The sequence below is a fragment of the Diabrotica undecimpunctata genome, chromosome 10, assembly GCF_040954645.1.
Source record: "Diabrotica undecimpunctata isolate CICGRU chromosome 10, icDiaUnde3, whole genome shotgun sequence".
Taxonomy (NCBI): domain Eukaryota; kingdom Metazoa; phylum Arthropoda; class Insecta; order Coleoptera; family Chrysomelidae; genus Diabrotica; species Diabrotica undecimpunctata.
The window spans coordinates 54,843,857-55,049,166 of NC_092812.1; the positions used below are offsets into that span (position 1 = coordinate 54,843,857).

General features: G+C 33.2%; 4 protein-coding genes across 8 annotated transcripts; 3 read left to right on the top strand and 1 right to left on the bottom strand.

Annotated features, from left to right (window-relative positions):
• The first annotated feature begins 386 nt into the window (after window positions 1-386).
• smash (smallish) lies at window positions 387-124,896 on the top strand. 5 transcript variants are annotated; one of them, XM_072546661.1, is made up of 13 exons: window positions 387-565; window positions 43,421-43,454; window positions 97,517-97,604; window positions 104,650-104,847; window positions 104,979-105,124; window positions 108,160-108,298; window positions 110,649-112,358; window positions 115,735-115,941; window positions 115,993-116,344; window positions 116,479-116,834; window positions 118,552-118,670; window positions 118,724-118,902; window positions 122,566-124,896. In XM_072546661.1, exons 3-13 carry the CDS (start codon window positions 97,560-97,562, stop codon window positions 122,751-122,753), a joined length of 3,639 nt encoding a protein of 1,212 aa, XP_072402762.1. In that variant the 5' UTR covers window positions 387-565; window positions 43,421-43,454; window positions 97,517-97,559; the 3' UTR covers window positions 122,754-124,896. The 5 variants fall into 5 exon arrangements, with proteins under 5 accessions (XP_072402762.1, XP_072402763.1, XP_072402761.1 ...); XM_072546660.1 differs by having other exon boundaries at window positions 388-698; XM_072546662.1 differs by lacking the exon at window positions 43,421-43,454 and having other exon boundaries at window positions 387-698.
• A 10,036-nt stretch (window positions 124,897-134,932) lies between these two features.
• On the bottom strand, window positions 134,933-175,122 carry Nipped-B (Nipped-B cohesin loading factor). The gene is made up of 23 exons (XM_072546444.1): window positions 174,693-175,122; window positions 174,397-174,604; window positions 173,497-173,665; window positions 173,326-173,438; window positions 173,078-173,271; window positions 172,704-173,004; window positions 166,783-167,040; window positions 162,431-162,845; window positions 162,085-162,374; window positions 161,162-161,349; window positions 160,601-161,047; window positions 160,263-160,496; window positions 159,796-160,206; window positions 157,282-157,773; window positions 156,081-156,605; window positions 155,372-156,022; window positions 154,997-155,261; window positions 151,662-152,164; window positions 150,727-150,873; window positions 150,439-150,665; window positions 150,126-150,300; window positions 149,896-150,063; window positions 134,933-146,429 (listed from the first exon to the last, which is right to left on the bottom strand). The coding sequence occupies exons 2-23, from the start codon at window positions 174,458-174,460 to the stop codon at window positions 146,241-146,243; spliced, it is 6,426 nt and encodes a 2,141-aa protein (XP_072402545.1). The 5' UTR covers window positions 174,461-174,604; window positions 174,693-175,122; the 3' UTR covers window positions 134,933-146,240.
• A 1,115-nt stretch (window positions 175,123-176,237) lies between these two features.
• On the top strand, window positions 176,238-186,493 carry LOC140452277 (protein FAM8A1). The gene is made up of 4 exons (XM_072546439.1): window positions 176,238-176,631; window positions 179,320-179,476; window positions 185,536-185,662; window positions 186,136-186,493. The coding sequence occupies exons 1-4, from the start codon at window positions 176,331-176,333 to the stop codon at window positions 186,445-186,447; spliced, it is 897 nt and encodes a 298-aa protein (XP_072402540.1). The 5' UTR covers window positions 176,238-176,330; the 3' UTR covers window positions 186,448-186,493.
• A 9,670-nt stretch (window positions 186,494-196,163) lies between these two features.
• On the top strand, window positions 196,164-201,843 carry Urod (uroporphyrinogen decarboxylase). Its single transcript, XM_072546285.1, has 5 exons — window positions 196,164-196,459; window positions 197,104-197,282; window positions 199,779-199,934; window positions 199,993-200,292; window positions 201,394-201,843. Exons 1-5 carry the CDS (start codon window positions 196,342-196,344, stop codon window positions 201,709-201,711), a joined length of 1,071 nt encoding a protein of 356 aa, XP_072402386.1. The 5' UTR covers window positions 196,164-196,341; the 3' UTR covers window positions 201,712-201,843.
• The last annotated feature ends 3,467 nt before the right edge of the window (window positions 201,844-205,310 follow it).

Sequence of the window (205,310 nt, forward strand, 5' to 3'; positions counted from 1 at the left end):
CAAATTTGCCAGAGTGGAGATTGGTTGATTTGCAAATAGAGGTCTTATTTGCTTTTTTTGGAAGAACTTTTCAGTTTTTTTTATGGAGCGTTACCGATCTTTCTTTTGAATAAAGGTATTATCATTATTTCTTATTTTAAATGGTTATAAGATGAAAAAAAAATGTAAGAAAACATTCTGATTTTCTTAAAAATTAGGCCCCACATAAATACTGATGAAGATTATTTCATCGTATATGACGCAGGGTTCATGATACAAAGGAATATGATTTTCCGCAGAATTTGCCCAACCCTGTATATATCAATATGTAAGGTGCTGATGAGAACTATATAAAATTTCCCCGAGTTTGAGTTGTGTATTTGCAAGAGATTCGTTAACCGTTCCGTCCATCGGTCTATCTCTACCTGCTTTTGCTTAGTCCACTCCGCGTGTAGCTGTGATTTGGATCGACATAGAACAGATGAAAAGTTTCTCCAGCCGTGGCGTGTCAGTTTGTTTCGTTTCATTCGTCTCGTAAGTAGGAATTGTACACTGTTGGCAACACGGCATAGAATTCGTTTCGTAGGTACGTTCACCTTTTAGAAAATAGGTATTAAACTAGAATTACCTAAATAATTAAATGTGGAAATAATTGACATCATCCTAAGTGCTAAACAGTGCTAAAGGGATTACCTAACCTCGGTTTAAATGACAGAAAGGTATGTACATTTTATTTTCATTTAATACTTTACTAAATAAAACAGACTGGTACCTTCTTCAGACAGTACACCTTTGTTTATTTTACAATTCTTCACTGTTGACAATTATAATTTTAAATAACCCATAACAGATCTTAAATTGGAAGAGCCTGTATTTATTTTTATGTGCATTGCCTAGGTAAATATGTGGTATGTGGTGTGCAAGATATCAAGGTCATATAACATTTTGTTCAAGAATGTCAAATACCTAGGTAAAAACTACAGGAAATTGTATATAGCTAGTCTTACTTTTTTGCAAGAGAGAGAATTACGTAAATGGTAAAATTGTAATTAAAGATAGGTGTGTTCAAGTCCTTTGCTAAATCACACAGATCACTAAATACTATTTTAATTATAGATAATGTATGTACTAGCTCAATGGTATTGGAAGCATAACAGTTTTTTTATTTATATAAAGGCAGTACTCCTACAGTTTGTTGTTAATTACCAAGTTGTTTGTAAATCACTAAGTGAGGTCTGGGTATCTATTTTTGGAGGTGTATGTATACTTACATACTTGCCATAAATGCAGTGAGCTTTCTATTTACAGGAATTTTATTTGATACTGTGCAGTTACAATTCGACTCATCCAGCGAAGACTGTACTAACTCATTTTTTGAAGTTTTCGAATAAAGCAAGATAAAGTCTTGATTAGCACAAAAAATCAGGGGTTCTTATTTATTAAATTCTTTTTATATTTATCCATTGTGTTTACCGTATTGTTCCATTTGTGCTTTTAAACATGTCAATTTTGTTTCTTTATCTGGATTTTGAATGAGTTAGTACAGTATTCGCTGGAAAAAAATCGGGAATATAAATAATACATACCATCGTTTTGTGAAATTGTATTGATATATTGTATATATGAAGTTAAATTACAAAATATTATAAACAAACGTTATTGCAGTTCTTCGTAGTCACTGCTAGCAGTGATTTCATATTTTTCTGATGTATCAGAATGTAGACTTCTATAGAAGCCATGATACATAGTAGGAATTTTTCCAGTATGACAAAGCCATAATAAGCCAGTTAACTTCTTATCTATTGGCAAAAGATTTGTGTATACTTTAGATGGAAATTGATCAATACGAGATGGATGTACTCTTTTAGCTTTTGTTAGATCACACCTGATAGAGTAGGAACTTAAATCATACTTAAAACAAATAACATTTGGTATGTTATACGAAGTACTGATTTCCTTTATTTGACTGATTTTGATCATTCCTTTTTCATTGTTAGTTTTCCAATTTTTGTTGCCAACAAGGTTTTTGAAATCTAGGAAGTCTTCTTGTGACATTTCTGTTACATTTTATACTTTTCCGACAGTTTTGGCTATTCTTATCAAAGTAATCCATTGTTCAGGAACATACAAGACCGACTGACGTTTTTTCGCGTTTTCAATTACAGCATCCATGCTGTCTCCCTCATTTTGGGCGTGACCCTTTTCTAAAAATTAAATATGAATAATACTAACTTGGAAATAGACAGCTGCATAAGAGAACATTGAAAATATGGTGTGGTTTCTATTTTGCCCACCACAGTTATCCGAATAGAAGATCGGTGATTTAATTTCCCTCTTTTTTTGGGTCTCTATAAACTTCCACAAACAACTAGCAACTTCGTTTGAACCTCGTTTAGCAATTTGTTCATACCTTACATAACAGATACCATCATTGTTGCCTATATCAAATATGGTGAAGTTGTATGTAGCATACTTACTTTTATAATAAAAATCGCTTTCATTCGATTGGGGAGTCGCTAAAAGTTTTTGGAGATCGAAACATGAAACGCAGATGGTCTTATCTATTAAGGCGAGTTCTTTGTCACTGTTTTTTATATTTCTAGCCACTATTTTATTGGCTAAGTGACGTTCATAGTTCTCCCGTAAGTCGACCTTACCAGTTTCATCAGCTGGGTTAAAGACTGAACAGAAATCGCACTGATCTTTCTTTGGTCTAAAGAAACATATTAAATTCAGTGTTAAAGATGTCTTTATACTGGCGATGCGTAGCAAGTTGTCCAATAATGTTTTCATCGCCATAAAGTTCCGTATATAGTTTATACATTTTTTGAATGCTTAAACCCTCCTCCAGATACATCCTCTTAGAATCCTTTCGAATATAATGTGAGGGTACAAACGGAAATAATTTTATGTGCTTTCTCACACTTTCTGCAATATCTGGAGTAAGTCTATGTGGTCCAACTTTATGTTTTCCACGTTGATCTGATTGTAAAACTCTAGTTTCCTTTCTTTTATTCAATGCTGTATTTACCCATGTTTGTGAAACCAAGAGTTTTTAAAAACATATTTGGTTTTGTTCACCGCCGAGCTGAAAATGATATTGCCCAGAAAAATTCCTACGAGAGTGCACACCAGCAGAAATAGTACTTTGTTTTTTCTCTATCTGTGTCACATGCTGTACAATAAAGTCCCATTGCCTTGTATGATCTTGCAAGTTCCAAAAGTCTTTAAAAATCTTCTGTCTCATTTCTTGATTCATTTTTGTGTTACACTTAAGTCTGCATGTTTGTTGGCAAGGTTCGCCTATTTTTCTTGCCTTAATCAGTTTTCCCTGTCGATTTGTATGTTCCATCCCAACTTAATCTTAAAATGCGAAAACTGTATTAACTCACGAGATAACGGCGCTTCCGTTCGGAATGCCGAGGAAGACTATACTAACTTAAGATAGGATAGTTTTCGTTGGAAAATGTATAGATATACAAGTTAGTACAATATTGAAGTGCACAATTGGTTGCCTAAACATGGTCAAATTAACTTAGAACTTTATTCGTTGAAAGATATGACGGTAATCTACTTATTCGGGGGTGTAACTCAAAAACGCCAAAAATTGAGTTAGTACAGTCTTCGTTGGACGAGTCGAATTATTGCAGAATATACAGTGTAAATTCCAAATAGTTTACAGTTATTTTTATACTGTCATAGGTAATTAGGGTAAAATATTTCTAGATCAGTTATAAATAATCCACAGATCATCATTGTTTTGATTTTAAGTGCAGTATCACTACAAGACTTTTATTTGTGTCATTCAGTGACAAAGAAAATATTTAATCTAATTAACATTTATGACTGCTATAAAATATAATATTATAACAATTTTGCTAATGTTTCAAAGACAAGTAAACACAATGTGATATTATTATTAATACAGTTTTACAAAGACTGATTATATTTAAAACTTTTTACCAAGTTTTTATTTACCTGGTTAACAAGAAATATTAAAATAGTTAAAATTCTGGCATAAACAGGAAAAGCTTTTTGTTAACCTGTTTGTTTTAACATAATGCTTTAGTTATAATTATTTAAAGGCCAAGGTAAGGCTAAAACAAAAGCATACCAAATAAAAAAAGTAAAATTAATATGAAGAACTGTTGAATTAGTTGATGTGGAAGTTACATTTCTTATTTACATATGGAACTAAATAAGATAAGTGAATCAACAGAGGCATTTTAAGAACAATGAATGAAACTAATCAGAATATAGTATAATAGAAATAAAAATATAGACTTCAAAATAAAATTTAGTGATCTAATTAATTATTATGCAAAATGAACCAGTGCATTTGAAATGTAAATTTATATAGAAAAATCTCAAGGGTGTCTAGAGTGTACAAAGTTCATTATGTAGAAAATCTTGCACAAGTGACACCGGGTCAGAATCACCAAACTTTTTTGCTGAAAACCCTGATCACATTCTGGAGCATTTTTATTGAAGTATCTTGATCTAATTTATATGCATAACTTCTATCAAGAGATCCATATCTCTAATAATTTTAAGTTGAGTGTAGTAGAGTGTTGAACATAGCCTAGTGTTTCAGTTGAGCATAGTCGAGTGTTTCAGTTGAGCATAGTCGAGTGTTTCAGTTGAGCATAGCCGAGTGTTTCAGTTGAGCATAGCCTAGTGTTTCAGTTGAGCATATAGGCTATTGCGCATGTTCACAAAAATAGGGCTAAAAGGAACTACAATGTTAAATTGGTTTTATTTTAAATTGGTTAAATTTAATTTTGAACAACTTTTCTGTAGATGTATATGTAAGAAAATTGCATAAAATTCACCAAAATGCCCCCTAGTGCACAGTGACAAATTGATCCCTTTTTTAAAAACGCACCCCTTTAAATGATAGTACTCCATGGTTTTTTCCTATTTGGGAGTCCATTGACCATATGAAATAATAAAACCCCCTTAACATTGTAGTTCCTTTCTAAAGTTCATAATCAGTAGCCTAATATCTTAGCCTTGAATACAGCAGAAAAAATTGAAACATTTAATAAATAGTAGTTTTTTTACATTGGAAAATGTTTACTTTAACATTTATGTCAGAATTTTTATCCAACATATTGATATACATACTTTCATTATACAAAGCCACATCCATGAACATATTCTATGCGGAAATAATAAAATTTAAAATAATCCTCTCCATCTCCTTACTCCAATCTCTCTTAAATCATCCTGCACATCATGCAGATACCTGAGTTTAGTTCACCCCCTTCTTTTACCGACCAGCATATTTAGCATGGTTGTTTTAGAAGGATTACTTTCATCCATCTGCAAATAAGTGGCCCATCCCTCTTAGGCGGTTTATTTTGATGGTTTTCACCATATCTGCATCACCAAAAAGTCTATAGAGCTCGAAATTATATCGCCTTCTCTACACATCGTGTTCGTTACCGCCGCCATACATGGTTCTCAATACTTTTCTTTCAAAGATTCGTAGTAACTCTTCATCTCGAATCGCCATTGCCCATGTTTTCGATCCGTAAGTGAGCACTGGGCGTATTATTGTTTTATAAAGTTTACACTTTGTTGTTCTTGACATATGTCTTGCTCTTAGTTGATGGCCTAGGCTAAAATAACAGCGGTTAACCACGCATATTCTTTTTCTTGTTTCATTGGATGTGTTGTTTTTGCAATCTACGGTCGATCGCCCATGACGCAACTGTTTTAAAATAACGGTTGAAAACTAGTTAAAAACCAGTTTTTAGGCGGATCACCTCGTGGGTGAATCCCCGTGCATTTACACTGCCAACGCTAACAAAATTGTGAGTGCAATCGGTTTCGGACCGTAGTTTTAAAGTAGTTGCACCGTGGGCGCTCGACCTACCAGTGACTTAAGTAGTTGAACTCTTCCACCGTTTCTATAGTTTCGTGTTGTACCTTTATTACCAAGAATCTTTACGCAACAATGTTTATTAGTACTGTACTCTATGTAGATACTGCAGTTTTATTAATTACAATGATAACATCAGTTGTTCTGTTTGTGGTATCTACTCGCATTATTCCATTATATATTGTGATATCCTATTATCAGATTACTGTGTACATTTAGCTGGTTGTTCTTTGCATCTAATAAATGTGTTTTTAGGCGGTATGGCAGACAGTTTATAAGCCTGGGTTTGTAGTTAATTTTTGTTGAGTGTTTTAACTGCAACTAATCGCAGACCAAAACACGAAATTCATGATCATGTATTTAGCTTCCATCCTGAAATTGCTCATTATCGTAGGGAACATGCTCCTGATCGATTATACCTACCGAGCGACATTAACATCACTTCCATATATCAAAATTTCATAGAAAAGTATCCTCACATTCCAGTATCGTACAATTGTGAAGTAAAGCTAAAAAACTTTTCATTTGCTAAGCTTGAAAATGAAAAATGCGTAACGTGTAAGGGTTTCAAAACTTTCAGAAAGATTGCGAAAACTGTTTGTGCATGGAAAAAAATATATAAATGCTGCAGATGAGTCTAGACAACAAAAAGATAATAGTTTTGAAACTTTTAAAAAGGACTTGTTTACGCAGAGGTTTACAACATACTACGAAAGTTTGGTTCCATTAGGAAGTGCGTCAAAACCGTTTGCCATTGTATGGCATGAGGCAATCAGTGGTCGAAAAAGAAGGATCTTGTGACTACTTTTCATGTTTTTTTAAAATTTCATAGAGGTGCTAAGAAAATATTTATCTGGCTTAAAAATTGTTTTCTGTGCAAACTCCAGTTTTCCTGTAACGATTGTAAATTTTCCTGAAATTAATGCTGAGACCATCACCGCCAACTACTTTGGAGCTGGCCGTACATTATGTCATCAGATAGCTTCCATCATAATGTGGAACAATCTCTAAAGAAACAAGGTAAAACTTATGACTTCCAAGACTTTTGTAATGCAGTCCAGCCTTCAAGAAAATCTGTAGAAGTGAAACAAATGAATAGTTCAGATTTTTAGCAGTGGATTGATTATACTTCCCAAATAATATTGAAAAGATATCCAAATCGTACATACTTGGTTAACATGGTTCAAGTATACTTCCATAGAGAAAAAATGTGTTTGTATTACAAGATATCTCATTCCAGCTCACAAATGACGGAACTTGATTTCTTAAAAAACAAAAAGATTAAAAGTATTTTGAAACGTAAAAACGTGGAAATACCTTCATCACTATTTAAACCAATGGGATTTCAAAAAAGAAACGTGACAACTATTGAAACAACTTAATGCAGCTATTCCAGAAAACAGAAAAATCTTCTGGATTAATTTGCCTGTGCGTGATGAGGAGGAAACTAAGATAAAAAATATATTACAAAAACAACTTATTTGAAACGTATGTTTGTTAAAACTACATATTTTTCCGTTTAAAAAAATAGTTAATTTCTGTCTGTGTAAGTTTACTCTTCAAAACTGACTTCAATATTATAAATGTTTGTTCAAACCGTCATTATTATTCTTCTTCTTCATGTGCCATCTCCTCTAAGAAGCTTGGCAACCATCATGTCAATTCGCACTTTCGATACCGCTGCTCTAAAGAGGTCAGCAGAGAAGTGCAGTTAAACCAAGCTCTCAAATTGTTTAACCAGGAGATTCGTCTTCTTCCGCGACTCCTTCTACCCTGTATTCTTCCTTGTATTATTAATTGCAGCAAGTTATAACGCTCGCCCCACATGACATGGCCCAGATATTGCAGTTTTCTGACTTTAATTGTATTTAAAACCTCTTTATCTTTTCCCATTATTCTCAACACCTCGACATTCGTGACTCTATCCACCCAACTTATTCTTAATATCCTTCTGTAGGCCCATAACTCGAAGGCTTCTAATCTGTCCGAAACATCTTTCTTTAATGTCCAAGCCTCCAAGTCTTACCTTTAAAGAAATTGAAATGTCCCTGCTGCAGAGTACTTTTTTCAGTTTGTTGAAAGCTATTTCTTGCCTGTCCTATTCTTGCCTTAATCTATTCTGTGTACTCATTATTTTCGTTAATTATTGTACCCAGATATTTATATTTTTCAACTTTTTTAATTTGTTCTCCATGTATTGTTATGTTTTCTTGGCGCTGTTGGGCTTTTGTAATTACTATAAATTGTGTCTTTTTTGTGTTTAGGGACAGTCCGTTTTCTTCACTGACTTCTACCACTCTGTCTGTTGTAAATCCTCAAGACATTCCGCTAATAAAATAGTGTCGTCGGCAAACCGTATATTATTAATAAGGACTTTAACTAATTAACAAAGTAGGAGACAGGACACAGCCCTGCTTGACGCCCCTCTCAATATGTATTTCATTTGAAAAGACGTTGTTCTTTTTTACCACAGCGATCTGATTATAATAGATAGCGCTAATGATCCTGATGTCTCTCATATCAAAGTTTTTCTTTTCAAGTAATTCGATAAGACGGTTATGTCTGACCTTATCGAAGGCTTTGTTGTAATCCAAGAAACACATATATACTGGCTGATTAACATCCACGCACTTTTGCACTTATGTTAACCTTTTCATTATTATTAGTTCTTCTCAACTCCTACTACATTGTTCCTAAAAAACTTATCAAGTTATATTTTTTATATAACTTGCCACAGTTTTTCTAAGCAAACCATACAAGGGGAAACCTCAAATTGTTAGCACTAACGTAGTAACTGCTTTTTTATTGATAAATTGTATATCTAGCAAAAAACTAAGTTTTCCATAAATTCAAACTTACTAAAAAGAAAAAAACCTTCACAGATGGGTAATTTTTAAAATCAGGACAGCTTTGTAAAGTTAAACTAATTTTTCTATGTTTCATATCTTGTGTAGATACTGCGTTTTTGATTGCGAGGGCAGTATTGTTAGTTTTATGAATTAATGTCAAAATCACAGCATTACTTAACATTTCAGTAGACGCAGTTTAATTTTGTGTATCAATAGTCGCACACGGTCTACTACACCGGTCATAAAAATAGTCCTCTGGATGCATTTTGTTTAAATTTCCATATCAGTCTTCAAGAACTATCTTAAACAAAAATAAAACATTATTTCATTATATTATATTATGGGAAGAAGGGAAAGGATGTAAACTTGCCAGGGTAACACTAAGTAACCTTGAAGAGTCAACATCTAAGAAGTACTTGGGAATGACCAGGAAAAACCTACGTTTGGCAGTTGGTTTTTTAACTGGTCATTGTCAACTAAGCAAACACCTCCATACACTGGGGCTAGCAGACACACCTCTATGTAGGAAGTGTGAACGAGAAGACGAAACTGTAGAGCATGTCCTATGTGAATGCCCAGAGTTATCGTTAATACGAGAGTACGCGTTCGGCGAGTCCTGGCCAACACCTGCCCACATAAGAGAGATGTCTCCTGGTGACTTGTCCACCTTCCTAGAATTGGCAGGATGGACAATGAGCTAAGGGTGACAGCTCCCTGGGAGGATGCACAATGGGTCAATTGTGGCCTAAGTGCTGTGAAACTTAACTCGCCCTCCCTACTCTACAGATACAGATACAGAAAACATTATTTCACTAAGACTTATCATAAAAAAATATAAGAGATGGCAAAAAACATAATAAAATTAAGCCGGAATATTGTTACAGTCATTGCAAATTGGATTTACATGTTCCAAACAAAGATACTTTTTAGAAATCGAACAAAAATATTTCTTCCAATAAAATCCTTTATAAAAAGGTATATAAAAAACCCCGTCGGGCTATGTTAAAAAGACAAAACGTTTTCGGAATAAGTATTCCATCATCAGTGTTAATATATTACATGAATGTAGCCACTAAATATGAGGGTAAAAACCCTTTAAAAATTAATATGTGAAGTTTAGTTTACATTATGTCGTGTTTACAAATAGGATGGTAAAGTTACCGTTGGATTGGTAACATGGCGACATATGACTCTACATTAAGTTGCAAGTCCTGAGACGGTATGTCTACGAGGACTTTATTAAAGCAACTTGTTTTCCACAAGTCTGTTGTATTTAGTTGACTTGCCTTTCTTACACCTGCAAGATATAAGAGACCTAAAAGGGCACGAATTTCATCAATGTTTGTTGGGTATATATCTCGATCGCGACTGAACTTCTGCTTTTCTGCCGCTATTTTTGTATTGGTCCCATCAACAGATATTTGCAACATATCAGTATCAAATATATTGTTCCAGATATCTAAAATATCGGTTTTCTATCTGATACATTGTTCTGAACCCGGAAGCTGCAGAACAATATTTTCACTTCGATTTCTCACGTTCTTAGGGGAAATATGCTTAGCCCATTTTGTTTAATTATCTTTGCCAAAAAATATGGACCAATGGCAAAATCTGTCACATTCATGTCTTCATGATATCAGAAAAATCTGACAACAATTGCAAGCATCAAATTTTAAATATCCATATTGCAGAATAGGCGTATCCCGGTTTTTGTACAATTCAGACCATCGGACCATCCATTTAATAGATAATTAGGCGTTTCGAGAGTCCAGTCTGTATAGCTATAGACGTTATATTCATTACTAGGGAATAAGAAACAAATGTGATAGTTTGAAAAGTTGAAGCAAAAAAAGGACGAGGAAATTTATTACAGGTTATTGTGTTAATGGCCTAAACCTTCATTAAACTTGTGAGGATTAAAATCCAAGAACATTTTCAAAGTTTTTTGTAATTTTTACTTTTTCCCATACAATTGGTCCATTCGTATTTTTATTTTTTACTCATATTTTTTATATTTCTTTTATTGTTGACCTGTATATTGTGTAATACATCCCATGTGTTTTTATGACTACAGTAGCGAGGTAAACGGTAGTGGCGCCAGAACAAGACGTTTTCTTTAAGAGGTTCTAAACCGATCATAAATTGTTTTATACCGTGAGCATAATTAAAGAATCTAGGCTTGTTAATTCGGCTTGTACAACTATTTTAATGGGAGACCGTAACAGTTAATCTACGTAAAAGTTTATTTTATTACTAACAAATATTAAGTTCTGGGTATTTGATAAATTAATAGATTTCACGTAGATAATTCAAACAACATGATCTCAACTGGAACTCTAATCTGTGTTTGTTTTGTGTCACTTTTCTTCTAGTGAACAGATATTTTAAACGATACTTTATACAGAGTATAAAAAATTAGGCCGTTAAACCTATCAAATTCTAAACTTTAACCTTATGAAATCATTTTGTTCATTTAATTTTCAAGGAATGACGAAAAAATCAGTTTTAGCCAGATATATGTAGAGACAACACTGAATGATGTAACATATTTGATAAAATATACAAAATATTTTCATAAACATGCTTTTACCCAAAATTTGCTAAATTTACCGAATAACACAAATACCAAAAGGAGGAAAGTAATAAAGACCAACCAAAAACAAAACAGATAAAGCTACAGATCCTGATAAAATATATGGAGAAATCCTTAAATTATTATAAAAAAAACTAACAATATCTACAAAACCTGTTTAAACAAAACACAACTTACCAGACAGGGGAGTTTCCCGACGATTGACCTTTTCATTACGCAAAAACCTTCTAAAAATTCGATAACCAGTGACGAGATCTACAGGGACGTGTTTTGTTTAACAATCATAAAAGGTGAAAAATGGTTTAAATTTCCATTTTAGAGAAAAATGGTTGAAATAAAAGTTGATATTAAAACGTTCTTTAATTTGCTAGTTTTTAAACTAAAATACTGAGATAATTCCAAAAAACCCTTATTTTTGTAGTAATTTATAAATGTTGATAACTTTGTTTTTTGCATAATGACGTAATATATCATTTTGGCTTTACAACCCTGTTGAGAGTCCTAGTAAAATGAACTCCCAAGTAGGAAACCGAGTTTTTGAGAATAAGGTCCTCTCCTCGCTGCAATTTGAAGCTTTGAAAAGAATTAATTGGGTTTTGGAGGGATTTATGCTCACTCTCCATTTATTGCACCACCTAATGACTCTGTCCAAGAAATTTTGGGCCCTTTCGAATACGGACAATTGTCCACGCTCTCTATGTGGTCCTGATATGAGGAGAGCGGTGTCATCAGCGTACAGGAGCAGGGATTCCGATCTATGCTGTGGGCGGGGGATGTCACTGTTGTAGACTGTGTATAATATTAGTGCAAGTATTGAGCCCTGGGGTACTCCAGCTTGTGGAGTAAAAGGGGTGGATAGGTGGTCAGCTACTTTGATCCTTATCGTCCGATTAGAGAGATAGGAATTAATTAGTTTAACGAAAGGAGTGGGCAGTCCAGCAAGGTGGAGTTTTTCGATCAGGCCTGTGGGCCAGACCTGATCGAATGCCTTCTGGACGTCTCGTAATATGCCTATGACGTGGTTCCTTTCGTTAAGAGATTGTGAAATGAAGGTTGCTTCAACCAATGCATTTTGTGTGGAGTGTTCAGCCCTGAATCCGAATTGGTAATCTGGAATGGCTAGGTGAGCGTCTAGGAATTCTACGAGTCTTTCCTTAAGGATTCTCTCGTAGACTTTACTTAGGGTGCTTAGATACTTTACTTAGGTAGGGTCGGTACGGTTTTTCCCTTGTTTGGGAATCATGACTGTGCTGGCAACTTTCCTCGGAATTGGAAAGTAGCTCAGCGTTAGAGATGCATTGATTATATTGGTGAGCAACGGGATAATACTCTCTGGAAGATTTTTGAGGCATCTTCTGTGGATGCCATCAGGGCCAGGAGATGTTTTTTTCCAGTATTACACATCTGCCTGACGGATTTTACGAGTACCATCACTTTAACGGGTTATAACTTTTTACACATTCTCTATATATGCTATCTATAAATTTTATCTCATAATCTAAATCTTCACTCATAATCTGTTTAATTTTCAGCTGTTAATCTTAATAAACAATGGAAATATGATTTTAAGAAAAAAAAAATTCTATCTTGTGTAGTATTGGTTATAGATTTTTTTTAAAGATTATGTTTTTTCACCATCTTTTGAGTGTCTACTTACAAGCGCGATACATAAAAAATATCAAAGGTGTTCTAAATGTTTATAAGCTAAAAAGTCAGCCCATTTGTTTAGATAATCGCTCTCCAGGATAAACAAATTGCAAACTTACTTACAAACTTACAAAGTTTACAAACTTACAAACTTACAAACTTACAAACTTACAAAAACTTACAAACTAATTGATCGATCTAGCTAAGATTTTAGTACACGTCAATAACTTGCCATAATTTCAAGTAGTTGTATTACATGGGTTTTTGTAATTATCTCGGTCAATTGTTTATGTGTTTTAATTTAGACACATACAAAATTAAAGAACTTTTATTGGAATAATTTTTCTCTAAATTGTATAAGAAACGTTTTATAGGCCAAAATGATTTTTTCACTTTTTATGATTGTTTAAAAAAAACAAAGCAAAATCAGGTATACGTCTTCAAGGATTTGTCATTAGCTATCCCTCGTATACATTTTAAAACCTTCAAAAACCTGTAAGCTGTTTTTTTCTTTACTGTAGTCTATGTACAGTTCTTAATCGGGTACTATTTCGTTCATACTAGGTCATTTAATCCTATTTTTGTAAGAAGCGTTAGTCAGCACTTGCTATACTTGTTTACAAATATTGGTATATCATTATTTAATGAACAATCACTAATTGTTTAATCACAAATACTTTTCAAGGCGCACGATTAGACCTTGATGTGGACACTTTGTTTTAAAATGGTTCGATAATAAACATTTATTTGGCATATCTAATATTGATTAATTTAAATTAAACCTGGAGGTTATCAGAAATAACACGAAAGTAAACAAAGTTTGTGGATTTTAAAAGTATAATATGGAAGTCTAAATCTTTTTTGTTCTTGCTATCTCATTTTTTTCCAGATCAATTCGTTATTTCGTAAAACTCAAAATTTATGATTTTATCAACTATCGACAATTTTTATTTCAAATATATTTTGACCAAGTGATAGATAAAGAGACTTTAGGGTGGGTAACATTATTATTATTCGACTTACGTTTGCCACACTATTATCAGTGGTGTGTAGACCAGATCTTTTACTTTTTTATATTATATCGAGTCATCTTTACGGAAGCATACCACATCCTGTTTGAGCAACCCTTGCATGTCATCCAAGTATATACAACTCCCTTATTTCCTGTTTATCCCATCAACTTGTTTTTTAGCGGACAAAAAAGATAAAATCTACACTACCGCACTCACATTGTCGTAGAACATTGAATTTTGTTTTAAAATTCGTGCAAAAATGGCGACATTTCAAATAAAACAAACTTCCTTATGTTGTTGCGTCTGAGATATTTTAAATGTTTATACGCTTAAAATCACAGTAGTTTTGTAAACCTATTTTACAATATATAACATACATTTTTTAATCATTTAATACAAAATTAATTTGACAAAATAAGCCTTTCTCTTCAATTTGGTGCTTTCAGAATTTATGTAGACCTAATAGTTTACTCATAATAGTGGATAAAAGCTTTCTGGAATAAACAATTTTAATTTTGTAATAACTGTTAAGTGAAACTTGTTGAAATTTTAATAACAGAATACAGTAAGGTCTCGTTTCATGCGGTGGATAACGTTCCACAGAAAAGCGCATATAAAAAATTGAATAAAAAAGACATTACTTGAATTGAAAAGTAGGGATAGGTCCTGTAGCCTTCTAAAATTACATAAAGCCAAGAGAAAAACAAAAAAGTTTCCAGAAATTAAAAGAAATAGGCTGCATGATAAATTACTTCGAATATCTGAAAGAAATTCATACAAAACCTTAAACAAAACTATTCTTCGTTCACAAATTGTTGAGAGCACGAAATATGCCTCAAACTCATAAAACGGTCGTAAATCATAGGCGTTCCTAAGGTGTTTATTCATTAAATAATAATATAATGTTTTAATACTGTTATATATAATATTGATAATATTTTAATACTAATATATTTAGCAAAAAAACATTTAAAACTTTCACGACTAATGTTGGTTATTATATTATATTAATAAAAATAAGAATTTAACCATTAACAATTTTGTAAATAAGAATACCTTATCTCTTTGGATATTTCAATACTAATCTTCGCTTTTAATCACTTTACTGGAATTCATATCCGAAGGTACTATTCGTTGCAAGATAATTAAGATGGAATTCCCCAGATTTTTAATAATATAATTATATTCGAAACTTAACTTGAAAGGGTGAAGTTATTACGAACGAAAACAATTTTTTTGTTTAGTACGTTTTTGATCGCATGTAATTTACGGCTCGTCGGTGTTTCCGCGTCTACGGCAGTAATTAGCGTCTCGAATATTTCTTTTGCGAATTATATGCAGTGCGTGAGTGATTTTTTATTCCATGTACCTACGAACATATACGTACTTTTCGCTCGTGCTCGTTTTGTTGGATTGTTTGTGATGGCTTCATCATCAAGTTTTACACCGGTACTGTTGCGTACAGTCAGTAAATCTGTCTATTCACCAAGAGAGAAGACTATTGTCCTGAATTTTCACGATGCTCTGTTTTCTCAGAATCCCACAAACACTGTTCGCAACATAGCCGAAAGTTGTGCCAACATGACTGGCGTAGGAGAGTCAACTTTATATAGGTTCCTATCAGAAAGAAAAAAACACGGTATAGCTAACCTAAACACAAACGAACACTTAAAGAGAGGGAAAAAGCCTATTGAAATTGATGAATTTGCCAAAAATGGTATTCGAAGGAAAATTCATGGATTTTTTTTCAAAAAAGAAATACCAAACCTAAACAAAATTTTACAAGAAGTTAGAGACGACCCGGATTTGCCTCATATCGGACGAACTAAATTGTGGCAAGTTTTAAAAGAATTAAATTTCCGGTGGGAGAAATCAGACCGAAAATCACTTTTGATTGACCGGGAGGAGAAGATGATGTTGGAGAAGAAATTATCGACGAAAATTCCGGGCTGAAGAAAGGCCCATCTTCTACCAGGATGAAACGTGGGTAAACTCAGGTCATACTCTAAAAAAAATTTGGTCAGATAAAAATATATTAAGCTCCAGGCAAGCCTTTATGGAAGGTTGGTCTACTGGTATCTCCCCACCTTCTGGTAAAGGCAGTAGATTAATAATTTCTCACATTGGCAGTGAAAAAAGATTTGTTAAGCATGGTTTGTTGGAATTTCATTCCAAAAGCACAAAAGACTATCACGAGGAGATGACAGCTGATGTTTTCGAAGAGTATTTTAAGCAAATGATTGAACACATACCACCAAATTCAATTATAGTATTAGATAATGCACCTTATCATTCACGACTAGTAGAAAGACTTCTAACGAATGCGTGGAAGAAACAGGATATTCTTGACTGGCTGCGGAATAAGTATCTGCCTTACGAAGATGGAATGGTAAAAGCAGAACTTTTAAAAATTGCCCGGCAACACAAATCTAAGTTCAAGAAATACGTAGTTGACAAAATGGCGGAAAGGCGAAACACCACAGTCTTTAGACTTCCACTGTACCACTGCGAAATAAATCCAATTAAACTCATTTGAGCACAAATGAAAAGTTATGTGGCTAGAAAAAATACGTCATATAAAATACAAGTTGCACGTGAATTGTTATACGAGTCTTTATAACATATTACAAAACAAAACTGGAAAGATGCAGTAAGACATGTAATAGAAGAAGAACAAAAAATGTGGGATCTTGATAACATAATTGATGTGACCGTAGAGATTATTAACCTAATTATTAACCCTCAAGACGACTCGGATTCCGAAGTTGATCCTATTTATTTTGAATTTGAATAGTTTTTTAATCGTAGTTATATAAGGTAAGTAATAGTAGTTGTAATCGTAAGGTATTAAAGGGGAGAGGCGCAAAATGTCGCCTGTCAAAATGTTCAATGTGTTTTAAATGTATCCATTTTTTTTTCAAATCCTGAGAAAACTAAAAAGCATTTTTGAAAAATTTAAAAGCAGAATGAAATATTTTTTAGAATAAATAAAAAGTTTCTTTTGCATGCAATATTTTCAATTAAAAATTATACTATATTTTCTCTTTTATTTTCACCCCTGTTACATAACATATTAAAATAAACACTGTAGAAGTTTTCAGGGACTTTCTGCCCTGAGTAATAATGTAATCTTTCATTCTGCGTTTAAATTTTTCAAAAATATTTATTAGTTTTCTCCAGATTCGAAAATAATGGATACATTTAAAACACATTGGAAATTTTGCCAGGCGACATTTGGCGCCTTTTTCCTTAATTAAATAAATGTATCTTTTACAAATGGCAAGAAACTTTTTATTTTTGAATAAAATAAATAAGTTTTATTAAAAAATACAATTTACATAAGCACAATTTAAAAAATATATTTATTTTCAAAACTTAATTAATTTTATTTTATGGGAAAGTAATAGGTGTATATAGTTTTACGTTAACATTTTTAATCATTATCGCTATCTGATAATGATTTACATCGTTTGCGAAGTAGCTCAAAATCCTCTTCATCGTCAGAAGAAACTGTCTCTGCAATACACACAACCAAACTTATATGGAATCACCCAGTATTTCTTACTAATAATAAGAAATGTATGACAACTTTTTTTGCAGATAAGAGATAAAGGTTTTTGTTGGAAATACGATTCATAATTGATAAAATTTGATCAAGTACACATTGAAAAATTTTATTATTTGTGTTAAGTTGTAAAAACGAGACGTCAGAGTAAAGTTAAATTTGGGTTCAAAAAAGGTAATATGCCCTACGTAGGTTTGTCAGATGTTCAGAGGGGAAGATTTGTTGCTCTTGTTGAGCAGGGAATATCACAAAGGCAAATTTCAGCTACGCTACACTTCTCGCAGGGCGTTGTTTCAAAAACATTATGCAAGATTTTTAGAATTGTGTACACTCAAGAACAGGCATAGAGAAAGTCGTCGTAGAGTAACTAGTGATCGACAAGACCGGTTTTTAGGTCAAATAGCTAGAAGAAATCCAACCCCTTCTCATCTGGAGCTCCAAAGGCAACTTTTCCAGACTACAGGTATTGACATTTCAGTTGAAACAGTACGAAAGAGACTTCGTTCCCAAAATTTATTTAGCAGGAGGCAGTTGAGGGTTCCCGAGTTATCCAGGCAGAACAAAATTGATCGGCTGAATTGGTGTCTGGAACACCAAAACTGGACAAATGAAGATTGGCAAAATGTCCTTTTTTCAGATGAAACTAGAATTGGCCTGAGATCAGATGACCGTCGAATTCGGGTTTTAAGAGGTCGAGGCAGACAAGCTAGACTACAAACTGCCAGATCCGTTCCAAAATATAAAGGAGGAACTGTAATGTTTTGATGGGAGAAAAAACACCTTTGCGTCCCTTACGGCAAAGTTTAACGGGCCGCCGGTATGTCGATTTGGTACTAGAACCCATAGTTAGGCTGTGGCGAGGTGCAGTGGGAAATATTTTCATTTTCATGCACGATAATGCCCCTCCACATACCAGCAGAGTTGCCACAGACTTTCTGGAAACTGAAGATGTCACTGTTCTGAGCTGGCCTGCCTGCTCACCTGATATTAATCCCATTGAGCATGTGTGGAACCTCACTAAAAGAAGGATTAGAGCTCGAAGGGATAATCCAGGTAATGCGGATCAGCTCATTCAAGCCTTTCTAGAAGAATGGGCAAACTTACCTCAAGAAAAAGTTGACGATTTGATTAGAAGCATTCCCCGTCGGATTGAAGCTTGTATTAGAGCTAGAGGTGGCAACACTGACTATTAAAATGAACAACAAGACTGTATATTTCTTTAGTCAACCATTGCAATGTTTTCATTTGTTCGCGTTTTTTTGCCTTTTTGTTAATTTCAAGCATTTGTAAAATTTTTTGATAGTTTTTTTTTGATGGTAATTAAACTGGTATAGTATAAAATGTAGTTCATTTTCCATTAAAAAAAAATTAGTAATACTTTACAAAATCGGAAATACCGGGTGAGTCCATATAAGTTTGGTTGTGTGTAGATATTTGCGATAAAGGCGATGTATTTTCACAAACTTTATTCTCGTTCTGTGTAGCTCTTCCTTTTCTGACAATGTAATCAGTAATTAAACTTTGCGATGATGATGCTAGTAATTTTTTATGTAGCTTACGATATCCTGATGCAGTTCTGCAGCTCACGTTGTAATTTAAAGGCTGGTTCAGAATTGAGGTCATTTACTGCAAAGTTGAAGACCTTGAATTAATTTGGCAGTGAGGGGGTTGGTTTTTCTTCCTCATCATTATCATCCTCTAGACTCACGACGCCATCTAAAATTGGATCTAAGTTTGATCAATTATATCATGGTCACTTAATGCATCTTCCACAAGCAGTTCATCTATATCATCGTGGCTGAAGGTATTAAAACCATTTCCGCCAATTTCATGTTCAATATTAATTATTGGATTGCTTTAACAGGGTTTCGGATACTGTTCTCGATATCGATGTTGCAACTGAAAAGAGTGTTGCGCTTAGTGTAGATCCTTGGGGTATGCCATTTTCTTGTGTATAGTAACTTGAAAATTCCTGATTTGATTTAACTTGGAAATTTCTGTCATCTAGAAAATTTTTGACGACTGCTAGAAAATTTCCACCTATGCCCAATGCTGTAATTTAACAATAACGTCATATTTCCATATAGTATCTAAGCTTTAATTATATCAAAGAAGACAGCTATAACTTGTCGATTAGTTGCAAGTGCCTCATTAACTGCCGATTCTAGCGACACTAACTTGTCAGTTGTGCTTCTATTTTTTCTAAAGCCACTTTGTTGATTAACTATTAGATTTTTTGATTCTAAAAAGAATTATAATCGTCTATTTAAAAAATTTTCTAGTAATTTACATAAGGAAGATGTTAAGGATATTGGTCTATAAGATTCCGGGTTTGACTTGTTTTTGTTAGGTTTCAAAAAAGGAATTATTGTAGCGGTACTCCAGGATTTAGGAAATTGTTTAGTCGAAAATAAAAAATTTAATATATCTAAGAGTAGATGCTTAGCAGTTAAAGGAAGATTAATTAAAAAACAATTTGGAATCATTATCTCTCCTGATGCCAACCATAATGTAGCTGCCTATTTTAAAAAATTTTAAACTGTTGGTCCTTGTGTAGTGTGTTGTAATGTACAATTTTATGTTTATGACATTCTATGATTGTTGGATAGGCCAAAATGCTCCTGAAGATGCTCTAGGAAGCGAAAGTACTTGGGCAAGATTTAATTAATATACTGTGCTCGATATCTGCCTTTCATTTTATCATTCATTTATTCGAGCATTCAACCTTATATCCATTAAAAATTTGTTTGTTATTACTTTTTAATTTAGAAGTACTGCATTTTGCTTTTTCTGTATTTTTCTTGATTGACTTCATTTTTTTCCACATTTGAGTGTAATTCTAAATGTAATTCAAGTTTTAAGTTTTAACAGTGTCCCAAAGAAAATGTTAAGCGTTACCTTACAGGCAAAACATTACAAATAAAGATATACGAAACAATCCAGTAATATCTGGTGCTTTTAATCTCACAGCTAGACTAAATATCATGAGATTGACACGCAGACGAATTGAATAACGACTTTAGATGAGCTATTAAGCACAGGAAATACGATATAACAAGAACAAAAAGATATGAGGTATGTTTATCGCCAAGAAAGTGTTGTCCAAGGACATTATATAATAGTTTATTGGTGATACACGAATATATCTATGGTTTGATAAGTAGAACACAATGTGTAGACACATAGAGGTAGTCCTATGCCCCATAATGAATTGCACAGTATTAGTGATGATTTTTTCAATATCTGTATTGAAATCAATATCAATATTGCATTATAATTACCCAGTACAGCACAGCAATAATTAGGTAAGTAAAGAGCAAAAATACAGCTGAAAAAATCTTATACAGGTTTTTGATATGACAGATAGCTAATGAGAAAAATCCTTCAAGACGTACAGCTGATTTTGCTTTTGTTTTTTTGATCTTTAAATAATCATAAAAACTGAAAAATTTATTTTCGTCTATAAAATGTTTCTTATACTATACATTTTAGAGAAAAATGAGTCAAATAATAGTTGTAGATCTTAAAAAGTTCTTTAATTTGCGAGTTTCTTAATTAAAAATACATAAACAGTTGACCGAGGTAACTGAAAAAAACCCTTATTTTTTCAGTAATTTTTAAATGTTAATAACTTTGTTTTTTGTATAATGTTACATACATTTTAGAGAAAAATGAGTCAAATAATAGTTGTAGATCGTAAAAAGTTCTTTAATTTGCGAGAATCTTAATTAAAAATACATAAACAGTTGACCGAGATAACTGAAAAAAACCCTTATTTTTTCAGTAATTGTTAAATGTTAATAACTTTGTTTTTTACATAATGTTATGTAATATAACTACTTGAAATTATGGCATTTAATGAGATATTGAAGTGCTAAATATCAGCTAGATCGACCAAATAGTTATTTAATTTGTTTATCCCGGAGAGCGATTATTTAAACAACGGTACTTGCTCAAACATTAACATATTATGTCCACAACTATGTATACTCTTATCTACTATAAATAATTTTGGATTTCCATTCTTTTTAACCAACTGTAGTAATTCCGGCTTGAAAGAATGAAATATTTTCATTCGTGAACCATTCTGTCCAGGAATTTGTTGGTTGATTTCCGAATTTAAAATTTCCGAATGGCATGGGCGTTATCCAAAACTTTAACACATGGTTCATGCAAACTTGGAAGCAGTTTTTCTTTGAACCATGTTGAAAACACAACAACTTCCATCAATACAACCATGTTTTCCACCCGTATTCAATATAATATGTCCTTAAATCCGTTTTATTCCACCTTTAGTAAAAATACACGTTTCGTCTAAATAAACAAATGAAGCGTGTTCTTTTTTAAAATTATTATAGTCTCTTAAAAAGTATATTTACACTTCTTCTGTTTTTAACAACTGATTTGAGTTTTGTCTCACTAATACACAAAGTGACGGTAGCCATTCCTTTTACTCTTGATTATCTTGTTTGCAACACTCCTGTTTAAACAATTTTCAATAACTTGAACTTTTTTTTTTATAAAATATTGGTTAATTTCAACCCTTTAATGTCACATTGCGTGCGCATGTCCTGAGACTTATATCTGAACTGAAACTTATTTATTAATAAAACTCATATAAGATAATAATTAAATGTTTATTAGTAATTATTAATCATAATTATAGTGAAACAACGAAAACTTTTTGCATGGCTCACATGTATGCCACCAGGTATAAGATAAAGATAGGTACTTGCAACAGGAACGGATGACGTACATGTATGTCGCAGGGAGAAGATTTAAAATATGTTGTTTCGTATACAAACAAAAAAAATCTAATATAATATAATTAAAATATTTTTAGGTCTTATCACAATTTGCAAAACAAAACATGTTCCAACACACAAGCCTGGTTATTTCTGACACATAAGGCAAAGACAGAACTCTTTTTTTATTTTATTTTTTTATTTCGGGAGCAGTATCTACTAGGTTTGTAAGAAACATCGCTCAGGTCAACTCATCTATCTCACTATCACTTTCGAGCAAGATGTGTAATAGTTCTTCTTCACTAAAATTTTTCGATTTTTTGGAAGATATTTTAGATGATTTAGTAATTTTAGGCCGCGACGGACCTGCTTCCAAATTTTCACTTATTTTTTTTATAATATATTCGAATTATTGTAAATTTACAACGAACTGCGTGTCTTTCAACGTTTTTAATGACGATTTTAAAAATATTTACTCCACCCTTGTTGACTCGAAGATCATAAGAGGTTTCAACCTTTTCTAATCATAAGTGGACTGTCGTCTGGCATATATTATTTAATGTTTATATTTTTGTAAGATAATAATTATATACAAAATCTTATATACTACGTTCTACGGTGTTCTGTGATGACACGGAAACATTATGGAATATATAAATTGTATTAATATTTAGTATAATGATAATGTGATTTTGAAAATATATTCACAAATTATTATAACACAACCGGTTGGCAGATATTACATTTGCCTTAATAATGCGTTAAGTTGATAAGATCTTGATGAAGAAAAGTATTTTTAGTTTTACAATCATTAAACAAAATAGCAGTAATAAGTTAAGTTGGTTGCCTCACCGCGTTAAAAAATAATAGTCATTTTAAGAACAAATAACAGTTGTTTTAAGGCTAATCCTAATGTTTATATTTTGATAATTATAATTTAAATTTTTTTGCTTCTTGCACATTTCGACACTCTTTGGCTATAATTAATATGATACACTACGTAAAAGATATATGTACGATTTCTAAAAATTAACAAGCCTGTTATAATTATGCTGAATTTAAGGAGAAATTATATGATACAAATTAAAAACAGTTTAGTAAAAACTCATTGATATAAAGAATGTAGGAAATAGCTACTCATTAAAAGTTGCAAGCGCAATTGAAATTTCTAAATATTTGTTGTTTCAAATCGTCAAAATCCAAGTCAACTGTTAACTAATTCCACAATTCCAGCGGCGCCGTAATTTTATTACTTTTTTTAGCATTGAATTCTTTTCTTAGAAATTAATTCATGCATCCTGCTGTTATCTTGTACTCGACTTTCTAAGATTAATGCTTTTCCTTGAATTAATGTTTCCACACATATCCTTAAAAAAATTTTTATCTAAATTTTTATCTAAAAACAGTTAACTACTGCACACCAAAAACGCTGATCAAGAGCCGTTCCATTGTATGGCTGGTAACCCCTGAAAGTACCCCAAAGTTCACCCAAATTCCTCTTGTGCCGTTCAGAAACATCGCCCACACAAACACGCCACCTTCTGACCCCCAGCTTCTTAGTAGTCCACTACTTCTCCACAAACGTCATTCATCACGTTTTGTCTCACCACCATTACTCCTAGAAAAAAAATCGGTTGCCTGTAAGGTTTTACGGGCGAAGATTTTACGTGACAACGTCTTTTTCTCGGTAGAATATTTATTGATATGAATATTATTAAATTGCACAATAGGAACAAGGAATTGAATGTGAACGTGTGAACTTGTATTATGACGCTTTCTCGGTTTTCCAACGCCAAGAACGCTCGAGAAAGACAGAGACACAAGCACGCACCGATTCAACGCGCCTAATTCTCTAGTGCTGCGCGCGCAGCGGACCGATCATGTTTGAGTGGGAGAGAGACGCAAGGCATTCGCCGGTCCGGCGGGCCTCTCTCTCGTTCGGTGACTCATCGTAACAGACGTGAGCGGGCGTTACACTTTTTCATGAGTGACTCCGAGCCACAACCTAATTTAAGACGTTGTCACGTCAAAAAAGAGGAGTACCCCTTCCTTGAAGAAGCATGTAGCTTAAACAAGGTTAAAACTCTGGATCTGGAAAATGGTGAAAACATGAGAAGTCGTATAAAAGAAATATTGGACATTCCGGAGGTATCTACGCAACATAGCCAGTATAAAATTCCAGGCAGATGTCATTTTTGCTCGTCGAAAAGGAACAGAAAAACGAAGACCCTATGCGTACATTGTCAAAAGTATATATGCCGAGAACATAGTTCCAACCTTTGTACTGAATGCTATAAAAGCCAACAATAAATGAAAAATTGTAACGTAAGTTTAAAATAAAAGATTTTTGGTTTATATTTAAGTCCTACTTGTTTTTTTATTAATTAAAACCAAAACTATGTATACATTCGATTTAACCGTGGGAGTGTTACAGTTTAAGTTTTTTGGCGCGTGTAATCCCGGATTAAACATTTTCTTTTTTCTCTAAGACAAAAATTGGTTAAGATATTGCTGTTCAAAATTTGCATAAATTCATGACTAGTGACTTACAATAGTTTTCAACTATAACCCTTTTAAAAATAAGGGTTTAAAAAAATTAAAACACTCAAAATCAAAATCGCCGGTCCCTTTAACACGTTCAGCCCCGGCTGGCATCAATATGATGCCTCACTAAATAGTACTCTTGGGACAGTGAGGCATCACTCTAATGCCACACTACAGTTTTGTATTCGGGACACCGTGGCATCAACTGTGCCCCTACAGCTATATAAATTACATTGTAAGTTGGACAGGGTGGTCCAAGGAGCAAAATAATATTTCCTGATCGGATGTGAGACGGTTTTTACGAAAGATATGGAAATTATAAAACTTTATGAAAAAAATAAAATATTTTATTCGAGTGTGCAAAAATAATTATAATAATATAACACCTTATTGAGAAAAAACAAGAGATACAATAATGTTTTTGACATTGGTTGCACAAAAGTTTAGAACGAGAACACTTGTTTTGAGCTTCCTTCCGCCCCAATTTATTCTTCATTCTGACGTAGCAAACCACACATCTGTTTTTCTTCCTTCTACAAGCTCATGACTGACATCGGTGTTATCGTTGATATTAGTTTCAATAGCGGACATTTCACCCAGTAGTTCTATAGCGACTTCTGTTTTGAACTCTGTTATAGTCAATTTAGTTTGTGTAACCTGTGTATATACAATATGAGCATTCACCAAGGCACTACCAAACAATAATTCTGTGGCTAATTTCCTGTAACATTTATTCCCTCGTCTCAAGCAATTGAATACACCAATTTAAACTTTACAACTCCGGAATTATTTTGTAGGGCAATTTTTTTTTTAATTTTTTTCTTGACAACCTCGGGAAAATTCATTTTTCTGTTTGACTGAACAGTGCCTACAAGGTGAGTTGTACGGCTGAGCAGTGTATGAGCAAGGGTGACGCTCGTATAATAATTATCTGAGAAGAGAGTACGACCACTATCTAACAACCCTTCCATAAGTGATAGAACAACAGATAAATAGGCATTTTGACCACCTTGACTATCTTTTCCACAGTAAATTTTGAGGTCATAAGTGTAGCCGTTTTCTAAGCAAAGCTTATATAATTTGATACAAGTATGTGTTTTTTATTTTTGATATATTGCTTGAATATCAAGCGACCACGATAAGGTACCATCGCCTCGTCAATACAGACATTTTCTCCTGGAGTAACAATTTGCTGAAATCTAGAAATACGTTTTTGAACCAACGGAGATATTTTGTGAAGCCGATCAAAATCCGGTGAGTTTGGTTGTGGCGCTGTTTCATTATTGTTGAAGTGAATATTTGAAAGTAATTGCTCAAAATGATTTCTAGACATTTTGTGTCTTATATTGGTAACAAATAAGTAATTTCTGCTCCAATAGTCGCGTAATCGTGGTGCTTTTAGCAATCCCATCCATATAGTTACCCCAAAGAATATTTCCATTTCTTTTCTTGTAGTTGGTATCCAACGTTTACATTTATATTTGGCTACAACAGGTCGGCCATTTATCTGTTGATCTGCGTATAAATTCGTTTGATCAACTATATAATCGATCAAGTCATCAGTCACAAATAGTTTGTAAAAGAAATAAGGAATTTCTGTAAAATTGTTGTAATATTCCAGTCTTACCCCAGCATTCTGAATAGTCTGCGGAAAATTTTTCAACTTGGAAGTGTCAACTTCGCTCCATAATAAATCTAAATTCTCCCCTTCATCTTCTTCTCCGACAACAGCAAATGCAGAAATTACAGTTTCTATTGTCTGTTGTATCAGGTCATCCTAAACAGAAATTAGGTATGACTTTCCAGAATGAACATAAAAGTTTAGTAAAACTTACCTGATTTTCAACGGCCCGTAACGCTATTTTTGGTATACCGCTAGGCCCTGGCACTGCAAAATTGCGTCCGTCCGGTACTTCACTGATGCCATGTAATTTTCTCAGTTTTCTAGGACTTTCTTCGGAAGAATCCGAGGCTTCTGTGTCACCGGGTATATAATCATCTGATGATCCAGAATTTGCATAAGGGTCGTCCACTCCTACGTCTTCATCTGACATAAGCTCTTCGTATAAACTTTCAAGTCTTTTCTGTTCTTTTTTGTAGGAATCCATCGAAAAAATTCGTGTAATCTAATATTTTATAGTACACTCATACAATAACCGTACGCAAAGGGCACCGAACAAAGAATGACTCAGAATATAACGTCAAATACTTCCGTCGCTTTATACAAGAATGTACAAGTTTGTGGTATCACGTAAATGCCACGTTGTCCAGACAAACAAATTTATAGTTGTCGGACAGCGAGGCATCAATGTGATGCCTCAAAAATGTTGTGCAATAACTCGATTGCCAAATATTTTTTTTGAAAATGAATCAGAAATGCGGAAAGGCATCCACGACTCCCGTCTTATTTACAAAAAATAAAATGCTGACCAATGGACAAGAAAAAAAAAATATAGCCCCGGGGCTGAACGTGTTAAGTGTTGTTTCTGAGAAAACGGTTCATTTTACACAAAAAGTGCTAATAATCATTTTTGTTTAAAATTATTGCAGCTACAGTTTTTATTTGAAACATTTTTTTCTACGCCGTACAAACTCTTGGTAAATCGACCTACGATGGGGCGTTTTAAGGGGAAACCGGAAGATAAACGTGTTAAACTTTTTTGCATCTTTTTTTGGGCGGCAAAATTAATATTCCCAACAAAATTTAGCTTGTTCGTATGATTTTTAGAGGTCAAATTTCTAACGACTGGACTATAGTAGGCTAAATCGATAATTTTCCTAAAATGAACTGTGAATTATTACAAAAAAATGTTCTTTACTAACTTTTGATATATAAAATGTTGCCATTTTAATAGAAGAAAATACATAAAGACGGGGTCACTCGCTTCTCGTCTAGGGCATCAAGAAGATATTTTTAGCAGATAAACAATACTCGACTACGAATAAGGTATTACTTATATTTATGATAAATAAAGGAAGCAAATCTGTACCCATTTATCACTAAATATAATTTTTTTAAACACTTTCTAATATCACAAAATGTTTATTTGTTATCTTTACATATTTATGTTTATCATTTAATAAAGAACTTGACATTGATTGTCATTAAAATACTCTAGTTGACACGTTTGAGAAAGTTGATAATACACAGGTATCTTCCGTGTTAATAGTTGTTTTGCATGTTAATAGCCTTTATTAACCTCAGCGAACACTTCTAAAATAATATCTATTATTCCTTATTGTCATTATTTTAATTCTAAATGTTATACAAATACAAATTTATAAACAGAATTTTTTTTGAGAATCAGTTCCACTCCGAAACGCTTAAAACGTCGTATTTAAATAGATTAAAAAGTATTTGTGTATTTCCTTTTTTTTGTAAAATTCTGTAATCCTAATAAGATTAGTATATACTGATAACCGTAGCCTATATCGACTCCCCTTAATGCCTCTTATATATTTAAAGAAATTTTTCTATTGTCAAAGAGCAAGAACCAATCCATCCAACCAAGACCAATCAAGTTATAAGAATGTTTTCGTCATAAATGTATAGACGGGTTTGACAGTTGAAATGAACAACAAAATTGCTGTTTTTGAACATTGTTAATAAACTTTTTAATATTTAACAAAAAGAGAAATCAAACGATTTCTACCTAGCGAAACCGAATTCAAATCTTAACCACTGTGTTTCCTAAAATTTGCGAAACAAACAGCTGGATAAATTACTCGGCAAGGGAATCTAAAATTGCATTCCACATGCCGTTCATCCTGGTCAAAATTCGTAGTGAATTCAGTTTCTGGTACTTCAAACGAAGTAAATAATAAAACAGAATGACGGTATTTCGACCTAAGGAGGTCGAAATACGTATCAGCGGTTGTCGCTGCACTGTATCGAAACAAAAATCTAATACCGTCATTCTGTTTTTAATATTTATTAAAATGTACCTGAACTTCAGGCTCTTATCTTGTTTAAATAGTGTGCAAAATATGGACCAGATTGGTTGAATACTTTTACGAAATTTAATTTGTAAGATTTTTTGAAAAATGAGCTAATTTTTAAGGCCGGTCCAGATAATTTGACTCAATACAAAAATTTAATTGTACAGTATGTTTAAAAGACTTGCTTAAACTATTTTTGACCATCATTTTCTCTCGGCAACATCCACTTTTGTTCTAAGAGGACTATTTCAAGTAAGATTATGAATTCAAACTTTTGGGAACATTTTTTTCAGTATACTTTTTATCATGGGAAATTTTTTTTGCATTATGCTATAAAGCAGCGTTTCCCAAACTTATTTTTCTGCGGCCCGGTTATTTTTGTGCTTATTCTTCGTGACCCACTAATTTTTTTGCATACCCTGGTGTGTGTGGAGAAAGGAATTAGAAACTTTATCGCTTTTTCTGCTAAAACTGAGTACTCCTGGCGGCAAGACAGCCAAAAATCTATTTTGGGTTTGTTTCTATTTTTCTATCTATTTTTCTGTCTTTGCACGATACTTGATTTTTTCCATAGTAAAAAAATAGACTAGTATCAACGCCCTCTCTTATCGAATGTTAGAACTTCTTAGTCTTAAACTTCAACAGTCTTAAACACATCTTTGTGTATTTTCTAGTGCGGTATAGATCTTAAATCCGATAAAATTCTTGAAGGTACTTAAGATAGTTATATCTGGTTTTATAACATACAAGTTCTCAATATTATAATTTATTGTCCAATTATACAACCATATTAGAACATTTCTATTTTAAATTAAATAAAAGTGTTGTAGTTACATAACTATGTTCTTGCAATCGCAGTGAAGGCGTTTGGCAATTATACGTATTAACTCAAATTTGCCACTTTTATTTAGTTCAATTAGATTAAGTTTTGCCAATTATGTAGTCCATTACATCAATTTAAAAACATCTTTAATGTATATCTAATCTACCTATAATACCTCTGATACTTGGGAATATTTTCCATTTATATTAAGAAGAATTATTTTGCTCATAACTTACATTACATTAACATAAATTCAAATTTAATGATAAACAAACAAGTTATTGCAAAATGAACAACAAAATCGCTATTTTTGAATATTGTTAATAACTTTTTTATTATTTATGAAAATTTCTTTAAATCTTCCTGAACTTAAGGGTCTTATCGTGTTTGAATTGTGTGCAATTTGACTGAATATTTCTCAATAATCCGGGGTTTATTTTCTTTGCTACAGAAGCTTAAACGTGCGCTAGCTAGTACAAAGATGAACTTTTTCTTTGACATTAATAATGATCCTGATTTTTTGACAATCTTTCTTACCGAAACTTATAACAAACATTAAAGCATTTTCCACAAAAAAAAGTACGACAAACTGCTGATAAAACACCCGTGCAATGTTTTAATAATGAATTAAGGTCTTACAGACCTAATCTTTCTCTTATTAAATACATTGCAGATGCCACTAAGGATCCCGATTTGTTCAAAGTATATAAACAACAAAAATTTGAATATAATCGGCAATTACAAATTGCTAAAAGTCAGCTTGCTGTAATTTTATTACTAATTCGAATAATAAACCCAGAGAATGCAGGAAAATAGTAAATTTCGAAAGAAACAATACAAGATCCAGTTCGGTACATAATTAAATCTCTCCCCACTATTAATGTCGATGTCCTCTTCATTTATAGAAAATATCCTTCTCCGAGCAAGTACTTTTTTTTTCGCCCTTTTTTGGAAGAAATACTAAAGTCTAATTTATAAAAAAAATAAATAAAATTTTAAAAGAAAGTTACCAAATAGTTTTAACACCTTTCACTCATCTTATTAATTTAATTCTATCAACTGGAGTATTTCCAGAAGTACTAAAATACTCAAAAGTACTACCTATCTACAAAAAAGGTGATTCCTCAAAATCTGACAATTACAGACCCGTAAGCATTGTTTCTACTTTTGGGAAAGTAAATGAAAAGGTTATCAAACAAAAATTTTAGCAACTCACAATATGGATTTAGAAGTGCCCGTTCTACTACGAACGCGCTATTTAATGTTGTGAGCGAGGTGATTGAGGGGCTTGAACGCGACAATCGCATAGCAATTTCTCTTTGCGACTTGTCGAAGGCTTTTGACTGCGTTTCACACAACATTTTGCTACACAAATTAAATTACTATGGAATTGGTATCCCTCTTAAGCTTAAACTTCTTATCTATGTGGCAGACACCAGACCGCAGAGTCTAAAGGTCATCTCTCCGATTTTCTATCCCTAAAACATGGAGTCCCACAAGGTTCGGTCTTAGGACCTCTTTTGTTTATTATTTATGTCAACGATTTGCCTACATTCATATCTCCGTACAAATCCATACAATTCGCAGTACGACATATGTCATATCAGGAAAAAAATAATGATTTAAAAATGTCTTATGAGGAAGTTTCTACTAAATCTAGCACATGGTTTGCTGCAAACAAAGTAAAACTTAACTCTGATAAAACGCAAAATTTGGTTATATCTACAAGTAATTTACACAATGATCCAGATAACAAAGAGACTGTCAAACTATTGGGAATAACCATAGATAATCGGCTGAACTGGTTGGCTCATATCTCACAACTAAAGAAAAAGCTATCAAGTTTATTATTTGTCATACGCCAACTAGCAAGGGTTGCCAACTTTGAAACATTAAAAATTACATATTTTTCTTTATTCCACTCTCACCTAAACTATGCATTAATCATATGGGGCAATTCAACAAATGCACTTCAAATTTTTAGATTGCAAAAGAAAGGTATCAGGATTTTAGCAGGGGTTAGTTATCTAGAACACTGCCGATCTTTCTTTATCAAATTCAAAAATTATGCCGCTACCTACTCTGTTCAAATTTCAAGTTCTAAAACTGAAATTCACAGAAAACTTGCCCATTTAATTAAACAGTCTGATGTACCGTCCACAATACGCGTAACTGTCACTATTAGCTACGAATAAATCGCTGTGGATTAAATCTCTCAGATAAAAATTGCCTTAATTATAACTATTACAATATTTTACCAAAAAGTATTAAACAGCTAAGCTGTAATAGTTTCGATAAAGTTATGAAAAAATATCTTCTGAAACATTGTTTTTACTGCTCAGAAGAATATATGACTCATTGCAGAACATCCACTGAACTGCTCACCGCAACTTTGCCATAAATCTTTTTCTGTTTAATATATGTTCTTATTTGTATAAAGTTACGTTTTATATTCCTTTTTTATATACTGTATTTTTTTGACTTGCTGCAAACAATATTTGTATTTGTTATTTGGTTAAATAAATAAACTCTACAGTAGAAAAAGGGGTTGCTGAATTTAAACGTGGTCGTATACGCCATGAAGACGATCCTTTTCAAGGACGTCCAAAAACAGCATAACGAATCACATTTTGTATAAGAAATTCAAATTTACAATAAAAAATGGGGGTTCTCATTTAAAAATTCAAAGTTTTCCCACTCTCAAGAGCTGCGTGTGGGGATCGTGTTTGATGTTCTTGAATAGATTTTTGAAAAATATTGAAAACCTGTTTTTCAATCCAATGTAAATTTCGTGAAATATTCGACAGCCTCGCTTCTTTTGGCACACCCGGTATAATTGTTTACACAAAACAACATGAAGAATATCGAAAACAAAACGAATTGGTATTTTCGTACTTATGAAAATAAACGAAAATCCAAATGGTTTATTCAGTCTAGAAATATTTGAATTATTTTTAGTTTGTTTTTTATGCATTTCGAGGCACTTCCTACGCAAAACTCTGGTTTTGATGTTACCAGAATTTCATGCTCTAATAATTTCTACCTGTATTGCTTATTGTTACTCAAACTTGTGTTACTGGTACGTTAATACATTTTAATTTAACTTTTTTCTTCTTCCTGCTTTTGAGCCGTATTTCTTCGAACTTTTAATTAAAAATGTTTCTATTTTTTTATGTACATACCTCAATTTATAATATAGTATACAAGATAATGACAACCTCTTTGAAAAAAAAACTGTAATTTTTTAGAGAAAGTTACGGTCGTCGTTGAAATGCTTTCTCATTTAGTCTACCCGTTTCCCTATTGCTTGTCTGCTAATTTCAATAATCTTTCTAATGTATTTACTTTTATTTTCTATATACGCTTTATTACTATTTATTTCCAATATTCAGTATCTACATCTTTTTCAGTGTGACATTTTGTTTGATATTATTCTTGAGACATATCAGTTTAAGTTTTCTGTTATCTATTCTGTAAATGTGCTCAAATCAATTAAAATGTTTATTGAAAATACACGTCTTTTCCAAACACAAATTTCTGTAATTATTAATTTCTAGTGTGGACATGCTACATAGCTCCTTGTACGTCGACTGTGTAATTATCTCCAAGTTTTTCTTCAATTTGGCACTCCCTGATGAGGCCCATATACATATATGCCGAAACATTTAATGTGAAAGAAGTACAGTAGTAAAAATGCTGAGAAGTATTGAAGTAAAGACGATCTACACAAAAATGTACTAATGAATTGCTTCCCAACTAAAACGCTTCTGGTGTGCTTCTCTGTACCTGTAAATCTCGCAGTGATACGCGAGACTCGCATGCCACAGTAGTCCTAATACGTGGCAAAAGCCAATCTAAATACGACCGTTGGCAAATAGAAAAACGAAAATTTGTTTAACTGCAGGGCGGTCGTATACGACCTCTGTGGCAGTCAACGTGTTAATAGTAATGTTGTTGTTTGTTTTGTAATTTAACTATCTGTTGGTGTGTGTTTACTACTTTGAGACTAAAGAGATCAGGAAGTCTTATGATTTATTATATTCGTTTTTCGTGGTAAATTTGATCGATTCTTCCTTATCGTTAATCTCCTTCAAGAATAGGTCGAATAACTCTAGTCCTTGAGGCCATTTATAACTGCAATGCACTTTTAATGCTTAATTTATATAAACATATTGTAACGTCTTTAACAATAAAACAAGCGAAGTTTACGGTACGATATTCTCTTATCAACTAACTAAAACTATATTATAATCTGAGCGTTCGTGCCTTGCTTAAGCTTACGCTTCTTCTGGGGAGGACTGCTTCCTTTTTTTTGCGTATGATGGGAATTTTGGGCTTTTGATGGTGGTGATGTAGAAAAGGAGCGCTATGAGGGAGAATATAGACTAGCCAACCAAGCCATGAGCAGAAGGTACCTCCGGTGTTACTTCAATGATGTCGTAATACTCATCAGGAAGTTGTCGTAATACTACAACAAAGTGTAGAAGCTTTAGTCGAGGAATGGAACTTTTGTTTGGGGGGGGGGCTTGTGCTTGTGGAGTGACTAATAACAGCGCTTCTTATATACGGGAATACTAATACTAGAATCCACCTCTATTCTTCACCACGTGTATTCGTTAGAACACCCGTTTCGCCTTTCGCCATACCTCGCTCGGTTCTCGAACACGCGTCATCGATCGGAGAGATGCAACCGTTATATGGGGTACGTCGAAATTAGCTTTTTCGTTACAATATATAAAGTAAAATTATTGTTTACGTCCTGATACTTGACATCTTTTCTCTGCTACTATTTTTCCTATTGCGGAAGAAATTTTATTGGCCGAGACGACTTTCAAATTGACCCAAGGTGAACGTTATTAATATAGTTTCGGATAGGAGATTTATTTCCATTCATAACAGAAAATAACTGCCCGCACTGATAAGTACTTCCAAACATGGAAATAATTGCATATGCGAATTTTTGAGTATTTTCAAATCTTGAAAATAAATATTTGCAAAATTTAGGCACTGAATCTCAATCACTTCCATTTACATATCACTGAGTACTGAGTCTATATTTATTGAGAAAATCGATGAAAACAAACATTTGTCTTCCAAAGAACTAAAATATTTAAACCTTGTTTCAAATTCTGTTCTAAGATTGAACTTTTTTCTCCGTATTTTTGATATGATGCAGTATCATCTAAACTAGATTGGTCCTTTTGCACGTTGGAAACAGTAGCGCACCTAGAATTTTCCTGTGGGGGGTTTTGATTGGGCACCGAAATTGTTTTTATGCTAACTCCATTTTGTGACCTTAAAATTTGGTAGTAACAGTGTCGGAGTAGTGCCCTGGATGGGGAGTGTTTAACCCCCAAAACCCCCTGGGTGCGCCACTGGTTGGAAAGTGCGTTAAATCTTCATTTTTTACGGAATATGTGCAGAACTTATAAAATACGGCGGGGAGGCAAGATTTATGAACTAATACAGAATATATGGAGTAAGGAAATAATGATCGAAGAATAGAAGAGGGGAATTATAGTGACAATCCTAAAACAAGAAGACCATAGAATATACAGAAACTACCGAGCAATTAATTTACTGAACGTAACATATAAAGTAATGACTCGTATACTTAGAGACAGACTAAGATTATTCTCAGAATAAAGCATATGAGATTACCAGTACGACTTCAGAAAAGGAGGATCAACGATAGACGCGTTATATATATACGCTAAAACAAGTGATAGAGAAAACATACCAAGTACGTCGGAGAAGCACATATATTTTCTTAGACTTTAAACAGGAGAGACAGGAGAAATATTATGAGAAAAATACTGCGACCAAAGAGGGAAAACGAAGAGGATGCAAGAGAATGGATGAATCACGAATTACAAGAATGCAAGGGACAAGAGAACTAGTAAGAGCAATAAAAGCACAGAGAATTAGATGGTATGAACACATAATGAGAAGAGAGAAGATCAATCCGTTAAGAGTTATAACGGAATGGATACCACCAGGTAAAAGAACTAGTGGCAGACCTAAACTGAGATAGAGGCAACAAGTGGAAGAAAACTTGAGTATGGAAATTATAAATATAGGAAGTACAATCAAAGAGAGAGAAAAGAATAAAGAAAAGTAGTGGAAACAGCAAAGTCACACCAGAAACTGTAAAACCAAACCCAGAATGGGATGATCTCCCAAACAAAAAGGATCTTTAAGTAGAAACAGTTTCAGTTTCTTTGGGAGCGTATAACTTGAATATTAACTTACCAAGCAGAGAATAACTGCTCAAATCAATGAGTGTAAAATAAATTAAGCAATAATCATAACCACCTGTATTAAGATCACGCATGTATAACTAAGTCTTATTAGGTTAAGTGCGTAAGCTTGATGCATATCAGTTTGTCGTTGATAGCTTAGTGTGAAACGGGCTTCATTTTAGCCAATTAGAATTTTACATTTTCGCATTTTTACATCCGTATAATTTATAAATAAAGCATATTACAATTGTATAATATGCTGGTTTCGTTTCTAATTCACGTTGTGTTTTATTTTAACTTTGCGTCGGACAAAAATTTCATCTCAAGGCCGCATGCGGCCCGCGGGCCGCCATTTTGACACCCCTGACACGGATAACCATAACTGTTCATCATCTGTGCCCCTGGGTTTAGACTGTAGCAACTTCAGAAATTTTCATAAATTCGTAATTAAGAAAATTTGAATGAATAAGATAATATGCATCGAATTTATATAAAATTACGTACCTGAAATTTTTGAAATATAAAAGGTTTTTGTGAACGCACTTTATACTATAATTTACTCAACAATTGTTACATTATAAACTTGTATTGGCCATGACGTTATGTTTTGTTATCTGCCGTGTATAAAATTTACCGCAGTATTGTTTGGTTAATTACAAAAGTGGCGTCTTACAAATACCGAAATGTGTGAGAAAATCTAAATGCAAATGAATATTTCATTAAAAAGAAATTACGACATTAGTGTATGAAACTTTCGTTTTTAGATAATAAAGGTAATGGCAATGGATGTGTTTCTTTAAACTTTGTTTCTGTCTACTTGCAATTTAACTATACGTAAAACTCTGGAAGAACTGATATCGCTGTAGACACAAATCATATTTTTTTTATTTAATATCAGTCGCATAAACTTCTAATGTTACATCAAGATATAATTACTTAATTAATTTACAATAGATAAAAAAAGGTGAGTTGCTTAAAGGAAATTTACAATATTGTTTGTTTTCGTCTAATAATTTTTCTTGCATACATTTTGAAACAGTTTAAAAGTGTTTAACATTTAGAGTTACTTACATCTATCACATACCGATTGATTCTTTCCGTCAAATAAACGTAATCGGTCAATTCTAACCTGGTTGGCCCTACTTGCGTTTTGCTTTCTCCACGTTGCTATAGATGGTTTAATTTCTTTTACTTTCGATTGGGAGTTATCCTATTCACTGCGCCACTTACACTGGATTTTGGATTTAATTACTGTTTTAATGTCACTAGCAACCACTTCACTCACTATTTTTGACTTTTCGTTGTTTGCTACATTTTTATATAATATTTATAGCACAGGAACCTGCTTCTTCGTTTCCTTGAGTACCTACATGCGATGGGACCCAAAGTATTACGATGTGTGAGTTTGTTTGCTGTAAAATATCTAATTCAGTTTTCACACGGGAACCAATTGGATGTTTTGGATACTGCTGCTGTATTTTATGAATGGAGCTTAAAGAGTCAGTGATAACTATTGCCCTACTATAGTTGGTCTTCTTTATCATTATTAATGCTTGTAGGATGGCATAAATCTCGGTATTCATCATCTAGCCTCAAGAGTCCACTGCTGAACATAGGCCTCTTCCTCATGTTTCCAACCCCGTCTATCTTGCGCCGCTCTTATCCAGTTTTTATTGAGTCTTCTTAAATCGTCAGTCCATCTTGTAGGTGGTCGACCGACGCTTCTCTTGTCTTCCCTTGGCCTCCATTCCAATAACCTCTTTGTCCATCGCCCATCTGTCATTCTGGCTATGTGTCCTGCACATCTCCATTTTAGTCTGGCTATCTTCTCGATGATGTCAGTCACTCCGGTTCTTCTCCTGATGTCTTCGTTGGTTATTCTGTCTCGCAGAGTTATTCCTAACATGGACCGCTCCATTCTTCTCTGCGTGACTCTCAGTTTGGTAGCTGCTGCTTTTGTTAAGGTAAGTGTTTCTGCTCCGTACGTCAAGACTGGGAGGACGCACTGATCAAATACCTTTCTCTTTAGGTAGGCATGTGGGCAGCTCACTTTTAAAAGTTTCTCTCAGTTTTCCAAATGCTGCCCACCCAAGGCCGATTCTTCTCTTCAGTTCATGAGTCTGGTTATCCCTGCCAATCATAATTTCATGTCCCAGGTATTTATATCTATCTACGAGTTCTATTTCTTTCCCACCAATACTGATGTTCTGGTTGGGTACCAAATTGGTCATGATTTTTGTTTTCGAGATATTTATATTTAAACCTACATTTTCTGTAGCCACAACGAGTTCCTGTACCATCTCTCTTGCCATACCTAGATCTTCAGCTATTATAAGTATATCATCGGCGAAACGTAAGTTGTTTAGATATTCTCCATCTATTTTTATTCCCTTTGTCATCCAATCCAAATTCTTAAAAGCATGTTCTATTCATTTCGTTTAGCTCATTCATTTTGTTTAGCTCAACTGTGTCAAAGGCTTTGTGAAAATCGATAAATATTAGAACTAGAGGTTTATTGTATTCCACTGCTTTCTCTTTTAGGGTTTTTATACTTTGTAGATGGTCATTTGTTCCGTAACTTTTTCGGAATACTGCCTGTTCCCTTGGTTGATAAGTCTTTTTCCATTCTCTTAACTAGTATTCGCGTAAACAACTTATATATATATATATATATATATATATATATATATATATATATATATATATATATATATATGGCTGAGGAGGCTAATTCTCCTGTAATTCTATAAATTTGCTTTGTCTCCTGCTTTGTGTAATAGAATCATAGTAGCGTTGTTCCAGTCTGTTGGAATATTGGCGCTGTGAAGGCAGATATTGAAAAGTTGTTTAATTTTTTCAAGTAATACATCCCCTCCAATTTTTAGTGCTTCTGATACTATTCCATCTTCACCCGGGGTTCGATTATTTTTCATTTTCTTCAGGGCTTCTTTGATTTCTGATTTTGTTATATCGGGCATTAAATCTGATCCTTGGTTTAATACCCCAGTTTTTAGTGTAATTGGAGGTTCCGTGTTGTTATCTTTTTTTCTTGATCTATATAACTCTGTGTAGAACTCTTCGACTATTCTTAATATTTCATCTCTGCTCGTTGTTTCTTCTCCAGTTCTGTTTCTCAGTTTGTTAATTTCTATTTTCCCCTTTTGTACGCTCCTCTTCAAAACTTTCATGTTCTTATTTTGCTCTATTGCCTGTTTTGTTTTTTCTACATTGTAGTTTCTTATGATTGTAGTTTCTTATGAAATCTCGGTATTGAATGGTGATAATTTGAATTTGTGGTGTTGATTAAAATCTATAACGGCCGCTCCTAAGCTGTCTGAAGTTTTGGATGCGTCGGTATATAAGAAGGAATAATCTTTATAATTTGATATTATTGAGAGAAAGTACTGAAGTATATTGGTGTGGTTTGTTTCATCTTTATTGAAAACAGATAGACTGATATTAATGTATGGAAGATGTATTGGCCAGAGTGGAGGTGTTTTAATATTAACTGAGAATAAGATTGATGGTAGTTCAATTGATAACGTATTTAGGTACTGTCGAATCCTTTCATAAAAGAGAATATTTTTACGTTTATCTACAAGGATTTCGGTGAAACGATTAGTTTCAGTGTTATGTATGACAGGATTATTTGAATTTGAGACTATTGTAGCATAATATAGACTAAGATACATTCTTCTTAAATGGTAGCTATCCTCTTAGACATTGGAGAGTTTCTACAGGCGATGTTCGAAAAGCTCCTGTGACTATTCTCAATGCGGTCTAACCATAATCGATTTTTGTTCTGATTAGGATTTGTATATGTTTAATAATGATGTAGAATCTGCTCTTCAATTGTAGCTGTCTATTGTTCTTAATAAATTCAAACCAGTTTGACGATTTCTTTTTACATATTGGACAAAATCATTCCTAAGAACTTTATATCGTATACGCAGTCTAAGGAATTTCCATTAAGATATAGTTTCGGTGTCGGTAGAAAAACAACACGCTCTTCATTTTAGACTCAGAAAACTTTAATCCGTTTGACTCGGACCAGTTCTAAATTATTTAAGCTATGTTGTATATGTTTCTGAACTGAAAGGATATTTTTTCTCTTTGTAGTACCAAGTCGTCGGCGTATAATCTCCCTTTAACAATTTAGGAATTGTTTTTTAGTATGTCGTTAATAGCGATTAAAAATAAAGTTGCACTTATCGTTGAACCATGGAGTTCCATTCTTTTGCAACCTTTTAGATGATATATCGTTATCTAGATCAGGGGTCACCAAATATTCCCTGAGGATCCGCGTTTCGAAAACCTACTACACTTCCGCGGCCCTGACACTCTAAACACACTCTAGACACACTAAACCAGGCAGTGGCGTAACCGGGGGTTGCTAAGTATAAAAATAAAGGTAAAACTCCTTACAAAATTAACTATTAGTGAGAAAAATGACACTTTTTATTTTGTACAATCTGTCTGAAATTTGGAGTGAGGTTAGTGCAACTGATTCTCATTAGGGAGCCGAGATGTTGTACCGATACATCTGTCAACCGAGATCTGTACCGATTTTTAATAAAGTTCATTTTTGAAAAAGCGGCTTCGCACACATAAGTTGAGCCAAACATAGTACACAGTTTCATTGCCAAAGATTTTAGTTCTGGATATTTTTTGTCACACACATTTAATCGACAATTTGTCCCAGGTAAGTGTTTCTGGAACTTGAGTATAAACCTCCTTTAAAACGGAATCTTCCTGAAACTCGATCATTTCCATTTGAAGGGCAGCTGTGTTAATCTTAAAAAACGTCTGCTGCTTCGCTGGTCCATACAGCATACACCATTAGACTTGAGTGAAAAAATGTTGCTTAACAGTTGCACATTTTCAATTTTGTGGAAATCAGCAAATCGTTTTTTAAATTCCAAATCAAGTTCACTAATAAAACGTGAAAACTAGGTAACATCCATATCTTTATTACTGTCACAAACGGATTTAAGGAGAGGAAAATGCAAAAGTTCTGCCTTAATATCCTCCTTTTTGATTTTCTTTCCATCTTCCAGAGTTTAGTCTGGCGCCTCAGTCTTTTTTGAGTTTTCAGTTCTCTACCACGGATATTTTGCTAAAATTTACAACACCCCTATTAAAACAAAAGGAGCTTTCTCATTAACAATCTTACCAATAATCGTAAAATATCAATAACATACATAACACTATATCAAATAGTAATAACCATAGTCTCACCAATACACACACAAGAACTGTATCTCATTGTAGTAATACATTAATAGTTTTTATATAAACATAAATTTATCCAATAAATACTTTTCAAAATTCGAACCTATTTATTATCTATAAAGACAGGCAATCAGCTCTAGTTTAAAAATTGTAAAGGCTGTACTTCAACATATATTGGACATATGCGCCAATATTTACATAGCCGATTTATTGTACACAAAAAAGCGATGTAATATTTTACGTTACTTGTTTAAATACACGTATTTTACCTGCAATTAACACTCAACTCGCTAAACAGCGAGCGGTGACCTTCTCAAAGCAATGTATCTGTTATATATTCATGTCTTGGAGTTCCAACTCTATCAACATCAATAAACTGCTGGAAACACTGTCTAGTAGACGTACGTTTTCTTACAAAAAACTATTACCTGTATAGTTACCTGTAATTTTCAAAAGCACATTGCCCCAGTTCTTATAATTCTTAGTAACAAAGAACATTGTTTTTTACTACTGGTTATAAATGCTTAGTTCTCTTTATAATTTCAATTCCAATTCAGAATGTTTATAACTTGTTCTGTTTTATTTGCAATAAATGGTTGCCTAAAGAGTTATTATTAAATGCTTCAGATCGGTAATATTTGTAATATATATTTATGCAGAATGTGTTACGAATATTTTTTCTTTTATTTGGCTAAATAGCTTTTCAATTGCTAAGATTATGACTTTGGTATACAGCTTGATTTATTTAAGATAACTGAACATTTGGTTTAGAGATTGAGTATTTGGGATTTCGTATAATTCTTAAGTTTTTGTCGTCTATTCCTATTTGTTCAAAAATTCCCATTAATTTTTCGTTTCTAACTTTGTCGAATACTTTCTTAAACTCTATAAAGCACATTTAGAAAGGATTATTGACATCTCTAAACCTCTGAACCATTACTTGTACGCTGAATAGTGCCTCTCGTGTTCCAAGATTATTACGGAAACCAAATTGCGTATCACTTATTGCTCCTTCTATGTATCACCTCTATCATACGGACTAGGCCCATAGTCTTCGGCGTTTCTGCGTTCTGAGTTTCGAGCATCTAATCCTTTAGTCACCTTGTGGCCGCACAGAAAGCCATAAGTCTCTTTAAGGGTAACTCATTTGGCTCGGTTCATAAAGGCCACAGCCAGGAGTCCTGGAACATACGCAGAAGCCGCTCTTTGAGACTACCCCGACCAGGACTGAAGGGCATTCAATCACAGACAAAGTAGATGAGCTCTGTTAGTCAGGGCGTCAGTCCGTTAGTTCCTTTCCACGCCTGTGTGTCCCGGTACTCATACTAAGTTGACCCTATGGTCAGCGCAACATCAGCAAGTGCTGTCTTGCACTAAAAAACCAGTTTAGAACTGACTTTGGGCCCTTCCAAAGCCCTTAGCGCAGCTTGACTGTCAGAGCAGATAGAGATGGTCCTGCCTGAGCAAGCCGTATCTATTATTTCCTGAGCTCGTACCAGGATCGCAAAGATCTCGGCCTGAAAGACTGATGCGTGGGAACCGAGAGTCTGGCCATTGCTCCTTCAATTCTAGCATAAATTCTGAAGTGAATTATCCTAAGAAAGATTTTTAAAACATGTCTCATCAGACTGTCTTATAGTCGGAGCACTTTTTAGCATTTACTTTTTTTGGAAGCATCACAAATAGAGTTAAGCCAGTCTGTTGGTATTTCCCCTGTTTCGTATATTATATTTAAAAGGCTAAGAAGTGATATTTTCCCTTCATTCCCAAGTATTTTAAGTATTTCTGTTGGTAATTCATCTTGTCCTGTAGCTTTTCTATTTTTGGCTATTTTTATTGCGTTTTCTAATTCTTCCATTGTTATTGTGGACCTGTAGTACAATTTTGTATTTCTTTTGCTTTGCGTTTATCGATAAATAGTTCTTTAATGTACTCTTCCCATCTTTCTAGCTTATCGACATCGCAGAAAGACGTATGAGATTTAATTTCAATGCAGGGCACCTGCCATCCGCTGATACGTATTTCGAACTTATTAGGTCTCCTCAAAGCTACTTATGCAGAAGCTGTGGATTGAAAATAAATCTCAAACTTGGGCTTGAAGCTTTGAATTATTGTTTCTTTTTGAGATTTATGTAATTTTTTTTGGAAGAACTTCCGCACTGGAAATGGATATGGTTTAGTCCCAACAAAATATCAAATATTCAATTAAATAGATGAATTCTTTAAGCAGAGACCAAAATATTCTTGAAAAAACTTTTAATTTTTAAAAATTTATGTCAATCATTAATGTTGAAAGTAGCCATTTTAATTCTTTTGTCATTTGTATTTTACTGTGACTAATTTATTTATTTGTTTTTTCTAGCTGCAGTGACTGTTTCGGTCACCTACAAAAGAGGGTAAATATTTCTATAGTTATTAAGGGTTTCCCAAAACTCATAATGTTTTATGTTTTACTGTAAACAGGTTTATATTCTATTGTTAAAGTTTATTGAACATTGTATTCAACACTAAATTTTAAACTTCCGGTGTATTTGCGTTTTTTTATTAACAGTAGACCTGGTTACATAATTCTTCTTTATATATTTTTATTTGTATAGTGTACACATTGGAAAGCACTTATATATTTATGTAAACACATCCGCCTATAAGATATAAGACTTATAAGAAAAAATATCGTGGTATACCCTTGGATATTTGAATAAAAATTTTAAATTATCCCCCCAGTTTTCAGCAAACAGCCATAAGGTGTTAAATTTTTATTGTTTGTACGAAATAGATAGTGGTGTTTGCTAATTTACATTGCAACGTATTACAACGAAAATAATACGATAATTTTTGTTTTTTCTGGTTTATCTACGTAGGAAATTGTTGTAAGTACATGCACGTCGTTAAATATGTTTAACAATTTAAAGTGTTATAAAAATTCCGTTCCTCGTGATTAATCCCTTTCTTTGCCTAAAATATGTTTGTTTTTATGGTGCACTTTCCACCGTTGAATGTTTACTCCAATTATAGCTGATTCGAATCCGTTTTTACATTTTTTGTAAAATATTATAGTTATTCGTGTTTATATGTATCATAGTTCTTTCACTTCAGTATCTATGCATTTTCTGTCTTCAGACCTAAAACTACTGTCTTAAAAACGTAAAATTGTAAGATGTTTAAGTCTACTTGGAATTTTGATTAATAATTTTACCCTTAAAAAAGGTATGTTGAATAATACTTGGTACGAATCTTATAACTAGCGCCCTCTATGAGAGTCAAATATAAAAACAAATTCATGGGATGCATCAGCTTCCAAAACATATTCGTATAAAATTTCCTTACAATGTTGCCAGTAGTTTCGCCAAAGTCGTAAAAAATGTATAAATATTTTTTCTTCAACGCCGTTTATCTTGAAAACAGATGGCGTTATAAAAAATTTTTACTAAGCAAACCTCAATTATTTTTTAGTTTTTTACCTTTCCTAGAGACGGTGTTACTTTTTTTTGAAACACCCGTATAACTACAAAGAGTCAGTTCATTTAATATCAAAATTATAATCAAAACACTTTTTTGTGAAAAACTGATGCTTAGTTTTTGTTCAGCACGTTAGGTTTTCAGGGAAAGAGTGAAACTTTTTTAGTTTATAAAAGTTTATAGAGTTTATAAAAAAAAATGCAGTATAATCTACGTTAGACCATCGTTGGTTTTTTTTAATTAAATCGTTCTCTTTTTCCGTAAAAACTGCGTTTTTGAATTTTTTTTTGTGTGAAGTTTAACGCTCATATTGCATCCCAGTTTTTTATAATTTTTGACCATGTTGGCTACAATTTCTTTGTAGTTTGGAGAGTTGTAGTTTCCAAGCAAACCGTCTATGACTTCTACGAAAGAACTCCATGCTTCAGATTCATCCTGGGTCATTGTATTCTGGAACAATCTGTCTTGTTTTTCAGGTTGAATTTTGAGGTCTTACAAAAATTATTCCTTCTTTAAGTTTAGCTTCAGAAAGTGAAGGCCTTTAAAGCAGTTACTTTGGTTATTTAAAGCATTGGCAAACTGCTTCATTAATCCTAAGTTTATGTGAAGGGGAGGCAAAAGAACTAATTTTGGGTCAAGTAATGCATCACACTGCACATTTTTTTCCCGGTACAAGTCTTTTCTGAGTGGCCATTTTTTCTTAACGTAATGTAAATTTTGTGCTCGACTGTTCGACTCGCATAAAAAAATGGATACTTTGTGAATCCAGACTGATCACTCAAAAGCATGGATATTATTTAGAGGTCTCCGAAATTATCAACAATATTCGCTATACTTTATTTTATTTAGCAACAGCTCAAGATTCGCATACGTTTCTTTGATATGCACGGACTAAGCAAAAGGCATCGAAACATAAGTGTTACAATTCTGCAACAAGACACCCTTTAGACTTCAGTTAATAAATAACCAGCATGATGTGGAATCGTAATTGCCAGCTCCCAGTTTCATGACTTCTTTAGGAATATTATACATCAGTGAACCCTCTTGAGAGAAATATTCCGCGAACTCTTTTTCACGATGCCTATACCACTAAAATAAGGTTCCTGGAGCCAAAAAATTTTTATCTTTCAGTCGCAATCTCTAAGATTTGTGCAGCATCCTTCGATAGACCCAAGTCTCTCACTAAGTCCTTTAGTTCAGCTTGGATAAACTGTTGAGGTTGGTCTATATCAGGATTGAATTCGTCTTCATCGGTTTTCTTAGTTGAACTTTCATCTGAGATTGCTATTGGATGGAATGAAGAAAAGGTGGAGGAATTTCGATTTCTGATCCTCGCGGTAAAGGTCGGTTAGTAGATGGTAAATCAGGTATGTTTATTTTTCGAATTGAAACCCTTGACATCGCAGGAGCAAAGGTAACAGCCGTCTCCTTCGTTTTTTTGGTTCCCTTCATACCGTAGGAATGCCGAAAAGTAAAGAGCTACATATACCTTTTGTCCATTTCCTCAGTAGATTTTTATCTTTCAGTCGCAATCTCTAAGATTTGTGCAGCATCCTTCGATAGACCCAAGTCTCTCACTAAGTCCTTTAGTTCAGCTTGGATAAACTGTTGAGGTTGGTCTATATCAGGATTGAATTCGTCTTCATCGGTTTTCTTAGTTGAACTTTCATCTGAGATTGCTATTGGATGGAATGAAGAAAAGGTGGAGGAATTTCGATTTCTGATCCTCGCGGTAAAGGTCGGTTAGTAGATGGTAAATCAGGTATGTTTATTTTTCGAATTGAAACCCTTGACATCGCAGGAGCAAAGGTAACAGCCGTCTCCTTCGTTTTTTTGGTTCCCTTCATACCGTAGGAATGCCGAAAAGTAAAGAGCTACATATACCTTTTGTCCATTTCCTCAGTAGGTCGACACACTGAAAGCACACTTTGTGTGGATCCTAAGGTTTGCCTTGATCACCTGGCTTTACACTGAAGTAAGCGTAATAAGCTTTCTTGATAAATTCTGTTATGTTTCGTTATTCTTTAACCTTCTTCTTCTTCTTCTTCAAGTGCCCTCTCCGCTACGGAGTTTGGCAATCATCATTGCTATTCGTATCTTTGAAACTGTTGCTCTAAATAATTGGTTAGATGTGCACTGGAACCAGTCTCTTAAATTGCGCAGCCAAGATATACGTCGTCTCCCTACGCTTCGTTTGCCCTGAATCTTTCCTTGGATAATTAGCCATATTCTATATTCTTCAAGCACAAACCTTAAAAAGCTAAGTATATAGGTCTGTTTTTACACTTTCGTAATGACATTACGACGCACTTAACACTCAGAAAACAAAACACAAATCGATGCCACAAACAACTGACACTAACTATTTCGTAAAATACTGAAGATGCATCAATTGACAGTGTTAAAACAAATACTGTATTCGTGGATAGCGTCAATAAGCAGATCGCTTATCCATTACCAGGTCTATTACAAATCAATGGTTTTCAGAATATGGAAGACCAATTGTGATGCGAATAATTTGTCGTAGAATTGGCAGTTTTGGCCTTTTTTCATTTCGGTCACAATGGGTGCTACCTCTTGGCAACACGATTGTCTTGGGACCAGTAATGGAATGGGGTTTTCTTTAGTGATAAATCTCGATTGTGTTTGGGGACGACGTGGTGAAAGCCGAATCCAGCAGTTTTTTTGTCTAGAAACACATGCAACGCTGTTGCGTTTATGGTGTGGGGTGGCATCGCTTATGGTTCAAGGTTACCTCTAATCTTGCACAGTGCAATATATACATAAGCTGACTTGTCAACTAGCGTCATTTAAATGTAAAGCCCACAATTTACTTCAATTACGATTGTTTTGATATGGCTCGATAGAAATTTATTTAGTTTTCCTCACTTCCCTCACCGACTACCGTAATAAGATCAAAGTAGTATATTTAAATTAAAAAATTATTACTCGTATATGCGATTTACAGTTTTAAAGGTTAAATAATCGACTAATAATAATAAATTTTTCTGCACAAAGAACATTTTGCTTGAACGCTAAGTGGTATGTCGTTTGCTATTGTTTACTGTTTAAATCTGCTAAGCCATTGGAAAGTGTAGGTGTAGATTATAAATATATAAAAATCAAGATTTTGAATGACTGAATAGTTGGGTGGGTCTAGTAACTCCATAGAATACACATTCGCTAGACCTTGGCGTTCCTAACATTGAACTTGATTATATTATATCTATAATTACATATTATATATTTATTTTAGCTTTGTTCTATTTGAGTTAAATATTATGTATGCATCGCTTGTTTATGAAAAGCATGTTTAAGATAAGATTGTGTCTAGAAAAAGACGGCACGGAAAATAAAAAAAAGTTTTTGGTAAACAAACATGATTCCTTTCTATTTGAATTTGTACAGTTATTTTTGGAGATTTGCAAATACAGGTTCCAATATTTATTTAAAATACAACCATAGAATACTTCAAATTTTGAATTTTCCTTGTATTTCTGCTATTGTACATTAGTTAAAAATAGTTTTAAAAAACAAAAGATACTCACATAATACCCAAATTAGGTAAATGACAAAAGTGAGAGATGTTAGAGGTCAACTTAAATAAAACTTTAAAGGCAATACAGTGAGTCAGTCAGTAACAATTTTAATAGAATCTTTATTTCAGTTTTATTACAATATTTTAATAATTGTAAACTAAAAATACCATTCTATCACTATAAAATTTTGCAGTCGATGAAATAAGACTAGGCCACATGTAGGTGCAGTATCAATACATTAAATTAAACATGGTACAAAAATTTTAATTAAAAATAACTCGAATAAAATAGAATTTTTATTTCAGTTTTATTACAATATTCTAATAATTGGAAAATAAAAATACTATTCTATAATTTAAAAATTTTTCAATCGATGAAATAAGACTAGGTCACATGGAGGTACAGTATCAATATATGAAATTAAACATGGTACAAAAATTGTAATTAAAAATAACTCTATTAAAAAATTTGCGTTTTGAGAGAAAACTTTATAATCCAATTAAGTTAGTTTTTTTTTTCGACGCAACTGTATAGATGGGTTCGACAGTTGAAATGTGTAGTATGAGATATTACAAAATGTCTCTCATCTAGAGATTCATCAATTTTTTAGTGGAAATAATTTTAAATAAACAATCAAAATGAGCAATGATGATACTGGCCCTTCTATTCTAAAATCAGAAGTGGAGAATGCTATAAAGGGTCTTAAAAATAACAAAAGACCAGGCAACGATAACGTATACGGGGAAGTATTGAAAATGCTGTGCGAAACAAACAGTCAATTTCTAGACTCACTCGTCAGACTCTTTAACAATATTTATAACAGCGGGGAGTTTCCTGAAGACTGGCTAGTCAACTTTTGTTGCCATACCGAAAAAACCAAAAGCAAAGTCTTGTGATCAACATCGGATGATAAGTCTAATTAACCACATTTCGAAGGCATACACCAAGGTTAACAACAGAATAAGCAAAAAATGCGAGGATAACATTGGAGATTCGCAGTTTGGGTTTCGGAATTCTCTTGGGACAAGAGAAGCACTTTTTAGTCTACAGGTACTCATCCAGCGCTGCAGAGATATGAACAAAGACGTGTACATATGCTTTATAGACTACGCAAAAGCATTCGATAACGTAAAGCACGAAAAGAAGTTCTCCATAAGATCGGAGTCGACTACAGAGACATTCGAACAATAGCGAGTCTCTATTGGGGTCAAACAGCTAAAGTGAAAGTAGGATCTACATTGACCAATAAAATTGAGATCAAGAAAGGGGTACGACAGGGCTGTATCTTGTCTCCTATTCTCTTTAATATATACTCAGAAGAAGTATTTAAGACAGCGCTGGAGGAAAGCACAGAAGGCATAAAGATAAATGGAGAAATAATTAATAACATAAGGTATGCTGATGACACTGTGATTCTAGCAAGTAGCATGGAGGAACTGAGTTGTCTAATGAGTAAGATACAAAAAACAAGTGCACAATACGGACTCAGACTAAATATCACAAAAACCAAATGGATGTTAGTAAGCAAAACCCAACAACCACCACAGCAACTGATATTAGACAATGAAAGAATTGAACACGTGGATTCGTACATCTACTTAGGAACAACAGTTAACTCAAATTGGGATCAAGCGAAGGAAATACGTATAAGAGTAGAAAAGGCAAGAGCATCGTTCACTAGCATGAAGCAAATTTTAACCTCTAAAAGCCTCACCCTACCTCTCAAAATTCGACTTCTGAAATGTTATGTATTCCCGGTTTTGTTATATGGAATGGAGGCGTGGACAATGACCGCAACATTGATGAAAAAAGTAGAGGCCTTCGAAATGTGGGCTTACCGACGTATATTACGTATATCCTGGACTGAGCACGTGACCAACGAAGAGGTACTACGCCGGATAGGTAAAGAGAGAGAGGTAGGAATAAGTATAAAGAAAAGAAAGTTGGAATACTTGGGTCACGTTATGAGACATAATAAATATAGAGTACTACAACTGATCGTTCAAGGGAAAATAGACAGCAGAAGGGGTCCAGGGAGGAGAAGACATTCGTGGCTCCAAAACTTTCGGCAATGGTTCGGATTGTCATCTGCTGAACTATTCAGATCTGCCGTAAACAAAGTCAGAATAGCCATGTTGATTGCCAACGTTCGGAACGGACAAGGCACATGAAGAAGAAGAAGAATCAAAATGACAAACTCATTATTTTGTTCATAACTTAAAAACTTGTCTATTTAGAGACTTGATGTCCACAGACAACTTTTTCAAATAAAAAAATACACAAAATGAGATAGGCTAAATTAAAATCAGATAATAAACAAAAAATTTATTGCAAAATAAACAACAAAATTGCTGTTTTTGAATATTGTGAATAACTTTTTTATTGTTTATTAAAATTTGTTTAAATGTACCTGAGCTTGAGGATTTTATCGTGTTTGAATTGTGTGCAAAAGATAGGCTAGATCGGTCGAATAGTTTTTACGAAATTTAATTTGTATATAAGATTTTTTGAAAAAAAGGCCAATTTCTAAGCTAAAAGCTCTAAAAAATGTTCTAGGACTCCCAGGAGCCCAGATTACAGATAGCCCCCTTTTTTTAATCACTGTTCAAACACAAATCACAAAATTACATCTATATATTATACAAAATGATTTAATAATAAATAGCACTTTTTAAGCTTATAACCATTTACAGTAGCCAAGATAGCCTCTTTTTTAAATCACTGTGGTTAATTAACGATATTAGGGGCTGAAATTAACCAATCTTTTATAAGAAAAGTCAAAGTTTTTAAACAAAACTTGTAGCAGTCAAAATTGAGTAAAAGGAGAGAGTGTGTAGCCGCGTGAAGTGTCAGAAAAAAATCCAACACAGTTTCAAAATAGAGCGCTTTAACGTTAAAATAATAACATTTATCGTATTTTCGTTGGAAAATTATTCAAAACAAAGCAGATAATAACTACGAGATGTACAAATCTTAATTCACCATTTTCTTTTATTTATTTATTTATTCGGTAATTACACGGATTAGTCTGAATTTTGAACAGTGGATTGTGGTTCACTTTTTATTCACTTTACAATCTACATTTGTTCCCGCAGAGCTATAGTTTTTCCGTATTTCTAATTCAAAAAACTGATATTTTGACATAAATTTCAAACTGCATCCTCCATTACGTCTGCTGTCAATGATGTGCGTATGCGTAGGGTATACTTTTTGAACCAATGTTGCCACAATTTTCAGATATATTGGTAATAGCGAAAATACTAATTCTCGAGTAACTTCATAAAGGAATAAATAATGAGTATCATTATTCTCATGAATTCAATTGAATTGAATTAAAAACCATCGTTTCGTGCGTAGACGATAAAAAAGCTATGCTTTCCTTCCTAAGTCAATCCCGGAGTGCCACATCTCGTTTTTTAATTAAAATTTTTAGATGCGATTGCATTAGGTTAGGTTAGGTTTTATTTTGTTATCAAAAAATTTAAATTCAATATATTTACATCCCAAAAAAAATTGTAACTCATATACTATAAATATATTCGATATTTCCTAAATGAAAAGCCTTTTAAAAAAAAATCTAGAACTCGTTGATTTTTAAATTTAATGTTCTACATTTTACAATAAAATTTCATTATACAAGGTGATACACATTACAGTGATGACGTCATCGGCTCTTTTTTTAAATGTAACACCCTGTATTTTAGGACATTTTTAGATCGATAAAAATGAGCTGATTCCAAAAAAGTATAATACTGGGGGTGTAACGGATATAATTTGAAAGATATGCGCTTAGAAAATTAATTCTTCGCGAATTTTAAGCGAAAAACAAGAATTCTTTACGAATTTTTTAATTTTGTTTTAAGTCTCCAATATTTGCAGGTTTCGTTTTATAAACAACATTCTTTAAATGACCCCACATAAAATAATCCAAAGAATTGAGGTCTGGCGACCTCGCTGGCCATTCAATATGTCCACGTCTTCCAATCCACCTGAAAAATTTCTTTTAGGTACCTTCGAACATCTAAAGCATAATGCGGAGGTGCACCAATCCTGTTGAAACCATAAACTTTTATCAAAACCTCCAAGATTAATTGTACTGGGGAATAAATTAACTAAAGTAGGTACGAGATATCCACTTAAAAACTGAAGGTATGCTGGCCCGTTTAAATTACCTTCGAAGTAGGGTCCAATGATTTTATTTCTTACAATGCCAGCCCATACGTTTATCTTTTGCGGGTATTGTGTATGCTGTTCCCGCATCCAGTTGGAGTTTTCTTTTGCCCAGTATCTACAATTCTGACGGTTGACCGCGCCATTTAATTTGAATGTAGCCTTATCATAAAAAATAATATTTTGAACCAAGAGAGGGTTTCGGTGGCTGTTACCCATCATTATTTCGCAAAATTGTATTCTTTTATCTGGATCATCCTCGTTTAATTCCTGTACAACTGTACATTTTACTTACTTTACTTACTTTTACGTACTTTGTGTACCCTTGTATTGCAGACATCGAGATCGCTACTAACCTTACGAACAGAAGTGCATCTTCTTCAAAAGCAAGTAGAACATCTAATGTTGTAACATAATTTACAGAGGGACGACCTGATTTGCGTGCATTTTCAACCGTACCAGTTTCTCGAAATTTCTTTTCAATCTTAGTTACTGTTGACTGCGTGATGGGTATTTCTGGGTATTTATCATTAAATAAATTACACACTTTCATCTGAGTTCGCGATTTGTCTCCATACCCAATCATCATAAGTATTTCAATTCTTTGCTTTACACTCAAATTCATTTCTACTTAAAATTAATTCTAAGCAATAATACAGAACATTCACGAATTAATACAATTATTGCACTACTTAATTGTTATTGAACGTTACTAAAAATAATTATAGTTTACCAAAAACTAGAAGTAGGCTACTTTTTTGCAATTGATAATAAATAATTTATTTTCTAATCGCATATCTTTCAAATTATATCCATTAAACCCGAGTATTATACTTTTTTGAAATCAGCCCATTTTTATCGATCTAAAAATGTCCTAAAATACAGGGTGTTACATTTAAAAAAAGAGACGATGACGTCATCACTGTAATGTGTATCACCTTGTATAATGAAATTTAAAAATCGACGTGTTTTAGATTTTTTTAAAAAGGCTTTTCATTTAGGAAATATCTAATATATTCCATACTTTACGAACACACTGTATAGTATATAAAATTTGGTTAATTTAATTTAAAATAACATTGGTTATTAACTTCAATATTGCCCCAATATTGATAGTCAACAAAACAATGTCGTCCACATTATATTATTTATCGTTTGTTACTATGTATGTTTTAGTAATTTCTTGAATGTAAATTCATAGAATTTTCATAAATATGTACACTTATAAATTAATTGTTCTGTAGTTATATAACAAGCCTCGGCGTAAGTGTTGCCCTTTAATTTCTATTTTGGAATTTTGGATACCCAAGAAAGGCGTTAAGAAGTAGGCATATTCAATCTGACCCCAATCAACAAATCTTTCGTAAGAATTTTTTCATCAGCAATACTGATTGTATAAGCAAGTTTATATATATTTTAGTGGGTTTTAGAACAATGGGATAGGTTGTAGCATTTTTTATTTTTATTGTTAATTATTTTTAATGGTCTAAAATTGGGCGTTGAAAAGTAAATAAATAAAAAACAATAAAATTGTTTATAATAAAAATTCTTCTGAATATTACGTTCTAGGTAATATATATTTAAAAGTTAGTCGTACATTAAAATGAAAAAATGTGAATGAACAAAAAGGATAATTGACACTTAGACAATACACTGTTTTTTGGTATTTTGTCACAGTCTATGAATTACAACTCAAACATTTTAAACCACTAGGTCTGCACATTTATACTGGGATATTTTTAGACAGAGAAGGCTTCAATTTCATTTCGGAAAGCTTAAAATATTGTTTATATTCAAATATACTTCAGGTTGCAAAAATCCACTTTTATTTCGTATCTTGCTATGTCTTAGCATAAGCGCTTAGGGCATAGGCGCAAAATGGTCAATGCGTTTTAAATGTATTAATTTTTTTCGAATCCTGAGAAAACTAATAAATATTTTTGAAAAATTTAAACGCAAAATGAAAGATTGCATTATTACCTAGGGCCGAAAGTCCCTTAGAATAACCAAAAAGTTTCTTTTGAATGAGATAATTGAAATTAAAAGTCACACTAAATTTTCTCTTTTCTTTTCACCCCTATAATTTATTAAAATAAACATATAAGTTTACAGGGACTTTTTGCCCTCGGTAATAACGTAATCTTTCATTCTGCGTTAATTTTTTTTAAATATACTTATTGAACACACTGAACATTTTGACAAGTGACATTTTGCGCTTATGCCCTTAAGGCACACTAGCACACACAAGAGATAGGCCAGTAAAGAAAAAAAAAGTTTAAAAAATCTTATTCAGGTTTTTAAAGGTTGTAAAAGGTATATGAGGGATAGCTGATGACAAATTCTTAAAGACGTACAGCTGATTTTGCTTTGTTTTTTTTTAACAGTCATAAAAAGTAAAAAACCAAATTTTTGAAAACCAGAAAAAATTTGAAAACCAGAATTTACGATCAGTGTATCCTCCCTATACTCACGTATGGTTCACAGATGTGGACACTCGCCAAGTCCAATATGGATAAAATAGTAAAAGCACAAAGAGCGATGGAAAGATCAATGCTCGGGGTGACACTTATAGACAAAAAAACAAACAAATGGACTAGAAGCAAAAAGAAAGTAAAAGACCACAAATGAGATGGGCTGATGATATTAAGAAGATCGGAGGACACAACTGGAAGCAAGTGGCGCAAAATAGAAGACATAGGGGGAGGCCTATGTTCAAAGTTGGATTACTTAAGGCTGAAGAAGATGAAGAAAAAAAGTAAAAAAATTAATTGTTTGCCTAAAAACGCTTCTTATACATTTTAGGGAAAAATGAGTCAAATAATAGTTGTAGATCATAACGAGTTCTTTAATTTTCGAGTTTCTAAATTAAAATACATAAACAATTGACCGAGATAACTATTAAAATCCCTTATTTTTGCAGTAATTTATAAATGTTAATAAATATGTTTTTGTATAATGACATTTAAGATAACTACTTGAAATTATGGCAATTAATGAGTTATTAAAGTGTGTTTGACATTTTCTCTCTGTTTCTATTTTTAAAATTTCGGTAGACAGCTGATTTTGTGTTATCTTGTTGTGGTCTTGTTTTTGTTCACAAAAGGAATTCCCATCGTTTTTGCTAGTACTAGGTGTTACATTGGTTAATGTAATTTTTGTAGAAATTTTATCGTTCTGGTTTGGTTTCGGTCGGGTCGGTTTTATATTAGACATCTTATCTGTATTTGAATTAATATGGTTAACTGTATTTAATTTATTTAATAATTCTATTTGACAATTTAAAATTTTTATATTATCTTTTAAGTTCATTAATTCAATTAATTATCTTTTTATTTAAAGATATGGATATAACCCTCACATCAACAATTTGTCAAATAAAGCATAATCTAAATGAATACAATGTAGATGTTCAAGTTCAGAGTTTTGTGCAGTTTTTGTACCTTCAATAAAAACCAATATTTTAACTGTGTACAGATCGGGTAAGGGCGACTTTGACTTGTTTTTGGTGAATTTTGAGAATGTCATAACGTCCTTGCTTAGCAAAGCAGACAAACTGATCATACTTGGTGATTTTAATATAAATTTTGAAATTGAACCTGACCCTTATTTTGATATTCAAAATCCATTAACATCTTTTATTCTAAAAGTAACTAGAATCACACCCCAGTTCAGTAGTTGCATCGCAAACATTATGACACCACATTTTTCTGAAAATATTTACAGATTGGGCGTATTTGAACCTTGTTTTTCTGACCATTGATCTCAATTTTTATTTATTGACTCTGAGCATAAAGTTGTTGACACTAATCAAAGATTTCAACGGTTTATAACTTCTTCTGGTTTACAGAATATTAAACGTGCGCTAGCTAGTACAAAGATGGACGTTTTCTATGATATTAATAATGATCCTGATTTTTTGACAGTCTTTCTTACCGAAACTTATGACAACTTAATATCAAAGCATTTTCCATTAAAAAAAGTACGACAAACTGCTGAAAAAACACCCGTGCAATGGTTTAATAATGAATTAGGGTCTTAAAGACCTAATCTTTCTCTTATTAAACACATTGCAGATGCCACTAAGGATCCCGATTTGTTCTAAGTATATAAACAACAAAAATTTGAATATAATTGTCAATTACAAAATGCTAAAAAGTCAGCTTACTGTGATTTTATTAATAATTTCTGCAACATCATTCATTTAGATGAGTCACTTTTTTGTTTATGCTTTCACTAATTGTTTTGTTGACACCTTATTATAAAATCGTTTATAATTATTCTTTCAGTTAAAACATTTCAGTTATTTTACATTTTTTTGTCATTTTCTAGTCTGGCCAATAAAAAAATTAATCAATAAAAGATATCACTCTGAAGTCGCGCCACATAACTACTGAACGGTCCTCGTACGCACTGAACACGTGATGTATGATGAAGTAACCTTAAAACGGTGATTTCTTAATATTTTTGAATCAATGCCTTCATAATTACAGGATATCTTATTTTGAAATGATTTTTCTCCACTGATATAAAAAATAATGTAATGTTACTATTACCAAGTTAGATTCTGATGTTATGATACGGTATTTATTTATACTGTATCCTTAACGATCTAGTCATTATGATGAGTCAGATAAGTTTTCTGTATAAGATTGAAAAAACTTCGTAATCGTTGGTCAGTGTTTTTAGGTAATATCGGTGGAGGTGTAAATTTATAACACTTCAAATATTTTTACAAAGTTCTAATTTTAACTATGACTAGCGAAATATATTGTTTTCTGAACACTTATCGAAGTTAGTAAATATATTTCAAGTAGTTTATTTTGGTCTTGCGGTTTTTGAATATATTTCTACCGTTTTCTGGCCAGAGGAAACCGCGCGTCGCGGTTATACCTATGACTGTTTTTGAGTGAGGTGTATTGAAAGAAATGTTCTAATGTATAAATAATTGTGAAAACCTATTGTATCTGTCAAATCGATGATTAGTGTTTTGTGTATTTGTGAAATGTTTTGTAACTTTTGAGAAGAGTTCCTGATATTGTAGGAAGCAGATCACTGGAACTTTTGCTGTAAGTATAGATTCTGTATTTTTTGCTGTAATTTGTCGGAATATTAATTGTACAGTACAGGAGTATTAATTGTAGTAACATAACACAACAATTAATAAGGTATCACTTAAAATACTTCTACACTTAATTCCTTTTCTCCTTCTTCCGTATTATCTGCGTCACTATCATCATTCATTTCAATAATGAATTTATTTCGACCATTAATATGGAAGTGCCCAATCTTTTTATAGTATTTTTACTACAGAGAAATAAGCAAAAAAGAGACCCTGTTGGGGACCGTGACTAATCCACATACCTATATGTTTTTCGCATAAATTTCGGCGTCTTTTTTTAACTATTAACAATTTAGTGTAAAAATGCAATTTTTCGATTTTTTGCTTACCAGTAAAAAGCTTTAACATTTAAGGTAAAATTACAAAACTTCATCTTTTAAATCATAAAAAAGCTGTAAAATGGCGATTTCTAAAATTTGTAAGATTAATTTGTTGCTTCAAAAACTGCAAAATAATGCAAAAACGTTATTTTTTTATAACTATTGTCAAAAATCAACCTAGGCATTTGTTATTCTGCCCAAACTTAGGTAATGTGGTCCTCAACAAACCCTCAAAATTTCAGATCGATCCATTAATTAGTTTAAAAGTTTTTTTTTCTTGGCAATCGGGCTAAGTGCCCATCCAGCCAGCAGCAAATGTGTAATAACGTTCACTTAAATTAACCTATTCTAACTAAACTAAATACACTACAATTCTGGAAATTAAAAAAAGAAATACGATGGGAGAGGAACTAGGATTACTTTTCGCACCTAGGGGTCATTTAAAGTAACTCACAGACAGACAGAAAATGTAGACCACGGAAAGTATAGGTAAAAAGGTAAAATATTTGGCGATTCAATAGAGGTAACGAGCTTAAACACCTACACTAAAGTTTTAAGTTACACATTTTAATAAAGAATAAAAATAAAGAATAATTTTATATACCTTGTACATATTTAATGATATCAAATAAAGTAGATTGAAAGGGGGTATAATTTTTGCAATAATAAACTATTAATAAGTTCCTGTCTTTGTATTTCAAATTTACTACAAGCAGAAAAATTGTAATCTAAGTCGCAAACCATATTGCAAGTTTCATAAAGTTCGGTGTTGACTACACCGATTTTATATAAGTGTTGAGGGAAGCTTGCATGTACGAATTTCAGCCTACAAATGGTCACAATATCATTTCTTGTAAAATCATAATCTTGGTGCCACAAATCTGTCGGAATACTTGGATGTAATAGTGTGTATCGTGTGAGGTTATTAGAACAATAGTTTTTCCGATGCAATTCCTATTTTGCCTTAAAATTACTCTTAGATATCATTAAATATTCTAGAGCACCAAAATTGTTGTTGATATGGTCTACAGTTGTTGTAACGCTTTCTTTGGCTAGGGAGTCTGCAACTTCATTGCCAGGAAGTCCTATATGAGCTTTTACCCAAGTGAATTTTAATTCGTATTGACTTTTTTTTAATTTATGAATTCTTACTTTTAATTCTCTAATAAAAGGATTTGTATCAGTAGCCATCGCATTAATTGGGTTAGCGATGCATTTAAGAACAGATAAGGAGTCACTCAAAAAATGTATTTTTTTTAACTTGTTTTTTTCGACATAATCGCAGGCTTTAATAATACCAATCGCTTCTGCAGAAAAAATGGAAGTATTATTATTCAGTTTGAATTTTTCTTGAACGTTTGTTGATGGTATATAGAATGGACATCCCGTACCATTATTTTGTTTTGATGCATCGGTATATATTTCCAGAAAATCTGACAGATTTGATATGCAGGCGCTTAATATATTTTTACTTATCAACATACAACTTATGGGAAGATACTGCGAGAAAAGATAGAGCAAGCGATAAAATGCAAAATCGGGGAGGATCAGGCAGGCTTCACGGCAGGAAGATCATGCATAGACCACATATACACACTGGAACAACTGTTGGAAAAGAAAAAAGCAAAAAATAGAGATATACACTTGGCATTTGTGGACTTGAGAAAGGCGTATGACTCTGTACCAAGTTCAGAACTATGGGAGGCAATGTACAAATTAGAAATACAGACGGAGCTCATAGAAGCTACAAAAGCTCTGTATAAAGAAAATAAAGTGTCCATTAAAATGGGAACAAGAATCATAGGAGACTTCACCACAACAAAAGGGCTCCTGCAGGGTTGTTCCACATCTCCAACCCTATTCAAAATATACTTAGAAAAAGCCTTGACTACATGGAAAAGAAAATGCGAAGGCATGGGAGTACCGGTACGGAACGAATACCTATATACGTTAAGCTTTGCAGACGATCAAGTAGTGATTGCACAAGACTAAGACGACCTCAACTACATGATGAAGAAACTACAAGAAGAATATACCAAGGCTGGCCTAGATATTAACCTCGCGAAAACAGAGTACCTATCTACAAGTGAAGAAGACATAGAAGATCTACAGATTGATGACAACGTAACAATCAAAGGAAAGGATAAATTCAAATACCTGGGGTTTATAATCACGAAAAAGGCAACAACAGAGGAAGAAATTACACAAAGATTAGGACAAACAAGAACAGCAATCCGACAACTTAACTCAGTATGGTGGGATAGACACCTAAATATGAAGACAAAAACGCAGATTTATAAAACATTAGTGCGAAGTAAGTGTAATACAACTGTAAGTGACATATGGGGCTGAAAATTGGATCATAAACAAGAAAAACAGCAGTAAGATAGTAGCAACAGAGATGGAATGCCTGCGAAGATGCTGCAGAGTAACAAGAATGGATAGGAGAAGTAATGACGAAATAAAGCAAAGAACATCAATAGAAACAGACATACTAACATATATAGAACAAAAAAGATTAAAGTGGTATGGACATGTAAGAAGAACTAGCGACAGCAGATGGATAAAGAGAATAACCGAATGGAGCCCCATAGGAAGGAGGAAAAGAGGACGACCCCGAAAATCCTGGAGGAACGAAGTAGACGACGCCATGAGTAAGAGAGGCCTAAACGATGGAGAATGGAACAACAGAGAGAGATGGAAACGGTTGAGCGAGGGAAGGCAGTGAATACTGTAGAATCCCTAAATATATATATATATATATATATATATATATATATATATATATATATATACTTATCAACAAATTTTCATTGTATACAGGAATATTAATTTCTAGTGGTTCCAACATGTCAAACAATTCAGATTTTTCGACTGAAATAGTTATTTTTAAATCACTATTATAACTACTTGCATTTCTAAAAGCCATACATAATGGAGGAGAAGGTTTTTTTGACCAGTACGTGTTAGTTAAATCGTGGTTATTTAATAAGGCTATTTTATCTAACAGAGTACGGCTTTTAAGAAAAGTCTTAACCTTAGAGTAGGGAATTCTAGTAGGAGTCGCGGCGGTTGGGCCTGGGAAAATTTTGTATCTCACTAGCATTGTAAGCTCCTCCCACACTGACGTCACAAGATGGCGGCTGACAGCTGTCAATTGTCATGTCATCCCGCAAACGTGAACATTGCGTCAATTCTTCTTCTGTTCGTTTGTCATCCCTCAAACGTGAATAAGGCGTCAATTCTTCTTCTTTTCGTCTGTCATCCCTCAACGTGAAGATGGCGTCAATTCTTCTTCTTTTCGTCTATCATCCCTTAAATGTGAACATGGCGTCAATTCTTCTTCTTTTCGTCTGTCATCTCTCAAACGTGAAGATGCGTCAATTCTTGACGAGTAGAATTCCCTACTCTAAGGACTTAACAATAAATTTTTCTGCTAATCATTCCCTCCGTAAAAATAATGGTGGTTCTAGTGCTTCAATCCGAAGTGGTTCCACAGGCGTTGAACACATTTCACCCAAACGGAGTCTTACGGAAATATTTTGAATTATTTCCAGTCGTTTTAGAATGTAAGGACTGTCTGATCCATATAACGTACATCCGTAATCCAAGATGGACCTAATAAAGGCTTTGTAAAATGTGAAACACGATTGTGAATCTGCTCCCCACCAGGTTCTCCTTATGAATTTTAAAAAATTTATGCCCTTTTAATATTTTGATTCTATACTTTGTATAAATGGGTAGATTATGTCTTGTAAAGATGGTAACACTAGATTTGTATAATCTAATCTATGCAATAAGGTACCCGAAATTAAAAAAAAAACGTTAATTTTTGTTGTTTACATCGCGATTTTTTAAATTTGAAGAAATGAATTCAGTTTTTGAAATAGTGTGAATTTTTGAAGAAAAAAAGACTAAGTAACTCGGTTTTAAGGTTCGTAGGACATTGTATTTTTTTAAACTAATGTAAAAATGCCAACATTTCGAATAAAAAAAATGAATTTACTACTTGTTAATGTGTCTAAATTATTTTAAATGTTTATAAGCTCAAAATCACAGTAATTTTGTAAACTTGTTTAACAATATTTAACATAAACTTTTCAATCGTTAAATAATTTAATTTGGTGCTTCTAGAATTCATGTAGACCTGTATCAAAGAGTATCTTGGAAAAATCGTTATTTCCCTGGTCTATTATTACAGTAATTGTAAACTTACTAGCATGTTTAGGTATAGGAGATATAGATATGTATGTATAGCATTCTTCTCTGGCATTAAATAAATCATCAGAAGAGGCTAGGGAAATTACTACTGCGTCTGTAGTCTCTTCTATGAGTTTATCCCAAACCGAAATTTCCTCTTCTTTACTAACATGATTCACCACATTTCCCCAATTTTCTGCAGTTATCATTGTCAATGAGTGCTTCATAAGGTCACGAACATTTCTCATATTAACTGTTTTTGTTTGTCTAGCTACATAGCACGTTGTATCCATATCAACTCGATGCCATCTACGTCACCGTTGTTTGGTGGCAAACGAGTCATTTTTATCCTGCGACCTTTAGCTATTTCATCGGTGATATTTTTTTTTTAATTAAAACTTGTCATCTGAAGCCTTTGGAAAGGAAACATATACGATTTCAATGATATGCTGAAAATGGTTTTAAAAGTTCCATGTGATCTTCAACTGATTACAGATTTTTCTGTAATTAACTTAAACATTTGTATATTATTCAAAGATATCTGTAGTAATTTCTTCATTTCTCCTTCTTCAATGTTCTTCTTAGTCCTTCAAAGAACCCATTATCGTATTCAATATGGCATATCAAAGTTCAGTAGTTATGTCTTCCGTGGATGGTTAACGTCTGGTTTCAATATTATTGACTTTTTATGAGGAAATAAATTTTCATTTTTCCTGTACCTAAGAAACCTGTAAATATTACATGCACTAACTCATCATGCACATAGCATCATGCACATTTAGCACAACAGTTTTCACTTGTATATTAAACACGCCCTTACACTTAGCTAGGGTAAAGGTGGCGGCATTTTTCACAGCACAATTATGACATTTTGACGGCCCAAAGGAAACTACAATAACTAAATTTATATTTAGGTAGATTTTAACATGTTGTCGGAGTTATGGAAAAAGGGCGAATTCACAAAATCTTAATTTTTCACGAGAGCACTTTCTAAGGTTTAGACCCTCAGGAAAATTATTGAATATTATTCAAATAAGCTGTAATTTTTTATTTCAATAGTGTAAACATGTCATTTTTGTATTCTCTAAGTTTCAAGATTTCTAGTAAAGCCGTTAAGTGATAATAACTATTTGTATTGCTAAATGTAACCTATTCGCCGTTTTTAGATACCTCAAAACTATTCATGATGGCTTTTTGGCCCCTTAGCACGTTATTTGTACAATCTAAAAACAGTATATTTAGAAAGGAATCAAAGAAAACTAGCTTAATACTCATTTTTTATTATAATTTTGAGTTTTTTACACATAAATTGAATAAGCAAAAGCATTGGTGAGAAAATATAAAAAAATCATGTACAGATTGTTCATTTTTCACTTTTTCTTTTGACACGATGATTTGATTTTCTTCTGAGACGATGATTCTTCTTTCTGATCAGCTGAAGATTTTCTTGTTGTGTTTACATTCCTTCTCTTACCACATCGAGTGTCACCTTTTGGTATATTCTCAAAGTATTTGTGATGGTACACGGGGATAACTCTGGCCTTACACAGATCCATGAGATCTTTGTGTTTAGTGACTGTTATGGGCAACCGACTGCTGTACGCCTTAGGGAGTAAGTCAATTGTAGAGGGCCTTCCCACATTTTTCAGGATTTTGATTTCTTGAAAACTTTTGTCATTGTATTCGTACTTGAAAAAAATAGAATCAGGTTTATCTTTCAAGAACCTGAACCATTTGATTTTTTTCCAGCCTACTAAGTCCCCAGTTACAGTTTTATACCTTTTTTTTTGTTGGTTTGGGCCAATTCCTTCCAATCTATGAAAGATGTGTGATCCAAATAAACAATGTTGTAAGGCTTTGGTGTTTTTCTTGCAGTCTGGCAAACAACATGCCATTCTGAAGGTACATTAATTTGTACATTCTTTGCTGCCCTTTCAATTGTTGAATACATCGAATAACCTTCTTGCTGAAAGTGCCCTGGTTCATAAAAGACGTGATCGATTACTTTGCAATTCGTACATCTGACAGCAAGTAACAATGCAGTTGCAAAATATTGATTTAAATTCTGCCCACAACTATGGCTCATTAGTAAGAATTCTTCAGTTTGTGGATGGTTTGCTATGTAATTAAATACACAGGTTCTATTTCATTAGCACCTCTATTCCCTTTGGTCTCGTCCCATAGGTTGCAAGTTCCTTCTTTAGTTACCAGATCGAATATTGTGAGGTCAAATACAGCAAGTTTTCGTTTGTAAAATATCGAGGATACCTCGCCCTTAGGACATTCTTTCACTTTTTGTGTTTTAAGTTTACTGGGCTGTCTCTTTGTTCTGCAAATGTCTTTCATATACATCTTTCATTGATTCCTTTTCATCTAGGGTCAGTGATTTGTAATGATTACACGTACTGCATTGATCCTTCTTAGGCTTATGCAAGCGCAGGTTTCCATAGGAGTAGAAATAGGCTTTGTACATGGATTTGGAAACAGGTTTTAACAATGCTTTTTTATTTTTTGAATTTAGTTTTTCATTTTCTATAGTGGTTTTTGAGTTATCTTTCCTACATTGTTCAAGATATAAAGTATACAACTTTTCAAGATTGAGTTGTGAAGAAAGGTAGAGTTTAGTGCTGGACTTTCTGCAGTAGTGGGATTCTACTTTTGGTATGGATTGAATATGCTGACGGGCGTGTTCTTCAATACAGGCTGGTATTTTGTTCACAATCGAGGCATTCTCTCTTTGGTCAGTCCTTTTTTCCAGACAGGCCCGAACAAGTTTTTCTGTTACGAACAAAACTGACAGGAAAAATAAACGACAAACACGAACGTGCTCTGAGTGTTTCTCCAGATGGTAGTGAAGACTGCGTTTTTTTCTGGATGCAGGATTACCTCGTCGTCTACTAGGTTCACTTTCAACTACATGATTAGCAACAAACTGTCGTTGTCCCACAGTACCAAATGCCCGAACTGCAACGGTCCCCTTCTCACCAAGATGTCCACACCGCAACACACATCCCAATAATTATAATCAAACCCAACCAGTATACACATCGAAACAAATCCCTTCTACGACCTTTCCTCCGATATGAAATTCTTAATACACTTCATATCCATGACCTTATTTAACGTCTTCCCTGAAAAGAGAAGCGCAACCATCCGATACCTTAACCAAATATCCAATTCACTATACGGATATGCCATAACCACCTCCTGCTTTAATAACCATATAAACCAAACCTTTACCCAACTCCTTACATAAATACACAACACTACACTCTCATGCACACCGAATACACACATAAAACCCACACACACACACATTATCATTAATACACACATTAATACCACTATCATTAATACACATTACATTAGAAAGCAGATATCATTTCTTCCTTTGAAAGTAATGATAAAAGAGGAACGGCTTCAGAAATGGTTTGCGGTTCTTATCTTTCGTATAGTACTTGCAGTTCTGTTTTTACCAGATGTCCTGTAAAATGGAATCACAACCTACCAATGCTTCTATTTTTTTATTCATTGAAACAGATATATCGGAATGAGGATAACTTCTCCTTCTCTGAGGAATAGGTTCATTGGTTTTTACTAGCTCAATCTAGTTGGTCAAGTGTCTTCGAATGTTTGCAGATATTGTTTAGCATTAATGGGGTCAGTATGAATCATCCGCAGTTGCTTAAAAATTATTTCTACAGGTGGCATGATTTTATGAAAAACTGTTAACCAAAATATGAAATTTTTATTCTATAATCTAAGTTTATATGCACCGGCTTGCTCAATCGTGGAATTTTATTTAATACTTTTGTCATTCTCTAAAATATCTATGACTGGTGTAAGCTTATTTCGGTATTCATAAACTGTACTGACTCCACGTGATTAAAAATTCCATGTAGTTTGTGATGATCGTGGTAATCGTTTATGAACTTTCTCATCCAATACCTTTGTTCTTTGAGGTGATGTAGTAAAAAAAGAACAAATCCCTGTTAAATTGGCGAAAAAAATCCTTACAGATGCATTAATTGAAGCCGCACTGCTCATTATAAAATTCATCTGATCTGCATGGCAATGTACATAGTTTTCAAATGGATATTTATCTTTAATTATTTTTTGTACCCCGTTTATACTTCCGCTCATTACTGACGCTCCGTCATAACTTTGCGCTATTAACTATTTGGCCCTTCTTCTTCTTCTTATGGTGGCTATCCGTTACGGATGTTGGACACTAACATGGCTATTCTGACTTTGTTGACTGCTGCCCTGAAAAGTCCGGTAGTAGTTAAGCTAAACCATTTTCGCAGGTTATGCAGCCAGGATATTCTTCTTCGTCCTGGTCCTCTTTTCCCATGCACTTTACCTTGAAGTATGGTCCGAAGTAGGCTGTATCGTTGTTCATTACGCATTATATGGCCCAGGTATTCTAGTTTGCGACGTTTTATGGTTATGACTAGTTCGCGCTCTTTATCCATTCTATGTAGTACTTCTTCGTTGGTAACTGTCTATCCAGGAAATCCTCAACATGCGTCTATAGCACCACATCTCAAATACTTCGAGTCCATTTAAGTTTGCACCCAGATAACAAAAGTTGGTGATTTGTGTTATAGGTTGTTGGTTAACTAGTAATTGACCAGGTGGTATCCTGTTTTTGCTTATAACCATGTAACTGGAGACAAGTGTCTGCAGACCTTTAAGACTGTCTGCAAAAATGACAGTATCATCAGCGTATCTTATGTTGTTCAATTGTTCTCCGTTTATAAGTATTCCCTCGTCTATGTCCGTTAGCGCTAGGTTCATAATGTGCTCTGAATATGTATTGAACAATAATGGGGACAATATACATCCCTGTCGCACACCTCTTTTTACCTTTATGTCGTCTGTTAACTGATCCCCAACTCTGACAGCTGCAGTTTGTTCGTAGTAGATATTGTTTATTATACGATGATCTCTGCTGTCTAGACCAATTGAATTTAATATTTTCATCAGTTCTTCATGTTTTATTCTATCGAACGCTTTCTGGTAATCAACAAAGCACACATATATATCACAATTCACGTCTCTACATCTTTGAAAGAGAACTTGTATTGCGAAAAGTGCCTCTCGAGTAGCCAATGCATCCCTGAAGCCGAATTGTGTGTTTGTCATGTGTATTTGGCCCGTCACTGATAAAATGATTAATTTCGTTTAAAATACAATTTGCTATTGGAATGGCATTCTGTCCGGGAGGATTTACAAATTTCCAAAATCTTTCTTTTACATAATTTGATTTGTTAATTTCTTTAGTCACCTCATCATGGTAAAAGCCAAGCATACAATCTAATAGTTCATTTTGTATATTTTTAGAGGTCCCTTTAGATATTGTTGCTTTATTAAAATGATCTAAATCTGTATCTAATTGAGAACTAAAATCTTTTAATTCCCGAAAAACTCCTTTATTTGTTGATTCTTCTGTTTCATCATGACCTCATAATGCTAATTCTAATGCACCATAGAATCTTATATAGTTTAGAGTAATGTTTAAAATATACCTGTTTTTATCAACTAGTTTGTTCTGCATAATAACGTTTTGTCTATAAGCCGAACTTACTGAGTCATTATATTTGATTTTCCGAGCACAGAGAAACTAAAAATAATATTTATATGTTCATTTCTATTTTCATATGAGTTTTTATTTTCTTATAAATATTCACAAATTCAACGAAACCATGTCTTACCCACAAGAATCGCCCCCAAACAAAACACACACGAAACAGAAAAATGCATTTTGTTGTGAGTTGAGCTCAAATTTGAAGAGCTAGAAGTTGAAGCTTTCAGCATAATTGTTATATTTAAATCTGGAAGTGGTCTACCAAGTTCCTTGATTTACAATATCTTCAAGATCTTTTATTCGTTTTGTCGTTATTTTGATCGAACATTTTTATTGAATTGTAACATTTCATTTTTTGTTGTTCAAAAGAGATTGGTTTGCTAATTTTCTTTTTCTAGAATTACAAACGAGTCATAAACGGCTAATTTGCTGTTAAGCATTTATAACACGTTAGCTATCAACTGAAAGTTGATTCTAGTAATGCGTGGGACCTGTTGTAATCGTTTTTTGTGTGGTCCGAGTTATTACATTTCAACAGAAATGAGTGTACACACGATACTAAACTTTATTGTTTTCAAACTGAAACTCGGCGATTCAAGGAATAATAATAATTAACGACAATGGAGAATGGAAGTCTTTCTTTAGCGTGAGTGGCTTGCGTAACGTTATCCCTGGCACGAAGAAACAATCTCGAACAGTCATAAAATCGACTACCTCTGTATGAGCATATTTTAATTAACCGCGAATATATTTTTTCCTTGAAATTTCCTACCGCTTAATCATTGACAAGACTATGGCATCATAGAAGTAACAACTAAGCTAATAACCAGACATCTGCGCCAATAAAGACCAATTTATAGGCACAGAATACATATAGGCCAATAAAGGAAAAGAAGCTGAAAAAATCTAGAGGTTTTGAAGATTCTAAAAGGTATATGAGGGATCGCTGATCACAAATCCTTGAAGACGTACACCTGATTTTGCTTTGTTTTTTTAACAATCATTAAAAGTGAACAAATTCATTGTTTGCCTATAAAACGTTTATTATACATTTTAGAGAAAATGGTTTAAATAAAAGTTGTAGATCTTAAAAAGTTCTTCAATTTACAAGTTTCTAAATTAAAATACATAGAAAATTCACCGAGATAGTTACAAAAAACCCTTATTTTTCCAGTAACTTATAAATGTTATAACTTTGTTTTTTGCATAATGGCATGTAATATTAAAGTGTGCTAAATCTCAGCTAGATCGATGAAATAGTTAAGTTATTCAATTTGTTTATCTCAGAAAGCGATTATTTAAACAACTGTACTTGCCCAAACAGTCACTCTAGAGCAGAGATTCCCAAACTTTTTTCTCTGGTAGACCTCTTTTCATATTTTTTTAAATTTAAATAAAAATATAATAGTAACTTTTCATGAAAAAAAAAACTAAGCAAAAAATAAATCCATTTATTTGGGACGAACTTGATGCTTTCATAATAAATTATTAACATTTGGCATTAATTTACAATAGTTAGGTTTAATCTTAAATCTCCTCGGTTAATTATGTCCAGTTTGTTACTTTTTTTGTTATGGGATCTATAACTGCGCTAAAACTCCTTTCTAGTAGGTATGAGGATGAAAAAGCAATTAAAACTTTCTTGCTTCTTCTTCCTATGCCGTTCCCATTAACGGAGGTTGGCACCCACATTTCTAAAAGTTTCTCTGTCTTTTGCAACGAGGAATAATTCGTCTACAGTAATTTTTGTCCAGTCTTCAATATTTCGCAGCCATGACTTCCTCTTTCTACCTATTCCCTTTTTACCGTCGACTCTACCCTGCATGATGACCTGCAGAAGACTATATTTATCATTCCTCAGTATGTGTCCAAGGTATGCAGTCTTGCGTACTTTTATTGTTCTCAACAATTTTTTGTCTCGACCCATCCTTCTCAGCACTTCCTCATTGGTAACTCTGGCAGTCCATGGAATTCTCAACATTCTCCGGTATATCCAAAGTTCAAAGGCTTCAAGCTTCTTAACTATTTGCGCTTTTAACGTCCATGTTTCTACCTCGTACAATAGTTGGGACCAGACGTAACATTCGACAAACCTCAGTCTCAGCGCAGTGTTCAGATTTTTGTCACAGAACAATTGCTTGAATTTTAAGAACGCTGCCCTTGCCATTTCTATTCGTACCCTGATCTCTTGGTCTGGATCTAATTCTGTGTTAATGTAAGTTCCCAGATATTTATATTTTGTCACTCTCTCTATTTGATGTCCACCAAGGGTTAGTTGTTCATTATTTATTGGACTCCTTGATACTATCATAAATTTGGTCTTATCTGTGTTGATGTCAAGTCCCATTTGAATGCATTCACTATTTATTGCATCTAGTAAAGTTTGTAGTTCTTCTATACTCTCAGCCATAATTACCGTGTGATCTGCAAATCTCATGGTGTTTACGATTTTTCCACCAATTCTTATTCCCTCTTTTCTTTCCCATAAGGCTTTTCTGAATATGACCTGTGAGTATCTTGCCTGACCCCTCTCGCAATCGGTATATTATTTGTTCTATATCGTTCACCTTTACTACTGCTTTCTGGTTCCAGTATAAAGCCTTAATAAACTCAATGTCTTTTTTGTCTAAATTGATGTTTTTTAATTTATCTATTAACTTCATATGCTGCACTCGGTCAAAGGCCTTCCTAAAGTCTATGAAGCATACATATGCACTCTTGTTATATTCCCGACATTTCTGCAAGAGTACTATCAACGCAACTAATGCCTCTCTTGTACCCATGCCTCCTCTGAAGCCAAACTGCGTTTGATCTATCTGCTCCTCACATTTCTTATAAATTCGGTTTTGAACAATTTTCAAGAGAATCTTTAAAGGGTGGCACATTAGGCTTATCAATATATAGTCATTACATGATTTGGGATTGTTGTTTTTTGGTAGAGGTAAAAATATCCATTCAAGCCATTCCTCCGGGATGTTGCCCTCTACATATATGTGGTTGAGAATTCGGGTGAGTCTCTTTATATTACCGTCATCTAAGGCCTTTAACAGTTCAACTGGAATTTGATCAGGACCCGGTGCTTTTCCTTGTTTTGCATTCTGTAGGGCATTCTTTACTTCTGAGGGTAAAATTTGTAGGTATTGTTCTTCTTCGCCTATATCTTGTTCATTTTCCCTCTCGTCATGGAACAGATGGATTATATTATATTGTTCCCATACTTCCTTTATTTTGCTCTCTTCAGTAAGTATTCCTCCATTATTATCTCTTGTTATGAGTGTTCTTCTTTGTCTGATGTTGCCTGTAAGTTCTTTCATTTTTTTATGTAAGTTTGAGGTGTCATGTTTGTTGATGAGTTCTTCCAGTTCCTGGCATTCCTTGTTCATCCATTCCTCCTTAGCCTTTCTGATTTCATATTTGATTTTATTTTTGATGGTTTTATATTTATTTTTGTATTTTCTTTTTTCAGTTATTAGCTCAACTGTTTCCGGTGTCATCCAGTCTTTTTTAGTGGTTTTCTGTTCTTCGCCTAGGACCTCTTCCCGCGTTTAGTATGGCTTTTTTCATATCTGCCCATTCCACGCTTCCTTCAGTTAATTTGTTTATCTTTGCGTTTAGTTGCTGTTGGCAGTTGTCGTATTTTTAGGTTTTTGATGTTTATTTTGGTGGTTTTAACTTTTTTCTCCGGTTTTCTGAGTTTAATGTTGACGTTTGCTAGTAATAGATTATGGTCCGTATCTGCATCTACGCTTGGATAGGTTTTTGCACCTTGTACTCCATTACGAAACCTTTTGTTAATCGTTATAAAATCTATTTGGTTTCTGATTATATTGTTAGTGTTATCTTTTGGAGAAGTCCACGTGTATAATCTTCGTGAGGGTAGGTCGTAGTATGTATTTGTTATGACTAATTCTTTCTCCTGGCAGTACTGAACTAGTCTATCACCTCTTTCGTTTCTTTTACCTACTATATTTTCAGTTTTTCCTCGACCGACTTTAGCATTAAAGTCGCCCATAATTATTTTTAGCTCATGCTTCTTTATGTTTTTTGTTAACAGTTTTATTTCTTTTTATTCATAAAAATAAATAATTAAATTAAATTTATAAGTTGTTTCTAGTTTATTACCAAATGAAACGAAGCCGAAAAATCACTTAAAAAATTGAAAACTTTACTGCGTCATAACATTTAAGAAAAAAAAAACGACTTAATTTCATTAATTTAAATATTGTGGAAAAACTACGCATTCTAGATAAAAACATTCAACAGGCGACTTTCTTCAAAATACTTGCTCTTTAAAATGAGATTTTCTAAATTGAAAAATGTTTATAAACAAAAAAATTATTGCAAATTAAACCCAAAAGCAAGCATGTTTTTCAATTGTTTATAATTATTAAAATACACAGTAAAAACATTTAAAACACATTTTATAACGTTAGTTTTTATGTAGTGCGAAAGATGGTCACAATCGGTGAAGTAGTCTGTAAACAGTTATATTTGTTTATCCCATTTGAGAGAACAAAGGTTATTTTCAAATGGCTGTACAAGTGCTTTGTCTATACCTAGAATGTTTTTTGTCTAATTCTCTTTATAAGGTCTCAAATTTTCATGTTTTTTAAAAAGTATAATAATTTCTAATTGTTTACTTATAAATAATTGACACACAATGAAGTACCATTACGATTATATTGGTAATATCACTAAATAATGCTGCGCAACATATATCATGATATGATTCACAAATATGCACAAAGTTTAAATGACTGAGAGAAGAAAGAAAGACAAAAATTGCCAAACATATCTACTCATTTTAACAAAATATTAGATGATATAAACAAAATAATCACAAAATTTCTAAAACACATCTGTTTATTCAGCCGTCCAATCTCTGTAAATTATGGCATGGTATAAAAAAATATGGTAACACCCAAAAACACGACAAATATGTTAATCTATTTCTGAAAATATGCAAAATTGATGTAATGATATGGTGCAACAACTTTCCCCAAAATTTCTAATGTTTTTATTACGAACGCAGCATACGTTCGTAGAATCTCTAGTTCAATTCAAAGAAACATGGCATCCAAATATACAGCAAGACTATGTACCCTAAATCGTCCATAGATATTTTTTACCTATCATTTTAATCACAAGCGTTGGACTACACAACTTTAAATCAAGTAATGCTGTAACTAAATTTGAAAAAGATAAGATATGTGTGTAACATGTACAGAATCTTATTTTCGCTTACACCACTTATAATTGGTACTGCATAATGGTTTCCTTTCAATAGCAACGGGGAAAGAAACTGCGACATTCTTCGGAAGTCATAAAAATATTTAGTTTTACTTGCTACAGACTAATGTATGCATCCAAACCATTAGTGAGATTGGATGCTTATTTTACCAATTATTAATTGACCATCTTTCCTAACTAACTGACCAATCTCCTTATTTGTGGTGTATAATTGGAATTCATATTTTAACAGTAAAATAGAGACTAGTACGTAATTGTCAAAAAAAATTAAAATACATGTAATCGTCCATTTTGCGTGATGAAATAATGGTAAATTTTAAACACCTTATGTATATTACGCCTAATTTAATTTCGCAACAATTTACCGAAGAATTCCATGTGAATCACAACCTTACTTAAAATGCAAAGCATACTATGCCATGAAAGTAAAACACTACATAACTACATACTGATTCTTGACTTTTACAGTTATATTTTATTTATTTACATACACAGTTTTTTCAAGTTTAAGGTGGAGACTTATCTTGGCAAATATTTTTATTTGGATGATGTCAAGGTAATTTGTTTATATGAATAGTAAGGTTAATGTCAATGTCAAACTGCACTCTTTATAGAAAAGTTCTGCCTCTTTGTAGTTATCAGTTTTTGTAATGTTGGTTTATATTTAATGTTCGTAAGCCATGATATCTCAGATCTACCCAATTCACATTTGCCTGTATTTCAAGTTTCCTTTTATAATTAAGTGGGGGTTCATGGCGTCGTATTTTAAAACTCTATCGTAGGCTTTATTCATTTTATATAACTGATACAATTTTATTATTCTGAAGCTATTTTCTTGTGGCATTTCAATATCATTGACTATCTAATAATTCCATCAGATATTTATTCACAATTTCAGTTTAAAATGCGTCGTTTCAGTTTATTTGACGATTCGATTTCCATTTCGGACATCGTTCTCAAAATAAAAAATTATGTTGTTTTGTTACTTGGTAATACAAAAAATTCTTCTAATTTAATTTTATCTGTCTCCTTCATATTGCCAATTCAGACATATAACATACATATTACATGTAACTACTTGTCCAAACTACTCTAGAGGTATTTAGCAGATCGCAATCGATTCTTTGAGGCTTCAATTTTAAAATATATTAAAAAAATTTCAACACTTTATTAAAATTGTTATTAGAAAAACTATTGTTTGGAAAAAGGACTGAGCTTAGCTTATAAACATTTATAATAACTTTGATATTTTTTATGTCACGTGCTTTTATGTAAGTAGGCTCACTGAGAAGATGGTAAAAAGACACAGTCTTAAAACAAAGAGAACCTTCTATGACCAATAGGAACCAAGATGGCATTTTTTTCTTAAAATCATATTTCCATTGTTTATTAACATTCAGAGTTGAAAATTGAAGAGATTATAAGTGACGATATAGATTTTATGATCCAACTTATTATGTGATATACAGAGAAGGTGTAAAAAGTTATAACGTGTTAAAGCGATCGTACTCGTAAAATACCGCCACTTTAAGTGGAGCTCCGTCTTTTTAGAATGGAATTTAAAATCGAAGCGCGCTAGGAAAATTAATTTGCAATATATCATCTTCTATGGCACACAGAACATTATTTTTTTTGAAACAGGATTAACTCTAGAAAATAATAAGAACTGATCTACTTTCATCTCCTCGAAAAATAAATATGTTATAAACAGATAACTACTTCAAATCGATGACATTGGCCAAGGCATTGCAAAAGAAATCAACAAGTCTTATGGGTATTTTGAATCGCAACAGAAAGGAAGATCCTCTTAGCGTAAAGCGTGAAAATAGAGAATTGTATGTTACACAATTAACAGTGGTGTTAAAAAGTCCTGCATCACGTTACCCTAACACATTTATTCGCTCTTTGATTTTTCATAAAAAGGTCATCCCGGACCAAACAAACTAAATTATCGGACGAAAAGCGTTTTGAAATTATTTTTCATCCGCAGTAAACTGTAATCAATCTACAGTAATTAGAGTCATTAAGAAGTATGCTGAACAAGGAAAAATCGACGACAGACCGCGTAGTGGCCGACCAAAGAAAACTTCTGTTCGGGATGACGCTGCGTTAAGAAGAAAAAGTCTGGCAGACCGAAGCCTTAATTCCACCCAATTGACGAAGCTGTGGTCTGAATCTACAGGTGTAAGAGTGTGCACTTCCACTGTGAGAAAAAGTCTGCTTAGTTTTGGACTTAGAGGATGTAAGGCACGGAAGAAACCACTGCTTTCAGAAAAGCAAATTGCACCGTTTGAAATGGGCCAAGGAACATCGAATCTGGGCAGCAGAGCAGTGGCAGAGTGTACTGTTTAGTGATGGATCCACTTTCAATATTAATAATCATGCTGGAAATGCGAACTATGGGGTTGCATGTCGGCTCGATGAGTTGGTCGCCTACACGTTGTCTCTGGGATGATGAATGCTACCAAATACATTGATGTACTACAGAATAAGATGCTGCGTAGTGGAAAAGACCTGTTTGGCGAAGAAAATTTATTTTTTAGGATGATAATGCTCCTTGCCATAGAGCAAAATTGGTTAAAGCTTGGATGGAGAGTAATGAAATTGATAGGATGGACTGGCCAGCGCAATCCCCGGACGACCTCAATCCCATCGAGAATTTGTTACAAAGGATATCAAACATCATTTTCAAAAGCAAACCCACAAATAAAACGAAATTAATCGGATCTCTAATCCACGCTTGGCATCACTGTATTTTCATGGAGGAACTATAATTCCATTATAGTATAGAATATCCAAAAAACTTATTTGTATTCTTCTCATAATTCTTGTTTTTATAGTATTGGGTTTTGCATTACTGTACAGAGATTTTAACAAGTTATGACCATTTTTATTTCGAAATCCCTATGAAATCAACACCATGTATATAAAGAAGTAATGCATAAACAATTATTTATTTTATATAGTAAAATTAACACTATATTGTAGTTTTTAAATTAAGTTTAATTGAAATCATTGACAAAAATTTGTATACAGAGTGAACTACAAAACAAAATTATGATTTTCTCAATTTTTTTAAATGGATCACCCTGTATTTTATTTTTTAGAAATATTGTATTAGTAACTAACAAAAAAATAAGTAACTAACAAAATATATAAACCATAATAATATGTAATGCAATATTTCGTTATATACATGGTGTTGATTTCATAGGAATTCCGAAATAAAAATGGTCATACATTGTTAAATACGCTGTATAATAATGCAAAGCCCAATATTATAAAAACAAGAATTATGAGTGGAATATGAAAAATTATACAGGAAATTGTGTGTTTGCTATACCACGTACTTAGTTATTAATCATCCTGTAGAATTCCACGTATTTTCCAAATATGGATAATATAATTGCCTACATTTTTTCTAAATGAGTTTTTTGGATATCTTGTACCACAATGGAATTATGGACCAATGTCGCACTAAAAACTCACCCTGTAAAAAAAACTCACCCTGTAAATTCCAGAGCGCCGAAAAAATAGGTCTCTAAAGTTAGCATATCCATTTTATAAGGCCGAATTCAGACCAACACTATAATTTATTGCTAATTTTTGACGGAAAGAAAAAAATTAATGGTGTAGCCGTTTCCGAGAAACAGTGGATATGCTAACTTTACGGTAAAGCTAGCATAGCCATGGCTATATCTCGGCAAGGAAAAGAAGTACAGGGCCCATCTTGAGGGCATATATTATTCCTAATTAATTGCTGTTGATTGGTATATTAACCAATTTTCAAAAGCTACCCCGTCATGCAGCTCAAAACACACCGGAAAACTGAGATATCGGCCAAAAAGCGAACCGCAAGGATTTGATTGCTAATTTATTACCGTAGTTTTACGCCAAGAAATAATTTATTCCCACAACCGTTCAGGAGAAACAATGATTATGCTAACTTTACGGTAAAGTTATCATAGCTATAGCTATATCTCGGCAATCAATAAGGCGACAGAGACCATCTTAGCGGCATATTTTATTGCTAATTAATTGCTATTGATTGGTACATTGACCAATCCCCAAAAGCTACCCCGACAGCTAAATCCAGAATTGGGAGGTAAGGTAAATATTTTCCGCCCGAGTTACTGGACTATTGGCTGTGTGTTTACGTTAAGGTTTTCATTAGAGGAAATATATTTAATTTTATATGTTATTTAAATTGTCTAAAACTCCATAGTATTGCATCTATCTTGTTAAAAAAATCAGATTTAAAAATGTTTATATAATTTGTTGACAGTGACTTTGAATATTATGTATTAGTTGTTGCTTGATTTTTAAATCGTTGTGATAAGTTTCTTAATTTTGAGGCCATATTTTTATAAATGTACAAAAAATGGTTAATATTCATGTAATTATAATTAAAAATAAGTATTACATTGTTTATTGGAGTGTAGTAGACGTCTCTCGGTATTTTACCATTTCACTGAATTTTGTAAGGATGTGATAAACATATTTAATATTTCAAACAAGTCCATTTTCACTTTCTAATTCAACTATTTTTAGTGAAACTCAGATCGATGTGATCTGCTTGTATATATAGTAATTTAAATTAAAGAAACCGTCTATATATATGCGTGTCGCAGAGTATCAAAATAAATAATTTATACGTAAGCCTTGGTGTTCATTAGATTGTCATTTTTTATGATTAAACATTTGGAGGTAGATGATTTGCATTCCTTACCCCAGGAAACGAAGCCCAAAAAATTACTGGAAGCTATTTTTCAACTGGAATATCTGGGGGAATTCAATAAAAAAGTCTAAAAATAGAAACTCTGTTTTATCAAGTCATCACTGTTTTCTGTAGGTGCATAGACATTTATTTTGGACAACTTGTTAGGGTTGCTGTTTACTCTTATGTATGATATTCTTTCACTTATCCACGAGAAAGCCGTTTCTCCATATCCCTGTTTTTCACACCTTTCATACTTTACTTAAATCGCTGTGCCTACCACTAAATATCTCTTATGTAATTTTCTTGAAGGGATTTCAGTATCTTCTATTACTTCCTAGCAATTTCAAGTTTATCGATTTTTTACTAATCTTGATAGATGATAGATAGTGTCTATTTTTACTGATAAGGACTGTGATTCTATAATTATTGTTTATCAATATCAAAACTATTTTTTATCGAGTTATAGACTTGCTATACGATAATATACGAGAACTGTGCACTATGCAGATTATTTCCCTCCTGATTAGCAATTTTTGACCCCTTAGCGAGTTGTAGAACATTAATTATATCAAATTTATACTATAAACAGCGAGCGTGCGTACACGTACAAAAAATACGTGTTAACGATCAGCTCTCAGAAGAAATTGAAATTAGACGTGGAGTGAGACAGGGATGCGTATTGTCTCCAATTCTTTTTAATGCCTACTCCGAAGAGATGCTGAAAAAAGCTCTTGAGGGTGAAACAGCTGGAATAAAGGTAAATAGAGTTCCCATTAACAACATTAGATATGCGGACGACACTGTGATCTTAGCCGAAAATATTGAAGATCTTCAGAGACTGGTGACCAGAATAGCGGAGTATGGGAAAGAGTATGGTTCTAACAATGAACGTCAAGAAGACGAAATTTATGAGAATATCGAAAACTCAAAGAAATAACGAGAATCTTCTAATAAACGGAACCAACGTCGAACAAGTGGACAAATATGCACATCTGGGAACAATGATTAACTCCACAATTGATGACATTCAGGAGATCAAAATCAGAATAGAAAAGGCTACAGCAAATATCAACAAAATGAGGAGAGTGCTATGTACAAGGGATTTAAAATTGGAACTAAGAGTTAGGTTGACGAGGTGCTATGATTTTTCGACTTTGTTTTATGGAATGGAATCTTGGACCTTGAATGCGACATCAATGAAAAAACTGGAATCATTCGAGCTGTGGGTGTATAGAAGAATTCTGAAAATATCGTGGACAGAACACGTCACAAACCAAGAGGTTCCGAGAAAAATGAATAAATAGAAATTTTAAATACAATTCATCATCAGTGGCATTACAGCTCGTTATGAGCCAAAGCCTTCTTCAGAACAATCTTCCATTCGCCCCTGTCTCTGGCAACTATTCTCCAGGCTTTAGCTCCGATGGATTTTAGATCATCCTCTGTTATTTTGATTCTATATAACTCAAAGCAAAGCAAAGCAATTCTTGGTCGTTCTGTGTAAGTGACCACATTTCTGACCCGTACGTTAACACTGGCCTTATTAGTGTTTTATATATGGTAACTTTAATTTTTCTGGGTAGTTTTGGGGCCATCTGTTTCCTCAAGCCGTAATAGCACTTATTGACAAGCCCTATTCTTCTTTTAATTTCTTCGCTGACATTGTTGTCTTTGGTCAGCAGCGAGCCCAGGTAGACGAAGGTGTCCACACCTTCCAGTTCCAGATTATCAATTAATAGACTAGGTATCTGGTTGCTTGATCTAGTACAATACATATACTTGGTTTTCTGTGCGTTTATTTTTAATCCCATTCTCAGTGCAGACGCCCTGAGTGATCGAAATGCTTCGTTCAGAGATTCTGTTTACCTAGCAATAATATCTATTTTAAATACAATTAAAACAAGAAAATAGGAATATCTCGGACATATTACACGTGGAGAGAAATACACCTTGCTCCAACTGATTATATAAGGAAAGATCCAAGGAAAGAGAAGCATAGGGAGGCGTAGAATGTTATGGCTGCGCAACCTGAGAAGGATTCACATCAAATGAACTTTTCAGAGCAGCTGTCTCAAAAGTCCGAATAGCTATGATGATTGCCGACCTCCGACGCGGAGATGACACTTGAAGAAGAAGAACATTAAGAAATACATTATAATTATTTTAATTTTAATATAAAATATTTTACCTATTTACTCAGACGCCTTAGTACACTGATGCTTTAATTTAGTGACCTTCACTGGCAATAGATAGTACGGTAGAATATTTGGAAAATGTTTTTCCTTTTCTACTCTCTTTTAATAAACATCTGTATAAAATAACTCTAAAAGATAGCATTTTTCGAAAAATTACCAAGAGAGAAAAAGTATTTACTTCGCTGAAATACGTCTAAGAAAAAATTTTAATCTAAGCGATTCGACCAATTGTTTTTTTGCTAAGAAAAATTTCCGTCCTACTTGCAAAATTAAAAAAAATACATATAAACTTTACAAAATACATAGAATCGAATAAAAAAGTTTAGTTGCGGTAGAAATGCAAAAAAAATTAGTCGTTTATATTTCGTTTCTAAGCGTCTTTTTAGGGGTAAACCGCTCACATATATTAGGAGAATTTGCTATTAGTCTAGGCGGGATCTGTTTTGGATTGGACATTTTTCATAGGAAGCTATTTTTTTGCTGGAATCCCTTCAGGATGTGCCCAATATTGATAATCACGATATGCGCCAGTCGAAAACCCTGTGCTAAATTTTTTATTTAACAAAATCTGAAAACAATTGAAAATTTCTCATTTTTTTGCTCCTATTTTTGTTTATAATTCGGAAAATATTAATCCTAGAGAAAAAATTATACGAAGTTAAAAGTTTCGTTATTCAATTTTACACAATATTTCGTTAGCTAGAAATTGAAAATTTAATGTTTATTGTTGAAAAAATAGCAATAATTGGAAAAAAGTACAAAAAAATGAAGTTAATCCTCTAAATGTTTTCGACTTTCTAAACTTGACTTACAAGCTCCATATTCCGCCTAGAAAAACCTTTTAATATGTTTAAAACGTGTGCTAAATTTTATTAAGATCGGTCAAATAGGTTTTGCATAATAATTTTGCAACCCAGTCTACTGGAAAAAAATCGCAAATTTTCAAATTTATAGTAGGCCCTAAATAAGGCTCTCAGATAGTTGCATATTTTTTACATATAAAGGAAGGCTCAAACTTTCAAACGCTTTTTGTAAAATTCAAATCGATTCACTAGGAGAGCCTAGAGAATTTTTTAAAGTTTTAAACATTTTTTATATATATTAGGCTTATAAACAAATTGAATAACTTTACAAGCTTTAAACATATCAATTTCAAAATTTATACACTTAAAGAACATTAAAAGACGCTTCTTAAAAAAAAAAAGATACATTCGGCTTACTAGTTGCCGAGATATTGAAAGTCAAAGTTGGCATACATTTGCCGTGTAACCATAACTGATAGAGGGCTCGTTTTTAAACAAATACCCTTGTCTTGTCAAGTACTTTTTATATGAAAAGTTTTACGTAATGCGCTTCATGGCAACATCCATAAAAAAGACAAATAAAAAACCGTTTTCGCGTAAAATGTCGTTCAGAATGCATGAGAGGTGGTGGTGGGGGACCAGGTGGTGGAATATCTCGGCAATCAGTAAGCCGAATGTATCTTTTTTTTTTAAAGAAGCGTCTTTTAATGTTCTTTAAGTGTAAAAATTTTGAAATTGATATGTTTAAAGCTCGTAAAGTTATTCAATTTGTTTATAAGCCTAAAAAATGTTTAAAACTTTAAAAAATTTTCTAGGCTCCCCTAGTGAACCGATTTGAATTTTACAAAAAGCGTTTGAAAGTTTGAGCCTTCCTTTATATGTAAAAAAATATGCAATTATCTGAGAGCCTTATTTAGGGCCTACTATAAATTTGAAAATTTGCGATTTTTTTCCAGTAGGCTGGATTGCAAAATTATTATGCAAAATCTATCCGACCGATTTTAACAAAATTTAGCACACGTTTTAAACATATTAAAAAGTTTTTCTAGGCGGAATATGGAGCTTGTAAGTCAAGCTTAGAAAGTCGAAAACATTTAAAGGATTAACTTCATTTTTTTGTACTTTTTTTCCAATTATTGCTATTTTTTCAACAATAAACATTAAATTTTCAATTTCTAGCTAACGAAATATTGTGTAAAATTGAATAACGAAACTTTTAACTTCTTATACTAACAGATTTTGTTAAATAAAAAATTAAGCACAGGGTTTGCGACTGGCGCATATCGTGATTATCGATATGGGGCACATCCTGAAGGGATTCCAGCAAAAAAATAGCTTCCTATGGAAAATGTCCATTAGGGTCCGAATTTCTACAGATCCCGCCTAGTCTATACATATTAACTTTCTCGGCAGAGCACAAACTAGTCGCAAATTCGTGAAATATACTGAATGTTGTTTATTAATTTTGTATGTGCTTGGTTTTATGTTAATTTTATAAAAAATATTTAATATCAAAATTACTATCACTTGCTTAACTAAAGGATGAAAGTTTGGTATTCATAGTTTGTATTCTCCATATAAATTACCAAGATATTTTCTAGTAAGTAATAACAAATACTTACCAATTATGTATTTTACAGAAAAGCTTTGACCTATGATACGCAACATTGCCGCATTGGATTTCACTTTTTACAGATGAATCCCGTATTTTTTATTACAAAAAACAAATTTAATAATCATAAACCTAATCAAAGGTTAATAACATCAAAACAACAGAAGCCGAGAATCTTCCAACATCTTGGGTCAAAGGTGCCGGTGAAATCAGATTTTTACAACCAACTTTGCATAAAATATATAAAATTATATTTCTATAGCGTACGCGTTGATTACAGTATTAGTTGTAATATTTATTACTTGTCTAAATTTTACATAAAATATAAAAGAAAACAGTTTACAGTATGTTTCAGTAATAAAGAATATACATACAAAGGAAAAATGTTTGCTTTAATCGTTTTAAATCATTATAGCTGGACATTTGTAGGTCTTATATTATTAAATCGTATTACTTTATATATTTTTTATTGAAGCGAAGCATCTGTACTGGCATTGTATTACTTTTTTCTCTGACGAAGAACTTAATATAAATGTACAGGAAGTTCGGAAAATACTTGAAAACCTGAAGAACAGAAAAACAGCAGGTAAAGAAGGGATAACAAACGAATTACTGAAATATTGTGGAGCACCAATGACAGAACAATTAACAATATTAATTAATAAAATTATAAAACACAATAAAATACCGGAAGAATGGAGAACAAGTAAACTAATTCTACTATTCAATAAAGGAGATAAAAAACAGCCCGAAAACTACAGAGGTATAAACTTACAACTAAAATTTTACAGCAGAATTTTTTAGCAGATGAGCAACAGATTTTTCGTACTGGAAGATATATCGTGTACAGAAGCAAATTACTGAGAAATCACTAGAGTATAATAGACCAGCATTTCTGTGTCTGATTGACTTAAAGAAAGCGTTTGACAGAGTAAGACTCAAAGATGTAATCCATCTTCTGTATAATAGAGAAGTTCCCTTACATATTATAAAACTATCGAAAACATCTACCAAAACAACAAAATGGAAGTCAAAATAGATGGACATAGGCTCCATACAAATTAAAAGAGTATGGAGCCCCATACTCTTTATTTTGATCATGAATCGATCGATCATCTATTTTGATCAAAAGCGTTAACAAAGGAAGAGGATACAGAATGGGAAACAAAGAAATAAAAATACTCTGTTACGCACACGGCGCAATATTGATAGCTCAACATGAATATAGTCTGCAAAGACTGGTCCACAGATTTAACATAAGAGCAAAAGAATTTAATATGACAATCTCATCTCAGAAAACTAAAAAAAAAATGGTAGTCAGTAAAGAACCAACCAGATGTAAAATAGAAATTGATGGCATTAGTATTGAACAAGTAATAGAAATAAAATACCTGGGAATTACACTGTCTAGCTATGGAGACCTGGACAAAGAAGTGAGAGATCAAGTACAAAAAGCAAATAGACTGGCAAAATGCCTTAATAATGGCGAATAGATATATGGCGAAACAGACAAATTAACACTGAGATGAAGTAAAGAGTTTATAAAGCCAGTGTAAGACCAATAATGACATATGCCTCAAAAACAAGACCCGACACAGCAACAACGCCAAGACTACTGGAAACGGCAGAGATGAGAGTACTGGAAACCACATAAGCAGAATGGAGGAGACCCGTGTCGTCAAAATAGCAACAGATAAGTCACCAATCGGCAGAAGTTATCCTCTACCTTCCATAGAGGCATTAATCGGCCAATGAACAAGCAAAATTGCTTATAAGAAGGAGGAAGAAGAAGGTCGTAATTAAAAACGGCATGAAACATAACTAACAAAATACAGTCATTCAATGAGAAGTAAAAAATTAAAAGAATATCAATGAGGTTTTTACTTCTTCAGAGCAAAGTAGTATCGATCTTGCAGATTCTGTTTTTGTTGATGCGACTGTGTTTGCAGACAAATTGTCGTTGACATTTGGGAAATGTTGTATGGGAATTTCCGGCGGATTTCTGTTGTTTTCGGTAGCGTTTCCTTCTTCACTTGCCTGTCTAGTCTGTCACATATGATGACAAGAAGTCACTCTATGTGAAGGTACACTCGTTCAAATGACAATCATATCAGAAATATAAATAAAAGAGTGAGAAGGGGATATGTGGCATTTAGAAGACCTTCTTACACATTTAAAACCAAAAGATAATTTTGAAATTTAAGAAATAAGTTATTCAATTGATGTGCCGTATTTGTTGTAACATACGGGGACACGACATGAATATATAATAACAACTTAGATAGAGCTAACAAAATAAAGAGCAAAACTAAAATGGAGTTGAGCTGGATATAACGAAAGATATGAAGATGGAAAAAAGTGATTGAAAGTGCAACCGCAGGTTAGATGGCAAATTCAAACGGAACATAGGGAAAATAAGACAATGGAGACGAATTGGAAAGGCATATATTTATAATCCTATAATGTGTATTTTAATTTATTTCCAGTCTTTAACACTAACACTAAAAACACAATTAATTTGTAACATTTATTTATTTAACCGTACAAATTTATATTTTCGGCCGACTTCTACAATTTAATTTCTACAGTTTCTCGGCGGCATTAGGTCTCGCTTCAAACTTCAAAATGTTCGAAACGATTCTAGAATCATCGTAGATCTTTATCGAACGCTGGCTGGTAAAGTTTGATCAGTTGCGTAGCAACGGCTGGCCCAACAATATGAATAAATAGTGCCTATAGATAGATAAATCGTGTCTTTATTCGATACACAGAGCATCATTGAATTCAATAAAGTATCATTGGAACCAATTTGTATTTCCCCCAAAAATGAAACAAGATATGAATTATAAAAATACCGATTCGTATTACTTGTATTCAATTATTACCCGAGATATACTAATCTTCTAATCAAGGAGCCATGTAGATTTTTATCTATGTATTGTAGAGGTTTACTTGGTTGTTGTAGATAAGTAAAATACCATGTTTATATGAGATTCCAACTAAAAATTTCTGTATATTTTGGATTTTTTATTGTATATGAAATTGCATAAATACTTGTTTTGTTATAATACCGTGTATTGTTTAATTCGAAATTTACATATTGTGTCAACTGTGCCAATATTGATAATGTAAGTATTAATAAGTTTATTATGCAATTGTATATATGCTCTATCCATTATTTTTTATTTTTTAACACAGTTGCTTCTACGTAGTTGTCTTTTTGGTAGTCTCACTTGATTTTTCACTATTAACACATTATATGAACAGTGTTTAGCAGTATTAAATATTCTTGCAGTAAGTAAAACAAATATCATGGCATATTTTCGTTGTCGCTATATTTCGAATCCGGTTGCACAAGGATATATTAATTAGGTTTTACGAGGTGGACCATTACAATGTATTGGATCACGGTAGTGATGACGTCAATGTTTCAGTTAGATATCTGTCTATAGGCTTTTAAATTCATATGAATTTGTTTGAAGTTTTAATATGCTGTGGCAGGAATTAACCTAGAAGCTATCATCAAAGTATCTGCGTAAGAAGAACTTATGTTGGTTACTTTTGTGGGAATAATATGATCCAGACCCAGACTATCGAATAGGAAATCAGTTTGATGTAGCTTCATCTATCTGATTTGGAAGTACGAATTGATGAGATGCGATCTCAGGAATCTATACAGAGAAAGATTGAAAAAGAGTTTTAATTTTAGATAGTAGACCATCATGGACGATCTTCTCAAACACTTTTGACACAATACACTTTTTTCTGATACATATCTTGCTGCTTTGACAACCCTATATACCTGCTCGATTAGTCCTTGCTTTTGCGTAAAGCCAAACTGGTAATCAGATATCATCTCTTGTTTGTCATTTAAAAAATTCATTATGTTAATGACATTCAGTGTGAATGATATCAAACAACACCCCATAGAGGGGGGAGCAGTAGAACTTTGGAATTTTAAATAGAAAACCCCATTTTTCATTTTTTTTTTATTTAGAAATTACAGCCGCATCCACCATAATGGTTATTAGCGGCGGCTACAGAATTACAAAATTAGAGTTTATAAAATATTCCTATAGATTTTAAGAAATTTACAATATTACTAACTGAAAAATTAGTGCCTAATAAATTACTTAACCTGTTAGGTATGTTAAATGTAAGACGAAAATTGGCAAATCTATGGCATTCAATTAATAAATGGTTAACGGTTACTTGTACATTACATGTTTCACAAATAGGTGGATCACTTTTGGACAGTAAATATGAGTGATTAAGTCTCGTGTGTCCAATTCGTAATCTCGTTATCACCAATTGTTCTCTTCTGTTCCTGGTTGAAGGTTCCCAAGCTGTAACGTCATTTTTAATTTGCTTCAGTGATGTTTGAGAAGATTGCCATTCGTTTTTCCACTCCCATTTTTCATTGCAGTTGTGGATTCCTTATGCAAAATCAAGCAATTTTTATTAGAGACATTTATCCTTATTAACCTAGGAAAATTATATTTAAAGGATAAATTAAACGGTCTAATATCTCGAGAAATACTCTTCTAAATGAAAAACTGTAAAATACGTGTTCAATATTTTTTTACAATCTATCGAATGTTACCAAACATTGGTACCATCAACACTTATTGGAGGGGAGGGTTCAACTTTGAAATCTGTGATAGGAACCCCCATCTGCAGATTCTGGTTCTACAAAATATTTTTAAAAAACTGTATTCAGTATCATAAAATTAGTTTGCTGACTTTTGATCTGTAGTTTTTCTGTGATTTCAGCGCCATCTATCGCGAATCGACAAACAATTCAGATTAAACTTGTTTACTTTTTCACGTAGAATCCTAATATGCAATAAAAATTGTGATTTAGTTTTTCATTTGGAAGTGTATCTCTCGAAAGATCAGACCGTTTCTATAATTTTCCTAGGATATCACGACAAATCGTTTTTTCCAATTAGAACGCCATCTATCAACAATTCAAAAAAACTTTTCACACACCCTGTATATGTGATATAAAGTTTTTTCCTTGCTATATTTTCTTTAACTTTAGTTTTTTCTTTTTTTTTCGCAAAAACAAAAAAGATAAAGTTTATTTGTAATTTTTAGTCATTTTGGATTGTTTTTGGAGGGTCTGGAGGTCCTAGAATATTGTAAGGCCGTAATTTGCGCCATCTTAGACTTCTTGTTCTCAGAAATAGACGGGCCAGTGAACATCAAATAAGAGATGATTTAGTTGCAGCTACAGGTAGGGTAGTCTCAAGAAGAACAGTTAATCAAATATTACTTTAAATGGTACTGATAGCTTGCTGTTAGCTTTTGGTGTTAACTTTGACACCACTGCTTAAGGCTCGACGCTTAGAATGGTGCAGAGATCGGCAAAAGTGGAATGGCCAATTGAATTTTCTCTGCTTCAGTGATGAATCTAGGTTTTGCTTGGGTGCCTCTCATAAGGGTAAGGACGTTTTCGTGGTGGTATGGGATGCTATATGTTTGGGAAGCAGATCATCTCTAGTTCTTATTAACGGCACACTGACAGCTTGACGATATATTGTTGAAGTGCTGCAACCGGTTTTACATCTCTACCTACAAACCATTCCAAATGCGATCTTTCAACAGGATAAAGCAAGACCTCATATTGGCTATGAAACCATGGAGTTCATATAAAAATCTGGTATAGCGACTTTGAAGTGGCCATCAAGGTCAGCTGATCTGCCATCGAACATGTGTGAGGTATGATAGGTCATAATTAGGATCTTAATGAGTATTCCGCAATATGATATTTACCACTTAATTCGATAATTGCCCCATAGAGTAACTGAGCGTATAAAAATTAAGGAGTCACTCATTAATTTGTTGACGAAAATGACGTTGCAAATTAAGAAAATTATAATGTATATTACTATTAAAAAATATTTGTCTTTCTACGTGTTGCATTTTTTTGGCCATCAATATAGTAACTGTCCAACATCTAGGTATAGTAATTAGAGGTAAGCTTTACAGTATTATTACTGATCGCATACAAGATCCCTTAAACCTAGTAACTGCCGGGTGTTCAAAAGAAGCAGTTTCAGTAAATTCTAATAAAACGACTCTTGTTTGATCCACTAACAAGTCAACCCCCCAACTATAAATTAAACATCTATACCAGAAGAAGTTATGTAGTTCGAATTTATCTTAATAGAAAACGTGGAATGTGCACTACACCAATTTCACCTCTACAACAACAAACCATTCTGTGGTATTCCAATAAAAAAGATATTCGAAAATAGGAAGAGGTATTTAGTGCGGCATACTGAGAAAATATTCCCGGTAAAGGTCAAAAGATTAAGATGGCCAGGACCTTTGGACCAGGACCAGATGGGAGGATATCTGTAGGACGGCCTACAAACAAGATAAATTTACAGGGTACCTGGAGAAAGTGGGAGTGAGTCAATAGGAAATAATAATACAGGACTGACAAACATTGAAGGTAATAGTAAATACGGCAAAGACTCACAAAGAGTTGTAACGCCATTGATAATAATGATGAAAGGCAAGCAAAAAGGTTATGACAACTTTTAGCTTTACTGTATTTTTCTACGAGTCTCCTTTTTATGTGGACCATTCTAGATCGTCGTGGTTCTGTCCTATTTGGTTACTTTAATGTTTTCTAAGAGTTTATTCCCTCGTTTTACTCGAGCGTGTGAGTTAAAATAGAGTTATTTAATTGCTTTTATAATGAATATTGCTAAATTATATCTGGTTTCCCAGAGATTTTCTAAAAATTAAATAATTCTTGAAATATCTTTATACTTATCTAACAAAAATAACTCACCGATCTTAATTTTTCTACCTTTAAATTTCTTTTGAATTGCGAATGTGATTCTCGTGTCCCGTTGTGTATTGTTTAGATTATCTAAATCACGTCATTTTATCTATGGTCCAGTTGTTTCTTACACATTGAGAACCATGATCCATTATTATTCGTTGTTTGCGTACGTATTAGAAAAATACCTGCGGAAGCTTTGGTTAATTTTTTTATTTCAAGAGTTGTTTATTCAAAGACCTGATTTTTTTGTGAAATCAATGCACAACACACAACAAATCAAAATAATATAACGCTACAATTCTTATGAAAAAATTGAATAAAACCATTTTCTCAGGTAAACGGTACAAGTATGGTAAGCAATTTAGTAGTTGTTCACATCATTACTATTGTTGCTTTAGATTTTGAGAAAATGAAAGTTGTGAGGAAAGTAGACCAATTGTTTTATTAGTTTCTACGATGATGATGATGAATATAATAGTGATGTAGTAAAACTGTTAAATTAAAAAAACTATAAATTATGTTATTTTACTTTACGTCATCTTTGTGGCGATCTCCATTTTCTTCTCTTCTATACTGATTTTTTGTTGATATTCTCTTCTGTGCTAGTTTTTATTGGTAACTAACTTTAGTATTATTTTATTTCCAATTTTTTCTGTATTATTAGTGGCTTAGGAAGATTCAGTTAAGGGTCCGAAATATGGACAATGAAATAGGCCGATATAAAAAGAATTGACGCGTTCGAGACGTGGTGCTGGAGGAGAATATTTCGGATCTCATGAACAGAGCACAGAATAAATCACTCAATTCTCCGCAAGCAAGCAAGCAATTTAATTAAACTCAGCCTGTGAGACTTTTTCACCCCTTGGAATTACGGTCGGGTATAAAAATTCATTGGAGCGAGGTGTATTAATTCGTGTTTAAACATGAATCACTCCACCGCGTTCCAATGCTCCAGACTACCCCGTTCCCACCTATAGCATTCTGATGCACTATAGGGGCACAACTCTCAGCCAAATGCTCTTCATGTGGGAGTCCTGGGTGATAGAACTCAAAAGTGGTACCCTAACCGATTCAAATTCAGGCTAGTGTTAAGCGCTTTAGTCCTATTATACTCTTGTAATTAAAATTGCTTATTTTTTGTATTCCAATAATTCTAATCATTAGGGAGGGATTTCTGTGTCCCTTCTTTGAGGGACACAGAAAAAAGGAGATATCTTTGAATGCTCTAACTACAGAGAAATTACTAGGAAGAGCTAAGAATACCAAATCAGTTTGTAAATTTAACAAAACTAACTGTTAAAAAAGTTGAATGTAGAGTAGTAGTTCAGGGGGAACTGTCTGAATCTTTTAAAACAAGTAACGGGCTGCGCCAGGGAGACCCCTCTCTCCTGTATTCTGTTCAATCTGGCTCTGGAAAAAGTATTACTTATGTCACAAATCACAACCACTGGTTCAACATATAATCTTCTTCTTCTTAGCCTTCTCTCGTCCATGTTTGGACATAGGTCTCTCCCAACTCCTTCCATCGGTCTCTATCCTGAGCAACATATTTCCAATTTGTTCCGGCTATTCTTTTAATGTCATCAACCCATCTCATCTGTGGTCTTCCTCTTGGTCGTTTACTTTCGTAAGGTCTCCAATGTTGTATTGTAGTATTCCAACGTTGGTCTTTTTGTCTAGCAGTGTGGCCCGCGAAGCTCCATTTAAGTTTGGCAATTTTTGTTGCTATGTCCTCGACTTTTGTTTTGGATCTTACCCAATCGTTCCTCTTTTTATCTGACAGTCGTATACCTAACATTGCTCTTTCCATTGTTCTTTCTGTTGTGGTTAGTTTATTCATGTTTGCCTTGGTTAGGGTCCAGGTTTGACATCCATATGTCATGATAGGAAGGATGCATTGGTTGAACACTTTGCTCCTCAAGTATTGGGGTATTTTGCGGTTCTTAAGTATCCAACTAAGTTTTCCAAATCGTGCCCATGCTAGTCTTGCTCTTCTAGTAATTTCCGCACTTTAGTTCTCTTTTTCAAGTCTCAGGATTTGGCCTAGGTAGATATATTCCTGGATTTGTTCTATCTCACTGCCATTTATAGTTATACGTCTGGGGTCATCTGTGTTTGTCATTATTTTTGTTTTTTTCATATTCATTTGTAGGCCGACGTATTGTGAGCTGGCTGCTAGTTCCCCCATCATAATTTGCAGTTCCTCGAATGTGCTCGCTATAATCACTATGTCGTCAGCGAATCTGAGGTGGTTTAACTTGTTACCATTAACGTTAATGCCAAAGGTTGACCAATTTGTAGTTTTGAAGCCGTCTTCTAGGGCTAAGTTGAAAAGCTTTGGCGATATTACGTCTCCTTGTCTCACTCCTCTCTTAATGGGGATGGGATTTGTATATCAACATATAATAAATCGGTGCAAATCCTAACCCATGCTGATGATATCAATATTGTTGGGAGAACGGTAAACGCTGTACGAGAGGCGTATGTAGCATTAAAAGAATCAGCTACAAAACTAAGTATATGAAAATAAGCACGCAGTCACAAATCCTACAACCACTTGTTATAGAAAACGATCTCATCGAAGCAGTGAACGAATTTGTATAACTGGGAGCGCTCCTTAATACTGAAAATAATACTACCGCAGAGATAAACCGCAGAATTTATAAAAAATAATGAAAACATTTTAGGATGTTTCGAACGAAAAGTACTAAGGCGAATCTATGGAGCAGTGAATGACAATGGAGTGTGGAGAAGACGAATTATTATGTTCAAATTTAGTTGTAGAGTAAGTGGTCTGAATATGGGCCCTGTACATAATGTGGGCCGCCAGTAATTCTCTGATACCAGTGGTGCTATCCAGTATCGGGACTCGTAACTGTCGTCTATCTTAGTCGTAAACCATTTTCCATTGCGTGGTTAGTTCTCAGGTAAAAGTAGTTTAAAATTTTTTGTATAAATATTGCTATTATGTTTTGTTGAAAGGATAGTAGAATTTTGATACCAAAGGGTTATGTATACATCGTTTCTAGGCAAATCTCTTAGAATTGTAAGGTTAGAAAAAATTTTGCGGTAAAACCTTCAAGCATGTCTGACGTATATATGGACCGTTTTACTGTTGGCAATATGGCCCGTGCTCATATTATGATCATTTGATAATAGCGTATTTTCTTGCAGATACACTATGGAGAATAACAGACAATCTCCTAAAAATCGAATTAGGAAGGTATGGAAAGAAAGCGACATGGTGTTGGCGAAACGGGACTAAAAATAATTTAATGTTACTGAAACAACTCTACAGAGATTTGTGCATCAATGTCAAGAATTAAACGCTAAACCCTACGAAGAAGTTTAGTCAAAATTGGGAAGAAAAACAGTATTGGGAAAGGACTAGAGTTAGTACAGTATTTCTTAGCAATGGAGGCAATCTTTTATGGTTCGGCCAAAAAGGACATAATGTACTTTGGTATACTTATTAGCTGTGAGGAATGGAATAAGACATCCTTTTAAAAACAAAACGGCAGGACGCAGTTGGATAGACTAGTTTTTGATGAGGCATAAAACAGTTTTGTCATTACGTAGGCCAACTGGAACTTCGTTTGCTAGAGCTCTCGAATTTAACAAGGAAAACGTTAACGAATTTTTCGACTTATTGGAGCTTCAATATTTAAATCACCATTTTGAACCGCATAGAAATTTAACGTAGACAAGACTGGTCTATCAGTGGTGCAAAGTAAAATTCCGAGATTCGTGGGGCGCAAAGGCAAAAGGTAGATCGCTGCATAAGCATCGGCAGAGCGTGGGTCACTGGTAACACTAATTGTTTCTATGAGTACTGGAGTCAGAATTGGCATTATCAATGAAAACTTTATTATTTATAACTTATATAGAGGTTACATCTAAAAGGATTTTTAATGACAAGGTTCTTTTTCCAAGATGATTGTAAAATTGTAAAATTCCGGTGGGTAATTATTTTGTTCTAAAATTTTTTTGACTTTTTTTAGATTTTCTGTAACATATTATGGGCTGAATAATTTAATTGCTGTGTTTAGTCTAACGGACAGGGCAATTGAATTATCCAGTCCACAATATCATTCCAAAGATCTGAGAGAAGTCAAAAATATTTTAGAAAAACAATGTTACCCAGCGGAATTTTACAATCATGATAAAAGACCATTATTAACAGACAAAAAAAATATAGAAGAATACTGTGATGTACTAGCTACTCAGAATATGACGGAATGAAGACAAAAGAGGATACTAATAAGACCAACGTAATGTTAATAGTTTTTGAGATAAATACTAATAACGATAATATGCCAAAGACGAAAATAAAAAAGTAAACGCTGAACCCTCTAAAAATATTTTTCCACTTTCACCACATTTTTTTATTATGCATATATTACGCGCAGTGTAGCACATAGTTGTAGGAATATTTCATCGATTTTTGTAAGCTCATACCTAATACAAAACTATACATTGAAAAATACTAAATGGTAGAATTTCTAGTCGCTAGTCCAGTCCTGTCGCCTGTATTGTAAAAATGATATAACAGTTCTTTTTGCTTGCTGTTTATGATTTAACAGTATTAAATCATCGAGTCTATTAGGATAGAATGTTCGGATCTTTAATTTCTTATGTTGTACTCGAAACGGTAGTTGCTGAAAGAATTCGACAGAAATTATTACGACCATGACCTGTCGAACAGCATTTTTAAAGAAGAATGAATGGATAGCCTTAAATTTTGTTGTTGTTAATTTATGTGGGACATGTCCGACCAATTTGTTACAGTTTTTTTGATTTATAACAAACACTTCATTATTCTTGCATTTACAATCTTGTAATAAATGACCAATAAGCAATTTTAATATAACCCAAATTACTAATGTTTCGCAAAAATAGGAGTTCACCCAGCGGCGTCTCTTATCTAATCTAACATAATATTCTACTATTCTAAAATTCGTACACACCCAACAGTATGCTACGCTTTTACTAAGAACTAATTAATTCAAACGGTATCGTCATCAACCATAAATATAACTAAAGTTAGTATATCTGTAGAATCTTTGTTATTGAAAATGGTTGCGAAAATCGAAAAATCACAGATGTTACTTTCATAGACCTTATTACTGCCTACGATACACTCAACCTAAGGCTTCTATTACAAAAGGTGTACTTTATCACCAAAAACTACATTTATACTACTCCAGTCCAATCATCGATTTCACGTAAAAATCTTGTATAGGTTTTTGAAGGTTCTAAAAGGTATATGAGGGATAGCTAAGGACAAATCGTTAAAGAGGTACAGCTGATTTTGCTTTGTTTTTTTAACAATCATAAAAAGTGAAAAATCATAAAAAGTGAAAAAAAAATCATATTTTGTCTATAAAACGTTTATACATTTTAAAAAATGACAAATCTCAGCTAGATAGACCAAATAGTTTGTAATTGTTCAATTTATTTATCCTCGAGAGTAGTTATTTAAATAACTTTACTTACCCAAACAGTGACAGTAGAGCAGGGGTTCTCAGACTGGGGGGCGTGAGGACATGTCAGGGGTGGCGCGAGACAAGTTGAACATTAAATTAAATTTAGGTAGTCTTTTTAAAATTCTAAATTAACCATGATGTTTAGGCCTCCAGTTCTATAATGCACTGTTGGCAGGTGCTGTATGCTTAGATTTCTTACAAAATATGAGGAATCTATTAGCCAATGTAGCCGCCTAATGCCTTATGCTCGATGGGGCATCATCACACTTCTCAGTTGCTGTTCGTCAACATCTTCAAGCATCTTAACCCTCCGGTCGACTATTTTATATGGGGTAGATTGAAAGAAATGGTTTATCGAGAAAATATAAATACACGACAAGAACTACAAGAATTGACAACATTATTGATTTTTGTAGGTCAATTAGACATTGATGGTCTGAAAAATACGTTGTATAGAAACAGGTGGATTTCATTTCGAAAATTGGTGATAAATCTCAACAATTTTACCTTTAGTTTTCGTTACGTGTTCATGTACGTAATGTTCGTTTTATTTGTTCCTACGTTCTTTATGTAATTGTATATAATTCATGTCTATTCTTGAATTTTCTTAAACCTCTGAATAAATTCGTTTATTTTTAATGTTCTATGTAGTTTCTTTTCGTTAATTTACAAAAAGATTAAACTGTATTTTTTCTTTTAATATATAATAATATATAATTTTAATAGAATGTATACCCTGTATAAGTAAAATTTCATGTACTTTTTACATAGTCACATATTTTTTCACATTGAAAGAAAATCTATTAAAATATTTCATATTTCAATATTTTTTAGATCTACAAAGAACTCATTGTGGCATTTAACGCCGAAATATAGTTGAAATGGATCATTTCAGATAACGATAAAAATGTATATCATTTTCCATTTTAAACTCTTTGTTTGTATTAATTGTTAATAGTAAAAACTAAAACAATAATCCAACTGTACAGTTAAATTTACTTTTTCCTGAGAATCTTTCAATAAATTATAGTTTTATTCTATAATAATACTAATCTAGTTGAATCGGCCTTGGCTATTCGTTTCACAGTACCACAACAAATGGGCAGGTACTTGTAATGAATTAATCGTTCTTCCAAATAGGTCATGGGCATAAAGACGCAAGTATGCTGGTAATTCTGCTTTTTTGTTTATATTCAGTTCACATACATTTTTTTCTAGTTTTATAGTAATTGTATTAAATTGTAAAAACTACTATAGTATCTGCCAGATTACTTGCTTTAATATGTATTATTACTTGCTGTATTTAAAATAAGTTGTAAATAATTGAGTATGGAATATCATTATTAAAGCTTATATCTTGAAGCTTCCAAATTTAATTTTCAGAACAAGCCTTTGAGATTACATTAAGCAAATTCACAATTTTATTTTCTTCGGGCTCAACTAAAATTATCTCCTAATACCCCAGTCAATGAAGAAAAAAAGCAGAAAAAGCTTATACAGAAATTAAGGTTCTAAAAGGTATATGAGGGGTAGCTGATGAAAATTCCGTGAAGACGTACAGTTGGTTTTGTTTTTTTTTTAATCTTAAAAAGTGAGAAACATAGTTTATTGCCTATTATTTATTATATATTCTAGAAAAAATGTTTCAAATAAACATTGTAGATCATAAAAAGTTCTTGATTTTAAGAGTTTCCGTAATAAAATACGCAAACAATTAACCGAGATAGTTATAAAAAACACTTCTTTTGTAGTAATTTATATATGTCAATAGCTTTGTTTTCGCATAAACACACATGTAATACTACTTTTTAAAATTATGGCAGTTAATAAATGATTAAAGTTTACCAAACTTCAAACAGATCGACGAAATATGCGATTCAATTTGTTTCTCCCTGAATGCGATTATTTAAATAACTGTGCTTGCCCAAAAGTCACTCTAGAGGTATTTTATAAATGGCAATCGATTCTTTAAGGCTTTATTTATAAGGTTTATTAAAAAAACTTTTAACATTTTATTACATTTGTTATTAAAAAACAGTTTAAAAAGGGCTGACTTATTAGCTTCTAAACATTTATAATAGCTTGTTATTTTTTATTTCAGACGGTTATAAGCAGGCTTAATGTTAATAAACAATGGAAATATGGTTTTTAGAAAAAAAAATCCGTCTGGTTTCCTATTTGTCATAGAAGGTTCTGGTTTTTTTGAGAAGTGTGTTTTTTGACCAGCTTTTCATTGGGCCTATATACGAGTGTGTGACAAAAAAGTCAAAGTTATTATAAATGTTTATAAACTAAAAGGTCATCCCTTTTTCAAACTGTTTTTTTAATAACAAATTTTAATATACCCTAAAAACGAAGGCTCAAAGAATCGATTGCGATTTTTCATAAGCTATTTGGTCGATCCGTTTGAAATTTAGCACATTTTTTTCACCAAAATTTTCAGTAGATATATTACATGTCATTATGCAAAAAAAAACAAAGTTTATTTCACAAACATTATTAAACACAATTAAAATTTATAAATTACAGCAAAAATAAGGGTTTTTTGAAAGGTCAATTCTTTATGTATTTTTATTTTGAACCTCTCAATATTAAAGAAGTTTTTATGATCTATAACTTTTATTTGTACTACTTTTCCACGTAATTGTCATCAGCTATCCCTCATATAACTTTTAGATTCCTTAAATACCTGTATAAGATTTTTTCAGAAATATGTGTAGACGTACAGCTGATTTTGCTTTTTTTCTTAAATATTTTTTGCCTATAAAACGTTTCTTATATATTTTAAAGTAAAATGGTTCAAATAAAAGTTATAGTAAAAAGTTATAACCCGTTTTTTTTTAGAGTGGAACTTCAAATTGAAGCGCGTTGGCAAAATGTGTGATATCTTGGCTTCTATCGCATGTAGAACCTTCATTTTTTTAAAACTGGGGTCGCTAAACAAAATAATAAGAATTGTGCTATTTTCACCTGGGAAAATCCCGGAAAAATAAATAATTAATTAAAATTTTTCATAAAAATGTTATTGAATTTTACCATTATTTCGTAAGGAATATTTAAATTTTATTGATAAGTGTATATTATTTATATAAATACATAGTAATAATTATAAATTATTAAAATACGTTTATTTTTTTAATAATACACCACGCCAGAGGATCGTATTTACCAATATAATTTTCTTTTGTTATAGATATCCGTATCTTCCAACAGCATGACATTTTAAATGGACAGTAATGGAGAATAACGAATACCCAACGGACCAAAATAAAGAGAGACGAGTAAGTATAATTTTCTTGTTATGGTCATCCATCTTCTATAATTATGGCAGGCTGGAAGCAATCTTAATTATAAATCATGTGATTCATATTTTCTCTTTCTCGTTACATCCATCAAATACGTTGTGTTCATATTGTAATCATTCGTATAGTCTTTTTCATGATTTGCTATTTGTCGCATGGATTGATAACAGTATTAGCAAAAAACTGGAATGATAGGAGTGTCTTTAAGGCTGTTTTATCGGTGCACCAAAACCTAGGGACAGTGTTTTCTCTGTTATTTACCGACAAAATGTCTCGAAATTTGGACACGTTATTTGAAATTATGTTGCCTTTAAACTGATGGTTTTACTTTTTTTATTTTTTTGAAACTTCTGTTGAAAAATTGGAATATACTGTTTAACGTTCTATTATAACCAAACTTTTTACGCCCATCACTCGAAAGAGTTTTTTTTTCTGTAATCGTTGATTTTTGTTTCACCTTTCTGTGTCCAGTAATAATCGAGAAAAGCGTGTTCAAACTTTAAAGAAAATTGCTAAAAAATACTGAAATCTAATAGTGAAACGTGTTACTCATCATTGGCGCTTAGTTTCATCGTTATCGCCTTCGTGACGTCAAATCTCATGAACGTACGGTCAGTTAGTTCGTGTTAAAAATAATTTGAATGGAGAATAATGTATTTGTTTTTATTAAACTACCCGTCGGCCGGCGGCACTGAGTAAAGCTGGTCTCGCGTAAGCAGTGTAGAAAAGTAAGTGATACGCCCATTTCAAATCGCAGTGTGCTTGGACTGCTAAAACAGCCTTAAAATGATTTTTGACATAATTATTAAAAGAAGAACATTTGTAGACGTACTGAGGGAATTCGGTATACCGATATGAATGAAACAAGTAAAATTACTTATTAAAAAAATTGTGTATTACCAAGAAATAAAAACAAAATTTATTTAATTTGTATTTTAAGAACTATTTCCGAACGGGAAATCCAAACGTCAAGTAAACATATTTTCAACAGAAATTGCTTGCGCTAAATACGATTCACTTTGTGTGGTTGTTTGGAACAGCATATATCCATTTTTGTAAATAAATAAAATAAATAACGTACTCGGTAATTATTTATCAGATATGTGTAATTTCAACTGTCAATCTTCTATTCGGAATTTTGTCTTACCAGCTTGATATTAAGGTAGAGGCACCAGTACCTGACGCTCTAAGGCCAGAAAGATACATTTTCTGATATTAAAACGTTAATTTTACTCAGATTTTTTTGGTCTCTTAAGCAAAATGTATGATTAAGTTTATTACTAATTGTACATGTGAAAGGAAATTTGATTTAAATAAAACTTGCCAAAAAAAACTTATTTTTAAATACATGTTTTGTCTCCAATACCTGGCATTGCAAATTTTGCAGAATCCAAAAAAATACCCAATACCTGACATATCAAAAAAGGTATTTAAATAAAAAAAATTAACTTATTTATTCAAATTCTTTATTTGGCCATTTCCACGAATTAAAGTTGCTGTTTACCATAACACTAACAAACGCCTTATTTTCTTCTACTTCTTTTATTTTTCCCGGGTAGTGTTGATCTTCATAAATAACAATAACATGGTCACCTTCTTTTAAATGAGATTTGTTGAATGTTGGAACAATAGCTAGAATATCATCAACACTATCAGATTCCAAATTTAATTGCTCATCCGATGGAGATGTTTCAGAATCTTCTTTTTATAAGAATCTGAATTTTCCTTGTATATCCGCTTGTTTTTTTTTCTTTCAGAATCTTCTTTTCTTTGAATTCTTTTTCTATTTTTTTCTTTAAATGGTATTGTTTCCACTGAGTGGAAGTTTCAACAGAAGGTAACTTTTCACCGACTCTTTTTCGTTTCTTTATAACATGGTTTGTCTGGCCAAAACAATGCCTTCTTAAATGGAGTAGGAATTTGTCCATCAATTGGTATTTTTTTTTCAGGTGATTTTTCAAGGAGACTGTTGTAAGTTTTCTAAAGTAATTGTATCGTTAACATTAAAATCGAGTTCAACAACTGCAACATCGCCACCTGGTGGATTATTATCCGTATCAAAATGTGGTTGTGGATCTTTATCTGTATTGCATTTATCCATGCTGTTCTCCTTGTTATCTGAACGGTCTTCTCTGTTGTTGAGATTTCAGGGTCACTTAATTTGGAAACGATAAATGTGTTAAGTTGTTTTTCATTTTTGATCTTCAGCCAAACTTGAAAAAGACTTTAATGTTGTATATTCCCGTTCCACGTATCCGAGTCTGCTGCATTAAATTCTTCTAACAAGCTAGGGACAATGTAGGTCTCTGTTGAAATGTTTTTTCTTGTGGATTTTCTTCTACGGGGAATGGATTATTGTGAATTTCTGTATTATTTGACTTAAAATATTTTTGGTAGTTGATTGCATCGGCGTTGAATGGGCACAAACCGGCAGCACGAAAACCATTCAATATAATTTTCGGAGTAATGGAATTCTCTATGGCTTTTGCTAGAAATGGTCCAAAATTCTCCTTCTTCATTTTTGAACCATTGTTTTGTATTCTCCAATTGTTTACTTCATTTCTCCAGCAATTATGCAATGCAATAAGAATAATTTTTCTTTCAGTACAGAAATCACTAAGAGGCAAAGTCAACTGACTAGAATGTCCATCAACGAAAAATATACTTGGAAACTCAATTTCATTTTCCGCAGCCCAAGGATAAAAAACGTTTGTTATATACTCATAGAAAGTTTCCGCGGTCATACATTCACTTTCACTTTTACGAATTGCAAAACATTTAGGCATAGAAGCAGATATACCCGGTAGAATCCTTTCATAAGCAAACATCACCATGCGTGGGTCAATGTTTCCTGCTGCGTTTGCTATCATAAGAACAGTAAGGCACTCTTTCCCGTCATTTGGTAGATGGCTGTAGACAGTGGAGTCTCCCTTGCGTGTAAGAACTCTGCTTCCTTTAGGATTCATATAAAAAGCTGACTCCTTAGCACTGAATGCTCATTTAGGATCATTAAAAATGTCGTAATAATTATTCTTCTCAAGGTACGATTTAATATCGCTAAACCAGCGGCGTAAATTTTCTTCATTGACAGATGACCTCCCGGTGGTTAGGTTTTGCGCGACTCTATGTGTCAACTTTGGATGTCTTTGTAGAAAACAAGAATACCACTTTTTGCCAGATCTTCCATTTTTGAAATTATTTTCAAGTTTGTTAAGTTTAAAAATTAATTCTACAGAATCAATGATCTGAAGCTTTGTTGCTGGAAAACCACGATCAGAAATATAAAATAACCATTTGACCAACAGATTTTCTTCATCAGGGGTTAAATTTGTAGCAGGTCCCTTTCTGTATTCTCTAGCGTATTTACCACTTTTTTATATATTAATGTAGTTCTTGGGATCCCATATTTTTTGCCCATTGGAAGTATTCCGTTGTTAATATCTGCCAGGGCTTGACGTAATGTCTCATTAGAATATTTTTTCGGCATTGTCAACTGAAATACAAAGAAAATCTAAATTAAAATCCGTAAACTAATTTTCGAGGCCAAATTCAGATTTTTGGTTTAATCTGTGCCTTCTAAGAATTGCAAGGCAAAACAGACGTTGATAGAGATGTTATTAGAGACATGGGGAATCTAAAAATTGCATTCCACAACATATCTCCTCAACTAAGCAAAAATCCTTAACGAATTGGTTTCTTGTACTCGTACAGAGTATACCTATCGGAATAAAAAGTTTCCTTTTATCTCTCTGTCTTTCTCCATCAAATCTTAACTGTCTTTTTCCTTAAAATCTAAATTATTAAACAAATATTATTTGGACCCAGTAGCTGTTTCCTACTTAAATATTCATTCAAAGTATAAAAACATCGGAAACTCGATAGCTGACACTAGTGTCACTTACTGGATACTCGCTCGGATCTTGTACCAGTAACTGACACCCCCTATCTAACCTTACTTTATTAACATAAGGTAATTTTAACAACAAACACGTACATTTATATTACTGTTAAATGGATCTACACTAAAAGACCTTTAAATACACATTAACGTCACACACCCAAGTTATATAAACTATTTTCTTAGTGTTTTTGCTTAGTAATTTCGGCAAAACGTGCAATTTTACGTAACTTATAAAACTAGTCAAAGTAGTCAATGTTACCAACCTTAAAATTTATTTTATCGACGCCTTGATGCCAACATATTCAAACTGTTACCCAAGGAAGCAAAGACCGCCAATACTACAGACTGTACTGTTTCAAATAGTCTTAAGGCCGATTCACATTATAGCTCAGGTCACGCTCCGCTCACGCTCAGCTCAAGTTCGGTCAAGTATTTTTACACGCATCTTAAATGGTGCTATTCACAGTAAACACAACGCTCACGTTCCGTCCCGCTCTTTTGACCGCGGCGATTCTCCAGGAGAATAGTTTGATCGTGACTTGATCTGAGTGGAGTGGAGCGGCAGGGTAGTGTGAATTAGTAACAGTCAGGTGAAGGTACGATTTTCGCAGCTCGATGGATGACGAACAGTTGATTGAATTGGTGCGCTGCTGTAAGGAATTGTACAACCAGGGAGATAGACTGTATTTTGATACGGTACAATAAAATTTATGTTTTGTCATTCGAAAGTACTGAAAAAATTTAGTTTCATCGTCATAGAGACCTTTATACAGAGTAAAAAACTCCCCTTCTGTTTTCCTTGTTTTTAAAATATTGTGCACCCATATTCTTGGCTGTTTATTGGTTGACTGAAGCTCTTCTTCATCCAAACATAAAGCAATGACAGCCAAATCACTGTTAGAAAAATCTTTAAACATGTTAAACAAATTTATATATGCAAAGAACTGTGCCTATTCTCTGAGTCCCGCCAAATTGAATAGTATACCGAAATTCTTGATCGTGAGCGGAGCGTCACCTGAGCACCTACTGTGAATAGTGTACACAATTCTTGATCGTGAGCGGAACTTGAGCGGAGCGTGACCTGAACGTCTAATGTGAATCGGCCTTTAGGGTACATAAATAATAAATTCTGGTATCGGTACTGTCAGCAATGGGAGCCACTACCTTACATGGTATGGAGCCTTGTTACAATCAAGTATTTATCAAAGTAATCTAAAATGTTCTCACTTATAATTATGTCGGTTGTAAATTTGTCATACTGCTATCAAACAATGTATCATCGAATTGGAATCCATCTTTTATTCTTATACAATTATGTAGGAGGTAACAGGCTTTAATTAGCAATAATGTACGATCGGGTTGAGGATTAATATCCTATTTAAAATTCTCCACTTATCGAGAAGTCTACCAAACCGTACGTTATCGTTCTTCATGGTCGTATTAGTCGATAATTCTAAATACGTTGTTACTTAATTCGGATACTCTCTAAGAACTTGCCCAGATAAGGCAAAGACTTCATCATCAATTAATATGAACGGTAATAGTTGTACGTATGAATCATTTCCATGTAGAATCATGGCCATTTTTTCACCTTCTTGCAATGCATTTCGTTATTGCTAGTAATTCAGCGGATTTGTGGTGTTATTTTACATCTCCAAACTTACATAGCAGTTCAGGTAACAGCTAATTTTAATTGATGTATTTTATGAAAGCTTTACATAATTGAATATATTTTGGTTGATACTGTATAATATTATATCTGCATGTATTAAAAAACGTTACCATAATATGGAGAACCCAGCTTATCAAGTACCTCGTATACATCATTAAGTACGCGTATTTATGACAAAATATATACTGGTTGCGAATGCCATATGTAAAATGTAAACAGAAGTTCTTTAAACAGATGTGACACTGAAACAAGTCCATGGATTCCAGCCAATGTACCGTCTTTCAGCCGATATAAAAGGTAGACAAAACGAAAGAGCATATTTTGAGTTAAATTTGTAGAAAACCTTCAACTTCTAGTCGGTCATTTAAGGTATAATAACAAAATAATGAGAATGTGTTTATGTAAATTCGAATATATCATTTTATAATTGTTTAATTTAAATTCCACCAATAGTTAAAAATGTATGTTTTTTCTTTACATTAAATTTTTCTCTCTTCATTTTAATCTCTTCATATTTCTATTTCCTCATCAAATAAAAAATTAATCTACATTTGAAATCTAATAAACTATTTGTCATAAACCAGTATGAATTTCGGAAAAATAAAACAACAACTTTAGCTATTGAATATTTTAGAAGGATTTGAGCAATATCTTAAAACTCTTGAATCCTTTGTCGATCTCACTAAAGCTTTTTATTGTTTGTCACAAAGTATTCTGCTCAGAAAACTTCCTTATTATAATTTTCATACTGATGCTATTCAGCTAATTGATTCGTATCTGTCAAATCGTAATCAGTATGTTCACTTCAACCAGTGTGATTCTCAAAAACAATTTCCGATGTATGGTATCCCTCAGGGCTCAAGTTTTGGGTCCAATATTATCAGGATTTTAGCAGGGATTAGTTACCTAGAACACTGCCGACCTTTCTTTATCAAATTCAAAAATTATGCTGCTACCTACTCTGTTCATATTTCAAGTTCTAACTGAAATTCACAGAAAATGTGTCCATCCGTAACTTTGCCATAATTATTTTTCTGTTTAATATGTGTTCTTGTTTGTATATATTTAAGTTACGTTTTATATTCTTTTTTTATATGCTCTGTATTTTTTTAACTTGTTACAAACAATATTTGTATTTATTTTGTAGTTAAATAAATTACTCTAACTCTACTACACATAAGCGATGTACTCGATGTCGTAGGGAAATAGCTGTAAGGCGAGGTTGCCGCCCCCTCCCGTCTTTCTGAGAATTAAATAAACAGTTAGATTGGGGTCAAAATTGACCCCGCCATACCAATTAAGGGTTAAATCGTTTTTTATCTGTGACGAGTTTATATGCCTGATCAGGCCTCTTCACTAGACATTTATACCATAAATATTTTTCAACTTTAATTGTCTATATGTACTTTGTTTAATTTGTATCATTTTAATTGGTTTTTCTTGATTTTTAGAATTCAAATACGGAGTATATGTCTACAAAATGCCGAATAACGAAGCCAGAACCACCAAAACCTGCCACGAATCCATTGCAATTTATAAAAGTAGCGCCTTGTCCTCTTTTCCAAAAAGCCCACGAACAAATAAAAAAAGTAGAGGAAATAAAAAGAGAAGAAAAAGAAATGAGAACAGAAATTGAAGATTGGCAAACGGTAACATGATGTTAAATATTTAAAAATGTTAGATTCACTAGAAATAATACTTTCTGGTTAAACTAAGCATTAGGGCAATAACTCAAACTTATTAACAACTAACAAATTTATTTTTATTGTTTTCTTTCCAGAATCTTGACAACTGGAAGAGTAGCAGAAGAAAAAGGCAAGAACACATCATAGAACGGGTAGTAGAAGTAAAAAAACTGACAGAACAAGAAGAAAATGAGAAAAGCAGAAGAAAAAGTAAAACTTTTAACGAAATGATGGAAGAAAGGTAAGTGTCTATGGTTCTATGAATAAATTGAAGGGTACAGGGAAAAATAATTATATATCATTTCTTTTCACAACTGAGTAAATTGAATTTTAATGTTCAAAACCAATTATTTTTATTTCAAAAAGGGATTATAAACAGTAGTTTATATAAGACAGAAGTTAACATTATTATAAAGTATTTATAACTATATTTTTTTTGGTTTACAAAAACTGAAGTCGGCTTTATTGCAAAAAAATCTGCATCACACAGTTTTGCAGGAACAAAAGTAGCAATGTCACCTAAAACAGACAAAAACCAGCCGTTTTTATTTTTGAACTAAAAAAGAAAATTAATGTAGGATATAGAGCAGGAAAGAACAAACGGAAATACGAAAAGTTTTTACAAAAAGATTAAAGAACAAAACAAAAAATACAAAGGCAAAACAAACGGAATAAAAAATAGAGAGGGAACAGTGATAATAGAGGATCAAGAATACAAGCAAGTATGGAGGGATTACTACAGAGAGCTCTTGACGGAGGAAACAACAGAACAAGAAATGCATAACGAGGAGGAAACGGTGCATGAATAAGAAGCAGACGAAGTAGATGAAGTAATACAAAGAAGCAAAAATGGAAAAGCCCCTGGTAAAGATGGAATTAATATGGAACTAATAAAATACGGAGGAAGGGAACTAAGAGGAAAAATACTGGCACTATTGAAAAATATATGGAAAGAAGAGAAAATGCCAGGGGACTGGTGGCAATGTTCGGAATTAATTTTTTTTTTGAAAAATCAATGCAGATGACTTTCTTTCTGTTGCCTTTTTGTAGATTTTTTGGCTTGCCTTTTCCTTGAATAGAACGCTTCAGCCTTTCTTTTATGCAAATCGTTCATAGTTAATTCTCTAAGTTCATCACACGTTGCGCATGTGTCACTTCTGGGGTATCGAAAAGCAATATTAAATTCCTTATTAAAAATTGTTCTGTACATTTCATATGAGACTTTAGCATTTAAATGCTTTTCCTTAAAGAGGTTAAACATTTTTTTGATCAGCTCTTCTGGTAAATAAGTCTCTTTTGTATTTTTCATACTATAGTGACTCTGACGACCCTTAAAACTTTTGATGTGGTCACATAACCTTTTGTTAAGTCGTCCAGCTTCCTATGTGTTGCACTATGCTTTCCACGTCTATCCTGAGGAGCTGCACCATTTCGTTTGAGGCTTTCCTTTATATAATTTATTTTATTTTTTGTAATCCCATGAATGGAACAAAAAAAAAGTTCGTGTAACCTTCTGGCTAAGGTCTAGTGTTAGGGTTTTCAGTTCACGCAAGCGCCCCTAACATGACTTAACGACTACTTTCGTAGCCGGGACCGACGGCTTTACGTGCCCTCCGAAGCACGGTGGCAGCTTAGTTAAATTGGACAAAAAGCTTTGGCTATCATATATCACAATCGCGAACTCGGAACTCGATACGCATAACTTTCATCATGAAAAGTGGCAGAATTCTCGTTTCGACGAGGCCTTCTATGCTGGACAGGTAAGACCGTAATTAAACCAGCCAAATAATAATTTTGCCCATCGTGAGAGCATTAAAATTTCTCAATATCTCTTTTCTTTGCGCATCATTAATTACCTCAAAGTACTTCAACTTTAAGAAGTTACAAGGCTGTCCAACTTCAACATTTTAGAGACCTCTGACATCCAGCCGGTTGTGTTCCTTTTTTTTTTTTTTTTTTTTTTTTTTTGAAGGCATAATTTTGTTTTCAACGAACCTCTCCGAATCACTATTAGCTATAGTCGTTTATTAATAATCACACTAACAAACAAGAACTTACACTTTTGCGGTTACAATAATACTGGCATGTTTCTTAAAAATGAATATTGCGTCAGCCGGTTTGTTTATATGATATCGCTGTTTTTTTCCGCTGGACGTTTGGACTAAGCTGGGTTCTTATTCGGTACGCTATATTTTAGACATTGTTTTACGCCATACTACGGTAGTTTTTTCCCAGTTTTAGTACTCTAAATTATAGGTTGTCATTCGAAGAATTTAATGGCGTCTCTACCAAGATTTTTAATAAAAAGTGACGTATCTGATTTTTCCCTGTACCCTTCGATTATGACTCTCAACTTGTGTGATAGATTTAATTTTTGCTATTCGTGTATTTTATCAATTTAAACGTAAAATTTATATATTTAAATTTCATCTTATAATTTATACTGTATTCCCTGTTCCAGATTTCCATCCAGTATAATTTTTGTATCATTGTATTTTTCACTATACTTTAAAACTATAACGAAGGTGAATTCTTATGCATTTTATTTATCTCTGAGGTTGAAAATGTGCAATGTAATGCGAGATGTAAAATGACCTACAGAAAATTAATAGTGTTACTATAGTTTCTGGTTTCAAAGGAGAAGATATTCCTATTTGAAAGGCAATACTCGCGTATTGGATATTTTTAAGCTTACACATATATTTTCCGTATATTTTATAACATCGATGTAGTTCTCTTATTTGGTTATTTTAAAAAATATACTAATATTTTTTAAAAATCTGGTAGACAATTTTAGGTGTTTAATAAATGTTGACTCATATCTTAGCTCTCATTGTACATATTTATCTACTTTTAAAAAGTTCTTTTTAACAAAAAATAACGTTCAAATGGTGTCATCGAGATAACTAGGCTCCTGATCTTTGCCGAATCTGTTTATATGATCTATAAAACTCGCACCAAGACTCGTAATATACAAAATCTGTGTAAATATTTGGTATCTTTACAGTCATTACTGTTATTTTTACATAAACTGTTGCAAGCATGCATTAAATTAGGCCAGTGAAGAAAAAAATCAGCTGAAAAAATCTTATACAGGTTTTTGAAGGATCTAAAAGGTATATGAGCGAAGACAGCCCGTCGCCAGGCTCGCCTCTGCTCGTTCCCTTTATATTTTTATGTGTAGACTTGAAAGATACTCATTTCTGAGCCATCTTTTTAGAAATCTTTTTGTCTCCGTGTCCATATCGAATATAAACCGTATTTCTTTCGTTGTAGGAGTAGGGGCAGACATAAATTTAATATTCCTTTATACGAGGACGATTCAAATGATTTAAGCGATTATGGAATTGGGAGCAGCAGCTCGAAAACGAATAGCATTAAAGATGTTGATACAGACGATAGTAGCAGTATACTGGTAAGTTATTTTAAAATAATTGTTGTGTATGATCCGCAGACTTAGGCAAATATGCATATTCAAATGTAAAGTAAGGGATAGTACTGTACGTTGGGACACTTTTCTAAATAAAGCGCATGTTAATATTTCTTTTCAATAACTCAAATATATATTGACGCATACCTGTTTCCTATAAGCATCTAGTACATGTCCAGTATTATTTAAGTTTCTATTTTTATTATGAATACATGAAATTTTTTTTTATCTTAGTTTTTGTCCCAAGGTACTATACCATCCCTTACCTTGGGACACATAGGCATGTACTATAAGACGAAAGGGTAAAAACACAATAAATCAATTCAAGTAGAAACAAGTGATCTCTATTATGAAATTTGTGATTACAAGCTTAAAGCTAACCTTAACTAACCTATTACATAGTTTGTAAAGGCTACCGTAAAAACCATAAAGTTTGTTTGTCTAGAAGTAGACCCAACAGGGACTGGCACGGGTAATATTTTAATTATATCATTCATGGAAAGTTCATATGTTTGTTCAATTATAAACAAATTTATTTTCTGAATAACTGGTTCCCTTCTTAAGATAGCGTACCTCTAACATAGCACCATATAATTTTAGAATTTCCACAACATAAAAATGTTCTCTCTTTTTACCGACAACGCGAACTAATGCAAATCCGCCTTCCCGTTTTCTATTTCAATGTCCTTTTCTTCTTCTATGTTGATTGACCCTGTGGCTCCAAACCCTGCTTAACGTGTTATTTTTTTTTGCTTTTGATTTTTATCTTCTTGGCTGCTTCGTTTTCTATTTATTTTTTCTCTGGAGTGTCAGTCAACACCGGTCAGGTTTAGATCTGCCACACCTTACCTGTCTTACTCCAGCTTTAAGAAATGGCCATATCTGCTCTGGACTGACAAAATTTGTCACAGCAGCAGATTCAGCAGTTGATGAACTAGAAATGCATCTACTGTAATATGACTTTTATAGTTATCAAGTATTAACAATACTTTTTATTCCAATGTACGTCTGGTATGGTTAATGAAATGCTTGAGGAATTCTAAAAAAAATTCTGAGTTGGACTATCCAGAAGGGTGAGCAAAACCCATGCTTCTTGGAGGTGCTCTGTTTAGAATGTGTTCTTTAAAAAACACTCTTGGGAACACAAGAGCGGGAGGAATAGAATTACCTATTTCGTTTACGCCTGCCATCATTGTTACGTTGATGGCTCGTTACCCTCACGTCGTGTGTCCTACTTGTTTCATTCCTTTTATGGATATGACATTGTTTGGATTATGGACAGTTGACGTCTATGTTTTACACCCTCTCTGGAGTAAAATGTTCTCTTTCCATCAAACCTTTGAGTTTGCCAAAAATAGTGGAAATATTGTACCTATTGAAACTGGTAGAACGGGATAAAATTGTTTTCTGTGGTTTGCGCAGAGAAATAGCATCCTTATGATGATTCATCAATTCATAATACCAATTTTTTCCTGCCAACCATTTTCAATCCAGGATTCAAGAACTTTCTTTTTGTCTACCTGAGCAAAATCACTTGCTAAAATAAGAAGTTGTTTTCTTGTAAGCCTATAGTGTATTTGTGAAGCTTGTTTAAGATCTTTTTTCAGTGTATCTTCTTCTTCAGGAGTAAATACACAATTGATATCGCAATTGGTTTTATATTGGAAAACGTTATTGCGTGCCTTGTGTATTTTCAGATGCCTTGATAATGTGGATTTCGAAACTTTACATTCCACAGCAGCCTGTCGGATATACCAGTTTTTTCCAAAACCAAAACTGCTGCCCTTTCAATATCAGTACCCTGGACTTGATAACTCGCTTCACTCCTTCTTTACATCTAGACATCTAAAAATAAAAATAAAACTTTAGTACCGTACCTCGGGACAGTCCCAAGGCAAGGTCCATAACACAAAGGTACAGGAAATGACACATTTCCAAAACAATTCTATTTATAATTTAGAGGTTAAGTTTTTATCAATTTTTATTTTATACAGTCATACTTCACATATATAGGTATAGCATATACAGCCAAATAAAACTCAATCCTACTTACTTTATTTTTCTGATAGCTTACAATTCTTTAAACTATTTTACTTTTGCACCAGTAAAACAAAACTTTATTAATAATAAATAAAAATGAGAGGTATAAGTTTAATATTATCACCAATAGGTGGCAGCTTATGTGTGTCCCAAAGTACATGCCGTCCCAACGTATAGTACTCTTCCCTATATGCGCATATATAAAAACAACTATTTTTCGTAATTCAAGAGATTCAAGATTTTTTATGTTTACTATTTTCTGAAAAGCATTCGAAATAAACCCTAATCTTTTCAGGACGAAAAAGACAATCACACATTCGATTTATCTAGTACTAAAGAAAATTCCAGTACCTCAAACCAAAGTCAAAGTGAAGATGAAACCAACACCACCAAAAATGAACCCATATCTGTAAATAAAAACAATACGTTTACAAAAACATACACGAGTACCTTGTCTACTAGCCTAAGTTCCAATAAAAGTAAACCTGTTCCCTTAAGTAAGCCTTCCATATTTGAAACTAATTCATATCAAGAACCTAAAGAAAAGCAATATACCTACGAAGGAGCTATTCAAGATTACCGGTCGAGAATCCAAACGATAAATTCAGAAGATTCTAGCAGATATAAGCCTAAAGAGCAAACTGATGTATTTCTTCCTAAAGGAGAAATATTTAAGAGAAAGGGATTGTTTGAGAGCAATATAGAAATTAGTCAATTAGAGACTCCTTCTTCTAGAAGGTTATCAGAAGACTTCGTTAATACTAGAAGCATTAAAGACAGACTGAAGAGCTTTGAACAAATAAACGATCAATATCCAAAAACTGTAGATAAAAGTGAAATACAAGTCTCCGTGAGACAAAGGCTTCAATCATTGAACAAATCCAATGAGACTGACTCTACAAACAACAACCTCACCCGAACAAATATCAATAAAATATATTTATTGAATAAATCAAATAGCTCTAATTCTTTCGAATCCAAGAAATCTTGGAACAGTGACGACAGATGCTTCAGCCCTGAAACCGAACTTTATGTTAACAAACTGAATATGTTCAACAGGGATTTAGATAATCTTATGATTAACAAATCTCTAGACGAAAGTTATGCGCCCTCTATATCTTCTACCGAGTTAACTTGCATTTCTTCTGACAGGGAAGACAGTGGTATTCACACAGGTGATGTATCCTGCTCTGTCAGTCAAGCGGATGAATCGGTAGATGTAGAAATAGCTTCCAACATAAATGAAAGACTGAACGAAGATACTCAATTTGAGAAGGATCTCGCTCAATTTCAAGCTGATATGGAAAAACTTAAACCTGTAGATAAAAATGAAAATTGTTTTAATCAAAACAAGGAAATTACACAAGATAGTGATATAATTCTTATCCCTATTACTAAAGAAATTATTGATACTACAATCGAATTTCTAGAAACGTGTAGACAAGATTCCTCAGAGAATTTAACACCGCAAGAACCAATTAACAAAAATAATGTAATACCCTTACCAGTAAACAAACCAAAGCCTGTAATATACGAAAACGTCGATGTTAAAAATTTAAGTCCTGCATTGGATTTCATTACGAGTGATTTCGTTTTGGATGCTTCCTTCTCCGATTTCAACCCTCCTCATATAGAACCTCCCAAAGTCAAACCTCCTCCTCCTCCACCACTAGAGAAACCTGTACATGATTCAGTAAAACGCGCAAATTCAACAAAAAGAATAAAGAAAGAACTTGATATTAAAAGATCAAGTTTTCTTGGACTAGATGAACCCAATAACGATGAGGATATCTCTTTGGAGAAACCACCAGACTTGAGCAAGTATTTTCCAAATATGCAGAAGCTTGACACAAGTATTGGGAAAAAATTTCCAGAGGGGGTACTAAGTAAAGTCGAAAGTCAGGATTCTGGTTTGGATTTGGATAAGGGAAGATTATCTAGTGATACGTGGTGTAGCAGTGTTGGTGATTCTGGTACACCTAGTCACGAAAGGCAAGCTAGTGAGGTGAGTCAAAATGTATATTGTCTATTTATTAACAATAAGTTTAAGTAAAGAGGTATATTGAACAAGCTTGTATCTTGCAAATTTCTTAACATATTCTCATAATAACTTTTTTTAACTTCCCATTTATTAACAATCTGTAATAAAATTACAATAAGTAAATTGTTTATTTATTTTACAAGTAACATGCAAGAAGTTGTCCCATGTCAATTTCCTGTTTACATTTTTATTTTTTTTTTATTATTGACATCACAATTTATTACAATCTGCATTTTTTACAAAGTAAGCATTAGGTAATATTTATGTCGGTTAAACTATTTTAATGCGACGAACATATCCATTAATATGCCGCTCTTAATGTTAGTCCAGGGATTCCCAAACTTACTCGTACTGTGGCGTCCTTGGGACTTTGCTATTTTTTTGCGATGCCTCCTCAACACAACCCACAATAATACTTATCAATTTTAGTACTACCCTAGTAAGATGTTATAGTTATAACAAAAACACTATTTGAACATTTATATTTTTTACTTTACCGAACCAAAGAACAAAAAATGAGATTGATTTCATAATATCAAATCGGAAAGATATTGTTCAGGATGTAACAGTATTGAATAAATTTTCAACAGAGAGCGAACATAGACTAATTAGAGCAAAAACCACTTTTAACACTGAAGTTGAAAGAACAAAAATGATCCTCAAAAAGAAAAGTGGAAGGTGTATGTTCCCAGAAGATATAACACTTTACGAAGAAAATATTAAGACTAGTTTGGATACACACGACTTAGAGAATATCAGCATCAATGAAATGAACAATAATATTACTCAAATATTGAAAGAAGCTGAAAAGAAATACTGTCCTCGTCCTGAAATAACAAAAAATTAAGCCACAACACAAAACATCTTCTAAAGGAAAGAAGAAAACTTAGGGAAAATCAGGATCATAACCAAAATGAACTAAGAATTTTGAATAAGAAAATTAAAAAGGAAGTTAGAAAAGATCTGAGACGATACAATACGATGGAAATAACTAGAGTAATAGAAGAAAACAAAAGCTTGAAAGTACTCAGACAGAGCATGTCCATTGGAAGAAAAAACGTCCACAAATTGAGAAATGAACAGGGGCAAATCATTGAGGATAGAATTCAAATTATGAATACGATAGAGAGTTTTTATAGACAACTATACAAAGAACAGCAATGTAACCGGAGTGGATCATTACCAAAGATAATCAATCAGGGATCTGAAATTTTACCGGACGTAACACCCAATGAAGTTCGAAGGTCAGTGCAAGAAATGAAAAACAATAAGTCCCCCGGAGGCGATGAAATAGTGGCAGATGCCTTAAAAGTGGCTGGAAAAAGATTATGGCAGGTCCTTGCCAAACTATTCACTAGATGTTTGCAGGAAGCAATAACACCAACCCAGTGGTATAACGCAGAAATTATCATACTTCATAAAAAAGGGGATGCTACCGACCTCAGGAATTACAGGCCCATAAGTCTACTTTCACATATTTATAAACTATTTACAAAAATAATTACGAAACGACTAGAAAATAAATTGGAATTTTATCAGCCCATAGAACAGGCGGGTTTTAGAAAAGGCTATGGAACAAACGATCACCTACTGGTAATAAAAAATCTTATAGAAAAATGCACTGAATATAATAAACCACTAGCTTTAATATTTGTCGACTATGAAAAGGCATTCGACACCGTAAATCAACAAAAAATGTTGGAAGCCTTGACAGAATGCCGAATTGACTATCGGTATATAAATATAATTAAACACATATACCAAAACGCAACAGCCAGTGTTAGAGTGGGTGATCGTCAAACCCAGAAATTCCCGATACAACGTGAAGTACGCCAGGGGGACACCATATAGCCGAAACTGTTCACTACGCTTTTGGAATATATTTGTAAAAGGACAAAACTGACCGACAAGGGTATAAACATAAACGGAGAAAAGCTTAGCCATCTAAGGTTTGCAGATATATTGTACTAATAGCTGATAGGATAGATGAGGCCAAAGAACTTTTAAATCAGCTCTACCTTTCCTCGCTAGAAGGGGGATTGAATATAAATATTTCTAAAACCCAGATGATGACAAATCTTGTAGTCAGCGAAGATATATGCGTAGGAACAAGATCCATAGACCAGGTAATGGCCTATAAATACCTAGGTCATGAGATTCGCATAGGAAAAGATAATCAAACCGTTGAGCTTCTCCGTCGTATAAGACTGACTTGGGCAGCCTTCGGCAAGCTGAACCATATTTTCAAATCGTCTGATATACCAATATGCCTTAAAAGAAAAACGTTTAATCAGTGTGTTTTGCCAGTGTTAACTTACGGTACGGAAACGTTGAGCATGACAAGGAGAACAGTTCAAAAGATCCGTGTGTGTCAAAGGGCGATGGAGCGTGCTATGTTGGGCGTTTCACTACGAGACAAGATCCCAAATCGCCAGCTACGACAAAGAACAGGAGTGGCTGATGCAGTAGAGAGAGTAGCAACACTAAAATGGAACTGGGCAGGTCACGTGGCTCGAATGACATATAATAGATGGACAAAGCGGATACTGGAATGGAGACCAAGAGATGATGCCTACCGAAGCAGAGGTCCTCCACCAACACGTTGGACTGACGATCTAAAACGTTGTCATAGGAATTGGATGCAAGAGGCACAAGATCGAAATAGATGGAAAATTATGAGGGAGATCTATGTCCAGCAGTGGATAAGTGAAGATTGAATGATGATGATGATGATTTTTTCTGTCTCGGGCACCATCCGTACACACGCCTACACAGTTATCCCAGTTAATATTATTTTCAGTCATATATGAGTCTAAAATCTCGAATAAATCAGTAGCTTTACAACTTTCACATATTTTTCTGCAAAATAACAAATCCTCACATATATTTGTTTCTTGTATGTACCGTACATAACATATCAATTGAGCATCATCATTACTATCAATCGCCTCGTCCAGTTGAATGGCAAATAAACCTAAAAGTTTTCCCACAATTTGCTCATTAATATCTTCTGCCATGTCGTGAATACGGCGACTAACCATATTGTTTGAAAGAGGTACATTTTTTATTTCTTTAGCTGCGGAGGTGTTAGTCTTTAGCTTTAGCGGAGGTGTTAGTCTTGTTAGTAAAAGTTTTTCGGAGAGCACTTATAGTAGGCTGATGTGCCGGTATGATTCCACCCTTTCAGGTAGTTTAATGGGTGTTATTTCAGCTAGTTTACATTGTGGGGGGAAATAGCTGATGTTCATGATTGAATTGAATAATTGTATTTAGTATCCAGTTCCAGTATTTTTTCTTAAAATATTTTGTGGTAATTTTCTATTAATAATTTTTTTTATAGCAAACAAACAGTATTACCTCAGAAGAAGACGAAATAACCAAAAAGGAAAGGGAAATAATAGAGCTGGTAGAAAAAGAAGAACAATATCGAGATATCGTAGATTACTTAAATAAAGAACCTGTAAATAAAGGCCTTAATTCAGAAAAAGATTCTGCTTATGAACCATCCCTTGGCAGTGAACAGTTTGATAGTCCTTGTTTTAATACAGTAAGTGAAACTTATTTTTCCTAATTTTTTTACTAATCTTGAATTTTGCAGCAACACTCAGATTTCTTAGACCAAGACTCAGAAGTACTGAAAGTTGAACAAGAACTTCGCCAGCTGGAACTGGAAGAACTGGAAAGACAACGCGAAAACATGTTATTTCGAGAGAGCAGAGCAAAAGCACATCTTCACAACAGACACTCTTTAGAAAATCTAGCGGACAAAATGTATCCATGTTACTTATACGAGAACCATATGGACTGTCGAAAATCGATGCCTGAATTAGCTATTCAAAACGCTTCTCTCGATTATGGACGTGCCCCACCGACAAACCATAGCTCTGCATACGAAAATATTAGAGATTTGGAAATGAGAGGATATGTCCAACCTGGACCGCTCGTTGATGGTGAGTAGAGAGCATCAGAGTTGCTTACAATCTCGTACTAGTAAATAAAATTGTAGTTTTAAATATCTAATTAAAAATTTTTTATAATTCTCGATGTTCCTTAGACTTCCTAAAGAAACAGTGTTTTTCTACAGGTAACCTAGGTATACCAGTCGACAGCAGGAAATCAATGCCAGACCTTCAGCAAGTCTATAAGAAATCCAGTCCAGAGCACCAGCGTCCCCTAGTCAAGCAAAGCACACGAATTCCTCTAGAACATAGAAAATCTATGCCTGAATTACAGTTAGATATGAATGCTTTGACTTTTAAAACTCCAAAACACTCAGCAATTCCTCCCAAGCCTTTGAGAGCTAAAGATTGGGCTATATATGACCAACAAAGTTCTCAACCAGTTTCCAAACAATTAGGTGTTTTGCACAGACGTGATAAGTGGCACCATTCGAAATCAAATAGTGAGGGTAGAAATTACAACCAACATTGGCTTATTCAGGTAAAAATACAAGTGCTTTTGTACTATTTTAACAGTATAGTTCAAATAAAGTTTCCATATTTAACCCCAATCGAATCAGTAACATATCTTGAATTTATGTATTGCAAATATTTGTCCTCGAGTGTTGTAATTACACAGGTGGACAAAATTTGACCAGTATTCGGTCCCAGAGATCAGAATATAGTTTTCAGAAGGTTTTTTGTGCGCCGAGTCCGAATCTAATCTCTAAATTGCCAACTAGGCCCTGGCTTCGTAAGATATCCTAAACTAAAAGTGCAAAAATAGCGGTTTTTTGCAGTTTCTAAGGTTATGTAGCAACATAATATAATTTTTTTCTCAGAAACTGTTATAACCATCTTAAAATAGACGGAATATACTTTTCAGAAGTTTTTTTGTGTGCTGAGTCCGAATCTGAGCTCCAAATTGCCAAATTGGCTATATTTTCTGAGATATCCTAAACTAAAGTGAAAAAATATCGTTTTTTGGCAGTTTTTGAGGTTATGTAGCATCGTAATAGTTTTTTCCCATAAACTGTTATGACCATCTTAAAGTAGATCAGAATAAACTTTTCAGAAGGTTTTTCCATTTTCAGTTATTGTTTGTTCTTCAGTTCCCACTATGTTAGGTATAGGTATATTTCCTGCACGGGTATTTAGATCTCCCGCTAATATTATGAAGTTGAATTAAAATAGTGATTTATTCATATTAGAGCAACTGCCCGTGAACCCCAGATCTTCGTTATTTTAGTTGAAAATTTGTCAGCGCATGCTTCCAACAGAGGTACGAAAGATGGTACCATTCTTAAGTTTCGGTTATCATGGCCTTGGCGGATAGACACACTGAGAAATTTTAAATGGGAACCTCAGTTTTTATTGCAGATCTGGATTCCTCATAAAAAAATAATTAAGTACCTTTCATAGGAACATTTTTTGAATTGTTGATAGATGGCGTTAAAATCGGAAAAAACGATTTATCCTGATATCCTAGGAAAATTATGGATACGGTTTATTATCTCGAGAAATATACCGCGCAAAACCACTCTCTGGGGGTGGGGTGGGGCAACTTTGAAATCTTACATAGAAAATCACATTTTTATGGCAGATTAGGATTCTAGGTAAAAGAATAAACAAGTTTTATCTGATTTTTTTTTCGATTCTTGATGACGGCGCTGTAATCACAGAAAAAACATGTACAGATTAGAAGGCTGCAAACTAATTTTCATGGTACTGAATACAGCTTTTTAAGAATGTTTTGTAGAATTAGAAACTGCAATAAAAAATGGGGGTTCCTGTTTAAGATATCAAAGTTGCAACAGTTCAGGATGTGGGTGTTTGGTGCCATTCGATAGATTTTTGATTAATATTAAATACGTGTTTTTTGATTTTTCATTCCGAAGTATATTTCTCGAGATATTAAGCCGTTTTTATAATTTTCCTAGTTTATCACGATACATCGTTTTTTTTTTTTTCGATTGTAATGCCATCTACCAACAATTCGAAAAAAATTCGAGTCCAAATCTGCAATCAAAATAGGAGTTCCCATTTGAGATTTTAAAGTTGTCCCCTCTCTGTCCTAGGGGATGTCTCGGGTTAACTGCCTCTTAGACTATATAGTAGATAATGGCATGAAGTTTTCCAGAAAATCTTAAATCGCAACAAAAGCAATTTGTGAAAACATGAATTATTTCAATTATATTTATATTCTATTATATTTCTAGGAAGCTGAACTGAGAAGGATATCTGATCAACAGAAAAATTTAGTAACTGCTAGACATCCAACAAGACAACGTAACCCAACTAGAATAACTAACGAAATGACACAGCCGTCCGTACAAAGGTAGGGTGACTAACTTGACAACAGCATCTTTAAAAACAATTTTTGGCTTGTAGGTCTGAACCAATTTACAAGGACGATTACATACAGAACACGTTCAGAAACCATCCACAATCAGTAAATCACGCACTACCAACCGTGGCCTACTCACCACCAGCTATGCCTAAGGAGTCCCAGGATCGAATTCTGAGTGTTAGTGGAAAAAAGAAATGTTCATATTGTGGAAATGAACTAGGTTTGTCATTTTATAATTTTGATTAAAGTTCGGTGTAACACTTTTAAAAATTTGATACTTTTCACAAGACCGGAGCTATTATGAAAAGAGAAATCATGGATGTCTGAATTCTGCAGCTAAATACCTGTCTAATGATGTACCACACATGGCATATTACCTATTTAAAATTAACTGTTTGTAGTACTGGAAGGGAGGGGTTTGGCACAGATGTCTATATTGTTAAAAGATGACCCCTTTGGAATAAGAGTAGACCTTTTTTAGCATTTTACCACAAATGGTAAATTTTTTTCTGTCAACCAAGATATCAGATCCATTTTTTTAGAATTACTGGTGGGTGCTTTATTAATTTGTACATTATGATATGACGCATTATCAGTAACAAGAACAGATCCAACAGGCAAACTGGGGATCAACTGTTCTTTCATCCATTTTTCATAATTTTCTGAATTCATACCATCATGATAATGTCCTGTCTTAGCTCCCGACTTAAAAATCAAAAGGGTATGAAACCCATCTCCCCACAGTGTGTCCTGCATGTACATAGGTTTCATCAACATATACGACTGACTTACCTTCGCTTTTTTGTCCAAATATTTAATGCGTAGAGCACGAATATCATTCCGTTCAATTAATAAACGTCGATTATCTTTCGTTTTCTTCCATTTAAATCCCAAATCTTTCACAATTCTGTAGAGAGAACTCACACTTCCAGTCCACTCGTACACCTCTTCAAGCCTTTTCTGCAACAGCTTCAGTGATACACGACAACGTTCAGTCTCATGAAAACGACGAATGGTATTTCTAATGAACTTTTTGTCATACTCCCTCAAGTCTGTCACGGTTGCTTTCCTTTTAGCAAGTGTTGTAGCTGTACGTAAAGATACTCCAGTAGCTTCACTCACACGTTGTTTAATACTGGTTCGATTATCTTCAGGAAATAGTATTTGCATATATTTAAATACATTGTAAACTATTCCTTTGGATTCTGGTGTCAATCTGATCTGTTTACTCGTGCTAATATTGCAACGCCACTGCATGGGTCTGATCATAGATATTCTATTGTCTGCGCGATTAACTATTTCGTGGAAGGGCTCGCTACTCGATTTGAAATAAGCTGTAGCACGCTAATTTATGCGTATGCATTTCGCTTTATAATTGAAGGGGTGAGTGGATGAAGGGAGTAAGTAACAAAAATGAGTTTTTGAGAAATTTAACTTCAAAGTTTTATCGCTGGAACTTTTTTATTAATCGATTTTTTAAACCGATTTTTTTTTATTCTCACAGGTAGGATATGTATAAATTTTATTGTAAAAACAAAAATCTCCCCGATTTTTAAAAACTTATTTGAAAAATATATATTTGTACTTACCTCTTTTATCCAAAAACTTTTTTGTGTTAGAAATTATGTCTATGCCAAAATAAAGGGGGTATGTGGACTTACCTCCTTTATCTAGGATAAATATTTGCATTTTCTTTTGAATAAGCGCTATAATCAGGAAAAAAATAACATGGATGTCAAATAAACACTTATATTTTTGGTTTTACAAAGGAATCACAAACACTGAATTTCTAAGCAGCTTTTTAATCAGTCTAAGGATATTGTACCACCTTCTTAAAATGTTTGTTGCTCTATGATGACTTCATAATACCACTTATCCCTTTCTGGAATGAAGCAAAGCTGTTCTTTTAGGTTGTCTACCTTTTCTTTGCTTAAGGATCCAGTATTTTGGATATGTCTTGGAATGTTGAATTGTTCAGGTAGAAGGGATGGGAAATTTCCTGCATGAGGATACAAACCATTTTGAAAGGTGTGTAGTAATCGTAAGACTCCTTGAAAAGGTATGATCCAAAGACATCTACGCGAATCCACTTGATTCCAGTTTTGAAATTAACATTTTCATTAAGATCTTTTTTTCTATTCATTAGTTTCATGGTTTTCATAATATTTTCCGTGTCTCTAAAGTGATGTTGCATGTCTATCACCATATTTTTCTTATTTGAAGAAACAATCGCATCACGATATTCATCAGAGATGTAAATGTTTTGATGTTTCTTTAGTCGTTTCTCAATATGTCCAAATGCTCTATCCGAGTCTAAGTACGAGTGTCCTACCTCTGGAAACTTGTGCTCAATCGTTTTAAAGATGCTTTTGCCCACAAGATACTGAAACAGATATACGATCAAAAAATTTTTATTTTGCCCGGCACACGAGTCCGTTCACAAAATTAGATGATCTTTTCCTTTGAAGGCTGGATGCACTTCGATTGTTCGTAGAAAACAACTAAAAATTTCCGAGCTACCTCTGGAAGCTTGATTTTCCGTCCATGTGCAGAAAACAGTTTTTTCCACATTTTTGGTTATTATGTGGATTCCTAAGTTGTAAAACCACATTTGTCTAAGATAAAAGGCTTTCGAGGTACTAAGCCTAGGTAGGGGCATAGTTTGCTGTAGATCCAATGTTACATACACAGTGTTCTCTGATTTGCTAGCAAATTCTCGATCTGCTTTTTGAGATTCAAACGCTGATTTGTAATTTTCAGCGTGCTCTTCATTACTTTTGCCAGAATCGCATGTGCTACATGTATCGCTTTTGGGATAACCAAAAGACAGATTAAATTCATCATTAAAAATGAATCGGTATGTAGCCTCTTTTATTTGAAATTTTTCATTTCTTCTTTAAAGTTTATGCATTCTAGGGATCGAAAGTTGCGGTGAAAGACATTTTTTGTGAATATTACAATGCCTGGAGTAGTGCGACTCTTCTGCTGGGAAACTGGAAATATGCTCAATGACGTAAGCAGCAACTTCAGCAGGGGTCTTGTTAGGTCTGACTGCGTGTTTTCCCCTTCTGTCCGGTTCAGGGGCATTTTTCCCTGATTTTATTGAAGTTTGAATCAGGTCAACCTTTTTCAAGCTGATTGCAAACAAGGAAATGAAAGCCCGTTTGCATACGGTAGTTTGCCTGCCACTACAAGTTACATTGTATTGGTAGGTGGCAGTTTTATGCTTTAAGGCTCCAGTTTTCTTTGTCATTGGTTCCCTTTTTTTAATGCCTTAAAAAGAAGGCAGTTTTTTGCATTTACATCTAGTTTGTAGTAGGAAGAGAATATTGATTCCCTTTCTTCTACAGTTATTGACTGTAGCTATACACAAAACACTTGTAGCGGCAATTTTCATTGCACAAAATCCCAGAGTTAACGGTTTTAGCGGATTTTACTTGGCCTATTTTAGAAATGTAGGTCATCCCTTAGGTCCTCCCGTAGGTTTTTATGTTCTTTGGCTATATTTGAATCAGAAAAAATGATATCACTAATGTTGCCGTTTTATTATGGCAGCTGACGAATACATGAAGGAGGTATGTCACAATTTTTATTCTCTTTGGTATGGATGAAGGAAGTAAGTACTTTATCTTGTTACTTACCTCCTTCATTCACTAGATATTTAAAGTAGTATGGTCAATTACCTCCTTCATACGCTGGCTATCTCAGTTATTTTAAATCATAAAAGGCTGGGGATAAGCGGAAAATTTAATTTAGCACTTACCACCTTCATACATGCGGATAACTCATTTTCTTAAAAAATGTCACTTACTCCCTTCATCCACTCACCCCTTCAATTAATTTAACGTAGTTTTCTTTTTAAGTTTCTTTTTTGTTGTTTTAGGAAGAGGCGCTGCCATGATAGTCGAGAGCCTGGGTCTTTTCTATCACATGGACTGCTTTAAGTGTTGTGTGTGCCACGTTAAATTAGGCGACGGCATGATGGGAACTGACGTAAAAGTTCGCAATCAAAAGTTACACTGCCACAACTGTTACTCCAGCGATGATGGTGTCAAATTCAGTTGTGTTTAATGTATATAATTAAAGATTTTTGTTATATGTATAATTTATATACGGTAATTTGTTTTGTATATTAGTCATATCGGTTGAAATGTAATTAAAATTTATATAGTTAAATCACTTAATGTTGAAAAGACTTTGATAGTATTATGGTCATTTGCAGACATGGAGGTCTTATAAAAATTATTTATAAATATATTGTTAATATTATATATTAATGTGTAAATACCTGGAGCGTACATTTGAAAATTTGTCATTTTGATGACCAGCAGTGCCAAAACAATTTTGTCTTCATAAATTTGATTGTTGACTGTATTTTATTATAACGTTTCGAGAGATAAAATACTTTTTAAGCAAAATGACCTTAAAACTGTCATCCATTGAAACTTGCACAGGTGCCAAATAAAAAAAAACGCACGCCGCCTTATGGAAATGCATCATTTATTTTTATTTCTTCACTCAAATAAAGTTACTTATTGTATTTAGAACCATGTTTTTAAGGATGGGTATATTTTTTATTTTATTATTAATCTGGCTACAAAATTTGAAAAAGTCATTCATTTTTGACGGTTGAATCGCAATTTGAGTGGATAAAATATATCATTCCTGTTTGTTAATTTAACTTAATATATATTAGTAAACTTCCGCTAAACCGACACGCTTGATAATCCGGTTTGTAAAGGCCTAATAGATAGACGAGGTTGGAAACACGAGGAAGAGGCCTATGTTCAGAAGTGGACTTTTGAGGTTGGATGATGATGAAAGGCCTAATATGAAAAGTGAGCTGCGAACTAAAATCGTGACAATGCCACATTGCACGAGTTGAATGTAGCACTTTTATTTATCGTTCTGCAAAATATAAAACTAACCAATTAAGTAGACATATTTCAAATCCTCAAGAACCTTGGAAATACGCATGCTCCAAAAAAATTGAATCTTAAAATCATTACCTATTTTCCTAATGCAAAAACTAGTTCGACTAGCTCCGTCTTGCTTTGAGAACGCATTGAAGAGAACTAAGTTTTCAGCAATGTCTGATTTTATTTGTAGATTGACGTTAAGAAATGAGTGCTTTAGATAAACTAGATTTTGAACTCAGTCTACAAGAGAGCGTAAGTCACTAATCTCCAATAATTTTCGTTTTTTTTTTAATTTATAGTGACAGAGGGAACTAGGCCAAATGAAAATCATCTAATATATAGATAATAGCCTCGTCAATCTATAAACTTAATATGTACTATTTAATTTATGGATTTCTTACGGTATGAAACAGTGCTTTTACTATATAACGTGGAAGTACTTGATAATTCGGCGAGCTTCTATGCCCGAACGTGTCACATTAAACGAAGTTTACTATGTATAATGCAAAATCCACTATTTTCCACTTTTCTATTTCTTTTTCTTTTTATAACATCTTAACCACTATTTACGCACCAAAAACATTTTTTAAAACTCTTGACTTATTGCATTTTCATTGTGTTCATTACATAATTCTCGTAATATGTCTGTCCTTATTGCTACTAAATTATGAAATAATATCAGTGTTGTGGAATAATAGTGTAATTGTTTTGCAAAATTTGTAACATTGCGTTTTTGGACTATGTTTAGATGTATTTTATTCGATTTTTGTGTTGACACTGATTAGTCGAATTTTTATGCAATTACAAAATCTTCACAAGCAGCACTTAATTAAACAAATCATGGTTAATCACGATTATACAAGGATCTATAGAAGTCCTTTCCCACCGCTTATTTTACATATTTTCATTAGTTGAACATGGTTAGTTTGCAGTTAATTTTGACCTAATGAATTTTATTTATGGGTTAACTGCTGAATGGTATATTCTCAAGAAAAAAGTCACCATGGTGGGATTTTATATTTGTAAAAGCATTAAAATTGTTAATCAGTAAGTGAAAAGAAATTGACAATAATTTTTGATTTTGTTACTTAAAATCCGTAAGGTGATAATTTCGGACACTTGAGAATTTGTTTGGTGAATATATTTAATAGTTTCATTATCGTTGATTTATATAGCTCTAAGAACATACCAAATTATTACAATATAAGAAGTCTTACTGACATACTTTTTACATATATTATATAAATCTATGTATAAAATATTAACTTCAATAAAGGAATTTCTTATTAACCAGGTTTAGGCTCTATGTTCATTATTAAATCACTCTCCTGTTTTTTTTATTTATTTTAATAAATTAAGTGAAGTTTAGAAGCAAAAAAGAAGCAAAAGCTATCAAAGTATCTTTGAAATGAATTAACTTATAATTATGAAATTGTGGAATACCAAATGATCAGAAGTACCAGAGCGCAACACCCACCAGCGCGTTCCGTCATCGAACAATACCGTAGCATTCCAACATCAGACATAGTAGTTCAGACAGAACTGGCTTCATAGCCACAAAAGAGATAACCCAAAAAGGTATAGCTGGGAAAACTATAATAATCTGCACAGATAGCAGACAAGCGCTGGTAACATTGAATAGACCACATGTCACATCAGGGTTAGTAATGCAGTGTCACGAGTCACTAACTCAAGCTTCGGATTGTAATAATATCATCCTGAGGTGGGTTAAAGGACACAGTAGGAATAAAGGCAACCGCATTGCTGACCAATTAGCTAGGAAGACAGCAGGCCTAAGACTCTTAGGACCTAAAGATCTTTTTGGTTGGCCAACTACAACAATCGCGGAAATTGTCAAATGTCACTCCCACGCGCAAACCGTAAAAAGATGAGAAGAAGGACAAGGATGTAGATTTGCCAAGGTAAGACTAAGTAACCTTGAAACGTCAGCATCAAAGAAGTACTTTTAAATGACCAGGAAAACCCTACAATTGACAGTTGGTTTTTTAACTGGTCATTGTCAACTACTGGGGCTAGTAGACACCTCTATACAGGAAGCGTGAACGAGAAGACGAAACTGTATATCCTATGTGAATGCCCGGAGTTATCGTTAATATGAGAGTACGCGTTCGGCGAGACCTGGCCCACGCCTGCCCACATAAGGGAATTGGCCACGGGTGAATTGTCCACCTTTCTAGAAATGGCAGGATGGACAATGAACTAATGACGATAACTCCCTGGGAGGATCCTTCTCTTTAAGTGCAGTATCGCAAACACGTAGCATCTCAGTGCTCTTACTCTCAGTTATAATCTAAGGTCTTTGTTGCAGAGAATTGTTTTCATTTTTACAAACGCATTTCTTGCTATTTCTATCCTGGCTCTTATTTCGGTTGTTTGATCATTATTGTCTGAAATCCAGATTCCTAGGTATTTGTATTTATCAACCGTTTCTATCGGTACATTTCCCAAATGTATGTTTGTTGGTTTATTCCACGTTGCAAAAGACAGAGAAACTTTTAGTAATGTGGTCGCCAACCTCTGTTAATGGGGACGGCGTAGGAAGAAGAAGAATGTTTGTTGGTATATTTGTTCTCTTTGTTATTATCTTGTTATTGTCTGTTTTATATTCATTTTTAGTTCATATTTTTCACAGAAACTCTGTTTTGTTTAGCAGTAATTGAAGTTGTTCAGCAGAGCTTGCCATAATCACGGTGTCTTCTGCATATCTTATGTTGTTAATAGACACAGATACAGAAACTTCGAGCTGCAGACTAGGTAATAGCTTCTTTAATAAAAAATTGTACAGGCCTTCTCCAACGGTGTTAGTCATTGGAAAATATTCTAGACAAAATTCTAAAATATCTATCGCACCATCAGATATTGACAATGCGTGTTTTGACAATCTCATTACTCTTAAATTGGGTTAAAATATTGGTTACCTATCTCATTTTGACATACTTCCCCAAGTAGTGTGGAATATAGGATGTTTTAACTTTATATTTACTGACATTATTAAGGTGTTCTGAATAAGCTGACACCAGTATCGCTGATAAGCAAAAAATCCTTTAACTACTTATTGCTGGCTCTGCTACGAATTTTGCGAATCAAATGAGTAATTTGTAAATGTGTGAGAAGAGACAACAGTGGACCGAGACAGTTTGCACTACACTCTTAATTCTTTGAACTATTCCATTGCAAAAATAGAATTGGATATTTTAAAATTGAGCATTAGACAGTTTTTTATTTTGAGAAATGCTTGATTGATAAAATTAGAAGCGGCATACAACGTTTGTTCTTCGAATAAAAAAACGCGAGGAGATCCGTTGATAATTTGGTTGAAAGATGAATTAACCTGCACCTTACAGTTTCTTTTTTTTGGTTCCGCTCATCTATTATTTATCGAATAGATGACGCAAGCGTCCAAACTTTCATAATAAATTATAATTTATTATAAGGTGATTAAACAAAATTGGGAATTTTAGACAGATAGTGGTCAAGAGATCAACATTGCCTTAAAATAAATAACACCAAAACAAAGATAATGGTTATCGATTAGGTAGTAAGAGAAATAATCCATCACCAGACATGAGAATGTGAGAGCAATACATAGAAACTCTTAACAAGCTTAGATACCTGGGTTCTTGACTAACTTCGGACTTTGATGCTGATTTAGAAGTTAAATTTCGAATAGAAAAGTTAAAAAGACTGAAAATATATTCCTAAGACTTAAAGGTACATCTTTGCGCAAACCAGAAGCCACCTCAGCAGTTCACGCTCAAGCTTTTAATCGGCCACAAGTCCCAAAGTTTTATCAATTATACGGACGCTTGCTAGAATGTGTTGGCTATATCTCCCTCTTTATCTAGACGGCCTTCTATTTTGCCTTTAAACAGTTGTATTCTATATCGATTTTCCCTCACTATATGTTCCAGATAAGACTTTTCCACTAACAGTCTTTAGCATTCTCTATCTTTGTTAACCCTCCTTAGAACTTCCTCATTAGATTTTCTTGCTGTCAACACTTCTTGCTGTTGTTTGTTGTGTTAATGCTGTTGGAACTTTCGTCCCGCCCATGATGATATTCCCTAGAAAAAAATATAAAAAACTAACCTATATACTCCTAATGGCATTTTAGGTGTAGCTCAACAATCAAGCTGGATAACCACTGCAATATTTATGAAATGGATAAAGCATTTCGAAAGTTTTATCAGGCACATCCTGGACGTGTTGTTAGGCATCTTCAAATCGCCGGCTTGTTCAACGAAGCAGATAGCAACGCAGCTACGGTACAAAATGCATGTCACGTATTTAAAAGCACTGGTATCTGGTCGCTTAACCCAAATATATTTCAGGATTATATGTACGAGCCCGCTGAATCCACAAACATACCGCTGGAAGACAACTTCAATGAACAGCCTCCTCAGTTTGCAACAGTAATGAGCTCTGTCGAGTCTGAACAGGTTTTGAAACAACCTTCACAACAAGCGGACGATTTAGTTCTTTTGTGAAAAAGATCCTTTTTAGAAGATTTTCTTTTGGGATGTTTCTTAAAACGGCAAAAATTGTCAATGGTACCCGATCAAATTTTATTTTATAGCTATGCAAAAATTTGTTTCCAAATCAATAAAAACCTGTCTATCGTTCCTCTTACATAAATAAAAAAAAACAACTTTTGAAATTATTCTAGTACCAAAATAAATTCCATATCCCGAAAATATGGATCAGCAACGACAAGCACAACTTGAATCTACAAAATCTAGTGTCAGGATAACAGAAACACGTGAAGATAGTCCAACTCTGTGTCCGTTACAACCAATTCAGCAATTTTCATTTCTATCTTCAAAATATAGCAACAGGATAACAGAAACGCGCAAAGGTCGTCCGATTCTCACGTCAGTCTCTCGTCACTTTACTTTGTACACGTCCACATAATGGCGTCTTGACAAAATTCTAAATATGTATTAACATTTTCAAGAATATTTAAAACTGAAAGTATTTTATGTAAAAGTATTGGTTTTTTATAGTAACTATAATATAATTTTAACGTTAGAAATATATTTTTTACAGTTTATTTGTATTTTATTTAAATATTAAATTAATTTTTGTACTAACTACTATCGCCACCTTTCATCAAAGGTTCGAAGTTTTGCTAGAACTGTCTCATAACGTTCTGTAATATGCTGAAGAAACAAACTGCAAAAAAAGAAAACTGCAATGGGCCGGTAAAGCGGCGTAGACTGACATTTCTCGTCGCAGTGTTGCCGATCTTACAAAATATTTGTAGTTTGTAGACAACTGTGTATTATAAATTTTATTAGAATCAAAAATGATAAAAGTCCAGTATAATAAATACTATTGATGGATTTTGTCTATTTATATAATAACTACTGGCTAAAATCGATTTGTTAGCGAAGTTTAATGCGCACCGGTCTGTCAGAACTAAACAACGTAGTATACTTGTCAACAATGCAAAAGGAATATATAACGACACTTTGTTAATATGTTAGAAGGTGGCGTTCGTAGCAAACATAACAATTTATTGAATTATTCTTTCATCAAAAGATTTGATAATTTAATTATATAATCAACTAGCATCTTTCCTGTTCTTCAGAAGTATCTGATTTTCTTACTAAAGCAATTTTTTTTGCCGGAAACCGATTTCTCAGACGATCTTGCAGGGTACCATATGGAATCGAGTAGAGACTAGCTGTTTTTCTAATTGAACTGGATTTTTGCTTAACCGCATTTAATGCTTGGTTCATCCCCTCCTCGTAGCTGTAGCGCCATTGGATGGATGGATTCATCCCCTCCTCTCTCCAGGAAGAACTGGCTGTGTTTCTTAGGGTAGACTGGGTACGGTTGTAACAATGGTTCACAGCACAGCTATTACAGCTGTAAGCAATGATCAAAACCTTTGATGTGAAGGAATGTTCATTTGTCTATAAATTAATGTCAAAACCAATAGCTTAAGTAAATCAGTTTTTGGACGGTATATGTCATTTAATTAAGTGTGTGCGATTGTTACAACCGACCCCGTACCGGGGGTGATTGTAACATGAATAGGGAACATTTGTAACATTACAAAATAATACATATAAAATTCGTTTTATTATTTTTAATCAGATTTATTAATCAAAAATACCAAACAAAATCGGAGTTTAAACAAATTATATATTTAATCAGACTCGTCGCAGTTTTGGCATATAATATCTACTGCCATCAGTACAGGCTACGTGAGACCATTGTTTGCAGCTATCTTGGCACTGAATCCCACTGTCTCCAGACTGACAAGCAAATAAGACAATAACATTCTTCTTCTGATGATGATTCTCCCGTTGTCTTTGATTATCTTTCCAGTAGATGATTCGAGTACTTTTTTTCTGTTTGTCTATTTTTCTAGCGTTTCTGTCGCTCTTCATACTCGTTTCTAGCAGCTTCCTTTTCAGGAGTATCTGTGTAGATAGCAGAGTTTTTGGTTTTCGACCTCTGTTTCCTAGGTGGAGCTTTAGGGCAAGGCCGTAAAGTCTGAGGTGAGAACACAGACTGCTTGCTGGTAGACGTTTCTGATTGCTGACGCAAAACAGCATCACGAGGAGAGATGTCTAATTCCAGATTCATTGTATCAGCTTGCAATTCTTGGCTAGGTTCTAGAGGTGTTTGTCTAGGCGGTGTTTTTGTTGCTTGGAGCTCGGCGATTTCAAGTGGTGTAAGCATTTGATGGTCAATGAATGTTTTGTTTTTAAGATTAGCTATGGCTGGACCACAAGTGGTCCTCTTCTTCAACAAATATGAAGCACTGATATCAAAATTTAACTTTACTCCCTCATCATCATGTAACCTCTTCTGTCCACTGCTGGACATAGGTCTCTCCCATTTTTCGCCACTCTTCACGGTTCTGTGCTTCTTGTTGCCATTTTTTGGATATTCGTCCAATGTCGTCCATCCAGCGTGTTGGTGGTCGTCCTCTGCTGCGTTTGTCTTCTCTTGGGCGCCAGTCAATTAGTTTTCTGGTCCATCTTGTGTCTGTTTACTCCCTCAAAGGTGTTTAACTACGATGAGATGGGAGTTTCTGTGGTCCATGATAATGCCTCAATGGTTCTGTCACAGAAGGGAAAAAAGTAGACTCAGTAAAATCACGTCGGGAGAGAGGGTCAGAAATGTAACTGTACTACTATCTATCAACGCAACAGGTGATGAATTTTTACCTCCATTATTTGTATTTGGTAGGGTTAAACTGGCAGAAGAGTTGAAGAAGGATGCTTCGAAGGGTACTATTTTTGCTTTGGCTAAAAATGTTTGTTCTAGAGTGAATTCCACTAAGGAAAGTCTGGCTCTTTTGATACTTAATGGCCACAGTTCTCACAAGTAATTATATATGCGAGAGACTACAATGTTCACATGAAAAGTTTAGTCCCTCACACCACTCACAAACTCCAGCCTCTTGACCGAGAAATAATGAGACCCTTCAAGACTGCGTACAATGAGGCTTGTGCAAGTGGATGAACCAATATCGTCCGACCCAAAGGGACATTGGTGGATTGGTTAAAACAGCTTCCAAGCAATTTGTAAGATGGAATTTGCAAAGTCTGGGTTTGCCTGTACCGATTTGTACACATTGCACAAGACGATTTTTACAGATCTAGACTATTTTGCTCCAGCTCACTTTTCTGAAGACAATAAAGCCCATAGTGACACAGTCCCCTGCACAACAACGCCTCCATCTGGACCACCATTGGCTGTAACAGACAGGTTTGATGGAGCTTTATCTACCTCTCCTGAAAAACCACTAAAATCGTGTTCCACAGTTGCAGTTTTTCCGGCCTGCAAATCTTCGACATCAAATAGCTCTACTGTGACAGCTCTACCTTTAGCTACTGCCAGCATTTCTAAATCCTGCGATGGAATTCACAGCCCCCTTATTTCAAATTGTGACGGACAAAGTTTCACCTGTAACAAACGAGGCTAGGAAGAAAATTATTCAAAGAAAGAGATGAAGTGAAAAAAATGAGATTTTGACTGGATCTCCTTATTAAACAATGTTGGAGAATATTTTTAAGGTAGCACAAGAGAAGATCAAAAAGGCAGCAGAGGAAAAAGAAAAGAAAATGCAACCAGCCAGAAAAAAATAAACCAAACAGCTTGAACAAAGGAAAAAACAAACAAAAGAAGAGTCTTGATGTAAATAGACAACTTTTCACGTCAACGATACCAAGCAGTAGAAGCTTAGAAATCAACATTAAAGAAGAAAAACCTACCGAGTGTCTCATCTGCGGATAAACTACAAATGAAGATTGGGTACAGTCCACTACATGCACGGCTCAAGAAAATCTACTTTTTTATAAGTGTGAAAATTGCGCAACATGAACATTTGTAAATAATTCAAAAATATTTACATAACTCATAAGATATTAAAAAAACGTATTTCATTATGCTACTCTCTCTAAGTCTCCCCTATTATATTGAACTTCCTTCTTAATTTTGTGTTTTCAATCCTATATAGTTAATTTGTGGATAATTAAATTTTGATTTGAGTATAAGGCGTGTAAATCAATTTCCTAAATTTGATAATAAGGTAAATTGAGGTAATTAAAAAGAAGTATCTAATATTACCAAAGAAGACTGACAGAAAAGAATCGCCAAAGTGGTCACAGTTAAAGAATACTATAAAAAGATTGGGCGCTTCCATATTAACAGGTTGGCTGCCGCGTGTACCGCCAGCTGTCATTTGAAACATTAGTATTAGACAATACTACATCAGAAATTTTTAAAAAAGTCAATGATTTAAATATTATTGGAGTACCGAACCATTTTAACTTAAAATTCTTCGCACACCACAGAATATATACATTTATAAGCATTTAGATGAATGAGTGTATCACGGTCTGGCACTCAAGGATTTCAGTAATCATTGTCAGTGACCGCCGGCGGATCACGCGGCAAAAAATTGGTCTAAATACTTCGTTAATTTTAGATTTAAGTCTGTTTTTATAAACTTCTTTTAATATCGATAATTCTAGCAATAACAAGAGTTATTAATTACAAATGCTATTCTACATCAGTTATCAATGCAAGCATGCGGTAAGAGGGAGGGTCCCTGTAAGGTGAAATGTAAATAAACTAACTAAAATTTAACGGTGTATATCTAAGTAAAAAATAAATATTTTTAATTACATGTTTAATTGCCAGAACAATTAGCTGCCGCACCACATCCAAAAATAGAACTATCAAAATCTACAAATCAGTGATCTACTATATTTCTTACCGAAACGATACCAACTTGATATCCACCATCCATAGAGGATAGACATTACAAGAAGAAGTGAAACAGTTACAGAAAACTTTTAAAGATGCATAAAAATCATGACAAGAATGCGTCAGTAATACATACAAAAAGTTAACCTGTAACCTTGCGGTTACAGGTAACCTAAAGATAAAGGTGTAACCTAAACTGTGACAGGATAATTAATTATAAACATATACTTTATATATATTTTGCAGCTAGTCATAAATTATTTTAAAAAATAAAGGTAACAGATAGTTTACTTGATCATGCATTGTATCCCACCATTAACCGAACGTACTAATTAACTATATTCTTCCTATTTTCAACATATTTCGTAGTCAAAAAGATTTTCTCATGCATTCTCAGGTTAAAACTAAAAATGTGAAAATAATTTGATATAGAAAAACACTGTATCTCCTAAAACGAAGAGATGTTTTTTAAGTTTATTTCAATACAAATCATTAAATAACATAATTTATACCAACGCCCCCGTTTGAAACAGGTAGGTATTTTAGTGTCTACTATAAACAAGCAGAAAGGTCACAAGTTTGTACAATTTACGAGAAAACATTATTTTAATAAAGAATATACTACAAATGTATATGTTTTTTAATAATTCACTAAAACATACAGATATGACAATATTGTTATAGATGACAAAGGTTTTTTGAATTTTGAAATGGAGAAGTATCGTTGTAGTGATTAATTCTTAGCATTATTATTGTAAAATTATTTAACAATAATTAATGTGTAGCTTGGAAAGAGGAACTGTCAATTAAGGAGATCTTAATCCATTATAGGCCAGCGTCCTATTTATAGATCACCGAAAATTTAATTTTTTTTTCAACCTTTAAAATTTGTTTATTATTGGAATTATATTTCCAATATCATTTCAATAAAAAAAATTTATAAACATAGGACAAATTTTCTGACTTCGATTAGATTATACACATTTATTAATAAAAGTTTCATATCAGCCGTGTTTTATCGTTTACTGAGGGGATTCTTTATAACTTTGACTTTTATACTGGCAAAACTATCACAAAAATGATCGCGAATATTTAACCTTAAGATCAAGAATATTACATGATATTCTAGATTGTATTTCTGAACCTGTAGGTCACTGGTTATTTTTTAATAATTTATTTTCCATTAGAGATTTATTATTTTGTTTACACAAAATGTAAATACTGAACAACAGGAACCTTGCGGGAAAATATATTAGCGAAGTGTCCTAAACAAGTTATAAAACACCCAGTGATTTATTTATAGGACTGGTCAAAATTCAAAAATGCAAATTTATAAAACAATTTTATGGATTTTCCCATATTACGAACAATATTACTGATAATTATCTATTAGTATTAAAATAAATTTGGGCGTTAAAATGATATTTTAATAATATTCTTTCCATTTTAAATTATAGAGACTAGCATGGATTAGTTCTTCTTTTTTTCGGATATTGGCGACCATCATGATAATTTCTACTTTATTCATAGCTGCTCTGAACAAGTACATATGCTCTTCAGATATTCTATTTTTGACGTGTTTATCAATCGTAGTAATCGTTGTTATCAATTCTATTTGTTCATTTTTGTAAACACCTCTTGATTAGTAATATTTATGGGTCGACAGCTAAACTCTTTCTTCTTTTTATATAGACATGCCTCTGTCTGTTTTTCAATGTGTCTCCAGTAAGTCGTCGTTCCATCGTTTTTGTAGTCTTTCTATTGGAGAACCGTTTCTCGATATCTTTACTTTATTTGTTGTCATTCATCATCATCAGTGGCGGTCTTCCTCTTCTTCGTTGTCCGATCGGCCCTCTTCGGTCAAAAACTTTTCTGACTATGGCATCTTCCTCTCGTCTGATTACATGACCTATCCATCTGAGGCGTGCTACCTTAATGAATTTTACAATGTCAGGTTCTCCAAATCTTCTATACAACTCAAAATTGTAACACCTGCGCCACAAACCTTGTTCTTTTATGCCTCCATATATTCGTCTTAGTATTTTTCGCCAAAACGTTTGAGCAATTCTTGGTCATTCATTATTTGTTGTCATTCGGCTTATATCATCGTTCCATTCTACTGGTCTATTCTTTACCCAGTCCTTAATCTACATCATATATCTGTATTTACAGCTCTGTCCCATAGCCTCTTACCATCAATTTTTCTAAGAGTTTTCATCTCTGCTGTTTCTAACATCCTTTTTGTCCTCTCTGTATCAGGTCGTGTTTCTGCCGCGTATGTCGTTATTGGTCTGATGACTGTTTTGTAAATTCTGCCTTTCATTTCTTTCCCGATATTTTTATTTCTTCATATTGTTTCATTCAAGCAACCTGCGGCTCTGTTTGCTCTATTCACTAGATCTTCCACTTCTTTTTCGAGCTTTCCGTAATGTGATGCCTAGATATACTCTATCACTTGTTCTATTACCTGACCTTCCAGCTCCAATTTACATCTTAGTAAATTTGCTGTTATAACCCTGAATTTTGTCTTTTTTGGGGAAATTAACATGTTTAATTTTCTGGCGGTTATATTAAATTAGTGCAGCATACGTTGTAAATCATGTTCACTTTGAGAGAGTAGTACTACGCTGTCTGCACAGCAGACTATTTTAAGTTGTTTTTCTCCCATTTGGTATCCTTTTTTATTATTTCATCGATGATCAGGTCGAACATTATATCACAACTTTGTTAACATTAATGTTGAACATTATCACATCGTTGAATATCTTATATCATTGAAAGTTTTAATTAGGTCAGTTAGTTCTTCTATTTTAACTTTTATTGTGTTGTTTTGGTGGAACATGTTAGTGTCCGTTACTCTATATAACAGTACTTATTAATTGATAGTTTATTAAAACAACATTTATAATGGCTAAGTCACACTGCTGCAAAAAAGAAAACAAATGCATAAATGGCGAAATGTTTAATATAGAAATCATAAAACTCATAAAGCTTCTTGAAATATTGCTCATTGTAGTCTATATTCCAATATCTAAATTTTAGGGTTTAGAGACTCAATGCTGCTTAAGTTTTGCCGGTTATTCTTAATATCTCCGCATCTCTGATATTTCCATTCTTCATTTTGATCTATTTGAGTGGGCCTTAATTCTGCAGTGTACGTCAGAATGGGACGTATTGTTATCTTGTACACTTTAGTTTTCATGTTTACTTTACTACCTTTTGTATCTTGGCGTCTTGCTTCTGCTGGAGTCTGATCAAAATTATTAGAGCCACCTAGTAAAATTTATTTTTTTTACAAAAAGGGTATATAATTGAGTTGTATAATATTAATGCGTTTGTTTCCATTTGATTATCTTGTAACACTTTATAAAAGTACATAAATGACTGGCAACAGTGGCAACACAACGGGCGTGACAATACGTGACTCAGATGCCATTGTTTGTCATTGCTGTTCAGTCTAGCTTGCAACTCATGTGCATATTATTTTGTATTCTTGGTGTTTAGAGTTATAATAATAAATAGTTTCCATTGCCCTCTAGTCATATTCTGACAGTCGTATACTACTTTTTGTGAATCTAGCAAACATTGCATATTCGTTACACCAGTGGTACCAGAACATCATGGAAAAAGCTAAAGACATCTCACTAAGGAAAATAGGGGAAATAAATACTTATTATTGAACACTAATCACTCCCACAGAAAAATATCATCAATTTTTATGTTTCAAGGTTAACTGTGGACCGTATAAAAAAAACTTACAAAAATTTGGATTTGACACGACGGCGCAAACAAAAATGTGGTCGAAAAAAAAAAATACCACCACGAGATAAAAGAAAAATTCGAGAAATTGTCTTGGCAAACAGAAAATAACCTAGAAGGATTTAACGAAAATAATGCAAGAGTATGGCATCAGTATTTCACCAATGACAGCTCGTCGGCGAATAAAGGATCTGGGGTCAGTTGATCAACTTGTCCACGATTCTAAAATAATAATATTCCAGGTTTGTTTTTCGGACGAATCTACCGTGTAGATCCTCATGGATAGAGCTAAATTTGTGATAAGACCTGGGGAAAAATACAGAGCGGATTGTATTATAAAGACATGAAAACACCCCCTGAGCATCATGAGCAAAAGTTGACTCAAGTAGTCCTTATACCGGACAAAAAATTTTAAGACGATTCGTCAATTAGTTTGAATTTTATTCAATTTGTTTATCCCACAGAGCTTCTTTTTTAAATATTAATGCTCAGAAAATAATAATGACACGGCGATTCCGCTGGTACCACATGAAAGAAGAAGACTTATATTTTCAATATATTTAAAAAAAATCAATAAAAGTCATTTTTACTATTGCAAAAATATTTTACTAGTAGTCATTTCTGGCTTATAAATAATTTGAATAACTTTGATAATATTTACACGAATTTTCAAAAAAAAAAAAAATTCGTCTAGATCAATTAGGGTCAAAGTTAGCCACTTTTTTTATTTTATTCACAGCTACTTGGTTTATAACAATTTAGCAACCTAACTAGCGCCATTTTGAAGTTCAAAGTTTATGTGTAAAAGTTTGAGTAAACTTTGAACTTCAACAGAGCGGTCAGTATAGCTTTAAAAATGAAGTTCTATCGAAATCGGCTCGGGACCGGTGCAGGAAAATTATAAAATCCGTGCACTTAAAAAATGTAATTGATTCTTCAAACACATGCTGCTTTTAATATCTGCGGAATTTGTTGATGGATTTTGATCATTCTTTTTTTAATATGTATATACTAGTAGAGTACATTATAAATACGCAATTTTTTTTACCAAATTACTAATGTTTTTGAATAGTCTCTTTGAAATCAAAAGTCATAAAACGTTTATCTGATCTGTAGGAATCTTTTATTGGAACTAAACACTTTTTAACAATTTATCACCAGTATCATGGAGAGAATAAATCGCTGTTTCTATCAAGTCCAAGTAGATAATTCCCACGACAAAAAAAGTTATTTTGAACAGATTTGAAACAAATTAAGATACATAAAACTACGTCTAGCTTTGAAAATTGGTGAAATAAGTTGTATATTTCGTATAATATTTTGAAATTGTAAAAATAAAAACTGATGTCTTTTCACGAATGTCAAGATACTTCTCCATAAAGTGCTTAATTCAACAGTTATTTATTATGGAAAACATTTCAAATTTTCACATCGTTCCAGAATGGAATTGTTTCTTTATCAATAAATTAAAGTTCTTGATAAAAAATTAGAATTATTTTTTAGTCTAGTATTTCCAGTGTTCAAATTCTTTGGGCTCGTTCAAAAGAGTCGTTCAAAAAATTATTAAATAATTTAAAATTTTACTTAAAATTAAAACTAAACCAGTCAGTGTTTCTACTCTACAGCATCTGAACGCTAGAGATAGAAACTGTCAAAACTATAAAGTAATTAAAATCATAAGCTCCAACCCCAAAACACAATAACATGCAAGTTACAAGAATATTTATTAAGAAAATATACAAAATAGAACTCTCTTAAAGCACTAAATAAATATGTAACAAACCTTTCATTCAGCAGTTTAATGTTCAAAATTTTTATCAATTCCAATAATAGTTCTTTCATTTGAGCAATCGATTCGCGTTATATTTTCTTATATTAAATCAAGTGACGTTCTTTGCTGCTTAATATATGCTGATGATGTGAGTAAAAAATACTGGAGGGTAATTAGAACAAAGTCTGAAAAAAGGAATTCCTCATCTAAAGCAACTTCAGAAGAAGGAAGCAAATTTACTGCATTCTCTTATAGTTTGCTGATCTGTAGAGAAGCGTGTTGTAAAAACAAAATTAGCTTTAACGCCTTTGTGAAACCATCCATCAAGCCAGACGAAAATTGAATCAAACAAGCAAGAAAGTTATTAACATTGCACTCTTTACACCTGAGATTATTACGACAGTTCCGTGAGACTTGGTCCATATCATCGAGCAAAAAGACAGAAGAGTGAATGTAAAAGTAGTGGGGACAAAAATATTGTTAGACGGGAAGTGCTATTTTGAGAGGCCACAATAAACAAGGAAAGAGAGTCACTTTCCTTGTTTAAGAAATCAAATTTAGTTGGGTTGTTATTGTTTGTCCCAACTGCTACATGAAAGCTTATTTATATTGAAGCTTTTTAACAATTGAGACTATTATCGTTATTATTTAATTAAAACTTTCTCGTCTAAGACACATCCTGAAAAATATTTTATAGCTACTTTAAATTTGGCGCCTTTGCATTCCCGGATGTCCTCCATATTAAGAGGCCACTTTTATGAATTTTGGTCTCCTTTTCATAACGATTAGATTCCCTCTTTTGTCTTTTTGCTCGATGGTCCATATAGAAAGTGTCCCTTGATGAAAAAGAAGAAGTATTAAAGAAATCTAGTTTGTGTTTGAATAAGTTATTTTAAAAACGTGTAACATTGGTGACATCGGTGCACCGCAATCTTGGTTCTTCGCCGTCTAAAGGCTACCGTTAGCTTTATAGTGAACAAAGAGCTCTAAATTCCAGTTCTGATTGTCTAAAGGGTAGGTCTATGCAAATTTACTAATTCAATTAATTGGATGTAGGAAAAAAACATTTTTAAGCGCTTTTTGGCAGTTTCGACTCACTGTTCGTCGTCTTGATCACTTCCAAAAATCACCAATTGCAAAACATACCATCACACAAGACAAACACAAAATCACATTACTATCCACGCATGTTCAGACTCATCAGATGTTCGAATATACTAACCGATTCTCTGTTAAGATAATGAAGTTTTACTTAGTAACAGGCAATTACTCAACACAGATAACATACACAATGTATTATAAGCCAATTGGCCATAGGACGTTAAAATTAAAATTGGCTAACCCCCACCGATATTCAGAGAGGCTATTGAAATTAAAAAACCTAATAAATTTAATCATCCACAAGAGCGTCGGAATTTATCAAGATGTAGCTTTCAACACTACGGTATTTAAAAACCCTTTCCAAACGCATGGAAGAAATCGGGACCAACCGCGGAAGTTGAATCATCAGTGATCAATTGGAGATAGTTCCAGTCCATCAGGACCAAATATATTTGTAAGTTTCGACATATTTTCATTATTTACTATGTAAATTTCCCTAAAAAAATTGTCTAAATTCATAAAAACGTTAAGACCATTACAATAAATTATAATAGATAATAAAACAATAGCAATAATTTATAGAACATAAAGTATTGAGCTTTGTTGTATAAAACGGTAATGATTTCCTAGTAATACATGTTATACATAATAATATATATTATAATAATAATGCTGCTAACTTCAAACTGCTCACTATAGAGATTTATTAAATATTTATTAACAATTGATTTGAAAAGGTTTAACTAAAACTTTGTAGAAATGATCAATAAACCACAGATAAACCATGATGTCCATTGGAGTGGCAAAAATTTAAATTAGCCGCTTTTGATTTAATTTCATCTCTTAAGGATTTTACTCTCGTAAGGTTTGTTTGATAAAAGTGTAAGCCATGCATTTTGCTATTTTAACACTCTAACACTCAAGAAGTTCCAGAATTATTAATTTATTAGGGCTATTAGTTTAATGAACGAATGACTTTCCTAGAAAACAAAATTATCGACTTATTAAATTTAGTCAAGATACCAGTTTAGAGCATAAATTTAAGAATTTCAATCTTTTAAAAAATAGGACGCTGTAAAATAAACAGTTTATTAAAGGAAGTTTCAAACTGTTCATTAATTTGAAATAACCACTATTCAAATATTTATTTTATAAAAAGACCTGCACAGACAGAAAATGTAAAAGAATCTGTTAAAAAAATACAAGACCTTAAATTTTTTAGTAATATATTATAAAAATTAATAAATACAAAATTAATTTAACACATTCACTGCCAAACAACGCATCTCGCGCGGTTACTCTCGTCAGGTGCCTCCACTGCGCTAGGTGCGTTTCATTGTCGTTTGAATTTAACGTTGTATTGAAAGGAGGAACATCGCTTGATTTGAACGAACAATCGGTTGGCCATCCAGTAGTGATTTAGTAATCGTACAGAGTGGTTGGTCCGAAGTTCTCCTCGTGAAGTTACACAAATATTTTTGTTGCGACATTTTACATGCCGACAAATATGTTTACAAACGTAACTATTATATTTAGTGATTCGGTTTATATTTGCATATGTCTAGAATTAACACCAATATAGAAGTATGCTTGCTCTTTCAACTATAAATGCAGAATGTATCACTTAGCGTTGACTGCACCAGTCGCAGTGCCGGACACGTGGTGCGCACATATTCAAACAATATTATATCTTTTTGTTCTGTTACAGATTGCCATGGATCAAAGACCTGGGCCTTCAAAGGAAAGTGAACCCCTGAAGAAAAGATGTAAATATAATAAAAGAAAGTTGACACATGATAAACTTCTTGCATTGCTTGAAGATTCAGATGAAGATCCGTATGTAAATTATAGTGACGACGATCCCGAATTTAATCCTAACAGTGCCAGCGATTTGGATGAGGAGATTGAACCAGATTTACCGCTAACTACATCTGTGACTACAACTTCTTCGCTAGTTAACCCAGTTGTTACAAATTCTGCTTCAACTACACCAGTTGCTACAACTGCACAATAGTCGTACCGTGAGGTACAAAAGCCAGCTATTTCATTTACAGGTGTTGCAGGTATTCTTGTCAACATAGGAGGGACAGAGCAATAGATTATTTCAACTTATTGGTAACGAAAGAACTGTGTGATATTCTCTGTGCTAAAGCTAAAGCACATAAGGTGGAATTACTTTCGAGAAGCGGTATTTAGTCAAAAATTCATTCGAAGGACATTACTAGAAGTGAAATAAAAAGTTTTTTAGGCTATTATTTCACATGGACACAATTCGTTTTGTAGCATTTGCATTTTCCTTGATATATATTTTGAAATCCCCTCGTGAAATCCCTTCATATATGTATTAAAATAACGAAGAATGTTTTCCATGTTTCTCTGTTCCTATCGTACGAGTTAAAACCCAAATAGTATTTCGTTCTTTTTACGTCGCCGAAATTAATGTAAACCATTTTAAAGTTTGTTTATATCACGGACGCAAATTCCTTGGTATTTTCTTTGATCGAAACCGCTTTTAGGATATTCTGCGTTTCAAATAAATATTCCAGTTGATATGTTTTATGCGTTAAGCGAATGAATTTAATAGATTATTAGATCACTCTCGCTGAGGCGTGGTCAAGAGCGGTGTGCTTCAGCGTTATGTCCGAATTCTACGTCGAATTTGAAAGTTTTATGTTTTGTTCCTTTTCATGGAAAATGAGTAGCAGTTTAATCAGTTTAATGGTTCAGTTGCAATTTAAGTGAGGTTCCAGAAGGTGAAGATCGAGAATCGTTGTTTCCATCCTAGTTTTGTTTCTCCCTGGTTGTCATCCCAGGCTTTTTGGCAGTTTAATAGATCCGGTTTCCGACCCCAGACATTATGTAGAGTGAAATCTATTTCACCAAGTCACAAATATTAAATATTCCCCAATTTTGTTTACATTGTGAGGTAAAAGAAGAAAAATTCCTAAATATGGTTTTATTGATTTGTACGTGTTATTTCTACAATTTGAAAAGTATTTTGATTCAAGGTTGTTTTGTGATATGTTTAACGAGAATTTTGGGTTATTCCAGTTGCGAGAACAGGTTAGATTTGAAAAAGGAGGCTCAAAACTGGCCCCGGCCGATATCGAGGGTCGAGTGAATTCAAGACAGGTTGAAAGATTTGGTCAAAGGGAACGGTTCTTATGTAGTTTTGCGAAAAACCGGCAAATTTGTCAAATAATAAGTGATGTACACCCAAAGTAATGTGTCAACTCTGATACGGGTAATCATTGTTTTGTTTGTTTGTAAGCCGTCTCTCATATGAGATATTTGTAATACGGCGAGTACAACAAATTTTAAGGATGACAACATGTTTCATTGTTGAGTTCTGGTCGTTATTCCAGACCATAGAAGCAGTCCTTTTGTTCGTGTGGTAGAGAGTTTAACCCCAATTCTACCACAGAAATTTTAGTAGGTCCAGTTTCCTACCCCAGAAATCATCTAAAGAACTTTAGTGCAATCCAGGTAACTTTTTTGTTTGAACTCTTGAAGTAAAAATAAACAGTTTAAAATAATAATTGCTTTCATAACAATTTAAATTTTGATAATTAATATTGTAAATCTTATGACAGCTAGTTTTATAATTTTTGACATTGGTTTGTTGTTTTTTAAAAAAGGATAACCTCTTTATGAATATGCAGTTTCATTTTAAAGATATTTCTTTATTTGTAATAAATTATTTCTGCCACATGTTTATAGTCCAGTAACTTCTATATATCTATCTATACAGCCCTTTCTGTCCAATTTTGGACATAGACCTCCTCTTCCTTCTTCCACGTCTCTCTATTGTAGGCAGTTTGTATCCACTTCGGGCCTGCGTGTTTCTTCAAGTCATCTGACCATCTCATTGGTGGCCTTCCTCTTTTTCGTTTGTAACTATATGGTCTCCAGTGTATAATCATTCCATCTGTCGTCTTTCTGTTTTATGGTATGTCCAGCGAACTTCCACTTAAGTTTTGCTATCTGCGTTAGTCCAGTAACTATTTTTGTATCAACTCCCACTTGTAAAACAAAGTTTGTAAACGGATGACGTTTTCTTTGTTATTTTTGGTATACATTTTTGTAACTATTAATATAGTATTTTTGTGCCATCTATATTTTGGTAACTGTTTGTAGAGAGACAACAATAAATGTTTAATTTATTTCTCTAACCAATTTGATTATTATTTATTTTAGAAAAGCCTCCTAACCTCTTTTTGTGTTTCTTATTTTAGGAAGGAAGAGCCTTTTTTTACTTTATCCAGCAAGACTAGGATCCCTCGAAGCGGCGTCCATTTTAAATTGCTAGAGATCTTTCTTGTTGTTTTGTAACCCCTTTGTCTAGGAGATTCATGTAAGTATCCATTTGTTTTATGTTGTAGTTGTCCCAATCCGACCCCTTGCCATTCACATATCCACGACCCAGCTCTCCAAATAAGCCCTGAGTGCCGTTCGCACAGTTTCGTTTATTTTTTTCCACCCCAGTAACTTCTGTCCAAATTTTCAAACCCCTATAATTATACTCTATGAGGTAGGCAAAATAATTTAGTTAAAAAGGGACCTTATGCAAAATATTCCTGGTAAAAAGGCGAATAACAATGATATAGCAGAATGAGAGCGAGCTGATGATAATGGCCACGAGATATATGATAATCAGCAAATCATTGAAATGTTTACTGAAGATCCTTCAAAACCCTTTGATGAAAGTGATGGGGAAGAATATGTCAACAGCGAACATCGGGTAACCCACACTGAGGCTGCGACTGCGGTTGATCTAGCGCTACGCTAGATATTTAATTCTTCATTAAAGCAAAGAAATTTAACTGATTCTTTAAAAATAAATAAAATTTGAAAGGTTTATTACAATTGAGTACTTGAAATATTTTATTGTTATTTTTAGATATATAACGTAGTGGTTCTTAGGGCAACTGCTGTTAGAGGAACTGCATTTATTTCCCCCGAATCTATTGCCAAATTATGTTTCGGATTAAGCGGATTACCGAAGTTCGGATTAGCAGGACTCTACTGTATAAGAAAAAGTCACGTGGCACCTAGTGTAACATATTTTTCGCGCGGGTAGTGAATGTGTTAACTGAAATCGACTAAAGATATAAATATTGAGTAGACATCGAATATAGTAAGACTATCTACTATACAATCTACGAGAAATAAATACGAGAGTTTGGTTTTAAAGTATATTAGTCACAGATCGTTAGAAAAGTGAAAAAAATTATCTAGGTAAATCAATTGAGATTGGCAAAATATATAGTATACGATGAAGAATCATAAGAATAGTCAGTAAGGCAGTAAATCAAGTGTAAATGAAAAAACAACAAAGAAAAAACAACTAAAATAGAGAATTACGTACAAACCAAAACGAGAAGATTGCGTCATTATGTGAATTACTCCAAAGTCTTTCATGGCAACTGTGCAAAGTATTATCAAGTTTCAAAAATAATAAATATATGTCCCATAATAGTATTGATTCATGAATCATTCACTTTATTTTGTCTTTTGAGCTCTTTCCGCTAAATTCTACATGACAGCTTATTATACAGTTCTCAGTACCAACACGATAATTAAAAGAAATCCCAAATTATTACTATAAATTAATCTAAAAACTCTAAAATTCGTATTGTACAATTAGTGAATAAAATAACAGATAAGACAAAAGTTGGATAAACACAGCCTAAATAATAAAATTATTATGTATACCAATTATATCTATAAAATACTGAATGGAATAAAACTAAAGATTTGTTAATTGTTCAAGTCTTTAGAATAAATTAATTTAACATGATTTCTTTAAAAGATTGCCTAGCTGGAACCTTTTCCTGCCTATTTTATTGAAATGCTGGCTTTCTTCTTTAAAACATCCAGGTACCGGCGATGGGGATACATTTTATGGTACAAAGCACCTCTCTTGAGAGCTGATAGACTTTCAAGCAAAAAAGTTCGAAGCAAAAGTATAAAGCCAAGAAAATTAATATAAATATGTATGCTGATACTTGTGAATCTGTATAAACAACTATATGTACTTTATTTTAGAATAAACCATAGAACCCTAATGTCACCGCAGCCTCCAGTTCGATTTATTAATTAATATCATTTATAAAATTTTGCTATTTTTAATATTTTATATTTCCTTTCTGCTGTTTTAGTAAGGTGAAAATTAAGAGTACCATTTAATGTTTTCAAGAATTGATATCATGCGCATATATCCCCTGATTTTATTCTAAAAAAAATATTTTGAAATCTATACAAAAAGATCACAGAGATCCTCGCATACAATATAGTTCTCTATCATATTTATAATAAAAAGATGCGAGAATCTTTGCAAAAGCGAACTGAAAACGAAAAGTTTAAACAAATCACCTTTTTATCGAATGTTTACAGTTCATTTACATTTACATGTGCTTCATACTACATCATACAAAAATTTTCTCCCACGTCATTTTTGAGTTTATAAAATCAATCTTTAATTATCTGACAAACGTTAATATACCAATCGGCCACATTTAGACTACGGAAAAATACTCCTAACGATTTTTCTATTTGCTTACTTTTATTACAGGAATGTAAATTATCGATTTTTCCAATAATAATAGAAAAACTACCAAAAAACGGTACAAGTACTTTTTTAGTTTGCGGTTTGCATTTCGTTTGCCAATTAGTATATTAAAAGTTCATCGAAAACGATCAACTATTAGTCACTATACAGTCTGAGCAGTGCAACCTGCTCATTTGGGCGCATAGCTAGGCCATAAAGTCTGGATCACTATAGTCGTTTTCACTCTCGTCTCCCGATGAACTCGCGAACTTTCTTCGCTTCTTTTTATGTCTGTGTTTTTTCACTTTTTCCGCTTTTGGAGTCCGCGGAGTGCGTTTCGTATCACTATCGAACCGTCGGTTAGATATCACCAATTTGGGCACTTTTGGCGGGTCCTGCAACAAAAACTTCTTTTAGTAAATTAGGCAAGTAAAAAAAAAGGTGAAAAAATCTTAACAGGTTTTGATGGTTCTAAAAGGTATATATATATAAGGAATAACTTTACTGTCACGAATCGTAAGAAGAGCTCTGTCCGCGGTGCGTTGCCGTCTATGCTCATCAGCTGTGCGCGATGATCTGTAGAATTGTAGATCTTCAAAAGTTGTTTAATTGGCGAGTTTCTAAATTAAAATACATAAACCGACATTGACCGAGATAATTGCAAAAAACCCTTATTTTTGCAGTAATTCATATTAATAACGTGGATGTTGCATAATTATATGTAATATTACTACCTGACATTACGACAACTAATGAGTTATTGAAGAGTGCCATCTCAGCTATATGAACAAAATAGATTGTAAGTTATTCAGTTTGTTTATCCCGGAGAGCAATTATTTAAACAACTGTACTTGTCCAAACCGTGACTCTAGAGGTATTTAGCAGATCGCAATCGATTCTTTAACGCTTTAATTTTTATCACCATCATCATTCTGGCCTCCTAAAGAATTTCTCTCCAGTCGTCCCTACCCATCGCCTTTCTCCGCCAAGCACATATTCCCATATTTCTCATGTCCTCATCGATGTTATCAAGGAACCTTGTTCTGGGTCTTCCTGTTCTTCTCTGACCAATGGATCTATCAAGAAGCGTTTTTCTAGCCGGGTCATTTTGTTCCATCCGCATTACAGGTCCTATCCACCTCAGACGTCATATCTTAATATGTTTTACGATATCTGGTTCCTGGTATATTCTACAAAGTTCGAAGTTGTATCGTCTTTTCCACACTCCATTGTCATCCATCCATAGATTTAGAGCATTCAAAGATATCTCCTTTTTTGTGTATGGTGCAAAGTATTCCAATATTCCAATCATTGGGGTGGGATTTCTGCGTCCATATTTCTTTTATAAACTGCTGTAATGCCATTCTGGTATCATGGTCACCTTCTTTATATAATTCAGCTGAGAAATCACATGGGCATATGGGTTTTGCGACCCCTGCTCAAATTGATTGTAAAATAAATAAAATTATCTATTCCGGGTGATTTGTTTCTAGCTCGCTTTTTAACTGCATCGTTCAGTTTTAAGATGTATTAATAATAATAATAATACCTTTTACAGCCTTTATTGAGTACAAGAAGGCATTTGATTCAGTGCGCATGAATGGTCGTTGATAATTTCGTGACCTTTTTGAAGCATATAATGGCAGAGTGGAAGACTAAAATTCACCTTCAAATACCTGGTGAAACCAATATCGAAACTGAAGATATCGCTATTAACCGGGGTCCATTTCCAGGGGGACTCGTTGAGTCCACTTTGGTTCTGCCTAGCGATGAACCCACTATCTCAGCTGCAGAACTCCACAAGTGCTGTATACTAAATATAGTCAGAGGAAAGGTTCAGCCTGGAGGTTTCGATATTCAAGATGATCAAAACATCGAGGCAATGGGCGAAAATGATATGTACAAATATCTCGGAGTACAGCAAGCGCGAAAAATTGACCATAAACTAATGAAAACCGAACTAACTTCCGAGTTCGTACGAAGAGTAAGACAACTAAATCGGTCATATCTTAATAGTACAGCGTCTGTTCCGCGCTGAGCTACTCATTTGGTACTATAAAGTGGTCAAAAACGGATATAGAGAGTCTTCAGCGGAAAGTAAGAACACTTCTCATAAAGGCGCAAAAACACGCAGTGCAGTAGAGAGAACAACATTACCGCGATATTAAGGACTTATGGACATAGGTGAGCAATTGGATAAACAGGTTGCTAATTTAAGAACTTATTTTCAGGTGTAGGCTGAGACATCTACCTTACATCGAGCAATGTGCGCAGTAGATGATACAACGCCGCTTAAACTGAGGGAACAAGAAATGCCGGAGAGCCGTATGGCTAAATCTGGATAATACGTCTTCAATTTTAAGATGTATTAAAAAAAGCAACTTTATCAAAATTGTTATTAAAAAGAACTGTTTGAAGTGTGTTTTTTTTAAATGAAACTTCAAATTGAGGCGTGCTGAAAAAATTTGCAATATCTCGCCTTCTTTGGCACGCAGAATAATTTTTTTTCTTAAATTGGAAATTTATTTTCACCTCCCAGAAATTCCGGAAAAATAAATAATTAATTTTTGTCATAAAAAAGTTATTGAATTTTTTCATCACACTGACAGCCCTTTGCGTCCACTGCTGGACATAGGCCTCCCTTATTTTTGTCCATTGTGCACTATCTTGAGCACTTTTGATCCAATTTCTTGACATTTTCTTGAGATCGTCAGTCCAACGAGTAGGGGATCTTCCTCTACATCTTTTGTCTGACATCGGCCTCCACTCAAGCAATCTTTTCGTCCACCTTTCATCACTGATTCGAGCGACGTGTCCGGCTCAGTTCCATTTCATTGTAGCAATTCGGGAAATTACATCGTTAACTCCTGTTCTTCGTCTGAAGTCTTCCTTTCTAACTCGGTCACGAAGCGATATACTCAGCATTGAACTTTTCATTTTCCTCTGCGGTCTTGTATGTGTTGTAAATTAACCTTGTATATCGGTAGTCAATGCGGCATGCTTGTATTGCTTCCAGGATTTTGTCAAATTCTACCCTGTCAAAGGCACTATGGAAACAAAAAGAGAAATCAAACGATATCTACCTAGCGAAACCGAATTCAAAGCAGTGGCTATACCGTTCTGAGGAGACCTAAAGAGGTCGAAATACGTATAAGCGGCTGTCGCTGCCCTGTATCGAAACAAAAATCTAACACCGTCATTATGCTTTATGGAAATTTACAAAAGCCAGAACGAGTGGTCGATTGTATTCGATAGTCTTTTCTATTACCGTTCTATTAATTCTACTATCTACTAATAGATATTTTTTACATAAATATATAATATTACTTATAAATTGGATACTCCAAATGTGTTTATTTAAATTAAAATACGAAACGACTTCAAGTTTTTTGAATGTGACCTAACACAATGCTTGCTATGAAAAGTTGCTGTAGTTGCGGCTGTATTTGCACGAAGCCCTTTTGGAGTAGGAAAAATTCCGTCAGGTTCCGTCAGTAAAAGCAGGAATTATTCCGACCTTAATCGGGGATTTAAAAGGTTTTAAGCTTTTAACGATCCATTCGATTTTGTTTTTTGTAAATATTTTTCCGCTAATTGCCTGCTGGATCTGTTGGAGCCTCTGCCAGCTGGATACTTTGCGGTTCATCTTCTAGTATTTGTCGAGTCCGTAAAATGAGTCTTTAAAATGTCTAATAGTTTCCGTTAGCCTCTCAGTGTAGTCACCATTCGGCTTTTTGCCGAATTTTTCCACCTTTTATGATCCAATGTAGACTGGATATGGAGACGCGGTTCAGCTCCGAATAAATTAATAATATAGTATAAATGAATGATTATTACATTATAATGGGAATTTTAAAATACCTTATAATTATCGAGTACTACTTGGTCTGCCTCCGTCAATATTGATGATGGCGCCCCTGAATTGGCTTGAGGAGTTGCTTGTGCATTAGCTAGTGCAGTAAGTAATTTTGGAGCGTTCTCTTCATCATCGGGATCGTCAGGATCTAGTTGTAGCATCAACTGTTTGAACTGAAACAATATACAAAGCTTTTATATTTTCTAATCGCTGAGTACCGAACAAAAAAACTTACGTCTATGTACTGTCGTATGAGATCTCTTCTGCCATCCACATCCAAATACTCCGAAGGTTTGCCCTGTTTCAGTTTATGTACTGTCGCTTTTGGATTGAAGAGTGCATTCGACCTACGCTGAATAGCTTTTTCATAAACCTTCGCAGCTTCTGATGGAGAATACTGTTGAATTTTCCTAAAAACGTTGCCGGTCGTCAAGAAAATGATTCATATCGTTTAAATATTTTAAATTCTTAATCAGCTTACCATAATGAAAAATTGAAATTAACAGCTGCAAAACAACTCAAAGTTTTGCATCAATACCAAGACTTACCCATCACTAAGTCCATATATATCTTTAATATGTTGTTTTAACATAAGAAGAAGTAAGCATCCTTGAGCGGCTGTAATACATGCCTGCAGTTGGCTTGTATCTTCAGGTACACGACTTAACAGACTCTCTTCATCATCATCATCCTCGTCAAGAGCAGACACCATATTAACTGGCTCGCCATTTTCAGTATCAATAATTTTACTTTGACCCTCAACAGCAATCAAATCCTAAAATATTGTGGTAAAAATTATTATTATTTACATCACGTGTCAGGTAAATGATACTTACATCTCTGAAATTCTGCAACAAATTTGTTCCAGAGACTGAGATCATAATATCAATATGATGCACGATAAACAAGGGCTCATCCTGAACTTGATACGGGAAATACGCCATATTATCGGCCAGGTACAACATGTAGGATAATGTGGTGCGCTGGAAATACCACATAAGTCATTTAGCAAGTAAAAACACTGTATATAAGAAGGGGAATATGCAGCAAATACAAAATAATACTTTTTACAGATCTTACAATTTATATAATTCACACAATCAACTGTTGACAGTAATCTTAGCGTTGACATTGTTAAGAAAAGAGGCCAGGGTAAATGAAAGTGGTTATATAAAAATATTGCTTAAGTTTGTAATAGTCAGTACTATTTCTTTCATCAAATTAGGCTCAAGAATATTCCTCATCCGATTTTCTCAACGTTTAAATCATACCTCTTTGGGTTACCAGGATACTTTTTCCTTCATTTTACCTCCAACGTAGGCTAGTACTATCACTAGCTAGTTGTACATACAAAGCCAACATTACTAGCTCCATTTAGGTCGCTTATAAATTCTTGTAGTTCTACAGGATTATTAGGAATCAGAACGATGTCGTCTGCAAATCTTGGCTGAGGTATTCTCTATGAATCGATAGGCTTCTTTTCTGCCAGTTCATTTTGCTGAATATATTTTCTAGAGTTGCAGTGAAGTGCTTCGGTGATATTGCGTCTCCTTGTCGGACGCCTCTGGTAGTGGATAGCCACAAAAAGGAAGAAACTACCAGTTTACGCGTCAGAAACCTGAATGATAATAAAAAGCAAGGAAGAAAGTAAAAAAAAATATAAATAAAGGGTTTATAAATTAAGATGAAGATGAATATGCTCATTTATATATAAATGAGCATTGATTTCCATCTAATCACTTTATAGTTTTAGGACAATAAAAATACTTACAGCTTGTTCATCGAACTGTTTTAAAATATTAAGTATTAAGGCACGTCTTTGTTGTCTTGAACTACGCAGTATTGAGTACAGATAGCCATTTAATGCTGATGGATACTCCCCTTGTTCTTTCACGCCCGAACCTCGAACAATGCTATCACTTTGCAAGATCTTCTGTAGTTGGTAAGACAATCGTATACCCAATGATGACTTGGTGTGTATAAAACCTGGATATTTCTTCTCAATTTCCAGTAACTGTTTATCTGCACTATGCGACACAACCTTTTCACAATCTGTACTCATACATATTAAATAGGGCACTATTTGCACAGGGTGAACTAAACCCTGCTGTAAAACTAATTGTATCACTCTAAGGGCTGGCTGTCGGACTTGCACGCTGTGATGTAAATACGATTGCATAATTTCTTTGAGGTAGAGCTGAATCACTGTACTAGCCATTCCGGAAGACACATCGCCCATCTCTTTCAAATTCTCTTCCTTAGACCTCTTATTCCCTAAAAATTAAAAACAGTTATCAATAAAAGATGGACCGTTGCTTAGGAGGAACCAAAGTGACACAAGCTTGGAAATTCATAAAAAGTATTAGAAAAGAAAGAAAAGATGAGGGAAATATAAACCTGATTCAAAATAAAAAGTGGGAAAAATATTACGAAACGCTATTAACAGAAAGTAGGCACGAATTTATGGAAAGACCTGACTATATCTCAATGACAGAAAACTCAGAGGTGCATAAGATAAACAAAGAAGAACTGAAAAAAGAATTGAAACAAATGAAAAATGGAAAAGCACCCGGGCCTGGAGACATTCCCATCGAGTTAGTGAAACATGGACCGGATGCTCTTTTGGAAAGCATAGTGAATATTTTTAATAAATGCTTAATTGAAGGCCAAACGATTCCAGACGATTGGAATTTGGCCCACATTAGCCCCATTTATAAAAAGGGAGACAGAAAAGAATGCGGAAATTATAGAGGCATTAGCGTAACTAGCTCGCTGGGAAGGTTATATGGTCGTATATTGAAAAGAAGAATAGAAGAGGAGTATAAAGAAATTGAAGAACAAAGCGGCTTCAGAGCAGGAAGATCGTGCGTGGACAACACATTTACCCTTCAACAAGTAATTGAAAAACGAACAGCTCGAAACCTCCCTACGCATCTGGTATTTATAGATCTGGAGAAGGCTTATGATACAGTTCCTTTAAAACTCTTATTTAGTGTCTTGACGAAAACGGACCTAGTAAAACATATCTAAAAGCAATACTGAACATCTATAAATGTCCTCAAAGCACTGTAAAAACAGGAAATACTTTCTCAAGGGTATTTACAGTAACGAAAGGCTTGAGACAAGGATGTTGTCTTTCCCCCACCCTATTCAAAATATATATCCAAGAAGCACTGCACCAGTGGAGACAAAAATGTGCGGGAATGGGGTTGAAGCTTAACAACCATTATCTGACAACGCTGTTCTTTGCAGATGATCAAGTACTAATTGCAAGCTGTGAAGAAGATGCAGATTATATGCTTAGAAAGCTCAAAGATGAATACGAAAAATGGGGGATGAGTATGAATATGTCTAAAACAGAATATATGCGAATAGGCAATGAAGACGAAGACCCGGATTTGGAAATTAGACAAATGAAAAGGTGCTACGAATACAAATATTTGGGAAGTATTATCTGCAGTAAAGGAACAACGGAACGAGATATAGACTATAGAGTGCAACAAGGCAGGAAGAGTGTTCAAATTCTGAATTCGATACTTTGGTCCAACAAAGCTACTATGAGAACTAAAATGACTATCTACAAAGTAATTGTAGAGCCCATTCTTACATATGGAGCAGAATGTTGGCAAATGACAGTAAAAGGAAAGAAAAAAGTTGACACGGTTGAAATGGACTACCTAAGAAGAGCTTGCCGTATATCAAGAGTAGAACGTATACCTAATTCTGAAATTAGAAGAAAAACAGATAGAGTACATACAACTTCTGAAAGAATAGAAACTAGACAGTTAATATGGTATGGACACGTACAGAGGATGGACGACAACAGATGGCCAAAAAGAGCTATGGAATACAATCCAAGTAATAGAAGGAAACGAGGAAGACCAGCCAAGTCTTGGATACAAGGTGTTATGGAAACCATGAAAGATAGAGCCATTGATGAAGACACCTGGAGAGATAGAAAAAGATGGCGATCGAAATGCGGGAAGCGGCAGAAGCTGTAGGATCCCCGCTTATATATATATATATATATATATATCAATAAAATATTTACTGAAAATTTAGTTAAGCCCTAAGAAAATATACAATATATTATCTTGGGAGCATAATACTGTAACAAAAAATAACTTTACTGACATAGACATATCATGAACATTCTTCACAATTTACCTTTTACACAACTCTTTGGGTTAAAAAACTAAATTTCGAGTATAAGGATCCCATGAGTGTAAAGTTTGTTTATTGTTTGTGTTTATTTGAATCACCTATAGATTCACCACCACGTGTTTTTCCAGCACTATCATCACTACTGCATTTATATTTCACATGTGATAAATATTGTTCATTCGACATTTTCAAAATCACAAGGAATTATTGACGATAGCATTGACGATACATCAGTCATTTGGTCCCAAGGTAGGGATGCTTTGGTGTGTGTTTTTGGACATGAAAATATTCAAATAATAATCACCACTCTAATAAAGGGGGAGGAAACAAAAATCGTTATTTGTCACATTTAAATGAGAATATGTGTTTAAAACATGGGATAAAATATTAAAAAACGTGTTTTTTCAAATTTTGAGGATTTTCTCGATCGAAAATGAAAAATCTAACTCATCCATTCAAAAGACCGAAAAAAAATATATGAAAAACAATGATTTAGAAGTTTGCTGAAAATTACCTACATAACCTATTTTTTTTAAATACACATTTTTGCTATAGGGGACCCAGGGGCCACCTAGGTAACTAAAAATTTTGCTAAAAGGGTTTCTAAATATATACTTTTAAGTGCCCAACGCCAAATAAAAAAAATCCAACCGAGTGCAGTTTGTTTCAAATGTTTAACTTGCTTTAGACGAAAAAAAGCAAAAAATTTAACGTTTTTTGAGCTTAATTTGTTAATAACTAATTAAGTCCAAAAAATTGACTGCCGCCAACATATACGTTCTTGTTATAGGGGTCCATACTACTCAAAAAAATGTCATTTGTATGGAGGGGTCAGTGTTACGAGAAAAATCTTTTTCCCTGGACTTTGACAAACTGCTTTAGATATTTTATTAGGTTAAATTGATCAATCATCAATATTAGGAGTGAAAAAGTAATACTTACATTCCAAATCCTGTTGTATCATTCTATTTTCTTCTTCAACTAGATAGTTTTCAATGTTAATCAAAACTTCAACTTTCATTCTCAATGGAGCATCCTCTGATGTAAGCTGTTTATGATAAAATACCTTGAGTTCATTTTCCAACATAAATTCGTAATGCCTAATGCAGACACTTCCAATTGCTTTCAAGGTATTCACCTGTATATCTATATCATCTCTTTGGAGAAAAAATGTCATGGTTTGATACACTACATCCTTAATGTCGGACTGCAATTAAAAATATAATCATGCATTGCGATAAAGTCGTTAATGAAAAAAGTAACAGAATTAATTTAAATGGATCATATAAACAATACTTTAAAAAAGCAACAACTTACCGACAAATCCCCTAACACCTCAGGATCCTTGAAATCAAAGTGTCTCAACAAGAGTCCCACAATAAACAAGGATCTCCTAAAAACAGCTTTATATTTTACCTCTTGGTGAGTACTATAATCCATATCTACCCAATTTTTATATCTGATTAAATACTCATAAAACTTGTTAAAACAGTCTCTAATCAGCTTATAATTATGGGTAACTTTGTTGATAATAGAACCCAAACAAGACAAGCAACTGCTCACTATAGGTCTATCATGTTGTAGCACCAGCTTCATAGCATCTTCTTCCAGCTGGGCTAAAAATGAGTCACTAGGATGCTCCATAAGAGGAACTACTAATTCAAGCATTCTGGCGACACTGCTTATTATTTGAATATCACCAGCTGATTGACATTTTAAACCTAGATAGGGCTGAAGTGTACTAGCATGTTTGACTAGTAATTGAGGCCTAATTTTAGCAAAAAGATGTAGAGTTGTTAAGCAGGCTACAAGCCTTTGTGATGAACCACTGTTATCTGTATTTTCTTCTAGACTAAGTACATTTTCTATTAAACAATCGACAATTTGCCTACAAGCTAACAAAAGAGCTTTAGGAGGCTCTGTCATTACTTTTGTTGAATCATCTTTATCTTCCTTTGGTTTAAATAACTGAAAGGTAAAGTCAATTAGAATAACAATATTAGTTTTGATTACAAAAACTACTTACACTAACTAAAAGTTGCTCAAACCACTCTAAACCAATTTCTTTTGATGAAGCAACAACATCAGTAATGTTCATGACCTTTCTTAATAATGAGGAATCTTTGGTCGGAGTAAACCACATGTTCTGAAACACTTCCATAACCAATTTCTTAATACCTTCTTCATCATTTACCCTCCGAATCATTTTTACACAAATTTCTGGAATTTTCGGAAATTCAGGGCACTCTATGCATATGTCTTTTAATATTTTGATTACACGCTTTCTTACGCTAACACCTGTATCTAATATTCGAGCTGATAGCATTTCATAATAAGTGCTTATTAATTCTGGACGACTAAGCACGAATTTACCTACTAAATCTACAGCTGCCTCCCTTACGGACGTAGAGTGATCAAGAAATGAATGGTTTACACCCATTTGCATGTCATGTCTTCCCAGAACCGATGGATCTGCCTCAACTATCATGGTAAGACATTTCATTGCCTTTGTTCTAATGGCAATCGAAGTTTCTTTCAACACTATCAAAATCTGCATAAAAAAGTCGTATTTAGTATAAAAAAAATCAAATTCAGTTTTAACAAATAAAAATCCAATACTGAACAAAAACATTAATATCTTAGATAAAAGGTATACATGCATGTAAAGACACCGACATTCTTACAATGCTATGCTAGAATATACAGAAAGTTGGAACAGGATGTCAGCGGAACTCAATTTGTCTTTCGAAATGATCTAAGGTACTCGACAAGCCTTATTTGCACTTAATGTTATGTTTCAGATATACCTGGACATAAATAAGCATATTTATTTATGCTTTATTGACTATAATGAAGTCCTCGATAATAATCTTTTCTATGACAATCTGATAAAACTATTACAGGAAAAAAAAGAGCTCGACCCAAAAGAAATTAAACTTACTTCAAATCTCTACTAGTGATTTACAGACAGAAAAAATACAACATAAGATCGAGATATTATGAATAAAGCATTGGCTGATCAGAAATATTGCATTAAAATTAACGGTCTAGTTAACAATCAATAAATAGAACAGATATATGAGCAAGATTATCAGTGAATGATAGGCAGTTACCTTATTTATCCTTTATTTTTAGACCCGTTTGGTATATTAATGCATGCTTTTTATTTGTTGAAATATGTAATGGATATGTATAAGTATGTAATTTAATTTTTGTGTTATACTTACAGCTTTCAGATATTGGTCGAAGCTCTGAGAGAAATATCTCTTGGAAGCAAGAAATTGTGCAATCAGTTCTGCACTGCTATAGTCAATGTAGGTTTGGAAAACTTGGACTCGGTTCCCTGACGATATTGTCTCTTGGAACGGCTTTATTTTACTTAACAGGAATTTCTTCTTCTCATCTATTTGTGCAAATCTTTCTGTATTTTCCTGCTCCGAACTTTTCTTGTCCTTTTCCGTTTCTTCTTCGGACTCGTTCTCTTCATCTCTGTACCTCTTCGACCGGTGGTTATGTTCTCTAGAACTGTTGTTTTTCTTGTCGCCCATAGCCAACTGAGTCTTCTCAGAGACTGCCTCCTTGTACCACTGGGCTATATAAAAGTGTCTTGCATATTTGTAAGCTTCGTCATTTTGAGCATTTACGGCGAGAAAGTCCAGTAAAACCCGCTGGAGGAATTGCGCACGCTCGTGATCGTTGGTGACGACATTATTCTTTTTCTAAAACAGAAAGATGTTTGTTTTATTTGTATACGAAGCAGAATAGAGAAGTAAAAAGGTTTACAGAATAGCTAATGAAATCAAACAACAATGACTGAGGTAAAATATAGGATACTGCATATATAATATGTAATATTCAACTATATATAGTTGAATATCAAAAATGTAGACACTAAATTTTCGGAAATGGTGATAAGTTGTTATTGGTCTTGAGTGGCACAATTTTTTTTTTGTAAAGAGAGAAAGAGCTACTTGTACTGAAGAATTTTTACAAATTAATATGTAGTACTATTCTCTCCCTAGCGCTAAGAAATTTCTAAGCAAATATGTGGGATCGGCCACAATGCAACTGAATTAGTTAGACACCGGATAATATGGACCAACAAAAAGGCAAAATATCTACACAGTATGCTCAAATTAAATTTATCAAAATGTCAGGTTTGACTATCTTCCCCAAACCGCATCTAAGGATTTAAAGAAACTATTAACATTACCAGAAAAAGATCTATAGCAGTTTAACAATACATAGTGACTTTTTATTTAAATATGCTTTAGCAGAAATACCATTTATTTCAAAATGCTTATCAATAAAATATTTGTCAAGGCTGATTGTATTACAAGGCAAAGTGTTTTTTACCCAGATTGCAGTATCACCTCAATTATTTGCCGCTAGATAAAAATCAGGTATACCGTAATGAATGACAGATGTTGAAGGGTTCCATATTTCAAACAAAAAAGAAAATTTATAGAATTGCAAACTTCAATGTCATTTAATAAATCATTGATTTTATTAACACTCAATCTTTATATTTGAACATAAAACAATAGATGCTTTGACCCACCAATGTTGGTTGGTTATATAGTGCATAAAGGAATTGTTGGTAATAGGATTGCTGATAGTCTTGATAAACGAGGTAACTTTTATTAGACTCAGGCCATTGTGCGGTATCAAAAACCCATATAATGGAGGATGTCCAAAAATGGGGAAATGGAAAGTTAATATAGCCTACTAGGAAAACACCCCAGGCCAAAGTTAAGCAAAAAGATTACTTCAACCTCCTGCTTGCTACGCAAAAACACTCTTGGAGCTCCAAAAGACTGAACTCTAATAACAGGTGTTCTCACTGGCCCTGCTCACTCAGATATCTCTATAAAATAGGACAAAGTGACTCAAGTGATACAAGTTGACTCACGCATCGGGGTTTGGATTACTTCCTGATGCAGATGCTCACAAGACATGGTTGCTTCAGGGCATACCTTTACAGATTTGGAAAGGCAGAAAATGACAAATGCCTGTATTGTGAAATATCGGACACTGTCTCACACACTCTATTGGTATGCGATAGATGGATAGGTGAGAGGAGCCTGCTTGAGGGAGAGCTAGGAAGTAGGGTTTAGTCACGGAACTGGTGGAGAAGATGTTTAGGTCGTCAGATCGGTGGAGAGCAGATATGTGAGGAGAACATTACAGAGAAAGAAACAAGAAGAAAGGCAACCCAAAGGGAAGCAGGGTGCCCAGGAGCAAGCGAGAAGATAGGGCAGAATGAGAAGGGGTGAGATTGAACATGAACAGGGAGGAACAGAGGGAGAGAAAAATTCAGTCGTAGTGAGAAAAAGAAAAAAAAAATGTTGACTCACGCTACGTTGCCAAGTATATTGTTATGTCAACCCGCTCGTTCGAATAGCTCATTCTGAACGCTCGAAGAAGCTACCTGTCTAGTCTACATGATTCCACACTTTTACAATCATGCTAGGCGAACTATAAAGCAGGTATTCGAGATTACCAAGTAACGCGCTCTGACGTCACGAGGGCGCCTAGAAACTTGTCAACGGAAGGGACTTTAAAATATTATAAATTAATTGTGTTTTTAGTGTTAGTGTTAAAACACCGTAAATAAAAATTAAAATAAACATCAAAATATCTTTACAAAAGGAAAACAAGACAACTTTAAGAAAACCCTTAAATTTAAATTTATATATTTTGAGAATACCAAATTATTCAATAAATTCATAAATTCTTACCTTATTCTTAGAAGCTTTCTCGTCACTGTCTTTTTGTTCCTCTTGCTTAATATCTTTGATCATCTGATCAATTGTGTTGAGTTTACATCTGGACAAAACACTATCTTTCCTCAGCTTCGCTGCAACAACCCCTAAATAATCTAAACTAGCCACCCTGAGAGACATATCCGTTCCTTTATTTGAGAAATTTTTGACCAGCATCTTTCCCAATAGACAAAGTAAAAGTTCAGTAGCTGGCCATTCAGGTTTATTCACAGTTGACAGCAAATCTTGTACGAAATTCTCAAAGAGAGGTCGGTAGTCGATATCTTCTTGTTTATTTCCGCATTTGTTAAGAAAAACTGTAAGGAATGTTCCTGCAGTCGATGTTGCTTTTTCATATTTATTGCAAATAAGGATGTCTGTATCGACCTACAAAAAAGAAGGTTAAATGATATCATAAAAGAGAAATATTGTAATGTCCTTACTTTGGATGGTACTTTGTCATTGCTTTTATCTCTACCTTCCTTTTGTAGGAAGTTATCTGGTAATGCGACTACGCATTGTATAAGTTGTAGAACTAGAGCAGTTAACATCTGTATGTGCTCTTCACTATTTAACCTATATGTTCTTAAACTACGTTTTGTACTAGGAAGACGGGCAATAGAAGCTAATATGTCATCTAATAACAGCCTTCGATGTGTTTCATATTTTGTGAAGATCTGAAAAAAGGAATAGATTATACTGTATACATAAGAAACATTTTCCAATTGTAAGCAAGAACAATATTTTTTTTACTGAGAGATAGATCATTTGTACTTCTTACCGTTGTGACAAGTTTCAGACAAGCTAATTGAAGTTCACTAACATTTTCAGCAAAAAATGGTGAAACACCCATGGAGGAAGCATGAAGCACAGAAGTATCGGTCAAAATTTGTATATTTAATAGTTCTGCTAATAAATTTACCAGTTCTGAAATCTTTGTATACAAAACTAGGATGCCTTTTTCCGAAACTTGGGTGTTTTTCTTTCGGCGACCATCTTTCTTTTTGTTGTCTAATCTATATGTTGAATCAAACGAAGGAAAAATCGTATTATGAAGTTGGTATTTGATGTAAAGCACTACCCTGTCTATAACTTCTTCGAGGTAAACACGTTTTGACATATTTCGGGATGTCATTATATACATACAAACCAAACAGGCATCTGCTGCACCCATTACCCTTTCCATTGCTGTCTCAAGCCATAACTGCCGAATACTTTCATTGTCTTCCTAAAATTACAAAACGAAAATTAGTTTATCATATAAATTAGTATACTATAATCTAAATATATATTTCAATTGTATTTAACAACACAGACAACAACAGATATATTATGAACTTACATCAGATATTGGTGATACCCTGTCTCCTCCCCTAATATTTAATTCCAATATATTTAGCAGTCTAGTCAGCTTTTCCGTTGGTATCATTTCCATTGCACCAAGTATTTTTAATTTAGCTGCTTCCGTACACAACTCTTGCATTACATTTCTACCTAGAAGATATTCCTCCTGGATCATACCATCCTCACCTAAAACAAATCGCATATAAAACCGATAAAATAAGATAAATTTTAAAAATATTCCTGAGCAACTGTATTTTGACAACTCCAACTATAAAGCGCACACAATTTCGACAATATAAACTATGAGGATATTGATTCTGTTTTAGTTAGTAATTGTAAATTTTCTTGAGTTTAGGACATCCTCGTTTGATACCGTTGAAGGACCAATAATTTTAGATATCTGAAAAAGATACTAACACTACGTTTTTACTTAATAGACAAAGATGACAATCATATAGTCACCCCATAGTCTTCCCTCCACATTGTGCATGAACCCGATTGTTTCGATCCAATTACACTCTTCAAAGTGTCTATTATTTCAGAAATAATAAAAAGTGTGGCAATAAAATTCAAGATGTGGACTGTTTACAAAACTGCAGAAAGAGTAAAAATAATAAAATGTCGCACAGATTGACGGATCGTTACGTATGAGATCTCATTGGAAAGGGGAGAGGGTAACTAGAACAATGACGGAAAAAAACAAACATAGCGGCATTGCTTAAAGGGCATTACATCATATCTCTGTTGTTATTGGACCGATTGGAGCGTATGATGCGTTAAATAAAAGGAGAGGGGATATAACGAATATCCTCACGTTTTCTATCAGAATAAGAAAATAAGTGAGACCAATAGTAAGTATTTCATTATTCCATGAGAAAAATTTAAAAGGTTGATAGAAAGTTGTAAGAAGATTTCAATTACCTATATCAGCAACATCAATATCTTCCCCTGATCGCAGAACATGTTCTATTGATTTATTAAATTTATGGTAAGTGTTGGTTTCCATCAACTCTTCCTGAGATAACTTTTCTAAAACTGGAACGAATTTCTTCTCAACTCTTCGAAGTTTGGGTTTAACAAGAACAGGTTCTGGTACTTCTTCTTTGACTACTTTTCGTCGTTTTCCTACTAAAGCAGTAAACGTATCTGGTTGATAATCATCATCACTGAGATTCCCTGATGCTGGACGTTTTCTATTATGTCGTTTTCGCCTAAAATTAAAAAGAATATATACACGCACAACTCTAACTATCTAATTATTACTTACCTACTATCCAGATCCTCATCAGATTCTGAATGTTCTTTGATGTCACTGAGTTCAATACCCAGATCTTTGGCTAATTTGGGTTTAACTTCCATAAATTCCCTAAGACTTTTCTGTAAAAGCATTTGATCTTCTTCGGATAACCTATTCAATTTTATAACTGGTTGTTTAATCGTTATAGCACTGGATGAGATTTTTGGTGTTTCTTCTACTTCAACTTTAGTTTCAATTTTGGGTTTCTTTTCCTCTTTTATTACTGTATCATCAGTTAATTCTTGAGGTACGTCTTTTAGACTGTCTATTGGATCTGATTGCACTTTTATTTCAGTAGCCATAGTGGAATTTTGCTTAAGCAGCGTTACTGGAATTTTTTGAGGTATATCAGTCTTTGTTGAAATTTTTGCGTCTGTTTGTTGGCCTACAATTTAAAGACAAAACTGCCTTCACTGATAGTCTAACAATATATTGTTAAAATTGATGATACTCAAATACAAAATATATATACAAATACCCAAAAAGAAGCACAATATGCAAAAAATATGTTTATAAAATTTTTATTATTGTAAAGTTATATCTTTTGAAATGAAAGATGATTTATTTGTTGTAAACACAGACAGTGAGTCATACGTAACTCGGGATTATATAGGTTTTATAGGGTACAAAGGAATCATTCCAGAGTTTGGCTGATGTCAACATTCATAACATTACCAAAAAAACCAAATGCAAAAGAATGCCAAGACCACCGGATAATAAGTTTAATGAGTCATATGCTCAAAATATTTTTAAAAATTTATATACCGGAGAATATACAACAAACTTGAGCAGGACATAAGTCACACAATTTGGATTAGAAATGCACTGGGAACGAGGGAAGCCCTGTTCGCTGTGAATGTACTTGTGCAAAGGTGCATGGATGTTAATCAGCCAGTATATATGTGTTTCTTGGATTACAACAAACCCTTCGATAAGATCAGACATAACCATCTTATCGAATTACTTGAAAAGAAAAACTTAGATATGAGAGACATCAGGATCATTAGCGCTATCTATTATAATCAGATCGCTGTGGTAAAAGAGAACAACGTCTTTTCAAATGAAATACAGATTGAGAGGGGCGTCAGGCAGGGCTGTGTCCTGTCTCCTACTTTGTTCAATTTGTATTCAGAGGAAATAATCCAGGAACACTAGAAGAACTAACTATGGGAATAAAAGTAAATGGCCGACCAATCAATAATATACGGTTTGCCGACGACACTATTTTATTAGTGGAATGTCTTGAGGATTTACAACAAATGGTTGACAGAGTGGTAGAAGTCAGTGAAGAAAACGGCGAGCATTATAACTTGTTGCAATTAATAATACAAGGAAGAATACAATGTAGAAGGAGTCGCGAAAGAAGACGCATCTCCTGGTTAAACAATTTGAGAGCTTGGTTTACCTGCACTTCTGCTAACAGCGGTATCGAAAGTGCGAATTGCCATGATGACCCAGACCATATTTTCTTACTATATTTAGAAACCTGCCAGTTCCTAATTTAGCATTGAAGTCGTCTAATATGACGTTATCTTCTTTCTGTGTTAATTTCATGAATTCTTGGAGATACGAGCAGACTAGGTGATATAGTAATATCACAAAAGTATTCAAGATGGTGGTAGTACACAGACACCATCCATCCTGATACTCAAGTATATAAGGCTCAAATTAGAAGTCAGAATTAACTTTTGTTATTCTATAAAACATCTCTAAGCACAGGGACCTTGTGGGTAATCTGTGCTAAAGAGTATACAAAAAAATTGAGTATTAATATGGTGAGTGATGCAAAGAGCCAAATTAGAGAATTACCAAACAAAGGGAAGAGAAGAAAAGAGGATACACAAAAGAAAAAAACGAAACGTAAGCTGTTCAATGTGGCTCTGGAAAAAGTAATAAGTATGTCACAAATCACAACCATTGGTTCAACATATAATAAATCAGTGCAAATGCTTGCATATGCTGATGATATCAATATTGTTGGTGGAACGGAAAACGCTGTACGAGAGGCATATGTAGCATTAAAAAAATCAGCTACATAAATGGGTTTAATAATAAACACCAACAAAACGAAGTATATGAAAATAACCACGCAACCACAAATCCTACGATCACCTGTTATAGGAAACAACCTCATCGAAGCAGTGAACGAATGTGTATACGAACACAAAATCATGCTTATTACAGACTTGGAAAGCTATCCTTCATAACTTATATATAGCCGATCTGCCAAAGTCCCGAGATATAATAATCAAACGACATAATGTAGTCAGCGGACAGAAGCAAGCAAATAAATTTTTGAGAAAAAATTTTTATTTATTAAACACACCTAAAAAAATTATCTACCGCTGAAATAAAACAGAGAAGTCAACTATTATACGTGTGGATCTACATCAAACAGTAATCTTTTTCATACTCACAATTTTATTCAGTTTAGAGATGAACTCAACCAATAAAGTCCTTTTATCTAGTTTAGTTTAGATCGGCCTGTACCTAACCACACTTTTGTTTTTAACTCAACTGATTCGGCGCCTTTGTCCAGTTATCAGTGAAATGCTCACTACCGAAAAGGACTGACTGTGTCATGAGAGAGGGGTATTATTTTAATGATAGCTTCATTTAAATTTGTAGTGTCAGTACTGATTAAATGTTTTTCAGGTTTCTTATCTCTTTTTAATGTTTCCGCCAATGATCATGTTACATATTGTGTAGAATGGCACATTCCATCAAAATCTACATTCAAAGCTAAATAAATACATAAAATTATCTATTCTGAATTTAAAAGAACCCGACTTAAAAAATGAAACCAGGCAAGAGATAAACAATTTAGAGAAAGGTGAGTAATATTTTTTATTTTAATGCATTTAGATATGCTTTTGCTATCGGAAAGACAACCAGAATATATCCGCAAATGTCAACCATGGAACAAAATATTTCGGTTTGGCAGTGTTGACATGTTAAACATTATAAAATGTATGTGTTACATGCTTTAAATATAATGAGAGAAAGCTTTTAAAACATACATTTTGATTATATTATTTTATGAATTTTGCAATTTTTAATTTATATAAAACAAGACCGCAGTTAATTAATTGCAGTTAATTCTTAGAACTTTTTCCAAATATTTCCTTAACCCGACAGTTTAAATAATCATCAACCATATCAATTACGAAAATAATTGTTTTCTCATTGAGATACTAATAGCTGCTTATGATAAAAAAGATACAAATATAAAATTTTCCAGAAATTTTGTAAGCGACACAATATTTCCTTCAAACCTATATGTGGTGAAGCAGTTGCTGTAGATTTATTAGTGATTTCTGACTGGAAGGAAAAACTGCTCACTTTAATAAAAGGATACTCTCTGAGAGACATTTTTAATGCAGATGAGACGGGATTATTTTTTAGAGCACGAGCATTTAAATCAACACGTCTTCCTGTGTGTTATCATGCACAAAAAAATGCTTGAATTACGAAATAGGAAACGGAATTTGTTCCCGCGGTCATTGTTAGATAACTGTCCTGGACATCCATCAGCAGATGAACTTATCTCTGAAGACGGCAACATTTTTGCAATGTTCCTGCCAGCTAACACCACGGCCTGTATACAACCAATGGATCAGAACGTTATACAAAATGTGGTTAAATTACCGCAAATCACTTTTGGTTAACTGTCTTGCATTACGTTCTGACAACCTCATCGACACATTCAAATCGATATTTTTAAAGAACACTGTTTTTCTTTTGGCTAATTGCTGGGTCGATGTTAAGGCATCTGTAATTAACAAATCATGATGGGGAGATTGTGCGAGCGGCTACGTGTGAGGACGATGAGGACAATAGCGTTGAAGTTCTCGCCTCCGAAAAAGTTGGTAGTTCAGAGGCAGCAGGAGCTTTCAACACAGCTTTTCATTGGGCATCGGGCTTTTAAAATAAATTGCGCAAATTATAAACAGAAGAGCATTACAGGCTTTTTCAAGAAAAATTAACCAATGTTCTATTTTAACTCACTGTTTTTCTTACATGGTTGTAATTTTGAATATTTGCATTGTTTTTCTTTTACTATACCTAATAATTTAAAAATCGATTAAAGAAACTCAGTTTAAACATATGTATTATTACCATTAAATATGGCATACTATAATCTGGATACCTCGATAATCCGCAAAGGGTCTTGTTTATTTGGAACGGTTACTGTCCGTTCAAGAGAGACTTTACTGTATACATATTAATTAGAGTTTTCAAAAATAGTATTTTAGTAAAACATTCTAGTTTTCCTATTGCTATTACGGGAATGTATTTATGAGTAAAATTTACAAACTCACCCCTTGCAGGATTTCTCCGTAATTGTCTAAGCTCACTAGTTGATGTTTGGGTTGAAGGTTTGCTTTCTGCCAATCGACTGTTATTACAATTGTTAACAGAGGGTGTAGTTTGGAGTGATACAGAATCTGAAGTTTGTTCTGGAAGGGACGGGATACTAACATCGTTTTGGTCTGACGCGGGTTGAGTTTTCACAGTAACTGTACCTGTGTTCGTGTCACTTGGCGCTGCAGACGCGAGCGTTTGAACATTAGGTACACCTGCAAAGAGTAGCATTAAATCATATATAAAACATTAGATATTATGGGGAAACAATTTATTAAAACACTCTGTAGACAAAGCTTCGCTAACAATCAATTTTCAAAGGACCAATAATGAAAATATAATAAGGAAAAAATATGTACTTCTTAAAAAAAAGGAAAGAAAAATCATTTATTTAAATATTGCTATGCAGTATTAGTATTAAATAATTAAAAATTCGCCAGAGTTTACAGAAATTATATTTTTGGTCCTTTATTCGCATAAGATAATTGAGACACTGAAAAAACATGTCAAAATGTTATAAAAATGACAGCACTTTTGGTCCTAGTCAATCTAAAATAAATATTTTTTAATCCAACATCATTGATAGTAAAAATGTTTATCTAAATTCTTATTACACATTTTAGTGTGGATACGGAAGTCTTTTTCGTAAGATTTATTTCCCTTTTTATAGATATAGGAAAATTCGTGTGTAGTAGATAGATTTGCAAATCTTAATTTAAAGGCATAGCACACAATTAACTTTTATAATGAAATAAGTAGGTCATCTAATATAGAGCAACCACAAACATAATTTCTGAAGAAGCATCACAACTGATACCTGAGTCACCAGACTTCTCAAACCAGTGAAATTATTAGAAGCTCAGCATTCAATCAGTAGCATATTCGTGAAATGATAGATATTGTTAATTGTTTGTTAGTGTTTTTATTATCAGACAGCTTCCTTGTTACCATTTACTTAATTAATGGCACTGAAAATGTGTCCTTTTAAAACCCACACAATGAAATTTTACCATAATTAATGTTTGCTATACTTAATATGTATTCTTATAACTAACTTTCATCACTAGATACCAGATACAAATACAGAATTTGTTTCAGAATAATAAAATTTAGCCAAGCCTCTTATTAGCTCAGAGAATAAGGAATGTGAAAAGAGAATGTCTTTTGAGAAAGAGAATTTGGAGGACAGGAATAGCATTATTTTGCAGTAAATTTTCACAGAAAATCTTTCTGTGCAATCGATTGTCATTCAATAAAAAATGAACTATGACTCTTATGGATCTCTTGACCACAAACTTCACATTTAGAGAGAAAAATATACTTTATTGATACTATGTACCAAAAGGCCATGGACAGAAGTCTTTCAACCAATTTACAGAATTAGTATAAATTTAATTATTTTTTGTGTTAATATGTAGGGGATTTCCTCAATCTGGATATCTACAGTGAGTGTTGTCAAGTATCTTCATAATGTGAGGCTCAATTAGTAGCATAACGGGTTGAAAATTGTTGAATATTGCAATAAATAAATACTAATATTCAGTAATTTGATCATGTATGGATTTACAAACATATTAGAAGCCTGTTTTACGTGAGCTGGCTTATCTATCGAAAATTATTGAACTTTATTGTTTACTGCAACAATAAACTTGGAAATAGTGGTTGTAAACAAATTCTAGGAAAAGTAGTATACCTAAAAATTATCATGAATAGTGATTCTACATCTACGCGCGTCATTAAAAAGAGGCCACCTAGAATTTTATAAGAATTTTTCAATAATTTTAAGTTTATGCAATTTATTCTATTGTAAATAAACTCCCAAAATGCAGAAATACTTTTAGGCACTGCCACTAGGTGCCGACAGATCAGTTAAGGGTAATAAGTTCGCAAAATTGATATCAGTTTTACGACTTTGGAGAAGGAACCTGTTGTTTTTTTGGAATATGATTATTCTGATTTTCAAAAATCTTTCATTAATGTACAGTTAATCAAAGAATGAACTTTTTACCAATTTTTAAATTTAAAACTATGTCTGAGAGATTTGCTAAAACTGTTCAAATTGTTACTTTGATTGATAATGGAATGAGTCAAAGAGAAGTGGCCAGACAGTTTGGAGTTCGTCGTTGTATGGTCCAAAAAACATACCAACGATTCGTAGAGACTGGGTCTTAGGAACGACGACCAGGATCAGGCGCGAGAAGAATTACGACGACCGTTCTTGATAACGCACTTCTTTACAAAATCGGTTCTTTACGGCTAGGGCCATCCAAAACCGTTTTTAAAATGCTCACAGCTGGACATTAAAAACTTCTACAGTGAGAAGAAGGTTGAAGAAATTTGGTCTAAGGGCGCGCTGCCCAGCAACGGGACCTTTGTTAACAGCAGCAAATCGACAACGCCGACTTGAGTTTGCTAGAGACCCCGAATATTGGACGATAGAAGATTGGAAAAATGTTTTGTTTACTGATGAGTCAAGGATAGTTTTTTATGGCTCAGACGGTCGCATCAAAACGTACAGAAGGCGTGGGGAATGATATGCAGCTTGTGCTCGACGAGCACGTGTTGCTTTTAGAGGAGGCTCTGTAATGTTTTGGCAGGCATTTCATTCAAAGGCTGTACTGATCTTGTGTTTATTAATAGAGGAGCATTGATTGCTCACCGATATATTACCGAAATTCTAGACCAGCATGAAATGCCCTTTGCTGGGTTTGTGGGAGAAAACTTTATTTTCACGCAAGACAATGCGCTGCCACACATAGCCAGGATAGTAATGCAATACCTGGAAACCGACGAAAATGCTAAACGCATTTTTGCCACTGATAATGCCACTTAAAAACTGATAAGGCTGCACCCATACGAGATATCTGGACAATGCTCAATGAAAATTTGCTACAAGGCTACAAACTATCGAAATGTATAACCATTGACAAACAATTGTTTCCGTTTAGAGGCCATACAAATTTTACACAATATATACCTTCCAAACCCGCTAAATATGGGATCAAGGTATTTGGGCTTGTGATGCATCAAATGCTTATTCCGTACAAGGTCACCTTTACATTGGAAAAACAGCGGATGGTTCCAGACAAGTTAACATTGGTAAATGAACAATTTTGATATCTGGTAACATCTTATAAAGATTCTGGGCAGAATGTTACCACAGATAACTTTTTTATCATTTTTGAACTCGCTAAAGTCTAGAAGTCATGGCACATGAAGCTGGTGGGCATAGTTAGAAAAATAAGAGATTTCTACCCAGCAATATGCAAGCAAACAAAGAAAGAGCTATTTTTTTCACGAATTTTGCATACAATCATGATACTACTGTATGCTCCTATGTGCCAAAGAAAATCAAAGTGGTAGTGTTACTCTCGTCCTTGCATATAATAGGACAAGTAGAAGATAGTAAACTAGCAAAGCCATAAATACTTAAGTATTAAAATAAAACCAAAGATGAGTTGATACCATGGATAAAATGCTGGGTGATTATACAGTCAAAAGTGGAACATTCTGTTGAACCTTGGCCTTTTTTATAATATTCTTGATGTCACTACCTTAGCATGCTGTATAATATATCGAGAGCATAATCCATAACAATAAACAAAGGACCAGCGCAGGAAATGTTTGAAGAATCTCTAAAGATCTTTGTTTGTCTTCAGTTCATTCTCGAAGTAAAAGCCAGATGATAATAATGAGTCTTTTTGTTTGTAGTGTTGTAGAAATGGTCATTGGTTGAAACCTAGTATTTATAATTTGTCGAAGGCTGGCTGTTTCACCCAATTTTACATTATTTTTAGGCCGATCTTTACAATTATAGAAAATTGAAGCATATTCCACCATGGGTCTGTAAAATAATTTTGTAAATATTGACCACAGTTTCAATCATGATTTCCTTATTCTTATATGTTAAGCTTCTAAAGTGTTTTGCTCTAGTTATAACTTTTCTTTTTATGCATGATGTGTGGTAGATGAACTTTAATTTGTTGTCTATTTGAAATCCCAAATACTTGACATATTGGGAGGGTTTAATAATATTGTTACATATGTTTATAGTCCAAGAGTGATCTTGGATTCTATGGTTAAATATTATTAGTTGTGTTTTAGAGGGATTTTTTATTAATCTCCATTGATTGGCCCAAGATATTGTGTCATCCACCTGCCTTTATAATAATTTAATTGTACCTACTAAATTTTTACCAAAAGATATCGATGCAGCAAATTGTAACAAATTACTATTTGTTAAGCTGTTTGTTCGGGCTGTTAGGCCATTGTCTTCTTTCGCCAACACTTGGTTGGCATCTTTTGGAGATGTTACTGCTTCGCTTGTAAGCTGAAACTGACAGTTGGCGAAACATTGAGAACTAGTTTCAGAAGACAATGGCCTAACAGCCCAAACAAATAGCTTAACAAGTTAGATGATGGCTGTGAAAGCCTAATGCATTAAATTACTATTTGTTAGTTCATTTTCATTTATGTCACTGCAGTAGAGGTTACACAATAGAGGAGACAGTGGTGAACTTCTTGTTGTTTATTAGTATATTTTTGTGAGTTTTAGGAAGTTATAATGATATATTGTGTTGTTGAAAAAATTGTTTACTAATTGCTACTGGTAAGGACAAATATGATATTAGTAATCAGTAAGTCAATGTAATCAAGTTTCAACATAATCTAAGGGTAGTATTTGAAGTATGGCGAAGATAGAAAGTAGTTTATTTGCAATCTGCAGGCTAAATAAATAAAGAGAATTCCATTCAGAAGGAATAGGTTTGAGATGGGCAGTGTAAAGAATATGGTTACATGGGGCCACTGATACAAGAAATAGAACACATTATAACAAAGTCAATGACCAGGGATATCTGTTGTCCCTATCCGTTATAAAGATGTAAAATAACTCTATATTGTATTGTATTGTATTGCTGATTTAACAAGCATTCTATCTCATATGAAAATATAGCATTCAATAAAATGTTAAATCTGTTCACTTCTTCAACATCAGACATTGTATATATACACTTTTTCTTCTTTTTGTGTTAACTTATTATGGTTATCATCACTTCAGGAGTTGATGCATCCTATTTTCCTCCACTTTTCTCTACCCTTGTATCATTTTTGCACATTTTTACAGTAGAGCATCTAGGGTTGTGACAATGTGATGTCAAATAGGACAAATCTGCTTCTACCTTTCCATATATAGTAAGCTTCTCAAAATCATGCTTTTGAAAAACATTGACTCATTTGTTCTTCAGGTCACCCATGGGATTCAAGCCTTCATCTCAAACAGAACATTTTGAATCCATCTATGAGCCTTTCATAGTTCTCCTTGAGTGTCTAGCATTCAACAGCATAAATAGGGAAAATTAGATTCTAACTAGTCTGATTTTGGTGTTAATGGCTACTTCACTTCACTTCACTCCAGATTTTTATTAATTTATATAGATTTTTGCTATTGCTGAATTGGCAATGGTGATATTGTTTATTCCTGATAAAAAAAAACTTAATTGTTGTTAGGCCTGTCTCTTAACACGATCCTTGTTTTTCTCTATTTATTTTAAGACCTACAGTTGTACTGATTCTTTCAATCTTTTCTAATAGTTCATTCATTTCAATAGTTATATAATATGCATATCTATATTCCCTGATATCTAATCACCATAAATCATAAAAAAAAAATAGAACTCAGTACACAGCCTTGTCTCACACCATTAGTGACCCTGAAACTGTGGGTTAGTTCTCTCTCTAATGCTGGCATAGCTATTGTGTAGATTTTGCACTATGAATTACATGGTAGTACATAAACAAGGTATATCAAAATAAACGATTTTAGTTTTATCAAATCAAAAGTTAATAAATATTAATAATACTTATAAACTTTGCTTACTTTGTTGAGATGTACTTGATGATGATAATGCAGTCCAACTAGAACTATTACTAGAATCTGAACTGCCCAAAGAAGTTGTACTTTGATTAGAACTTTGTGAATTTGAGCTCAATAAAGTTGGTAATGTATTATTTGAGTTCACCACATTTGTAGAATTTGATGAGTTCGTAGAATTTAATACATTTGTAGTTTGTGGATTAATGCCCTGAGTAGTTATTGCTGAATTTATTACAGGATGTTCTTGGTCTAACAACTTAGTCGTCTGAGATGCACTATTTTTGTCAGGCTCTTTTTCTCTGACCTAAAAGAAAATTAGAAAACAAGGTCAGGTATTGTGATGACTCACAATAATACACAACTGTAGTAATACTAACCTGGATAGTAGGTTGACCTGTATGGTTCCATTGTGGTTGTACTTGGGTTTGGTTTATTGTTTGTTCTACTTTTTGTTGTTGTTGAGTTTGATTTTGAGGCTGAACCTGTTGTTGATGATGTTGCGGTTGTTGTAAATGATGCTGATTCTGAATCATCGTCAGTTGCATTTGATGCAGCACTTGGGAGGGTTGTGCTAAAAGTTAATAGGTTTAGATGACATTTTAAACTTAATACACATAATACTCACATTTTCCACTGAAAATGTTGGGATTTGCATCTAGAAGTGCTCTTAGCAACTCTGGCATTGATTTTTGTTGTTCTAGTCTAGAATCAGCTCCAGCATACATGTCTTTTACTTCACTATAAAATAAATTATAAAATCAACAATAGTAACACTAGTAATTAACAATACACTTACATATGCTCAGCTGAAGTCTTTTCTAGAGACTGAACCAATTGGGGTACCAATACTTCATCTCGGACACCAAGTAAATTCTGAGCTTCCTCTGCAACTCGAGGATGAAACAGTAATGACTTATTACTTAGTGTCTGTGGTGATGGTGTTGGCAGGGGCATTTCGGGAAGCACTACAATAAAATTGTGTGGTTACTTTTATATTACTATACATATTATAAAAAATTCTAATCAGAATCATATAACATAGATTATATTAAGATTTAGTATAGAAACTCATGTCTACAGATGCATAATTTATATACAAAATCTTAAAATGTTGACAAAATTCAAGAGTATTTAATTTTTAACTTTATTTAAAAAATGAGCATTGTTAGAAAAGTTTTATAGTGATTTAAATGAACTACTTTATTTTTAGTATTGTACATTTATTATTATAAGTTGAACTATCAGGTGGTGTTTGTTAAATATATCCAATAAGAGGAAGCAAGTATGTTTTTGTATAAGTAGCTACTAATGTTTCTTCCAGCAAACACAATGGTGTTGTTTAAATTATGTTTACTGTTATCAGCTGTTAACGGACTGAAAAGGTGATTCCATTGGCTTTAATAATCTGATATTCAAAAATTGTGATCACTGATCATGGACTGATTTAAGAATTCACAAATATACACTCATTTCTTTGTTTGCTACTATAAAGATTTTAATAATTTTTAATTTAAATATCTTTTAACTTGTATCCCTTGTTTGGTTATTTAGTTTTTTGTCAATTTTATCTAGAGTATGTATAACCTAACTTGGTTTTGTTTCCTCTTTCTTTTATATGCCCTATTTGCTTACATTAATCTACTTTCAAATTACACTGATACCTAAGAATACAACAAGAATATGAGTAATGACTTACAGTCTGTGAGACTTGCTACACCGGCCAATGTGGTGATGGGTACACTTGGGACTCCTGGATCCATCTCCACAATTTATTGACTTTACCCAAAAACCATATTTAAGTATTAATATTAGTCATATTAAATAGGAATTGATGTCACTCAAGTAAAGCTAAATTTGTTTCTTGTAGAGTTCATAATATCTGAAACGTAATGGTCTTGGGCTACCTAAAACACAACTCTTACACCATAAATGAATGAACACCAATATACTATATGTTTAAGCTTTTAAACTGAAGAAATAAACAAAATAAACCTTCTTTTCTGTAGGAAAACAATTGTAAGTGACATAACTGTCAACAACATTGTAGCTGACAATTGACAATAAAGAACTTAAAAAACAAATAAATTGCACTTTTTCTGCATTTTAAGTGTATTTGGCAGCTAATTCCATATATAAATAATCAACTCTTCTTGTAAATATTTCCTAAACTTGGTTGCATTATTAAAGTGGCCGAGTTTGTTTTGGAAGCGTTTGCTAGGATTATATCTATCTCTTGAGGTTTGTGTTGCACTTCATATAAGAAATTAATATATTAGTTAACTCTTTAGTGATTAACCCATTTTATCTGTTTCACATATTTATAACAATCATTTTATTCTTCTAATTAATGCAAACGAATGGCGACTTTCTTTCTAAACAGACAGTTGATTGGGGAGGCAAACGACAAACTCAAGATATTTCATTCACTACATAATCGGTAATATAGAGTTACTCATTACCGACTCAATTGACAATTGAGTAGTGCAGAAAATTTTAAAATGAAAATTCTACATACTCTGTAACATAAAATAAAAACATTCTGAGATTTATATTTAGAAACCAGCATATAGTTTTTAAAATATAAATAGATTAAAAACTATAAATTTACATCTCTAGAAAAGGATAACTTCAATAGTCATGTATCATAAAATTTTATATTTATAGTAACGCATTTTGATAATAGATGGTAATGCCCTTGAAGTGAAAGTTTAATAAAGATGGCATTTAAGAAAGCTCGTATTCACTTTAATGTGCTAGTTAAATTCCATAACATTCTTATTTTTATAGGTATATGAAATAAAATGATTCGAAATTATTGAGAGAAAGAAATTAAAATTTTTGCTCATAATTCACTTCGTTTTATACAGTTAATTAAATCGTACAATCAATGACAATAATTTAAATTACTTCCATTTATGTACAATTTTATAAAAGTGAAAAATTAATTAATGCTTTAAGAATACGTTTAGACTTTCACGAATAGATACGTTACACCGACACGTTGATTATAATTTCTTTTAAAATAAATCAAGTTTTGAGCACAGAACATAGTAAAAAGCTTTGTGTAATAACAAAGTAGTTCACATATAGATCGAATCTTCCAACTCTATTAAATAGCCCTGTATAAGAACCATGTTTGTTTCTTCTTTTAGGTAACAGAGGGAGCTAGGATTAGTTATGTTTATATTTTTAAATACAAATACTTTATGATATAGATATAGACGTGAATTATTGTTAAAACACCTTTTAAATGGATTAGATAATTATTAATGCCGACAGATTTAGTAATTAGTAATATTTTGGTGTCTGAATCACAGAACACCAAAAATTGACCAACCTTTTAAGGAAATTTACATTTTCTTTAGATTCAAAATAGAAAAAATTTCATATTAAATATTGTTTCTTTTATTTATGTTATTTAGTTATATGATGATATTATATCGAAAGTAAGAATATACACCTATGTTTTTAGCTTGCTTGCTCTAAGGAAGTTAGAACTGCTAAGCACTATAGACAGGCACCTTTAAGTGCCTGTTATGAAGATGGGTTCCTGTCAAAATGTAAACGTCAAAGTCAGGCTATGAGTTATGTGATATTTGGTGATATGAAAGTAAAAATAGGAAAATAAATATGGATGATAAAAATACAATTTCTAAAGATCAGAAAGATTATGAAGATTTAATGCAAAAACAAAAAAAAGAAAGAGAAGAGTACATTGAGAAACTTAGGAAATGGCTAGATGAAGCAAGAGTATGGCATTACAATGTATGTGCAGGATTTTCCTACAATCTTAACAATGTTAGAGAAAATTCTTTTCAACAGTTTGTAAATCCTTTTGGTAATCTTCAACCTCAGAATCAGACAAATGTTTTAAGGCAAAGAGTTGGTTTTATACCAAATGGGAATTACCAACAACCATTGTTTCAAGCAGGTAAATAATGGCGATTGTTTATGTATTAATGTAACTATTCTCATCACATCTTGTGGGTATCTATAATACATAATTATTTTTCAGTTACCAGGTAAATGTTGTCAAACTTTGCAATGTGAGAAATGTGAAAGACAAATCTCGTTTTTATTTACTTTGAAAACATTTTTTCTCATTTTATTTTGGCTTCTTTGTTAGTTCTTTACGAAACCAAATGATTATCTTTATTGCCATGAAGTTTGAAATTAAGTCATTCTTTCACAAGTATCACCTGATTATTAAATTATGGCTTTTTGTTGGCATTGGTCACAAAAATGAATTATATAAATGAATAGTAGTATTTGTCTTATTTTTGATTAATGATATATTTTAAAAACAACATAATTAATGTTATATACACTTTAAGTAAAATAAAAAAAACAGAAATTCTATTATTTACTTGACATTTGTCTCTGAATTTGGTAAAACAGTGCATTGATTACTCTACGAATATGATATAAATCTGTAGATGTCAGGCAGACATGTAAATGCTTTCAGAGAAACAGCCAGCTGAATGATTTGCTGTGAATCTCATAACATAGAACACTGACATGTCATAATTTCACTGGAATTATCTAGAACCCCTTCTGTGGCATTCTAAACCAGATTCTTTAAGTATTATAGTATCGTAAATATCTTGGAGTGACCTTAGATATAACCTTATATTTCAAACAACAACACAGATAATACTACCCCAAAAGTAGGGAAGTACATCATCCATAAACATTGGCTGTAAATGAAATACCCCCACTATTTCATGTCATACTCCTACTTGTCTATATTGACTTGTGAGATCCACTTGGATCCTCTGTGATTCCCATATAATATAAAATGTGATGACAACAAAATCTACATGTCTAAATTGCAGAGTATTGATGGACATGTATAAAAATATAAAAAAAGTTAGGGTCACAATATGCAAAGAATTGGATAAAGTAAAGTAACTATGGTTTATTCAGGCAAGAGGCCAGGGAATCCCACTTTTATTAACTTGAGAAAAAGTCATTAACTTGATGGTATTCAAGAAAAAACTCAATGTGAACAGCTAAGTTATCTGTAAGTTCAGGGAACTGTTAAAAGAAGCTGTCACTTCACAGTTTTCCTAAATGTTTTGTTGCTGTCATTAACATTTGCCTATTTTAAAATTTTTCATTGTGCAAATTAAATAGGATGTTTATTTTAAAAAGTGTTAAAAAAACATTTTAAAGAAACTATTGTTGATTTGGACCATGTTACTGAGCAACTGTATAATTATGATTAAACCGAACTCAACTGGAAGACTTTACCATAAAAGATATTAGCAGAACTATTTGTAAAAACTGCCCCAGGTTTCAAAGTTAGATTGGATCATGGTAATGATTTGCACAAATTCTACTGTGCAAAAAACCTCGCAAGTGTTTGCAACTCCAAACTGTTATAATTTTTTTCTGGTCTTTTAAGGGCAAAAACAGTGTTTTTGATTATTTTTATTGTATAAAATCAATATCTTAAAATGAGCACAATATTGAATAAAAGTACATAAAAAGTTTATGCAAAATTAACCATTGAATGTCAAAAAATTTTTTTGTCATTTTTAATTTTTGAACTATTGTGTACTGTGCTTCCGCACAAAAGTAACAGATGTGCGCTAATATTTCTGAAATGTTTGCGCACAATTTGTTATTGTTTGCGTGAGTGGGTCTACAAGAATAAACATTTGTGCCGTACGCTGTGCATACAGTGCCGCACAGTTCAGCACACTGGTGGAATCGTACCTTAAATAGCAGCCAAAAAAATCGCCAATGTTCACAAAATTTTCTGCTGCCGCAAATAAAAAAATGCGAAATTGGTCCATATTTAACGAAGATGTGATAAATTGTTCCGACCGCCGCGGATTTAAAAGCGCCGACCGACAGGAGAACCAGTCAAAACTGCGCCAGTTCGACTAAAACAGTCAACTTTACTCATGTTTTGTACTATACATAGCAGTTTCTTTAAATAAAAATTATATCTTCATAAAATATAAGCCTTTAACTATTGAATGGCACCAATTTTAATTCTTAATTGTTATAAACACAGCAGCTGTGATGTTTTAAACAAATTAAGCTCTATATTTTTCAGAAAAAAATGTCTGGTTCTTTAAAATTTACAAATATTTAGTTTGTTTTTATAAACAATTAAACTTATCTCTAAAGAGAATTGACCATCGGATCCAATTTTTACAAAAATTATTTCAAAAATTAAAAACAGCGAAAATTTCACATTTTAGGGCTTTCAATCGTTAATTTTATGTAAACTGTTGGGTCTAATTTAATGTAGCAGAAGTCCAATTAAAGCTTTTTTTGTGTACTTTCATTCAATATTGTGCTCATTTTAACAATATATTGATTTGATACAATAAAAATAATCAAAAAACATAAAAGTGCCATAAAAAAATTTACAGTTTGGAGTTGCAAACACTTGGAGGTTACTCCAGGCATTGCCCTTTATAACGTTGTGCTGGTTTCAAATATTCACTAATTAGTGCTCAAAATCATTAGGCTTGGACTAATCATTTTTCTTTTAGTATTAAACCACACTGTACTATATTCTTTTTTTATTTATATCTACTAATATTTGCTCAATAACGTTTTAACTTTAAGTTCAATAATAATAAGATTTTTTAAATTCCAGCTCAACAACCTGCACAAAATAATCAAACCCCACCGATCTATGAATTCATTATACCACCCCTTTGGAAGAGAGCAGCAGCAGAGTTGATGGATTTCTTGCTTCTTTTGTTACTGAAAGTAGCACTGACATTCCTCCTATTGGAAAGTTTTGACATTATGTAAGAATAAATTATATGTTCAAGGTGGGATCAATGTAAGGGATATATATATACATATAGAGTGCGGCAGCAGATAAACAAAGAATCATGAAAATTGAATAGAAGGGGTTTTGAAGAGTGAACTGTTTAATGAAAATATTGTCATCTATTTGTTACTTCCGGTTATACCGAAAGTTGCTTATAACTTTTGTTTGTTTTAATGGGACACCCTGTATATTTTTGAATTTTAGAAATTTTTACGTTATTCCGAACATTTTCGTTAGTACTTTCCTATACCTATTGTGAACCGCTTTCGAGTTATAATGGTTTTATTATAAAAATTACACTTTTCCACCATGTATATAAAGTTCAATATCCTCTAATGTAATTTGAATAAAAGTATAATTTCCTTAGGAACTTATTAAACACATACAGCTTTATCGTTTATAGTGTAAAGTTGCCTTTTTCATTGTACATGGTGCTAAACTAAAAGCCATGTATGAAGACCGCTAACTAATTAGTCAGTGGGCCTCAAACAGTGGCTTTAAAATTTAATTTCAATCACTTGAAAAGTAAACGATTTAATTTTCTATATTTTACGTTCAGTTCAATGTTGGATTTTGTTCTATTAAATGCAAATTAACTGAATATAATATTTATATATTATTTATTACACACAAAACTTATTTTATTAATGACATTTTAAATATAGTAATCATTCTGTGTACTATACTATACTATGCTAATAGTCCATTGAAAAGTTACATTTTTGAGGACGCAATTTTATTTTTTTATGTGTGGGGGTGGTTAGTATATACCCTTGACCCCTCCACCATCTTGAAAAAAAGGGGCAAAGGGTTTTCGCGCTGTATCTCGTAAATTAGCAACCCTACATACAATTTTATACAACATAATTTGTAGTAAATTAAATATTCTACAACTTTATTTGTATTAATTTATTCGTAAAATTGAAAATAAAAATTTTATAAACAAAAATAACTAAAACTTGTTGAACAAATTTTATCTCTGTCCATTTTTCTTGCTAATAATAACATAAAGAGATGAAGATATTCCAAGATGGCGAGTTTCAAGCGGCCAAGTTTGGAGTGCTGTGAAATCTAAAGAAATTAATGAAATTAAACAAATTTGTAGTGATTCAATATCTAATATGTTCTATGAAAAAGCCTGTATGATATAGCTCTGATGTCATTTTATTGTAAAATTACAAGAAAAAAAGTTTCCAAAAAGAAAATTTGTTCCAAAATTTTTAGTTATTTTTGTTTATAACTTTTTTATTTTCCATTTTACGGTTAAAAGTAATAAAAATAAAGTTGAAGAAAATTTAATTTGCTACAAATAATGTCTGATTTATTGTAGGGATGCTAGTTTACGAGAAACAGCGCGAAAACCCTTTCCCCTTATTTTTCCAAGATGGCGGCCGGGGGACCAGAATGGCGACCCCACAAACTTGAACTGAAGTTTATACTTACCCTCCCGCTAAGCATAAAAGTGTGACATTTCAATGGACTATAAATATTAATTACTAGTTAAGATTACTAAAAAAACTAAAACTTAAATACTAATAAACTTAATGTAATCAGTTTTATTTATTAATATTTCAGGTGATGTTTGCATTTAAATAACATTTTCCATAAGATACCGATTAACTATATTTACCTACCATGTAATTCCTACTAAGATATTAAATACCAGATCATTTAATTTTGAACCATCAACATAAATGTAATATAATATGATGACAAACTAATAATTTGATGGTAATACAATCTGCACAGATATCGCTAATGAAGTACATATTTCTTTGTCGATAACAGTTTTTAGATAACATGAATCATTTTTCAATGATATTTATGTGGATGGAACCTTATTTTTTTAATAGTAATATGTTTTTGTAATGGCATTACTTGGATTATTTGGTAAGCCTACATTACACATCACAAGAAATTTCAACCTAATTTTCATGATTCAGTTACCTATATTGGTCGTTTATCTGCCGCTGTATTATGGACTTTATATGTCCATAATACATAAGTCAGAGATATTTAGAGTTAAAGTTAACAAGCTCTCCACTATTACATAATACACCAACGAACCGAATCTATGTGAAAACCTCGTATGTAATATGTAGTTTAAATAATTAAACTATGTGCAATATTGAATAAATAACCTTTTTGGAAATAATTGGAGATTCTTGAAACAAATTGGAGTTGATCCATTATTACTCTGAAATATTTGGTGGAAAAAAATGGATTAAAAAGCAAGTATGAAAAAACTGGAATTTTAATTAATATTTAAATGGGAATAAGCCACAATTAAAGGTTAAAATACATTTATTGACGTTTCAATTTCCACTTCGGAAATCGTTCTCAAAATACAAACATTAGTAAATTAAACAAATTTTGTTTTTGTTACTTAGTGAAAAATTCTTCTAATAATTTAATTTTATCTGACTCATCTATATTGACAATTCAGACATACATTATACATTTTAAAGTAGACGACTTTAAAATGATATTGCCAATATTGTTGAGTTGCGTTCCTGGGACGACTTTACTTATAAGATAGTTCATTCGATTACATGAAATCAACTTTAACGTGAGAATATCCGTCAGAAAAAATCATAACATGTAATTCGTCTTTAAAAAGACAAATACATGCCATGATGACAGTAAAATTCTCCCGTTAGTGATTCCATAGTAAATTATGAGGGAAAAACCAGGAAAAAACCTCATAATACTATCCCGACATGGTAAGTATTTGATCTTGCATTTAGTTTACCTTCAATAAATACCAAATTCCGATTTTATATGTTTGTTATTTAAAAAATATAAATGATGTATTCTCTATATGTTACTGACTTACCAATACTGGTATTTTCCTTTTAATAACTTCCTCTTTCAATATGGGTAACCAGATCCTACTACATTCTGCCGAGGAATTCGCGACGCAATTGGTCTCATTTAGCATAATTAGAGCCGCTTCTTTGATTTTTCTCTTTTTACCATCAGTCTCTTTTAGGACTATATTTGAATCATTCCATTGAACCCTATGTTCATTATCCCATGCATGTTTACATATTTGAGATCTATCAAATTCTCTATTTTTAATATAGGATTGATGTTCACTTATTCTAACATTTAATGGCCTTGATGTTTCACCTAAATAAAACTGATCGCATTCACAAGGTATTTTATAAATGCAATTCTTTGTCCTTTCTTGTTCATTGTTAGGTTTGGTTTTGGACAAAATAGATCTCAACGTGTTTGTTGTTTTGAATGTTGTTGAAATGTTGAATTTATTTCCTATCCTTTTAAGCTTTTCCGATAATCCTTTTATGTATGGTATTGTTATTTTCCTCGTATTATTCCTTGTATATGCTGTAGGATCTCGTTTTAAGTTGTTTTGTTCTATTCGATCGATTGTTGAAAATTCCTTATTTATAAACGATAAAGGATAATCATTTTTTAATAAAACAGTTGTTAACAAATGTTTCTCCTCCAAGAACGAATTTTCGTTAGAACAAGTAATTTTGGCTCTATCGTATAAGGATTTAATGATTCCCTTTTTAATATTAATATTGTGATTTGATTTGAAATTTAAATATCTGTTGGTGTGTGTTGGTTTTCTATACACCTGAGTTTCGTATCCAGTATCGTTCTTAGAGATTAAAACATCCAGAAAAGGTAATGTGTTATTATATTCCTTTTCCATGGTAAATGTTATTGTCTCTTCTTTATCGTTTATATCATTTAGGAATGTGTCCAACAACTCTGATCCATGAGGCCATATTGAGAATACATCATCTACATATCTCCACCATACTGAGGGTTTTAAATTTTGTTTAGAAATAATATTTGTTTCAAAATCTTCCATAAATATATCGGCTAATAATGGAGATAAACTAGAGCCCATTGCTAGTCCAAAACTTTGTTTATAGAATTCATTATTTAGTTGAAAATATGTATTATCAGTACATACTGTTATTAACTCCATTATAGCTGATATATTTAGTCCTGTTCTAGTTGCCAATGTATCATCACTCTCTAATTTTGTCTTGACTATATTTAAAGTCTTATCTAATGGCACATTCGTAAATAAACTATTTATGTCAAAACTTACTATTTTATTTAGAATTTTACTGTCATCATGGCATGTATTTGTCTTTTTAAAGACGAATTACATGTTATGATTTTTTCTGACGGACATTCTCACGTTAAAGTTGATTTCATGTAATCGAATGAACTATCTTATAAGTAAAGTCGTCCCAGGAACGCAACTCAACAATATTGGCAATATCATTTTAAAGTCGTCTACTTTAAAATGTATAATGTATGTCTGAATTGTCAATATAGATGAGTCAGATAAAATTAAATTATTAGAAGAATTTTTCACTAAGTAACAAAAACAAAATTTGTTTAATTTACTAATATTTGTATTTTGAGAACGATTTCCGAAGTGGAAATTGAAACGTCAATAAATGTATTTTAACCTTTAATTGTGGCTTATTCCCATTTAAATATTAATTAATTTAAAATGCCACAAGAAAATAGCTTCAGAACAATACTGGAATTTTAGTTACAAAAAATAATAACAAATAAAAAACGTATTACAACAATGCTCAATAATACTCTCACAGCTTAAGTGGCATTAGTTTTAATCATCATAGACCAGTTTATGATCGTCTGTGTCGTCTTCTTCGCCCTGTTGCTGGATTCGTGAACGGGTTGATGAATAGATTTTTAAAATGATAGTGTGTGACTGGTGGCAGATATGGGAGGAGAGACAGCATGTCCTTTTTCTTTGCTTCTGTCCAGAGTCTAGGTATGGAGTACAGATGACTTTGATTACCAATGAATTTTGAGACAATTTTTTTTGCCATCGAGACAGTAAAAAAGGGAAAATCTTCATTCAGCGTAGGTTTGTACTTCAAAACCAACTCTTTCGTACCTCATCCATCTCATTTCTAACCACTTCACAGGTGCTCCATCACTATCTTTTTTTCTATTTACATCTTCTATGTTCTTTGTCGACACAATGCCGCTCCTTTTTATGTTAGTTACTTCAAAAGGCACTGTCAATTTTGAAGTTTTCTATTGCCAGTTGTCTGGCCCAAAGATGGGAGAAGATTTTCTGGCAGCCTTTTGAATAACCCCAGAATATCTTTTGGCAAAAAGAAGTGGCCAGATACAAGAAACTTGTGATCTATCGTTTTATGTTTATGTAAGCATCTTGAACAAGATTTAGTAACGTGGCAGCCACTTTAAAATTTATGTTTTGTCCTGTACATGAATCTGAATAGAGAGTTATGTGGTTATGATTTTTGGTATGTTTTCTCAGATGCATGGTCAATATTGAAGATATTTTCTGAGATCCTCTACCACCATCTGTTTCATCCCACACATACATAAAGCCGTTGTTTTTGTCGAAGGAATGAATTCCTAGGTTATAGACATACATATTTCTTTTGTAATCTGCAATGGATGTAGACAATTTCGGGTATGGCAGTGCTTTTTGGAGGTCAAAAGTAGCAACATAGTGTTCATGGGTCACCACTGTACGATTTTAGTACATCTCGAGCTAGTTTTGCTTTTGCTAGGTGAACATTTTGCTCAACAATAAGTGAATTAGATGTCTCAGGTTCAGTTGCTAATGGCACCGAAAAGATTTCTATTTGTAGAACATAGATACACCGCTAACTTAATTTTCGTAAAAAGTGGACTTAATCCACTATGGTTCTGAACGCCTCATATATATATATATATATATATATATATATATATATATATATATATATATATATATATATATATATATATATACAAGTTTTCCTTGATGAGTGGAAAACCACGGAATACATATAGAAGAATGGTGAGACTCTAATTGAAAAGATTAAAACGAAATGTCACCATCATCATATGAATTAAATACTTGTAAATGCAAAGAAGTTTAAAATTTGGGTATTGTAGGACCAATCAACACACTTGTAGCTTAGTAATATTGCTGATATAAAAATATGTTCTACATCATTATTTTTTATTAATTCTTGTTACTTTTTTCAGTGACACTGGCTATTATGGTCTTGAACTGTTCCACAAAAATTTGGAAAATTCGGATGGTACCGTACCAATGGCATTAGAACTGCTTACATTAGAACTTCTGCATCGCTTAATAGTATGTGTATACGAGGTTAGTTGTTATTTTAAAATAATCAGTAAATTCTAAATTCCCCAAAATTATATTAAATCGTATGACCATAGACGGAGATATAAATTGCAGAATCATACGCAAAACAACAGAGTTTATATAGTCAGGTGACCACAAATCATGGTATATAAAGATGAAGTCAAATTACTGAAAGTACAGAGAAGTGTATTTGTTTATTTTACCTATTGCTTGATGGTATCTGTATTACTACCAAAGAGTCCAAACATTATTAACTGTTCAAATACATTTTCCTGTATTTCAAATTTCCACCTTACTAAAACAGTGGAGAAAGGCAAATACAATGCCAAAAAGACGTAAAAAGAAGAGATATCGAGGAAGGTGATCGAATAATTTTAACAGATAAAAATAATTTGAAAATAGAGGAAAGTAAACAATTGGTTTCAAAATCTATAATTTTTTTTATTATGTATTCATGTTACTTTAATTTGTTGTAGGCTTATTTTATGCAGGGAAAATTTCTGGCAACTCCAGGGAAGCGCTATATGGGACTTATGGTGATATCAGTGCAAACTATAACACCAGTACCAAACAGACCAACCGAAACAGTGACAGTAGCAACAGCAGCGCCTTTAAGCTGGCAAAAGTCTCTGACACGATCGACTTTAAAAAACTTACTTGTAGGTCTTTTCTTGCCAATATGCATATTCTATATTTTCCCACAAAACCGAACCTGCTACGATATGATGTCGAAGAGCCTTGTTGTGGAGTACCATGCGGATTTTATAAGTTATCATTCCAATCTATAAATGTTATTATAAATATGTCGGCCAAATTATATATGTGATATTGTTAGTATGGTTTAATTTTAATTTTATATTCCTTTAAAGAAAGTCTATAAATCTTTTACGAAAAGTAGATTGCAAGTCCTGTTTTTTTTCCTCGGGTCCTTGGTAAAGGATCTTGAAGACAGTATGGGTGCCTAAAACTGGAACCGATTTAAGGCCAGTGACATTACATTTGTAAAAATCTGAAAGTGCTGAAACACCAAGTGAGCCTCGGATATTGAACAGAACTTAGAGTAGACAGAAATCATACAAAAACTCAGAAATCGGAATTTAGACGTAGCTATCCTGTCAAAGACTACAAAAAACGAAATTGAAGCTAAAAAGTGAACAACTATACACATTTTTTGTCAGGAGTAAGCGGGCAAGAGCAGTAATTACGATAGTTATGCATCAAAATACGAGTAAAAGATGGATAGACGACGTAGAGAGGAATCTTAAAACCATGAACATCAGGCAGTGGCGAAGGAAAGTATCCGACAGGGCAGAATGGAAGAACATTGTTAAGCAGGCCAAGACTCACAAAGGGTTGTAGCGCCATTAGAAGAAGAAGAAGATACATTATGCTTTTACCATCAATTTAGCATCGTCTTGCAAAGTAGCATCTGTATATCGACGCTACTTTACAAGACCTTAATAACTTTTTTCCTGTACTTGTTACAAGAATTTTAACCATCTCATTGATTAGAGTTTTGATACCGTGTTGGTATTTTAAAATATCCGCTTTCTCTTTTTATCCCTTACTGAGTTATATAAGTTTATTCCAGAAAATGTTTGAGTCTAAAATGATGGTACAGTGAAAATATTATATATATTTAGTTCAGCGTTTTACCGTTTACTCGCTGCCATTATATACATGAAAATGTATATCCCACTTTCATTATCAATCATTTTAGCATCAGAAATTTGGCATCGTTGTTGAATATAATATTACCCACAACAAAATAGTAAATTTAAGAATATATATATATTTTTTTCATCCACAAATCATTCTGGCATCATGTTTGTTTAAAAGTAACGGGTTATGATATATTGCAACTACCTATTGTATCTTCGCACCAATTGATCCAGTCGCGACCTACAGCCCCTCAAATGATAGGATTTATCTAATAAAATACAATAAGACATAAAAATCAAATATAGCAGCATGTCAAAAAGGCCTTAATTATATATCTTCTTTTCTATAAGTCCAATCGTAACGTACAGTATCTCAAATGACAGGATTTAACCAATTGAAAACAATGAAATAAAAAAATTAAATACATCAACATGTCAAAAGGGCCGTATTCACGTATCTTCGGTCCTATTAGTCCAATCGTGACGTATAGTACCTCTAATGATAGGATTTAACATAAAGAATACAATGGGATAGAAAAATCAAATACAGAGCAATGTCAAAAGGGCCTTAGTTGTATATCTTTAGTTCCATTAGTCCAATCATGACGTGCAGTACCTCAAATGAAAGGATTTAACAAATAAAATACAATGAGGTATAAAAATTAAATAAAGTAGCATGTCAAAATGGCCTTAGTTATATATCTTCGGTCCTATTAGTCCAATCGTGACGTACGATACCTCAAATGATAGCACTTAACCAATAGAATACAATCACATATAAATCAAATACAGCATCACGTCAAAAGGGCCTTAGTTACGTATCTTCGTTTTTAGTGGCCCAATCGTGACGTACAGTACCTCAAATGATAGGATTTAACCAATCGAATACAATAAGATAGAAAAATAAAATACATCAGCTTGTCAAAAGGGCCTTAGTTATGTATCTGCGGTCCTATTAGTCCAATCGTGACGTTTCGTACCTCAATTGATAGAATATAACTAATAAAATATAACGAGATATAAAAATTAAATAGAGTAGTCTGGCAAAAGGGCCTTAGTTATGTATCTTCGATCCTATTAGTCCAATCGTGACGTACAGTACCTCAAATGGTACCATTTAACCAATAGAATACTACGACGTAGAAATCATACATCAACACGTCAAAAGGACCTTAGGTATATATCTTTGCTCCTATATATGTTATGTCAAAAGAGCCTTAGTTGCGTATCTCCGGTCCTATAGGTCTAATCATGACATATGGAGCCTAAAATGATAGGATTTAACGGAGATAATATGATAGTGGAGAGAAATTAAACATGGCGGCATCTAATAATACCTTAAACTGACAGCAATAAAACAAATTAACGCACAGAGGTGTGTGGCATATTACGTGACAGGATTTAGCGAATACCATACGATTACGTCGTACATCTTTTTGCATACGTCCACTTTTAGTTAACTACTTAGTATGTATTCAGTACTTTGCTTTATGGTGTTGAGGCATGGACTTTTAAACAGAAGAATGTTAAAAATGTTGAAAGCTTTGAGATGTGGTGCTACCGCCGTATACTAAAAATAAGTTGGGTGGATAAAATTACAAATGAAGAGGTAATACGCAGAATAAATAACGATCCAGAAGTTATACTGAATATAAAAAAGAGAAAACTTGAATACTTTTGCCACCTGATGAGAGGACAAAAGTACACATTCCTACAAAATATAATGCAACGAAAAATCCAAGGACTTATGGTTTGGCTGTACCACTAACGAATTATTCAGCAGTAAATAAAATTATAATCGCCCTAATGATATCCAATCTCCGATGGGAGAGGCACTCACAGAAGAAGATATGATAAACTCGAAAAATTTCCAACGTTCACCGTTAGACATATGCCTCCCGTTTACTGCACACATTTACTGCTCCTTGACGCTGTGACGAGAATGAGATAGGATTTAAACTGAATATAAAAAAGAGAAAACTTGAATACTTTGGCCACCTGATGAGAGGACAAAAGTACACATTCCTACAAAATATAATGCAAGGAAAAATCCAAGGACGCAGAAATCCAGGCCATAGAAGAATGTCCTGGATGAGAAATTTAAGAGAGTGGTTTGGCTGTACCACTAACGAATTATTCAAAACAGCAGTAAATAAAATTAGAATCGCCCTAATGATATCCAATCTCCGATAGGAGAGGCACTCAAAGAAGACGATATGATAAACTCGAAAAATTTCCAACGTTCACTGTTAGACATATGCCTTCCGTTCACTGCACACATTTACTGCTCCTTGACGCTGTGACGAGAATTAGATAGGATTTAACAAATAGAATGAAACTAGAAAACTAAACAAGACAGTGTGTTAAACGTGGAATGCGTCGTAGAACGTGAAATATTAGCGTAAAATTATGTGATGGCCATAGACTGTTCTTTAATACCCAGCAAACGACTCGCTTTGTAAAGTTACATAGGCGGGATCTGTGCGAGAAAAAGTCGATCATTCGTTTTATAACCCAAAGGGGACCATAAAATATTCAACGTTAAAATGTGACATAATGTAACGGTATGACAAATCTTTTTTCTACCGCATGGGTGCATGCCTGTGTACCTATACAAGGGGAGCCGTGCATAACCTTTAAGTTGATCGTAATACATAACTGCAACAACAAGTATGTTGACGACTTGGGTTAGTATATACAGTGCATTCCGTACGTTTTTTAAACATGATTAGGATATTGTTGACTGGAGGTTATTAAAGAAGTTCTTAAAATTTTTGCGGGTCACCTTCTTTTCTGTAAATGGAGTGAATATTGTTATTCATTTAATTTTTTTCCTCAGTTGAATAATTCCTGCTGGTATTTGGTCTAAGCTTACTTCTTTTCCCCATTTAAGCTGTTTCATTTCCTCTTTATAGTGCCCTGTTTACTTGTTTTGGTAATTTCGGACTATTTCATCTCTTATAACATAAAATAGTTGTTTCAGATATCTTTATCGCGTTTCCTTTTTTTATGGAATAATATGCTGCCGTTTTCATCTTCTACTGTTTTATATGGAGCTACACGATTAACAATTCCAAATAAAGAAAACACAAATAACAGTCCGAATTATATTATACAATTAATAGTCGAAAAATGAAGAGCAAGAGGTAGATGACCAAGAAGCCGAAATCTTAATGACGAACATAAATATAATCGACTAATCAGACAATTAAGATCAGCGGTACATGATGCACGCAATGCCACATTTGAACACTACATTAGTACATTGTCTACAGAAGATCATTCAGTATGGATAGCAACAAAAACACTTAAAGAGACCTGAACAACACAACCCACCAATTAAGAAAGATGACGTTAGTTGAGGAAGATCAGACCAGGAAAAATGTCAACATTTTCAGAATACCAGATAATAATATTCAAGCAATAGAACACTGAAAACTTTTGTTTTTAACTGTACGCCCGTGAATATAGATTAATTTGTTTTGTGTATTAATTTAGTTTAGTTTGAACAAGACTTGCAGTAAAAGATTTTTCTAAATATAGAATGTAAACCATATATCCAATGCTTTGTGAAAGAGAACCAGTTTATAATATACCGGACGACGTAATAACACCTTATTTTAGAATATTGGTCGATGAATTGAAATCATTGTTCAAGAAACGAATTATTCATGTGCAGATGTTTTACTATAAAAACATGTAAAATCAAAATCTAGATTAAAAAAGTTGCAACCAGTTACTCACGATGAAACTTAACCCCATTATTGATTTTACAAGTGATACAATGGGTCGACAAAAAACCAGTTTTATACCTTACATCATTTAAACATAATAATTGTACTTTGGTTTAATCACATGAAAAGAAAAATTATACACAAGTACTAAAACCACAAACTATTCTCGATTATAACTTGGTGAAAAAGAGTTGACAACCTATCCTTGAGTTCAGACTGGAGTTCGCGAAGGCATTTGCAAATAAAAAAATGTTGTAACCTTCACGACAAATTAGACCCAAAAATATCATCTTAGGCAAAGCGATGTAGATAATACAAAGAGAAGAAAGTGTACAAGATGTTACAAAATTTTAAGAAGAAGCATGACTAGAAGAAAGGCCGATAGAAAAGTTAAAAAAGTTAAAACATACTCTAAAGAATGTGATGGCAAAACTGCAATATGTCTAGTGTGCTTCAATGAATCACATTAAAAAACAATTTTACTTATACAAGAACTATTATTGAGTAAAAACGTATTGTGCGTCAAGTGGCCTTATAGTATTGGATAAGTTGATAGTTTCTAGTAGAACGTTTTTATTGTTAATTACCCCCGTAAAAGTGAGTTATAGTATATATAAAAAAATGGATGTAAATAATAGGTATGCATTCAACATCTAAAAAAGCTTGATGTGAACATAAACGTAGATTAACCATTGCTAAATTGCAATCATTGTTAGAAGCATCCGGCGAGGACGATGTAGATTAAATGAATGGTGGAAGTGACTCTGACTGACTCTGATGAAATATTTGCACAAAGTCGTTCAGAAAAATCGAGGATTGCGTTTTGGAAAGAGACAACACAAACAGAATTTAAGACTTTCCTCGGGCTTATGTTCCATATGGGGACAATTAAGATGAACCGTCTGAATGACTACTGGAAAAGTATGGGTAACTATATATAATATAATAACAGTGTTGACTTGACTAGACAGTTGCTCATAGCCCATATTAAGAAATAACCGAATAGTCAATCCTCACTTGTCAAAGAAACTAAAAAAACGTGAAGTGGTCTAAAAACTAAAAAGTCCCCTGTTTAAACTGGTTTTTAATAAAAAATTTAATAATATGTTAAAGTTTTTTTAATATACCCTAAAACTGAAAGCCCAAAGAATCGATTGCAAGTTACAAAATACTTGTAGAGTCATACTGTTTGGACAAGTACAGTTGTTTAAATAATCGCTTTCTGTGATAAACAAATTGAATAAATTGTAAAATATTTTTTGATCTGCTTGATATTTAGCACACGTTAATAACTCATCAATTGTCATAATTGCAAGTAGCTATATTACCTGTCGTTAGGCAAAAAACAAAGCTATTAACATATATAAATCACTACAAACATAATATCTTACAGTTTACGGTTTTTTGGAATTATCTCGATTATTTATGTATTTAAATTTCTCTACATAAAAAACTTTTTATGGTCTACAAATTTTATTTCAATTATTTTTCTTTCGAATGTATACAAAACGTTTTATAAGCAAAAAATTATTTTTTTTTGCCTTTTAAGATTGTTTAAAAAAACAAAGCAAAATTAACTATACGTCTTTACGAATTTTTCGTCGGCTACCCCTCATACTATTTAGAATTTAAATTTCTGTATAAGATTTTTTTAAACTATTTAGCGAGGTTCCGTGAACTACTTTCTTATGGCATGGTCAAAGTCAAATATTATTTTTTTATGTGATTAAGCCACAATTATTGGTCGATATTGAGATGAAAATTACATATTTAATTAACTAATATTTAACGATACGATTTCCAATATTTAACCTTGTTTATTGTACAAATTATGTAAAAATGTGTATACACATTTTGTACAAAAAACGTTTTTTGAGAACGATTTCCTGAATGGAAATCAAAATGTCAAACATTAAATAATTAAAAATGTAATTCTCATCACAATTGCAACACATATTTTTGACTTAATCCCATAAAAACCTAATATTTATCTTAAACTATTCACTGATAGCTTCGATTAAACAGCTTGGAAATATGTAAAATATTCCCCTACACAACTCTCTGGGAAAAATATCTAAATTAAATAGATATAACAACTAAACGTTGATATAAAAAAACCTGTTAGGTGACCCCAGTCGGCTGAAATCAGCCGGCCAGCAGGTAGATTCAATGTCTTTATTATTTGAACTTGAACCAAACCGATCGATATTTTTATGTTTTCAAATATAATTTTAAGTATTAACACTGGCAACATCTATTGGCTTTAAAATGATACCAAATACAGTAATTTTACCACCCGAGGTTACAATGATGGTTTGATGTAAAAAATTTAATATATGAAAAACCGACAACGGTGCCAAGCCTACAAAGGTGCACTAAACAAACATACACGACTTATAAATAGAAAATTATAGCATTTCTTGGTGATGCTAAATTACTGCAACGTGAAAAGAGCTCTAAATGATAGCGGGATGTATATATATATATATATATATATATATATATATATATATATATATATATATATATATATATATATATATATATATATATATATATATATAAATAAACGATTCTGGGTGTATACTCTATCTGATATCTATCCTGTATATAAAAAAGAAGCTTTTGAGACCAACGAAAAGTTTTAAATGAAATCCCGAATACTCACGAATTAATATATGGAACAGATTTTAAAGCTAGAGTAGGTAGCTCCAGTAGTATAACTTAAAGATTTTAAATGGTGTTTTTGAATATAAAGACTTACACCAATTCACCTGGTATCAACACACGAGGGGTCTAAAATTGATAATAGATTACATAATAATAACACATTAAATTCAAGATTGCAAGATGTAAAGGTAAACAGAGTGTGGTTCGGATCACCACTTAGTAATAGGGAAGATGTACATACCTTTTGTGGAAAGACAACATAGAAACATAAAATGGAGAAAAAAAAACATTGTTCATCTCGATAGTTTAGACAACGAAATCACACGTCTACTCTATTCCTGGAGACTAACACAAAAATTGAACGAAACCCAGAAATCTACGACGATTGAATATGGGCATAGAGACAACAAAAGAAACTTAGGAAAACAAGGTCCAAAAACAAAAAGATCTTATTGGTGGGACCAGGAAATCGAAGAGAAGTTCAAGGAAAAGGATAAACTGCATGAAAATCTAAGCGGTGAGACACAATTTGGTTTCAAGAGCGGACTGGGTACACGTGAAGCAGCTTTCTGCTTGAATACACTTGCACAAAACTGCATGGATCAACGAAAGGATATAGTCATAACATTCCTCGATTATGAAAAAGCGTTTGACACCGTAAAACATGACGCAATGATAAAAATGCTACACAATGCTAACATTGACGAGAAAGATATAAGAGTTATCCAGAATCTCTATTGGAATCAAAAAGCACGAGTGAGACTGAACAAATCAACCAACACAGAAGAATTTGAAATTTTAAGAGGGGTGAGAGTCGATCGGATAGCCAAGCGGGCTGGGCGGCTGGCTTCTCCTTCGCTTCACTGCGAGAGATGTCAGTTCGATCCCCAGCTCGGTGACAGAAAACAAAAAGGCTAACGCAGCAGTTTAAAATTCTAAAATGAATCTGCGGCTTAGTCTAGAATATGCTGGTATCTGATCGGCCTATGGTGGAGCAGTACGGCAAGAGATAAGGGCTTGCGGCTCGGTGATACTCCTCCATAGATCCCTACTGGAAGGGCGTGTGTCGCCTAAATACCGGGTATATATATATATATATATAAGAGGGGTGAGACAGATGTGTATTTTGTCTCCTATGCTCTTCAATCTCTATGTGGAGAACAATTTTGCAGAGGCACTGGAAGGCTCTGAGTATGGAATAAAGGTAAACGGGTTCCTGATAAATAACATTCGTTACGCCGACGACACCGCGATAATAACAGACAACGAACATGATATGCAGTTGATGTTAAATAAAATAAACACCGTAGGAAAAATATATGGCTTGAAGATAAATGCTGAAAAAACTAAATGCATGGCAATAAGAAAAAACGCACTTTTAAGAATACAACTGCAAGTAGATAATGCTCCAATCGATCAAGTGAAAACATTTAAATACTTGGGAATAATGATGAATGACCAATGGTATCCTCAACAAGAAATAAAATGCTGTACCGAACAAGCAAGACAAGCTTTTATCAAATTTAAACCGCTACTATGTAACCGCAATTTTTCCTTCAATCTCCGCTGCATAATGGTTAAATGCTATGTATGGTCCATATTGTTATACGGCATGGAAACATGGACGTTAAGAGTACCTTCCATTAATACTTAAGTTAGAGGCCTTCGAAATGTGGACGTTGCGAAGAATGTTCCTCATACCATGGACAGATAGGGTGAGAAACAAAGAAATCTTAAGAAAGGCAAATACTGAGAGAGAACTACTCAATTCGATCAATGTACGAAAAATTGGATACTTACCTCTGCTATATTCTGAGAGGAAAAAAATACGCAATCCCTCAACTAATCATCCAGGGAAATATTGAAGGCAAGAGAGGAGTAGGTCGCAAACAAATGTCGTGGCTACGGAACATAAAGAAGCATGAAAAAGCATTGCAAAATGGAGACGGAAAAACAAAAATACAATATAAAGAGTTGAGTAAAGAGGTAAAACGAAAAGGAATCATAAAAAATAAGACCTGGGAAAAAAGAGCGAATACATAGACAACCATCTAGGAGGCACAAAGAGTTCAGTATCAAGGAGAGCCATACAAACTGTTAGAACAACTAATAAAAACAACGTTAGATGTGGTTAGATTAAGTATGGAATCCTACCATCGAGCAATATTTGCTAAACATAGCAAATAGATAACATAGATAAAGCACATCGAGGATCTGCTGACGAAAAAAAAAGAGAAAAGTTCTTACAAACAAATGAATAAATAGAAGCTGAAGGAAGAATTAAACTAAAAATATAACAGGAGGGAGATACAGTTAAGGGGATGAAATTAAGATTAACTTGCTCAATTAAGGAACAATAAAAATCTATCTACTGAAAACCAAAAGGCAATCAGTAACTAAGAATAAAAACGAAGAAGAAATAGGTTATGTGTTGTATTTATGAGTTGTTGACTTGATGACAATGGCACAAATATTCTAATTTGAAATTTAAATATGACATAATACATTTATTTTTTATTAACCAATAATAAGTTTTGTATGGTGTATAGTTAAATATTTTATCAAGAAAACAGCTGTAGAACGATAATTAGGTTAATATCGTATATTTATAGTGAAAATGGAATCCCATAACTTTCCACCTCTAAAGAATGACCGTATTCTTAAAGCTGCAAAAGGTGAAAAACCTGACAAGATTCCTATATGGATTATGCGACAAGCTGGAAGATATTTACCAGGTAATATTCTAAGCTATAAGTCAGTATAAGTTTTGCAGATCAATGTGTATTTGACATTGTTTTTAATGTTCTAAAAGGACTGTTCTCAAGATTATAAATAAAAAGCTGAATATGTGGCAATAAAGGGACAAAATAATCTAAAGAGTCTTCTTGTTCTTATCGTGGATCATTAAATGTAAAGTGCTACTGAACCTTCGATACAAGTAGAAGTGAAGAGAGGGCAATATTCCAACTTAAAAAGAGCAAACATCCAGACTCCTTAGTGTAATAAAGCTCAATTTCATGCCGACTCTTGTTTAGGTAACGCCAATAGCTCACACCTATGAACGAATGTACTCTTTATTGTGGCTTCATAAATGTATAGCACAGTTTTAACTGATTCTTTACTATAGAATAGAGTTCACTGACTATATTGTGCCTGCTACCGTTATAACAATCAGTTTTTACATTTTTTTATTCTTTTATTAGTAATCTACATTTCAAAGTACATACATTATAATGAAAATAATACATTGTTGATTATAGAACTCATTGAGCTTAGGAAAATATTCTCCGATTTTTTTAGTTGATGGAAACTAAATAAAAACCTCCATTTTCTACTATTTGACTATGTTAATTATAACAATTTTACTTTTACATTTTAGAATTCATGGCATTTCGTAAAGAACATACCTTTTTTGAAATTTGTCAGACTCCCGAACTTGCCTGTGAAGTTACTTTAATGCCAATAAACCGGTTTAATTTGGATGCTGCTATTATTTTCAGTGATATTCTGGTTATACCCCAAGCACTAGGCATGACTGTAGAAATGCATCCAGGAAAAGTAAGTAAACATATTTCATTACTGTGAATTAGGAATATAAATCTTCTGGCAGGTAAGTTTACATTTATAGTAAACATTTTTAAAGAAGATGTAAGAACAAATGCTTTGGTCGAGGGTCAGGGCCAGTTGAGATGTGGCTCTGTCAGGAAATTGACAAACAATTTAGGAATACTTAGACTGAAATATTAGTTAGTATTCAGTAATTGTTTTGTATATAGTGTTGAGGTTGCAGAAGATGTTCTGGTCACTTGTGATCATCCTGTACTTATTATTAGTGTATCTTTGGAGGCTCCTAATTACATGTCTAGGATTGAGGAAAATATGATTTTCTACATGAAGGTTATGAAAGGTTATACAAAGGGATTGTGATGAGTTTTCTAGGTTGTGGTCTTTATATAAGCAAAAAAGCAGTGACTGTTACATGTTGTTTATAGAAAATACTGAGGAATCACTGAATTACAATATAAAATCTTTTTGGAATTTGGTTAATTTTAAGAGAAATAATTTTGATACTCCAAGTTGGACTTTTTGCACATAATCTGCAAAATCAGCTACATACTGTTCAGTATGGTTTCCTGCCTGGTAGTTCAACATCTAACCTACTAGTTTATACTGATTACATAAATGGTGTTATTGGTTGAAAAGTTATTTTGTGTGTCAAACTGAAGGGCTTTACTTTAACTGAATACCTTCCTAGCTCTGGAGTGTCCTAACGTTTCCATTTAGGACCTTTACTCTTTTCAGTTTTTGCTGCAGATCTTTGACTGACTGTGAAGTCTTAGCATAGAATTGGACATCTTTGCAAACCGGTGTAGTTTTATTGATCCCTTGAGCCTTTTTTTTATTCTTGACATTTTTAATTACAATTTAGAGAATGTTTTGATTGAGAGGGTCAAGACAATAATGTCACATATTTATGTGTGGTTTTTCAGAGAAATTTGTCCTTTTCAGAGATTTTCATAGGATTACATCTGTAAAAGCTCTTTACTTTTCTCTTGTCTGCTCCCAACTTGTAAATACAATTGTGATCTGGTTTCCCTTTACTTAAGTATGTATAGAAAAGTTATAGTGAGTTCAAAGAAGAAAAAATCATACAGTTTCAAACTACAGGGTTACGCAATTGAACTGTTACCAACTTCACATCGATATATCTGGCAAATCGATAATGACAACTACGTCAAAGTTGGCCTGATAACACTTCAGTATGTTTATAAGCCGCCAAAAGCATTTGCATTTAAGTTTTATATGTACAACAAAAGTTATTCGCAATGGAATTTAAACGTAATAGTGTGATTGCGTTATATTTAGCTGAAAAATCACAACCAGCTATTGTTTGTCAGCTGAAACACCTCAAAGTGAATAAAATGTTTGTGTATCGCACCATAACTCGTTATAATGATACTGGTAGCATTGCCAAACGCTATGGTGGTGGACGAAAAAAAACAGCAACATCGCCTGAAATGGTTCGGAAAGTGAAGGCTTGACTTGAGCGAAATCCACGTCATAGTGGTATCAAATGGCCAAAGAACTAAAAATATCCCAGCGAAGCATGCAACTAATATTGAAAAAGGAGCTCAAGGTCAAGCCTTACAAGTTCCAAAAAGCACACAATCTTACACCAAAGCAAAAAAAAGTTCGGCTTGAAAGAGCGAAGGAGTTGTAACGCCTGCGCGAACGTGACGAATTTCCGAACATAGTGTTCTCTGATGAGAAAAATTTCCCTATTGAGCAGTTCATAAACTCTCAAAATGATCGAGTTTACTTGACCGAACGCACCTACGAAAGTTTGAACTTACGAATGGCCACCCGAAGTTATTTCCCATCAAGTAATGGTGTGGGCAGCTGTAACCGCCGATGGACGCTCTCCAATCGTTTTTATTGAATCTGGTGTCAAAGTCAATGCAACTTATTATCAGGAAAATGTTTTAGAAGCTGCTTTAGAGCCGTGGGCACGCAAACATTTCGGTTGTAGACCATGGACGTTCCAACAAGACTCCGTTTCAAAAAGCTAGTGTGAACCAAGAATGGTTAAAAAACCATGTTCCACACTTCATTTCATCCACACAATGGCTTTCGAATTCGCCAGACGCAAATCCGATGGACTATTCCATCTGGTCCATTTTGGAGAGCAAGGTGAGGACTAAAAAATATGCCAGTATGGATGCGCTGAAGAAAGCAATTATATGTGAATGGGCCAAAATACCGGAAGATCACATTCGTGCAGTATGCAACTCGTTTTTTGATCGTTTGAAGGCCATAGTCAAGGTAAAAGGTGGCCACATCGAGCTAAAGTGAGATAAAAAGTGAGAAAAAGAGTGAGAAAAAATAATTTCACACAAAAATTCAGTTCAATTGCGCAACCCTGTAGTCACTCTATATGTTCTTTTCTTTAATGTTCTAGCTTTTAGATATACAGCTTTTTTGATATGACAATTTTTACTGCTAGTTCAAATCTACTTGTATAAAACAAAAATTTATTATGTTAACATGTTTTAGGGACCTGTGCTGCCACAACCATTAACCATACAAAATATAAAAGATTTAGAGGTAGAAGGTGCAGTTGGAAGATTAGAGTATGTAGGTAAAGCCATAACTCTTACTAGACACAAGCTGGAAGGAAAAGTTCCCTTATTTGGATTCTCAGGTGCTCCTGTAAGTTTTAAGTTTTGTAAGAATTGATAGGACTGTATACTAATGCATTTCTTTGTAGTGGACCCTTATGGGTTATATGATAGAAGGTGGTGGTTCCAAGACACTAAGCAATGCCAAAAAGTGGCTATACAGCCATCCAGAGACTGCTCATGAACTATTAGACTTGTTGACAAATATTATTATAGATTATTTAGTAATGCAAATAAAAGCTGGAGCTCAGATCGTCCAGGTTTTTGATAGCAGTGCAGAATATTTGAATAAAACTTTGTATGCTCAATTTTGTCTGCCTTATCTACACAGAATTTCATCTGGAATTAAACAAAAATTAAAAGATTCTAATTTGGAACAAGTACCTTTGGTGAGTAATGGTTAAAATCATGTAATTGTAAATACTAGTTTTGTTTTTTGAAATAATACAACAATTTATTTGGTTCACCAAATAACCAAAATGATTGTAATTAGTAGTGCCACAGAAAAATTTTCTGTAGAAGTAAAAACAAAAGATGTAATTAATTTTAAACAGTGGTGACCAGTGTTTTACAAGAAAGACTGTATATCAGAAGAAACTCCTCAAATACACTTCAATATTAGTAAATTTTCATAATTTGTTTATGATACTGAAAAAAGGGGATTGCTACAGCTTGGATCTTTTTAGATGACGCTCTGAAAGATATATTTAAGCTGTGCCATCCAGGAAATTAAAACTGCAATGTTACATTCAGAACCTGCCAATCCATTAGGAAAAGTTCTCATACAATTAAAAAAAAATAGACATAAAAAAATGTTCTGTATTTGTAGAACAATATTAAGAATTTGACAATTTAAATCTTCTTTGGCTCACCACTATTAACCCTGCAGTTATGATGTGAAAAAAGTTACACCAGTCGTGAGTACTGTCTCTCAAACCATGTTTATGTTGTAGCCTTACGTAAAGTAAAGCATACGACAGCGTTCCTGTGACTAAATTGTGGAAATCACTACAAGAAACTAACATTAGCTACACTCTAATCAAAGCTTTAAAAAGATTATATGAAAATTCTACATCACAAGTAAAAATTGGCAACAGACTATCTAAAAAGTTCATCGTTAACAAGGGTCTGCGCCAAGGATGTTGTATTTCACCAACTTTGTTCAAGATATATGTTGCAAAAGCACTAAATCAGTGGAAATGTAAATGTCATAGTATGAGCTTATCACTTTCAATTAATAAATCAATTGAGTTGAGTTCAGTTTACAGTAGAATGTTTTTTGTGTCTCCTCAAAAGGTTGCAAATAAACTGATTTTAGAATAAAATGTGATCTAAATAATAAATAATGCATATGTTTGGATAGATTTCAAGTACAAATGTTTAAAAAATATTTCTAAAAAAAGATACAATAAAGAATATTTTGTGTTAATTAGAAAAATAATACATTAATTGTTAAAATACAATCACCAATCATTCTTATCTTATTTTAGGTATTGTTTGCAAAAGGAGCCCATTTTAATCTGGAAGACCAAGCTGAATTGGGTTATGACGTTCTGGGCATAGACTGGACTGTTGATCCAAGTACTGTAAGATCCAGACTGAAAAATAAAAATATTACAGTACAAGGAAATCTTGATCCTTGTGCCTTGTATGCTCCTAAAGAAGAATTGGAGAAAATGGTATCTGATATGATAAAATCTTTTGGAACTGATAGATATATTGTTAATTTGGGCCATGGCATTTATCCAGATGCACCAGTTGAAAGTGTTCAAACTTTTGTTGAAGCAGTTCATTCCATTAATATTTAGTTTATGTTTATTAAATTTTTCGAGACATTCTACATATTAACTGACATTTCATGTATTTTCTTTTTAATTGAGGAGCAATTTCAAAATGTAAATAACATATTCTATGGGTTAATACAGCTATCTGTTAAGTCACTGTTGTTTAATTTGACAATCGGTACTTTCAATTTTATTTAAATATGACATAATTTTTTGTTTCTAGTCTTTAAGAATTGAAAAGAAGTAAAGACGTAAAGAAGTGTAGCTTCTTATTGCAAATATGTCAGTATTTATAGACATCCAAATTCATCAGTATTGATCCGTATACAAAAAGAGAAAAACCAGTGACACTTCTACAGGGATTTCTCATCCTGGCCACCAGTAGCGGCTAGTCCTAAAGGACCACAGGCACTGGCTCTGAAAAATATATTGATCACCAAAAATATTGTTTTGACTTGTTTTAATATCAATGCATTATACGTACATTATTTATCATTACGTAATTTAATCTCCATGAAAAAACAAATAATTTAAGTGAGTTGACTACCTGAGCCCATTTCAGTATGGCTCGAGATTTGATTTCAAATGCTTACGGACGGTGTATCAATACGAAAAATTTGGAGGCAGAAAACTTCGGCCCGAGTGTGTTTTAGAATGTGACTTTGATAGTGTATTAGAATGGTTTGCGCTTATTTATATCGTTTTGGTTACGTTTGAAGTATTCGATTACGAAATCGAAGTGTTTGCGCTGTTTAAATTTTACTGTTTAGTGTAGAGGAAAAATGAACAAAATTAGCTGTTTGTTAGTGAAGACACAGAATAATAAACAATCAGAATGCCCACTCTGCTTAAAAAAATAAGTACGCGCATCTCGTTCGCGCAGACGGAATCAGCCATTTTTAGTCGGAACCAGTGCTGTTCAGTGACATTTTATCTGGTGTGCATAGACAAAACAGGTACATTTTAAACATTATTATAATAATAATAATATTCTGTGGTGTTTTCTTCTTCTTTCACAGCTTCAGAACTTTACAAAACCTTTATAAAGATTATTACAAACAGATTATTAAATTTGACGGATATCAACCAGTAGAACAAGCCGGATTTAGAAAAGGGTACAGCACCTGTGACCATCTATATACTTTGAAAATCCTGGTAGAAAAGACTAACGAATACAAACTCCCATTATGTCTGGCTTTTATAGATTGGGCAATAGAAGAAGCATTAGTCAACAACCGGATCGACTCCAGGTATAGAATATTAATACATAATATTTACGAACAAGCTGAAATGATAGTGACGCGTAATGGAATCGAAACAAGACCAGTAAAAATCAACCGAGGCGTAAGACAAGGAGACACAATATCTCCAAAATTATATACAGCTGCCCTAGAAGATATCTTTAAGTCAATAGACTGGGAAAATAAGGGAATCCCTATTAACGGAAGACACTTGAACCATCTTAGATACACAGATGATGTAGTACTAGCCGACACGTGGAATACAATGATTGAGGAGCTACACACAGAATCCCTAAAAAAAAAGACTGAAAATGAATTTCAGCAAAATTAAACTAATGTCAAACAAAGATGACAAACCTATGATAAACATCCAAGGGACACAGATAGAACATGTAGATGAATACAGATACATATCTAGGTCAAAATGTCAAGGTAAGCAAAGAAAATGAGACTACCGAAATAAACAGACGTAAAAATGGGATGGGCAGCATTCGGAAGACCCTCATACGTACTTAAAAATATAAATATACCTCAAAGACTGTGAATCAAAGTGTTTAATTCCTGTATCCTACCTGTACTTCCATATGGAGCTCAAACCTGGACAGTCACTAAAATAAACATAGAGAAGATCAGAAAAACTCAATGGAACTACAGATGCTGGGTATCTCACTCAACCATAAAACCAATGAAGACATTCGTAATAGAACAAAAGTAAAAGATGCTGTCGAACAGGCAACTAAACGGAAATGGACTGGACATAACGAACGTCTTAAGGATGGCCGATGGAATAAAGAAATCAGGAATTGGCGGCCATATGAAGTCAAAAGACCACGAGGAAGACCGCAAATGCGCTGGAGCGACGATATTAAAAGAACTGCAGGACCAATGTGGAAACGTCGTACAAACAACTGAGATGAATGGCGAGAATTAGGAGAGGCCTATATTCGGCAATCCGAATAGAGAGAAGGGCTTAAAAAATTCTGTGGTGCAGTAGAATTAGCATTGCGAGGTTACGATGAAACGGAAGAATCAACAAATAAAGGAGTTTTTCGGGAATTAATAGATTTTAGTTCTCAATTAGATACAGATTTAAAGGATCAGTTTAATAAAGCAACGGCATTCAAAGGAACTTCTAAAAGTGTACAAAATGAACTATTGGACTGTATGATTGGCGATTGCCATGATGAGGTGATTAAAGAAATTAAAAAATCAAATTATATAGCTGTAATTGCCAATGAAACTACAGATGTCGCTACCGAATTTCAGTTATAGTCGGTTCGCTATATTTACGCGGGTTTCGGATTAACAAAATTATGCTAATGACTCATTGATAACCAGTTGCAGTAAACGACTTCCCAGAAAATTAGGTAAAAACTACATTAATGGTCATATTTTAAAATACATTAAAATAACATTAGGGTAGGTATAAATTTGTTACAATATTGCAGTTGAATTGATTCTTTGCCAGTGTTGACATTGTACGTTTGGTGGAAATATTTAAAAATGCCTAGACGTGTGTTAGATGTAGATAGTCTAATTTGTAGTGTACATAAATATTTTACGGATGAAAAAGAAAATGGCGGTCCTTTAAAATCAGTAATGTCTGTTCAACAACGCGTATGTGATGCTCTAGGAATTAGTGAAACCAAACTAAGAGGAGTATTACAAAATCGCAATAATGAACGGCCGAAAGAAGATCACCGAAAAACTCGCCTATCATTGAAAACGAAAGATATTCCAGATGGAGAAAAATTTGAAATTCGTGATACCATTTATCGAATGCGAGCCAACAAGGAACATGTGACCTTAAATACAATTCTCTCGGAATTAAAAGATAGAAAATGTGACGAAATTGGCAGAACAAGTTTATGGCAAGTGATACATAATTTGGGTTTCAAATTTCAAAAGGAGGATAACAGAAAGGCCCTTTGTGAAAGAAGTTCTGTTGTGCATAAAAGAATTAACTTTCTAAGAAAATATTCTAAATTAAAAGAAGAAAGGGCAAATTTTATATATTTAGACGAAACATGGATATTTTCTAGGGGTGCAACCAAGAGAATATGGCAAGATGATAACGTAAAGTCTATCAAACATACTGATGGAGAAGGGAAGCGACACATAATTTTACATGCAGGAGGGAAATCGGGTTTTATAGAAGGTGCTGATTTAATATTTTCATCTAAATCAAAATCAAGTGACTATCACGATAATATGAACATAGAAATGTTTGTAAAATGGTTACATGAAAACCTTCTCCCAGTTTTAAGTGAGCCGAGCGTAATTATTTTAGACAATGCACCTTACCATTCTGAAGTATTAAACAAAAGTCCAACGAATTCTTGGACTGTTAATAAAATTAAAGAATGGTTGACAAAGGAACAT

Bases quoted from the DNA above. Each gene is read 5' to 3' on its own strand.
- LOC140452277 (XM_072546439.1), top strand. From the start codon at position 176,331: ATGGATGATAAAAATACAATTTCTAAAGATCAGAAAGATTATGAAGAT. The intron at 176,632-179,319 runs GTAAATAATGGC...TTTAAATTCCAG, and splicing joins ACAACCATTGTTTCAAGCAG to CTCAACAACCTGCACAAAAT. The intron at 185,663-186,135 runs GTTAGTTGTTAT...AATTTGTTGTAG, and splicing joins TAATAGTATGTGTATACGAG to GCTTATTTTATGCAGGGAAA.
- Nipped-B (XM_072546444.1), bottom strand. From the start codon at position 174,460: ATGGATCCAGGAGTCCCAAGTGTACCCATCACCACATTGGCCGGTGTA. The intron at 173,005-173,077 runs GTTAGTATTACT...ATTTTCTTTTAG, and splicing joins CAGGTCAACCTACTATCCAG to GTCAGAGAAAAAGAGCCTGA. The intron at 157,774-159,795 runs GTAAGAATTTAT...TTTCTGTTTTAG, and splicing joins AGAAAGCTTCTAAGAATAAG to AAAAAGAATAATGTCGTCAC.
- smash (XM_072546662.1), top strand. From the start codon at position 97,560: ATGGAGAATAACGAATACCCAACGGACCAAAATAAAGAGAGACGA. The intron at 108,299-110,648 runs GTAAGTTATTTT...TAATCTTTTCAG, and splicing joins ACGATAGTAGCAGTATACTG to GACGAAAAAGACAATCACAC. The intron at 116,345-116,478 runs GTGAGTAGAGAG...GTTTTTCTACAG, and splicing joins ACCTGGACCGCTCGTTGATG to GTAACCTAGGTATACCAGTC.
- Urod (XM_072546285.1), top strand. From the start codon at position 196,342: ATGGAATCCCATAACTTTCCACCTCTAAAGAATGACCGTATTCTTAAA. The intron at 196,460-197,103 runs GTAATATTCTAA...TTTACATTTTAG, and splicing joins AGCTGGAAGATATTTACCAG to AATTCATGGCATTTCGTAAA. The intron at 200,293-201,393 runs GTGAGTAATGGT...ATCTTATTTTAG, and splicing joins ATTTGGAACAAGTACCTTTG to GTATTGTTTGCAAAAGGAGC.